A 288,358-nucleotide genomic window follows, 5' to 3' on the forward strand; every position below is an offset into this window, starting at 1 on the left:
TCTTTCCTCACAACGAAATCGTTGGCTGCTTTTCTAGTGGCAAATAATACCCCTATCCTGTTTTTACTTTTTCTATTGATTTTCGTGATGTCTTTAATTTTTAAAACGGAAATAGATTTAGCTATACTTAACACGTGGTACTCTCCAATATTTTTATCCTGACCCTGGACAAATACTTCATAAGGACCTATGTCGGTCTCCGAATATAGTATTTGTTTTTTTCCTTTAAGACTTTTCTGAATAATTGGAGGTTGAGATTGACATTCATGTTGGTTGATTTTATTAGGAGGGTCAGGTGGTGGAGGAGGATCGGGAGGAACTTCTTCCTCCATCTTATGCGGCAGATTGACGAATTTAAAATCTATGCCAGTCGATGCAAATTAGAAATTAACAGGAAAATATAGATAGTTTTGGCCCTTACCCTTTGGATGAGTTTCAAAAGTCGTCCGTTCACCTCGAACGATAATCACAGATTTGTCTATTTTAAGTTTTCTTCCAAAAAATCAAATGTCAAACACAACAAAATTCACAACAGATATTCACTGCGAAAAGAAGCCGAGGCTGTTTATCCCAGCGGACCTCGACTTCTTATCAACGATGAATAAAAAATTAACAAGAACTAACAACTGTTTTCAAATTAAATTAGGTTTGATGAGGTTTTTTTAGCAAAAATTAAAAACTGTCAACTCTGACGTTTTTTTCGATATAATCTCAAAATAAAACCGAAAAAATAGATTTTTTTGAAAAACGTTCCTCTTCTTCTTGTAGTTTCATGGCCTCGACCTCTTAGGTACTTGGCCAGTCCTCGTATTTAGACTAACTGGAAGGGAATCCTCTTTTCAAAGGGTCTGGATTTTTCTATATTCCCTTCTTTAAATTCATTGTGATATGATTTTCAAATAACTATTTTGATTTTAAATTTTAATTTAAAATATTGTTAAAAATTGATTAATCTTTCTTAAGGTTTGGTCATTAATATTATGTAGGAGATTTTGTATTGAAATGGGGGTTGAACTTCCTATGTTAACAAGTTCCTGATACAGGTCAAATTGATTTGTTTTGTTAATTGGGCATTCAAGTAACATATGAGTTATACTTCCTATTTGTCCACATTCACAAAAAGGAGTATCACTACAATTAATTTTAAACAAATGGTCTGGTGTGTGACAATGGCCCGTTCGCATTCTAATAATTGATGTCAAGTGCCTTCGATCCACAAATGTGAATTTGTGGAACCAAGGGTTTATAGAAAAGAAAAATCACTTTGGCATTGTTGATACCATTTCCCTTTAGTTTTAAACTGCTTTGTCCATTCAACTTTAAACTCATTTACAATTTTTTGTTTAATAAAAGGCAAAAAGTCAAATTTATCTATTTTAATGTCTGCAGGAACATTTTAAAGTCTTGCCTATATTTGCCAATTTATCAGCCTCTGTATTCCCCTTTACTCCAGTATGGTCTGGAATCCAAGCTAAGATTATATTACATCCTGCTTCCATTGACTCAATAATGAGTCTTTTAGTTAGGTTTACAATATGGTTGTTTGTCCTCCAGGTGGTGTTATGTAATTTTTGGATAGCACTTTTAGCATCTGAAAAAATTATTGCTTCTTTAATATTTTTTTCAATACAAACAGATACTGCCTTGTTAATTGCAATAATTTCTGCAGTGCATATTTGAGTGTGCTCATGTAATCTGGATGCATAGTTATAATTGATTGAAGGTATGTGTACCCCAAAACCTACTGTCCTCGACTCGGGATCTAAAGAACCATCTGTAAATACCCATGTATAATTTCCATATGAAGCTGAAAATTCATTAAGAAATACCTGATGAGTATAGGTTTCCATTTTTTTGTGGGTTGAGAAAATTGTCTGAAATGTTCCCGTAAGATAATTCAGTTCGATCTGAAAGCAGGATTTAATATTCTCCTTATATAGATTAATAAGGTATTTGTCAAAATTACTTTTAATTTCAATCAGATATGGTGGCTCTTGTGATTTCCAAAATCCTATTTTATAATTTACTTTGGTTCCCAACTCTGACAGGATGTCGTTCAGTGGATTTTTCAGATCAGCTAGGATTTTCAGATAGAACTTAGCGCAAAGTATTTTTCTTCTTGCATCTAATGAAATTTCTCCACTTTCTGCTAACAAAGCATTAGTGGGGGTAGATCTCATAGAGCCCGTGATGATTCGTAAAGCTTTAAACTGAATTTTATCTAATATTAAGAGTGGGGACTTAATACAGGGTTTTAATATTATACATGAATAATCCAAATGGTGTCTTACGACTCATTTATAAATTAATGAGAGTATATGGGGGTTTGCTCCCCACCAGGTTCCACATATTGCCCTCATTATATTCAAACCCTTTTGAGCTTGTGTTTCGATACGTTTAATATGTTCAGTCCAGTTAAGTCGATTATTGAATATTGTCCCTAAATATTTAATTGATTCTCTAATAGGAATTATCTCTCCTCCTATTTTTAACGGAATATTATTGGTGATGTTTTTCTTCTTGTTAAAGATTACTGCAGAGGATTTACCATAGGACAAGGGTAGTTTATTTTCTGTTAACCATTGAGTTATGTGAGTAAGGCATATATTAGTTAATCTTATAAGATTATTTATATCTTCACCAACTGTTATGAGGGCTAGATCATCTGCATATTGAATTAGCCTGAAATTAGATGGAATAATGTCATGTAGCGCTTTGGTATATATGTTGAATAGTAGTGGGCTCAGGGGCGATCCCTGAGCCAGCCCTTTATCAGTGATGTTGGGTCCAATTATTTGGTATTCCCTATCTCGGATATAAATATTTCTGTTATTTAAGAATTCAAAAATTAGGTTATTATATGTATATGGTATTTTTAAATCCACCATTTTTCTGTATAAAAGGTAAATATCTATATTATCATAAGCAGCTTTTAGATCAAGGAAGACCGTTAAAACCGCTTTCCTCTCAGTAAAAGCATTAAGTACTATGTGGGAAAGCGCTGCATGCGCATTACTACATCCACTTTCTTTGCGAAAGCCCAGCTGGTACCTAGGTAAAACACTATTATGCTCTACGAACCATTCTATTCTATTTTTAATTATGTTTTCTAGAATTTTACCTACACATGACGTTAAGGCGATTGGTCGGTAACTTTCTGGACTGTTTGGACATTTAGTAGGTTTTAGAAAAGGTAGAATTAGTGTTTGTTTCCACTGCCATGGTATCTTACTTGTTTTTAATATATTATTGAAAATTTTTATCAAATGGGATTCTGCTATTGTGGGTATGTTTTTTAACATCGAATAAGATACCTTATCCATACCAGTGGCCTTATATTTTTTTGAGTATATTATATTAGTGTACTCAGTGTAGGTTATTTGCTCAACAGTTTCATTGCTAGGGCTCAGAAGTTTAAACCAGGGATCTAGATTGCACGAAGTTAAATTATTTAGAATTTTTATTGAGTTTTCGTTATTGGGAAAAGTTACATGGCTATTAGAAAAATGAGTTTTAAATTTTTTAATTGTGTTCCAAATTTTTTTAACTGGAGTTTCCCTCGTAAGTGATCCACAAAATCGTCTAAAACTAGATTTTTTTTAAATTTGTAATTGTTTTTTAACGAAAGCTTTAATTCTATTACAATTTATGTAATTTTCCACGGTTTGGTCATCTACATATGTTTTGATTGCTTTTCGTCTATTTTTTATTAACTCATCGCATTCGTTGTCCCACCATGGTGCCCCTTAGTTTTATTTCTAACTGTTATGTAAGGGATATTATCTTCTGCACTAGAGTTGAAAATATTATGCCATTCATTATAATCCACGTCATGTCGATCAGACAGCTTAGTTTCTATAGTGCCCATGTATTTTGGCCAATTTGCTTTTCTGAAGTTTCTTCTGGTACCTAATGTACTGCCTCCATTTGAGGATTGTGTTTGGTTAATTTCACATATAGTTGGGAAATAGTCACTTTGTCCAGTATCTGGGTGTACCCACCAATGACACTTAGATGCTAAATCTTGAGTTACTATGGTAAGATCAACTGCTGATGGATTCTGCCCTGGTTGTACCATTCTGATGGAGGTACCATCATTCAATATAACTAATTGTTCTTTATCAACGAATTCCATTATTATTTTTATTGAAAAAGGTTATTCAAAAAGTTTATAAGGAAAAATTTACTATAGTTTTACATAATACTAATGCAAAAAAAGCTCTCTGGGATAAACAATTTGAATAAAATTTAAACAATTGAATGAATCGCTTTGAAATTTTTGTGACACATATTAAGCACCAAAGAACCCTCATTTGACAAAAATTTCAAAGCTGTACACTTATTTTTACAATAGTTATTGCGAAATTAATTTTTTTGAATTTTCGCCTTTTTTCGCAATTATATTAACAATAAATGTGTGATAGGCTATTTTAAAGCTTTTTCCATTCCCTCGAAGATGTTTGTAGTAAGAAAACCGTAAGTCTTACAGTTTTTCATTAATTAGAAAAAAAAAAAGGAAAAAAGGCTGTTTTTTGACACTAAATTGTTTATAAATAAAAATTGCCGCCAGATCCTACGCAAAAAAATAGTTATAATTTGTTCTTATAGATGTTACCTGTCGAAAAACGCTTCAGTGCTCTGGCTGTTGAAGTGTCACGAATAGGGTATATTTTTGTCTTATTACCCTGGCCTATCTAGTCTATATTGTCTGTAGGTATCGCCAGCTAATAATAACTCTTAACAGTAGTCGAGGATTTATTTAACTAAATAAAAATACAGCAATTTAATAAAACACAACCCAAATTCTTATTATTTATTATAATATCCATCAATATAACACTATACAATTTGCAAATTTAATTTGGTATAAGCTGATCTACTACAACCTCAATTATTTACTGTTACCTCCAATTTTCAGACTAAAAACAACACAATACAATGTAACAACGATCATAAAATTACTTTTTTTTAGCTTGATTTTGATATTTACAGCAACAAGGTGGTTTAGAGTACTTCTCATTTTAAAAAAGTTTAAAACTACTTATCTGTGTTAAACTTTACATTATGTTATTTATAAAAAGTTTTGTACTTAATTTATATTCAATTTTACTACCTAATAGCCAGATAAACTTATTAAAAACAAGAAATAGGTGCTCAGATAAGAAAAAAGAAATGTACGGATATAAAAAATATGTAGCTTGTTTTTTATTTTTACATAGTAATGAATTTTTAATAGCAGGTGCTGAAAAAACTGCATCAAATGGCGAAATTCTACGAAAATTATTCCATTTCATTCAATATTTTTGCCTTTTGGTAACTAAAAAGATTATTTGCATAGCTACACCCTTCTAATAAAGTTTTAAACGTCTACGCCAGATTAATTTTGTTCGGATTTTCATTGAAACTGTACGATATTTACATATACTTAGTGTACCTTAATATTTGTTTGTATTTCTGCTATGTTTGTATCTTCATTATATTCCTGCTATGTTTGTATCATAACATATCGGTTTACAAATTTTTTGTATCATCTTGTTATTTCCAAATTCTTCTTCGATCGATCATTCCATAAGTCCTCCTCCAGATGTCGTTATCCCATCTCTTTATCATTTTTTCCCTATATCATATGTTCGTCTTCCTATCTTTTTTTCTCGTGATTTCTATGCCAAAATATTTTGGTATTCCATTTCTGTCCAGCTTGACTGATGAGGTCGATAAACAACAAGCGTATCTCTTGGCTTCGTGTTCCTGTACTTCCTCTTCTTAGTATTCTTGTTTAATTCTGTTTTTTTTATAATTTTGCCATAGAATCTACCTTTGAGTTTCAAAGAATTGGTGCTTTATAGTAGGTACAGTGGAACCCCGATAAGTTGGCCCCCGATAACCCGGAATTCCGGCTAACCCGGACCGATTTTCATCAGATAAACATTTTGATTTTCAATATTTTATATTTTGACAACGACCTGATTTGGGCGTCGTGAAACGTTAATAAAATTATTTTTCAATTTAATTGTGGCTTATTTCCCATCAAAGTAGTTAATTATCAGACAAACCTTTCAACAATAAAAATGTATGTAATATAATATTTGAGAGATAATGTGTATGTGTGTAATTTGAACTATACGATATTAAAAATGACTCATAGCACACGCCGCAGAAAAAACAGGCACCTGTCTGTAGTACCTATTCCTTTTTATTTCAAACTGTCTTAGCATTGTTTAGGAAAGACTATTTAAAAAATTCTTTTATAAACAATGGTCTTTAGTTTTCACTGTTCTTAAATAACATTACATCGTTGTGACTGTATTGTGTGTCTTGTATTGTTCGCTTCCGTTTGCTTATGTTTGTGTTTGGTGTTTTTTTAGTAATTTTGATGAGTAGGTACTGTGCATATTTATAAATATATTTCATGTTATTTCAATTCTAACAGAGTTTATCTGTAAGTATACCATATTTTATTAATTTTTACCATATTCTCCGGCTATCTCGGATTTTCGATAACCCGGATCGGCCGCGGTCCCGATTAATCCGAGTTATCGAGGTTCCACTGTATTTTATTTATTACTGTGTTATAAATTGTTGTCGTGTATTTTATTATCAATTCTTGTGTTACGTTCTCTACATTTAAGATGCCCAAATCATATGAAGTTATTTGGCTGCTATCTGTCTTTAATACAACAATAACTTTTATTTTTTGTAACTGTTTCTGTATTATATTCATATTCCCCACTATTGCATTGATTTCTGTTCTATTTTTAAGTGAAAATTTTCAGAGTCAACTTTAGTCAAGCTTGAAAAAATAATCTAGTAAATGGAGAAACAAGTATAGTTTAGCGTGAGCTTGAAATTGTTATTAGGATTAGTTTTCAGTGGTGAATAGAATTAAAAGATAAAAAAAACAACAAAAAATTGACGAAATAAGAGAAGCTATTGGTCTCTTGCATGGAGCAAAAAGCAACAATAGACAACCTCCACAGCAAAATAAAAACAATAAAAAGTAATATAGCTGGAGATAATACAAAAGAGAAAGATACACGAACAAATACTCCAACGAACTCAAAATGTTCAGAAAAGCACCCGATATCCAAGATAAAGCAATATCAACAATCACAGATGGATGATTTAGAAGCGACATAAAACACTTTAAAAATATTGAGCCAATATTAGTGAGGAAAAATTGTGGACAACATCACAGAAAATGTCGAAGTCATAGACAAAATAATAAATTGAAAGAAAAGCATAGCTAAGATAAACGCAGCGAGGATACAGAGAAAATATCAAAAGCCCTCATAAACGAAAATAACTTTATTCCAATGGAAGTACCTACTGTCTACAGGAGAAGCTTATGATATAAAGTAGTACTAAAAGAATTAACAGGTAATAAGAAACCGAAATATATCACAGAGGAACGGGAGAATAAGGATTTTCCATATACAGATCATCAAAAACGACTTAATCAGCCAATGTGCAATGGTACAATTTCCAGGTCTACCATCAATGCCATCTATCGAATTCAATGTACACTTCTAAGAGACCATCTAACAGAGTATGCAAATAGCAATAAGCCCTATATAGTCAATTTTAAGTTTAGCACTAAAGTTCCATATGGGCTAAGACACGAAACACCAACGAATCAACCAGATGAATCAAATATACACACAACACAAATAACTCCTTTATGGTGATATCAATAAGTGGAATTTATGATTAGGAAAATTTTGGAGAATATAAACTAACAAAAGAGGAGCAACCAGAAGACGGATGTACCTCAACAGGGCACGCCAGTATACAGGGCGTCCAGAAACTCTACCGACAAACGAAGACAGGAGATTCCTCAGATAATTTTAAGACAATTTAACCCAATTCACCTAGTCCGAAAATGCTTCCTAAGGGAGCTAGAGCTCTTTGAATATGGCGTCATGTAATTAGTTTTTCTTAAATACCTCCAGAACGCTTCTATTTAGAAAAACGAAAATTGGTATACATATTTATTTTCCAGAAATGAATCGATTCCATCCATTGCTAATTTCTAGTACAGGTCATAGGCGTCCGTTTTGGGTAGGGCAACGGTTATTTTATCGCCTAACTTTTTTGTCTTTAATTTTTAAGCATTTTTGACTCTGAATTATTTAATTGTGAGTTATTCTAGTACTAAAAGATACTCTTAGTTTAAGTCGATAGGACACACCGTTTTCTAGAAAAATCGATTTGAAAATTTTTCGTTCCTTGAATTAAAAAAAAAAAGATTAAAAAAAAAACTATTTAGAAAGATGAAAACTGGTACATTTATTTATATTCCAGAGATTAATCGATTTCATTAATGGCGAATTTCTAGTGCCGGTCATAGGCGTCCGTTTTGGGTAGGTCAACAGTTATTTTATAGCATACCTTTATTGTCTTTAATTTTTAAGTATTTTTGACACGAGACTATTCAATTATGAGATATTCGAGTATTAAAGTTACTCTTGCTTTAAGTTGGTAAAATACATCGTTTTTTTTTTAATTTTAACTTTTTTTTTCAAATTCCCAAAACTAAAAATTTTCAAATAGATTTTTCTAGAAAACGGTGTATCCTATCGACTTAAAGTAAGAGTACCTTTTAGTACTAGAATACCTTACAATTTAATAATCCAGTATCAAAAATGCTTTAAAGTTGAAGACAAAAAAGTTATGCAATAAAGTAACCGTTGCCCTACCCAAAACGTACGCCTATGACCGGTACTAGAAATTCGCAATGGATGAAATCGATTCATTTCAGGAAAGTAAATAAACATACCAATTTTCGTTTTTCTAAATAGAAGCGTTCTGGAGGTATTAAAGAAAAACTAATTACATGGCGCCATCTTCAAAGAGCTCTAACTCCCTTAGGAAGCATTTTCGGACTAGGTGAATTGGGTTAAATTGTCATAAAATTATTTGAGGAATCTCCTGTCTTCGTTTGTCGGTAGAGTTTCTGGACACCCTGTATAAGGATAAGTAGAATTAATACCATCACTCTTACTTACAGAAAGAAGATTCAGTCAGAAGAGCTGACAAACAGAAGTGAAATGAATTTCGACTCGATTTAAGTTCTCTGTTTAACCCAGGTATGACAATACCAAAAGGCACCGTTAGGAAAATATTCCAATTTACAATTCAGAGAACATGTATGGAACGAGTCTGTGTACTCTAATACAGAGTATGGCATTAGTAAATTAAGAAAATCTACGGTTTCGTTTTGATTTAAATCTGTCTCCCTCCATCCACCGATAGTGCTGTTATTAGTTATTCCCCGTTAGAGGGCGTTCTGCCCATACTGCGATATAAATAGTTTTAATTTATATCGAGAAAGTACGGTCGTGTTGGTGTAAATTTATCTTCCTCAGAGCCTATTTGACAACACGTAGACCTAGAAATAGTACCATCGGAGGATGAAGGGAGACATATTTAAATCAAAACGAAACCGTAGATTTTCTTATTTTACTAATGCCATAATCTGTATTAGAGTACACAGACTCGTTTCATACAGGTTCTCTGAACTGTAAATTGGAATATTTTCCTAACGGTGCCTTTTGGTATTGTCATACCTGGGTAAACAGATAATTTGAATCGAGTCGAAATTCATTTCACTTATTCCCCATTAGAGGGCGTTTTAACCATACTGTGATATAAATAGTTAATTTATATCGAGAAACTACGGTCGTGTTGGTGTAAATTTGTCTTCCTCAGAGAATCCTTGACAACAGGTAGACCTAAAAAGAGTACTATCGGATGATGGAGGGAGATATGTAAATCAAAACGAAACCGTAGATTTTCTTATGTTTTATAAGTTAGGAGAATACAGAGAAACAGAAAAAAAGATGTGGTCATAGTAATAAGTGGTCCAAAGTTGCCTTATACACAGATTACAATAGAATAGCAGCAAATGAGCAAGAAATGGTTGATCTTCTGCGAAGAGTTGAGTATGAAAGCAATAAAGTTGGTCTGAAAATCAATAAAGCTAAGACAAAAATAATGGTGGTCGACAGATTCGACACTATTCAACTTACTAACATGTTACAGGAATACCGGATAGTAAACACCTTTGTCTATCTCGGGTTTAGTATAACTAACGATGGTAACTGTGAAGCAGAAGTTCGGAGACGTATTGTTATGGCAAAAAATGCGATGAGTCGCCTAATTAAAATTTGGAAAGACAGATCAATCTCTCAAAATATCAAGATGAGACTGGTGAATGCCCTTGTATTCTCAATATTTCTATACGGAGCAGAAACTTGGAATTTTCGCGCATGCGAGCGCCAAAAAATTGATGCATTTGAGATGTGGTGCTGGAGAAGAATGCTACGTATACCTTGGATAGCTCGTAGGACAAACGTTTCCATTCTAAACCAACTCAATATTAAAAAAAGGCTGTCCACAATATGTCTGCAACGAATTCTGCAATTCTTTGGTCACGTGGTTCGCAGATGTGACGACAGTTTGGAGAGATTAACTGTTTCTGGAAACGTTCCGGGGAGAAGATCAAGAGGACGATCACCAACTAGATGGTCTGACCAAATAAAGCATTCAGCTGGAAACTCATTCTGCGAAGCTCTTACAGCAGCTGAAGATAGAAACCAATGTAGAAACATTGTTGGGAATATTGGAAGAAATCACGGTCCTCAGTAATGGGGAAACGACAAGAGAGAGAGAGAGAGAGAGAGAGAGAGAGAGAGAGAGAGAGAGAGAGAGAGATAAAGTAGCCTCATATACAGCCTACCATAGAATAGCCCTTATGCGAAGCATAAGGCGGTCATAGATAACCTAAAAAGGTTGTAAATTAATGTAATTGTTGCATATATTTGAAGCAACACCAACAACCTAAATGTATTATGACATTCACTGAAATACAATTGTTTCCCAATATAACAAGATGTTTCCCATGTCTGTCTAAGTTTTTAATTTTGTCGATACTCCCTCGAATATAACATCACTATTAATTCTTCCACATGTTTCTTTTGGTTTACACGAAAATGTCTTAAAACTTTGAAATGAAAACGTATAATCTTATATTTACATATTTTTCCCTTTTAGATTTTAGTCACACCCTGATTACCAACTCACTAGATTCTTAACAAAATTTATAAACCTAGTACTGATTGCCTAAGCTTAGATATGCCAAACGTAGACTGTGGTCTAAGCAACTGATAAGTGATAATTTTGATGCAGAAGGGCTTCCCAATAAGGCTTAAAAACTAATATAAAAATTATTTGCAACTGATATGGCGAATCGTGATCACTTTAGGTACACCCTTCTTAATTAGTGCATTTATTTAACGATCGTTTGAATTTGTTTATGTTCTAGTGTCATTTATGAAAAAAACCTTAAGAAATTTAAATTTACATAACATACATACAGTTGAGTCCCTGAATCTTTACCCGTGCGTCATCATTTAAAGCATACGAAATAAGTCGATGATAAGTCGGAAATTGAAATTTACTAAACACAACAGCAAGTGACAGTAGTGACTTGCTGTTGCGTTTAGTAAATTTCAATTTCCGACTTATAATCGACTTATTTCGTATGCTTTAAATGATGACGCACGGGTAAAGATTCAGGGAATCTACTGTAATCGTTCCTCTTCTACCATTGGAGGAACTTCTAGCCTTTAATGAATTTTCTCCATTCTTTCCTGCTCTTCGCTATTTGTGTTGGCTCTTACTAAGATTTGCCCCTATTTTGTAATATATCGGCTATGTCGCTGCTCCACTCTTTTATTGGTCTGCCTCTTATGTTTTTCCCTATTGTTTTACCTTCCCAAATTCTTTTCACTTGCCAGTTACTGTCCTTTCGTGTTAAATGGCCAAACCATGCTAATTTTTTCTCCTTTTTCGTGTCAAGTAATGGAATCCTCTATTTAGAGCCTGGAATAATTTTCTTGTACTGTCTAGTCCTAGTCTGTTATTGAAATCGTCCTCGATGCTTCCTCTATTATTTATTACTGTTCCCAGGTTACTGTATGTTTGTTTGCTTTATTTTTTCTTGATCTATCTCCACTTCGGTTAGGTCATCCTTGTCTTTTTTCATTGTTATTTTCATTATCTGTGTCTTCCCTTTATTTACATTTAGGTTGTATTATTTTGCTTTTGAATTCCATTTTTCTAAAGTATGCTTCAGTTTTCCTGCTGTTTGTGACCTGCAAATACGCATATCTTTCAATTTATCATTTACATTATATTTCATCCTATACAGTATTTTTTAAAGATTTTCTTAGATTCTTTCACTATCTCATCTATTACATTAATTTATAAAAAGTATTGGGCTTAAACTACCTCCTTGTCTAACTCATTGTGTTGTTTCAAATATGGTTGCGATTGCATATTTTGTGTTCTTATTGTATTTATTGTTTTCATATGTACTTTTTGTTCAACCTACCAAGTCTTTGTTTACTCTTGTTTCTTTTGCAGGCTCTCCCATATAGTTTTCCTTTCGATATAATCAAATGCTTTTTCCATGCCTACAAAACTTGTGAATACTTATTTATTCTTTTTAAGGGTTTCTCTATTACTTGGTGCATGGTTAAGATATGGTCTTGTGGGTTATGTTCTTTTCTGAATCCGTTTTGTACGTCCTCCAGTTTATGTTCTATTTCTATCCTGATTTTTCTTTCTATTATTATTTTATATATTTTTGCTGCTAGGTACACATAATAGGGATATGTATCTATAGTTCTGACAGTCTCTTCTGTTTTCCTTCTTGTGTACTTGTACAATTTTATTCCATTTGACCATGCTCTAGGCAACATTTTTTTCTTCCATAATATTAAATTAAGGATGCATAATAATCGTTTCTTTGCCTTTTTTCCCATATTTTATATTTCAACATATCTGAACTAATTTCAATTTAAATGTCTAAATATTAAAAAAATTAAGATTTCAGTTGTCAACAGTAATGTTAAAAAAACAAAAAAATTCACAATTAGAATATAAAAAATGCTGATATTTTCAAAATGGCACTAGCTGTAAACAAATTATACTTTATAAAAATTTCCTAACCCTCATATTGCTAAACCAAAGTAAATGGAGGTAACCAATTACTTTTCTACTTATTTATTCACTACAGCTACGTATCATGTAAAATCTATATTATAATTTGTAATAATATCAATTAAGGCCTATTCGCATATTGACAGAGTTCAGTGTATTCACAACATGTATTTTTAACATCACTGTAACTACATCACTGAGAATAAAGCCCTCGCAGAGATCATTTTTGGTTAACACTGCTGGCTGCACGCCTAAACTAAATGATGGTTTCAGATATCGGCTGTCCACAAAAGAATCAATTTGACAAAAGTACTAATACACTATAATGTGCTAGGCTATTGGGTACGTATTTTTATAAAATATATTTTTTTAAACCCTCCACAAACTGAGGGTGTCCTTGGTTCTTATGATTTTTCTTTGTAATTGTATTGCTAATATTAGTATTAATAATAACAAAATTTAACTTTTTCCTTATATAATCCTCATGATATTTTTACAGTACAGTAAACACAGCATCATAATGTTAAGGCTGAACTTTTAAATATATAGAAGGAGAAGGTTTAAAATTACATACTAGGAAAAATCATAAGGATCTGTTGGCATACCGGATGCATAGGTACCTAGAGATTGGACTCTTGCAACATTATCCCATTATACAAAAAAGGTGACAAACTAAAGTGTTCAAATTACAGGGGAATATCATTGTTGGTAAATGCAAGTAAAATCTACAAAATGATACTAGAGAAAAAGCTGAGAGGAAATATCGAGGGCTTCCTGGATGACAGTCAATGTGGCTTTCGGGCTAGACGAGGTACAACCGACCTCATATTCACGGCGAGACAACTATCAGAAAAAACGCTAGAGCAGCGGTTCTCAATCTTTTTGTGTCATGTACCACCAAATACTTTTTATTATTTTTGGTACCACCTAACTGAAATACATATTTAACTAGGTGATCTAATTAACTATAATAGTTGTGCTGATTTTGGCTGTTTTTGCGTTTTGTGTACCACCTCAAAAAATGAAATGTACCACCAGTGGTACATGTACCACAGATTGAGAACCGCTGCGCTAGAGCATGACAGTAAGTTGTTTCTCTTTTTTGTGGACTTGAAAAAAGCCTTAGATCGACTAAGTATCAAGATCTGGGAAATATTAAACCGCAGAAATGTGAAACCGAAGCTAATTCAAGCAGAAAAGATTATATATAAATTATACATAATATAATAATGTAGGAACGAACAACCGCTCATCTCTAGAATTTTACATATAAGGCAAGTATAAGACAAGGTTATGTCCTAAGAGTTTTGTTATTCATCATTCTAATGTACAAACTTGCAAAAGAATGTAGGGATAGGGTAAACAGAACTAGGGTCGGGGTTTATAAACTCCTAGGTGTATACGGGTCAGAGTTGATATATGCCGATGATCAGGTAATTGAGGCAGCATCAGAAAAAGTCTCGCAAGTGAACGTGAATATTTGGAATGGAGTTTTTAAGAAATTCGAGTTGAAAATAAATAATGAAAAAAACAGAAGCTTTAGTAATATCGAAAATTCAATAAAATATACATGTAAAGCCAAATAATGAGACCATTCGACAAGTAGAGAATTTCAAGCTCTAGGATTAACAATGAATAGACAAGGTAATATAGAACCAGAAATAAATAGCAGGGTAATGAGTGCAACAAAATTATATTATGAATTAAATAAGAGTTTTACGAGTATTAGTAAATAGGACGTAAATCTTAAAACAAAAATGAAAATATTCAAAACTGTATACGAGTCGGTACTACTTTACGGTACTGAAACTTGGACAGTGAACCACAAAGTTAGAAGTAAAATTTAAGCATGCGATATGCGATATTTGCGAGCGGTAACCGGGGTGACCAAACGTAATCGTATAAGAAACGAAGAAATACGTGGATGGTGCTATATCGGAATGAGCTTAGAACTTGACTGACTTGAAACGAAACAGTTATCGTGATTCGCCCATATTGCGAGAATAAGTGAATGTAGAACTATAAATATGGTATGGAAAGTTGCATCAGATAAAAAAAACTACGAAGAAGCAGACCAGCAAAAACATAGAACGCAGATATTGGGAAGGATTTCGCAAAAAGAAATATTGGGTGGAGAAAGACAGAAGAACTAGCTACTGACCGAAAAGCATGGAGACATCTGATTACCCCACTTACCTCGACAACGTAATTAATAAAACGTCGACTTAAGTAAGTAAGTAAGCACATCACTCAACTGCCTGACCTGATATACTATAGAAGGTGTTATTATTAATTACGAACCATCGTATAATTTCAAAAGTACCGACAATACACAGTTGCCATTGAGAAAACTATTTGATATTATTCCATTTCTTTTGATAGAGCAAACCCCAGTTGTAAAACAAATAATTTATTTCACCTTTCATGTGTAGAGTGAAAATGAACTTCTATTAAACAACATAAAAATGGAGAATACATCAAATAAAAAGTTGTATTTTTCAACTGTGTTTTTCCTCAATAATATAATTGAAAAAAATTACAATATTAATATTTGGAATTAAGTAAGACAAGTGGGCAAAATTAAAATTTGGCGCCCAACGTGGGGCTACACAAATTGCCAGATTCTTTTGTGGACCGCAAAAAATCCAAATCAGAGTTCGTTGCCTTGTATCCATCGATGCACTTAACACACCTTAATAAACTTACCCAAAAACTTAATTATAGATTACAGATGACATTTAGAGGAGAGTGAAACTTTAGGACACAAGTAGTAATATTGTCATTTCATATTTAACCACTACCTAATGATAATAAATAGAACTGTTTGGAAAATTTCGTGAACTATTCATAATCGTTTATGTTTTTTTAAGGAAAGTAGTTTTGAAAACGAAATAAACAATGAAATAGTCATTTAAATGGTGGTATTGCTTCCTAATCGCCTTATTTATCTTACAACATTAACTATTCTTCACGGTCCCTCATGCTCGATTTTTATTATTTCCAGTTCCTTCTTCATTTACTATCCTTCCCATTTTACTCTATGTTAATATCGCCTTGTTATTTTCTGTCCAGTTTGTTGTTCAGATTTTTATTATTCATATCTGTTTTTAATATCATATTTATGTAATGTAGGTTGTGTATATTCTGGTTTTTATTTTCTATTCTAGATGCTTGTTATTCACTTGCTGTTTTCCTTTTTGAAGTGAGTGTTTCTTAATAGATGTCTTGTGACTTACAACACATTATAAATCTAGATCTAAATATATGAAAATACATTCATCATCATCATCATCATCATCCAGCTTTCTGCATCCAAAGTTGAACATAGGCCTCCCCTAATTTCTTCCAATTTTGTCGGTCTTGGGCTTTCTGCAACCAATTCCCAGCAATCCTTTTGACGTCGTCTGTCCATCTTGTAGGTGGTCTACCTCTACTTCTTCTGTCTTCTCTTGGTCTCCACACCGTAATTTTTTGGGTCCACCTCCCGTCCTTCATTCTGGCTACATGACCCGCCCAATTCCACTTCAGCCATGCTACTCGCTCTATGACATCTGTGACGCCTGTCCTTCTTCTGATTTCTTCGTTTCTGACCCTGTCTCTGAGAGTCAGTCCAAGTAGTGACCGTTCCATTCTTCTTTGGGCCACTCTAAAAGTTTCGTTGCTGTGGCCTGGGTTAACGATAATGTTTCAGCGCCGTAAGTCATGACTGGAAGCACACATTGGTTGAACGTCTTCCTTTTCAAATAATTTGGCAAGTTGCTCTTGAAGATGTCTGATAGAGCTCCATATGCGGCCCATGCTAAGGTAATCCTTCTCTGTAGTTCAGCAGTTTGATTTTCCCTGGCAATTTGGATTTCATGCCCTAAGTATTTATATTTATGGACCAATGCTATTTCGTTGACGTCGACTTTTGGATTTTCGCTTGGTACCAGGTTTGTCATGTAGTGTGTCTTTCCAAAATTTACGTTTAAACCAACTTTTTACAAGCGGCATCTAACTCAGTAAGCATAGTTCTAGTCTCTTTTAAGTTGTCTGTTATAAGAACTACGTCGTCTGCGAATCGTAGGTGGGAGAGCCTTTCACCGTCGACATTTATTCCTTTGGCGTCCCACTCCAATTGTTTGAAAGCATGTTCAAGGACTGCCGTAAAGAGTTTGGGAGATAACGTATCTCCCTGTCTAATTCCTCTTTTGATTTTTATAGATTTGGTATCTTTGTGTAGTCGGACGGCCATGGTTGCATTATTGTATATGTTCGCTATCAGTTTGGAGTACCGATAATCTATATGACTTTTCTCCGATGCTCTCATTATGCTGTTAATTTCAATCGTATCAAATGCTTTGCGAAAGTCTACGAAAGCCAGGACCAATGGTCGGTTGTATTCGATAGATTTTTCTATAATTCCTTTTATGCAGTGTAGGTGGTCGTTAGTGCCAAAGTTTTTCCTAAAACCCGCCTGTTCTCTAGGTTGGTAAAAATCCAATTTTGTTTCCAGTCTATTTGTTATTATTCTTGTGAATAACTTGTAGAGGTGGTCTAATAGGCTTATGGGCCGGTAATTTTCGAGTTCTGTTGGGAAAATACATTACCTCATTTATAATTTCCCCTTCAATTTCCAGATGACATTTGACTTATCTTGGATATACACTCGAGAGCAAAATAATCGACTCACTTGCCGAATTGTACACGTTAGAAATCTCGAATTTCCTAAACCTGTTTTCCGATTTGAGTGATTTTTTTGGATGTTATAGCCTTATTATTTAAGAAAATCGATGTAATATTATTGTCGCTAGACAGGTAAAGGTCATTTTATACCGGGGTGTAACAATCATACGGTGATTTTTTCTTAAAGTTTGGAACACCTTGTGTAATATTGTAGCATACATAAAAATTTTTAAATTAAAACTCAATTGTAGCCTTAGGCTTTCTTAACAACTTGTTTTTTGATTCATTCGCTTATGTTCGATAATAATAGAGATATGTACTTTTATATTACAAATGAGGTATGCTATTTGGTCTTGATCAATATCAATCCAAATCTCGAGAGCTACTGTTTGTAAGGTTCTAGGAGGTGGCAAACGCTGTCGTAGTCTTCTGCCAATTATGTCCCACAAAATTTCGATCAGGTTAAGATCTGGACTATGCGATGGCCAATACAAAGTCCGAAGATTTTCCTGTTGTAAATATTCGGTTACAGTTCGTGAACGTGGTCTTGCATTATCGTGCATTAGCAAAAAATTGTTACCAATATAAGGAGCCGATAGCATGGTAGCTAAGTCCTCCGCTATGTAAGATCACTACTTGAACACACTCATCGCGGGTCAAATTCCTTGTAGCGCGTTCCATTCCCATTAAATAACAAAAAAAACTACGGACTTAATTTAAACTTTAAATAATAAATCTACTAATTTTCACAACAAACCAAACACTTCTTGACTGTTAACCATTTGACATCCATTAAATTGTTAATTTCTCATAGCCTACTTTAGGCTTGCTTATTAAACTAAGCAAAGAATGAGGATTTATTGATGAAAAACATCGCTAGTTGTCAACGTACCTACCTAACTTTTTTATTATCCAACATAAGCAAATGAATCAAAAAAGAAAATGTTAATAAAGCCCAAGGCTACAATTTAATTTTAATTTAAATATTTTTTATGTGCGAGAATATTCCACAGAGTGTTCCGAACTTTAAGAAAAAAACACAGTATTACTTATTTTTACACCCAGTATAAAATGACCTTTACCCTTCATAGCAACAATAATATTACATCAATTTTCTTAAACAATAAGGATATAAGATACTAAAAAAAATAACTCAAATCGGAAAACAGGTTTAGGAAATTTGAGATTTCTAACGTGTACAATTCAGCAAGTGAGTCGATTATTTTGCTCTCAAGTGTAGTTAGGTATCCATTGTGAAGCGTGCATTTCTAAACTATAATCTCCATTTGTTTGCCGGAATTATTGAATTAGAGACCTTATGAAAATTAAGTTCTGAAAATAGATAATTTCCTATGTTTCTTCTGTAGTATTATGAGTGCCCAATTGATTTCTTTTTATACCCTTAGTTAGAAGAAGAAAAGTGGACCTTAGCTAAAAAGAAATCTTTATTAAGAGCAAATTGGACAGAATAGATCCCCAACAGGATACTACTTAGTTGCTGCTAGATTTTAGGATAATTTAAGCATAATACCGAAGACACAAATGGGTAGTCTTAAATTATTTCATAATATTGGTTGAAAGATATAGCTGAGAAAATCACGAAATACACATTCTCGCAAATAAATTCTTAATACAGCAGCAGGTCAATATAAAGAACATAAAATAAAAAGAAAAGGGAAAGTTAACAGAAAAAATAATTACAAAAATATGAAAACAAGTATTATATAAATATTACAAAAAACAATAACAAGTAGTTTATTTTTATGATACTACACTCTTATAATCTGGAAATGTCTTGCCTATAAGTAAATTTTGATATTTTTTAAAGTGCACCAAATTTTCCAAACTTCTGTAAATAACCTACGTTAGAAACTGTTATAATGTTGCGTATGTCTTCTTAAACTGATTTTAACATAAAACATCTGCTAATATCTTTAACGAACATCAAAATGACTTGATTCTGTTTTACATTCAGATCAACAACTACGCTAACTTAACAAGAGGTACCTGGAGGTACCTGGCCCAAGGCAGTGAGTAACATATCATTATCAACATATTGCTTAGCAAAATTCAAACCTCACGTAAAGAGCTTCAAAGTTTCCGTCCAAAATGTTGTGATGCCAGAAAGTATTTAATACTTTAGGTAGATAGTTGAAGATTTAAGCAAAGAGTTTTGAACAAAACAATATAAAAAATATTATAAATTAGTTGTTGTGTTCTTTACTTAAGCAACTACATAAAAGGAACTACTTGTCTGATAAAATTTTCAGTATTTGGTATATATTTTTGAAAAGTAATATGTAGAAGTATAGTTCCAGAAGCGCCATTTTTTATCGAGGCTGAGGACTTTTCCTTTAGTTATCAACGAGGCAATCGCACCTTTCAGAACACCTAAATTTTACTCCATCTTACTCCTCCATCTTTTAAGCATAAAACATTTTATAGAGATTCCTAATAACAAGTCAACCATGGACTTTAGCAATACACCTAGTGCCATTGCTGGTAAACCTCTACGTAGAAAACTCTGCAAAACTGAGGTCACATAGAGAACTATCGGAGACGTTCAGGATTGTAAAAACAAGGCAAAGCTGCGTGATAAGCCTTATTCTGTTTAACATATATGGAGAAGCCATTTTGCACGAACCATTCTCAGAATTAAATTTCTCAGAAACAATTTAATGTAGGCAGATGATACAACGGTTTTCGCCGAATCCTTAGAATAATTAATGGAGCTGTTAGAAGCAATAGAACGAGTATATTTGGAAGCAGGGTTATCCCTAAATAAATAGAAAACAAACAAAAATTATGATCATAGATAGAAGAAATAACAACCAGCCAGACATTATCAGAATCAATGATATGTTGTTGCAAAATAGGAACAGCCATGGTCAAGGGAGAAACAATAAAGCTCACCAAAGTATGGAAAAGCCACAATATCACCATGGATACAAAGATAAGGCTTGTAAAAAATGGTCTTCTCCATTTTTTATGTGGATTTGTTGGAAGAATGTTGTGAATATTCTAGACCGCAAGAGGAATCAATGAATCTCTTCTTAGAGAGCTGCACGTTACCAGTAGGCTTCGAAACATTGTGACCGAAAAAATCACCGCTTACTTTGGTCATGTGGTGTGTAGAGATGATCTGAGAAGCTGACATTACAGGGGATGGTGCAAGGGCGAGAGTCCGGGGAAGAACACCAACAAGGTATATGGACCACATTACAAAAGAGGTCACAGCTCCACTAAACCTTTGCTTCAGATTTGCAGAGGATAGAGAAATATGGAGACAGTTTAAGAGAAAACATAGAAAATTCAAGGTGGTACGATGTCCGAATCGGAGGACTGACTAGGAAGAATAGTCCTTAGCCTTCGCAGGTAAACAGCCTGGAATTTCATTTATTAACTATACAACCTAAGCATATTTTGTCAATCTTCGACTATCTACCTCTTCCAGACCTATTTCGTTACCTGAGAATCATTATTCTAACCATTTTGGGCAGATACTTGTGTTCAACGGTCCTAACAATGAAAACAAATACATTGGTATTATTTTGAAGTGGATTTTGGTTTGGTTGATCTTTACATGTCCCCAAAAATGCCGGCGAAGGTTTTTCTAAGGTTCTTCATGGTGTCTTCCGTATCTTCTACGAGAGACTGTGACTGACTGCCTTGGCGTTGGAAGCCGGGACGAGGTGGGGGATCTGGAAGACGTCCTGTACTGGGTGCGCTGCTAATTGTGCTTGACTGTGAGGCTAAAATCATAATAATAAACATAAATATTTATATGGAATATATGGAAACAGGTAGTAAATTAATATTTTAAGATGTAAAAGTGTTATATTACGTATTAAATAATTATTCTTATCTTATGAAATCTGATAGACAAGGCGAAAACGGCGGGTTCGTTGGAAAAAATATTCCCATGAGATTTTTTTGCATAATCACATTTGTAATACCCCAAGAATAAGGTTCAAGAAGTCGCCCATGCGAAAAGTGATCCAAATTTTTTTTAACAATTTTTTTTAATCAAATTGTAGAAATTATTATTTTTGCTACGAACAATTTTTTTCTCGATTTTTTAAACCATTCTGGACAAAAAAGGTCTCGTGTAATTTTTCTCTAAAGTTGATGGTTTTTGAGTTATAAGCAATTTAAAATTTGAAAAACGCAAAAATGGCCATTTTTAAGACTTACTAACTCGGTTAAAAATTATTACCCCCCCCCCTACATGACCCTGAAGAAATATGTGTTATTAATTTATTACTAAGCTGTTATTTTTAATTATTAACAATAAGCCGTAAGATCGTATTGACGCGGCTGTAAATGTGAGTGCGAGTAAGATGCCCCATTGGACTGCCGGAATGGCATCTCTCTCGCACTCACCTTAGACGGCCGTCTAATACGTGCAGGCGCTCTTTATTATTACTTAAAAATTACAGCTTAGTAATAAAATAATGACAAAAATTCCTTCAGGATCTTGTAGGGGGGGCTTTAAACTTTGATTTAGTCACTTTCTGACTTTAATAATAATAATTTTAACCAATTTATTAAGCCTTGAAAATCGCCATTTTTTGTTTTTTTTTTTAATTTTAAATTGTTCATAACTCGAAAACTATCAACTTTAGAGAAAAATTACAAGAGACCTATTTTGTTCAGAATAGTCCAAAAAACCTAACAAAAATTGTACGGGCCAAAAATATTGATTTTTGCAATTTGATTAAAGAAAAATTGTTAAAAAAAATGTGGACCACTTTTCACGTGGGCGACTTCATTAACCTTATTCTGGGATGTCTCACGAAAGTGATTATGCAAAAAATCTCATGGGAATATTTTTCTAACGAACACGCCGTTTTCGCCTTGTCTATGAGGAAACATTGGAAAATCTTGGAAGACTTGAAAAATTTGAGAAAATCATACAAAATTTTCGAAAATTTTAGAAAATGAAAATTGTAGAGAATCTCACCAGGTATTAGAAAATCTTCGATAATCTTAGAAAATTTTAGAATCTTAGAAAATCTTAAAAAATTTAGAAATTTTTAGAAAATCTTGAATATTTTAGAAATTTTTAGAAAATCTTCGAATATCGTAGAAAATCGTAGTAGATTAGAAATATTAGAAAATTTTAGAAAATTTCAGAATCTTAGATAAATCCCCAAAATATTGTACTGAAGCTATTTTCTTGTGGCATGTTAATGTAGTTGACTATTTTATTTTAGAATAAGCCACAATTTGAGTTTGAAATTAAGTTTATTTGAAGTTCGGCAAACTTCGGAAATAGTTATCAAAACAAAAACATTAATAATGAATATTAATGTTTGTATTTTGATAACGATTTCCGAAGTGGAAAGTGGACTTTAATATGGATGCCGGTCCATGAAGGGTTGCATGGGAATGAATGAGCAGATATGTTGGCAAAATAAGGCTCGAGATAAACTTTTGAAGATCCAGAACCTTTCTGTTGGATCACTAAAGATGATACGAAAAACAAGGTTCAGAGATGACTGATAAGGAATCATCAAAAGAAATGGATAGCCAGTCACACTAAAAAAATAATCAATAATACTGACAAGAACTCTCCAACAATTTTTGAACCTCAATGAACGGGATATCAAAACAGTCAATGAAGTGGTGACTGGACATTGCCGTTTAACAAATTACCCATACCTTCTTCTTCTTCTTCGTCTAGCCATTCACGTCCACATCTGAACATAAGCCTCTTCAAGTCTTCCTTTCCATTGCTTTTTGTTGTACGCTACTTGTAGCCAATTTTTCCGGCAGTTCGTTTCAGATCATCTGTCCACCTCAGATCCGCCTCTGGGTCTTTTGTGTTAGTATGGTCTCCAGGTTAGAATTGTTCTGTGCCATTTGTTTAGATCGCTCCTAGCTACATGTCCAGCGCATTCCCATTTAAATTTTAATGATTTTTGTACCACATCGGTGACTTTGGTTTTCTGTCTTATCCATGTGTTTGTTTTCCTGTCCTTAAATGATATGCCAAGCATTGCTGTCCATCGCGTGTTGAGTGACTCTGAGTATGTTCATATTCTTTTTTGTGATTGTCCATGTTTGTGCCCCATATGTTAATATCAGAATAATGCATGCATCAAAAACTTTAGATCTAAGATGTTGTTGAATTTGCTGATTTCTGAGTATATAGTTCAGTTTGCATAATGCTGCCCATGCCAACTTTCTTCTTCTTTTTATTTCTTCCGTTTGAATTTCCCTATTTAGTATTATTTTTTGTCCTAAGTATATATATTCTTCAACTTTTTCAATAACTTTTTCGTTTAATATTGTCACGGTTTCTTCGGAGTGTATGACTTTTGTTTTGTTTAAATTCATTTTCAGTCCTATTTTAGAAGATTCTGTGTGTAATTCTGAAAGCATGGTTTGCAGTTCTTGTAGGTCAGTAGCTATCAGGATTATGTCATCCGCAAATCGTAGATTACTGAGGTAGCGGCCATTGATGTTTATTACCTTATATTTCCAATTTAGATTTTTAAACACGTCCTCCAAAACTATGGTGAACAGTTTGGGTGATAGAGTGTCTCCCTGTTTGACTCCCCTGTTTAATGGTACAGGGTTCGTGTATTCATTTTCATTTAGGTAGTATGTAGCTGTAGCTTGGTTCATAGTTTCTTTTATTAAGTTAATATATCTGCTGTCTATTCTACAATTTTGCATTGCGCTTATTACAGCCGTGTGTTCTATAGTGTCGACAGCTTTTTCGTAGTCTACAAATGCTATAAAAACTGGAAACTAGTATTCGTTACATTTTTCTGTTACTATTTTTGTGGTTAATAGGTGATCGGAAGTTGAATAGCCTTTTCTAAAACCTGCCTGTTGCCCTGGTATATGGTTAGCTGCACTGTTCCTTCTTAGTCGTGTAATTATGACTTTGGTGACTATTTTAAACAGGTGTGACAGTAGACTGATGGGCTTGTAGTTTTCCAACTTTAGATTATCACCTTTATTGTGTAATAAGATTACTTTAGAGTTGTTCCAGCTCTTAGGGACTTTGCCCTGGTGTAATCAACTGTCTATAAGCTTAGTTACAATTGCAATGAGTTCCTTACCTCCTTCTAATATTATATCTGTGGTAATCCTATCTTCTCCTGCAGCTTTATTTCTCTTCATGTTTTCCAATGCTGCAGGTACCTCTGAAATTGATACTTTTGGCATTATTTCCGATCCAACATTTTTTATTAATTTCCGTGCTGGTCTCATTTCATCGTCTTGTTGATGTGTTCTGTAGAGTTCCGTGTAAGATTCTTCTATTCATTTCAGTATGTTTTCTCTAGTTGTAATTTCATTTTCGTCTTTTTCCATTAATGATATTATCTGACGTCGTCCTAGTATCGGTATGAGGCATTTCATACTCTTATTTTTTTCAATAATTGTTGTTATTAATTTTTCTTCTTCTTTTCTTTTTTGTTTAATCGGTAATCCCGCCATAAGGCCGGCATTAAAATAATCGAATTATTTTAAAATGTAAAATTTATTTGCTCTCACATCGACTACACCGCTTTTCGGCAAGAATAGTGTCGACCAGTGGTAACGGTTTAAAAGTTATAGGTTCAGTTACTTGAGAGATAATAAAATATGGTCAACGTGGAAACAAGCAAGTGAATCGTACGTAGAAATTATTGCTCTGGAACACGTGTAATTGAACCGTAAAATAAAATAGTTCTAGTTGTCCAATTGATTTCATATTTGTTTTAGTAAGTACTTATAATATTTGTTTGATAGTTTACTAGCGTATTTGGTGAAAAATGTAAAATTAGTGCTGTTTTTTGAGTGTTGAATGATACCCGCCTTTTGGCCGGCTTGTCGGAGTACGGTAAAATAAGTCATTCGCGTATTTGAATAAAAGTACATATTTGTACTTTTTTTACTTTTATTATTTATACATTTCTTTCTTTCTATTGTAGAACATGGAAAATAATAGATCTCAAAGACGACGAAAGTATGGTGCGAAAAGGTATAACGAGCTGCCAGACGCGGAAAAAAGGACAAAATACGATCTTTCCACAATAACCAATGAACAAATCGACAAGATCATGAACTCTAATCTTGATTCAGATGACGAGATAGTTTACGAAGATGATGATGAGCCGATCCGGATTATGAGATTAGGACTACAAGGCGGATGTCCTCACAGTCGAGAACGATGACATCTTTTTTTTGACTGTTTACGTGAAAATATTATTGATTTGGAGCTCTCCACGAACCTTCCGTTGCAGCTAAGTAATATCACTGATGTTAGTGAAGATTAAGTGGGTGTTTCAGAACCACATGCAAATATATCTACTTCTGAAATGGCAATAATAACTTTGCCGGAACTTATAATATCAGAAAATATATCACCAGAAGTTCCAACAGCTGATCCGGATACTCAAATGGACGTTTCAGTATCACCCGTACCGTTAGCATCAAAAGAACCATTTGCATCAACTTCCACACAACTAGCACCAACCACTAAATTCAAACCAAAAAAAGACCCAGATCCCCGTTACCAACTGTAGAAGCTACGGGACCACAAATAGTACCATCAGCGGGGGGCTTCACTGGCACAGGCATGCTAATCAAACACGAAAAGTCACAACGCAATACTAATTTTTTCTCTTTCTTTGAGTTGACCTCATTGAATCTCATATGGGGCGAAGTGAATTGCGCATTAAAACAATGGATGCAATGAAACGTATCTTTTACTATTTTCTGGATATGGCTGTCACAAATGCGTTCATTTTGTATTAGATCATATAATGAAGATGCTGCGAAAACAGATTTCAAAGAAGAAGGAGCTTCACAAGAAAAAAACATGAGACTATTCCAATTTCGTGTGAAAATTGCCCAAGCTCTGTGCTCTTCTGTTCAGAAAAGACCCATTGGTCGACATTCAGATTCACCGCTCACTACTAATAGTACTAAAAAGGCAGCGCATCCTATTGAAGACGTATGTTAAGATGGAGTAGATCATGTTCCTGAATGGATTCCAGGTAGTAAAAAGGCTTGCAAATACTGAAAGAAATCAGAAACACACACTTTCTGCCTGAAATGAAAATGTCAACTACATGTATTTCATTCCGGTGCCAAGAATTGTTGGAAAGACTACTACGTCCGTCGTTAATGTATTTCTTTCATTAGTATTTACCTGTTAATTTTTTTATCAAGTTCATATCAATAACAATTTAAATATTTTTATAAGCAATAAAAAAGCACTAGTTAATTTTTCCCTGTAGAACGATATACCGGCCGTACGGCCGGAATTCTTCTTTTTCACTTTGTGGCTGAGTCAATAACGATATCAAAAATTTAACTTTCCATTCATGTTTCACGTAGCAAAATTGCCCCAAAACCAAAATTTTCAGAAAGTTGGACCCCCTATTTCTATTTTGCCGATTAAAGGGTTTTAAGTGCTCTATATTCTTCGGTTCCCTTTTTGTTAGATTTATTTAAGATCTTCCTTTTTTATTTGTTGTAATATTTCTTTGTCTAATTCATTGTGTGTTGTTTTTAGTTTTTTCAGTTGCAGAATGCTTTTGTTCACTGTTTCAGTTATAAGATTATTCAAATCATCAACATCATTGGAGTTTACTGTATTGGAGTACTATACATACAAACTACGTAAGGTGAATGGACCATGGTGCAGAAAATGCGAAATGGAAGAAGAAACTGCCATACACATACTAAGCTATTGCAATGTACTAAATAATGTAAGGCGGGAACTTGTCAATTTAGGTTTGAACCAGAAGAGATCCTAAAACTATTAATAAGAAAATTGTTGGCCTTTGTTGAGGCAATAGAACTTATTAAAGTTTAAGGAAAAAACAAGTTGTGGAACGAAGGTCTTACGACCAAGTGCCAGAGACTAAAGAGTCTCGCCTAAGACTATTTAGGAATAAGACGAAGAGAGTTATATTTGTAGATAATAAAAAAGACCGAGAAACCAATAAAACCCAACTCACCTTGACTATCTCTTCTACCAACACTTGCCAAAGAGGGAGCCTCTGAAGTTGCACTCGGTGGTGGCGTCTCCGAGTGTGTAAGGCTACTGAGGCTTCCCAGAATACCACGTGGGCCAACAGGTGGCGGAGGAGGCTCTTCACTGGGAGGAGGAGTCCTTGGTCTACAAATGGCCTGCATTCTTGAAGATACTAGATCGGCTATGTGTCTTCTGTCTTCCTCTTGAGTATCGCCCAGCAGTGTTAGAGCACTGTCGTTGACCTAAAAATTCAAGAATAATATTGCTTACATAAGCTTAACTAATGTAAAGTATAAAAATATATTTAAATCATCATTCGAAAAATTTGTTTCGAAGAAAAATGTTTAACCAAATAAAAATAGACGGTTTGGTTTTGATTCAATTAGAGTCTCTTGCCATTCCCTGACACGTATTTCTAGGTTTACCTGTTATCAAACAGGCTTTGCAAGAAGACTGAATTGAACCAAAACGCACCGGCTTGGTGGTAAATATATTTAAATATTTTACCAACGTATGCCTTTAGCGACCTCTAACGAGGTAAGATGAAGTGAGTGTCGATAACTATTAAAGTAAACTGTGAACCTTAGACATATTCATGCCATCGGGCGATGCTGGGAATTTATTCCACTAAGGGCCAATTTCTCATATCGAGTTCAACTCCAGTTTAACCTGAACTTTTATGAACGTCAGTTAAAAGTCAAGATCGTCTTTCTCAATTCGCGTTCAACCGATGGCAGTTTAAACTTGAACGATGCTTGAACGCTGGAATTTGGCCGTTCAAAGATTTCAGAACCTAGTTCAGATGATTTCATGGATTACGCATGCGTTGTATTAACACGAAACGCTGTCATAATATAAATATATCTTATTTTATTATAACGATATTATAACGCCTAACGATAAACGATAACATTATTTTTGTTTTTATAACATTTATAATCAAGTATATTCAAATGGGAAATAAGCCACAATTTTACCTAAAAATGATTTTATTAACGTTTCGACGCCCAAGTCGCGTGTCGTTGTCAAAATACAAAATAATACTAAATAAATAAAAATGTTGTTGCTTAGTAAACAATTTTAGGAACGCAACTCATCAATATTGGCAATATCATTTTAAAGTCGTCTACTTTAAAATGTATAATACGTGTCTGAATTGCCGATATAAATGAGTCAGATTAAATAAATTATTAGAAGAATTGTTTACTAAGCAACAACATTTTTATTTATTTAGTATTATTTTGTATTTTGACAACGACACCCGACTTGGGCGTCGAAACGTTAATAAAATCATTTTTAGGTAAAATTGTAGCTTATTTCCCATTTGAATATACTTGATTATAAAAATGACACAAGAAAATAGCTTCAGAACAACATTTATAACATTTATTTATAATTATTAAAATGACTATTTGACTATAAATACTTAAATTTAACTTTATTCAAAAACAGCATAAAAATGGTCGTACAAAATGGAGATAGTTTTTCACCTTTTGCCATCTATTGATATTTCTCGAAAGCTGTAGAACGTGCACTGACATTAACGTGCAATGAGAAATGCATTCCAAACAAAATCAAAGTTCACTGGTGAACTGAGGTCAACTAAACCATAGATTAAAGCAGGTATGGGAAATCGACCCTAAAACATCAGTATTTTACCCGTCTCAATCGCCATAATTTTGTACTCTGCACCGAGTATAGCGTGAAACCAAAAATGTTTAATGCTATATCGATACATTTTTGGCAAAGTAACTTAAGTGACATTTTATGTTTTTCCATTAAACTAAAGCTATTATTGTTTAGAAGGTACTGCCAAAGTGTAGTAAGTCTAGAATTAATTCAAACATAATATATCTAGGCTTACAACACGTTGGCAGTACCTTCTAAACAATAATAGAGTGTGTTTAATGGAAAAGGATGATTCGTCAAAAATGTCACTTACATTACTTTGCCAAAAATGTATCGATATAGTGCAGTCACTGAAGGTTTTCACCTTCGATTTCGTTGAACCTCCATCGATTTTCATGAAAATTGGTGAGTGGTTAGAGGTTACCTGAAGGAACAAATGTGGCATGATGCCAACTTGCGCTTTTATCCTGAGGGTGGATGCCACCCCTTCTCGGGGGTGAAAATTATTTTAGTAAGAATAATATCACAAGTCGATAGAAGGAAAAATTCTAAGCAAAATTTGTTATATAAAGTTATTAATATAAATCAATACTTTTTGAGTTATTAAAGATCAAAGAATTTATTTTTTCATAAAAAAATGCATGTTTTAAAGCTGTTTTTCACGTACAACTCAAAAAATATAAGCTTTTTTAAAAGTTACTCTTATCAAAATTGAAGATAATGAAAAACTAAATACACTCCTCACTTAAAGAACTAAACTAATGTTAATTCAAATTGAGTCATGAGTAATTGAATGTATATTTTTTTCGAAGAGTACTCAAATCTAGGTATTCAAGCTTAAATAACGGGAAAACGATGCATTTTATAAAATATACCTTCTAAACACTTGTCAAAGTACTTTGGGATACCTATCAAATTAGCTGGAGAAGTTAATAGCATCAACATTAAGCAAGTTATGATGAAAATAAGAGAACCCTTTCGAATTTTTTAGGAAAAATTTAAAAACAAAACATAAGCCATGTACAATAAATATATTATACACGGCTCACTAAAATAATTAGTTACGCCCCTGTACTACTGATTACTTAAAATTCAAGTAGTATTTATGTAACCTTTCTGGAAACTCCAGGTTATTGTTGAGACTCGCATTTGAACCCCTCGCCGGGGCAGATCGTCAAAAGCTTCCTAACGAGAATCATCTCTAATCTATCGACGCTCCCGCTATTCGTAAAAAGGCCGCATTTTACCGGTTTTTTTTGCTATCGTTTTATACCGCTCAGATAATTCAATCTGCTCAGTATTATCGACGATGATTTATTTAGCGTATTAGTGAGTGCCTTACAAATGAACCAAATGGATTATGGAATTCAATCAGAGCTCTGATGTGACACGTCATCAAGGAATAAAACTGTAAGTACTCTACATGTATGTGAACATAACTTATTAGTCGTGATACTGTATGCATTTTGAACCATATACCTCTCGTAGCAAATATTCTTTGTGCCATTTATGCAGATAATACTTTAAATTACATATGAAAAATCGTTATCTACTCTTAACCAGCTTACCTATGGGAATATACTCTATAACCGTACAATAAGTATAGGTTACTATTGTTAAGGATACTTTACGTATTGCCTAAACATTTCTGTTCCATCGAGCCGTATCATATTAATTATTTATTAATTAAATCCTCAAGGTCCTTCGTATTTGCATATTTTGATAATCTCTATTCTGAGAATAACGGTTTTTCATTTATAGTGTCTTTCTGTTGCATTTGGAAATTTCCAAGCCACGCCGCCCCGGCACAAAAATAAAATATTCCTCTCTTTCTGCACTCAAATTCTCAGTATTTAACCCAGCACGTCTCTACAATAGCTGGTAGGTTGTTAAGCCCGGTCTACACGTGCAATTTCAGAAACTACTTGCTTTGTTCAAATAAAGGAGTCGTTTTGTTTGTATGAAAAAATATTTGCATATATTACATTATTTTATTTTCGTAAATATATTTTTCTGTTTATAGTATACAAAAAGTGTACTCATTTCTTGGCTGATAGTACGGGTGTTATAATTTTAACATTGTTTGTTCAACCTTTTGATTTAAATTAAATTTATAATTTTGAATCCGATTAAGCCTGGTTCACAGGTTACAAAAATTATTAAAAATAATTTTGTTTTCTTGCATAAATTGTAAGTTTTTGCTACATTTAGCTTCGCTTAAGCTCATTTTACACTTCTAGAAAACTATAGAAAATAAATAATTGTTTTTTCCTTCAATTTAATTAATTTAAATACTTGTTAAGGGTGTCTCACACTTGCTGAAAAATACCCATTTTGGAAAATTGCATATATTTTGAAATTTTATAGTTTTGCATTTCATATACTAATCTGCGCTCATACAGGGTGATACTATTAAGCCAATCTCACACTATTAAACGTGTAATATATAATATATTGTACATATTCTCTCATTTTCGCATCGATTTATAGGTTTAGACATTTGCAAATAATCTATCTAATCTCACATTCTCGCAACATGGCTGACCGATCAAAATATAACCGACAGAGGCTCACCGCAAAACTTGATATAACCAAGTTGGCTGATTCGGTTCCCACAACTCTTAATTCTCTAAACAAATATAAAATTCGTGAAATAATTTCACAACTCAAACATTCTTACGGACTTTTCCGCGATGCTCAAAATGTGCTGGAGACGATCTCCGAGGAACCTACCCCCTCTACTGATTCCTCTGTGGTTTTTGATAAATATTTGGATACAATTTCTCTATTGGAAGAAAGGTTAGAGGTCATTGAAAGTTCTAATGTGACTGCTACCCCCTCCCTCCAATTTGACCCTAATTCTTCTCTAACCTCACAGTCTATGGCTAGGCAACGAACAGTAAACCTCCCTCGTATTCAGTTAAAACCATTTAGTGGCTTAGTTACTGAATACAATTCATTCATTGAGACCTTTGATACAATAATAGGATCTGATACTACATTAAGTGATCTGGAAAAACTCATTTACCTCAAAAGTTTTCTAACTTCCGAGCCTTTGACGCTTCTCGAGCATATCCCACTCACAGGTGACAATTACAAAATAGCCCGGGATAACCTGACACAAAGGTACGCCAACTCTAAATCGCTTATCAAAACTCTCATCTCTCAAATTCTTGATGCGCCTCCTATTTCTGGAAACGCAAATCACTCACAATTAAGAAGTTTTCATACGGTCATGTCAAATAATTTTAAGGCCCTATTGAACTTGAATAGGCCCCCTTCAGATCTCTTGCATTTACTTCTCATACATATCGCTACTCAGAAGCTCGACGCACCTACCATTAGGGCTCTTGAGTTCCAATCCGGTGGTAGCCAAGCTACCCCTGATTTTGTCCATTTTCTAGGGGAAATCGAGACACGCGTTGTTCATCTTGAGAATATTCACTCTCAATCAAAACCAAAATCGACTACTACTTCCAGACACTCTTTACACCTAGCCTCAGACACTTCTACCAGTAACCTTTCGCCTCGCTTAGGTCCTAAGAAATGTTCCTATTGCCACGACTCTCACTCGATCTACTCTTGTCCTCAGTTCAAGCAGTTGAATTCTAAAGAACGTTTTAGTTTTGTCAAACAAAATAAATTTTGTATTAATTGTCTTGGGTCTCACATGCTCGATCAGTGTAAATCCAAATTCTCTTGCATAGTTTGTAAATCTCGTCATCACACGTTGCTCCATTTCGACAAAACGGGTCATAGTAACCCTTCCGCGGCTGTTGGCCAACACAACTCAAATAATCATAATAAAACCGCTATCTCAAATAACTCCCATATACAGGGTAATTCACAACAGGGGCCCTCACATGTTAGAGCTCCTGAAACGGAAGTTAATCTTCAAAATTCGACTCCACATTCAATGGCTCTATCTGCAGCCTCGCTTGATAATCATTTGGTGTTATTAAGCACACTCCAGGTCTATCTTGTCGCTCCTAGCGGCAAGAGGGTCTTCGCAAAGGCACTTTTAGACTCGGCCTCACAGGTTTCATTTATTAGTGCTGACCTCGTAAAGGAACTGTCACTCACCACTAGAGATGGAAAATTACGGATCAATGGAATTAACTCCACCTCATCCTCGTCTCAATCTATTGTAGATACAACAATTTTCGCTGTCGCTAACGACGTTCCTTTTGACATCTCGTGCTCTGTACTCCCAAAGATAACAAATCCGCTTCCTCAAATTTCTATTTCGGCGAGCAAACTAAACATACCCTCAGAGATACCATTAGGTGATCCGATGTTCCATGTAACATCCCCAATTGGTATCCTGCTCGGTGCAGACCTGTATAACGATATCATTCAACCTGAAATAATTCGTTTGGGAAAAGGTCTTCCCGTTCTTCAACGCACTCTACTCGGGTACACGATATCAGGGTCAGTTCCAGACTTTGCTCTTAAGTCGAAAAATACTAAAAAGGCTTTGGAATTTTATTCAAACTCTCTCGTTACTTGTTGTTCTCATAACACTCCTTCCGCCGTAAATGAGCCGGTAGTGTCCAACGAGGAACTATCCGATCATTTACAAAAATTCTGGGAGCTGGAAGAAGCCGCTCCTCAGAACACCGATCTCATTAATGATCACCCCGCTGAAATTAATTTTGTAAAACATGTTAATGTTCTCCCCAATGGACGATATGAGTCCACACTCAATCTCAAACTCCCTATCGAAGATATAGACATGGGAAATTCGTTTCTCTCGGCAAAAAGACGTTTTCTCAGTCTCGAGAAACGTTTTCAACTCAACCCTGATTTATTGGAAAAATATCAGGACATTATATCGGAATATCTCAATAACGGACAAATAATTCAAGTGCCGTTAAAAATGCTAAATGACTCAGGTAAACCTAATTACTTTCTCCCTCACTTTCCCGTTTTCAAATCCAACTCTACTACTTCCACTCGTATAGTTTTCGATCCAAACAATAAATCGTCTACGGGAATCTCCCTCAGTGACGTCATAGACAAAGGTTATGTCGTCCAACATGAACTTTTTGACATTCTCGCTAAGTTTCGTCAGTTTAAATTCGCACTAGTAGGCGACATCAAGGCTATGTTCCTACAAATCGCCATTTGTCCCACTGAAACATTTCTGTTAAATTTTCTCTTTAGGGACAATATTCAGCAGCCTTTACGGTGCTATCAATTTCAAAGATTACCCTTCGGGCTCCCAAGTAGCCCATTTATCGCTCAAAGAGTTATCAAGCACATCGCTGACAACAACAAACATACCCACGAACTTGCTACTAGTGTTCTGCAAGAATCTATCTATATGGATGACCTGATCAGCGGTGCTGACAGTCTTCATGAATTAAGTTGTCTTTTCGAACAATTAACTTCTTTGCTAGAAACCCATGGTTTCCTCCTCCACAAGTGGAACTGCAGTTCTTCAGAATTTCTGTCTCAACACAATTTAAATCCCGTCTCTGAAGTCAGTCTTAACTTCACGGGATCTGATAAAGTCTTAGGCATATTCTGGGATTCAGAACGCGACCACTTTTCGTTTAAAACTCCTATCTTCAAATTGGCTAATGTTGTTACTAAACGTACTATTCTCTCCTACATTGCTACTTTGTATGACCCGCTAGGATGGTTATCCCCTGTCCTTGTGAACGCTAAGCTCTTGATACAGGAAATATGGTCCCAGAAATTGGACTGGGATCAACCCATTGACTCACCCATCATTATGAAAAATTGGCAAAACCTCTTATCGACATTCAAAACTATAGAAGAGGTCAAGGTACCTCGATGCTTACTTTTACAAAAGAAAGTTGTTGATGTTCAATTAATTATTTTCACCGACGCATCGGAAAAAATATACAGCACTTGTGTGTATCTCAAAGCGACATACTCAGACTTTTCTGTATCGTCGCGGCTTATCGCTTCTAAAAACAAAATTTCTCCGCTAAAAAATAAACTCACCATCCCCAAATTGGAACTTTGTGGAATAGTGTTGGGAGTCACTCTGGCTCATAGACTTTTTCACATCTTCAAGAAAAATTTGAGTATATCTTCATCTCATCTCTTTGCTGACTCTACAATTGCCTTGTCTTGGATACTTTCTAAAAAACACATTTGGAACATTTTTGTACAAAACAGAATTCAAAAGGTCAATTCCTTGTTGGAAACTTTTCCTTGTGATTTCCATTTCGTCAGAAGTCACGAAAACATCGCTGACCCCGCTTCCAGAGGGATAAATGTCTTTGATAATCCCCAGACCACCGAAGACTGGTTATGCGGACCTAGCTTTATTAGAGACAATCCCATCGATTTTTCTCTTCATCAAATTCCTCATTTTCAGGATGATCTTCCTGAATTAAGGAAGTTAGTTGTCTCAAACATAGCAACAAATCACGAACTCAACGACACCTTTGAAAATCTATTCGCTAAATCTTCTTCTTTTCGTAAAATTCAAAGAATTGTCGCTTATCTTTTTAGATTCATCAGTAATATTAAAAAGAAAATAAATAACTCTCCACGAGATACGGATATATTGACGCCACCCGAAATGGAGATCGCTGATCACGCGATCATCAGGTATATCCAAAGTATCTACTTTAAAAAAGAGATTCTTGAATTGAAAAATGCTAAACTCGTGACCAATAAAGCCATTCGTAAACTCAACCCCTTCCTACAACATAATGATGGGCTGATTCGTGTGGGAGGACGTCTCCGACACGCCCCCATATCGTATAATCAAAAACACCCCATTCTACTTCCTTCTAAATGTCGAGTTGTAGAACTAATCTTGACTCAAGCTCATCATAAGTTATTACATTCAGGCGCGCAAACAGTACTTTCGTATGTCAAAATGAAGTACTGGCCAATTGACGGATTAAGACAGATTAAACGCTTAATTCGTAAGTGTGTAAACTGTTTCCGATTCATGACACCCAATTCTGTTCAACAGATGGCAGATATGCATCCCGATCGTGTACTCCCCACTAGACCCTTCCAAGTCGTCTCAGTGGACTATGGGGGGTTCTTCTTAATTAAGTCCTCACATTTGAGGAAGGCACCGCTTTACAAAGCATACGTAGCCTATTTCATTTGCATGAGCACTAAATGTGTTCATATCGAACTCGTCACAGGATTAAGCGCAGAAGCCTATATTCTTACTCTGAAAAGGTTTATTGCCAGAAGATCCACGCCCAGTATTATTTGGAGCGACAATGCCACAAATTTCCATGGGGCAAAAAATGAAATGCGCGAATTCTATGATTTTTTCTTAAATCAAAATAATTCGGAACAGATTAAGGAATTCTGTACTCAAAACTCCATAACTTTCAAGATGGGTGTTCCCCGCAACCCCCATCAATTCGGCCTCCATGAGGTAGGAATAAAGAGTGTGAAGTATCACCTCTATCGAATTATAGGAAATTCCCACTTCACCTTTGAAGTGTTTAACACAGTATTATGCCAAATCGAGGCTATTCTAAATTCGAGACCCATCACTAGGATGTCGTCTGACGCCAATGACTTCGCTTTCCTATCTCCAGCTCACTTCTTAGTTCAAAGAAGTTTAACCGCGCCCCCTGAACCAAGTGTTTCAGAGATACCTGAAAATAGGTTGAATCTTTTTCAGCGTATTAGTAAAATTCAACAGCAATTTTGGAAATTGTGGAAAAAAGACTATCTTTGCCTCCTGCAGCAAAGAAATAAATGGACCGACCCTACTGACCCTGTCAAGATCGGGGATTTGGTTCTGTTGAAGGAGGATGGTACTCCTCCACTCTTATGGCCAACTGCCAGGGTAATAGATGTATTGCCTGGTAAGGATGGTCTAGTTCGTACTGTCAAGATTCACACTACTCACGGTGATTTTCTTCGTGGTATTACGAAAATCGCTGTGATTCCCCTGGAAGATTAAAATCTATCCCTAGGGGGAAAACTTATCGTTTTCCTCCATTTTATCGTTGTTACCCCTTGTGTATATAAACTCTAATTTCTTCAAACATTTCTTATCGTTGTGCACATCTTTGCCAATCCCCTCTCTTCGAGGTGATATAGGCCATCTCTCTCGCCTGTCGCCCCCGGCAATATGTACAATAAATATATTATACACGGCTCACTAAAATAATTAGTTACGCCCCTGTACTACTGATTACTTAAAATTCAAGTAGTATTTATGTAACCTTTCTGGAAACTCCAGGTTATTGTTGAGACTCGCATTTGAACCCCTCGCCGGGGCAGATCGTCAAAAGCTTCCTAACGAGAATCATCTCTAATCTATCGACGCTCCCGCTATTCGTAAAAAGGCCGCATTTTACCGGTTTTTTTTGCTATCGTTTTATACCGCTCAGATAATTCAATCTGCTCAGTATTATCGACGATGATTTATTTAGCGTATTAGTGAGTGCCTTACAAATGAACCAAATGGATTATGGAATTCAATCAGAGCTCTGATGTGACACGTCATCAAGGAATAAAACTGTAAGTACTCTACATGTATGTGAACATAACTTATTAGTCGTGATACTGTATGCATTTTGAACCATATACCTCTCGTAGCAAATATTCTTTGTGCCATTTATGCAGATAATACTTTAAATTACATATGAAAAATCGTTATCTACTCTTAACCAGCTTACCTATGGGAATATACTCTATAACCGTACAATAAGTATAGGTTACTATTGTTAAGGATACTTTACGTATTGCCTAAACAAGCCATTTCCACAAAAATTAAAATTTATATCAATCCTTACAATGATTTTTTTTATTAGCATAAGTAATGATTTCAACAATTTTGACGGGTTAGAATGCATATTTTTGAAGAAAAAAAATAGAATTTAAAAAAATCAGAAGTTTTAAAATTATCGTAATTTTCATTTTCTTTTGATAATAACTCCAAAATACTCAATATACGTAAAAAATTATATATAACCAAATTTAGTTTTTTCTGTATAAAATATTTTACCTTTTTTACTATTTCTGTTTTTAGATGAATCTGATGTCGTAAAAATTAACGGAGTTATTTAAATAAAAACAATAACATTTTTTGGAAACATTTTTAAAAGATAAATTTTGAAAACATTTTAGAGAATAAATTTTAACGCTATCAACGGTGACACATTTGACAGATATTTGTATGTACTTTGATAAAAGTTTAATAAGTATATGTTATAAAATGCATCATTTTCCCAATATTTAAGCTTGAATACTTAGATTTGAGTACTCATCGAAAAAAATATACATTCAATTGCCTATAACTCACTGTTCGTTAACAACGTAAGGTTTTTCTAGTAAGAAATTTATTTGGTTTTTTATCAGCTTCAATTTTGGTAAGAATAACTTTTTTGTAAAAACTTTTAGTTTTTGAGTTATTTATGAAAAATCGGTTAAAAACATGCATTTTTTTCACGAAAAATTAAAATTTTTGATCTTTAATAACGCAAAAAGTTTTGATTTATGTTAATAACTTTATATATAGGACTGCACGCTGAGGTTTGTTTTGGTTGGATCAGGGAGAGCAGCATATGTGCCTCCTGATGAGAGACTAATAAGTTTCGAAACCGGTAGAGGTGCTTGCTGCACTCTCTGATTGGACTAGAATATGGTTCGGCTGTATTTTCGTTTTGCAACGAAATTGAAAATGGTTATTCATTTTTAACTTTATATAAGTTGTATATTTTACTTAGAATTTATCCCTCCATCGAATTATGGGGTTATTTTAATAAAATAATTTTCACCCCCGAGAAGGGGTGGCATCCACCCCCAGGGTAAAAGCGCACCATGTCACCTTTGTTTCTGGAGATATCCTCTAACCACTCACCAATTTTCATGCAAATTGATGGAGGTTCAACGAAATCGGAGGTAATAGCTCATATCCACCCTCAGTGACTTCACTAATAAATAGTACATGTACACTAATATTTTGCTAAATTAACATTCTTTGCACTTCTTGTTCTTCTTCTTAAAGGTGCCGTCTTCTTTCGAAGGTTGGCGAACACCATGACTATTTGTATTCCATTTACAGCTGCTCTAAAAAGCTGGCTAGACGAGTAATTAAACCTTTCCATGCATGATATTCTACACAAGCTGGTAGTTTGTTCCCCTTGTCACATAGTCAATATGTTGTAGCTTTCGTATCTATATTTCATTATTGAGTTCTTTTTTTTTTGTAGGTATTTAGAAGGAGGATATATTCCATTTACTCACGGTTTTTGTTCAGGATTTTAAAGAACCGCTTGGATAGATAGATATTTTAAACAAAAAATGTTATATAGACTTTTTCGGTAAGTTGATATTTACCGAGTTATTCACGATCGAAATTGATGATTTACTACATTAAAAATGCTTGTTTTTTAAGTATACTGAGATGAGAATCAAAAAAAAACTTTTGAGTGTTTTGAGTGTTGAGAGTTTTTTTTTTAAATTATTATCGCAATAACACATCTCAAGTTACAGTCTAATTAAGGTCAGAGTTATATTAGGAAAACATTTTGGGGCGATTCTTATCCTAAGCTTAGGAGTGAAAGTAAAATAACATAAAATACCGGAAATAGGTGTCTGCCTTTAATCAAAAATTGACTACGTCGCTGGATTTTTCAAAAACATTGAATTGAGTAAAAAACTTTTAAGTAAAATCCTTTATAAAATATGTATTTAATAAAAGTCCCTAAAAAAGGGAATCACAAATTCCCTAAAAAAAGGGCTACATCACAAAAGCAGAACTAGTTTTTGATCTGATAACAGATCATCATCAGTGCTGAAAAGATGCTGACATGCTAACCACCAAAATTGAAAATATATATCATGTGTTCTTTTATACATCCATGTTTATTACAGTCGGAAAAATGAAAGAATACCGATGAACGATCACATCAATCACTTATTTTGTATTTGCTTTCTTTTTCTATAAATAACAAACGTTTGTTATAGAAAAAGATAGCAAATACAAAATAAGTGATTGATGTGATCGCTCATGGGTATTCTTTCATTTTTCCGACGGTATAATATTTAAAGTCAATGTTTCCATGACTGTAAATTTAAAGGTTTTTTTTTACCCTAATATTTCAATTTTGGTGGCTTACCATGTCAGCATCTTGTCAGCACTGATAATGATCTGTTATCATCTAAAACTAATTCTGCTTTTGTGATGTAGCCCTTTTTAGGGAATTTTAATAAATATAGGATAAATATACCTTTTATAAAGGTATATTTATTTTTTTGTGATATATGGTATACAGCCAGCTATAGGAAAAGCCTTTTCCTTGTGGAATTGAATTGAGTAGTTCCTGATGATGATGATACATCTGCCTCGTTGTCGTCCGGCCACCCTGTATGTATTTTTTATTTTCCGAAAAGTCACCGTAATATAATAGTTATTTATGTACCAAGTCAGTAAAGTTACGCTTTATCGAACGAGTCTGATATTATGAGCAGAGCGAGGCGAATAACAGACGAGTTCGATAAAGAGTCTTTATTGACGTGGTGCATACACAATTCTATCGCCAACAATTTGATATTAGTTTTAACACTTACAATTTACAATTTAAGAACTTTCCAAATTTTAGACGTCATAATAATTTCATGACAGTGATGACAGATAACTTTTGCAAGATGGTCGCTTTCGATTTTTAATCGATAGTTATCAATGTTGAATAATTACTAAATCGGTAAAGTTTTAATTTATTTTATATGAATATAATTGCAAAATACTACAGAATTTCACTTTTTGACATAAATTTAATTGATAATATCGCAAATTCCGTACAATATTTTTAATAATTAAAGTAAATAAATTTTAAGTCCTCTCAAATACTCGCCATTCGATTACTGTCATCGACCACTTACATTTAATCTCGGTTAATTTGATTAATCGCGGCAGTTAAAGTAAAATTCTTCTTTCAGTACAATAAAGTGTTACTTTACTGCCGCAAATGAGTACAATAATGAATGACTTTAGTGACGGTTGGCGATAAAATTAATAAATGAGAATGATTTTAATTTCAAATGATTGAATCGTTCTCCATTTTAATCATTTAAACTCTCCAATATATAGAATTCAACCCCAAAACCTTCGAAACCCACGGACTTTCAAAACTTTCCCAGTATTGATTTGTGTAAGATATAATATTTATTAGGAGCTCGAGGGGTCGTCAAAATATAATAGTTACAATGTCAGAACGTAAAATAGAAATGTGATGAGGGAAAAGGAAACGTGGACCTTTCGATTTTACAAAAGGGTTGAGTGCTCTGTTATGGAAGGACATCTTTGTAGTTGTATTACGATGAAAGATGGAAAAGGAGAATTGTAACTTAATAATAATGATCGAAACGAATCTTTTTTATAGGCTATTATATGAATATATTATTTGACTTAGTCAAATCTGTTGATTTAGTGAAATAGAAGAATATTTAGAAGAGTTTTATCTGTCATCAGAAGGAGATTATACACAATAATGCCTGTGCTCCAGATAGAGTCAATGGTGCAAAGATCATGAATGTAGTATAGCAGGGCTTCCCAAACTTATACGTACTGTGACGCCCTTGGGACTTTGCTATTTTTTGCGACGCCCCTCAACCCAACCCCCAATAATACTTACAAATTTTAGTACTAGCCTAGTAACAGGTTATAGTTATAACAAAAACACTATTTGAACATTTATAAATTTTATTAGAAATTAAGAAATTAAGAAATTTTTAAAGAAATTAAGAATTAGAAATTTATTATATTATAGGCACAAAAATAAAAAGGGATATTTATTTATGTAATTGGCTGGTTAATGTGAGGTATGTGCTTGCTTTTTTGAGCACAGCTTATGAAACCGGAGCTTCAGCTTGGAAATTGCCACTCTCATTTCTTTTTCTACGTTTATGTTTGACCTGTACTTGTTTTTAATTACTACTGTTACTGCAGAAAGGCCCGTTTCACACAGGTACGAAGTCGGAAATGGTAATAAAACCTTTAATGCAGAAGTACTGATGGCATGATATTCATGAGAGACTGAGCTCCAAAAGCTTCAGGCTAGAATCACAGGACAATTTTGTCAGTTTTTCTTCTTCCTCTGTTGAAAGTGTCGATTGTGTGGATGACTGGAAAGGGTTTCTGACCCAGTCACATTGCTCCAGATCTTCGGGAAAATATTTCTCAAAGTGTTCGCTCAATGATGACATGTGTTGCGTAAACATATTTTTTAAAGAGGGATCGATGATTTCTATCGATTTTTCTTGTAGAATACCTTGTAAAGCAGGGAAACAGTCAATTTCTTGATATTCTAATTTTCTCTTCCATAAGAGCAACTTCTTCTGAAACCCAGTAATTTTATCTGCCAATTGCAGGATATTGTATTGTTTCCCTGCAAAGACTTATTAAGATCATTTAATGTTTTAAATATGTTCAGAGGTATGCTAATTTTATTATAAACTCTAAATTAATAAAGTTTTGCGCAATATTATGCGATTCTGTATGTAGATACGTGTAAAATTCATTTCTTAATTCGTGTAATTACATGTGCGAGTGCATTGCCTTTGGACAGCCAACGAGAGTTGTGTTAATAAATTAAAGGCATTTCTTCACAAAGTTCTTGAAAAGTCTTGATTTCACGGGTCGTGTGTAGTTCACCCTTGTTTAATAATGCTATCCATCATAACACTTAATTCAGGTGTAAATATATATGTTTACATTTTTTTTTTGTTTGTAATTTTTGTATCACTATTATTCGTCTCTTTGTAATGTAATTTTGTCATGTGTGTATTACTCATTTATTACCTATTTATTTTGTTATACTATCTCTGCATGTCACTATACGTATTTGTTCAAAAAATTTTATTATTGTATTGTCGAACAAACCTCTTGCTATGGACTTATTGTATTCCAAGAAGCAATAAATATTATTATTATTATTATTAATTCAGGTGTAATTTCTTTGCTGCTAAGGCCTCTCTATGTATGACAAATGTGTTCATCTTACACTTGGAGCCTTGGTTTTGATGAGAGCTTGTAGTTCTCCATACTGTCCAGGCATCGCTCGGGCACCATTCGTACGCACGCCTACACAGTTATCCCAGTTAATATTATTTTCAGTCATATATCAGTTTGAAATATCGAATAAAAGTCCGCGCTGACACGCGACGCCCCTGGAACAAAGCCGCGACGCCCCAGGGCGTCGCGACGCACAGTTTGGGAAGCCCTGTAGTATAGTATAAGTCTGTGCACCAACATCTCAAAGTAAAGACAAGGGCATTGAAGTATGTTACGGTCATATTGAACAAGTATTAAAATATGTTAAAAAAGGTTTTTTGTTATCTCCTAGAGAGATCTACAATCTAAGCAATAAGCGTTTTTTCTGTCAATGAATGTGATAATATGTAGAGTATCGTTCCAATGAATAATATCTTTTAAAGTTATCTTAACCAAAGTTAAAGTTTGTTTAAATCTAAACAATCAGTTGCCTTAAAATCTAAACTAAAGTTTGTGTGAGGTAGATAGGTCGGATGGCAGTAGACGTTTCAAGGTACGTATCCATACTTTGGTGCTCCGTGTTCCATGTAGCTGCTCAAATGGATACGGCATGCGCCCCCCTATACAGGGTAGCGAGAAAGTATAGAAACACGATAATTTCTCGGAAACCGCTCGGAAAACTCGGAAAACGATTTTTATAAATTTTGGTGGAGAAGGGTTATATGATGCGGCCGATGTTATAGTGGTAATAACATTGTTGTCAAATCTTCCGTTTTTCCGAAAATTTAATGAACTTTCTTATTTTAAATAAAACACCCTGTATATATTTTGCGTTTTGAAGTCCTTAAGAAATACTGATTATTTTTTATGTTATATTCCCTATACCTAAATGCCATAATTTCGGAGTTATTGCTACATTTATTAAAAAAAATTGTTTTAACAAATTATAAAAATCAATCTTTTCGGCACGGGTAGACATTATTTTAGATTCTTTGGATCACTGGAAACAAAAAAGTTCTTTGGTAATTTTCCTCAAAATTAATCGTTTCCGAGTTATAAACAATTTAAAACTGAAAAAAATCGAAAAATGACGATATTCAAGGTTCAAAAATACAATTAAAAAAATCATTTTTAAAATTAGAAAGTACCTGAATTCAAGCTCAAACCTTTTTCTATCAGATTCCTATAAAAAATGTTGGCAAGTTTTATTCTAAAACATTGTTTTTTTTTTAATTGTTAACGAAGCTCATATGAGAGGACGGGCGATCGGGCTGCATTAACAACTAAAAAATAATATTTTAGAATAAAATAAGACCAACTCACTTATCGGTATCTGATAAAATAAGGTTTGAGCTTGAATTTATGTGCTTCGTAGTTTCAAAAATAATATTTTTACTTGTGTTTTTGAACCTAGAAAATCGCCATTTTTCGATTTTTTTCTGTTTTAAATTGTTTATAACTCGGAAACGATTAACTTTTAAGGAAAATTACAAAAGACCTTTTTTGTTCCCAGTGATCCAAAGAACCTAAAATAATATCTACCCGGTCCGAAAAAATTGATTTTTATAATTTGTTAAAACAATTTTTTTTTAATAAATGTAGCAATAACTTCGAAATTATGGCATTTAGGTATAGGGAATATAACATGAAAAATAATCAGTATTTCTTAAGGACTTCAAAACACATAAAATATACAAGGTGTTCCATTTAAAATAATAAAGTTCATTAGATTTTCAGAAAAACGAAAGATTTGACAACAATGTAATTACCACTATAATATCGGGCGCATTAGAACACCATTACCCACCAAAATTTATAAAAATCGTCCAAGCGGTTTCCGAGAAATTACCGTGTTTCCGTTTCCATAGTTTCTCGCTAACCTGTATAATATAAACCGCAAACCGGTTGAATCGAAGAGGATGAGCGTCGAGGACCAACGTAGCGAGCACCAACGTAGCCACTATATGGAGCTGCTACACCGAGCACGGAACACCAACGTATGGATACGTTCATTGGACTTCATTGGCATAGCGCAACCTTTAGTTGAGCGGCTAACCGATTTGAGAGCCCTGACACTCTTTCACTATAGTTGACACAAAAACGATGCATGACTTCTTTGATGGATTCTAAAGCAAGAAACCCATTATGAACAGCCAGCACGGCACAGCCCGGCACAGCCCGGCACGGCACAGGACAGTCCAAATTCATTTGTATAGTTTTAAATGCAACGTAACCCATTATGAGCAGCCAGCCCGGCCCGGCACAGGCCAGCACGCAAACGGAACGGCCGAAATTCTCCGAGTAGAATAAAATCCGTTGGAGTCGAACGGCCTCAACGGCCAGTCGGCGCCGGTGTGTCATAATTGTTATAAAATATTATATTGTTGATTTTTTAATTGAAAGCGCGTTGTTTCTTTTGAAATAATATGGACGAACTTTTAATTGAGAGTGTCAGAGAATACCCATTTTTGTATGATGCATCGGACCCAGGTTATCACGATAGCAAGAAAAAGGACAATGCATAGGTACAAATATCCGAACATTTTGATCAATGGACAGGTACGTACATTATCTTTTAACCATGAATTCGTTTTTTTAACATGATGCATATTCATTAAAATTGTGTAGTTTGTCTTTTAAAAACTTTTATTATACGATAGTTTTTAAAATATATCATAGATGACATGATGCGTTTCTAAAATAAAATTAAAACAATACATAACATTTTTCTCCTATATAGAGATGGGCTAAATTATGGAATAAATTCATTTTCTTTAAAATGGACGGCTTTGGAGAAAAATCCCGAAACACGTCGATTTTTATTTTTAAATTACAATTTTTTGGCATATATTTCATACTAGTGACGTTATCCATCTGAGCGTGATGACGTAATCTATGATTATTTTAAATGGGAATATGGTTCGTGTGGCATCTCATTTGTGGCCAAAAAATACTTTTTTAATTAAATTAATTGACGAAAAAAGAAGAATGTATGAAATTTATTTAACTCAAAATACTTTCTAATGATGTCAGAAAATAGAAAAAATGTTTATTTGGCAAAAAAAACATTGCTTTTCGCTTAAATTAAATGTTCAAACTGTCAAGAGGTAGGTGGGAGGCTGTTTGTGATTTAATTTAAGTGAAACGAAATGTTTATTTGTGAAATAAACATTTTTTTCTATTTACTGACAGCAGTACAATGTATTTTGAGTTAAATAAATTACATACATTCTTCTTTTTGCGTCAGTTAATGTAATTTAAAAATTATTGTTTTGGCCACCCTGTATAAATAATGATATTATTGTTTATATTACTGAATAGAGGATTGAACACCCTTTCAAATGAGATGCCACACAACCCCTATTCCCATTTAAAAAAATCATCGATTACATCATTAGGCTCAGATGAATGACGTCTCTAGTATGAAATACAGTGGAACCTCGATTATCCGTCAGGGCACCGGACCAAGGGTATGACGTATAATCGAGAAGACGGTTAATAGAACATTAAAAAAATAAAAATCATACTGTTATGGTGACACACAGATATTAACTAATAATTTGTGTGATGTACATTTTTATTTTCGGCTTGCGATTCTAAAAATAGAGCTCTAAAAGTACAGTCAAACCTCGATATTACGGACTAATTGGGGGAACGGGATGTCCGTTAAAGCCGAAAGTCCGTTGTATAAAAATAGGTTTAAAATCAATCAAATTTTTTTTTAATTATGTGGGTACTGTATATACAAATCTGTAAGTTAAAAAAGGAATAAAGTTTTGTTCACTAGTTTTTTACTTTTCTACTTGATCTAAAAACTTTCTACGATATACTTCATTTGGTTGAAGAAATTATTCACTGATTCATGGGTTGAATAAGCGATGTATTTTTTGGCAAAACATACAATTTAAGTTGCGATCTTCGGAATTTAGAATACTTTCAGGGGGATTAGCAGGAGCATTGTCTAAAAGCAATAAACATTTCACCTCTTTAGGCAGTGTTACCAGTTTCTTCTCTTGAAATTTTCTCACTGCAAGTACAAATCCTTTAAAAAGAAATTTTTAAAAATATCTGGTGAACCATGCCCTATTAGAGCTATAATACGAAACGGGCAGATGATGCCTTTTGATGATTATATCTTTGACAACACTAGGTTTAAGAGATTTACCAACAATTATTATAGTAGTCAATCCATGCGATCCATTGGCATTAGCACAAAGCAGTGCCGAGTTCGTGTCCTTGTTGTCTTTCCTTCTAGAATTCGATTTTTTTTGCATTCAATTTTTTTTACATTTGATCTGATTTTTTGTCCGTTATATCCGAAGTCCGTTAAATAGAGGTCCGTTCTATCGAGGTTTTACTGTATGGTATCATTTATCATTACCTATTTAAATTGAAATTTAATCCAGAGCCCTGAATAAGAACAAAAATTATTTACATAAAAAATGCGGTGATGGCATAACTGCACGTGTACATTTCAATGAATTTCGTTTGGCTTATCGCAATGCTCAAACAAAATGAATTGATGACTCAATTTTTACTTGTGTATACAATATATAACTTAATGGACCCTGACGGTTAACAGAGGTGACGGATAATCGAGGTTCCACTGTATATGCCAAAAAATTGTAATTTAAAAGTAAAAATCGACCTGTTTTGGTATTTTCTTCCAAAGCCGTCCATTTTAGAGAAAATGAATTTATTCGATAATTTAGCCCCTCTCTGTATATATTTTATTAATAAAAATACATTATCATTTATGGCAAATGATCATTTTTCCGGTGCCGTGCCGCGCTGGCCGTTACAAATGGGTTTTTGGATGGGCCGGCCTGTGCTGTGCCGTGCCGGGCTGTGCCGGGCTGTGCCGTGCTGGCCGTTCATAATGGGTTTCTTGCTTAAAGAGATATCATGCTGAATGATTTCGTGACTGACGTATATAGTAGGGATCATCAACAATAGATCGCAGGACTTAATTTTGGAACCTCTGCAAGCTAGATATGTTGGAGTTGCTAGCAGTTCCTCACAGCTGGATGCCGAGGTACGGTATACAGTATACACATTTTTCAAGATTGTTTTGTATAATAATATTTTGTTGTTTAGTGAAGGTTTTGATCTGCCACCGATGAGCCAATACATGATTCTTAATTAGAGGCCAAGTTGCTTACGCTTAGTGAATATGTGTTTTCTCCAAGTCAGTTGTCGATACAGGTGCATGCCGATGTATTTGGCGCTATCGGATTGTGGAAAAGGGTCTCAATATTATACTGCGGAGTTAAATCCTGGGTACCCACTGAAGCGATGGGAACTTGAAGCCTTCGAGATATGGCTATGCGGGCGAATCTTAAGGATATCATGGACGGACAAGACAACCAACGAGACCGTACTACGTAGAACAAGGAAAAAAAGAGAAGTGACGTATACGATTAAAAGAAGAAAGTTAGATTATCTCGGACACATAATGAGAAACCGAACTAAATAGAGATTACTGAAAATAATCTTTCAAGGCAAAGTATTCTGAAAGTGAGCAATTAGTTAAAGAACCTGAGTAAATAGTTCTCCACAACAACAACTAATATATTTAAAGCATCAGTTAATACAATAATTATAACCAGAATGATCGCCAATTTTCGAAACGAATAGGCACCAAAAGAAGAAGTTTCTAACATACATACATACCTACAGTTTTGGCAGAAGATAACATACCATATAGCAGTTACCTTGGGCATCAGGTGGTCCAGGGAGCTGTTCTGATCGTATATTCATATTCAGCCACCCCAAAAACCGCCCAGTAATCTATTTGCATGCATTCAAGGCCAAAAGCCATCAAAACTCCTGAAGGTGACGTGCTTTAGCAGTGATCGTGTTCCGGGGGGTCAGTTCTGATGGCGTATTCGTGTTCAGTAACCCCTAAAATCCCCCGTGTAATCTTTTTACATCGATTTAATGCCGATCTAGCTCGAAACTCCAGAAGATGACTTAAACCTAGACACCAGGTGCTCCAGGTGTCGCTCAAATATCATATTCGTTTTTATCAGCTCCAAAAACTGCCCGAGTAATTTATTTACAATAATTTAATGCCGAAAACCCTCGAAACTGCAGACGATGACGTACGTTAGCAGTGACACTGGGCAACAGGTACTCCGGGGGCCGGTTCAGATCGCGTATTCGTGTTCAGCCACTCTTAAACCTTCAAGTAATCTGTTTGTATCAATTTAATGTCGATAACCCTCGAACCTCTAGATGACAAGCCTTAGCAGTAGCCCTGAATACCAGGTGCTCCGGAGGTCGGTTCTGATGGCGTAGTCGTATTTAGCGACCCCAAAAGCTGCCCAGTAATCTATTTGCATGCATTCAAGGCCCAAAACCTTCGAAACTCCTGAAGATGACATGCCTTAGCAATAACCGTGTTCCGGGGGGTCAGTTCTGATGGCGTATTCGAGTTCAGTAACCCCAAAAACCCGACCGAGTAACAAAATTTGGCCTCAATATGCTTATTTTGACATGTTTATGCACTTTTGAATGCAATTTATGTACTTTAAAATGCAGTTATGCATTTCCACCCATTTTTTATAGTAGACGTTTTTCCTGACTTCATCCCGAACACAATACAAAAAGTTGCAAGTCTCTATGTGCTGTATTTAAAAATGGATTTATTCCAAAGTTTTTAGTGCTAAATGCCCTGGTCTATATGCTTACCACAACCTTTGTTGGCGTTAAAACACATGTACTTTATTTACTTCTCAACTCCTAAACTCAAGAACACCATTAAAAGATGTCTGGCGAAAAGTTAATTGTTTTAAAAAACGCAAACAAGCCAACAGAGTACCTATTGATCCAGAAGATACATGGTTGCAAGATTTCCACAGAAAAATTGCTCCGGCATGGGTACCAAATGACGACACCGTACAAGAAAATATTCAAACAGTATCCAGACAAAACCACAATTTTTGACGAAAATTTTCATCTATGGGAATTGCATCGAGCCCTTGAACAAAGAAATAATACTTCTCCAGGTATAGACAATGTGTCATATTCGCTGTTGTACAACTTACCGATCGAACATAAAATTTCACTACTAAACATTTTCAACAATATTTGGACAAATAAGATACCAGTACCAAATAGTTGGAAAGAATACCTGATAATTCCTATTAAAAAGCCTAGCAAACCAGACCGTAATCCAAATTCTTACCGACCTATCTCCTTGTCTTCATGTCTTTTAAAAGCATTCGAAAGAATAATTCAAAATAAATTTAAACATTGGTTAGAACACGATGGTATACTTCCAAGATCCCAATATGGTTTTCGCAAGTCTAGGTCTACTCAAGATGCAACTGCAGCTCTAGTTACGTCAATTCAACTTAACTTTACAAGAAATAAGTCTACAGCAGCTGCGTTCCTTGACATTTCCGCTGCTTTTGATAATGTTAATTTATACATTCTTTACAAAAAAATGTTGTATATTGGAATCCCTAATTCATTTGCTCTCTTTTTAAAATCTTTATATTCCAACAGATTAAAACTTATTTAAAAATTAATAATGATGAATTTTCATATCCTCGACTAACTAATATTGGATTGCCACAGGGGAGTATTTTAAGCCCGATTTTATACATCCTGTACAACATAGATCTTGAAGTTAGTATACCCAACAATACAAAAATTCTTCAATATGCTGATGATGTTGTTTTATATATAGAAGGAAAATTGTTAAGTAGATGTGAGGATAATTTAAAAGTAGCATAAGAAATCGTAAATCAGTGCTATGAAGAAGTAGGATTATCAATTTCTGATACAAAAACTGAGGTGTGTTACTTTATAAAGAAGCGTAGAGTTTCACAAGGCAATCTTAACGTTGGAAAATTTAATTTTCCAATTAAAAGCTGTGTTAGGTATCTTGGAAAATTTAATTTTCCAATTAAAAGCTGTGTTAGGTATCTTGGTACCTATCTAGACAGGAAATTGTCATGGAAAGATCACATTCATCATATTGTTAAAAAATCAGAAAACTCAATAAATATTTTAAGAGCTTTCTGTAAAACAAATTGGGGAGCAGACCCAAATATTGCTTTGATGTTTTACCGTAACATGATCAGACCCATTCTCGACTATAGCTGTCATTTATTTGGATCAGCGGCCAATACACTTCTAAATAAACTTGAAATTCAAAAAAATAAATGCTTAAGATTATGCCTAGGTTATTTAAAATCCACTCCAGTCCAAATAATGGAAAATGAAGCAGTGGAACCTCCATTGCATTTACGCCGCCAATTTCTCAGTGATAAATTTACAACTCGAATTCTGTCCAAAAAATGTAAATACCTTCAAGATCTACATGAGCTATCAGTTTTAGACCTCACTCATAGGTACTGGAGAACTAAAAAGTCTATACCTTTGGTAGAAAGTTATCTAAGTACGGTAAAGTACAGTGAAGTTATCTATAAAAGCCAAATTCCGCCTTACTATAGTGCAATGACAAAAACATTATTTTCTAACAAGGTTAAAACATGTTATTTAAACTCACATTTACCGCCAAATATGTTTGATATACTTATTAGAGAAAAATGGTCAAATTTTCAGTACATATTTACCAATGGGTCAAAAGAAGCAAATGGAACGGGCTGTGCAGTATTCCACGAAAATAAAAATTACCATCATCAATATAGCCTACCTATTGAGTGCTCAATATACACAGCAGAAATGATAGCAGTAATGTTTGCTATTCAGTATGTACTACTGAATCCAACTAGCAATTTTGTTATATTTACTGACAGTAAAAGCGTGGTGGACAGATTAAGTAACATTCAAACAATCAAACACATAAACCACATTGAATTGAATATACTTAAAACTCTGTTTGAAATTACACAATTAGGAGTAAATGTAACAATTGCTTGGATTAAGGGTCATTCGGGAATAAAAGGCAATGAAATAGTTGACAATTTTGCTAAATCAGCTTATGTGATCGGAGAAAAAATAAACAAAAATTTAATTCCAGCTTCAGATATTGATACTTTTAACAGACAAAAACTTAAAAATAATTGGCAATTGCATTACAGAGAATGTAATACTGGCTCAAATTTTACTCATTGTAACCCTAGGATATTCTCAAAAAGATGGTTTTACACAGAATATAACAGACATACACAATCATGCTCTTACGCCATATTACATGCATAGAATCGGCTTGTCAGATACTCCCAATTGTACTTTTGGCAAAATCGGAGATCTAACACATGTCATATTAGAATGTCATTTAAACATAAATAACATAAACGACCTTTATAAGGAATTAAAAGATTTAAAATGTTTTTTCCCAATAAACCTTAATACTTTAATATTTACAAATGATATGGAAATTCTTCATCTCATTTATAAACATGTTAAATTATGTAAATACAAGTTGTAAACGTAATATAATAGGCATAATTTGTTAATGTGGTTTGAAAAAAATAATAATAAAAAAAAGAAAAAAAAAATAGAAACAAAAATAAAAAAAGAATAGAAAAAAAGAAGTAAAAACAAGTGTTTCGCAAAAACAGTAAAATAATTAAAAAAAAACAAAATAAAAAAAGCTACACAATGTATCAATGTATCTATAAAAATAATATTGCAGAATGTACTTATGTTTATAAGAAATTTATGACTATGAATCTGCAATCAATCACAAACAAGTCTGGCTAATTGGCTCTGCCAAAGCCATTTTTCAAAAAAAAAATTATTTACTTCTAAACTCACCTCAATTATGTATTCACGTCCATCCTTGCCGACTACAACTTCTAACGCGCAAATATCTAATCCACCGAACAAGTCTGAAACTTCGTCGACCCAGTTTTTATATCTTTCTGGCATGGATATTTGCTCTAACATTGCAGACCCAGTATTTGTTTTCCAACAACCTGAAACGATTCCAAATTTTGTATTCGGAAAATACCGAAGTAAAATGAAAATAGAATACCACTGGAAGTTTAGAGTTACAGGGATTATTTTGTCAAGGTATATTATAATGATATTGTATTGTTAAAATCATTGATTATGTTTGGAAGTAAATTAAAACAAAACAATAAACAAAATGTCGACACCCAAAAGACTCCATTTTCAAACAAATAAATGCTTAAAAATAATAAAATCTTTGGATTTCTTAGTTCGGAAACAGATTCTCTCTTATACCTATTCCCATCCTTCTAAAAATTGCAAGGAAAAGGGTGATGAATGTATAGACATGGGGAGTCTACATAGTTGCACTCCACAACATATCAATTCACCGAGGTAAAGATCAACAAATCTGCTTCCTAGTACTCGATACGTGAGTAAAAACGGTGGGTAAATAAAAGGCATTATATTTAATTTCGATTCAGAGATCATTACCATCTTTCATTACAGTTGCTTTCCTGATGAGAACAAAGAGTTCGAAATGGTCCATAGAAAGATGGTAATGATCTCTGAATCGAAAATAAATATAATGCCTTTTATCTATCAAAACAATAAACTTTACGAGGGAAAACGCAATATAAAACAGTTTAAATTAATAAAATAACTGAATCATAAAGAAACACACTGAATCATTGCGAGTGATGGTAAATAATAAAAGATAACGATTCTAAATATTTAAACAACTGTAATTTAGTTTTTCTGTTTAGAAAGGATCGAGAAAATGGTGAAAATATAAATAACATTCGTTATGCCGACGATACAGTTATTATCGCTGAAAATGAGAAAGACCTGCGAAGCTACTAAACACAATTTGTGAGACTGGGGAACAGTTTGGTTTAACAATGAACGTAAAGAAAACGAAAACCATGGTTATCAGCAACAGGGGCAAAGTCATAACATGGATCCAGATACAAAATGAAGATGCAACAAGTGGACAAAATGAAATATTTTATAGTCTGAATTATCGGAGATCTAACTCAGAAATCAGAAATTCGATCAAGAATAGAGCAATTAAGAACAATATTTTGAAGATGAGAAAATTTCTGAGTAACCAAAGGCTCAATAATTTTACATCGGATGATAAAGTGTTATATCCACTCTATTTTTTATGGTGGCGAAACTTGGACTGTTAATGCTGACTTAATGAGAAAGCTGGAAGCGTTATTAACAACCTTCATTAGTGGAGTCGGCACTAGAAAAAGAAGAAGAATTTGGTTTTCAATTAGATACGGTGCAAAAATGTGTTTAATACAGAAATGTGAGCGGAAATTAGAACCTCTAGAGAGAAATATTAGTAGATTTGTAATAGTGTTAATGAAAGGAATTTTATTCAAAAAAGAAAAGAAACGAAAAGACGTCATCCATAGCACAAGACTCAGTATACCCAGAACATGAAATAAACTTAAATGAAACAATGATTCTAGCTAACAACGAACATAGGAGCAAACGTGTAATCAGGAAAACAATAGAAATTGAAAAATATTACAAGTAAGAAAAATTTAAATACAAAACATCATCAACATAGGCCAGTGGTTCCCAACGGGGGCGTTACCGCCCACCGGTGGGCGTTGAAGAGAGATAAGGGGGCTTTTTGGGTCCAAGGAAAATTTGGGGGGCGTTGAGGAACAGCTGCCGCCCCCTTAAAGTAACTCATTGCTTCTTTGCTTCTAACAACTTTGCTTTTCGCTTCTCACACAGAAATAGAGAAGGTGAATCCGAAATTATAAACGAAATGCACAAAATGCATTTTGGTTATGCACCGTGCAATTTTTTATTTATCACTCAGTCCAACACTGCAACAATTTCGACGTTGCAGTCGAACGTTTCAGTTTGGTTAGTATAATTCCACTTCCAGTAGAACCTTTCTGCTTTAAGTGAATTTTGGCTCCTCCCTCGCGCAGCGGCATGGTCAGGCATAACTTAATCATTCGAGATTGTTTCGCTAAAGCAGGGTGGTGAATTTTCTGTGTGTTATTTGCAGAAAGTTGCAGTGCATTTATTAGAAATATATTTTATTGTAATACATATTTGTCACAATGGTAAGTATCTACGTGGCATTTATATCACTTACTATAACTCTTTATTATTTTTCCCTATCGTAATTTACGAGGTATTTGTAAAAATGTAATAAATCTAAATTTGTTTCCTTATATGTATAGTTATTGTTAAATATTCAAAAAGTACCAACTTGCACAAACTGGATCAAAGTAAAAAAATTAATTAGGACCTACCTACACTGAGAGAAGAATTGGGGAAAAAGTACAAAAAATCTTAATAAAATTTACTATACTGAATAGTAATCTGATCATAGACTGCCAAAAATAAACTATTTACGGAATATAAAGTTATTTTTATAACATGTGTACAGTATGGTAATTTTTAATAAGTTGTTTTGTAATTTTTCCTCAAATTCTTCTCTCAGTGTATAGTGTATATTTATTTACTTGTGACATGTTTTAAATTTCTCGACTACTTGCTTGGATATTCCGCCACTCTGAAATATTGATTTTGCTAACTAAAAAGTTATTTAAAAGTTTATTATTTAAAATTATCAAAGCTGTGGCTACAGCATATTTATTTTTACAGATATACCTACAGTATGTCCGATCCAAAGAAAAAGTGCAGACAATACAATGTCGAACATTTGAAGTATGGTTTTATTCAGTCGCCTTCTAATAAGGCATTACCAATGTGTTTAATTTGCCAGAGAGTTTTCTCAAATGAAGCCACAAAACCTTCACGATTACAAGAACATTTGACCAAAATACATCCCGACAGAAAAGACAGAAATTTATCATATTTTGAAATGCTCAAAAAACAACATTTCAAGCGTCCAACTTTAGCTAGTATCTTTTCAGCAGCATCAAAGCAAGACGATGATGGGCTACGTGCTTCTTATAACATTTCCTTACTTATAGCTAAATCAGGAAAACCCCATACTATTGGCGAAGAATTAATACTGCCAGCTGTTAGTGAAGTTTTGCGGACTGTACTGCACCAGCCGGCATCTGATATTATTAAAAAAATTCCATTAAGCAATAATACGGTACAGAGACGAAATGTCTGAGGATGTGGAGCGTTCTCTAACTGATTATTTAAAGACTACTGAGTTTTCTTTACAGCTTGATGAATCAACTCTGCCAAACAATGAGTCTTTACTTCTTGCTTACGTTCGCTTCATAAAAAGTGAAAAAATCTGTCAAGAACTGTTATTTGTAAGAACACTGGAAACAGATACTAAAGGCAAATCGATATTTGATGTTCTGGAACACTATTTTACAGATAAAAGTATACCTCTGGAAAATGTCATAACTGTTGCTACAGATGGTGCTCCGGCAATGGTTGGACGACACCGCGGACTGATAGCATATTTGAAAAAAGCGGTACCAAATATACTCGCCGTGCATTGTGTAATTCACAGACAGCATTTAGTTGCAAAAAATCTTAGTGATCGCCTTCATTGTTCACTACAATATGTAATTACTGCAGTTAACAAGATCAGAAGCAGTGCTCTCAATGATAGATTGTTTAGAAAACTGTGTGATGAAAACGACGAGAATTTTAATTGTTTATTGTTGCACACAGAAGTTCGATGGCTTTCGAAGGGTACCTGTCTAAAAAGATTTTATGATCTCTTTGACTCAGTTTTAGAGTTTTTTGAAAGCAAAGATGATTCTTTGAGAGACAATTTATTAAAATTTAAGAGCGATATTGCTTATTTAACTGATTTATACGATAAATTTAATGAAACAAACCTACAGCTACAAGGTGATAATTTGAATTTGATCAAAGCAAAAGGAACTATTTCCTCGTTCGTGTCAAAACTTAATTTGTATAGGCAAAATTTGGGTCGGAGACAATTTCATCAGTTTCAAAATCTTTCCTCGGTGGAGACAAATGATGAAGACATTCTGGTATATTGCCAGCACTTGGAAGCACTTCAAGAAGATTTTAGGAATAGATTTCAGCATATCCTTGGTCTGATTATTCCAGATTGGGTGCTAGAACCGTTCTCAAGTTTAGAAACAGCAGAATTATCACTACAGGAGGAATTAATAGAATTGTCAACAAATGAAGAGTTAAAAGTGAAATTTAAAAATGGATATCAAGAATTTTGGCTGCAATGTCAAATTTCAGTATTATATCCAGCTTTATGGGCTGCATCAAAGAAGTTCTTCATTGCCTTTCCTTCATCGTATTTAGCCGAAAGAGGATTTAGCATAGTCAGCAATTTATTAACAAAGAAGAGAAATAGACTGTCCATAGTGGAGCGCGGTGATTTAAGAGTGCTGATGACAAGTATGGAACCAAATATTGACAGATTACTATCATTACATCAAGCTCAGCCTTCTCATTAAAAATGTTATATTATTATTATATTGTTTTTTATGATATGTATTTAAGTTAAAGTTTGATCAATACATGAATACTGTATTTTTGAATAAAACGTTTTTTTTTAATTTGTTGTTGCTTGGATTATTAAGGGGCCGGCGAATCATATTTAAGGTAGCCTTTGACCCAAAAAAGGTAAAACAATTGTGAATGAAAGTGCGTTACTAATTTTAAGAATGGAAGAGTTTTTTAAGGGGGGCGTTAAGTAAGTATTTTGTTTTTGGAAAAATGGGCGGTAGGCCGAAAAAGGTTGGGAACCACTGACATAGGCGCTTAACGACATGGAAATCAATTCTATAAAAAGACGTAGACCCTGCTCACCCGCGTGCACACAGGACCAATCACAAGAAGAGCTGCAAATTATTTAAGCACAACATTCAGCAGCTTAGAAATAAGTTTTTCTCGAATATCAGGAACTAATCTGACTTGACAATTATTGTAGTCCATTCTTTCACGGTTTTTGTTGTAAATTTTAAAGAAGCGCTTGGATTGACATGAAATTTGGCACACGCATAGCTAATGTCATAGAAAAAAAGTGATATGGTGCCGATGTGTGCTTTTGCCCTGAGGGTGACTTTCACCCCATCTCGGGGGTGAAAAAATATATGTTCAAGATAGGTCCAGAAATGGATAAACTGACTAATTTTAAGCAACTTTTGTTCTATAGAGTTTTTTCACCAAATCAATACTTTTCGAGTTATTTGCAAGTGAATAATATGTTCATTTTTCAAGAAAAATAACCACGATTTTAGACGGTTTTTCGCAAATAACTCAATACGTAAGCACTTTGTCAAAAAAAATATTCCTAGCAAAATTATAGCCTATAAAAAATTGAAAAAAATGGTGTATATATTAGGTCCCTATACATAGCAAAAGCAGAGTTATAGCTAATGAAAAATAGGTACATATTCGAAAAATTCCAAATAGAATAATTCAATGTGAAATATCCAAATAATGAAGCATTCTTGGGGAAAACACATTACAACTTTTTAAAGTGTTTAAAAAAATCTTTATTTCTGTTTTTATAAAAAAAAATTTCTAGCATCAAATGTAAGCAAGTTACGCACAAAATAAAGTTGGTCCCTTTTGTTTTGGCAAAAAAGTCAGGAAGATCACCCCCCAATTAGCAACTTAAATGAAATTAGTCGTTACCGCTTCACAAGTTACTTTACTTGTGTTGTGTTTATATGATCTGTAAGTTTCATCGATTTAAAGTGATTATTTTTGAAAAAAATTTGGTTTTAAAGTAAAATTTTAAAAATTTTAATTTTGAAAAAAATGATTTTTTTCAAAATAACTTAAAAATTGTTAGAGATACCAAAAGTCTTAAACAATAAAAAAAGTCTGCTTTACTTTATTGAATATTTTGTATTTTTTTGGTTTTCTGTAAGACCAAAATTGGTAAAGATTCGGTGTTTCTAAATTTGCATACACTCGTGATAAGTGACTCGTTCAAGACCTTTTAACTACAGCTCTTTCACAAATAAGGACTTTGGACCGATGAAACTTACAGATCGTATGATCAATACATACGCGAGTAAAAAACTTGTGAAGTGATAACAATTAAGTTCTTTTGAAATGCTAATTAGGGGGTGATTTTCCCGATTTCCTACCAAAAAAAAAGGGAGCAACTTTATTTTGAGCGTAACTTGTTTACATTTGATGCTAAAATTTTTTTTAAAAAACAAAAATAAGCATTTTTTAAACACTTTAAAAAAGTTAAAATGAGTTTTCCCCAAAAAAGTGCTTCCTTTTTTTGCTATGGCACGTTAAAATATACGATTTGGAATTTGACGAATATGAACCTATTTTTCATTAGCTATAACTCTGCTTCTACTACATACAGTGACCTAATATAAATATACACCAAGTTTTTCACTTTTTTACTTGCTATATTTTTGATAAGAATTTTTTTTCCACCAAATACTTACTTTTTGAGTTATTTGCGAAAAACCGTTTGAAAACGTAGTTATTTTGTAGAAAAATTAACATATTCAATCGCAAATAACTCGAAAAGTATTAACTTGGTGAAAAAACTTGATAGAACAAAAGTTGTTTAAAATTAGGCATTTTATCCATTTCTGGACTTATTCCGAACATATATTTTTCACCCCCAAAAGGGGGTGAAACTCACCCCTAGGGCAAAAGCACACATCGGCACAATATCACTTTTTTTCTTTGACTTATTAGCTATGTGTATGCCAAACTTCATGTAAATCCAAGCAGTTCTTTAAAATTTAGAGGTTTTGCAATATTTTTCCTTCAAAGAACGTACTATTGCAAGTAAGGCCTATCAACCGGAGTAAGCGATATTTAGGTCCTCTCATTATATGACCGAAGTAATGAACCTTTCTCATTTTTATGATGTTGATCAATTCTCGCTCTTTGTACATTGTCTCCAGTACACGGTCGTTGGATATGTATGCTCTCCACGGGATTCTGAGCATGCGACGATACCACAACTCCAACACTTCTAATTTGTTGAGATTACAAGTACTCAAAGTCGAAAACAGCACAGTTAAGCATCAATTGGAAAAAAAATGCCTGATAACGCTCCAGTTCAAGAATCACCGTCGATAAACCTCACTTTATCACCTCCCGAATCATTTAATTTCCATCCAAGTGATTGGGTACAGTGGAAAAACCGCTTTCAACGATTTAGACAAGGGGGTGGCCTTGATAAAGCATCTGATGGAAAACAAATTGATGCGTTAATTTATAATATGGGGGTAAGAGCTGAAGAAATATTCTCATCATTTTCACCAGTTCCAACTACATATGATGAGACATTAAAACAATTTGAAGATTATTTTATACCCCGTAGAAACATTATCTATGAAAGGGCCAAATTCCTAAATCATAAGCAAGGGAGTGATACTGCAGAGAAATTTATTACTGACTTACATAGTCTATCAAAAACATGTGATTGGGGGACTTTAAACAATGATATGGTTTTATTAGTGTTGATTATCGGAATGAGAGATACAAGCATAAGTGACAAACTGCAACTTGATGCTGCACTTACTCTCGAAAAAGCTGTAACCTGTCTAAGACAACATGAAGAGCTGATCCGTCAAAAACAAAACCTAAATGAACCAAATGTTTCTGCTATAAGAAAACAATCAACTTACAAAAAATCAGAGAATAAAACAGTATGTGGTAGTCTAAATCAAAGGCTTTTTCGAAATCTATAAAGCATAATAATACGTAAATGCATGCAAAAACAGCTTCCTGCATACCTATCCATACTGAGTTCTTGGCCATTGTAATATACCGGAAACAACTAGATTTTTGAAGCGTATTTGTAGAGCAGAAACTAGAACTTCATTTAGAACTAGAAATTATCGCCAACTTTCAGTAATGAAGAATTATTGCACATTAATATACCGAGTCAAAATAATGGAAAAATTTGTATGCAGCGCCAAGACATTTAGCATACTACCATAACAAGGCAAAAAAAGAACGTGGATTGTTTCCTCTGCAAAATAAGTTTCTCCAGAAATTTTGATAAACACACCTCAAAAATATAAATAAGTCACGACGATGATAACTATTTTACCTGAAATTGATTTCCTCATGAAAGCCTTATAATTATTTCCGATTTTCTGGACGTGAATATCATATTTTGAATCTATGTACGGTTCTACGGTACAATACGTGTTAGCTACGGCAACTACGCTGGCCATATCCTGGAAGTCGTTTAGATTTTCCACTTTGACCTTTCCTAGTCCTCCGTGAGCGTGGCCAATCTTTATTACTACCGGAAATCGAGGAGCTGTGATCTGAAACAAATATTTAAAAATTAGATGAATTTTGAATTTAAGTGTATTATGATGCCTATGAGTATGCAACCAACAATACAACTTGACAATAATTATTATGTAATACAATTAGACCAGGGCGCATCTGTAAAAATATTAGTATATTTGGACGTTGAGAGGTGACTCATATTTTTTTGCAGAAATTGCTAGAAAATAACTCATATAATAATATTTGAGTTATCCTCCCACTCAAAAAGGTCCGGAACATTGTTTAAAATAATCAAAATATCAAAAAATGAAGGAAACATTCGATTTTTTTTTTAGTTTTTTGATTATAACTTTAAAAGTATTGATTTCCGAGAAAAGTTGTGCTGACATAAAAGTTGCGTAATTAAATTTCCTACAATATAGGATTCGTTAAAGATTTTAAAAAGTGTCACCCTTGTTGCGGAATAGCAATAATTGCGAAAAAACTATAAAAAAAACAAGTATTTGCATTATACGTTTTTCAACCATTTATACTACACTTAGAACCTTTATATTTTACCCAGAAAAACTTTATGATATAAGAAAATAATACTGTGAATTTCATTAAGATCGGTCTGATAGATTTTGCAAAATAAATTTTGCAATCCAGCTTTCGCAAAAAACAATCATATTTTTCAAAATGTTGCAGGACTGAAAATAAAGCAGACAGCAAGTTGAATGTTTTTACATATAGAAGAATACTGTATATTTCACTTGCAATTTGCAAAATAAAAATCGGGTAACCACTACGGCGGCATCAGGATTTTTTTTAAATAAACATTATTTTTATGGTGCTACGCGCAGAACAGCGGATATATTGCTACGACTGGGCATTCCAATAACCTTTGATAATGATCGATAAATTTTAATTTTTAGTACATTTCGATATAAATAAATAAATTTGTTTATGTTGTTCTGAAGCTATTTTCTTGTGGCATTTTTATAATCAAGTATATTCAAATGGGAAATAAGCCACAATTTTACCTAAAAATGATTTTATTAACGTTTCGACGCCCAAGTCGGGTGTCGTTGTCAAAATACAAAATAATACTGAACATAATAATAATACAAAAGTATTATTTTGTATTTTGACAACGACACCCGACTTGGGCGTCGAAACGTTAATAAAATCATTTTTAGGTAAAATTGTGGCTTATTTCCCATTTGAATATACTAAATTTGTTTATTGCAAAATAAAAACACATAATCTGTCCTTTGAAATAAATAACACTTTTTTGGCAAAAACTTTCTTTATTCATATATTTTAAGTTAGAGAATAAAAGTTTATTATTTTGAAACATATGCAATTGTTTAAACAATATTTCACAAACAATAATCAAATCAGTTTGATTTTTGTGGAATTAAAATACTAAAATACAACAAAATATAGAGTAAGAAAAGAATATACTAGATAAAGATTGGAAGAAATTTTGGTGGAAATCAATTTGTGTGAATCGAACACCGGTGTCCTGCGCATAGCACCAAAAATTAATGTTTATTTAAAAAAATTCCTGACGCCGTGATAGTTCATATATTTTAATTTTAAAAATTGCAAATTATAGGTACAATATTCTTCTATATGTAAAAAAGATTTCAACCTGCTATCTGCTTTATTTTCAGTCCAGCAACATTTTGAAAAAATGAATTTTTTTTGCGAAAGCTGGATTGCAAAATTTATTTTACAAAATTTGTTGAACCCATCTTAACGAAATTTAGAGTATTTTTTTATTATATCTTTAAATTTGTTCTGTGTAAAATATGAAGGTCCCACGTATAGCATAAATGGTTGAAAAACGTAAAATGCAAATACTTGTTTTTTTATGGTTTTTTTCGTAATTATTGCTATTTTGCAACAAGGGTGACAATTTTTAAAATTTTTAACCAATCCTATATTGTTGAAAATTTAATTACGCAACTTTTATATTAGTATAACTTCTCTCGGAAGTGAATACTTTGAAAGTTATAATCAAAAAACGAAGAAAATAATCGAATTTTTCCTTCATTTTTTGACATTTTGATTATTTAAACAATGTTCCGGACATTTTTGAGTGGGAGGATAACTCAATTATTATTATAGGAGTTAATTCCAAGAAATTTCTGTAAAAAAATATGAGTCACCTCTCAACGTCCATCTCAAAACAGATGCGTCCTGGACTAAATGTTAATTTTAGTTTTATAATATACAGGGTGTTTTTAAATAAATATGACAAACGTTAAGAGGTAATTCTGCATGAAAATAATGACATTTTGTTCTATAAACATATTTGCACAAATGCTTTGTTTCCGAGATACGGGGTGTTGAAATTGTTCTTACAAACTGACGATTTATTTATTGCTCTAAAACAGATTCTGATATGCAAATCAAATTTGCTGGGTTTACGAGGTATTTATTGCGCATCTTTTGACATACAATTAATAATTTAGTATTTATCATTGGCGCGAATATGGGTAATGGTCTGAATTTTTTAAAGAAAAAACACTATCCACCTACGCCACCGAGATATTTAAAAATTAAAAATAATTTTTGAATTCCTCGTCCAATTTGTGACAAAAACCTTCTTTTTTCATATGTGGCGTCATATTTATGGAAAAAATAAAACATCTTAACACTTACAAAATATCTTAAATAACTTTCCGTATAATATGGAAGCTTATACTTCGAATACTTTGTAAGCATTAAGATGTTTTATTTTTTGCATAAAAATGAAGCCCCATGCGAAAAAACGGGAAGATATATTTTTTGTCACAAATCAAACGAGGAATTCAAAAATGATTTTTAATTTAAAATATCTCAGTGTCGTACTATTCTTTTTATTGAAAATTCAGACCATTAATCGTATGCGCGCCAATTATAAATATGAAATTATTAATTGTATCGAAAAAAATGTGTTATAACCGCTACTTAAAACACTCAAAATTGAATTTGCTTATCTCAAACGGTTTTAGAGCAATAAATAAATTTTCGGTTTGTAAGAGAAATTTCAACACCGCGTATCTCGGAAACGAACCATTTGCGGATATACGTTTATGAAACAAAATGTCATTATTTTTCATGCAGAATTACTCCTTAAAGTTTGTCATACTTATTTAAAAACACCCTGTATAATATTCCAACGATAGCATAATGGAACATACCGCAATAATCATAAAATTTATAAATGTAGAGAAATTATCCAACATATTTTCATTAATTATTTACAATTTGGTTTTTAATACCCTATCTCCAATTTATTTGGCGAAAACTGGCCTCGCAATTTTGAGATTTCCATTTTTTGTGATATTGGCCAAACAATAAACAATACACATCCATACTGCGAGTGTGAACAAGAAAAGATTTAGATCACAATTTTCTTCATTGTCGAATTACCTACTACAAGCTACAGTAGTTGGCTGACACTTTTAGCATCAAAGTTCTATTACAAAATACTAACCAAAAACAAGTAGAAATTTTAAATAAATTTTTAAGCATGAACAAGATCAACATATAAATAAAATACATATATATTTATAAAGAAACTAACTCAAAGCTATAACTCTTCTGGGTTCTTATAAACCTAAGTAACTTTTTAGACGGCATAATGCTTAGCAGTTACCCTAGAGAAAGAAACGTTGATTCTTCATTATTGCGTATCTTTTTCTTACTGATCTGTTCACCAATACAATTATATCCAATTCATTACTGTTTTATAAACAGTATTGTATATTGCCATATTCTTCTTTAAGTCCCATCTCCGCAACGAATATTTGCAATAATCTTGGCTATATTCTGACCTTCGAGGCAGTTGCTCTGAACAGTTGCCTTCAGCTGCAACCAAATCATTCTCTCAGGTTCTTCAACCATGAAACACGTCTCCTTCCTACGCGTCTCCTACCCTTTATTTTTCCTTGAAATTATGAGTCTCAAGATGTATCTTTCCATGTCCACATTTTTGACTCTGTCTACACATGAAATCCTTAACACTCTTCTTAAATGTCCACAGTTCAAACGCGTTAAGTCGATTTATATTGCCATGAGCAAGACCAAACGCAATACTAGAAATTTGCTGGCAAATGCACTAATATGCATGCCAAAAGTGAAGAAAAAAGAAGAAAAAACAATAAACAATAGAAAAATGCGTTACTGTCAAAATCGTAAACAGTATTTTTTGCTCTTCTTTTCTTCCAATTATGGCCTTAAAAGTTTAAAAGTCGAAAAGCATATTATTCATTTTATTCAGAACACAATCATTCACAAGACATTTTCATTTCGAGTCATATAAACAATTGATTATTAATTACATCATTACTGACCAAGATTATAATTAAATGAAACTTCATTCAATTATGATTTAAAGTAATGTCATACTTTTTGTAGATCCGTCAGAATTGTTTTGAAATTTTTTCAGAATATTTTTCTTGCGCGATTATTTTATTTATTTTAAAGTAATTTTATTTAACACCATGACGACTTGGCTTAATCCTTTTGGCCCTCCTCCTGAAATATACGGCTACCAAACATTATGGCATAGCATAGGAAATTACATGGCCCGCATTGAACAATACGAAAGATCTTTACCATTCTTTGATGAAGCTGTTCTCAAATGCCCCAATGATAAAAAGACGCTCATCGATAGAGGTATACATTTAATTAACTTTTTACTAATGCTAGGAATTTAGATGCCCTCGTACTTTCTTAGGTATTCTAGTTAACTTTTCTTTAAATTAGCTTTATACGATGACTGTCTTCAAAATCTTAATTATACAGGGTGTCCAGAAACTCTCCAGACAAATGAAGACCGTAGATTCCTCAGAAAGCTTTAAGACAATTTACCCTATTCACTTAGTCCGAAAATGCTTGATGTGTGCTGATCACGAATCTGTGCTTAGTTTTTTCCAGCAAGTCAGGTTTTCAGGGAAAGTGTGTTTGAAGTTTTTCATAAAGACTGCCAAAACTACTGAGAAAATATTTTTATTGAACTTGTATTTAATAGAAAATTGCACTGCAAATTGGTTTGTTCATAAAAAAAAACAATGCAGTATAATATACATTAGATACGCTTGACCCCATGATTTTTTACCCGTGCGTCATCATTTAAAGCATGACCATAAGCATGATTTAAGGCATAAACAATTTTCGACCATTATGGCTACGATTTCTTTGCAGTTTGGAGACTTCTTGACTTCTTGTGTCCAAAGAAACCAGCTATGAGTTATACGGAAGAACTCCATGTTTCATATTCATCCTGGTTTATTTTATTCTGCAACAATCTGTCGCACAGGTGCGCAAAAGTTCAGGACCTCGATTTTTGACCCTTCGCTTCGTTATCGATAATTCGCTATCTGTACACTGAACAGATACGAAGCGAATACGTTCGATAACGAAGCGAAGAGTCAAAAATCGAGGTCCAGGAAAGTACCCCGCACAAACCATATTGAAATTAGGTCCCAGGGGATTTCGTTCATACTTTGGGAAAATACTCTTTGAAGCATCCTGATAAAAAGTTCTCGTGGGCACAACTCTATCGTATGAAGGATTTTCAAGATATAGAGGCACAAACTCTGAAAATTATAAGATTTACTGGATATTCCAATTCCCTGAGTTACTGGTTATCTGGCAACATGTAGAAGTTTGGATCAAGGAAAAGTACTTGTAGTCTAGGATCTTTTCCTGGCTATTCAATGGCGACCTTTACTTTGGCCTTGACCTTCAACGGACGTCATCTTCTAGAGTTTCGAGGGGTTTCGGCATTAAATTGATATAAACAGATTACTCATGAGTTTTGGGATCGCTAAAGACGAATATGCGATCAGAGTTGACCTCAGGAGGACGTTGTGGCCAGGGCCACTGCAAGGGACGTCATCTTCTAGAGTTTCGATGGTTTTCAGCATTTAATTGATGCAAATGAATTACTGGAGGGTTTTTTGAGGTCGCTAAACACGAATATGCCACCAGAACCGACTCCCGGAGCACCTGGTTTCCAAGGTCAATGAAAGGGGCTCCTGGAGTTTTGAGGATCTTTGGTACTACATTAATGCAAACGGATTAGTTATAGGTTTTTGGGGTTGCTGAACACGAAAACGTGATCAGCACAGACATATGAGAATCTGGTGCCTAAGACAAGTTATCTTCTGGAGTTTCCGAGAAATCAAATGGAGGAATCAAATGGATTACTCTTAGGTTTTTACCTTCAGAATATAATCTGTCTTAGGCACTAAGTGCTCCTGTGTCTGTGCTGATTACGCATTCGTGTTCAGTAACCCCAAAAACCTAAAACTAATCCGTTTGCATTAATGTAGTACCAAAGATCCTCGAAACTCCAGGAGCGCCTTTGATTGACTTTGGAAACCAGGTGCTCCAAGAGTCGATTCTGGTAGCATATTCGTATTTAGCGACCTCAAAAAACCCTCCAGTAAATCAATTGCATCAATTAAATGCCGAAAACCATCTAAACTCTAGAAGATGACGTCCCTTGCAGTAGCCCTGGCCACCACGTCCTCCAGAGGTCAATTCTGATGGCATTTTCGTGTTTAGCGATCCCAAAAACCCATGAGTAATCTGTTTATATTAATTCAATGCCGAAAACCTTGGCAACTCTAGATGACGTCCGTTGAAACTATCCTAGACTACTAGTACTTTTCCTTGATCCAAACTTCTACATTTTGCCAGATAACCAATCACTCAGGGAATTGGAATACCCAGTAAATCTTATAATTTTCCGAGTTTGTGCCTCTATAACTTGAAAATCCTTCATACGATTGAGTTGTGCCCATGAGAACTTTTTATCAGGATGCTTCAAAGTGTATTTTCCCAAAATATGAACGAAATTCACTGGGACCTAATTTCCATAAGGTTTGTGCGGGGTACTTTGTCGCACAGGTATTTAATGCAGTCACCTTGGTTATTTAAAGCTTTAAAAAACTTTATCACTCCTAACGTTGTGTGAAGGTGGGACAAAACAATTAATTTTGGGTTAACTAATGCATCATGATGACGTCAAGTTGACGGCAGCCTTTTTCTAAATTTTATTTCCATTTTAACCTAACTTATAACTTAACTTATTTTCTCTGTTAATCCACTACGGTGCGGCGGTACAGTCGCACAAGGAAGATATTAAGATATTACGTCATCATGGGAGGCGGGGCAGTCATATCCAGGTATTAGGGACAATCTGAGTTTATTAGGCGCAATTGTGTCCTCAGTTGAACTTACTTTCGGGAAAATTGGCGAAATCGTCCAAATCATTCTTTTATTAAGAGGAAACAGTAGCGATCAACAAGTAGCGAAAACGCGTTCCAAGATTGCGGCTGTAATTTTGAATATTTTTTGGAGATATTTGGCACACTTATTCGTAATATAATAAAGAATGGCGGTACAGAGCCCAATTTAAAAAATATATTAATATGTGGAAATTACTCTGTAATTAAATACAATATTAAAAAAACGAGCCTGTACCGCCATTACGAAGAACAAAAAAATACACTTTCTTCAAATAAATTTTTTATCCGATGCCTAGATTTTGTGTCATTTTGGAACTACCAAAATTTTTTATTTCATTAGTAGTTCCAAAATGACACAAAATATAGGCATCGGATAAAAAAGTTTATTTGAAGAAAGTGTATTTTTTTGTTCTTCGTAATGGCGGTACAGGCTCGTTTTTTCAATATTGTATTTAATTACAGAGTAATTTCCACATATTAATATATTTTTTAAATTGGGCTCTGTACCGCCATTCTTTATTATATTACGAATACGTGTGCCAAATATGTCCAAAAAATATTCAAAATTACAGCCGCAATCTTGGAACGCGTTTTGGCTACCTGTTGATCGCTACTGTATCAACATAAAGACTGATTAGAAATTTATTATATGTATTTTCTGTTGTAACACTTGTATAAACTAACAATTATTGTCGTAGGAAAAGTAAGAGCAAAAATATGCAACTTCAAAGGAGCCTTAGAAGATATTAACAAAGCAATTAATTTAGACCCAAGCGATCTGGTTTCTTTGGCCGAACGGTCTGACGCTGTGTATCTTAACTGTGAATTTGAGGACGCAATAGTACAGAACTATAGGCTTCTTCCTCTCCGAAAGAAACCTGATCACTTTTCTATGGGAATCAGAAAGTGTTCAACGGCTATTGAAAACTGTCTTGGTCCTGTTGCCGGATGCCCATTAAGAGATTATTTCTTGATTATAAGAAAATTAGCGTGGCTGGAAACGTTTCACGCTGAAAAGAGAGTGCCGTTTGTGGCGAAAAATAAGAAAATCAAAAAACCTAAGAGAAAAAAACGCGAGAAGAGGAAGGAGAGGAAGTCAGTTTGTGAAGAACCATGCGATTTAAATTTACAAATAAAAGATAGTCTTAACAGTCACCAATCAAATAATTTTAGAGTTCCCCCTCTTCAACAGTCTTTTGGGTTTTCCCCTTTACAAAATTATACAACCAATATAGACAATTACATCGCGGAAACTTATCTGGAGCGTATGTACCGCGAGAAGGTATTTGTCAAAGAGTTACCGAACAAACCTGGAATTAATTGTCCAAACGAAGAAGGTGAGTAGGGGAGAGTTGGACAAAACCGGGTACCACTCCAAAAACCGTCTGTATCTTTTGCTATGTGAGAGTAGCAAATGTTTGCTGCAGATTAAAATATTCTCAAATGACTTAAGTTTGATATGCCAATGCCAATTTTTAAGAATATTCTTAGATTTAAATTTTTTTTTTATTTTTATGAAAATATTGCAAAATACCCGGTTTTGTCCAACCGGTATGATAAAACCGGGTAGTAACTTAATTACCATGTAAAAATACTAATGGACAGAAAATAAAATATTTATTAAAAGTATGTGAACAAAAATCGAAAATATATGAACAGAAGTCACAAATAAAAACTTCATTTACATCATCATAGGCACTACAGGCGTCATAAGCCCATTTGGTGCAAGACACACATTTTATCCATCTTTCCTTCGCATTATAATTTGAAAATAGTTAATTATAACATAGACACGCATCGTCATTATTATCTTCTTCCTCCAAGCTCTCCAAAATTTTGTTTTTGGTGCAGCCCTTTTTACCACGTTTTTTTATTTTTTTTTGCCCAATTCTAATTAAGTTTTAATTTTTTACGACTGGAGATTTTTTTTAATTTTTTCTACTAGCTTTCTTACTAGCTTCTTCATCAGAAGAAGCCACACGTTATAGTTGACTAAAAGCAAAAAAACCACTGTCGAAACTGGAAGTAACAAGAGGTCTGATAAAATCGGGTATGATACCCGGTTTTGTCGATTTTCGGACTACCCGGTTTTGTCAAACTCGTAAACAAGACATTAAATGTTATTTAAATTTTTAAATTATGATATAATATTCAAAATTTTTGGCCAAATTAAAGGTAATATACTAGGTTACATGTATTAAATTTTGAAATGGCCATAAGTTATTCATTAGAGGAGAGAACAGCTATCAACTTACCTTAAAAATCGAGTTTCCTGCATCAAAAAACAGGTGAGGTCTTACTGCTCCGGCACAGATTACTCAAATGAGGTATAAATGAATACACACGACTGTTGGTGGTAAAGGGACACTAATTTTAAAATTGTCTAATAGATAGCAGCAGACAGTTAAAAGAATTAAGGGGTACCCGGTCTTATCAACCTACCCGGTTTTGTCCAACTCTCCCCTAAATATAATTTTATTAATAGTTTTCACTGTGAGAAAATTCATTTTAAGAATATATTATATAATGTTTATATTCTTCTATTAATCTAAACCAAATGAAACTAAATATATCCTATAACTACGATATGGCTTCATATCAAAGACGGACATATGCAAAAAAAAAAATAAAAAATTAGTTAGTAGTGGTTTCTTATAGAATTTTTCCTGTTCTTTTCAACGGTGATAATAGTTTCCTTCAAACAGGAACGCAAATACGTTATTTTCATCTTCACTGTTACATTAATGTTTGTTTCAAAAACAGACTCCTGCTATGAAGGTTTATTTCAAAATCATACATCTCCCCAATAGCCAATCAGAATGCTGTATTGTGATCACATGACTGTGAAATCAACAAATTAACTAAAATTACACGAGGTGAAATTTTCATCTTCTTCTTCCTTCTTGTATGTAGGCTTTTAAGCCTGTTTCTTCTTCAATATTAGTCTCCTAAATCGTTTTGCAGTATTTTCATTTCTGTTATTTCTAGTAGTCGTCTCGTTTTAGGTCTTGTAGGTCTTGTCTCCGCCGTCTATATCAATATAGGTATAATTGCTGCTGTATAGATTCTTGCTTTTGTGTCTTGTCCTAGGTATTTGTTTTTCCAGATTGTGTCCTTAAAAGATCCCGCCGATTTACTTTCTTTTAAGCTTTGTTGTCGTACTTCCTCTTCAACATCTCCGTAACTGGTTATATCTATTCCCAGATATCTAAACCTTGCTTTTTGCTTTATTATTTTCCCATCAATTTCGATTTTACATCGTAGTGGGTATTTAGATGTTGTCATACATTCGGTTTTTTCTGCTGATATTATGATATTGTATTTCTTGGCTGTTGTATTGCAGATGTGTGTTAATCTTTGGAGATCGTCTTCTGTCTCGGCGCTTAATGCGACGTCGTCTACATAACATAATATTTGGATTTCTTTGTTCCCCATTCTGTGACCATGACCTTTACGTACTGCTTCTATTATTTCGTCCATTATTATATTAAAGAGCAGAGGGCTTAACGAGTCACCTTGTCTGACTCCGCTTTGCACTGGTATAAACTGCGTTAGTTTTCAATTTATCTTTGCCTTATTATGAAAATAGATGCTTTCGATGGTTTGTATAATATTGATTGGTATGCTTCATCTATACAGTAAATGTAAGGCGTCTTTCGACTCGAAAGCGATCGAAAGCCTTTGTCAGGAGATTTTCCAAAACCAATTTGTCTCAATGTTTCTTGCATGATACATGTCCGTCTGTGATATACGGTGTGGTAAATCGCTAATTTTAGTCATACTTTATGTTTTTGATCGTACTGAAAACGAAGAATTATAAGTAGGGTAACATCGTCAAAAACGCAATTTTACCCTAAAAATAAAAAAAAAATAAGTCATTGTTCGGTTTTAATATTTTCTTCTAAAATTTTAATATTAGCATGTATTTCTCACCTTTATGAAGATCATGGGACCTGTTGTATGCTTTCAGTCTTACTCTTGTCAAAGGTATGAATTTTCTAAAATAAAAGGTGCAGATTCGTGAATTGCAAAGTCAGATCGAAAAAGTTTAGTGAAAAAATTTGAAGTTTAGCTCTTTAATCACGTTTATCTTAAAATATTAAGTACAAAGAAGTTTTCTGTGGAGTTTCAGATCAAAATGTTTTATAAAAAAAAATAGTGCTTTTTGAAAACTTTTAGAAAAAATAAAATCATTTTAAGAAAAACATGATTTCATTTGTTTTTATTTTTAGTGTAAAATTGCGGCTTTGACAATCTCCCACTTAAAATTCAAAATAAACTTAATTTTCAGCACCATCAAGAACATAAAGTAAGACCAAAATTAGCCATTCACCACCTGTAGTCAGTATCTCGAGAAATAAGCCTTATTTTGGGTGTTTATAACTTGAATAATAAAATTTGCATTTTTTTTATAAAATATTTCGATCTACAATTCACCAGTAAACTTCTTCTTTGTACCCTATATTTTAACATAAACGTGATTAAAAAACTAAATTTCAAATTTTGTCACTCAACTTTTGCTATCTAATCTTGCAAATCACGAATCTGCACCTTTTACTTTAAAAGAATCATAGCTTTTATTAGAATAAGGCTGAAGGCTTGCAACAGGTCACATAGTCATCAGAAAGGTAAAAAATATCTGCTGCAAAAATTCGAGAAAAAAATATTTAACCCTCCGTTAGTCGCTATCGGTGTCACACACCGACGACAGAATAATTCATTCGGGATTTACAATATAACTGTTTTTTTCTATCGTCACTTTCTGTACCTCTTCCTATCAACTAACCTCGGGTTAGTGTACATTCTTACCTACTTGGGTACAGTTGTGCGAGTTTTATAACTATTTTCGGTGCAAGACTCCGTAGCGACTAACGGTGTGGTTATTACTTTATTGGCATAACTTGCAGTTCAGGTAAATATTTAGCATCTTATTATTGCATTTTATCGGTAAGTTTTGGTCAAGTCTTATTTATAGATGTCCTTTGAAAACGTTGAACAAAAACGTTGGAATGGAATTATGGGAAATGGTTCCTAGCGACGATGAAAATTATTTTGACGATGAGGGAAGTGAAAATAAAAGCGGTTTTTCATTTCATATCTGTTGTTTTTCAATAAAACATTTTCAAAAATATTTTTCAGTCATTCCTATACACAATATAAAATATTTGTACGAATTTTATAGCAATAACTATATTTTTTTAAATTGTCGGTCTCTGACACCGTAGCGACTCTTGATGCTCCGTTTATCCTAGCGACTAACGGAGGGTTAAACCGAACAGAGGTGTAGCGAGTTAAACCCAAAAAAATTATTTCTTTTTTTTATTTTTATGGTAAAATTGCGTTTTTTACAATGTTCAAATACTTCAAATTTAAAATAAACCTCATCTATGTGATTTCAGCACCATCAAAAACATACAGTAAGACCAAAATTAGCTATGTTCTAAATCATCAAATGCAAGAAGTAATTTGATTCTTCCCGTTTTTTGGCTCCTTTATTTGGTGCAATAAACTCAACCTTTCTGTTGGTATTTTTCCAGAGTTGTATAGGTTGTTGAGTAAATTTTTGATTATTGCTATTAATTCGTGATCCATTAGTTTGATTAGTTCTGCTTGTATATTATCGAGTCCTGCTGCTTTGCCATCCTTTGTGATTGCAGAATAAACTTCCTGCTGTAATATTCTTGGTCCATCATTTACAACTTCTTCTAGCTCAAAGATGTTATCTCTTTAGTCGTCAATCAGTTTTTCGAAGTAATTTTTTCGCGTTCTTATTTTACTCTGTTTGTCCAAGACGATATTTCCATCAGAATAAGTTTATAAATAATAGGGAAATAAAAGATTTGTTTCAAAAACTATGTAGAGTCAGAGTGGGGGATAATAAAATTGAACGTATTAAATGGGCGCTGAAAGACGTATGTGGCGCCCTCTGGTTAATACATCATTTTTGGTGACGAATTTAGATTTCTCGTCGAAAAAAATCCCCCGCTTACCGTATTTCGTGTTGTTACCCCACGAAATGTTCAAGAGTAAATAAAATAAAACTTTAATTTTGACACCCTGTATTTTGGTTCTTGGACTTTCGTACTAAATAAATTTAGATTAAATAGATCTATTTTAAGGTCAGGAATCTAAGGTTAAGCTATGACCCATTCGTTACTAAACACCCTGTATATTTTACGAAAAATGTTTTTTAGGTGTAAAAAAGCTAAAAACAATTGCTAAGGATTGTTACAACACGGTCTATGATAAACAAGAAGTTTTAAGAACTAGAAAACCATTTTATCATATTAAATATCAACAGGCTTTTATATCCGGTGGACTAAAAGACAGACAAGAAGCTGAGCTACAGCTGCACCAAGAAAACACCAGGAAAGAAGCAGAGAAAATAACGGCACGACTAGTAAAAGCTTTACTATCCAATAATCTCACAACTGTTATAGACCTTGCAGAGAAATTGAAGAAATACTGTGATTCAAAATCGAAACGACTTTTACCAGACAAACAAATTTATCTAAGTAAAATCTATGACATTGTTCGGGATGCTTTTTATTTGGTAAATAGATTAAATCCAGAACAACCAAGTTGGGATCAAGATAAGAGGATACTGGTGTCTCTTGGACAGCCTGTTAGTAGACAACCGTCCAAAGATTCCGTTATTTCATCGTATAAAGTTCCACTTCTAGACTTTGGTCAGCAGATTCAAATGTTCGAAGATCGATTAGAAGTTGCTGAAGATGATAATGAGATGTTGTGGTACTACCACGAACTTGCGAGGTATAGCTTTCTATATTTTTTTATAATGCTACTGAGAAAAACATTTTATTAAAGCAAATTAGTTAAATTTCATAAAGGGAGAGGAAAGTAAAATATGATGAGGAAGGTAGCTCTGCTACTCTTCATTAATCTCTTATCTATACCTTTTTAGTCCAGGGCGCATCTGCTTTGAGATGGACGTTGAGAGGTGGCTCATATTTTTTGCAGAAATTGCTTGGAATTAACTCATATAATGATAATTGAATTATCCTCCCACTCAAAAATGTCCGGAACATTGTTTAAATAATTAAAATGTCAAAAAAAGCAGGAAAAATTCGATTTCTTTCTTCGTCTTTTGATTATAACTTTAAAAGTAATCACTTCAGAGAAAAGCTGCACTGATATAAAAGTTGCGTAATTAAATTTTCTACAATATAAGACTGGTTAAAAATTTTAAAAATTGTCACTTGTGTTGCGAAATAGCAATAAAATATAGAGAAACGCATTTCGCATTTTACATTTTTCATCCATTTATGCTACACTTAGGACCTTCATGTTTTACCCAGAAAAACTTTATCATATAATAAAACAACATTGTAAATTTCATTAAGATCGGTTCAACAGAATTTGCAAAATAAATTTTGCAATCCAGCTTTCGCAAAAAAATTCATTTCTTCAAAATGTTGCAGGACTGAAAATAAAACAGATAGCAAGTTCAATTTTTTTACGCATTGAAGAATACTGTACCTTTAATTTGCAATTTGCAATATTAAAATCAGTTAACTACCACAGCGTCAGGAATTTTTTTAAATAAACATTAATTTTTGGTGCTACGCGCAGGACAGCGGTGTTCGATTCACTCAAGTTGATTTCCACCAAAATTTCTTCCAATCTGTATCTAATATATTTTCTTAGTGTATATTTTGTTGTATTTTAATATTTTAATTACACAAAAATCAAACTAATTTGATTATTGTTTGTGAAATATTGTTTAAGCCATTGCATATGTTTAAAAATAATAAACTTTTATTCTGTAAGTTAAAGTATATGAACAAAGAAAGTTTTTGCTAAAAAAACTATTATTTCAAAGGACAGAGTATGTGTTTTTATTTTGCAAAAAACAAGTTTATTAATTTATATCGAAATGTACTAAAAATTAAATTAAAATTTATCAATCATTATCAAAGGCCATTCGAATGCCCAATCAGAGCAAACGTATCCGTTGTTCTGTGCGTAGCACCAAAAATTAATGTTTATTTAAAAAAATTCCTGACGCGGTGGTAGTTAACTGATTTTAATTTTGCAAATTGCAAATGAAAGGTATAGTATTCCTCTATACCTATGTAAAAAACATTCAACTTGCTGTCTGCTTTCAGTCCTGAAATATTTTGAAAAATATCTTAAACCGATCTTAATGAAATTGACAATATAGTTTTATTATATTATAAAGTCTTTCTGGGTGAAATATGAAAGTCCTAAGTGTAGCATAAATGGCTGGAAGATGTAAAATGACAATAGTTGTTTTTTTATGTTTTTTTTCGGAATTACTGCTATTTTGCAACAAGGGTGACAATTTTGACAATTTTTAACCAATCCTATATTGTAGGAAATTTAATTACGAATCTTTTATTTTCGTGCAACTTTTCTCGGAAATGAATAGTTTTAAAGTTATATTAAAAAACCAAGAAAAAAATCGAACTTTTCCTTTATCTTTTGATATTTTAATTATTTAAACAATGTCCCGGACCTTTTTGAGTGGGATGATAACTCAAATATTATTATATGAGTCTTTTTCAAGCAATTTCTGCAAAAAAATATGAGTCACCTCTCAACATCCAACTGTATCTACTAATAGTTTTGCAGATGCGCCCTGGTCTATTTTCTTCTTTTCTTTTGTTCATTGTGGCTGCTACTAAATAGGTATTAAAATTCGAGTCACTTTTTCAAAACTATAGACAGCCCTGTTGCTTGAATTTTGAAAAATTTGCTGTCATGTCTCCTCTCATTAAGATGTACCTACTTCGTTTTTGTTTGGTTTATTTTTAGGCCGTATATATTTACTTCTTCTTCAAAATAACACTTTTTAGATATATTTTTTGTTCTCGCTAGAATCACCACATCATCTGCGTACGTCATGGAATGTTTTTTGATATTTGAAGGTTTTAAATAAAATGTTTAAAATAGAATATTAGTATAGTTGTTTGATCAACTTTGCGTTCTTATTTTATTATTATCCTAATAATTTTTACCATACTCCAATTACTACTAAACAAAAAAACAGTTTCTGTGAAGAATATGGACTGAAAATGAACATAGAAATAACCAAATACATAATAATAACTAAGAAAACAAACATAAAAACAATCATACATTTGGGAAATGCACCGATAGAAAGGATTTTAGGATAAGGGATACCTAGGAATCTGTATTTCAGACAATAATGTCCAACAACAGAAACCAGGACCCGAATAGAAATAGCAAGAAATGAGTTTGTAAAAATGATAACAATTCTCTGCAACAAAGACCTTAGATTAGAACTGAGAGTAAGAGCTTTGAGATACTACGTGTTCTCGATACTGCAATAATATGTAGTTAAAAGCTGGACATTGAAGCAAGAACACATATAGACCAGGGCGCATCTGCAAAAATATTAGTACGTTTGGACGTTGAGAGGTGACTCACATTTTTTTGCCTAAATTGCTTGGAAATAACTTATATAATAATAACCGAGTTATCCTCCCAGTCAAAAACGTCCGGAACATTGTTTAAATAATCAAAATGTCAAAAAATGAAGGAGAAATTTGATTTTTATCTTCGTTATTTGATTATAACTTTAAAAGTATTCATTTTCGAGAAAAGTTGCTTTGACATAAAACTTGCGCAATTAAATTTTCTACAGTATGGGATTGGTTAAAAATTTAAAAAAATGTCACCCCTGTTGCAAAATAGCAATAATTGCGAAAAAAAAAACATAAAAAAAACAAGTATTCGCATTTTAGGTTTTTCAACCATTTTTGCTACTCTTAGGACCTTCATATTTCAACCAGAAAAACTCTATGATATGATAAAACAATACTGTAAATTTCGTTAAGATAGGTTCAATAAATTTTGCAAAATAAATTTTGCAATCCAGCTTTCGCAAAAAAATGCATTTTTTCAAAATGTTGCAGGACTGAAAATAAAGTACGTAGCAAGTTGAAGTTTACTTTACATATAGAAGAGTATCGTACCTTATATCTGCAATTTGCAAAATTAAAATCGGTTAACTACCACGGCGTCAAGAATTTTTTTAAATATACACTAATATTGGGTGCTACGCACAGGACAGCGGATACGTTTGCTCTGATTGCTCGATTTTTTTCTTCGTTTTTCGATTATAACTTTAAAGTATTCATTTCAGAGAAAAGTTGTACTGACATAAAAGTTGAGTAATTAAATTTCCTACAATATAGCATTAGTTAAAAATTTTTAAAATTGTCACCTTTGTTGCAAAATATCAATAATTGCGAAAAAAACACAAAAAGCAAGTATTCGCATTTTACGTTTTTCAACCATTTATGCTACAATTAGGACCTTCATATTTTACCCAGAAAAACTTTATGATATAATAAAACAATATTATTGTAAACTTTATTAAGATTGATTTAACATACTTTGCAAAATAAATTTTGCAGACCAGCTTTCGCAATAAATGCGTTTTTTAAAATGTTGCAGTTATTTTTTTTTGCATATAAAAGAATACTTTACCTTTCATTTACAATTTTCAAAATTAAAATCGGTTAACTACAACGGCGTGCACAGAGAATTAGATGGTATGGACACATAACGAGAAGAGAGAAGAACAATCCGTTAAGAGTTATAACCGAATGGATACCACCACGTACAAGAACCAGAGGCAGGCCTAAACTCAGATAGAGACAACAAGTGGAAGAAGACTTAAGAAGTATGGAAATTAGAAATATAGGAAGGAAAATCAGAGAGAGAGAAGAATGGAGAAAGGTGGTGGAAACAGCGAAGTCACACCAGCAACTGTAAAACCAAACTCAGAATGGGATGATCCCCCACAAAAAGGATCTTCAAGTGAAAACAGCTTCAGCTTCCTCGGGAGCGTATAGCTTGTATATATATAACTACCACGGCGTCAGGATTTTTTTTTAAATAAACATTAATTTTTGGTTCTAAGCACAGGTCAGCGGATACGTTTGCTCTGATTGGGCATTTCAATGGCCTTTGATAATGATTGATAAATTTTAATTTTTAGTAAATTTCGATATAAATAAATAAATTTGTTTATTGCAAAATAAAAACACATACTCTGTTCTTGGAAATAATACTTTTTTTAACAAAAACTTTCTTTGTTCATATATTTTAAATTAGAGAATAAAAATTTATTATTTTTAAACTTAATATGCAATTGTTTAAACAATATTTTACAAACAAAAATCAAATTAGTTTGATTTTTGTGGAATTAAAATATTAAAATACAACAAAATATAGAGTAGAAAAATAATATGCTAGATAGATAAACATTGGTAGCTGCAATATGCGATAATTTTTGACAGGTCATTGGAGCGCCCAATCAGAGAAAACGTATCCGCTGTCCTGTGCGTAGCACCCAATATTAGTGTTTAGTTAAAAAAAATTCCTGACCTCGTGGTAGTTAACCGATTTTAATTTTGCAAATTGTAAATGAAAGGTACGGTACTCTTCTATATGGAAAACAAACTTCAACTTGCTACATGCTTTATTTTCAGTCCTGCAATATTTTGAAAAAATGCATTTTTTGCGGAAGCTGGATTGCAAAATTTATTTTGCACAATCTATTGAACCTATCTTAACGAAACTTACAGTGTTACTTTAACATATCATAAAGTTTTTCTGGATGAAACATGAAGGTCCTAAGGGTAGCAGAAATGGTTGAAAAACGTAAAATGCGAATACTTGTTTTTTTATGGTTTTTTCGCAATTATTGCTATCTTGCAACAAGGGTGACAATTTTTAAAATTTTTAACCAATCCTATACTGTAGAAAATTTAATTGCGCAACTTTTATGTCAGTGCAACTTTTCTCGAAAATGAATACTTTTAAAGTTATAATCAAATAACGAAGAAAAAAATCGAATTTCTCCTTCATTTTTATTAATCTTCATTATTTAAACAACGTTCCGGACTTTTTTGAGCATTGTAGCATTTTGAGCATTGTAGCATTTTGAGCATTGTAGCATTTTGAGCATTTTGACCTTTGGGAGGATAACTCAATTATATTATTATTTTATGAGATAATTCCAAGCAATTTCTGCAAAAAAATATAAGTCACCTCTCAAAGTCCATCTCAAAACAGATGCGCCCTGGACTAATAAATAAGATACAGTTATTTGAAATGTGGTGTTACAGGAGGATGCTTAGAATAGCATGAACAGAGAAGAAAAACAGCGCGGAATTTGGTCGAGAAATGGGCAAAGAATACGAAATGATAAACACAATAAAAATAATAAAGTTACAATATCTGGAACACGTAATGAGGGAACAATGATGGGAAATGCTAAGACTGATAATACAGGGAAATATAAGAAGCGCAAGAAGTATAGGAAGGAGAGTGTCATGGTTGAAGAATTTAAGGGACTGGTTTAAATGCAGTTATATGAAACTCTTCAGAGCAGCGGTAGATCTTCACTTTCAAAGTTGATGATATCCGACCTTCCATTTGGGAGACCTGCCTAATTCTAGCTGCTATAACTCTATAGATTTCGCATTCCGTTTAGTCGCCTTTTTTTGAAGATCGGACAAATAAAAACCACTAGACCATTCCATTATTTTGGAGTTTTTTCCTTTTGCCAAACTTCTAATATCACTGCTAATATCAAGCGGAGTATCCTTTCTTTGAGTCTTTTATCGCCTTTCATAAAAATCTCAGCTCGTATACCACTTTCTCCTGCTCTTTTGTAATTTTTTGGGACCATTTGTTTAACTTCTGTTTAGTTTTTCTGTAGTTCCTCCTAGAAGTAAACCTTCTTCGTATCTGCAACAATTTTTTATTATTCTTTTAAGCTTTTCTGGAGTTCCTAACTTAACTTTTTACCTCTTCATGTAGGATTCTTCTGTGATTTTCAATTGGTTTTCTAGTTGTTTTCTTTTCTTCCTTCTGCAAAGTTTTTTAACTTGTCTTCTTCTAGCTATATTGTATTTGTATTATCAATTAATTAATTAATTAATCAATTATATCAATTAATTAATACACTAACTATTAATACAAAGCCACAGTTTTCTTTATTAACATTCACTATTACTCTGGGATAATTAGCAAAATACTTATGATTCTTATGATTGTGTATATTAATAATATAGGTATGCATTCTCCGTAGATAGTGTGCTACTTTTTTTATAAACAAAATGGCGCCTAAAAATCGTATTTTAAAGATTTTAACTTTACACCAAGAAGCCCAAATAAAAATTCACTGTAATTAAATTCTGCATAGAGACGTGTTTTCCCGATTTACTTCGACGAAAATTTTCCCCGGAAAATACGGGTTTTTCCAACAAAATCTTTAAAGTTCAACTAAAATTTTAGATAAGTAATTGTTTATCAATACTTAAATAACTTTGTAATATAAAGCTCTTTTCGTATAGATTATAATTCGAGAAGCCGATGGAAATTGAATGAGTTATAAACAATTTTTTGGCTTATAAACAGATACAGTATCTCGGGAAATATTAAATTAAATTAAATCATGAAAACGGTATTGGAAAAAAGCGGCAGGACGCTTCACCTTTTCATCTCGGCCATCTTTCTTCACTTGGAGAAAATGTAATCTCAAAGTTCAAAATCTGTATATGTACGTTAAAAAAATGCATTTTCTCGGCTTCCCATGGAGCAATTTTCTTCATTATTTTTTTATTCCCAAGTAACACGAGTAGAGCCATCTAACTAATGCATTATTAAATGTCAAACTTGCTTTTGTTTTGTTATAATAGATTTATTTATAAGAAAGAAAACTACATATTTTTTCCAGTTGTAGACTTTTTTAGATAAACTTCCTACAAGTGTACCTTTTAACGTTAAAAACACAAATATTCTCATATGAAAGCTGTATAATTATTTAAACAATCTTTATTCAAACAAGTTAAAAAATTTTGTTATAATAAATAAATTAATTTATTATAACAAAACAAAAGCAACTTTGACATTTAATAACGCATTAGTTAGATGGCTCTACTCGCGTTACTTGGGAGCAAAAAAAGAATGAAGAAAGTTGCTCCATGGAAAGCCGAGAAAATGCATTTTTTTTTAACGTATACCGATTTTGAACTTTGAGATTACATTTTCTCCAACCTAATTTTTGATTGGAATTTTGCTATTTTTGTCAATTTTCACTAGTAATATCCATAGTTTTTATTATAATAATATATGTTATGAGTATTTTATTGATATGAAAATTTGTGTGGAGAAAGAGGACAAAAATAAAAAGGTGATGGTTCGAAAATTATGATCCTATTGTTTATATCTTTGCCGTAAATGCCGGTCAACTTTGACAAGTTGTATCTCAGGAATCAGGAACCACGTTTTTCTTTTAAAAGAAGCGTTCTGCCGCTTTTTTCCAATACCGTTTTCATTATTTAATTTTATTTAAGAGGAAACAGTAGCGATCAACAGGTAGCGAAAACGCGTTCCAAGATTGCGGCTGTAATTTTGAATATTTTTCCGAGATATTTGGCACACGTATTCGTAATATAATAAAGAATGGCGGTACAGAGCCCAATTTGAAAAATATATTAATATGTGGAAATTACTCTGTAATTAAATACAATATTAAAAATACGAGCCTGTACCGCCATTAAAAAGAACAAAAAAATACACTTTCTTGAAATAAACTTTTTTATCTGATGCCTAGATTTTGTGTAATTTTGGAACTAATAATTTTTTTTATTTCATTAGTAGTTCCAAAATGACACAAAATCTAGGCATCGGATAAAAAAGTTTATTTGAAGAAAGTTTATTTTTTTGTTTTTCTTAATGGCGGTACAGGCTCGTTTTTTTAATATTGTATTTAATTACAGAGTAATTTCCACATATTAATATATTTTTCAAATTGGGCTCTGTACCGCCATTTTTTAATATATTACGAATACGTGTGTCAAATATCTCGAAAAAATATTCAAAATTACAGCCGCAATCTTGGAACAGGTTTTGGCTACCTGTTGGTCGCTACTGTATCACCTTAATACTTTTCCGAGATATTCTATTTGTTTATAAACCCAAAATTTTTAAAATATTCATGAGGCCGCTTAAATAGTCCAATTTCAATTCTGTAAAGTACGTTAGATAGGTACAGTGTCTTTTTATACAAAAATCATAGTTATTCTTATGTATCATAGTTATTGCGGTTATTATAGCGACCGTAAATTTTTAATTAACAATTAAATTGTTGCCAAAGTGTTCATTCAATTTCCATCGGCTTCTGGAATTATTATCTATACGAAAAGAGCTTTTACATTACCAAGTTATTTAATTATTGATAAACAATTACTTATCTAAAATTTTAGTTGAAAATTAAAGATTTTGTTGGAAAAACCCACATTTTTCGGGGAAAATTTTCGTCGAAGTAAATCGGGATAAACACGTCTCGATGCAGAATTTAATTACGTTGAATTTTTATTTGGGTATTTTTGGTGTAAAGTTAAAATCTTTGGCTATATAGAGCAAATATTGACAAAAATACGGTTTTCGGGTGACATTTTGTTTATAAAAAAAGTAGCACACTATCTGCGGACTTTGCATACCTATATTATTAATATATACAATCATAAGATTCGATTCCAGCAATGAAATTGCTGGTAAATAACTTTTCCCAAAAATGGCCTATTCTCCGATAACCTGCCCAGACTATATAGATCATTTATGTTTTTAGGTACAACTTATTGGCCAAAAAATATGATGTTGCCAAATCATTTTGCACAAGATGCGCACTGTTAGCAGAAAAAAATAACGAGTATCATTGGTACATAAACGCAACAGTTTTACAAATGAGAATATGTATCAAGCTACTGAATAAAGCCGATGCTATATTAGAGGCTAATAAAGGTATTACCATGGCCCAGCAGCTGCAGGATAAAAACTTAGAGAAGTATTTGGATAGGTAATTTTTAGTTACTCCTATATGGTTTTTGTGCCAGGAGAGTAGAGTCTGTACAATATAAATACCGTTGCACGTCATTATCTACATCAGAGATCTAGGTTGACATTGTTGCCCAATTACAAAAAATTCTTGAATTCATGTTAAATCAAATATATCACATAATTATTGCAGACGTGGATTATACAACAGAACAAATTAATATTCAATGTAAATAAATAAAAACATTATAAATAGAAAACAAGAATTAAGTTATAATCTTACGTTAAAGTAAATAATAAAAACAATAATGGCTAGTATTATAAACGACAAATAAATCATCAAATAAGTATCTGTGGGTTAAATTTACACCCGTGTTGAGCTGGCCCCCCCCACTTGCAAAAATTAAAAAACAAATAGCCCTGATTTATGAGCTATTTATGAGCTCTCATATTCCGCAAACTAAAAATTTTGAGCTCGTTCCACTGAGCAGGAATTTAATACCCTAGTGGGGGGGGCTGAGTCAGCCCCCCCACTACTTAAAAATAGGAATATTGAATCGGTTTTTGCGGCAGAATTACGAGCTATTTATGAGCTCTTGAAATTATATAGTTTCGATTTTTGAGCTCATCCCCTTCACCCCCAAACAACCCTTTAATTGATTTAACTTAAGAGAAAGATGCTGAGAAAACTTAAAATATATCGTATTGCGGATATAATTCCTATAGCTTATATACTCTAAGATTAAACTATTAAATCAAGGGCATTTCGATTATTGAGCTACAACCCCTTCGCAAGAAAACCACCCTATCTTCCCGGCTTAAGAGAAAGTTGTACTTAAAATGCGTTAAACTAATTATTTGGCGACTACATATCATTTAACAATTTATAAGCTTCCAAATTACGCGCATTTAGATCAGTAAATTGCAATTTATTTTGTATAGTGCAGTCACTGAAGGTAAAAATCAACGATTACCTTGTTCGGTGAACCTTCATCGATTTTCACGAAACTTGGTCAGTGGTTAGAGGATACGTCAAAAAACAAAGGTGACATGGTAACACCTTGCGCCTTTACCCTGAGGGTGGATACCGCCCCTTCTCGGGGGTGAAAATTATTTTATAAAAAATAACTGCACAAATCAATAAAAGAACAAATTAAAAGCAAAATTTATTATATAAAGTTAATAAAATAAGTCAATACCTTTTAAGTTATTAAAGATCAAAGATTTTAATTATTTGTGAAAAAAATGCATGTTTTGAAGAGGTTTTTTGTAAATCACTGAAAAACTGTGAGTTTTTACAAAAAAGTTAATAGTAGTTTAATTCGTAGAGCTTATATTCTAAGAATAAACTCTTAAATCACGCACCTTTCGATTATATAGCTACAACCCCTTCGCAAGAAAACGACCCCATTTTCCCGGCTTAAGAGAGAGTTGTTCTTAAAATAATTTAAATTGATTATTTGGCGACTACATATCGTTTAATAATTTATTAGCTTGTTCTTTTATTGATTTGTGCAGTTATTTTTTATAAAATAATTTTCACCCCCGAGAAGGGGCGGTATCCACCCTCAGGGTAAAGGCGCAAGGTGGTACCATGTCACCTTTGTTTCTTGACGTATCCTCTAACCACTGACCAATTTTCGTGAAAATCGATGAAGGTTCACCGAACTTGAAGGTAATCGTTGATTTTTACCTTCAGTGACTGCACTATACAAAATAAATTGCAATTTACTGATCTAAATGCGCGTAATTTGGAAGCTTATAAATTATTAAATGATATGTAGTCGCCAAATAATTAGTTTAACGCATTTTAAGTACAACTTTCTCTTAAGCCGGGAAGATAGGGTGGTTTTCTTGCGAAGGGGTTGTAGCTCAATAATCGAAATGCCCTTGATTTAATAGTTTATTCTTAGAGTATATAAGCTATAGGAATTATATCCGCAATACGATATATTTTAAGTTTTCTCAGCATCTTTCTCTTAAGTTAAATCAATTAAAGGGTTGTTTGGGGGTGAAGGGGATGAGCTCAAAAATCGAAACTATATAATTTCAAGAGCTCATAAATAGCTCGTAATTCTGCCGCAAAAACCGATTCAATATTTCTATTTTTAAGTAGTGGGGGGGGCTGACTCAGCCCCCCCCCCACTAGGGTATTAAATTCCTGCTCAGTGGAACGAGCTCAAAATTTTTAGTTTGCGGAATATGAGAGCTCATAAATAGCTCATAAATCAGGGCTATTTGTTTTTTAATTTTTGCAAGTGGGGGGGGCCAGCTCAACACGGGTTAAATTTACTCTGCTACTAAATCGACAAGTTAATTAAACTCCGTATTATAAAGTAAAACTCCCAAGTAAATAACTAACCAATAAATAAAATATTTATAGACAACTATTTGTAGTTGATTAGTATAATTACAGATGGCGCTGTACAAAATATGTATAAGAAACAAGAAAAGTATTAAATAAATTAGGTTAATTTTATTTCTGTCACTTCCTAAAGTGTCAACACGTGATTTTTAAATTAGAAATATATAAATTATTATCAAAAAATAAACAAGGCTGAAAAGAAAGGCCTCGCTAAAAGAGCGAGGAAAAAATTACACAGAGCAGGAGAAAGAAAACCTTTTAGAAAGTCTAAAACAATATTTTAATGTAATTGAAAATAAACTAACGTATGGCACAAGTGTAAAATTGAAAAACGAAGTATGGGAATTTATCACCGAAGAGTTTAATGCAACGGCACAAAGTAGAATAACGAATGACATCATTTCTTACAGCAAAATTATCTTGATTTCTAGGAACGTAGTTTAAATTTTGATCTTCTGCTTCTGCATTATTATTGTCATCTTCACTATCATTAACTACATTATTTCTTCTTCTACATATATTATGCCATACACAAATTGCCACTATAATTGGAATAGCACTATTTACATTGACTCTTAGTTGTGTAGACAAACAAGGAAACCTCCTCTTTAAGACACCAAACATCCTTTCAATTGTGTTCCGTGTACGAATATGTGCAGAATTATATTTTCTTTCAGCTGGTATCTGTGGATCATGTAAGGGTGTTAAAATATATTTTCGGCATGGATAGCCACTGTCACCCAGTAAATATTTGTCACCAAACTCATTGTTTTCAAACTGAGCTCTTATCAGAGAATTATCAAATACATGACTATCGTGGGAGGAACCAGGCTATCTAGCAACTACATCCATTACATTTAAATTTGCAGCACAAACCACTGTACATTTATTGAAAAATACCCCTTTCTGCTACGAAAAGTTTCAGCTGCGTTCCCACCAGGTGACTGTTTTCGAATGTGAGTGCCATCAATTGCGCCAATAACGTTTGGAAATCTGGCCATGTTGTAAAATTGTTCACAAATTTCACGTCTTTTGTGTAAAAGTCTAGGCGTCTCAATAAATCTGGGTCGCAATTTTGCAATGGTGTGGCTAACTTTATGTACAATTCTAGAAACTGTAGCCTTTGTAACATTGAAATGGTCACCAATACAGTCGAACCCGCTTATTGGAATAGCCTTTGTGCCAAGCAAAAGTATTCCTATAACCGGGATATTGTAATAACCGATTGGTTGCTACTATAAATGTTTCGGGACCTCAAATTTCCTCAAAGAACCGAAGTGTAATCATTTGATTTACAGCAGATATAGATTTATTTCTAGCAGTCAGAGGTTTGATGTCGTCTTCTATCAATGTTAGAAGGTAGCGAACGGAATTTTTCGTTAATCTAAATCTACTCTTAAACTCTTCTTCAGTGTACGTGTTGATCGGATGTTGTCTGATTTTAAAAACTCGAGCCCTCCGCCGTCTTATTATTTGCTCTGGTTCGGACCTGTCACTGTCAACACTAGAGACAGTTGGAGAATTAACATCTGACACTGAGGATACTGAGGATATTTCTAAATATTTAAGTATGTATTTACAAACAGAAAATGGTTATAATCCTTATAATCTACAACTTAACCTTACCTATATTATATTTTCACAGCAGCCGAAAACACATTGAAACTGTCATTACTGTCATATTTACTTGTTAAATAAAATCTACTTTTTAGAAAACTAAAAAATAGCTTATTTCGCAGATTTCCTACCTGAGTTAATTTACTTTGCGTTTATAATACGCAAATCTATAGAATAAGTTGTTTTACTTTTAAACTAAATTTTACTTGTTAAGTTAAATGTTTTGTAATACTGGACTTAAATATAATAAAACAAATACTTATAGTAAAGAACAAAAACAAATCTGAGGTGTCAATACCGCAAATGTCAAATAAATGTTACCAATTTATGCCAACATGTCACCTTTGTTCGATTGCAGTGTTAGAGTGTAATCCGAACAAGTGTGCTTTATAAAAACGCACTTATACAAATTAAATGAAACAAGATAGAGTGTAAAAAACTCATACAGAAGTAAGAACTTCAAATTGTATTCTGGTATAAAATCGTTTATTAAAAAACTATCTAAAAAGTCATCCAAATAAATTGCAAAACGTTTTCGTTCTAATTCAGAACATCTTCAGTGCCTAGAATGAAGTAGTTCCACGTTAGATTCAAGCAAAAAGGTTAAAATTGTGACTGTTAGAAAGAAAAAACCTGTGGGAATACTTACATTCTGCTGAGTAGTTTGAAACTAGCACACTATTTAAAGTGGTAACCCCATAATATATATGGTCTAGATATCATATTTTAATAGAATATGGTGACTACAAGTCGATGTTGTTAGATATAATAGAATACATGCTCAAAGGGCAACATGGTTCCCTGCTCGAAAATGCTAGGTACTTGCCAGTTCAATGGGCACAGACCAACTGAGAAAATAGGAAATGGACATTCAATATGACAAGAGTGACATGACATGACTGACATGACAAGATAAAGCCAATTTTTGGTTAAAGCTTAAAAAGTGTAGTTTGGTTTTGGATTTTTAGTAAAATGTAAAGGTTGTTAGTAAATATCTGAAAATGCAATTTAAATTATTTAAATATTATACTCTACTGTAAAAGTCTCAATTAGCAACTCTCTATTCCAGAAAAACTTATGGATTTTATAGATTTAATGTTGGTATTTATATTTCATGGTTCAAAATGTGACGTCATCGAATGTAAAATAACAAGATGCAAGTTAAATTTAGTTAAATAAAATGAAATATACTACAAACTAAACACTTAATGGACTGACGTGGAAGAATAGGAAGCTAAATAAACCAAAAATCAGAATTTTAATAGTTTTTTATTAAATGTACTGTTGGTTGCCTAACAAGATGGTAGGGGTTCGGGTATTGAGAGAAAGGCAGTATATGCATAAAGCGACTATCTTAGTGTGTTAAATTTATTAGCACACTAATGTACTGATTAATTATGTCTGTTAGAAGTGAGAGAGGAATTGTGGAAAATTAAAGTAACTAAGAATACAGATAGTGAAGTAAATGTTGGTGTCAAAGATATGATTTTAATAAAATGTAATGGAATTAATAAAAGTATGTAATACATTTCATAACGGAAAGGGGAAATAAACTATGTGACAGCAAAATCTAATTGATTTATGTTGTTTAGGATGGACTGAAGGAATTCGAGGAAATATACCTTGATAGGTTACCAGACGAAGTGATTAGTGAATTAAAAATAGAATGAGAGCTAATATACGTCAAATTGTGGGTTGATGTCAACATGTAAGGAAGAATCTAAATTGAATGAGTATCAGAAATAGAGAACTATGAGTTTGATTTCTATAGGTGGTAGTGGAGTGAATAGACTGAACCAAATGAAATATATATATATATATATATATATATATATATATATATATATATATATATATATATATATATATATATATATAAGTACAGAAGTTTGTGAAAGTATATGGTAGATATGACCAACTGAATTAATAAACAAGTGTAAAAAGCAAGATACTAATGTGAAATTTAAATTAGGATAACTGGATAATGGTGGTTGACTGATATGAATCGAAATGAAAAGAAAGATAGGAAAGAGATGAGAAGCATGGTATATATGCATTAAAAACTTAATTATTATAATCGGAAAGAACTTAGAATAAATGTGTGATAATGGATTTTGGTGTGCAGTACCCTATTGTTAAGTAAAGTCTAAAGAATCTAAAAAAAGGAGAAGGTGACAAGAATGTTAGTGAGAAAGGAGAGTGAGATATGTGGCACACCAGAGTAAATAGCTGTATGTTGTTTTTAGTTATGGACAAAATGATTAGTGTGTTAAGGTACATTCTAACAAAAGACAATAAACCAGATCAAGATTTAAGGGTTATTAATAATAAGAAAGAGACAATCTAAACAAATTATGAAAGAATTGGTGAGCTGAGATCTGTAGGACCTGAAACTACAGAGACATGAGGCTAGACAAAATGACTAGGAATAGAAACAAATATGCTCGAGTTCATCTCATTTTTTTTTGGCGTAACCACTAGCTATTTCAGGAGATTATGACAATTTCCCCAATTTTTTTCTTCATTTATCTTTGCAACCAATCCACTTTTGTAAAGTATGTCGTCACGTGTTATGACCATTGACATATTAAGCCTAGACTCGGCATAGTCACAAAAAAGCATAACGCGGAAACAGCATGGAAACAGTCGATCGGTGGTCTATCTATCTCTTTTAACCAAGCGAGCCCGCGCATGTGACTGACAAAGATGGCTAGACCACTCAATCCTATGTCGACGTTATACCCCGATGCATTGAGCGGCATATCCCTAGCAAAGTCTATCCTGTTTACATGTCTCTGGTTATGACGCGGATGACGTGCAACGGTATCTATATTGCACGGACTGTGACTGAATAACAATAAGGTTTAACAAGTTTAGTCTTAAAGTCATAGCTGACTATGTAAAATATTGTATGTTTTTATTAATATTTTACGCGCTGAAAATCTTAACTACCTACGTAGGTGTTTTCATATATCATCCAATATTATTAAATTAAGGATCACTTTAGATTAATATATAAATTTTTTAAATTAATTGAATCGTTTTTTTCAGAAAGGGGTCAAGTGACTAATTTTGACAAAATGAGTTTTTGGTGAAATTTTTTAATTTAAACGTAAATACAGCTTTTGTTGCAGAAAGGAATCAATTGCTGCCATAGTGTTGCTTTGGCAGCGCAGAGAAATTAGCGTTTAGTGCAGAAAGGGGCCATGCAACGCATGACTCCTTGCTTAAAAATTGTGTAACCACCAACTTTATTTCAGAAAGGGGCCAAGTGCAAAAAATTATTTATTTTTTTCTTAAACAAATTAACAAGACAAATTTTTGAAAAATACAATACTTTTTGACAAACACTACAGGTTATTAGTGAGAATTTTTATTTTATATAAATAAAATTTTTGTTGAATGTAAACACCAACTTTATTTCAGAAAGGGGCCAAGTGCAAAAAATTATTTATTTTTTTCTTAAATAAATTAACAAGATAAATTTTTGAAGAATACAATACTTTTTGACAAACACTACAGGTTATTAGTGAGAATTTTTATTTTATATAAATAAAATTTTAATAAGATTTAAATAAAAAAACATGTTTTTTTTGTTTTTCTCAAAAGCAGGTTTTTGTGACTGACCCCTTTCTGAAATAAACGATTCAATTTTGATTGACTATTTTCACGGCCAACCTAATAAAATGTCACGTAATTTTTGTTGCAATTAACGTTTGCTTGAATGAATCACGGAATAACTGACAAATTAAAGCAGTTAGGTATAGGGAATCCTTAAGAAAAAAAAGTACCATAAAGTATCATTTCATTACAATACTAAAATATAGGGTGTTCCATAACCCTGTATGCTAAAATTAAATATTTCGCTATATTGTATTAACCTTCCGATGACCAACCTTTTTTTGTTACACGGATGACCAACGGGGATTAAAAATGACCCCAAGCCAAAAATGACAATTGAGAAAAGAAATAAGTTGTTTTAAGAAAAATAAAATAATAATGTATTCGTAATTTTAATATTAGTATTGTATCAATAAATGATAAATAAACATTGGTAAAACTTATTTCAATCACAACTGAACCAAAACAGGAATCATCATTCTGAACATAGAACTAAAGAAATTTTGAAATATACACTAATTTACGTCGCCACAGGTTTAACAAACAACTATTTTTCAATATTGGAATGTTTCTTACAAACAATTCCACATAATAGACGGTATTTACTTAATATAAAATTGGAACATGGAAGGCCAAAAGAGTTCGTCTTTGACCCCAAATTCAGAAAAAAAAATTTTTTTTCGTAAAATATAAGGAATTGTCTTTTTTTACAAAATACATATGTGGGTATCTAGAATGATATTAAAGTTAAATAAAAAAATAAGTTTAAAATTGAAAATATTTCTGAATTTTTTAAATAAAAACATACATTGGGGTCCAAATTTACCCCTCTTGGTCATCCGAAGGTTAATAATTTTATCATTAATAGATTATCATAAAAATTTATTTTTTGATGTCAAATCACTACAGCTCTACAGGGTGTGAATGTTGATACGAAATTATTAAAAAAACGTGATTCTTTTAAACTATCTCGTATAACATTACAATTACTTATGTTGTTAGAAAGAAATCATGGAGGAGAATCGAAAAATTTTAAAATAGACCGGGTGTTCTATTAAAAAACATGTTTATGTTACTCTGTGAGTACGGGTAGCCAAGTACTAGTATATTAAAAAGTAAAGCTGTTTAAAGTAGTTAACGTAAGAATCTCAAAAGAAAATAGTTTCATAACCAAAATCATATGCCAAAATCATATTTTGAATTTTTTCTTTTGTTCATGCTTTCATATTTTTTAAGGTGCATTCACGTAATATCAGATTTGGAATTCGACGATCACACCGGTAAAAAGCAAATACAAAAACGGCAACAGAAGATTTTGGCAATGATGCAAAGCGAGAAAATCAAGTCAGAATTCTCAAACTTGTTCAGGATAATGTCTGCTCAACCAGATAGTAGAAGAATGAATATAATTCCTGGAATGCGAGTGAAGACGAAGGACACAGCTATGAGTAGGTTAAGGTCTAGCAAGTCTATAGCCCGTGACACTAGTGTATCAATTGCTGGTAGTTCTGTTACAGGAGCAAATTTTATTAGTTTAGTGCAATTTCAGATATAAATTAATAAAAGTCTATATAGATATAATCATTTTTTATTATAAAATATAAAATTCGTATATTCGTATGTTAGCTAAACCCCCATGGTACGTGTCAAACAAAAACCTTTATGCAGACCATCAATGATGTGATCGCTGACCTCTCCACAGGATACATAAATCGCATCACAAACCATCCAAACTATCTCATAGATGAATTATTCAACCCTCCATTGATTGACAGACAAGAGACTCTAAAAAGACTTTGGCCAGAGGACCTAGCTGCTAGGAGAATTCCAAAGAGTCGTCAATGGACGACACCTGCCACAAGCCTAGAACTTATATCATCTTATTACTTTATTGATCTAGACTGTAAATTAGAAATGAATAAATAAATAAAAAAGTTTGTATACCCGACAAAAATACAATAGAACCATATTACGCTAGTCAATGGGTGCAAAAATAGGATATTACCTCCGAATTCTATCCTACTGCATGGATTTTAATGACATTTTGGGCCTAGTTTCTACTTATCTCCTAATTCAAAGTCTACCCAATGCCGATGTGTGCTTTTATCTTGAGGTGGATCTTGGTTTTACTACCCCTTCTCAGGAGTGGAAAATTTTTGGTTAAAATTATCGCGGAATTTACTAGAGAATCTAATTCTAAGCAAAAAATGTTCTATAATTTTTTTTTGAAAACTCAATACTTTTTGAGTTATTCGTGTTTGAAAAAAGGCCATTTTCATTGAAAAATGACACCTTTTCGAACGGTTTTTTGAGAATACCTTAAAAACTATGCATCTAACGAAAAAAACTATATTCAAAATTTTTGTAAGTTATAAGAAATCAAAAAGACACTTTCCCCCATAACTCTTCTAGTTATAGTACAAAAAGATATATGCTAGGTGAAAATTGTTTGTTTTCTGGTACATTCTCAAATTGGTGTATTCAACTTCAAATAACAGAGAAACGGTCGATTGTAGGTGTATAATGCTAACAATACCTTTTGTAGTGCTTGAAAAGACCTTTAAAATGAGCTATATTAAAGGTCCCTTACATTAAAACTAAGCGAGATATGCTGGAGACAAATTGATAACTAATATGTTTTAAGAAAAAATGTGAAGTAATTTTAACCCTCATCCACCACAATGTAAATGCATTGTTTTCCTTCTACAATACCTTTTACTATAGTGCTATTTCTATGTTCAGAAAGTTGGACGGGTTTAAAATGAATGGTTTTTGAAAAAAAAAAGATCAAATTATAGAGCATTTTTAAATTTTCTTAAAAATCCTCTTTTTCTCCATGTAACTTGAAAATTTGTTTTTTGTAAGCATTTATTAACAATCAGAATTACATATTCTATGAGTTAATTTGATAACAAGTACAATAACTTATATCAATGTAGTATTGTACACTAAAATGGCGTTATGAGGTACATCCCCCAGCGGTTTCACCTCAGTTTTAGCGAAGATCTATGGGCCATAATCTTCGCAATCTTCTGTTGTTTCGTGGCTGCAGTAATGGTAATATTAATTGGTTGGGGTGGCCTTCTAATTTCTCGTGGTGTCTGTTGGCTCTTTCTTGAATTACTGTGCTGACTAACGGGATGTTTAGGTCTGTATGAAGGGTTTGATTGGAAATGTACCACGGGGCATTTGCGATGGTGCGTAGAATTTTTGATTGAGTTCTTTGGATAATTTTTGTGTTTGATTTGCTGGCACAACTCCATAGTTCTATACCATACCTACGTCCATATAGGTTTGATGACTGTTTTATAAATCAGCAGTTTGTTCTCAATTGAGAGTCGAGATTTTCTACCTATAAGCCAATTAATTTCTTTCACTCTCAACTCAATTTGTTTCTTCTTCTTTAAAATGTGTTGTTTCCAGTTTAATTTAGAATCAAGATGAAGCCCCAGGTATTTGACGATATTCTGTTGTGGTATGTTGACTTGATTAAGGCTAATATTTGGGCATTGGTCTTTCTTTAGTGTGAAAGTTATATGTGTTGACTTAGTTTCATTCGCTTTTATCTTCCATTTCTTTAACCACTGTCCAATTTGGTCTAGGTGTTCTTGAAGTTTTAATACTGCAGCTCTTGGATCCTCTTCAGTTGCAAATATTGCTGTGTCATCAGCGAAAGTTCCAATGATGGTTTGTGGAGAGGTTGGTAAATCGGATGTGTACAGTACATAAAGAAGTGGACCCAATATACTACTTTGTGGGACTTCTGATTGAATTTTGTTACGGTTTGATAGTTCATCCTCCACTTTAGTTTCAAATTCTCTGTGATTTAGATATGATTTTAGTAAGTCAAAATATTTGTTGGGTAGGGATTTTTTGATTTTATAAAGTAATCCTGGATGCCATACCTTATCAAATGCTTGGATGATGTCCAGAAAGGCTGCTGTGCAATACTGTTTATTGTCCAAAGCTTTATTAATTACATTTGAGATGCGATGGCATTGTTGCACTGTAGAATGACCTTGCCGGAACCAAATTGGTGTTCTGGGATCCAGTTTTGGAATTCTAGGTCGCTCATAATTCTTTTAATAACAGCTTTTCAAGAAGTTTTGACATTATTGGCAGTAGACTTATTGGGCGGTATGATGAAACATCCGTTAAAGCTTTACCAGGTTTCGGTATCATAATTACTTGGGAAATTTTTAGTGATATAGGCCAATAACTAAGTCTTAAGATCGCATTTAATATGTACAATAACTTCATTATACCTTTTTTAGGAAGTTGTTTTAACATTGTTGCTGGTATGAGATCAGTACCTGGTGCCTTCTTTTCATTCAAATGATTAATTTCATCTTTGATCTCCTTCGGTGTAATTAAAGTTAGTCGCTCTCGTTGATTAATTGGTAAGGCTAGTTCCTGCTCTACTTCTTGTACTTGGTCATTGTCGTGTGGCTTGAAGACTTCAGTTAGATGTTCAGCAAATAAATCAGCTTTTTCTTTGTTGCTTTTTGCCCATGGTCCTGGTGGTATTGAGTTTTTCCGAATTGGAGGTGAAGTATTTATTGGTTTATTTTTGTTTTTGATTGGTTTCCAGATAGAGTTATTTTGACGCGAAAGGTTTGATACATAGTTTTCAAATGAGTTGTTTCTCATCTGTTCTAGAGCTGTTTTTAAGTTTCTAGTTTTGTTATTATAAATTGTCCTGTCGTCTGGTCTGTGAGTTCTTTGTCAAATTGATCTGGCTTTTCGTTTTTCTGCTACTAGTCTTTTTATTTCAAGAGGAAAGTTGGTTGAAATTTTTTTTTGTCCAGGTTGAGGGGTAGAATGTTTGGCAGCATTTTGAAGTAAGTTGATTAGATTACTAGTTTCTGTTTCTATTTGTTTGGGAGTTTGCAATCTCACTTGTAGATTTACTTCCTGTTCTATGATTAGCCGGTATGTGTCCCAGTTTGTTTTGAAAATGATAAGTATATAAAATGATAAAATATAAGTATATAAAATGATAACTTGAAAATGATAAGAGATACAGTAAAGAAAAGGAAAAAAGAAATTTTTATCTAAAAAAACTCTACATTTTTGTGTGGTATCTTTTTTCGGATATCTTATCATTTTCGAGTTACATGGAGAAAAAGAAGATTCTTAAGAAAATTTAAAAATGCGCTCTATAATTTGATCTTATTTATTTCAAAAGCCATTCATTTTAAACCAGTTCAACTTTTTGAACATATAAATAACACTATAATAAAAAGTATTGAAGAAGGACAACGATATATTTAAATTCTGATGGATGAGGAGTTAAATATACTTCTCATTTCTTCTTAAAATACATTAGTCATCAACTTGTTTGCAGAATATCTGGCTTAGTTTGAATGTAATCGACATTTAGTATTGCTCATTTTAAAGGTCTTTTTAAGCACTATAATAGTTGTAAGTACCATTATACATCTAAAATCAACTGTTTCTTTGTTATTTCAAGTTGAATACACCGATTTGAGCATGCAGCAAAAAAACAAATTCTTCTTACCTACCATATACCTCTTTCTATTTTAGCTAGAAGATTTATGAAGGAACAAATCTCTTTGTTTTTTTTATAACCTACAGAAATATTTTATGTAGTTTTTTTGTTAGATGTATAGTTTTTAAGGTATTCACAAAAATCCGTCCGAAAAGGTGTCATTTTTCAATGAAAATGGCCAATTTTCAACCACGAATAACTCAAAAAATATTGAGTTTTCAAAAAATAATTATGGAACAGTATTTGCTTAAAATTGGGTTCTCTAGCCTCTTCCGTAGCTATTTTAACCAAAACATTTTTCACTTCCGAGAAGGGGTGGAAACCACCCCCAAGATAAAAACGCACATCGGCATAGGATAGTCTTTGTTTCTTGAGCTATTCCCTACTTACTGTGAAGATATCAAGTAAATCTATGTCGTAGGATGGAATTCGGAGCCAAATACCCTCATTGACTGCCCTATATAGAACGTAGCGTGAAAACCTGCCTTTATTAAATTTATAAACAGTTGAAAGCTGTTATTAATTCAATTATAATTTAATGTCATACTTTTTGTAAGTCCGTCAGAATTATTTTGAACTATTTTCAGAATATTTGTCCTACGTGATTATTTTATTTATTTTTAAATATTTTTATTAAACACAATGGCATTTAACCCTTTTGGTCCTACTGAAATATACGGCTACCAAACATTATGGCATACTATAGGAAATTATATGGCTCGCATTGAACAATATGAAAAGTCTCTGCCGTTCTTTGATGAAGCTGTCCTGAAATGCCCCAATGATAAGAAGACGCTCATCGATAGAGGTAAAAACTAAAATAAAAATTTCATTTTTAATTCAGTTGCAATGCGAAGGCAAAAAATCTTATTTTTCAATTAGAATACGGAGCGCAGCCCAGTCTTCTGAATCGCAATTTTCGACTCTAATTGGAGTCTCATCGGAGAGAACGTAGGCTTGTTCTCCATATTCTAACCCAGTGGTCGGCAAAGTGCGGCTCCGGAGCCGCATACGGCTCTTTGGCTCATTAGGTGTCACGGCTCATTAGGCATCACGAAAAGCGCAATATTTTCATTTAAAAAAAACTTGCTAAGAAAAATATTATATATAGACCGGTCACTAGTAGAGTATAGGTACGGTGTAGTACCATATGTACTTATTTAAGTAGGACAGTACTTATTTTTAAATATTATCCTAATGTACTTTAAAACCTTTCTAAGGACACGCGAATGTACTTATTTTTTCTAAAAAATGAATATTTTTATCTTTTACTACTTTTAAACAAATTTCTTTGTATATTTTTCTTTTTGTATACATATATGGTTTCCAATATTTCCATTCTTTTGTTGACTCTTCTCATGACTTCGTTGTTTGTTACAGGCTCGGTCCATGCTATCTTCAGGTACCTTCACCCACAGTTCAAATGCTTCCAACTTTTTAGTAGTCGACGCGTTAATTGACCATGCTTCTATCCCGTAAAGCAGAGTCGAGAAAATATAACACCTTGCCAGCCTAACTCTCAAGTCTTAATTATTTCAATTCTCTTGCACAAACTACCTTTCTTATTTTATTGAAGTTGGTTCTTGTCTTCTCTATTCGAACTTTGATTTCTTTGGAGTAAGTAATCGTTTGTGTGATTAATTATTGTGCCAAGATAGTTGTAGTCTTCAACTTGTTCTAAAGTTTTACCTTTAATTGTCAGGCTTTCATCATTATTTTGGGTTTTTGATATCCTCATAAATTTAGTTTTATTGATATTTACTGATAATCTATATTGTTCTCCACACTCAACTATCTTGTTCATTAGATTTTGGAGGTCTTGGAGGTTGTCCGCTATTATGATAGTGTCGTCCGCATATCTAATGTTGTTAATTGGCGTTCCATTTAGGTACCTTTATTCCTGCTGTTTCTCCCTCAAGAACTTTTTTCATAATTTCTTCAGAGTATGCATTTAATAGTAGTAGTGACAATACACACCCCTGTCGCACTCCTCTTTTAATTTCGAACGCTTCTGATGTGTGTTCGTTAATGCGTATGTGTGCCTGCTGTTTATAATATAGATTTGTTGTAATTCAAAGGTCATATTGTAATTGTTTTGCTTTGAGGATGTCCATTAGCCCTTTGTGGCACACTTTATCGAAAGGCTTGTTGTAATCTATGAAACAGACGTACATATTATCCTGGTTCACATCCAAGCATCTCTGGATTAGTAGTGTAAATCCAAAGTGGGTTTCTTCAATATCCATATCAAGTGTTTGGTAAATGCGTTTATGAATGATCTTTAAAAACATTTTAAGTGTGTGAGACATCAGGCGTATGGTGCGGTGGTCGTGCACAAAACTTCACTGCACAAGTGAAACATTTTTACACAAAATGTGTAACCTACTTAGAAAACTGTAGTACCAATTTTCATTTTCATACACATGTCTCATGTGGAGAACAACATGATACAAAATCTTGTAAAAAAACCTAGAAACACTCCGGCTAAGTGTGCACTATGCATATGCAAACAAGATCACCCTGCTAACTATAAGGGCTGTGTTGTCTACATGGAACTAGTAGAAACCAGAAATATGCCAAAAAGAGGAAACCAACAACCCCAAAGAAAAAACATTTAACAACCCTCATGTAAGTAATGAAACAAATCAGCTAAACACTACTCTACAAAATCATTACAGAACATATTCAAATGTGACAGCACATCAAATCAACCACGACCAAGAACCTAAAACTAACATAGAGCTACAACTAATAACATTCCTTAACGAGTTCAAAAACATGTTCTCACAGCTCATGAGTCAAAATAGTATGATATTAAACTTACTCACACAAGTCATTAACCGAAGGAATTGTTAATGTTAAACATACTTAGAATTGCCACATGAGCAAAGTTACTTCGCCAAAGTTGACCGAAGTCCGAAGTACCCTCTCTACACACTCGTTCTACTTCGCGAGGAAGTGCGATACCGACAAAGAGCGGTGCGATAGCGACAAAGATCCCTTTGACCAGACCGACAGCGACAGAGAATGGAAGTAGAACGAAGTGAGGCAAAGTTACACAAGGTGGCCGTCTACACTCTCGTACTTGTTGAACCTCGATCGACTTCGGCGAGAGTGTGGAGCTCCCATAAGAAGTGAAATAACATGGAACGATGTTTGTTATTCTCTCGAAGCTTTTAATAAATTGTAAATCAAGGCAACCATGTTAAACGAAGATCAACTCTTTGACGAACTGGGAATTTTGAAAGACATGGCTACAAGTTAAAAAATTGCTGAGTGGAACAGAGAAGAAAAAATAGTCAGGATCGATGGCTTAAAGTTTTTAAGTGTGTAGATCAATTCAAACTGAAAAACTTACAAATATTATGCGAATTTATTTTTTGTCTTCCGGGTACTAGTGCGGCTATCGAGCGTTTATTTTCTGTAATAAATAATTATTATTGGACGTCGGAAAAGTCACAAATGTCCATATCACTCTCAAGGCAGCGATGCTGGTGTACGCAAATTTTGATGAGACTTGTATGAAATGTTTCATTTACTTCAGTCGAAGCCGGACCTTCTTAAATTAATTTTAAGTTCAGAAAAATATGAATGATGCAGAAAACCGGAAGAAGATGAGGCTATTCCAGGTCTCTCATCTAAACACTCTTAATTATTACAGGCTTGTAACTTTTTCAAAGTTAATGTAATGTGTTATGTTTAGTTTAATTGATATAATTTTTTATGTTTAGCTACATAGTTTATTTATTTTTAATGCCAAAAAGTTATATTTGTCCAATAACAAGATACATTTTGCGTTTTTAATACATTTTTGTTTTTTGTACTTTTTTTTCTTTAAAAAGATATGGTCACCGTAAGTATAGGTCGCTCAGGTTCATAAGCTCTTTTAATCCATTTCATGCGGTGGATTGGTCCGCATAAGCCCTCTTCATTATCCTTTATAAATTTTCGTGTTTTTTTGCTTTCTCTGTGATCTGTTTCCATTCTTTCCTATGCTGTATTTTTTCTCTCCAGCCTGTAATTTCCATATTGGATATATCCTCTCGCAGTTGATCTTCCCATCTTATTTTCGGTCTTCCTCTAGGTCTGTTTATTACTGGCGTCCAATTTGTTATCTGCCTAATTAGTTCATCCAGTCCTCTTCTTTGGATGTGGCCAAACCATTTTAGTCTTTGTGCTTTAATGAATCTCACTATGTCTTCTCCTTCCCTTAGATTTCTTATTTCGTGATTCATCAGAATTCGTATTTTTCCTTGATCTGTTTTAATTGGACCATGTATTCTCCTCATAATTTTTCTTTCTATTATTCTCAGTTTTTCTTCATCTTTTTTTGTAAGGCACATTGCTTCTGCTCCATAGGTGATGACTGGTCTAATTGCCGCTCTATATATCTTTGAAAGAAAAATATTACTTATATTTTATTCTGATAAATTAGCTTTTATCAAACTTACAAACTTTAGCATTTGTCAAAAATCCTCTTAATGCTACGATAACAGAGTTGAAATTTTCTCCTTTTAAAATTGGCATTAATAGCTTTGAAATATAATTTCTGTATGTAAGAACAAGGAGGTATGGCGCTCTAAATTCGAACGTCTTTGTGTTGAATTGGAAATATTGGAGAAAAAAAAATGTTCACAACACAAGTGGTCTGCTTTGAATGACCTGGAGAAGGAAGACATGATCATTTTCAACACTTGGAATAGTATTCCTGATCCTTATGATGAGCTGAAAAAGCTCACGCTTGCTGTTCTTTCCCTTTTCGGTTCTACATAAGTCAACATTAAAAAAAATGGATGTTGCGCAAAATTTTTTGTAAAAAATACAATGTTGCAGAAAATTAAACATTACAAAACGAATAGTCCAGGGCGCATCTGTTTTGAGATGGACGTTGAGAGGTGACTCAAATTTTTTTGCAGAAATTGCTTGAAAATAACTCAAATAATAATATTTGAGTTATCCTCCCACTCAAAATGGTCCGGAACATTGTTTAAAAAATCAAAATGTCAAAATATGAATGAAAAATTCGATTTTTTTATTGGTTTTTTGACTATAACTTTAAAACTGTTAATTTCTGAGAAAAGTTGTACTGACATAAAAGTTGCATAATTAAATTTTCTATAACATACAATTGGATATAATTAAAAAAATAGTCAACCTTGTTGCAAAATAGCAATAAATGCGATAACAACCATACAATTACAAGTATTGGCATTTTACGTTTTTCTACCATTTGTGCTACACTTAGGACCTTCATATTTTACTCAGAAAAACTTTATGATATAGTAAAACAACACTGTAAATTTCATTAAGATCGGTTTAATAGATTTTGCAAAATAAATTTTGCAATCCGGCTTTCGCAAAAAAAATTCATTTTTTGTAAATGTTGCAGGACTGAAAATAAAGCAGATAGCAAGTTGAATTTTTTTTGCTTATAAAAGTGTACTGTAACTTTCATTTGCAATTTGCAAAATTAAAATCGATTAATTACCACGGCGTCAGGAAATTTTTAAAATAAACATTAATTTTTGGTGCTACGCGCAGGACAGCGATGTTCGATTCACACAAGTTGATTTCCACCAAAATTTCTTCCAATCTTTATCTAATATATTATTTTCTTACTCTATATTTTGTTGTATTTTAATATTTTAATTCCACAAAAATCAAACTAATTTTATTATTGTTTGTGAAATATTGTTTACACAATTGCATATGTTTAAAAATAATAAACTTTTATTCTCTATAAGTTAAAATATATGAACAAAAAAAATTTTTGCTAAAAAAAGTGTTATTTCAAAGGATAGAGTATGTGTTTTTATTTTGCAATAAACAAATTTATTTATTTATATCGAAATGTAATAAAAATTAAAATGTATCAATCATTATCAAAGGCCATTGGAATGCACAATCAGAGCAAACTATCCGCTGTCCTGCGCGTAGCACCAATAATTAATGTTTATTTAAAAAAATTCCTGACGCCGTGGTAGTTAATAAAATAATTTCAACTTGCTATCTGTTTTATTTTTAGTCCTGTAACATTTTGAAGAAATAAATTTTTTTGCGAAAACTGGATTGCAAAATTTATTTTGCAAAATCTATTGAACCGATCATAATAAAATTTACAGTGTTATTTTACTGTATCATAAAGTTTTTCTGAGTGAAATATGAAGGTCCTAAGTGTAGCATAAATGGTTGAAAAACGTAAAAGGCGAATACTTGTTTTTGTATGTTTTTTTCGCAATTATTGCTATTTTGCAAAAAGGGTGACTATTTTTTAAATTTATAACTAACTCTATATTGTAGGAAATGTAATTACGCAACTTTTATGTTAGTACAACTTTTCTCGGAAATGAATACTTTTAAAGTTATAATCAAAAAACCAAGAAAAAAATCAAATTTTTCCTTCATTTTTTGACATTTTGATTATTTAAACAATGTTCCGGACCTTTTTGAGAGGGAGGATAACTCAAATATTATTATTTAAGTTTTTTTCAAGCAATTTCTGCAAAAAAAATTTAAGTCACCTCTCAACGTCCAAATGTACTAATATTTTTACAGATGCGCCCTGGTCTAGAAAGAAAATAGAAATTTCTACGATGATTAGAATCGAAAATCGCCAAAAAACGAAAAACACGTTTTAATTGTTTGGGGTTATGGACGGGGTCATGGCCGCTAGGGGTTTAAAAAATTTTTTGGTCGAATACTTTTTGATGTAGAACATGTAATTTTTTTATTTTTGGAATATCGCTGGGAGTATTTTTTACTATCTTAACTGACTAGACCCTTTAGTTTTATTTAGTGTAATAAAAGTTTACTGAACAAGCAGATTTGGCTCCCAATTTTTTTTTAAATTGTTGTAATGTTCATATTTGGCTTTTTGGTTAAAAAGTTTGCCGACCACTGTTCTAACCGATCAGTACCGAGAGCTTTTCCCACCCATTGCAACTGAAGTGAAAATATTAGGTGACTAGCGTCATCTGGCAATTAAAAGATGAAGTTTTCAATCCTAATAGCATTATTAATAATATTTAAAAAATATTAAAAATATTACTAAAAGATTTTTAAATTGAAAACTTAAGGGTCCATTTCCTTGGTAACACCTACAAGGCTTCTAAAATTTGCAAGCCATATGGATGCTGAAGCGAAGAAGACATGAGGGAATTCAAAAACTTACAATTCACGACCCAGTATGTTCAGCTGGTAAATTCCAACAGAAAATGGACCTAGTTACTCAAATGAGTAAAGACCAATATAAAAATAAAATAAAAGTTTCATTTTTAATTCGGCTGCAATGCAAAGGCAAAACAATCTTATTTTTCAATTAGAATACGGAGCGCAGTCCAGTCCTCTGAATCGCGATTTTCGACTCTAATTGAAGTCTAATCGGAGAGAACGTAGGCTTGTTCTCCATATTCTAACCGATCAGTACCGAGAGCTTTTCCCACCCATTGCAACTGAAGTGAAAATATTAGGTGACTAGCGTCATCTGGCAATTAAAAGATGAAGTTTTCAATCCTAATAGCATTATTAATAATATTTAAAAAATATTAAAAATATTACTAAAACATTTTTAAATTGAAAACTTAATGGTCCATTTCCTTGGTAACACCTCCAAGGTGTGTGTGAGGTAAAAACTATTTAACTACCACTAAAACTATATGTTTATAAATGTTATCTCCTGTATTAGATTTTTACATTGAAACTTACATCTTTTAGCAAATTAGCTTTATTCATTCATTCATTCATTCATTCATTCATTAAACATTACAACCCCTAGGGATTATAGCTAACGCTATGACGTTCCGAATCCTATTCTTGGCCGAGTGAGGTGAATTGCTCCTCTGTCATTTATAGCTTGCTGTGTGTGTTTGGTGTTGTGACTCTTTTCCATTTCTTCCTGTTTCTGCACTGAACTTTCCTGTCTTTCACATTCATTGCTCTTATGTCTTCTTCTACATCATTCAGCCATGTTCTTCTGGGTCTTCCTCTGCACCTGGGCCATAGTGATGTACAGTTAGTTATCTTTGTTAACATATCCGATTGTGGGCGTCTCTGTATATGTCCTATCCATTGTAAGCGAAGAGATTTTATGTTTTTGAATTTATTTTCTCTCTTTATTTTTTCTTCAATTTCGGCATTTATGTTCATTCTTATTTCTCCATCTCTTGTTACATTGTGACCCAGTATTGTTCTCATTATTTCCCTTTCAAATTTCAGAAGGCTGTCTTCCTCTTTCTTGTTAATCGTCGTTGTTTCCATCCCATATATATAACAACAGGTATTATTAAGGTCTTATATAGATTCATCTTTGTTCCCTTTTCCTTAGAGTCTTGTTTCTCAGTAGATTTTTATTTATTCCTTATGTTTTTTGCCTTTCAGAATTCTTTCCTCTGTTCTCTCTTTTCCAGTTTTCCCTATTGTTACTCCCATGTAGCTAGAGTTGGATACCGTTTCAAATTTATGGTTCCGTGGTCTTACAGATTTCTGAGTTGTTTTGTCGTCCTTCCCTATCGTCACGTATTTTGTTTTGTGTACTAACCCTATTCCTTTCGCTTCCTTATCTATTTTTTCAACTCCTTTTATAAGTGTCATCATCTTCGCTATGATGACTAGTTCATTTGCATATGCTACTATTAGTTGAAGTTGATCACTAATAGCTAAAGCAACAGATAAATGGTAACCTAAGAATGTTGTCTACAAAGGAACCAAACACGCACGTGGAAAACAAGTGGCAAGACTTAAAAGAAGCCCTAATAAAACCCGCTCAGAATATCCTTAGCAGAGGAAATACGACAAAAAGACAAGAATGGATGACAGAGAAAATTTTAGGTCTCATGGAGGAACGAAGACAGTTTAAGGGAAAATGCAAACAAAAATACAACGAGATACACAAGCAAATTAGAGATGAAATAAGGTCAGCGAAAGAAAACTTTTACAAAAGAAAATGTGAAGAAATTGAAGAACTGCAATTAAAACATGATACGTTTAACCTACATAAAAAGGTAAAAGAATTGGCAGGTATACAAAAAAGGAAGCATCCCAATGTGCTATACAACGCAAATGGACAAATAATAACTGACCTACAAGAAAAGCTTACGACCTGGAAGAATTATATAGAAGAACTCTTTGCCGATGAAAGAGAGGATCATGATATTGGTAGCATACAAGGTGAGGAAGGACCAAAAATCTCTAAAGAAGAAATACTATATGCTATAAAAACAATGAAAAATGGCAAATCACCGGGTCCAGATGGACTTCCATCGGAACTTCTTAAGCTTGTGGAAGATGAAACAGTAAGTGTTTTGGTTGACCTCTTTAACTGTATTTATAAAACGGGAGAAATACCTAAGGAATGGCTTCTGTCAACTTTTGTGACTATTCCAAAGAAAACAAACGCAAAACTGTTCACCGACCATTGCACAATAAGCTTAATGGGACACACACTAAAAGTATTTCTTAAAGTGATACATACAAGAATTCACAAAAAACTAGACGCTGACATCAGTGATACTCAGTTCGGGTTTCGAAACGGGCTTGGAACAAGGGAAGCACTATTTGCACTTAATATCATGTGCCAAAGATGCCTGGATGTTAACCAGGATATATATATATATATATATATATATATATATATATATATAAACAGATGAAATAGAGAATGTGGAAAAATCCCCTTACGAACAATTCACACATCCACCATTTCTCATAAAAACATCTCATGTTTTTATATATATATATATATATATATGTGCTTTATTGACTACAACAAGGCGTTCGATAAAGTTCGCCACGAACACCTGATGAGACTGTTGGTAGAGAAAAACTTGGATAAAAGGGACCTCAGAATTATTTTCAATATTTACTATAACCAGAAGGCGAATATTAGAGTAGAACGGGAAACAACCGAGGAACTCGAGATCAAAAAAGGCGTAAGGCAGGGATGCATACTTTCACCAACCTTGTTTAACTTATATTCAGAAGATATTATAAACAGAACCCTTGCTGACCAAGATATAGGAGTTAAAATAAATGGCACTTTAATAAACAATTTGAGATACGCTGATGACACAGTATTAAGCAGAAACCCCGGAAGATCTCCAAACACTGATAAACAGAATAGTAGAGTGCAGCGAAAAGTTCGGTTTATCACTTAACATCAAAAAAACAAAAATAATGATGGTGTCGAAATCTCCACAAAATTTTTCTGACATAACCGTACATGATCAAAGAATTGAGCGTGTTAGAAAATATAATTACCTGGGAACTGTGATTAATGAAAACAACGACAACTCTGAAGAAATCAAGATCAAAATAGAAAAAGCTAGAGCTACTTTTACCAAAATGAAAACAGTTTTATGCGGAAGAGAGCTAAGTTTAAATCTTAAAATTCGCCTGATGAGATGTTACGTGATGTCAGTTCTTTTCTATGGAATGGAAGCTTGGACACTGAAAAAGATCGATACAAGGAAAATAGAAGCATTCGAGATGTGGATGTACCGCAGGATACTGAGAATATCGTGGACAGAGAGAGTGACAAACATGGAAGTGTTGCGAAGGATGCAGAAAGAAAAAGAACTTGCGCTTACTATTAAAAAGCGCAAACTGCAGTACTTGGGACATATAATGAGGGGACAAAAGTACCAGCTACTACAATTAATTATTCAGGGAAAAATAATAGGTAAAAGATCCATTGGCAGAAGAAAACATTCATGGTTGAAGAATTTAAGAGATTGGTACAAGTGCAGCAGCTGCCAATTATTTAGATCTACGGTATCAAAAATACGCATAGCCTTGATGATAGCCAAACTTCGGAACGAGGACGGCACTTGAAGAAGAAGAAGATCACTATTAATGTTTTTATTTGCACAATTTGTCCTCCTCATTATTATTTCCAATATCAGGTTAAACAGTGTCGGTGAGATAGACTCACCATGTTTCACGCATTTATTTACATTGATCTCCTTAGAAGTTGTTCCGTTAAACTAATATTTGCTGTGGTGTTCTTTATGGTCACTGTTAGCATGTCCTAATTTTTTTGTAATTCCAAGAAACTGTATTATTTGCTCCACTGTATCTATGGCATTAAGTATCAATCTGCAAGGTCTGAACCCGTTCTAGTATTCTCCTAATATTCGTTCAGCGCATAATTTAAGTCTCGTCTTTAGTATGTTTGCTAGAATTTTATATGCGGTGTTTAATTAAGTTATTGCTCTGTAATTCTCGCACTCCTCCCGAGCTCATTTTTTTATATATAGGTACTATACCTCTGTTCCAATCGTCTGGTAGTCTGTTTTGTGTCATATTTGTTGTATTAGCTAGTTAATTTTTTTATGTAATTCTCTTCCTCTCTATTTTATTCATTCCACTTTTATTTCACCTTCTCCTATTGATTTTTCGTTTCGGAGGTTTTTAATTTCTTTTCGTAGGTACTTCTTATTTTGTGGGAATTTCTACTTCGTCATTATCTTGTCCTATTGGTCTTACTTCTTCATAACAGTGTGTTTCCTCCGTAGTGAATAGCAATTTTTTATGATATTCTTTCCATATTCTTCTGATTTCTTTGTCTTCAAACACGGTTTCTCTTTTTTGGTTTTTAAGTGAAATTAGCTTTATACGATGTGAAATTTTCAATATCATCAATCATCATCATACAAACTGTATTTTGCGATAAAAGTTTGGAAATATTTTCTATAAGGATTACACGCCGAGTCTGACTTGTGATTTTTCCAAACCTGCAATATAGAATTTCCTCGCCAAAATACAATATACCTTTTATTTAGCCTTGCATATCCAGAGCTTTTGTGCCAGGTCTACTCAGGCTGCCTTATGTTTGTTGACAATTCGACTGAAGAACCATAATTATGCCATTAAGACCTATATGTTACAGAAACAGATTTCTGCTCTCTCACTGTTTCTCTTTATCTCTCTCAAATGGTGGCGGTACAGCCGAAATCGAGACTTGGCCTGTTTAAAACTGTGCCTCCAAATTTGCAGGTCCCGTGCCGATCTTTTCCAGGTTCTCATATCTAGTATTCGTTGCTACTTTATCTTCCCACCTTTTCTGTGACCTTCCAGGTCTTTCAGGACTTGCAGCGCCTGCATTTTAATATACAGAGAGAGTCTGTAATTTGGAATAAATTCAATATCTCAAATACTAATTGTTTTTTTGAAAAATGCTTATACCCGTCGATTAGTATTTCAAATTGTCCTTTTTGACATACAATAACAATATATACAGGGTGTCCCAATTGAGAAATATGACATCATCGTTGATTTTCTTAAATGGCAACACTGTCATCCTGATAGCTATTTTGATAGGGTGTGTAAAATTATACATAACTGCAAAATATCAAATTTTTATTCTCTGCCATTTACAAGATAATAGAAAATAACAAAGGTATGTCTGTAATTTGGAATAAACTCAATAATTAAAACACTAATGGTTTTTTTGAAAAATGCTCAGACCTGTCGATTAGTATTTCAAATTGTCATTTTTGACATACAATAATAGTGTATACAGGGTGTCCCAATTTAGAGATATAACGTCATCGTTGATTTTCTTAAATGGCAACACTGTCATTTTCATAGCTATTTTGATAGGGTGTGTAAAGTTATACACAACTGCAAAATTTCAAATTTTTATTTTCTACCATTTAAAAAATAAAAAGTTATGAAAAACAAGTAATCAAATAAAAATAATTGAATTTAATTATTTCAATTAAGCAAATACTCATAATGTTGCCCTCAATTATTGTCAATGGGCAACGTTATGAGCATTTGCTTAATTGAAATAATTAAATTCAATTATTATTTGATTACATACTTATCTTTCATAACTTTGTTATTTTTTTTATTATCTTGTAAATGGTAGGGAATAAAAATTTGAAATTTTGCAGTTGTGTATAACTTTACACACCCTATCAAAATAGCTATCAAAATGATAGTGTTGTCTTTTAAGAAAATCAACGATGACGTCATATCTCTAAATTAGGACACCTTGTATTATTATTGTATGTCAAAAATGACAATTTGAAATAATAATCGACGGGTCTGGGTTCTTTTCAAAAAAACAATTAGTATTTTAATTACTGAATTTATTTCAAATTACAGACATAACTTTGTTATTTTCTATTATCTTGCAAATGGTAGAGAATAAAAATTTGATATTTTGCAGTTGTGTATAACTTTACACACCCTATCAAAATAGCTATCAAAATGACAGTGTTGCCATTTAAGTAAATCAACGATAACGCCATTTCTCTCAATTGGGACACCCTCTATACATTATTATTGTATGTCAAAAATGACAATTTGAAATACTAATCGACAGGTCTGAGCATTTGTCAAAAAAACAATTGGTATTTGAGATATTGAATTTATTCCAAATTATAGACTCTCTCTGTATAAGGCTTATTATCGCAATATTTCGGTATCCATTCTCACTACATGACCTACCCATCGAAGTCTCTGAAGTTTAAAAGTCTTGTATTTACAATAGCTTTCAACTATCTACACTCAATTGGTACCGATAATGACTTGCAAAAGGTACTTATGTGAGTGCTGCTAATATACTTTGGTAAAGTTGAGACCTTACCAGTTTTTAAAAAATAATTATTATATGCAGCTTCTGTTGTGTAAAATTCTATTAATTGTTATAGGAAAAGTAAGAGGAAAACTATGCAACTTCCAAGGAGCTTTAGAAGATATCAACAGAGCAATAAAATTGGACCCAAAGGACCTGGTCTCTTTGGCCGAACGATCAGAAGCTGTTTACCTTAGTTGCGAATTTGAGGACGCAATAATACAGAACTACAGGCTTCTTCCTCTCCGACAGAAACCCGACCACTTTTCCATGGGGATTAGAAAATGTTCAACGGCTATAGAAAACTGTCTTGGTCCTGTTGCTGGATGTCCTTTAAGAGATTATTTCTTGATTATAAGAAAGTTAGCTTGGCTGGAAACATTTCTCGCTGAAAGAAGAGTGGCATTTGTGGCGAAAAATAAGAAAATCAAGAAACCTAAGAGAAAAAGACGCGAAAAGAAAAAGACCGATGGAGAAGAAACTTTCGATCCAACATTACAAATAAAAGATAGTATTTACAGTCACCAATCAAATAATTTTAGAGTTCCCCCTCTTAAACAGTCCTATCATTTCTCCCCTTTACAAAATTATACAACTAACATAGAAAATTACATGGCGGAAACTTATTTGGAGCGTATGTACCGTGAAAAGGTGTTTGTAAAAGATATATTAAAGAAACCAGGACTTAATTGTCCAAACCAAGAAGGTTAGTAAATATGGTTTAATCTTAGTTTTTTACCATTAACAATTTAGTTATTTTAAACATTTAATATTTTATTCTTCTTCTCCCTGCTTCCTTAATAGACTCGCGCCTGTTCCATCTTCGGATGCCTTCTCATCATATATCCAGGTTGCCACTTCCTATATAGCCAGGGAGGTAGTGTCAAATTTGACCGGAGCATTTTAGCATTGCTGCTTTCTTTTTATTTAGTTAGGTATTCCAAAGCTTATTAACAAATGATGTGTCAGCTGGCCCAAAACCGGGGATTTTAGACAAGAAAAGGTAAAATATGAAACTTGATGGGAAAACGCTACAACTTATGTCAAATATTTATCTACGTGACTTACAACTCTTAAAAGCCTTGCTGACTTCTCTCCTAGCTTTCACTCAGGGAATCCGGGTTCAAATCCTGGCGTTGATTTTTTTTTGTTTTTAAAATTGACATTTTATTTTGAAAAATAATTAGTTTTATAATCCCACGTTTGTATTATTTATACGAGACAATATGCAAAAATCTGTATGTTTTTTTTCTCTGATTCTGGCCTTGGTTTAGAACTAGAACCTTTAGCCACGTAATTGTATAACTTATCACTAACTCAGGTGTAATGTGTAGTGTGTGTGTTGAGTAAGTGTCTTGTTACTTTGCAAAGTCGACGTCATTGTCTTTGCAAAGAGACGCTAATTGTATCCGAACGTCTGCAATCCCTCCGGTGAGTACCGATCCCACAAGGACAGAAACTATTTTCATTTATTAATTTATAATAAATGAAAAAATTCCTGACCCTGGTAGGATTCGAACTCACTACCATTCGGAACTTTCGATCCAAAGGTTAGGCGCTCTTACTATCGATGTATGTCTTTTATAGAATTATGCATAGAACTTATGAAGTAGAACTATGCATTTGATCATAAATATTATGATTGACCTTAATAAGCAAAGTTGTTGTAAATGAAACCCTGAAGCTTCCTGAGTTAGTACGACCAATCTAAGTGAAAAAGGGGGTTGCCCTCCCCACCCCCTCCCGACATTTTTTTATTTTTTAGACAAACTATTTTTTCTTAATGTAATATGATGTAAAACCAAAAGATACATACAACCATAATTTTTCACTTTTCTATCACCAACCCCCATTTTTTAATAGCAATCTAAATATTTCCCTGCTCTCTATAATAGGTAAATGGATGTTTGTCTGTATGAGGAGCGAGTTAACTTAATACTAAATAGCTTTGTCATGAAATATATCCAGTGGTTACAGCCAATTCCTTCCAAACGGAATATATCCAATAGAAAATAAAAGTGTGCAAATCAATCAAAACACAATAAATCCAGTATTCCGTTGAATAGCGCCCTTATTATAAAATTTTTTTTTCAAAATAAAATGTCACTTTTAAAAACAAAAAAAAATTCAACGCCAGGATTTGAACCCGGATTGCCTGAGTGAAAGGTAGGAGAGAAGTCAGCAAGGCTATTAAGAATTGTAAATCACGTAGATAAATATTTGACATAAGTTGTAGCGTTTTTCCATCAAGTTTCATATTTTACCTTTTCTTGTCTAAAATCCCCGGTTTTGGGACAGCTGACACATCATTTGTTAATAAGCTTTGGAATACCTAACTAAATAAAAAGGAAGCAGCCATGCTAAAATGCTCCGGTCATATTTGACACTACCTCCCTGGCTAATACTCCTTCGGCCGTTTGGTTATTACATCTTTGCCTGAGGTCTGTGCTACGTTGTCTATCCCATGATGATTTTCCTGTGATATCTCGGACTATTTTCATTTCACACGTTTCCATCAGTATTTTTGTCCTTGTTGTGTCAGGTCTTGTTACCGCAGTGTAAGTCGTAATTGGCCTAACTACTGTCCTATAGATCTTGGCCTTTGTTTCTGTCCGTAGATGTGTGTTGCGCCAGATAGTGTGTTTAAGACATCCTGCTATTCTGTTGGCTTTGTTTACTTGTTGTGCAATTTCTGCTTCTGTGTCTCCATAACTGTGTCTCTATAGCTGATACTTCTTTCTTGCTAGATTATTTTGCTTTCTAATTCCAGCTTGCACCTTACTGAATCTTTAGAGATTACCATACTTTTTGTTTTATTTGGTGATATTATCATGTTGAACTTTCTTGCTGTTATATTAAATTTATATAAAAGTCTCTGAACGTCATCTTCGTTCTCTGCAATAAGTATAGCATCATCTGCATACCATACTATAGAGATAATTTCTTCAACCATTCTATATCCTATACCCAGGTTTTTGACTTTATAAATAATTTCATCCATGATGAGGTTAAACAGCAACTGGCTCAATGAGTCTCCTTGACGTATGCCTCTTTCCACTGGTATCGGCTGTGTTAGTTTGTTATGGGGGGGGGGCGTTGGGTGAATTGAATAGCTCAGCGTTCACGTTGCCGGTCCTAAGCTTGAATAAAGGAGGAAGGTTCTCGGTTGAGGCATTGATTAATAACTACACAATGGTGGATGGTTTATAATCAATGGTTGAGGCTAGTAACCTACCCGGGGTAAAAAGAAAGCATACTCACAGACCCGGAGAAATGCCTCAGAAGAGACTAAAGCATTAGTAAAGAAGACCAAAGACGAATACTGGCAGGTTTTCTCATCATGAATGGAAGCCGACTACTACGGACTGCAAAGGCAAATATGGAGATTTATTAGAGCGCAGAGAAAAGAAATAAGCGAATTAACAGAAACCAACAAAATAGATGTCGATACCTGGACCGCTTATCTCACTCACTAGAGAACTTGCATAAATTTTTAAATATTAAAATGATATTAAAAAACATAAGGTAACATGATCTTAAAACGCTTGTATGCGAAAAAAAAAACAAATATTTTTAACCCGTACGCTAATTACGACGCTTTGAAAATGCTATAAAATTCAAATATCTTAGGAGGCTCTTGAACGTCCTTCTATTGGTCCGACGTCACGGGCCACGGTCAACCGGGCTAGCAGTCGGAAACAACGCGATTAGGGTAGGCATCACGGGTATATTACATTTTAATCGTCTTTAATGGAAAATTCCTAGGTGTTATTTATGTTCATCTTATATATTGTAATAAGTAGTTCCCAATCAGCTTAGTTTTAAACTGAAATTGATAAAGTTGAGTGCTACTTTGTAAAGAGTTTAAAACGCATAATATGACGGACGAGGGTAGGTCTGACAACTTACCTACCGTTGATGTCTTCATGGGGCAACTTTTATAAAAGGTAGTGAAAGCTATTCTATTGGAGAAATGCGAGGTGTCAAGGCAAATAAGTAAGAGTTATTAATAAGCATGTTTAAACCGTTTATAACAATAGTTTAGTACCATTATATTATAGTATACGGTTTACCCCGTGGGTTTGATCTACCTACCTCTAATCGAAGGATTTCGTATATCCTGGAAAAGATTACGGTGTAATTTGCATTATAATAAAGATTATATTTTATTGTAATGTTTATTATTATTAACTGGAGCCTTTCATTATTGTGTTCAAAGCCTTCTGAGAAAAGATTATGGTGATTAGCAGACGTACCGATAGAACGTGTACATATCCAACAAAATCCTTTTTTACAAAGTTAATAATACGCATAAATAAGAAGAATCATTATTGTAATTTTACAAGTTAATATCTTTATCATCTCAGCTTATACTTATACCGCATCCCTCGGTAGACCGCAAGCTATAGTAGAAACCCGAATGTAGACCGCATACTATAGTAGCACCAATACTTTTTAGTTACTCTTACTTTTATTACTAAAAGTTTTGTTTATTTTTAAGTTACTTGTTTCTTCTTTATTCTTCAACACAAGAAACGACAAAAGTAATTTTATAAAAAAGAACTTCTTGATACATGTCAACAGAGATAAAATGTTAATATTTTGCCTGTCACAGAAATAGCTATTTGTATAACAAGGGAGGAAAGTGCTACTTTTCCTCCCGAGAATGAAGTTTACAGTAATCATTCAAGGGATGAAAAGGCACTTTACTCCCATGTTATACATATGGTTTTTCCACCTTCCTCAAATAACAAGTATTTTTTTTTCTTCCTTATTGGCTTTGGATTACTTGATCCATTCAGCCACGATAGATAATAAATTGCTGTTTGCTACAATATTCCAAATATAATACATTGCATTACATAATACATTAGGTACATGTGCGCACATATAATACTTATGCACGCACATACATACATACATATGTAGAAGTGGAAACATTTAATTGACCAGTAGGTATACTCCTCATTCATGGCCCTAACCAACTTAAATTAATTTACAAATAATTAAATCGACAAAAAAAACTACATGCTAATACTAAATACTAATACTAAATGCTAATAAATATATGTTTTTTTTTACACAGCGATAAGGCTTCAACCCGGATCAACCCCGCGGAGGTTTACACCCTCTTTGTGTTTTTAGTTTTTTTTTCTTTTTTATTTTTTTATAATTTATTATACTTTTTTTTATTTTTTATTTTTTTTTTTTTTATTTATTTATTTATTTTTTTTTTTTAATAAGATTTAATTTTTTTTATACATTTTTTTGTATACATATTTTTTTGTATAATTTTTTTTTTTTTTTAATTTTTTCAATATAAACTTTTATACAATTCTATTCTTATTACCTCCCTGCAAAATCTACTTAATGAACTTTCACAGGGAGACAATATTACATAATAAGGATAAACATAAAAAAACAATAATTATTGCTAAACACATTCAACCGGACTCATTCAGTGCAAGTTAAATTTTCCTCTTAGTCCTTTTTAAAAACTCCCAGATGATTTGTTTAATTTTAGAATTTCTACGAGACAAATATAAAAGAGAAGCATTATTTTGTGGGAAAGGAATTTCTTCTTGAACCAGATTGTTCATCAAAAACTTAATTGCAACATCATTATGTTTGCATCCAAACAACCAATGATTAATATCGTCAACATATCCATTGCAATCGCAAAGATCTGATTCGGATAGGTTAAATCTATAGAGGTATGACTTGACAGTGGCATGATTAAAGAGACATCTAATAAACATGACATATATATTTCTATTGGGATAACTTCTGATAGCAAAAGGCTCAGTAGGTAAACTAGGATGAATTTTGGTGTAGAGATTGTTGCTTCGATTGCAGAAAGCGTGCCACTCAATATCCCAATTTTGTTTCAAACTTTTCTTGCGAGTAGCTGTTAGATCGCTTCTATCTAGCCAAGTTATTTCCGATCCTTTTAAGATTGCCTCTTTAGCAAAAAAATCTGCTTTTATGTTACCGGAAATACCAATATGTCCTTTTACCCAGACGAAAGTTACAGAAGTCTGTTTTTCCAGTAGCTTTAGTTGGTTTTCTAAAATTTTGACGACAAGGCTATTTTTATATAAATGTTTACGTGTGTTTTCTAGAGCTAATAACGAAGATCTTGAATCTGACATAATTACAACTTGCTTGTTAGAAATTTTTTTGTTGACAGCCCATTCTAGAGCTTGATAAATCGCGAACATTTCTGCAGAGTATATGGAACATTGTTTATCTAACTTGAACATCAAGGATTCTTGGTGATCCGGAATATATACAGCACATCCAACTCCCAATCTTGATTTTGAACCATCCGTGAAAATCCTGCATGGATTATCAAGCTTGGCTATATGTTGCTGAAAGTCAACTGGATTCTCACTGTCAAAATTTGGGAACCAAACATTAACATTGGCATAAGATATATTAAAACTCGATTTAAAGAAAGTTAATTCACCTGGACTGTTTAGGTGCTGAGAAACGTTCGAGTATGCTACTGCTAAAATAGGAGAATTCCTGTTGTGCCACCATTTGTCGACAAGATTAGAAACAGAGATGTCACATATTTTTTGTAGTAGTTCAGTTTGGTTGTAAGATTGGCATTTAAGAATAAATTTTTCAGCCAAAAATAGTCGTCTTAAATGTAAAGGAGGCTCCATGGATTCAGCTAAAAGATTCTCTATAGGCGTAGACTTGAGCGCACCTAGAACTAACCGCAGAGCCTTATATTGAATGCGATCTAGTTTTTTAAGGCGACTGTTTGTGGCAGATCCATATAGAATGCTTCCATAGTCGAGAATGGATCTGGTATATGCACGATAAAACATTAAATTAATTTTAGGGTCAGCACCCCATCGATAGCGATTAACTACTTTAAGAATATTTAAACTTTTCTCACATTTTATTAAGCACTTATTAATGTGTTCATCCCATGTTAACTTGGTGTCCAATGTAATACCAAGATAAGTGTAGTGCTTATGAACGGGTATACTTAGGTTGTTAATCATGATGCTGGTCATAACTGGTAAGCGATGTCGCGTAAAAAACACCACCGCTGATTTATTTGCAGTAAGGTCAAATCCTTGTTTAAAAAAATACTCTCTTGCATCACCCAGTACCATCTTAGTTGAATTAATACTTTGTTGGTACAACTTATTCACATTGTAAAAGCAGAAATCATCTGCATATTGTAATATACTGCATCTAATTCCTATACTGTGGAGATCTAGAGTGTATAGATTAAACAACAAGGGACTGAGGACTGATCCTTGTGGTAAACCTTGATGCACTACTCTTGGGCCAATCAATCTATCATTACATCTAATAAATAACTGTCTATTAAGGAATAGGTTTACTAATACATAAGCACACAAAGGTGGAATACCTATGTGCTTCAGTTTTTCGAACAATAGATTTAAATTGACGTTGTCATAAGCCCCAGAAATATCAAGAAAAATGGCAGATAGATAATTATTATTTGAATATGATAATTGAATATCAGTTGTTAATTGAGAAACACAATCAATAGTTCCCTTGTTCCTACGAAAGCCATACTGAGACACTGGAAATATATTTTTGTTCTCACACCACCATTCTAATCTGCTTTTCATAACTCGTTCAAATGTTTTAAGCAAACAGGACATGAGAGAGATAGGCCTTAAGTCGGTACGCTGGTTTAGTTTGGGTATAGGAATAACCAGGCATTGTTTGAGGGCGTCACAATGATCTCCTTTAAGTAGAATATTGTTGTATATTTTGCACAAATAATATATAGCAATTGCAGGTAGGTTTAATAGCATACTATAGTTAATGCCGTCAATACCAGGGGCTGTATTTTTAGAACTCTTGATATTTGCTTTAAGTTCGTCAGCTGAAATGGGGGTTAGTAAAAAGTGGTCATTAGTAGAGATGCTCGGCATAAATAGTGGTAAATGGACATAACCCGGAGAGATTTTTGTAAAGAGCCTTTCTACCATACATTCATCATTAGCGGTGTACTTTTTGTTACCTTGAATTTTGTTTACCCTTTTCCAAAGCTCTGAAGGTGAAGTTTGCCTAGTAAGTGAGGAACAAAACCGAGCCCAACTAGATTTAGCTTTTGAGCGGAAAGTTCGTTTACATATAGCTTCATTCTTCTTATATTCCATAAAGTTTGAAAGGGTAAGATTAGATTTATAAATTTTAAAGGAATTTTTTCTAGCGTTAGAAGCAGTGAGGCATTCATCATCCCACCATGGTGGCGATTTGAAAGATTTGACTGACGGTTTGATAATTTTGAAAGATTTGTTGGCTGCATCAGTAATAGAATCTAATAAAAAGAAAATCATTTCGTTTGTTTGGTTTTTATTTGGTTCGTGTCTGAAGGCACTTTCTACGTTGTTTCTAAAATTATCCCAGTTTGCATTAGACATCGACCATTTAGCCGAAGATATAAAAGTTCTATTTTCAATTTTCATATTCTGCACAGAAAGTCTAATTGGAAAATGATCTGATCCATAGGTATCTGGAAGAACAGTCCAGTCAAAGGATGGACATAAACTAGAGGATATAATAGTAAGATCTACAACAGATTTCATATTCCCTGGAGGAGTAGCTCTAGTAGCCGACCCGTCATTAACAACAATTAAATTAGGAAAGAAATCTAATGTTTCTACTAGTATATTACCATCGACGCAATATGAATTTGATCCCCATAATCCATGATGTGCATTAAAATCTCCGGTAATAATACAATCATTGCTAATTTGAGAAAAAAGACTAACGTAATCTTGCACTGTTACTTTAACATTTGATGGACGGTACACACTCAGGATAGTATACATTTTTTGGTCAATTTTAATATCTACACCACAAACTTCTAAATTAGGATTGAAATTGTTAACAAATGAAATAGGATTATAAATAATGTTATTTGCTAAAATTATGGCAACTCCTCCATATCCTCTAATTCTACTTTTATTAACTACATTGAAATTATTGAAGCAAACAGTATCAGATGGTTTTGACCAAGTTTCTGATAAAAGACCTATGTCAAAACGTTCTTCAAACAGTAATTGCTGTAAAGAATATCGGTTCGCATTTAGCGAACGAATATTCCATTGAATAATTTTAATACTTTTGTCAGCCATTAAAATTATGTAAAAATATTACCTATAATATCTTTAATTTTATTTTCTAATTCAATTTCGTAATTTTTAAAATTAGTTTCTACATTTGATGAAGAATTACAATAGTCAAGGATACTCTGTTTGATTAAATTTTTGAGTGAAGCACTGAGCTGGCCTATAAATATATCAAATTCATTACGGGGCTCATGGTTTCCAAATTGAAATACAGATCCCGAACAGAAACTGGTCGGGTATTCCCTACGCACAGGAGGAAAATTAGGAGTTGTATCAGTAGTCTTCCTTTTTTTGGGGGGGTTATCGTTAGGGGGGGCTATATTCAGATGATTATTATTTTTATAAGTAGTGGTGGAATTCGAGGGTTTAGGGGAGGAGCTTTTTAATGGAGGAAAGTCTGTGTCACAGGTCATTAAAGGTGCAAATTTATTTTTTTGGACTAAACTGGAATAACATGGATTTTCAAGAGCTTTTTCGGCTTCTTTAAATGAAATATTTAAGTTAGCCATAGCTTCTTTAGTCTTTTTTTGTTTTAAATATTCGGGACATTCTTTAAAAACTGACTCGTGGCTACTATTTTTACAATAAACGCAAAATGTAGTACATTTATCGGGACAATCAGTGTTACCTTCATTACCGCACTTCTTACATCTTTTTTTTGACTTGCATTGAGTCGTTGAATGGCCATAACGAAGACAGTTGAAACATTGCATAACAGGACTAACATATATTTCAACTGGACACCTAACTTTGTTGATGTAAATATATTGGGGAATTAATTTACCTTCAAAGCTAATAATAACCATTTGTCTAGGAACTCTTTCTGATACACCGTCACTTTGAACTATTCTAGTCATTCTATGAACTTTTTTTATTGGAATATTAGATTTAATAGTATTAAGTAGTGCACTCTCAGTTAGAGTAGTGTCCACTCCGCGAACGAGACCCTTTTTTTCCGTTAAATAATTTGGAATATATGCAATTAGGTTATTTTTTCCGAAAAAATCTTCAACTACTAATTTATTCGCAACAGCACCTGAATTGACTTGAATTTTAATGCGATTTTTACCTACACTAACAATTTCAATAATATGTTTATCATAACTAGATAGCGAAAGTAGTTTTTCTCCAAGTTTCATTGGATGCAAACGACCGATAATCAAATTTATGTGTTGAACAAATATAAAAAACGGACCAGTATCATTTAAACTAAATCGATTAGATGAATTAAATTCCTGACTTTTTGAATAGTATTTGTTTTATTTGAAGTAGATGTCAAGTTTATGGTATCATTAGTACTTTTACTAGTATCATTTAAACATTCACTATGAGAATTATTCTGATTTAAATCATTTGTCTGCATAATTATATCGCTCTCATCTGTGAACCCAATATTTTCTACACTAGGATCTGGTGGATCCTTTCCATTTTTGCCCACGGACATCCCGGGGCACGAGCGACGTTCAAATATAAGTATATAAAAAAATTTCTACTTACAGTACAGTTGTCAAATAACAAAACTTAAAATATACGGAAAAACAAACAAAATCGGCTAAACACTCTGTAGAATCTCTTGAAACACACTTTAATACTTCACAATCGATTTGAGTTGAATGAAAAAAGACTTTAGAACTAACTAAATCTACAAATTTTCCGGAGGAACTCTTAAATTTGTCTAAACACTTTGACAGTTTTTTTGACGTTGTATTACAAACTATATGAATAATAAGTAATTTTTTAATTTTTACTTAATTTATTTTATGTAATTAACCAACAAAATTTATTAGAACTAAATCTAACAAGTAGGTACAATATAACTGTCAACTGTCAAATATAAGTCAAATTATTAATGTAAACATTGTTAAATCAAAATAACAATTTACTGTTTTTTACCATTCTGCAAAATACAGGGTGTTTTATAAATAAATATTAAAATGTATAGATACTTACGTAATAGAAAATAGATATTATACAGGGCGTCAATAAGTTATATTTCATGAATGAAATACCATGACGTCACTTTTACTTTTCCTCCCTAGGGAGGAAAAATATTTTCCTCCCTAGGGAGGAAAAGTACAACTTTGCTCCCTACAATCAGGTCCGGAAAAGTATACTTTCGGTAGAGGTAGGTAGAAAAAATCATTTTTGCCACAGAGTAAAACAAGATATTTCAACTATATTATTTATCTATGGGCAAACTACATTAAATGCAATAGCCCACCGAACGGGCAAACGATACGAGTGGCCTATGACGTCAAACCCCAACTCTCGCTTTTGAAGTTGTTTGAAACGGAAATTTTAGGCGCGGAACTTTGATCAGATGTTGTACGTACACTATTCATTGTTAAGACGTAATATTTTGAATATAACATTTTAAAACATAAATTAACAATTTTATGCAAAAAAATTTTTTAGTGAAAGTTTTCTATTGTACGAGTATAAGACAGGCGAAAACCAGACCTTACCAGAAACTTCAGAAATAACAACCGAAAATGTAATCGTCACAACGGAGGAAATTACTAATGCATTAGAAAAACTGAAAAACTATAAATCTCCAGGACCAGACAAGATTCCAAACGGAATGCTGAACTACGGTGGAAACACATTAACTGAACAACTAAGGATACTTGTACAAAAAATTCTTTCGAGACATACAATACCTAACAGCTGGCGTACTAGCACAACGATCTTAATGTTTAAAAAGGGTGATAAAACGGGAAAACTACAGAGGAATAAACCTGCTTAGTACCGCTCTGAAATTGACCACAAAAGTCATAACCACCAAAATCACCACTGAAATATATCTAGCAGATGGACAACAAGGCTTTAGATCCGGACGATCCTGTAACGATGAAGTTTTTGTCGTCAGGCAAGTCATGGAAAAATCGTTAGAATACAACGTCCCGGCTTACTGTTGCTTCACGGATCTGCAAAAGGCATTCGACCGTGTAGAGCTGAATGACGTAATTCACCTGTTATATAAACTAAACATACCGTCAGATATTATCAAGACTATCAAAAACACATACAGCCAGTGTGACCATATTTAGTAGAAAACTACTTTTTTAGTAGATTTTCGATGTAAATTAATAGTTTTTAGTAGGGAAAAACTCTTTAGTAGATTCTAGTAGTTTTTACAGACAGATACATCTATGAGTAAATTCCAGATTAGATTCCAAAGAAACTTGTGAAAATTCCTGGTTTCTTAGTACAAATAATATGAAAAAAACGGAAAATGAGTAATAAACATTCACGACATCTATGATCTGTAATACCAATTTAACATTTAAACCGCGCATTTATAACAGGGGTCGCTAATATGAGTTCTCACGTCAGATAGCATAAACCATTATACTAATTTGAGGCTTAGAATTCGAAAAAACGACCATGATAGGTGAATGGCAAATTTTGGTCATTCTTTATATTTTCGAGGTCGGTAAATCCGAATATGAAGTTTATTTTTATCTAGAATTGGTGGAACATGTTCAAAAATCAAATTTTATGCAAAAATCCGAAAAACCAGTTTTGATTATTTTTTATATTTACCTCGCTGTATCTTTGATCGCTGTAAATATTTCCTTTTGAAAATTCTACCGTATCATCTTTCGAGGATTTAGATGACAAAGAGATTTGTCCAAAATGTTTAAACAAATTAAAAGAGGGGTTGTTAATTCTTAGACATTGTGTCGTCAGCTTCTGTTAGTTTCATGTTTACTTAAAAAAGTTGAGTGACAAACTTTTTAGTTTATAACTTTAACCAACACACCAATAAAAAATAATTCATGAAGAAGTTTTCTGGAAAATTTAAAGTCAAAATATGCAATAAGAAAAAAGTTATGTGACTTTATAGACGAGTGGTACTCTTCCAAAAAAAAAAACGATTATTTCTCGAGATAATCACCAGGATGAGGTGAATGGCTAATTTTGGTCTTGCTTTATGTTTTTGATGGTGCTGAAAACGAAAATAAGGTTTATTTTGAATTTTAGATGGAGAAATATTGTCAAAATCGCAATCTTACCCTAAAAATAAAAAAAAAAATTAAATCTCCTTTTACTGAAAATTAAAAGTTGCAATATATTTTTTTTATAAAACGTTTTATTCTTTATTCTATATTCTAACATAAACTTGATTAAAAAGCTAAATTTTACATTTTCTCACTCAACTTTTGCGATTAAACTTTGACATTCAGGAATCTGCACCCTTCACTTTAAACTATTCATAACTTTTATCATAATGAGACAGAAAGATTGAAACAAGTACCATTGTCTTCAGAAAGGTAGGAAATATATACCATAAAAATTTCAGAAAAAAATATTAAAACGAAACAATTATTAAACGCAACATATGTGATTTCATTTTCTTTTATTTTTAGGGTAAAATTGCGATTTTGCCAATGTTCCCCTACGTAAAATTCAAAATAAACCTAATTTTCGTTTTCAGAACCATCAAAAATATAAAGTATGACCAAAATTAGCTATTCACCACACCGTAGTCCTCACACCACACAGTATCTCGAGAAATAAGCGTTTTTGTGGTGTGCCGCTCGTATATAGATTTACATAATTTTTTTCTGTTGCATATTTTGACTTAAAATTTTCCAGAAAACTTCTTTATGAATTATGTTTTATTGCTGTGTTGGTTAAAATTATAAGCTAAAAAGTTTCTCTTTTTTAAGTAAACATGAAACTGACGAAATCTGACGACAAAATGTTTAAAAATTTACAACTCTTCTTTTTATTCCTATAAACATTTTGTACAAAGATCGTTATTATCTAAATACTTCAAAGATGACTGTAAAATTTTCAAGAGGAAATATTTAAAGCAACCAAAGATACAGCGAGGTAAAGTTAGAAAATCATCAAAATTTAATTTTCGCATTTTTGCATAAAATTTGATGTTTGAACATGTTCCACCGATTCTAGAAAATAAGCTACATATTCTGATTCAGCGACCTCGAGAACACAAAGAACCACCGAAATTGGTAATTCACGTTAAAGTTGATTTTCGTGGTAGGTATCACGTAATTTTAGGGGTTGCTGCCGCTCGCCTACAGAAGTCACTATTCTAGTTGTAAAAAATGCAAAAAATTGCTTTAGTCCATAGTTATTAACGTTGGGAAATATACCGTACAGGCAAATTACAGCCAGATTCCACACTCCACAGGCAGATAGGAAACAACCATCAAAATTAAAAGTTAATAAAAAAATTAATAGACGAAATGAATTTCGACTCAATTCAAGCTTTCTGCTTAACCCAGGTATAACATACCAAAAGGCACCGCCAGGAAAATATTCCACTTTGCGGTTCAGAGAGCCCATATGAAACGAGTCTTTGTACTCTATGCAGAGTATGGCATTAACAAAATAAGAAAATCTACGGTTTCGTTAAATCTACGGTTTAAATTTCGTTAAATCTACGGTTTAATCAAAACGAATCCGTAGATTTTCTTATTTTAAAAAATTAATAGTTTAAACATTAGTTTCGATTATAATGGTCAATAAAATGGCTAATAAAAAAATGGTCACTGAAAAAAAAATATTTTCACATTTTATATTAGTTACTTGTAAATAAAGGGATGCCGTTTTAAAGTTAAAAATTAAAATTACTCCAAACAACAGATTTGTGACTTTTTGTGATTTGCTGTTTTTCCCCTGTACCCTTCGTATGTCATTATCTCATCTGAGTAATGTGTCCTTCCATTCATACCTTGTAACTGATATCTTGTAGTTTTGTTTATCTATCAAACAAATACTAGTCCCAATACCAGTAGCCCAACATTTTTACCAACAATAAACTACCTAAGATTGTGAGTTTAGATCTTTTTTCACAATCAATAGTATTATCGACTCACATTGGCAACATTTTCATCAGTTTTTAAGAGAGCACCTTCCTAAGTTATATTATATGGAAGTGGAACATATAGAATTGTTAAAAACTATATTTTACTATCAATTTTTTAGGTGTAAAGAAGCTAAGAACAATTGCTAAGGATTGTTACAAGACAGTCTACGATAAACAAGAAGTTTTAAGGACTAGGAAACCGTTTTATAACATTAAATACCAACAGGCATTCATATCTGGTAATCTGAAAGACAGACTGGAAGCTGAGCTACAACTTCACCAAGAAAATACCAGAAAGGAAGCCGAAAAAATAGTTACTAGATTAGAAAAGGCTCTTGCTGCCGACAACCTCACAGCTGTTGTAGACCTTACAGAAAAATTGAAGAAATACTGCGATTCAAAATCAAAGCGACTTTTACCAGACAAACAAATTTATCTTAGTAAAATCTACGACATCATTCGCGATGCTTTCTATCGAGTAAATAGATTAAATCCAGAACAGCCAAGATGGCACCAAGACAAGAGGATACTGGTGGCTCTTGGACAGCCTATTAGTAGAGAACCATCAAGAGATTCTGTTATCACGTCGTATCGCCCTCCACTTCTAGACTTTGCTCAGCAAATTAAAATGTTCGAAGATCGCTTAGAAGTTGCTGAAGATGATAGTGAAATGTTATGGTACTACCACGAACTTGCTAGGTACGGTTTTATAATATATTTTTTCTATTATTTTAGTTCTATGTTAAAGCTATATTATACAATGTGTTTCATTGGGAAACGGAAATACTTTAATGGTGAATAGAGGTCACCGAGGCTGTTCTAGGTATACTAAACTTTTTGCCCTACCGACTTTTATATCCGAGTTACAGGGTGATTTATCGATTTTGCTGATTTCTTTCCTAAGCCATAACTTTAGAACCACCCTGTATATTTTTTTAATATTAGGTACACATATTATTCTCATTCTCAACCCAAACGACCGAATATACTAATCACAAGAAAAATCCAGGTCCGGATTAACAAAAAATTATAAAGTAATTGTGACCTTAAAACAACACCCTGTATACTGAAATTTTGCAAATCTGTTTGCATATTTGAAAAGATCACAAAAAACTAAGTCTAATGGTTCGCTTCGATTTTTCGACCAGACAATTTTTTGACTTTAATTTTGAAATTATCTTGAATTTTTTAAGAACTCAACATTAAAAAGCAGGTATTATTAACTTTTAATTATAAATTATTAAAGTTATAGAATAAATACTCATTTTAAAATGACTCAATACTTATTTACCACATTGGAAAGACCCAATAATTAATCACAAGAAAAATCCAGGTCCGGATTAACAAAAAACATAAAGTAATTGTGACCTTGAAACAACACCCTGTATATTGACATTTTCAAAATTTGTTTGCAGATTTGAAAAGACCACAAAAATCCGAGTTTATCGGTCTACTTTAAGTTTTTGTGCAAAAATTGATTAACTTTAATTTAAAAAAAAAAAAAAAAAAAATGAATAACCATTTTCAATTTCGTTGCAAAACGAAAATACAGCTGAACCATATTCCAGCCCAATCAGAGAGTGCTGCAAGCACCTCTACGGGTTTCGAAACTTATTAGTCTCTCATCAGGAGGCACATATGCTGCTCTCCCTGATCCAACCAAAACAAACCCCAGCGTGCAGTCCCGAATTGCAACGAACGAAATGGCATAGATGCCCTAGCGGCAACTGCTAGCAAAAGACTAAGTTTTCACTCTAATGGCATATAGCATATCCCACCAGAATGAAAACAATGGGAACCTTCTCTGGTTACACCTCCGAGGCTTCTACAATTTGCAAGCCATACGGATGCTGAGACTAAGGAAGATGAGGGAATTCTACAATTTACAATTCACGTCCCATCTGCTCAGCGCGGTAAAGTTCCAACGAGACTGGCTCCCTTCATACTCCACACAGAGTAAATGTAAATAAAAAATGAATTCAAAAAATTCGGGACTGCACGCTGGGGTTTGTTTTGGTTGGATCAGGGAGAGCAGCATATGTGCCTCCTGATGAGAGACTAATAAGTTTCGAAACCGGTAGAGGTGCTTGCAGCACTCTCTGATTGGACTGGAATATGGTTCAGCTGTATTTTCGTTTTGCAACGAAATTGAAAATGGTTATTCATTTTTTATTTACATTTACTCTGTGTGGAGTATGAAGGGAGCCAGTCTCGTTGGAACTTTACCGCGCTGAGCAGATGGGACGTGAATTGTAAATTGTAGAATTCCCTCATCTTCCTTAGTCTCAGCATCCGTATGGCTTGCAAATTGTAGAAGCCTCGGAGGTGTAACCAGAGAAGGTTCCCATTGTTTTCATTCTGGTGGGATATGCTATATGCCATTAGAGTGAAAACTTAGTCTTTTAATTTTTAAATTAAATAAACACATTCAAATTTTTAAAAACCCTGAAATTAATAAGCACGTTTTTAACCCTGTATATTGAAATTTTTAAAATACGTTTGCACACCTGAAGATAGCACGAAAAACTAAGTTTAATGTCCCGCTTTAATTTTTTGTGCAGACAATTTAATGACATTACTTTTGAAATTATATCGAAATTTTTATTATGAGTTCCCAGAGTTCTTAAAATTTTCGACATAATTTCAAAATTAAATTCATTAAATTGTCTGACAAAAAAATTGAAGCGAACGATTGAACTTAGTTTTTTGTGCTCTTTTCATATCTATGTACAAACGGATTTTGAAAATTTCAATATACAGGGTGTTGTTTCAAGGTTACAATTACTTTATATTGTTTTGTTAATCCGGACCTGGATTTTTGTTGTGATTTGTAAGTGGGTCGTTCTAATGTCGTAAGTAAGTATTGATTATTTTTAAAATAATCAATAAAACTTTAATAATAGATAATAAACTTTAATAATTTATTGTTAAAAGTGCTTTAAAAATCTGCTTTTTAATTTCAGTCTTTTTAAAAGTATCAATATATTTAATTTCAAAATTAAAGTCATTAAATTTCCTTCACAAAAAATTAAAACAAACCGATAAACTCAAATTTTTGTGGTCCTTTCAAATGTGCAAACAAATTTTAAAAATTTCAATATACAGGGTGTTGTTTCAAGATCCCAATTACTTTATGTTTTTTTGTTAATCCAAACCTGGATTTTTCTTGTGATTAATAATTGGGTCGTTCCAATGTGGTAAATAAGTATTGATTAATCTTAAAATTAGTATTTATTGAATAGTTTTAATAATTTATAATTAAAAGTTTGCTTTTTAATGTCAATTAAAAGTTTGCTTTTTAATGTCAGAGTTCTTAAAAAATTCAAAATAATTTCAAAATTAGTCATAAAATTGTCTAGCTGAAAAATTGAAGCGAACGATTAGACTTAGTTTTTGAGCTCTTTTCAAATATGCAAACAGATTTTCAGAATTTCAATATACAGGGTGTTGTTTTAAGGTCACAATTACTTTATAATTTTTTGTTAATCCGGACCTGGATTTTTCTTGTGATTAGTATATCGGTTGTTTGGATTTTTGATGAGACACCTATGTACCAAGTATCAAAAAAATATACAGGATGGTTCTAAAGTTATGGCTTAGGAAAAAATTGGCCAAATCGATAAAATACCCTGTAACTCGGTTATAAAAGTCGGTAGGGCAAAAAATGTAATATAGCTAGAACCGCCTCGGTGACCTCTATGCACAAGTAAAGTATTTCCGTTTCCCAATGAAACACCCTGTATATAACATCAGTTTATAGCGTTCTGCGCCTTCCGGTTCCTATTTTCCAGCCGCGTCGATCTGTCCAATCTCCTGATCGTAGATCTCTCTCAGACATTCATTTATGGATTCCACTTATCCAGGTAGTTTTCGGTCTGCCCCTTTTCCTTTTTTCCGGGGGTTGCCTTTCCGTTATTAGCTTTGATAGTCGATGTTCTTCCATTCTGTGTAAAAGGTCATACCAACACAGTTGTTTTTGTTGGACTTCTTCTATTATGTTTGTTTTTCTATTCATAATATCTCGTACCCGTTCATTCGTTATATGTGAGACTCTGGAGATGCAAGCCGATCTTTGCCAGAAGTCCATTTCCAGTGCGAGCAACTTCTGTTCTGTTCGCTTATTCAGTTGCCATAGGTTTTACATACATTCAGTACCACGGTTTTAAAAATGCTATTATAAAGCTGTGTTTTCTTTTCTTTTGATAAGGTTTTTGACCAAAGTAGTGAGTTCAAAGCTTCTATTACCTTCTTTTCTTTCATAATTCTTTCCTCTATTTCGAATTCTGTCCTTCCACTTTGTTGGATTCTCGTTCCAAGGTATACATAATCAGAGCTTGGCTCGATAGCCATATCATCCTCTAGTTGTAACTCATTTTTCTGTCCTACACACATATATTTGGTTTTCTCTATATTAACGTATAGGCCCCATTTTTTGTATTTTCGAAACAGCCGGTTTGTCATACATATTAGATCATCTTTATCCTGGGCAATCACCACCTGAGAGTCGTCGTTTAGCCGTATTCCCATTCCAGAACATGATTTCAGCCACTTATTCAAGACCTCATTTATATGGATTTTAAACAGAGTTGGCGATAAGCTGCATCCCTGCCATAGTCCCTTATTCACCATGAAGCTATCGGATAATCTGTTGTTGATTCTTATGTTTGCTTGGATGTTGTTAAATACTTTTTGCACAGCTTTTATTAAAGTTATATTAATAGGGGATTTTCCCAGGACTTGCCATAATTTACAGTATCTTTGGTACATAAACGCAACAGCTTTACAAATGAGAAAATGAGAAAAGTGGTATGGTATCATATTATCTTAGTTAGATCGACGAATAGTAGATGTATTTGTCTGTCTCTGGCTAAAATTTTTTCATTAAGCTGGTTGAGCGCGAAGGAGTTTTTAAAGTTTTTCCGTATATAATCTGCTAAAGGTGCTGGTCACAGTAATACAGCGATAGTTATTGCATTCTTCCTTGTTACCCCTTTTGTGTATTGGGGTTACCCATCCTGTTTTCCAATTTTCTGGTATGTTTTCTCCATTTGTGTAGTTGTTGAAAATTGAGGTTTTTAGTTTGATCAATTTTGCAGTTCCATTTTTTATAAGTTCCGCTGGGATTCTTTCTATGTTAAAGCTATGTTCCTAAAATGTTATGTATATTCTGTATGGGGGTTAAAATGATGAACAAATTAGACACCTTCGAGATGTGGTCATATCGTAGAATGCTCAGAATATGGGCTCAACGCATTTTAAACAGAGAAGTCTTCAGATCAGGTTCAGATAAATTAGATTCAAGTCCTTCTTCTTCTTCTTCTTCTTCAGGTGCCGTGTCAGTATTCAGACGTTCGCCGTCATCATATTTACAAGTTCCTGAAACCACTCTCCATCGGCTGCTGCGCGAAATAATTCTTCTACCGTGGAATCACACCATTGTCTAATATTACAAAATCATGAAAGTTTCTTTCGACCAATCCATCTCTTTCTACAATTGCAAACTCTTGCCTGTCTTCGGGTGTCCTTATTAGCTGTTTAGCCCTGTCTATTGTCGGATATTTCTTAGCCACGATAGTCTTTTTCTTCCTAGTCCTCTGTTTCCCTCAATAGTTTCTTTCAATATTAGTTGAGCATATAGGTACTTATTATTTCTCAATATGTGGCCAAGGTATGATGTTTTTCTTTCACTGTGTTGAAAAGTTCTTGTTCCTTGTTTGAAAACGTAGTCAAATTTCGAGTTTTATTCAAGAATCACAAAGCAGTTTTTTTATTTTTTCGAAAGATTTTTTGGCCTGTTTCTTCTCGATCTTATTTCTAGATCAGGATTTAGGCTGCTATCGATCCAACATCCCAGTTATTTAAATGTATTGAAAGGTATGGCATGACAATATTTCAAGAGAATAAGAGGCAATGTTGGAGAACAACAGACAGTATTGCAAGTAGTGCTAACAGAGCCCAAAACTAATTTAGTGTACTTTTTTAAACTTATCTCCAATTTATTTCATTTCTACATAGGCTATTTATGGTTTTATCACGTGTAATTTTTCAGAAATTGAGTATAAATCACTGAATGACTCAGAACCTACTGATCATTGTTGTTTTTAGGTACAACTTGCTGGCGAAAAAATATGAAGTGGCAAAATCATTCTGCACAAGATGCATCCTATTAGCAGAGAAAAATAACGAGTACCAATGGTATATTAATGGGACAGTTTTACAAATGAGAATATGTATCAAGTTGATGAATAAAAACGATGCTATAATAGAAGCTAATAAGGGTATAGAGATGGCCAAGGAACTGCACGATAAAAACTTGGAGAAGTATTTACAAAGGTAAATTATTTAAAAAACTCTAACAAGAAGTAAAAGCACAATATTTATTAAAACTTAAAAATCCCAATGGATTGAATAAAATATGTCCAATTCAGAACGTTTTCAGACCTATCGGTCCATCATCAGTGAATGTGCATACTTGCTAAATAGCCCCAGAACCAAACAATGGTTGAATTTAAAATTCAATTTACATTATTTAAAAATAATATTCAACAGGCTAAACGCCGATGTTACAGGATATTGCCTATGGGAACATGGTGAAACCCTACCAAAACCTCAATCAACCATCTTAGGCCTAAGATGGTTGATTGAGGTTTTGGTAGGGTTTCACCATGTTCCCATAGGCAATATCCTGTAACATCGGCGTTTAGCCTGTTGAATATTATTTTTAAATAATGTAAATTGAATTTTAAATTCAACCATTGTTTGGTTCTGGGGCTATTTAGCAAGTATGCACATTCACTGATGATGGACCGATAGGTCTGAAAACGTTCTGAATTGGACATATTTTATTCAATCCATTGGGATTTTTAAGTTTTAATAAATATACCAATTTACATAGAAGTGGTTTTACTTCTTGTTAGAGTTTTTTAACTATATGGTATACAGCCAACCTAGGGAACTTCCCTTTTAGTAAATTATTTAGGCAAAAGTTATAGTCTTTTTAAACAAAGTTGTATATACTTCAGCAATTATAGTAACATATTAATTAATAATTACAGTAATAATTATTAATTAATTTTTATTTTTTGGTGGACTGCCTGTATTTTAGACAGGAATGAATAGTTTTATTAAAAAGAATTGGCAATGCGATATGACTGAGTTAACCCTCCTCGCCCCAATCAATTGTATCACTCAATTGTCATACTCAAGAGATGGGCAAGTCTCTTGGGCTGGTAGTCCAGAAAGCCACTGCGCATCCGCTAGGGAAAATATTCTAATTCGGATTTCTTGCACAATCTTACTTAACAAGGACTCCTATTAACAAATTTGCATGTTGCCAGGACCAAAAGGTGGTCAAAAATTTTTTAAACGTTTTTTTTTTTGTTTTTTCCTAAAATGATTTTTCTTTGCATGGAAAAAAGTTATTTTAGGTTTTTTGGATCATTCCAAACAGAAAAGGTCTTTAGTGACTTTTCTCTAAAATTGATAGTTTTTGACATATAAGCGATTAAAAATTGAAAAGTTGCGAAATCGGCCATTTTTAACCCTCAAAAACTATGTGAAAAACTGAAAATTTCAATGTTGCCAAGGTAGATAGATATTCTTTAAACATCGATCCATGAAATCCCGAAGAGTTTTTTGCAATACAGTATTCAAAACTCCTTTGTTTTTTAATTGCTAATCAAGCGTGCGCGACACTATTTTCCACCGACAGTATGGTGCAAATGAAAGGAATAAATTCGTTATTTCGTAAACCGGCGACTTTAAGGAAAAATCCCGAAACAGGTCGATTTTTATTTTTAAGTTATGATATTGTGGCATATATGGTATACTAGTGACGTCATCCATCTGGACGTGATGGCGTAATGGATGATTTTTTTAAATGAGAATAGGGGTCGTGTGCTAGCTCATTTGAAAGGTTCTTCAATTCTCTATTCAGTAATATAAACCTTTATATAATTATTTATAAGGGTATCCAAAAGATTTTTATTAAATTAAATTATTTGACAGAAAAAGAAGTAGAAGGACACCCTGTATAAATAATTATATAAATGTTTACATTACTGAATAGAGAATTGAAGATTCTTTCAAATGAGCTACCACACGACCCCTATTCTCATTTAAAAAAATCATCGATTACGTCATCACGCCCAGACGGATGACGTCACTAGTATACCATATATGCCACAATATCATAACTTAAAAATAAAAATCGACCTATTTCGCGATTTTTCCTTAAAGTCGCCGGTTTACGAAAGAACGAATTTATTCCTTTCATTTGCACCATACTGTCGGTGGAAAATAGTGTCGCGCATGCTTGATTACCAATCAAAAAACAAAGGAGTTTTGAATATTTTATTGCAAAAAACTCTTCAGCATTTCATCAATCGATGTATAAAGAATATCTGCCTACCTTGGCAACATTCAAATTTTTAGATTTTCACATAGTTTTTGAGGGTTAAAAATGGCCGATTTCGCAATTTTTCAATTTTTAATCGCTTATATGTCAAAAACTATAATTTTTAGAGAAAAGTCACTAAAGACCTTTTCTGTTTGGAATGATCCAAAAAACCTAAGAAAACTTTTTTCCATGCAAAAAATATAATTTTAGGAAAAAAACAAAAAAAAAAACGTTTAAAATTGTTGACCACCTTTTGGTCCTGGCAACATGCAAATTTGTTAAAAGGAGTCCTTTTTGAGTAAGATTGTGCAAAAAATCCGAATTAGAATATTTTTCCTAGCGGATGCGCAGTGGCTTTCTGGACTATGGGTTAATACTCTATTGCTTGCTTGCTTTCCCGAAGGAGAGTTTTCAGAGAAAGTTTTGTTAGTAGCTATTTGATTTTGGAGTTTGTAAATTAATTCAATAATATTATCTTTTTTAAGGTGTATACTCGTAATATCAGACTTAGAATTTGACGATCACACCGGCAGGAAGCAACTACAAAGACGACAAGAGAAGATTTTGGCGTTGATGCAAAGCGACAAAATCAAGTCGGAATTCTCACATTTGTTCAGGATCATGTCTGCTCAACCAGATAGTAGAAGAATGAATATAATTCCTGGAATGGGAATGAAGAAGAGCAGCAGTGGACCCATGAGTAAGTGAAAGTCTAGAAAGTCTATAGCCTTCGAGGGTGAGGTATCAATAATTGGTAGTTCTATTAAGGAAGCAAGTCTTCTTAGTTCCACGCAGTTTCATATAGAGAATAATAAGATGATATTTATAGTTAGTTTACAAGTGTAACTTGGGTAAGGGTAAGTATTTTCCAAAATTTTTCACTTGTTCTTCCTAAGCATTTCTCTTTTCAGCATCCCTGTTCCTTACTTCTTCTATTCGCTGTTCCTCACTTCTTCTATTCTCTTCGCCACTCATTTTTGTCCATTGTGTATCTTTCTCTCTCAGTCATCCATCTTCTCCTGGGTTTTCCTCTACCTCTCTTTCCATCAAACAGCTCTATCGGTCCTCACACATAGTTTTTATTTCTACGTCTGACGTAACCAACCCATTACAGTCTTTGTTCGTGAATCCTTTTTTAGACTGTAGTGACCCTGAGTCTTTTCCTATTTAAATCGTTCTTGACCCTGTCCCCTCTAGTATTACCCAACAGCCACCGTTACATTTTTATTTCAGCTAGTTCCGTCTTGTTTTTCTGAATCTTCTTTACAGGCCACACTTCACCGCCGTACACCAACGCGGGTCTCACCTCACTCTTATATATCTTTTCTTGTTGCAATTCTCCTATGTTTCGATCATAGGGTACTACGCTCATTCCCTTCCAGTTAAACCAACAAGCCTGTATCCTGTTGGCAGTTTCTTGATATAGTACCCCATTTTCCGTTCTAGAGGAGCCAAGATATTTAAATTCTCCTACGCGTCCTAGTTTTTCACCAAGCAATTCGATATCCCCAACCATTCCGGTTCCTTCCAAGCACATATACTTTGTTTTCGACCTGCTAACCTTAAGTATTTTCTCTTCAATAGCACTTCTCCAACCCTCCAACATTTTTTTTGCTTACCTCTATTAACATGATATCATCATCTTCTTCTTCTTCTACGGCACTACAGCCCAAATTGATCCTTGGACTCCTTTATTTTTTGCATCCACCCTTGCTTGTCTGTGGCTGCTCTTCTCCATACACGGACTCCTAAAAGGGCTTGTGCGTCGCTGTTTACTGTGTCTTCTCAGCGTTTTCTTGGCTTTCCAACCGGTCTCTTTCCCTGCATTCTAGCATTCAGTGCTCTTTTTGGTAGCCTATCCTCTCTCATTCTTATCATATGTCCGGCCCATTGCAATCTTTGTATTCTAATGAAGTCTGCCAGGGGTGCACAGGTCCTAGTATTCTCATCAGTACTTTCCTTTCGAATGTGTTGAGTTTGTTTTTGGATGTTTCTTTCAGGACCTAGGCTTCACTGCCATAGCATGTTATTGGTCGAATTAAAGTTTTATAGATTCTCATCTTTGTATTTCGGTGGACACTTTTAGACCGAAATATATGGGAGAGGGCAAAATAAGCTCTGATTGCCTGCGTTATTCTCTTCCGTATTTCTCCGTCTTCTGATCCGTCGACATATATTTCTACTCCCAGGTATGTAAACTTTCCAACCGTTTCAATGTCATCTTCATGTATAATATTTTATGGGACTATATTTCTTTTCTTCTGAGTCATCATTTTTATTTTTTCTGTGTTAATTTCCAGATCTAGCATTTTTGTTTGTGTTTTTAACTCTGCGTATGTTTTCTGTGTTCCTGTTGATGTTCTACTCTTAATATTAATATCGGTTGGTCAGTAGGTTTCCTCGTCCAGTTTGCATTTGCCTAACCGCATACTCCAGTGCCAGGTTAAACAATGTTGGGGCCAGCCCATCTCTCTGCTTTAGTCCCTGCGAAATTTTGAAAAAGTCTGTCCGGTGGTTTTGTATTCGTACACATGCCTGAGTTTCATCCATTGTGGCTTTAATGAGTCTTATTAGCTTGTGTAGTATTGCCAATTCAGCCAATATATAGTATATTTTGTTCCTTTTGACTGAGTCTTATGCCTGTTTGAAGTCTACAAACACGTTGTGAACATCAATATCGTGTTCCCATGATTTGCTTAAGATCTGTTTGACGGTAAATATTTGATCCAGTGTCGATCTTCCCCGTCGGAAGCCCGTCTGATACTCTCCAATAATATTTTCTTCTAGTGGTTGAAGCCGCTGGTTTATAATATACGTGAGGACTTTATATGCTGTACATAGTAGAGAGATTCCACGGTAGTTTTTGCACTAGAGTTTGTCTCCTTTTTTATAGATCGGGTATACTATACTTTTCTTCCAGTCATCGGGTATTTTCTCTTCTTGCCATATGTCTTTGATGAGCGCGTGGATGTGACTTGTTAGGTGGTCGCCATACCTACCTTATACAGTTCTGCTGGTATTTCGTCAACTCCTGGAGCTTTATTGTTTTTCTGGGCCTTAATAGCTTCGAGAAATTCCTCTATAGTTGGAGCTTCTTAAGCTAATGTATAAAGGTGGGAAATATCGTAATGTATGTAAATTTATTTATTATGTATAAGTTCCATCTCTTTTTATTTCATAACGGATTATGGTTTCCATATTTTGCGTTATTTTGCCGATTATTAGTGCGCTCGTCACTGTATAGGTATGACAGCAAACTGATAGGACCGTAGTTTTTTTAGATCTGTTATGTCTCCTTTCTTTTGTAATAAAACAATTAGCCAAGTCGGGATAGCATTTGACCTTGCATTAGGAGCTGCCCCAAATTTTATTTTTCTAATCTTTAGGGAGGGTCAATATTAGTATAAATTTAAAATCTCGACTGAATTCCTCCGTTGCGTTAGCCGCCATCTTGATTTTAAACGAGAACCGTTTTTGCTCAATATCTCCGCCATTTTCAATTTTGTGACAAAAAGTATACAAACTGATATTGTTGAAAATGCGATTTTCTATAGTTTCATTTATTATAATTTTTTTCGTGCGGTCGATATTTTCCGAGTTATGAGGGGAAAATAGTGACAGTTGTAGCATAATTATTGAATTATTGAATTACCTCATTTATTATTAGTTTTACAACAAATATATATCTATACAAAAATGAAGAGAATTAAATTTTGTATAATTTTGATGGCGTACATTTTTTGATAAAATCAATATTTAAGGTAGTACGTATGTGGTAAAGGTGCGAGCGTAAGACCTGATTGATTTTGTAGCAATTGTTTTTGTTCAATATCTCCGCCATTTTCAGCTTTTCGACAAAAAGTGTAAAAACTGAAATTGTTGCAATTACGATTTACTACAATTTTTCGATAGAACCAGTGGCGGGTCTACAAGGGGGGGGGGAATGAGAAAATTCCCTCCAACAGGGTCCAAAATTTAAAAAAAATTGTTGAAACATCACGATATATTAGCTGACATAAAACTTAAAATATCGACAGACAAATTCAACCAATCAAACCCGCTAGTTAATAAAATTAAGTGAACTTAATGCATTTAATGTCTTTTTATGTCTTTTATATACTTAGTCTGGTTGATGTTTTATTGGAAGTTTCAAAAATTGTATAAAATATAATTCTCTTTATTTTTGTTTATGTACAATTATGTCGTAAAGTTAATAATAAATGAGACAATTCAATAATTATGCTTCCCCTCCGCTTCCATTATTTTCCCCCTTAACTCGGAGAATATTGATCGTATAAAAAAATTGTGCCAAAGAAATTGTAGGAAATTGCATTTCCAACAATTTTCTTTCCCACCATTTAGGTTGAAAAGTTGAAAATGCCGGAGATATTAAGCAACAACAGTTCTCATTTAAAATCAATATGGCGGCTAATGCAACCGCGGAATTCAGTCGAGATTTTAAATTTACACTACTATTGATCTCTGCTAAAGGATAGAATTATAAAATTTGGGGCAGCTCGGAAACAAAATTCAATTCAATAATTATGCTTCACCCACCACTTTTTATTATTTTCCCATGTAACTGGGAAAATATTAACCGCATGAAAAAAATTGTTAAAAAGAAATTGTAGGAAATTTTACTTTGAACAATTTTAGTTGAAAATGGCGTAGATATTGAACAAAAACAATTGCTATAAAATCAATCCGGTCTTACGCTCGCGCCATTACCGCATACGTACTACCTTAAATATTAATTTTAGCAAAAAAATGGAACAAATCAAAATTATGTAGAATTTAATTCTCTTCATTTTTGTATAGGTACATATTTGTTGTAAAACTAATAATAAACGAGATAATTCAATAATTCAATAATTATGCTCCAACTCTCACTATTTTCTCCTCATAACTCGGAAAATATCGACCGCACAAAAAAATTATAATCAATAAAATTATAGGAAATCGCATTTTCAACAATTTCAGTTTCTACACTTTTTGTCAAAAAATTGAAAATGGCGGAGATATTGAGCAAAAACGGTTCTCGTTTAAAATCATGATGGCGGCTAACGCAACGGTGGCATTCAGTCGAGATTTTAAATTTATACTAATATTGATCCTCCCTAAAGATTAGAAAAATAAAATTTGGGGTAGCTCCTAATGCAAGGTTAGGCCTGTTATTCGTCTAACCCGACTGGACTAAATGACTGCGTTGTTCTGTTGAGGATTTTTTTTGTCACTGAAATTTTTTAAGCACAATTTTATATTATATACCAAAAGCATTTGATAACCTAACTCAGTATCAGCTCCTGGAAATATAGAGATTCTGCTTGCAGAAGTTCTAAAACGTCCCTTGCCTCTATAGTTATTGTCAATTTTTGCTTTTACAAAACTGTCATCTTTCATTGTAATTAAATGAGTTGGTTTTATTTTAAGTGTTCATAAAAATTCAACTAACAAAAATCTTTCCTTTCAGAGAAACAGTCACTTGCTTCACGTAACAGTAACCGACTGTCGGTTTTAGCCGGGTTCTAACGTATCCATGACAAGAAGGAGGAAAGATTTGACAAGCAACTCTTTCCAAAAGCCGGCCGATTGTTTACCTATTTATCGAATTATGTTGTATAGAGTTTAATGGTGTGATAGTGTTAAGTATTATCACTGAAAATATGAATCATGAAAGAGCCTAGAATCTTATGAATTACAAGAAATACCCATAGAAGACATTACACAACAAAATCAGAATTGTGCTAATTGCGGATGTCTTATGCAATAATATGCAGATACATGGACAGACAAAGATAAATGAATAAACCCTAATAATATTTACGACTAGAAGAAACTGCGTGTAGTATTTAGAGTAGTACTATAATTGTATGTATAATAATTATAATTGTATGTATTACCTGTATTGCATGTAAAGATAAATAAAAATAATAAAACATGTTTCACAAGTATTTCAGGTCCAACCATAGTACTCTGGGCTAATTAGCAAAATACAAGGAAAAGTTATTTACCAGCAATTTTATTGCTGGAATCGAATCTTATGATTGTATATATTAATAATATAGGTATGCAAAGTCCGCAGATAGTGTGCTACTTTTTTTTATAAACAAAATGGCGCCCGAAAATCGTATTTTTTTCAATTTTTGCTCTTTAACTTCAAAGATTGTAACTTTACACCAAAAACACTCAAATAAAAATTCACTGTAATTAAATTCTGCATAGAGAGGTGTATTTCTCAATTTACTTCGACGAAAATTTTCCCCGGAAAATGCGGGTTTTTCCAAGAAAATTTTTAATTTTCAACTAAAATTTTAGATAAGTAATTGTTTATCAATAATTAAATAACTTGATTATATAAAAGATTCTTTCGTATAGATTATAATTCCAGACGTCGATTGAAATTGAATTAACAGTTTAACAACAATTGAATTGTTAATTAAAAATTTACGGTCGCTATAATAACAACAATAATTATGACACATAAGAATAACTATAATTTTTGTATAAAAAGACACTGTACCTATCTAATGTACTTTACGGAATTGAAATTGGACTATTTAAGCGGCCTCAGTAATATTTTAAAATTATAAACATTTTTTTGGCTTACAAATAGAATATCTCGGCAAATATTAAATTAAATTAAATCATGAAAACGGTATAGGAAAAAAATCTGCAGGACCCTTCCTCTAAAAGAAAAAACGTTTAATTGGGATGAGTGGCTCCTGAGATACAACCGGTCAAAGTTGACCGGCATTTATGGCAAATAGATCGACAATAGGATCATAATTTTCCAACCATCACCTTTTTATTTTTGTCCTCTTTCTTCACACCAATTTTCATATCTTTAAAATACTCATAACATATATTATTATAATAAAAACTATCGATATTACGAGTGAAAATTGCCAAAAATAGCAAAATTCCAGTCAAAAATTAGGTTGGAGAAGATGTAATCTCAAATTTCAAAATCGGTATACGTTAAAAAAATGCATTTTTTTGGCTTCCCATGGAGCAATTTTCTTCACTCTTTTTCTGTTCCCAAGTAACTCGAGTAGGGCCATCTAACTAACGCATTATTAAATGTCAATTTTGCTTTTGTTTTATTATAACAGATTAATTTATTTATAAGAAAAGAAAACTACATATTTTTTCCAGTTGTAGACTTTTTTTTAGATAAACTTACTACAAGTGTACCTTTTAACGTTAAAAACACAAATATTCTCATTTGAAAGCTGTATAGTTACTTAAACAATCTTTATTTAAACAAATTTAAAAAATTTGTTGTAATAAAAAAATTAATTTATTATAACAAACAAAAGCAACTTTGACATTTTTAATAATGGGTTAGTTGGATGGCTCTACTCAAGTTACTTGATAACAAAAAAAGAATGAAGAAAATTGCTCCATGGGAAGCCGAGAAAATGTATTTTTTTAACGTATACCGATTTGAGCTTTGAGATTACATTTTCTCCAACCTAATTTATTATTGGAATTTTGCTATTTTTGGCAATTTTCACTCGTAATATCGATAGTTTTTATTATAATAATATATTTTATGAGTATTTTAAAGATATGAAAATTGGTGTGGAGAAAGAGAACAAAAATAAAAAGGTGATGATTGGAAAATTATGATCCTATTGTTTATATCTTTGCCATAAATGCCGGTCAACTTTGACCGGTTGTATCTCAGGAACCACTCATCCCAATTAAACGTTTTTTTTTAGAGGAAGCGTTCTGCAGATTTTCTTCCGTTTTCATGATTTAATTTAATTTACTATTTCCCGAGATATTCTATTTGTAAGCCAAAAAACTGTTTATCATTTTAAAATATTCATAAGGCCGCTTAAATAGTACAATTTCAATTCCGTAAAGTACATTAGATAGGTACAGTGTCTTTTTATACAAAAATCATAGTTAATCTTATATATCATAATTATTGTGGTTATTATAGCGACCGTAAATTTTTAATTAACAATTCAATTGTTGCTAAACTGTTCATTCAATTTCGATCGGCTTCTGGAATTATAATCTATACGAAAAGATCTTTTATATTCCCAAGTTATTTAATTATTGATGAACAATTACTTATCTAAAATTTTAGTTGAAAATTAAAAATTTTGTTGGAAAAACCCGCAATTTCCGGGAAAAATTTTTCGTCGAAGTAAATCGTGAAAAACAGGTCTCTATGCAGAATTTAATTACGGTGAATTTTTATTTGTGTGTTTTTGGTGTAAAGTTAAAATCTTTGGAGTTATAGAGCAAAAATTGAAAAAATCACGATTTTCGGGCGCCATTTTGTTTATAAAAAAAGTAGCACACTATCTGCGGACTTTTCATACCTATATTATTAATATAATATACAGTCCTAAGATTCGATTCCAGCAATAAAATTGCTAGTAAATAACTTTTTCCACAAACGGTCTATTCTCCGATAATCTGCCCAGACTATAGGTACTTGCGCTGTAAAATCATATCTTAACTTGTCTATCTACTAGGGCGGTCCGATAAGTACTTAGCCTTCAAACGAAAAACGAAAATTTTGGAAAGGTGATGATTTATTTCTGAACGTAGTCTCCTCTTAGCTCGATCTACTTGACCCAGCGGCGCTCCAACTTTTTTATCCCGTTTGAAAAATACGTTTTCGCGAGGTCTGCAAAGTAGGCTTCCATGGCGGTGATGAACTCTTTATTCGACTTAAATTTTTGCCCAGCGAATGACTTTTTCAAGTTTGGAAACAGAAAGAAGTCGTACAGGCCCAAATGTGAAGAATACTTTGGATAGAACAGCAGTTTGTATCCCAATTCGACCAATTTGGCCATGGCGATGGCGGTGGTGTGAGCCGGATCGTTGTCATTGTGAAAGGTTATTTTTTCTTCCCCAGTTGAGGCTGTTTTTCTGAAATTCGGCGTCAAATCGGGCTAATAATGCGTCATAGTAAAGCCCTCTGATCGTTTTACCCTTTTCCAGAAAGTGGATATAGATCACACCTTGTGAATCCCAGAAAATGGTGGTTATCGGCTTTTCAGTCGATTAGACAGTCTTCGCCCTCCTCGGAGCACCTTCACGGGGTGACGTCCACTGTATCGACTGTTCCTTGGACACTGGTGTATACCAGTGCAACTATGTTTTGTCGACGGTTATGAAATATCGTAGAAACTCATTTGCATTATGCTTCAACAACATCAGACACTGCTCTGAATTGGTCTCATGGTTGCGTTTATTGTTTGAAGTTAGAAAATGCTTTTTACGTCCAAAATTTCATCCAGGATATGACCAACGAGATCTTTTGAGATGCGTACTATATCACCTATCTCACGCACCTTCAGTTGGCTGTCTACCAATAAGAGATCGTGTATTTCTTTCACATTATCCTCAGTGGTAGCCGTTTTCGAGGCACCTGGGAGTGACTTATCAAAAACCGACGTGCCACCACGTTGAAATTCGTTAAACCATTTATTGATGGTTTCCATCGAAGGAGAAGAGTCATCGTTTACAGCATTCAAGAGATTTTTGATTTCACTGTGGGATTTCCCTTTTAAAAACAAGAGTCGAGTCACCGACTGATATTGCACTTTTTTCATTTTTCTAAAATGAAACAAGAGCAATATCGTAGTAGTTATCGGACCACCGTATTGTCCCCCATTTGTTCCTTTAGAAAACAATTCTAAATGTGATACTGACTACAAACCATACATACTCTAGACGTTCCACGACGATATCGTACGTTCGAATCGAATTAATGCCATCTCTTAATTGGAAAGGCAATTTTATTGACAAATTATAGTTACGCGGTAATTTCAAACTAAAAATTTTGCAGGGTTTTTTTTCAATCAAGACAAGTCAATTATTGTCATTGTACACTGGGTGTAGGTACCAATCAAACTGTGTTTTTTCGCAGAGCTCATCACTCTGTGGAATATTCCAGCATTTATAAAATACTGAAGTTAAAACGATATCCTCATATTTTCTTAACATTATATTTTTTTATTTATTCGCTTATATTGGATAATAAAATACATACGTTTCTAATAAACTTTAGTTAGTTAGAACATAGGCACGGATCACTTAGATCGTGGGTTCAAACCCCACCCGGTGTCAATTGTCGGAATGGAACGTTTCATCGCCGCCGGTTCATCGCCACCGTTTCGATGCCGCCGGTTCATCGCCAGTCCATTTCATCGCCGGCCGTTTCATCGCCAGTTAGTCAGTTGATCTTGTATTATGGGAGATGACACGACACGACGTTAAATTCAGTTCAAAACTTATGACAAATAAATAGATAAAAAATACTATTATATTATATTAACTTACTGTTCTATTTCTACTTCCCCTAAATTTGATACTAAACAGTATTAAATTTGTAGTGTTAAATTATATTTTATATTATAAAAGTTTAAAAGTCTATTAAAAGATTAAGTATGGCAACGGGAATGGTCATATCTCGCATTTCCTAGAATTCCTAATTAATACTAAAAATAAATAATAAATGTAACTGTCGAAAATTGGTCGAAAATTCGGAAATATATCAGTTAGCGATTAACTGACTGGCGATGAACCGGCGGCATCGAAACGGCCGGCGATGAATCGGCCGGCGATGAACTGGCGGCATCGAAACGGCGGCGATGAACTGGCGGCGATGAAACGTCCTAGACCCGTCAATTGTCTAGATCAGTAATTCTCAATCTTTTTGATTCATGTACCACAAAATACAATTTACTATTTTTGTTACCACCTAACTGAAATAGTTCTAGGTAATCTAATTAACTATAATAATTGTGGTGCTGATTTTGGCTGTTTTTGCGTTTTGTGTACCACCGCAAAGCATGATATGTACCACCAGTGGTACATGCACCACAGATTGAGAACCCCTGGTCTAGATATTTATTAATTTGGCTGGTCTTTACTATTGCTATGATATTCCATCATAAAATTTACCTCTGTTACGTTGTTCAAAGATATGAAATAGGCTAATAGGCAACTAACTGCGTTGACTTGCAAGACTCTTGCTGCAAGACCAAGACCAAGACCAAGACCGGGACCGCAATACCAAGACCAAGGCCAAGATTAGGTGTACTGGCGCAAGACCAAGACCAAGACTGTTTAAGTCTCGTCTTGGTCTTGCATTTGGGCAGCACTACAGTATACACATGTTAGGATACTTTTACTGCTGTTAAAATATAGTTTTACGCTGTTACCGGAGGCGTGCTGTAGGGATATATACATCCTTCCCCCTCCCTTTCCTCCGTACAATCTACACCACTGTCGTAATAATCATTTTCGCGTAAATATCTTCCTTCTGTCTCAATGCGCTAGAGTAAGTACTTTTTAAGATATTTGCATTTAAATAAATGGTTTAAATTAGAATAAAGATATTCTTATTGGATTCATTACCTTTAAACGCAAATAACTTGAAAACGAGTTACTCTATCGCATTGCGACAAAAAGATAACACTTACGTAAAAAGTACCGAAAAATCAAAAAACATGCTGAAATTATTATTACGGCGTAGATTGTGAGGGGGAAAAGGAGGGAAAAGAAGTATAGATCTCTACAGCACGCCCTTGGTACCAGCGAAAAACTACCTTTTAACACTAACACTAGTAAAAGTATTCTAACATGTGTAATCTGTTTGTCAAGTTAGAACAAAAAATTGGAAGGTTTTAAAATAATGGGCTAAAATGTTCCTCTGCAAGGAGGAATATTTTTTTACTTAAGTGTTAAATCTTCGTATTTTGTGGTAAGGTTTCTCAAGTTACTATAATACTATAATATAGTAATATAATATTATAATATGCCCATATTATGGACAATTCTTAATAAAACACCCTGTATATTTGGAAATTTTGGTAGTAAGTTGTGTTTTGTAATTGGGGCTGAAATAGAAATATAAACAAAATCATAGTTTTACTGAAAACTTCAAATATTCCAATTTGTTTTCAAAATGCCAAATAATAATAATTAAGCCATAAATTGTCAGGTAAAATACAAAAATAACCCATTAATTTAATTGTCAATTGTCAATAGTTAAATGTGACAAGAAAATTGACTCAAGGCAACATATATGTATTGGAAAGGCAAGTAATTTGCTGTCTTGACCTTGAATATTTACGTGAAAGGTCTAGAGTACGTAGGTATGGTTTGTGATACTGACAGTAGGCGACAGTAAAAATTTTGTCAATATAATATTATATAATTTACCTATACTAAAGATTGTTTTTAACCAAGAGGAGTGATTCAAATTTACCGCGCTCTATTGCAGTTTACTCCACTGTTATAACATTTTGACACTAATGACATTTATCAAGTTTTGACATTAGTGACATTTCATAGGTTAATTAAGTTATATCGGCGATTTTTGTGTTTCTGTGTTATTCCTTTAATGTTTAGATTGTTAGTCTAGACCAGGGCGCATCTGTAAAAATATTAGTGCATTTGAACGTTGAGAGGTGACTCAAATTTTTTTGCAGACATTGCTTGAAAATAACTCAAATAATAATATTTGAGTTATGCTCCCTCTCAAAAAGGTCCGGAACATTGTTTAAATAATCAAAATGTCAAAAAATGAAGGAAAAATTCGATTATTTTCTTCGTTTTTTGATTATAACTTTAAAAGTATTCATTTTCAAGAAAAGTTGTCATGACATAAAAGTTGAGTAATGAAATTTGCTACAATATAGAGTTGGTTAAAAATTAAAAAAATAGTCACCCTTGTTGCAAAGTAGCAAAAATTGCGAAAAAACCATACAAAAACAAGTATTCGCATTTTACGGTTTTTAACCATTTATGCTACACTTAGGACCTTCATATTTCACCCAGAAAAACTTTATGATACGATAAAACAATACTGTAAATTTTATTAGGATCGGTTCAATAGATTTTGCAAAATAAATTTTGAAATCCACCTTTCGCAAAAAAAATTCATTTTTTCAAAATGTTACAGGACTGAAAATAAAGCAGATAGCAAGTTGAAATTTGTTTTGATTATAGAAGTGTACTATACCTTTTATCTGAAATTTGCAAAATTAAAATCGATTAACTATCACGGCGTCAGAAATTTTTTTAAATAATCATTCATTATTGGTGTTACGCGCAGGACAGCGGATAGTTTGCTCTGATTGGGCATTCCAATGACCTTTGATAATGACTGATACATTTTAATTTTTATTACATTTCGATATAAATAAATAAATTTGTGTATTGCAAAATAAAAACACGTACTCTATCCTTTGAAATAACACTTTTTTTCGCAAAAACTTTCTTTGTTCATATATTTTAACTTAGAAAATAAAAGTTTATTATTTTTAAACATATGCAATTGTTTAAACAATATTTCACAAACAATAATAAAGTTAGTTTGATTTTTGTGGAATTAAAATATTAAAATACAACAAAATATAGAGTAAGAAAATAATATATTAGATAAAGATAGGAAGAAATTTTGGTGGAAATCAACTTGTGTGAATCGAACACCGCTGTCCTGCGCGTAGCACCAAAAATTAATGTTTATTTAAAAAATTTCCTGACGCCGTGGTAATTAATCGATTTTAATTTTGCGAATTGCAAATGAAAGGTACAGTACACTTCTATAAGTAAAATAAAATCAACTTGCTATCTGCTTTATTTTCAGTCCTGCAACATTAAAAAAAATGAATTTTTTTGCGAAAGCTAACTTTATTTTGCAAAATCTATTGAACCGATCTTAATGAAATGTACAGTGTTGTTTTACTATATCATAAAGATTTTTTGAGTAGAATATGAAGGTCCTAATTGTAGCATAAATGGTTGAAAAACGTAAAATGCGAATAATTGTTTTTGTATGGTTTTTTTCGTAATTATTGCTGTTTTGCAACAAGGGTGACTATTTTTTAAATGTTTAATCAATTCTATATTGTAGAAAATTTAATTACGCAACTTTTATGTCAGTACAACTTTTCTCAGAAAGGAACAGTTTTAAAGTTATAATCAAAAAACCAATAAAAAATCGAATCTTTCCTTCATATTTTGACATTTTGAATATTTAAACAATGTTCCGGACCATTTTGAGTGGGAGGATAACTTAAATATTATTATTTGAGCTATTTTCAAGCAATTTGTGCAAAAAAATTTAAGTCACCTCTCAACGTCCATCTCAAAACAGATGCGCCCTGGACTAGTCTGCTTTTATATAAAAAGCAGTTGTTTTTGGAACTTTTTAACGACGTAATAATTTAATATAATATTTATGGATTACCGTTGAGGGCCGACTAGATCAACCAAAAAAGAAGATGTATTTGGTTATTATTCTAGTGACTTTCTTGGGTGTGAATATGTCTTTTTAGTTTACTCCTCCTGGTTAAAAAATAAACTAGTCTGTTTTTAAACCAAGAGGAGTAATTCAAATTTCCCGCACCGTAAAGGTTGTTTGTAATTGGTCCAACGTCAGGCAAGTTTACTCCACTGTTTACACCAAATTTTGACACTAATGATATTTATGAAATTTTGACACTTCTGTCATTATATAGGTTAATTAAGTTATATCGGCGATTTTTTTGTGTTTTCTGCATTATTTCTTTAATTTCTAGATTTTAAGGCTACTTTTATATAAAAAACAGTTGTTTTTAGAACTCTTTAGCGACGTATTAGTATAATCCAATATTTATGGAGTACCATCAAAGCCCGATATGATCAACGAAAAAAGAAGATGCATTTGGTGATATTTCTAGTGACTTTCTTGGGTGTGAATCTGTCTTTTAGTTTACTCCTCTTGGTTTAAAAGCAAAGTGTAGCCAACTATTAAATTTAATAACGTTGGCATAACCACGTATCTGTCATGTGTCATGTATCATCTGTCATATGTTCCTGGCCTCCGCCCCAAAGATCTTATACACATAGATTTGGGCAACTCGGAAAAATAGCGTAACGCGGAACAGTTCGGGTCGGTGGTCTATCTATCTCTCTCTACCGGCGCTTAGCTTTCCCTCTCTAACATATGATGGCTGCCACCTCTGTGTAACTGTCGTTCCATTGCTCCCACCTCTTTGTAGATAGCTCACACTCGCACTACAGACAAAGATAGCTAGACCACCGTACTTGATATCGGCGTTACACCCCGATGCATTGAGTAGCATATCCCTAGCCAGATCTATTCTCTTTACATATCTCTGCTCCGCCCGCCTCCGCCAATTTTTTTTAAGAGTTACTTTCTTTTCTATTATGTATTATTATCTAACCTCTCTGTAAAGTCACTGACTTTATAATATTATATACCTATAGTCTGTTTTTAAACCAGGAGGAGTAATTCAAATTTCCCGTGCAGTAAAGCTTGTTTGTGATTGGTTCAACCTCAGGCAAGTTTACTCAACTGTTATAAAATTTTGACACTAATGACATTTATAAAATTTTGACACCATTGTCATTTCATAGGTTAATTAAGTTTTATCTGCGATTTTTTGTATTTTCTGCGTTATTCCTTGAATTCCTGCGTTTTTAAAACTCTTTTGGGACGTATTAGTATAATATTTATGGTTACCGTCAAAGGCCGATATGATTAACCAAAAAAGAAGATGTATTTGGTGATATTTCTAGTGACTTTCTTGGGTGTGAATATGTCTTTTTAGTTTACTCCTCTTGGTTTAAAAGCAAAGTGTAGCCAACTATTAAATTTAATGACGTTGGCATAATCACGTATCTGTCATGTGTCATGTATCACCTGTCATATGTTCCTGGTCTCCGCCAATTTTTTTTCAGAGTTACTTTTTTTATTCTATTATGTAACCTATCTGTAAAGTCACTGACTTTAAAATATTATATACCTATAGTCTGTTTTTAAACCAAGAGGAGTAATTCAAATTTCCCGTGCAGTAAAGATTGTTTGTGATTGGCCCAACCTCAGGCAAGTTTGCGCAAAACTCTTTTGCGACGTATTAGTATAATATTTATGGTTACCGTCAAAGGCCGATATGATTAACCAAAAACGAAGATGTATTTGGTGATATTTCTAGTGACTTTCTTGGGTGTGAATCTGTCTTTTTAGTTTACTCCTCTTGGTTTAAAGAAAAACGAAAGAGCTTAGAAACGTAAAATATTTTATACATATTTCCTACGTACAAGAGAATCAGTGGCGGCTGGTGAGGAGGGCTATAGGGCACCGCCTACCCATATAAATGGTTTCACAACACCCGATAAAGGCATGCGGTTACCATGGAAACGGCACGTGTAACTATAATATTTCTGCATATATTTATTGAATCTGCATACCTCAGACATGTAATGAAAAACAAAAGATGCGATTGTTTACAACTACTATGGTCTGTTTATAAACAGGAGGAGTAAACTAAAAAGACAGATTTACGCCCAAGAAAGTCACTAGCAAAATCACCAAATACATCTTCTTTTTTGGTTGATCCTGTCGGCCTTCGATGGTAACTTTGATGTACGTGAACACTGGAACAGGGTAAGTTTTGATTGTGGAACAGGTAAAAAATTTGGAACGTTAGACTATGAAAACGTCCATGTATTTTGTCGGACAAAACTTCCAATTGATTTGTTACCCTTCCACTAAATTCTCATGCAAAAATTAGACTGGTATTTATCGCCAACTGGGCATTTTAATAAGTCCGACGTAGACCATGTCAAATAACGGGAATTATGACAGGTGATAAATAGCAGTCTGATTTTTGCATGAGAGTTTAACGAAAGGGTAACAAATCAATTGGAATTTCTGTCCGAAAAAGTATGTTCCACAATTAAAACTTCCCCTGTTCCAGTGTTCCCGTACATTAAAGTTTGTCCGACTAGACACCGTTAAGCTATTAACAAATTTTCAGCTTGCTGTTAATCAACTTTTTTTTTGGTACGCGGGATCCAGGCCTAATAAAAACAGACTAAAGTCTGTTTTTAAACCAAGAGGAGTAATTCAAATTTCCTGCGCCGTAAAGCTTGTTTGTAAATAATTGGTCCAACCTCAGGCAAGTTTACTCCACTGTTTCCACGTATTTTCTTCATTATTCCTTTAATTTTTATGGATTACCGTTACCGATTACGTTAAGGCCGATATGATCAACCAAAAAAGAAGATGTATTTCGTGATATTTCTAATGACTTTCGTGGGTGTGAATCTGTCTTTTTAGTTTACTCCTCTTGGTTTAAAAATAAAGCTTAAAAATCTAAAAGTTAAAGGAGTAACGCAGAAAACACAAAAATTCGCCGATATAACTTAATTAACCTATGAAATACCAATAGTGTCAAAATGTCATAACAGTGGAGTAAACTTATCTGAGGTTGGACCAATTAGGTACAAACAAGCACTATGGTGCGGTAAATTTGAATTACTACTGGTTTAAAAATATCGCATAGTCGAGGATAAGATTGAGGGCAAACGTGGACTAGTAAAAAGACCAGTTAAAACAAATATGAGACTGGAAAGATTTTTGCTCGAACGATTTGCCGAAAAAGAACCAAAACAGAGAATAATTTGCCAAAATTATTGCCGATCTTCGATACTAGAAGACACTCGGACAAGAAAAATACTGTAGTCATTAAGTATTACAGCATTATTAAAGCGCAAACATATTTTTGGAATAAATTTGAGTTGACTTACCATTATCTTTGCATTATTTCGAAAAATATGTACTTACCTAAAAAAGAAAAACACAAATTAGTCAACATTTTATGTGTAATAGTTTCAAATAGAATTTTGTGTAAGTTTGTAGTAAGTTGCCACCAAGTACCAACGTAACCAATAAGTGGAGACATGATTTTCATTTTATGACGGGTAGTTATTTCAGGACAACAGACTAAGCAAAACACAGGTTCAAAATAAATAAATATATTAAGAATATTTATATACAATTTTAAATTAAAATAATAAAATTAAATATTATTCTGTCTTCGCTCTGTTCCGGAAAAAGTTCCTTGGAGGACGTCTGTAAAAAAAACTAAATTGTAATTATCAAGATTAAGAACGTAGGTAATAACAATATGTATTAATAAAATACAGAAAGTGATCACGTTATATGGCATCAATATAAACAACTACAGACAGACTCGTAGCCCCCTTACGTTTCAATTGAGTGTAATCATATATATTCTGACAATCAAAACATCGGCACAAAGCTACCCATCCAACAACTCCGGATCGGAGATGGCAGCTACCGCTCACGACGGTTACAGTTCCGGCAAAGCATCTCTTCAACCCAGCCAGAGTACCTTTGCCCCGGCAGAATTCCGACTCAATCCGTCGCATAACTTCCGCTGAGCTGAGTTCCTTTATAGTTCAGTAAACTAAGTAGAACTGCCTTTACTATCCTTCGACTCGATTTCTTCTTAAATAAAAAAAAAACAATAAATGCTGTATAAAAGGTATATTTAAAAAACCTTCAAAAGTGCCACATCAATTCACATAACTAGTTTTCGACTGGTTTACCAGTCATCATCAGTGCTTACCTAAAATGAATATAACCTGATAAAAAGGGCAAATATGTTGAAATTTTGACTAGGGTTAAAAAATTATTAGGTTATACTCACGTGCAATGTACATGTTAGCCACCAAAATGCTATTTTACAAAAATATGTGGGTCAAAGCCCATTTCAAGTAGTCCGTTAAGGAAACATAAGTATAAAAAGCTATCTTAAGCCTTGATGTTTAAAATATAATTTAATTTGCCCTAGGTAACATCTGAAATTTGGGTTTGACTTGTTCACATGTTGGAAGTTTGACGGCAAGTGAAATTGAAATGGTTAGGAACCTCGGAACGATGACAAGACAAACGACAGTTCCACAGGTAGTTTTTAACATAACCTGTCATATTTAAGAATAAGGTATAAATATTATTGAAATTAGAAATGATGTAACAACACACCCAATGTGGAAATTATCATGTAAAATTCATTAAACTAGTTGTTGTAGTAAAATGGATTCTCGTATACTGTAAGTGGAACTAGTTAGGCAAACCACATTACACAAAAGGTTAGTATTCGACAACTAATACCGTAATGAAATCTTATTGTCAAGAGATCGAAGATTTATAAAGGCAAATTTTGTGGTGATTTAGAGTTATCGAATTTATTTAACTTATTAGTAGCTGTTGGGATTTGTGTAAGTGTGTAAAAAATCACATTTGGGGTGTCTGAGGTGTAACATGTCTTAAATAGTCTAGGGTATGTGTCATTATGAAAGCACAAACTCAGACTGAGACGACTGTTTCTTAAAGGCAGTGCAGGCTACCCGGATCTCCAAGGGTCCAAAAACCAAAACCGTAATATGATGATGATAGTAAGGACTAGGTGGGGGGTGGGTATGAGATGTCTGTGAGGGAATTAGTGAAAGGAACATGAAAGAGACCCAGAAAGAAAATTAAACTGTTGATTTGGTTTTGCTAGAGATGAGTATTATATGCTGATGGTGACAAATGGAGTAGGTATGGTGATAATAGTCATATGTAGAAATATAGTGGTGGGTTGTATGTAGATGAAAATTTGTCCAAAAAGGATATTTGCAGATGATATCAGTAATTTCTATGTATGTTGTGAATAGATAAAATTGGTGAGATGGCTGAAAATGACAGAAGTATAATTATGACTAGTAACAGATGGAATATTAAAAGTGTGACTGAGAATGAAGTAGTTGAAGTGAGGTGAAAAGAAATATTGTAAATGTATTAAGAAAAAAGTTGTCGATGGAGTGGTTGGAAGTCCCGATTGAACGAAACATGACGGTTGACACAATTCGGACTTTTTTGTTTTTCTTTGACTATTTCTAGGTCTTCGTACAAGTCTAGTTTTAAGAAATCTTTCTGTGGGATGTTGTGAAGTAGAGCAACATCATCTGGGATATTCAACTTATGGTTCTTTTGTTTAAGATGTTGTGAAAAGGTAGATGTGTTCTCTCTTTTAGTGTGTTCAAGAGAGCGAGAAGCCAGTGATCTACAAGTTCTTCCTATGTAAGTAGCATCACAGTCAGAACATTGTAGTCTATAAACACCACTACGGTTCATGTAATTGATGCTATCTTTAGAATTAGATAGAGATTGTCCTAAGTTGTTGGAAACTTTAAAGGAAATTTGGATGTTGTCTACTGATCTTTTGATAATGTTCGAAATATCCCCAGATAGCCTATCTTGGTGAAATGGTATGGAAGCATAAGTAGGTTTGGTTGTCGGATCCCTAGGGAACGCAGCATGTCGTAAGACTTTAAGCTGTCTTTTATGAATGAGTTTGTCTATGATGTGTGGATCGTAACCGTTATTAAAAGCTATTTGACGAAGTATGTTTGATTCTTTATTGTAATTAGATTGTGACAGGAGAATGGTTTCAAGGCGGTGTATGTAACTGTGAAAGGCGGCAAGTTTGTGTGACATAGGGTGGTTGGAAGATAGAGGTATGACATGGTCAGTTTGTGTTGGCTTCCTAAAGATACTGAAATCGAAGTGGTCATTTAATCTGGTAATAGTGAGGTCAAGAAAGTTAATAGATTGGGATGACTCTAATTCTATGGTGAATTTAATATTGGGATGGATTTGATTAATTTTAGAAAGTAATAAATCAGCTGTATTTGAATTACCTGAGATGATCAATAAACAATCGTCGACATAACGATACCAATGTAGAATTTCAGGATTTTTCATTATATGTACGGATTCTAAATGATCCATAAAAATATCAGCTAAAAGAGGAGATAGGCAACTACCCATGGCTAAACCATCAGGTTGTCTGTAATATTTATTGTTGAATACAAAGAAGTCTTGAGCTAGACAAAATTGTAATAATTGAATAATTGAATCAGTAGTGGAAATGGTAATGGAATTTGCTCTTAGAAGAGAGTGCACCAGATTAATAGTTTCTTGTTTAGGGACTGAAGTAAAAAGATTGCTAACATCAAATGAAAGCATGGTAATGTTAGGGCGAAGTTGTATTTGTTGGAGATTGTTGACAAGATGACTTGTGTTTTTGACAGAGAAACGAGGGGTGAAGTTCGTCAAGTTGTTAATAAGATTGAGTATGAATTTTGAGAGAATGGAAACAGGAGTGTTCATGAAGCTAACAACTGGACGAATGGGGATTCCCTCTTTATGTATCTTAGGTAAGCCATAAAGTCTTGGTGTTAAAGGATTGCTAGGTAGTTTATAGTAAGGTGCAAATTGTTCAGAGAAAAATTCGGTAAATGGTTTGAGGTTATCTTTGAGTTTATTAATGAATTTTTTGGAGGGATCTTCTGGGAGTGACACGAAATTATTATCAGAGAGAAAAGTGGCGACTTTGTCAATGTAGAGATTTTGGTCTAGAATAACCAGACAATTGCCTTTTCTGGGTCTCTTTCATGTTCCTTTCACTAATTCCCTCACAGACATCTCATACCCACCCCCCACCTAGTCCTTACTATCATCATCATATTACGGTTTTGGTTTTTGGACCCTTGGAGATCCGGGTAGCCTGCACTGCCTTTAAGAAACAGTCGTCTCAGTCTGAGTTTGTGCTTTCATAATGACACATACCCTAGATTATTTAAGACATGTTACACCTCAGACACCCCAAATGTGATTTTTTACACACTTACACAAATCCCAACAGCTACTAATAAGTTAAATAAATTCGATAACTCTAAATCACCACAAAATTTGCCTTTATAAATCTTCGATCTCTTGACAATAAGATTTCATTACGGTATTAGTTGTCGAATACTAACCTTTTGTGTAATGTGGTTTGCCTAACTAGTTCCACTTACAGTATACGAGAATCCATTTTACTACAACAACTAGTTTAATGAATTTTACATGATAATTTCCACATTGGGTGTGTTGTTACATCATTTCTAATTTCAATAATATTTATACCTTATTCTTAAATATGACAGGTTATGTTAAAAACTACCTGTGGAACTGTCGTTTGTCTTGTCATCGTTCCGAGGTTCCTAACCATTTCAATTTCACTTGCCGTCAAACTTCCAACATGTGAACAAGTCACACCCAAATTTCAGATGTTACCTAGGGCAAATTAAATTATATTTTAAACATCAAGGCTTAAGATAGCTTTTTATACTTATGTTTCCTTAACGGACTACTTGAAATGGGCTTTGACCCACATATTTTTGTAAAATAGCATTTTGGTGGCTAACATGTACATTGCACGTGAGTATAACCTAATATTTTTTTAACCCTAGTCAAAATTTCAACATCTTTGCCCTTTTTATCAGGTTATATTCATTTTAGGTAAGCACTGATGATGACTGGTAAACCAGTCGAAAACTAGTTATGTGAATTGATGTGGCCCTTTTGAGGGTTTTTTAAATATACCTTTTATACAGCATTTTTTTTTTGTATCACATGGTATACAGCCAACTACAGGAAAACTTTTTTCCTTGTGGATTTTTACTTCTTAAATACTCTCTCGGCTGCCCTCCTTGGATGCCTCGGAGTTGAAGTAGAACTTAGTGGGGATGCGATGGTATCGAAGCACGTTCGGTCCTCTGCTGACAAGCTGTTAAACGCCGAGTGGAGGTATAGCGTTACAAACTCAACACTAAAAAAATAGAGCTAAAATTATCAGTGTAGGGTAAATCAGTTGATTTTTAACTGGCATAGGAAGATAAGAGAGTTTTAAACGTACTAAGAAGAAATATGATATTTTTTTATGTACCATAAAAAAATTATATAATTATGTCTGTTCCTGCAAATACTATTGTCAAAGGCGATGTTGAAACGATTTAAAATGTTATTACGGACTACTGATCCATTGCTATGAGTTTGTGTCATAAGTAATAACAGAAACGAACGAAGTCATACATCAATAACTGATTGAAAAATTGATCTTCGAGGTTATTGCTTCTACCAGAAAATATTTAATAGAAAAACTAGAGATTATTGTTCTGTTAATATTTTCATCGCAACCAAACGACCAACGGCCATGCATACGACTGATGCCATGCAACAGAGCTTTACATAAAGTATTTTTTGTTTCAGCTTCCCCGTATATCACATGAAAAGAAAAGCTATTTATAGCTAATATTTTATCGACTCCTTCTATTTTTCCCGTCCCTTCATACATGTTTCATTTCTTTTATCGATTTTTCTCTTTCATTTTCGATCTAGTCTATAGTTGTGCCCAAATTATTCTAGGTCTTACATTTCTTCCTGTTTTTATTCTTCTTCCCTCAAAAACTCTTTTGACCAATCTTCTTTCCTCTATTCTGCATGTTCTGTGTACATATTATGTAAGTTCTCTGATTATTTTCTTTCTTATTCTGTCGTGTCTTGTCTTTCCAATAATATTTCTCAATTACTTCATTTCCACTGCATTTATTTGACTGTTGTATTTTGTTTGCCTTTTCCAAGAATCTCCTGAAAGGAAGAGGATGTAGAAGAGGATATAACAGGAAGGAAGAGGATATAGAATGGGACACAAAGAAGTAAAAATACTCTGCTACGCAGACGACGCAATATTGATATCCCAAGATGAAGATAGTCTGCAAAGATTAGTCCACAGATTTAACATAAGAGCAAAAGAACTCAATATGACAATTTCATCTCAGAAAACTAAAACAATAGGTAGATAGTAATCAGTAAAGAACCAATCAGATGTAATATAGAAATTGATGGCATGAGTATTGAACGACTAATAGAAGTAAAATACCTTGGAATTACATTGTCAAGTTACGGAGACATGGACAAAGAAGTGAGAAATGAAGTACAAAAAGCAAATAGAGTGGCAAATAACACTATATGGCGAAACCGACATTTAACAGGGAGATGAAGTCAAGAATTTAAAAAGCCAGTGTAAGTCCAATAATGACATATGCATCAGAAACAAGACCCGATACAGCCACAACACAAAGAGTACTGGAAACGGCAGAGATGAGAGTACTGAGAAGAATTAAGGAAATACGCTGAGAGATCGAAAGAGGAGTGAAGACATTAGAAGACAATGTAACGTACAATGTATAAACGAATGGACACTAAATAGAAAAAACGAACGGAATAACCACATAACCAGAATAGGGGAGACACGTGTGGTCAAAATAGCAAGAGATAAATCACCAATCGGTAGAAGAAGTATCGGCCGACTGCCAAAAGATGGAGTGACAACCTTCCATAAACAGTGGCGACGCGTGACTTTTTCTGAAGTGTTACCAAAACCAGATGCAAAAAATCTTATTTAAAAAAATGAAGATAAGGCTAAATGTATATATACACTCACCGGCACAAAATTCCGCCACCCAAAATTTTTGATTAAGTTTGACAATATATAACTTTATTATTTGTACTTCGATTTTAAAGATTCTTGCACGAGTTTGTAGGTACATGTATTGATGTCAATTGCTATTATTCCGGTAATAAAAATTTTTTTGCTTACATGGCATTATACGGGGGTGAATATAAGCGTTGTTTTTTCTCCTAACTTTAAAAAATTCTGTGGAAAAATTGGAGGGCTGATTTTGTTTCATACTCCTTTTGTATTATCCTGGAGGTATCACTAAGGTCTTGTTTTTTGAATTATCTGAATATCTTTTCTTGTAAGAGCTATAATTAAAAACACTGCTTTGAAGGTTTATTTAATTAAAAATATCAAAGGCACTACAATTAACAAAATAAAACAAATTTAACAACAAAACAAAACAATTCAATAGCGGTTATGTCCGCCTCTTGCAGCAACGACTGCTCGCAATATGTTTAGCATCTAATAAAGATGTAGTTTCCTTGCCTGGAGAATAGCCCGATATTCCTCTACCAGGGCCATAACTGTACCAAATTTTCTGGAGGCCTAGGATGACGGCAAATAGCTTTTTTTATTCATTCCATAAATGCTCAATATGATTAAGATCTGGGTTGCATGCGGGCCATTCTAATCTTATCAATCCAACCTCAATCGTATGAGTCAATCGGTGTTTTTATTTACAAAAAATGGTACAGCTCTTACAAGAAAAAAGATATTCGGATAATTCAAAAAACAAAATGTTGTTGGTGCCACCGGGAAAATATGACAGGACTATGAAACAAAATCAGCTATTCCATTTTCCACAGAATTTTTTAAAATTAGGAGAAAATACAACGCTTCCTTTCACCCCTGTACAATGACATGCAAGCAAAATTTTTTGTTACCGGAATAATACCAAACAATATGAATACATGTACAGTTACGGTCACTGAATAGTTTACACTTTAATTTTTATATTGTAATACTGTAAAATTGCAGTGTCGTACGGATTTGATAAATGTCAAAGTCAAAAAATTTCAAAAAGGCAATGCTTGTCAAAAATTTCGTGAGTTTTGAAAAATAAAATAAGAAACTAAACCATATTAAGACCATAATCCATTTTATTCAAAAAAACTTCTTTCTATATTTTCCATTTTGATAAATTTTGTAAAATTTATTTTTATTATTTTGATTTTTTAAATTTAATCAACCTATTCTAGGTACACCACTGGCAACGTCACTTTGACGCAAGTGGTGCTTTTAAACGAGGTAAAAATTTAAAAAATCGGCTCCTAGATAAGCCAGCCTGTAAACTATTCACTGGCCGTAACTGTACCCTGTACCTACAAACTGGTGTAAGAATCTTGAAAATCGGAGTACAAATAATAAAGTTATAAATTTATAAATAATGGGTGGCGGAATTTTGTGCCGGTGAGTGTAGCTTCAATAATATCATTTTGTATATCACTTGAAACTCGAAAAAATGGATGTTTCTAGATGTTGACAAAATTTTTGATCTTTTTTGGCAATTAATGTTAACAATTCCCTGTAATTGCCTGGATTGTCAGAGTCGTCGCACTCAAAATGACCACGAAACGCTAGTTCTTGTTTGGCCCAAAAACATACAGTATCTATTATAAGTGTGCTAAGGATATATCTATCTATTTTTTTAACAAACTCATTATGTTTAGCAATATTTGCTTTAAAAGCTTGGTTAAGAGAACTTTTGATTTTTGTTTTGCCAAACTGAATCAAATTGGGTATACATCTTACATGTAGGTAACGGAGAAATTTCATGTCTCCTTTTTAAAAATCTAACACTATTTAAATCGTGAACCTGGTCCACCCATTTTTCTGTAGAAACCAGAAGACAAGGCCAACAATACAGTGTATTTTTCTTGCAACCATAATATAACCAAGGATTTTCACTGTACCAGCTAAATTTAAAATATCGAACTACTTTTGTTGATTCCTTTTTTAAATTGTTTAAAATAGGTCTTTTATTTTTAATCTCATTTTTTTCTTCAAATTATACAAGGAGAAATACTTTTCAACTAGTTGATCGATTAAGAAGCGACACGTATCCATGGTTAACTGTACGCACACTTTTTATAGGTACTGTCACCAATTTTAAATCTGGTAACAGCGCTACTGATACACAGGGCGCTTATGCCGTCGCTTCTTTAAAATTTTCAGTCACTAGCCGGTCTCGAGCGCCAGCGTGGGTATATAACCATTGTAACCAGAAATGAGTCTGGTAACAGAGTATAATAAAGTGCAACTGAGTCACATAAACTCGCCAATATTTTCTTGTCTACGAGTAGTTGGCTATTTACTGAGTTAGGTACTATTACCACATAATATAATAATATATTTCTATTGGTAAAAATATTGGTAAATAGAATTATTCATCGTCATAAAATATTTATTTTCAAGATTTTTAACTGTTACCAATGGTAACAGTGGTTACATGGACGCTTCGCCAGTGCCATAAAGGTATCAATTCGCCAATGAACAAGCAGAATTGCTTATAAAGCGGAAGACGAAGAAGAAGAAGAAGAAAAGCAAGTTATAAATATATAAACAAAGTATCGCCTAAAATCAAGTATCCCAAATACAATATAAATTAAAGGGAAAACAAACTTCGGTCCATTACAGAAGCCAGTACAGGAACTAAAATTATCTAATGCGTAATAAACTTTAAGTTAAGCCGTTCTTCATTTTGTTTATCGAATTAATCAGATTATCAACTCAAGAAATCACCATCTAAGTATATACAGATGCACACATATACTCCAACACATGTTTAAGGTAGGTTATGTTGATGCATCTTAATTTGGTTGACTCATTCGTATAGTGATACCTGAAGATACCTCCAAGAAGAAAATTATTAAAAATATATACCAGAAAACTGTCTATGTTCCTTCTAGATTTTAGATATAATACAATCATTGACAAACAATAAAAATACCTTTTCTAGAGAACTCAAAACATTTCCTGGAAAAACTAGCAGAAATAGATTACAACCTCAACAACATACTATGTAGTCAGTTTTGACATCACCTGTTTAATAATGTGAATCTTGAAAAAAATTAAAAAATAATAAGAAACAAACTAGAGAAGGACGATACATTGAAAACCAATACAAGACTGAGTGTATCACTTATAATAGCCACTTTACACGATGCAAGTAATTGCGAAACTTGTGCAATAAGTGGCAACTAACTTTTTGTAATAAAGTGATTACACGTGCAAACAATTGCATAAACTGACATGAAATAGACAGAAATTTCTTTGATAGTTAACAGAGAGAAGAAACTCTTAAAATGCTTGTTTGATTTAACCTGCTTTTATTTACAGTTGTTCCATTTCCTTCTCAGCCTCCTTTTTCAATAATTACCATAATACTGTAAAATTGTTACTTAAATAAAAGTTCAGAATGTATTCACTTTATATTGATTATTTAAAATTTTATTGTACTTTCATCGTTATCTATCTTCAATGTCATCAGAAGTTGACATAAAAGTAATAAACACAAACAGTGTAGCCTCAAAACAAAAGATACCATAAATATAACCAAATTGCACAAAAAATTGCATAAAAAATAGCGCAGGTTCTATTTAGCTGCAACTTCTTGATGCAATAAGTTGTAGCAACTTTTCTGTGTAATTTTCGTATGACACGATGCAATTTCTATTGCTGCAAGAACTTGTGCAATGAATTTCGCAATTACTTGCATCGTGTAAAGTGGCTATGATGGAGTTATTAACATCATACACTGGTACTTTCAATAGGGCTTTTCATCGATTGTCATTTGCTTTGAGCTTCTGTCATATGTTGTATAATCTGTGTATAATATTAATATACACGGATTATACGACATATGACAGAAGCTCGAAACAAATGACTGTGAATGAAAAGCCCTATTAGATAACGATTTTTATAAACAAGATTTTGGATTACCTACGGACTATATCTTGATTTTAATACTCAAATAATATTCTGCATAAGCATGACCAAAAACCCACAGTGTGGTAGAGATATGTAGATGATGTGTTCTCCATTTGGCCTCGTTAACCAGAAGCACTGAGCAAATGCTTGATAAACCTTAACTGTAAAGAAAAATCAATCAAAGAGTCAAAAAGAGAATCATCAAATCAGTATACGGTAGAGCTCAAAACACATGTTTCAACGAAAATGCATTTCAGAAAGAAAACAACCTTCTGACAAAGAATTTAACAAAAAAGTTATCTATTGTCATTTATATATCGGACCTCCGCTCAAAGAGTGTCATAACTCAAAAAATTTTAAAATCAGTGTTATTGTGCGCACCAACAGTTTAATAAAACTATAAACTCCTAGCTCACAAAGTGTCACGTCTATGGGTCAAGAACTTATTGTTAAATGACACTAGTGTCATTATACGATTATCCAAAATCAACGACGCACCGAACACAAACAGTGTCACATATCAACTTGTGCAAAGCATTTGTCCATCTAAGATGTGTATAAAGCGTCGTTTGTCGAGTTAAGACAGTATATGTGATTACTTTATTCAAAACAATCTGCGTATGTGCTCAAGAAAAGTGACACATTTATCACTTATTTATCTTTCTTTTTGCAGTATTTTATGTTTAATATTGTTACTTTTACTTGTATTTAAAGTTACATCATAGTATAGTATAAGTCTGTTAACCAGGTAATAATAATGATATATTCTATACTGCAAGTGTCACTTTTGATAAATAATATTTCGTAAATTTTTCATCATTTTATCTGTATAGTGTCACAACTCAAAATTTTTTCTTTTTTTTAAATATTTTTAATAAATTTAATACGCTATTTTATAGAGCTTTAAAAACCATTGTAACTGACTAAAATAGTTATTATTCTAATTTTAATAGTTTTTGAATTAAATTCGAAAATGTTGTAGGACAAACTTTAAACGTCGTTTTCTCGAAACTTTGCTGTTTTTGACTTATGACTATGACACTCTTTGAGCGGAGATGCGATATGTATAAGGAATGGCACATTATTGAAGAAAGGAAACAATAAAACAGCAAAAACGATCCAGAAATAGTCACAAGAGAGGGTTTGAATACAAAAACAATAGTAAAGTTGTAAAAAGCTTATTAGAAGAATTAAAAAGAATAGAGAATACATACGTCATAACAATATTCAAAACAACCAACACACTGAGACCTATTATTTCCAGATGCAAATCCCACAACACACAGAAGAGATCAAAGAACTGCATCTTTAAACTACCTTGTGAATCAATCCAGCAATTTTTATCTGGCAGAAACTTCAAGACTATTAATTGTTAGGGTAAATGAGCATGAATCATTATATTGAAAACAGAAATTTAACAGATCCTAGATATACAAGCATGTTTGGGATATTGAGCAGAAAGTGCAATGGAAAGATATGAAATAAATAAATGCATCCATAGATATGAAAGAAGCGGATAACAAAAATAGATAATCAAAGAAGCAGCTCTCATCTTACTGAAGCTCTGGATACCAAGACTGAAAGAACAAGTCAGCAATAAGAATATACCAACATTAACCAGTTAATGGAGGTAAGAGGCTCTTACCGGCATTACCTAAGCCCGGCCGCACATCAAAGAAACATGAAACGTAAATTACGTTTCATGGAAATAAACCACTGCTAAACAAATATATATCCGGCCATTTATGAGACTCTCCGAAAATAAAAATGTGTCATGAGCATGAATCACACTCGTTTCATTAGTAGGCGGACTTTGAGATTTTTTTAGCAGTGTTTTCTTTTCACGAAACATGTTTTAACTGTAAACATGTAAATATGTCATAACATACTGCAGTGAGACATGGACAATGACAAAAAATGAACAAAATTTACTGGAGATCTGGGAAAGGAAAATACTAAGGAAGATATATGGAGGAAAAATAAGGGACGGTTTATGGATAAGAAGATCAAATGATGAGTTAAAGCAATTATACAACCAACCTAATATAATAGGAGTGATAAAGGCTCAGAGACTTAGATGGCGAGGTCACATTGAAAGGATGCCAAACACGAGGACTCCAAAAAAGGTACTAAACTACACTATAACTTCAAGAAAGAGAAGAGGAAGGCCGAAAAATAGATGGAAGCAAGACGTCGAAAAAGATTTGGAAAGAATGGGGCTAGAGGGCCAAAAAAGAAAAATGAGTGACAGGAAGGAATGGAGGAAAATCACATATCAAGCCAGAGAAGAGCTCAGCACATAAAGAAACGTGAAAATGAAGAAAGAAAAAAAACAAACTTTTCAAGCCATGGGCCTCTAAGGCCTTTAGTGCTATTGTATATATATATATATATATATATATATATATATATATATATATATATATATATATATATATATATATATATATATATATATGTTTTTCGTTTCATGTTTCATGTTTTTCGTTTCATGTTTCTTTGGTGTGCGGCTTGGCTAAGAGGTAAATGATCTACAATTGACTTCAGATCAGAATTTGATCAATTTGAGGGTACAACATTTTCCAAAACTTCACTAAAAATATAGCTAATGTCTACAATATGGACCACAAGTAGGTAAACTGTCACATTGGTGTTACATCCCAGTGCAATTTGTAAAGATTTACAAGTTTCGTAATTGATTATTTGTATTTTAAAAGTTTTTTATATGTAATATAATATTGAATTTATATTTGTAATAAAGAGAAAAAGTAGCGGACAACAAAAAATCCGATAAAAATCTTAACGTTCTTTGAAACAGATTGTAAACAAAATGTAAACATACTGAGTATTTTTGAGGTGAACTATACTCTTCCAAGTAATAGTCTTATGTTTGGTGTGTTTACAATTTCGTTTTTTGGATTCTTCCCATCCCACGACAAACAGTCTAATATCAGAATGAATGAATCACATCTGTATCACCAAGTCTGCATACTAAATTAAGTTTTTTTGTGACATGATAGTAATTGCGATTTTTAGTCGAAAGCTTAAAATACGAAATGATGTAACCTTGTGTAGGTTTTATATTAAGTTCTCCATTGAATTATAAACGGATGGACGGTGTATTTTCTTTAGGGATAAATGCAAATTTCTGGAAAGACTGTTAAAACAATTCAAGCAGTCATTGGTGATGCGTGGTCGATGATAATTAAGTATGTACACAATTTTCAAATTCTCACAATTGTGAAATATGTAGTCAGATCCTATTTTGGTCGGTTTGCCAAAACCACAGGCAAATTTACAAATTTGTAGATATCCTGGTGGCTAATAATTTGTTTGTTCTAATATTTATTTCGAAATGTATGTAAATTTTTGTGGAAATCTAGATAAAAATATATTACCATAACCAACAATTATCTGTTATCATATACGTATACGTAGGTATGTTGTTATAGATGATACAGAACACGTGAATAGATTCACGTAGGTACTTAAGAATAGACCTGGTCGCAAATAATGAAGAAGAACCGGAAATAAATAGAAGGCTTATGCTGACAAATATAGCCTATTTCGCGATGGACCACATACTCAAATCGAGAAACGTACACCGGGAAAAAAAATTCCGCGTCGATAAAGCAATAATCAGGCCCATAGTAAGTTATGGGTGTGAAACATGGGTTATTATAACACAGAAATATCGCAATGGTAGGGAATGATAGTATGCTAAATTTGCAGTTTCTCGAGCGTTATGGAAACCTATTGCGTTGTGAAGAGTAGGTCCAAAAACCAAAAAAAGTTAAGTTAAGTTTTCCATAAAGTGGGGACTTTCCATTTTTGAATTTAATTTTCCATTTCCAACAATCGGTTTTTCCGATGATAGCGCCATCTGTCCATAATTCGAAAAAATGTCTCGAATAAAAGTTAAATATCCACGAGGAAAAAGTTTTCCTGTAGTTGGCTGTATACCATATCTTACAAAAACGATAAAATCCTTTATAAAAGGTATATTTGGTAAAATCCCTAAAAATGGCTACATCGCAGATAGTTAACAAGTTCTGTGATGTAGCCCTTTTTAGAAATTTTAACAAATATACCTTTTACAAAGGATTTTATCGTTTTTTTAAGTTAATTACTTATTTTTACGTAAGGTATCCAAATCTGCAAGAAAAAATGGGGGCTCTCATTTAAGATTTTAAAGTTACATTCCACCCCACCTCCGTAGGGGTCGTGTTTAGTGTCATTCGATAGGTTTTTCAAAAATATTGAATACTTGTATTTTTTAGTTTTTCGATCTGATGTTCATTTTGCAAAATATCGCGGGATTCGTATTTAAAATTTTAAATTTACCCCCACCCAGCTCAGTGGGGGGTCGTGTTTGGTATTATTCGATAGATTTTTAAAAAATATTGAACACGTATTTTTTAGTTTTTCGATCTGACCTTCATTTCGCGAAATATTCGCTTTTTTGTGAAACTTTGTGACTCACCCATTTTCCTCCACATGAAAATAATGACAGTTTGCTTAATAATCATATGTCCGCAAACGCTTCGTTTCCGAGATACGGGATGTTCAATATTTTTTTACAAACTGACAATTTATTTATTGCTTTAAAAAGAGTTGAGATATGCCAATCAAATTTGGTGGGATTTAAGACGTAGTTATTGCACATTTTTTGACATACAATTAAGAATTTTATATTCACCATTGCCTTGCGTACGGGTAATATTATGGGTCATAATATCCGTTTGTGCGCCAATGGTGAATATAAAATTCTTAATTGTATGTCAAAAAATGTGCAATAACTACGTCTTAAAACCCACAAAATTTGATTTGCATATCTCAACTGGTTTTAAAGCAATAAATAAATCGTCAGTTTTTAAAAAAATATTGAACATTCCGTATCTCGGAATCGAAGCGTTTGCGGACATTATGATTATAAAGCAAATTGTGATTATTTTATCATGTAAAATTACCCCCTAAAGTTTGTCACACTTATTTAGAAATACCCTGTACTGATGACGAACATGTCCAGTTGTTAAAGTACCTAACTTTTTCATTATCCAATATAAGCCAATGAATCGAAAGACAAAATGTTAAGAAAACCAGGGTCTATAGTTAGGTTTTAATTTCAGTATTTTATAAATGCTAGAATAGTCCACAGGGTGATGCGAACTTTGAGAAAAAAGAACACTTTGATTCGTACACCCAGTGGCGGCTCGTACCACTTTAAGAAGGTAGTGCCACAACTCGGGCAGCCGCCAAAATTTTTAGTGACGGATTCACGATATTGTCAAAAAAAGGTATACTGACAACAAAAACTAAAAAAAATATGCGCGGATACTTTTATCTTATGTACATATCTTAAGTTTATTGATCTGAGGTGCCAAGCAATTGTCCAACATTGATCAAAACAGTTCCGTAAATTAATTAATAATAAAAACCTCTTAACCTACCACCAGCATTTACTGCTGATAGTGCTTGAAAATTGTTATTACGATTTAGTCTCTATTTACCAATTTATAAAAATAATACTATTTCATTATTCACACACATGCACAAATTTTTGTAATGTCACTTTTAAAGTTTACGATATATGTTCATTCTTCTATTTTTTGGTTGCAAAGTTTTCAATGACTTTATAATTAAAATTATCAATACAATTTACAAAATGCTTTTCTGCAGATAGCATACCTAAAGCACTAGGTTTCGATGTAAACATCGAAAAACACCGTTCTGCTTCAGATGTTGATATAGGAATGGTAACTAAAATACTTAAAAGTTTAATAGTTTCTTCAAATGTGCTTTTTGAACCTTCCCTCTACAATAAAACCGATAGCGAAACAGCCCCAGAGGTAGTACTTAATTCGTCTCGCCAATACAGTACCTACTTCTAATTCAGTTTTAAACCGAGTTTTGCTTAAAAATTAAAATTGTCTCCAGTCTCCATGGTTCATTAAGAAATGATTCGGAGAACTGATGCTTATAAGCAGAAAACTTCTCCGACATAAATAAATTAGAAGCAACTAAATGTCCGGAGAAGGTAGACCTTTGAAAGATCTGGTACTTTGAATAATATGAACCTTTAAGTCGTTGTCTAATTCGGCGCTAAAATTGACCAGCTCCTTAAATATGCCTCTATTTTCTGAATTTTCTTTTTCGTCGTGACCTCTTAAAGCTAACTCGAAAGCTCCACAACACCTTATAACATTTGTAGTTTTTTTTCTAGCGAAAAACCACCAAAAAAAATTTAAAATACTAATCTTTATTGTCAATTAATAAATTAAACTTAAGAAATAATCAAAATATTATCAAAATACCCACGATCATGATGCACCAAAAGTTTAATTATAAATACAAAAACTTTTTAACAGAAAATATACATAATAAAAGCGACAAACCAGCACGTAAAGAAACTCAAAATAAATAGACCTGGCTTCATACCCTCGTGCCTGGCACAGAGATTCTAATGTTAAGGTATACTAATAGTCCAATATAGCTCTTTCTCTGTCACTTACATATAATGCTCGTAAAATCTTTCTCTCTTTACTCGTGCCAGTACTGACTTCGGCGCGAAGGAGATTCTCCTGTCGAATACTCTCCGCTGTCGGCAGGGATTGTATTGCGCCCATAGTTGCCATATTTTATATAATTTATGAAGATCAAAAGAAATACACACAAAAAAATTAATAGGAATTAAAAAGTTTTGAAGATAAAAAATATGTTTATGGATAGTTAGCAAGGTAGTGCCATGGCTCTATGGCACTACCTCACGGGCCGCCACTGCGTACACCCGGTATACAATGACAGTTTCACTGTCTAGCAACAATATTATTACAGCGATATTGTCAATGAATAAGGCTATAACATATTGAAAAATCACTTAAATCCAACAACAGGTTTAGGAAATTCGAAACTTCAAAAATAACCAAATTTTTAGTGGATCGAGTTTTTTGCACCGCAGTGTATTTCTGTAGAAGATTTATGAAGAAACGAATGTCTTTCATTTTTCATAAGCTACAAAAATTTTTCATATAGTTTTTTTCGTTAGATTTAAAATTTTGAAGTTATTCACAAAAAACCGTCCGAAATGGTGACTTTTTCCATCAAAATGGAAAATTTTCAAACACGGAAAACCAAAAAAGTTTTGGGTTTACAAAAAAAAATTATAGAACAGTTTTTACTTAGAATTAGGTTCTCTAGCCACTTCCGTGGTTATTTTGACCAAAAAACTTTCCACCTCCCAGAAGGCGTGGGAACCACCCCAAGATAAAAGCGCACATTGGTATGGGGTAGACTTTGAATTAGGAGATAAGTAGAGTCTATTCCCAAAATTTCATTAAAATCCATGCAGTAGGATAGAATTCGGAGGTAATATCCTGTTTTTGATCTCATTGACTGGCGTATACAGGAATAGTTCAAATATCTACTTGTCACGTTGGGTGAAATCCTAGGACTTACGAACTCCAATTATTGCTTGTTGATTATAAGAATCTCACAATAAAACACTGAAAACTTTTGTTTTCTATACTTCCACAAAATTTATTATTTACAACTATTCGACTACAGCTGTTTCGGCAAAGTGCCTTTCTCAAGTGATATAATTTACAATGTGTTTGCCTTTTTAAGTCTCTAACTGAAGAGGTTGAGGAGTGGGGAGCTGTTTGTCTCGAGTTGGTCATTCAGAATTATATCTGTATTTTTCAGTTTATTAATTTCCATAGATTCTAAAAAAGATAGCTTAAGGCCTTTATTTTGGATATGCAGAATTTGAAACTCTTCATTGAAAGAATGATTATGATCTAGAAGGTAAAGTGAGTATGTAGAAGTGTCTGTTTTTCTATTGTTGAAAGCCCTTTTGTGTTCTGCTATCCGTTTGTCAAAAGTTCTGCCAGTTTGACCAATGTACGTTTTCGGACAGTCAGCACAAGTTAGTTTGTACACACCACTCTGTAGTTGCTTTCTCGTTCGGCTTTTATTGTTCTTAATATATTTGCTTAAGTTGTTGTTAGTTCTGAAAGCTGGTATTATTCCTTTCTTTTTTATGTATCTGGCTATTTTTGTTATCTTGCCAGTATATGTAAGAGAGTAGAAGGTACTGGGTTCTTTCTGTGGTGGTGGATACACTAATTTCGGGGCTTTCTTATGGAGTTTTTGATTTAAAATTTTGTTAACTGTTTGTTTGTTATAGCCGTTGTTTACTGCTATTTGTTTAATGATGTTTAGTTCTATCTCGAAGTTATTTTTTGTCATGGGAATGGGAATTTCTGTCAGTCTATGTATCATGCTATGGTAGCCTGCTAATTTGTGTTGTGTAGGATGGGATGATGAATTGTGTATAATTGTGTCAGTATGGGTAGGTTTATGATATACGGAGAACTCATGTTTGTTGTGTAGTCTGGTAATCGTTACATCTAGAAAGGTTATGGAATTATTCTGGTTTCTATTGTAAACTCAATATTACTATGAAGTGAATTAATGTATGATATAATTTGGTCAAGTTGTCTGTTAGTTCCTGTAAAGCATACTAGTATATCATCCACGTATCTCCACCAATATAAGAACTCTTTAAATACGGGTGGATGATATACGTATGTGGATTAAAATCCACATACGTGGATGATATACTAGTATGCTTTACAGGAACTAACAGACAACTTGACCAATTTCTATCATACATTAATTCACTTCATAGTAATATTGAGTTTACAATAGAAACAGAACAGAATAATTCCATAAACTTTCTAGATGTAACGATTACCAGACTACACAACAAACATGAATTCTCCGTATATCATAAACCTACCCATACTGACACAACTATACACAATTCATCATCCCATCCTACACAACACAAATTAGCAGCCTACCATAGCATGATACATAGACTGACAGAAATTCCCATGACAAAAAATAACTTCGAGATAGAACTAAACATCATTAAACAAATAGCAGTAAACAACGGCTATAACGAACAAACAGTTAACAAAATTTTAAATCAAAAACTCCATAAGAAAGCCCTGAAATTAGTGTATCCACCACCACAGAAAGAACCCAGTACCTTCTACTCTCTCACATATACTGGCAAGATAACAACAAAAATAGCCAGATACATAAAAAAGAAAGGAATAATACCAGCTTTAAGAACTAACAACAACCAGCAAATATATTAAGAACAATAAAAGCCGAAAGAGAAAGCAACTACAGAGTGGTGTGTACAAACTAACTTGTGGTGACTGTCTGAAAACGTACATCGGTCAAACTGGCAGAACTTTTGACAAACAGATAGCAGAACACAAAAGGGCTTTCAACAATAGAAAAACAGACACTTCTACATACGCACTTCACCTTTTAGATCATAATCATTCTTTCAATGAAAAGTTTCAAATTCTGCATATCCAAAATAAAGGCCTTAAGCTATCTTTTTTAGAATTTATGGAAATTAATAAACTGAAAAATACAGATATAATTCTGAATGACCAACTCGAGACAAACAGCTCCCCACTCCTCAACCTCTTCAGTTAGAGACTTAAAAAGCAAACAAATTGTAAATTATATCACTTGAAAAAGGCACTCTGCCGAAACAGCTGTAGTCACATAGTTGTAAATAATAAATTTTGTGGAAGTATAGAAAACAAAAGTTTTCAGTGTTTTATTGTGAGATAAAATGAACTTCCATCAAGTAACGGTCGAATCCATCGATTATAAGAATGTTGTTTGAAAAAAGAAGAATAAGTTTTGTAATATTGTTATAGTTATGTGAATTTAATAATATGAGTCTAAATCAATCTAAATCATATATTTTAATAAACCTTAGTCATCATACTTCTAAAACACAATTTTCTTCAATTGTTTAACACAAAGGGATACGAGAAGAAGAAGAAGACTTTTTATTACTTCTAAAATAAGTTTATTATTACAAAGTTTCTTATTTCAAAAATTAATCTTGTTTTTTATTTATCTTCAAAGTTTTATACAAAATAAAACTATTCTCTATCAATGACAATTTAAAAACCGTAATATTTTGAAACGGTACCTAAATATCTTTATAGGAGATTCTTATACTCTCCTAACATTTTGGTGTGATATAACTGACATTATTATTACCTCTTTTATCGAAGTTAAAAGAATTTTAACATGTTTTCACATAAAAAGCAAGCAATAACACTAATCACCTAAGATTTTTGTGACTATATCTCGAAACTATGACCATTAAACGGCTACAATCATAAATTTTATTGTCACGCACGTAATTTGGTGCAGTCCAGACAGGTATTTTTACAGGGTGCTCAATTTTTAAGCGGAAAATAAGAAATAAAACGGAAAATTTTGTTTCTTTTTTTAGACTGTGAGTGGTTTTTAAAATGCTTTTTAGCAGCTAAAAAATGCAGCTATTTTATTCAAAAATAGCTGCATTTTTTTATGGCAGGGGAGCCCAAAACGGGGATTTTTGCAGTTACTCGAGCGCGTCGAGAGGGGTTCAAATCTATCGAATGACATCAAATACGACCACCGAAGGAGGTGGGGTTGGAGGTTACTTTAAAATCTTAAATAGAAGCCCCGTTTTGTATTGAAGATTTGGATTCGTTACGTAAAAATAAGTAACTTTTATTCGAAACATCTTTTCTAATTATGGACAGATGGCGCCATAATCGGAAAAAACGATTGTTGCAAATGGAAAATTAAATTAAAAAATGGAAAGTCCCCACTAAAATGAAAAACTTAACTTTCTTTGGTTTTAGGACCTCATCTTCACAACCCAATAGGTCCCCATAACGCTCGAGTAATTGCAAATTTAGCATACTTGCATCCCCTACTATTATTGCTTCATCAACTTTTCATATCAACTTTTTAACGTGGTATATGATAAATTCTTTTGTCCTCTACTAAATACATCAACTCTGCCTGGGGTAGGGTGAGGAACGGGTGGACTGAGTAGCTCGGAAATCACCTTCCTGCAGCCGGTCCCAAGCCCGGATAAAAGAGGAGGGTTGAGCGGAGGGTTAACTACCCACCCTCGGAAAAAAGCTAGTTATGAAAACTGCAACTTTGCCTCGGAACCTGACAGATAAACACAAAAAACGACCAATGCAATGTAAAAGGAATATGAATATCGGAACTTGGAACGTCCAGAGTTGGTACAGACCTGGAGCTGCCACAAATGCTGTGGAAGAACTGGAGAACATAGGAATGGATATAACAACAGTCCAAGAAATAAGATGGCCAGACGATGGAAATATAAAAATAAGTAAATCCACCATCTTCTTCAGCGGTAACAAAAACGGAAGACATGAATTTGGAACGGGCTTTGTGATTAGAGATGGTCTAGTACAGAATATACTAAATTTCAAACTTATAAACGAAAGGATATGCTACATCAGAATGAAGGGAGAACGATACAACATTTCTATCATTTCAGCTCATGCACCAACGGAAGAGAAGGATGAAGATATCAAGAATGACTTCTACGACGCCCTAGAAAGAGTGATAGATACGATGCCCAAACAAGATATGCTCATACTCTGCGGAGATTTTAATGCTAAAATAGGCAAAAAGCCTAGCCTACACCCCACAAACGGTAAACATAGCCTCCACAATATATCCAACGATAATGGCTTAAGACTCACAGAAACTGCAGCAGCTAATAATATGTTAATAAAGTTAACTATGTTTCCGCATAAAGACATTCATAAGCAAACCTGGATCTCAAACGACCATATTACGCGAAACCAAATTGACCACATCATGGTAGATGCCCGACATGGGAACAATATCATAGATGTAGAAAGCCTCAGAGGAATAGACGGAGACACAGATCATTACTTAGTCAGAGCAAAAGTCAAATCCAGAATATCTAGCCACAAATACAACAAAACAACAATGAACCCACAATGGAACATGGACGAAATGCAGAATACAGAGAAACATCAATGAAACTCTGAAATAGTTTACAATGATATATAAGAGCTGTGGGAAACGACTGCCGAAATAATAACCAAAACTGCCGACAAGATCTTTGGAAGGAGTAGGCAGAATAGGGCAAAAACATGGTATGACGAGGAATGTCGGAAACAGCTGGAAAAAAGACAAATCGTAAGGAAGACATGGATACAACTACAAACAGACAGAAGTAAGAAGGAATACGACGACTGCCGAAAAGAAACAAGAAAAATGATACGCACAAAGAAAAGAAACTATGAACAACAAAAATATGAAGCTATGGAGAGAGATCGACCCAAACCAGGCTCCAGAGAATTCTATAAAGCAATTTCCACTGAGAAAAGAGGACATAGAACCAATTCTATTTATACAATGAGAGACAATCAAGGTCATATGATAATCGACAATAAAGAACTAACAGAAGAATGGAAAGGGTATTTCAGGGACCTTCTAAACATCATATAGGAAGAACAGCACAAAAAAGAGATCTATATCACAGCGGACATGCCCGTCGAAAATCCCTCTTTTGAAGAAAGGAATTAGTCTTTGCAGACTATCTTCATCTTGCGCTATCAATATTGCGTCTATCAATATATGTCTATGCCTAATAGCTTCTATAAGTTGTCAATCAAAGTACCCCAATTTTGTTGTTTTGGTAGTCGTTTTAAATAGTTTCTATAATATTTAGGAGAATTATGCAGAAAATGGATTACATCTTTTAGTCTTGCCCTGTCAAATGCTTTCTTCAAGTCAATCAGACACAGAAAGGCTGCTCTATAAATACCTCTGTAGTTTATTCCTTTCCTAGTTAACGTTAACTTTAGTTTAAGGGGTTACATATGTCTTGCGGGTAAAAAAAAGTGACTTTTTAAAAAAATTATATCTCGAAAACTAAAAATTATTTTTTCACCTACTTCTACCGAAAATATACTTTTCTGGACCTGATTGTAGGGAGCAAAGTTGTACTTTTCCTCCCTAGGGAGGAAAAGTAAAAGTGACGTCATGGTATTTCATTCATGAAATATAACTTATTGACGCCCTGTACAATATCTATTTTCTATTAGGTAAATATCTATACATTTTAACGTTTATTTATAAAACACCCTGTATTTTGCAGAATGGTAAAAAACAGTAAATTGTTATTTCGATTTAACAATGTTTACATTAATAACTTGACTTATATTTGACAGTTGACAATTATATTGTACCTACTTGTTAGTTTTAGTTTTAATAAATTTTGTTGGTTAGTTACATAAATACATTAGTAAAAATGAAAAAATGACTTGTTATTTGAGGAAGATGGAAAAACCATATCTATAACATGGGAGTAAGGTGCATTTTCCTCCCTTGAATGATAAGTAAACTTATCATTCTCAGGAGGAAAAGTAACACTTTCCTCCCTTGTTATACAAATAGCTATTTATTTATAATTGGAACATGTAAAATTATAGCACTTAAAGTACTCTCAAAAAAATTTCAGCCAAAAATATTTATTTTTGTAGAGTTGACTCCAATTTTTCGACAACAGCCCTTTTTTTGCGGTGGGCAGCATAACTAAGTCCAGTCTAATCTGAAATCAAAAAATCAAAAACTTTCTTATAGTTTATACATCTGGCTAGTGTATAAACGAAGGAAGTTTTATTAGGTGAAGTCGTTTTTGTTTTATAAAAAAAACTACTTTAAAAATGGTCATTTTTGAAAAAAATGAGAAAAGTTGGGGTCGAAAACGTGTTTAAACTTATGTAAAATCTTCAAATTTCATTTTTTTTTTAATTTCTTCGTTCACTAACTAGCCAGAGGTATAAACTACAAAAAACTTTTTGATTTTTTTATTTCAGATGAGACTGGACTTATTTATGGAGCCCACCGCAAAAAAGGGCTGTTGTCGAAAAATTGCAGTCAACTTACAAAAATGAATATTTTTGGCTGAATATTTTTTTTGAGAGTACCTTAAGCACTATACTTATACATGTTCCAATTATAAATAATAGTACATTATATACCGCGGGACTGAAGTAGTACATTTAATCCTGAAGGTAAAGTTTATGGCCCGACCGCAGGGAGGGCCATAATTTACCTGAAGGATTAAATGTACTTCAGTCGCAAGGTATATACGATACTTTTCGTACTTCCGGTATGATTTTATTAATTATTTCAATAATTTCAATCAGTTTTTTCTCTCTTCAACTCATTTAATAAACTGTCTTTAAAATAAGTTACCATAGTAACATTGCGTTGTGACAGTTATAATTTAGAAACATTGTCATTACTAGTGTCATTGTAAAGAAACATTGTTATTGATAATTATTGGTATCATGAGTGAAGAAGGTGTATCTGATATTGATAAAAGAGCAGCCGAAGTAGGTGAAGAATTGTTACCACCGAAATCTAGAAAACTATACGAGCAGCAGTACGATGCTTTTAAAAAGTGGTGCCGCTTAAAAAATGTGAGACAACCTACTGAAAATGCGCTGTTAGTCTACTTCGATGATAAATCAAAAGCGGTTTGTGCCTCAACTCTCTGGGCACATTACTCAATGCTGAAATCGGTTATTAACATTAGAGAAGATATTGATATAAGTAAATTTCCAAAATTATTAGCTTTTTTGAAGAGAAGAAATGAGGGATTTAAGCCAAAGAAGTCAAGAATTCTCACGTCTGAGCAGGTAGATCAGTTCTTACGGGAGGCTCCGGATGATAAATATTTAATGCTTAAGGTAAATTTGGAAATTTGTTTATATTCAGAAATTTTAAGAAATCAATTTTTTTGTAGGTTGCACTTATTTTGGGCGTTGCGGGAGCTTGTCGTGGAAAAGAGTTGGTTGATTTAGAAATCGACGATGTGAGAGATTTGGGCGATTCCTTCCTAATTGCGATTAGAAACACCAAAAATAAAATTGACCGAAATTTTGTGATCAAAAATTCAGAAAACAGTGCCATCAGTTTTGTGGCGATATTTCGGAAATATGTGGCATTGCGAAAGACAGGGACAACTCATTCAAAATTTTTTGTTCAATACATCAACAAAGAATGTACTACGCGAGTAGTAGGAAAAAACATGTTTGGTACAATTCCACGGCAAATAGCAGCTTTCTTGAAATTAGAAAATGCGACGTCTTATACGGGACATTGTTTTAGACGCACATCTGCGTCTTTGTTAGCTGATTCGGGAGCAACAATAGACGTGCTGAAGAGACATGGAGGATGGAAATCCTCCAACGTGGCCGAGGGATATATTGAATCGTCTATTAAAAATAAACAAAAAATTTCAGATAAAATATTTGGTCAAGTCGCCGATTCGTCCACTATAGTTATGCCACAGTCCTCATTCTCGCTTCCTGTTTCCGCAGGATCTTCGAAACAAACACCAGTTCAATATGAAAAGGACCTATCTGTTACTCGTCAGTTACCTGCTGCATTAACCCAGGAAAGACTGGTCAATATGACGAACTGTCACAATATTAATTTGAATATTAACGTTAATTACCATTCTAATTAATTATATTTTTCAATAAATATCCCTTAAATTCGTTTGTTTGTGATTTAATCGTTCCGGGAGTTTCGTCAATATTTAATCCCGGAGGGATTAAATGTGACACTTTAGTACCTGTCACAAGGGAGTGAAGTTGTCACTTTAGGCCCGGAAGTACGAAAAAATAATTTTTAGTTTTCGAGATATAATTTTTTTAAAAAGTCACTTTTTTGCCCGCAAGACCTATGTAACCCCTTAAAGTCTGAAGATTGCAAATATTACACGTCCATCAAGTTAGCATAACAAAGTCAGCAGAACACAGTTATTATTATACCATAATTAAGCGTATATAAAATGCAAATTTAATGTTCCAAGAAAAAATTTATTGCTCTTTTATTTTAAATTATCGCATGTTCTGCCAACTTGATTTGAAGCTAAACAGTAGTTAAAAATTGACAAATCATTAAAAAATTTAATACCAGATTATTGTCTGAATTAAATGCAAATTTAATGTTCCAATAAAATATTTATTGCTCAGATATTTCATATTCCCACACACCTAGCTCCAACCTTAGCACCTCACGTCACGACCTTTATAGGTTTTCTTCACGACAAATTTTCTCACACAAAATAATTTTCATTGAAATTGTTACATGTCTTGCTGCTTCATTTTTAAGACTGGAAGAATCTAAATCACTGCAATTCACAAATCTTCGGTAGGTACTCGTACATGTGTATTTTTGTAAATATGTTCGTATGTCTTTGTGCGTTTTTCTCTATCATTCAGAAAATCTCACACGAAATCTGTGTTGTTGCACACGTATGATTTTGGCATTTTTTCCTTTCAAGCTCTTGTGATATCATGTGTATGAGTTACAACTTTATCACCCGGTAACAATATTTCACTTTTGTATTTTAATAATACCTCAATTACTTTGTCTGTTAAGATTAATTTCGTCCTTCCCGGACCTTTCATTTTAAACAACAACTTCAAAATAATGCCTGTAGCTAGCTTGAAATCAAGTTGGCAGAACATGGGATAACTTTAAAAAAAAAGGGCTAAATTTACATTTAATTCAGTGAATACTCTGGCATTCAATTATAAATGGTTTATCAATTTTTTAACTACTGTTCTGTTAGCTTTAAATCAAGTTGGCAGAACATGCGATAACTTAAAAAAGAGCAATACATTTTTTCTTGGAACATTAAATTTGCATTTTATTTACATTTAATTATGGTATTATAACTGTGTTCTGCTGACTTTGTTCTGCTAACTTGGGGGATGTAAATATTACTTCATTTGCGGAAAGTATGCTTTGGACTGTCAGATAATAATTATTGTTTTTCGTAAATGTCCGCCCTTTACTGGTAAGAGACTTACTTTTGCTATGACAGACTAGTGTCTTGTTTATTTTTCCCAGCTAATATTTTATTTTTCGATTGAAATACCACGGCACAGTAATGTTACAAATGAAAAAAGCGGGTATGATTTTTTATAAAGGCCTCCTAGCTAGACCAGACCATAATACCAACTAATGGGTAAGACATTTGTTTAAATACATCGTTTTCGCTGCCTTGTAATTTTTATGTAACATAAAGTACACAAAGAATAACAAACTGCTTCCTACGACTCTTTCAATTCGGGAGTCACCAAGCAGAAACGGAAAAATAAATCTTGTTCAAATGTAACAGCCGTAACAGTACCTTTATGTGTGCCTAATTTTTCATGCCCAATTGGGCATACATGAGTCGTCGATGCAAAGGTGAGGTGGGAATATTTATAACCGTGTGAAGATAGCGCGAAACTGTTCAGATCAGAGGTTCAGTTTTAGTTTGAATTTCGTGGAGTAGCGTACCGCGATTGGATTGGACTCGTTTTTTGTTGCATTTCATCGGTAGCTATACACGTGCTGCACGCACTTTTGGAGGTGGCGGTTCGCGTTTGGTTGTGACACTTTGTGATTTTGATTTTTGCTGTTGTTTGGTTTTGTGCGTTGTGGATTTTTGGACATAGATAAGTAAGTAATAATTATTATGCTCTATTTGTTGATAAAAATTGTCCGGACGTTTTATGAATAAAATGAATATTAATTCACGAAAACTCTTTCAGTAGCACTGATTACTTTTACCTAATTATATGGTGTGCATAGAAAATATGTTTAATCTCAGTTTGATTATTCAGAATTATTTTCAGTGTTAAAAAATTTTAAAATTTTCTTTAGAAATGTTTCCGTTTTAGATTTTTTTCAAAAATAAAAAACTGCGTTGAGGTTTTTTTGAACACACATTTTGAACACATTATTTATTTTATACCATACAAGTTCATTACTTTGTGTTTATTGCTTTGCTTAGTTACCAACTGTATAATAGTATTATTTATGAACGGGAGGAATAAAAAACTTTTTTTTGATAACTTGTTATATATTTTTTCAAAAACCCTGTTACCGTATAGTGGTGTAGGGCGACAATAAATTATAATACAATATAAAAACAACTCAATATTAATATCTAACTTAATCTACTTAATTAATATCCTGCTATATATTTAAATTATGTTCAAATTTAACCCATTCCGTTTTCCAACCAGCGTCCTTGCTTCTATTCATGTTGTACCCATTTTTCCAATATTTTTCCTAGGGTTCTATCCCATGTCTGTCGTGGTCTACCTTTCTTCTTTATTATTTGCGTTCTGCGTTTTGCCTGCCAATTTTTTTTTTCACCGTTTTTGTATAATCCCTTCCCTGAAGATGAGCCCGCCATCTGAGTTGCCTTCTTTCTATATATTCTAATCAGTGGCGGTTTCTCCATAAGTGCACATGTGCACGTGAACCCCCAAAATTATTTTCACACAAACGTTCATATGTAAAACTCCTCATTCTATAAATAACATTTTAATCTAACTATACAGTAATTGAAATTCGAAATCACAGATCCAAGGAGTGGTGTAGGGCGACAATAAATTATAATACAATATAAAAACAACTCAATATTAATATCTAACTTAATCTACTTAATTAATATCCTGCTATATATTTAAATTATGTTTAAATTTAACCCATTCCGTTTTCCAACCAGCGTCCTTGCTTCTATTCATGTTGTACCCATTTTTCCAATATTTTTCCTAGGGTTCTATCCCATGTCTGTCGTGGTCTACCTTTCTTCTTTATTATTTGCGTTCTGCGTTTTGCCTGCCAATTTTTTTTTTCACCGTTTTTGTATAATCCCTTCCCTGAAGATGAGCCCACCATCTGAGTTGCCTTCTTTCTATATATTCTAATCAGTGGCGGTTTCTCCATAAGTGCACATGTGCACGTGAACCCCCAAAATTATTTTCACACAAATGTTCATATGTAAAACTCCTCATTCTATAAATAACATTTTAATCTAACTATACAGTAATTGAAATTCGAAATCACAGATCCAAGGAGTACCTATTGAAGTATCTAATAGGTAATATTTAATTATGTATTTTTATTCTATTTCAAAGGACAAACTTCACGGATGCGAGGCCTTAGACAGAACATCTCGTTCACCGCTTTTACGGTGGTTCCTATCCTTTTCATAGGGCAAAATACAACTCACCACCCTCCCCCTTCCCGCTATAGCCAACAAGTTTAGATGGTCACAAGTGCACAAGTTGGATGTGATCTTATGGTGTTTTTAAAGTGCACGGCACACCTAGATACATTTAAGTTTTGCTTTCGTGAAGTTCGAATTTCGGAACAGTATTAAGAATGGAGGGATTTGTGGATGTGAATGTTAGCATGGAATATTTAAAATCAATTAAATTTTCTTTATTAAAGAATGTACCAAAGTGTAAAGGTCGGGATTATAAATGATTATTTAAAATGGAAATTTGTGAAAAAACTTACAAATTGTGTAGGTATGCTACTATTCTACTATAAATACTTTTTACCGCTTTCCGTGTTTCCTACATATTTGAAGAGGAGGAAGTATAATGAATAAAATAGACGATACGATTTTAACCATCCGGGGCAGTCCACTTAAATAAATTTTTGATCAGAAATAATTTACAAGATGATTTTTCTGAAATAATTTGAATTCTTCAATTACTTGTTACGATGCCAGTGACAACTGCAGAAACAGAACGATGCCTCTCTGCATTGAAACGTGTCAAAACATTTCCTTAGATTGGCTATGGGCCAGAATCGACTAACTGCACTTGCAATGTTTTCAATTAAAAAAAAAATGATTCAAGAAATTCCAAATTTTACTGAATTGGATTGTGAATAATTTATCTAAAAAAAACAGGCGACTGACTTTCGTTCCAAAACTTGCTTGTAACATTTAAACATTAAATTATAATTTTAAGTCAATAAAATACATTATTTATTGTAATTTTTAATAAGGTCCTTTCATTTTTACAATTTGACGACAATCAAAATATTTTACCTACGGAAATAGGGCCTCAAGGTCGTCTTTTTATATCTTAATATTGCACCCCCAATATTTTACACCAGGCGCCGCTACTGATTCTAATATAAGCTTGGCTCTATTACTCTATTTCCAAATCTTCTCTTATTTTAATAATTTGAATGTTCCGTAGTCCATCTTTTTTGGTCACTCCTTGAACTCATCTAAGGTATTTCATTTCTACTACCTGTACTTTATTCTTTGTCGTGCTGTTAGAAACCGCGACTTACAACCATTAATACAGGTCTATTTATTGACTTTTTTTTGGCTTGGACTATAGTCATTCAGCCAGTCTCAATCAAAAGTAAATGTATTAAAGATATTGCCAATTAGTATTTGTAAAATATGTTTAAAAAGAATTAAAAAAAAATTGAAAAGAAAATAAAAAACAAATGAAACAAAAAAAAAGTAAAAAAAATGATTAAATTAAAAAAATCTACTATCTTAAATAATCTAGTAACTAAAAAAAATACAAAAAAATATAAAAAAAAAATTTAAAAAAAATCACTAAGAGGATTTAAACCTCCGAGGGAGTGAACCGGGTTGACATCTTATCGTAGTGACAAAAAAAAATATTTATTGATTTGAACACACTAATTTTTGTTTTTCGTGTTATTTTTTTATTTATAAATTTATTGCTCAATGCCTAGTATAGGTTCATCATTTTTTGAATTCTATTATTAATTTCTGTTTTCGTGTCTTCTGTTGTACTCTAATAATTCTACTCCTAAGTATCTTCGTGCTTGTTCTATATTTACTTCTTCTATTTTTGTGTTACCTTTTCTTCTTCTTCATTTTCTCCCATGATCATCCTAGTTGTTTCTCCTTTTCGGCCAATATGACAACGTCGTCAGCGAATGTTCCTTCTGAAATGTGTATTCTTCTTAAATTTCTATAACTCAGATGCATTTTTTCACTTTTCCGTTACATTTTTTAATTATCTTATCCATGTAAATTATAAATAGTGGTAGCTTAATCCTCCTCCTAATCTCAGACCCGCGTTTGAAGTAATTGGTTTTGATGTTGTTTTTTGACTGATGACATAATTCATATTGTTGTTGTAAATGTTCTTAATTGCCCTTATAATTTTATTACTAATACCTCTCTTCTCTAATATTTCTCATAATTTTTGCCTTGGTACAGTGTCAAAAGCCTTTTCAAGGTCTATGGACGCCATATACATTATTCCTGTTGTTGATATTTTTCTATTATTTCTTTGACGGTAAATATATAATCGTGGATGCTTCTGTCTTTTCGGAATCGGCTTTGTGATTCCTCGAGTGTGCTGTTAATTTTTATGGTTATTTTTTTGTTCAGTATTTCTTGGTATATTTTCATGGCAGTGCTTAAGAGTGTTATTCCTCTCTAGTTGTTGCAATCCGTTCCATCGCCCTTTTTATAAATCGGTACTATTTGAGCCTTCTGTCAGACTGCCAGTACATATTGGTATCTGTTATTCCCTCCAAATGTCATAGAATATCTTTGTTAACAACTCTATTGCATTTTCCCCATTTTTTTCATCATTTCACTGGTTATTCTATACCCTGGTGCTTTTCCGTTTTTAATTTTTGCAGTAGTTTCCCGCAGTTCATTTATGGTTATAGGGTCTACATTATCACCTTCTATTCTTTGGTTTAAAACGTTGTTTTCTTTGTGGTAGCAGTGAGTTTGTAGCAATCTACTCAATCTTGAAAATATTCTCTTCATCTGTTCATTAGGTGAGGTGAGAATATTTATAACCGTGTGAAGATAGCGCGAAACTTTTCATATTATTTCATATTATCAGATCAGAGGTTCAGTTTTAGTTTGAATTTCGTGGAGTAGCGTACCGCGATTGGATTGGACTCGTTTTTTGTTGCATTGCATCGGTAGCTATACACGTGCTGCACGCACTTTTGGAAGCGGCGGTTAATTGTGACACTTTGCGGGTGATTAAACGTTGTGATTTTGATTTTTGCTGTTGTTTTGTTTTGTGCGTGTATTTTTGGACAGCTGACATAGATAAGTAAGTACATAGTTGTTATTATGCTCTATAAATTTGTAAAAATTATTCGGCTGTTTTATGAATAAAATTATTATTAATTCACGGAAACTCTTTCAGAAATACCGATTATTTTGAAATGTACCTAATACTTAATTATGTAGTAGCTTGATAGTTCAGAATGATGTCTCTGTTTTATTTATTTTCAATCAGCTAGTGTTTTGGACACGTAACATTTGAAAAATTTTAAAACTTTAAACATGTTTCCGATTTAAATTTTTTTAAAAAAATTTAATTTTTACGCTCAAAATAAAGATGGTTCGTTTTCTTGGTAAATTGTGAAAATAACCCCCTAATTAGCTTGCCAAATGAAATTAATCGTTACCGCTTCACAAGTTATTTATTTATTGTTTATGATGTGTAAGTTTCACCGGATCAAAGCACTTATTGTTGAAAAAACGCCTTATTTTTTAAATTAACTTAAAAAAGTATTAGTGATACGAGAAATCTCGAAGAGTAAAAAATTTAGGTTTTGCTTTTCTGAAGATTTTCGATTTTTTGTTTTTCTGTAAGACAAAAATTGGCTATTGCTGTTTAAAATTTGCATAGACTCGTGACTCGTGATTAGTGACTCGTTAAAGCCCTTTCAACTACAACCCTTTCAGAAATAAGGACCGGTGAAACTTATAGATCATAATATAGACAATATATACCTAAGAAATGTAAATTGTAAAGCGGTAACGATTAATTTGATTTGGGATGCTAATTAGGGAGCGATTTTCACGATCTTTTTACCAAAAAAAGAGACTAACTTTTGAGCGTAAATTGTTGCTTTTGATGCTAGAAACTTTTATATAAACAGAAATAACGTTTTTTTTTTAATATTTTAAAAAAAAGTTTCAACAAATTTATTTAAGTCACCCAAGAAGTGTATCATTTTTTGGTTATTTCACGTTGTAATTTGAAGAATAAGAACCTACATTTCATGAGCTACAACTCTGCTTATGCTGTGTCTACTGACTTCATGTATACATACACCATTTTTTTTCGTTTTTTTTTATAAGCTATATTTTTGCTAAGAATATTTTTTTCGATAGATTACTTTCTGGGTTATTTATGAAAACCGTCTAACAATGTGTGTTTCTTTTGAAAAATGAATATTTTCACTCGCACGCCCTTTTGGAAGTGGCTATTGCCTTTGCGGCTGATTAAACGTTGTGATTTTTATTTTTGCTATTGTTTTGTTTTGTGTGCCGTGTATTTTTGGACACCTGACATAGATAAGTAAGTGGTTATTGTCAGTAGTTATTATGCACTATTTTTTTATTTAATTTATAAAAATTTTCCCGATCCGGATGTATTATGAATAAAGTTATTATTAATTCACGAACTTTTTAGCTGATTATTTAAAGTGTAGGTAATTATAGTGTTTACCGGGAATATTTTTTTATTTCAGTTTGATGACTCTTTGGAATGTGTCTTGCCCAAAATGGCTTTAAAATTTAATTTTTCGAAAATATTAAAAACTTTTCAAAAAATTCGCAAAAAACTGTAATCTCACGTGAAAATGGGGATACCATCACACATAATTAGCTATAAAAATTTCAAGAAATTTCACTTGGAGTAACTGCAAAATTGAAATTGGTTATCCCCGAAAACCAGAAAGCTTTTATCTACAACGATGTTATGCGTAAAACTATTGGGTCTAAATGAATCCTCAAACTACCATCTTCAAGAGAAGGGCTCATATTTATTATAAAATAAATAATTTAAAAATTTAAAGGTTTATGTTATATAGCCTAGGTTTGTAAAATTACTGCGATTTTAAGGAAATTATTGCAAATTAAATATTTTATCAAATTAAATTATTGAACGATTAAAAAATTTATGGTTAATATTACAAAATAGGTTTACAAAAGTACTGTGATTTTAAGCTTATAAACATTTAAAATAACTCAGATGCATCGACTTCCATATTATTATGAAGTTCATTTTTTTATTCGAAATTTTTACACGAATTAAAAAAACACAATATCCTATGACCCTTAAAATCAAAAATTGCCTTTTTTCAAATATTTACCGAGGCTTTGTTTATGAACAGTTCAAGTTTCATAACAATAATACATAATAAGAAAAAAATAAAATTTTGCAAAATAAATATTTGATATTTGCTGTTGTTTTGTTTTGTGCAAAGTGTATTTTTGGACAGCTGACATAGGTAGGTGTAAGTAAGTGGTTATTACGCTCCATTATTTTATATAATTTATAAAAATTGTCCTGATGTTTTCTGAATAAAATTATTAATTCCCAAAAACTCTTTCGGCAAGACTATTTATTTTAAAGTGTAATTATATAGTGTTTATGTGTGACAATGTTTTTTGGTCTTCTTGATTGTTCAGAATCTTGTTTTAATCCATTTTCACGGTTTTTGCTCAGGATTATAAAGAGCCGTTTCGATAGACACGAAATTTAAAATACCCATGGAAAACATGTCAAAGAAAAAAGTTTTATAGTGCCGATGTGTGCTTTTACTCCTAAGGTGAGTGCTATCCTTTCCCGGCGGTGAAAATATTTATTCTTTCAGTAACTCCCGAAATCGATAGAGAATTTCATTTTAACATTTTCCAAGTTATTCACACTTGAAATTGTTGATTTCTTACCTAAAATATGCATGTTTTTGGGTGGTTCCCCAAAAATAACTCAAAAAAGTACAATTTAATCAAAAAGTCATAAGAATAAAAAGAAATTTTTCAAAATAAAAAATCAAATGGTTTTTTAAATTATTGTTATTGTGGCTATACAACTGGATATACAACCTGATGAAAGTGAGAGTTTATTTGAATTATCCTGCAATCCAAAACTTTCATCATCAAATAACAAATACGAAATTAAATTAATGGGTTTTTCAGAAAAACGAAGAATGTCATAAAAAATATATTTAATTTCAAAATTAAAGTCATTAAATTTTCAGGGCAAAAAATTAAAGCGAACGTATAAACACAGTTTTTGTGATCTTTTTAAATGTGCAAACGGATTTTGAAAACTTCAATATACGTGTTGTTTCAAGATCACAACTAATTTATGTTTTTTGAAGTTATACTTCTTTAGGGGCGATTGGGAGTGCATTTTTATTATCCTGGGCGCATGCGCACATAGACAGTATGGAGTTCGTTGCTAAATCTTTCAAGTTATGTATGTATCAGTGCAAAAAAGGTGTGGAAAGAATATATTAGTCATTGGTAGAGCATTCGACTACAGATCGAGAGGTCCCGGGTTCAAAAGCAGACAACTACTATTCTTTTTTTTTTTTTTTTTTTTTTTTTTTTTTTAATTTTTGGTATTGTTTTATTAAAAATTTTTGGAAAGTGGTAAGGATTCAAATTAGTTTAATATTTGAATAAAATAAAACTAAATCTTTAAAATATATTTATTTCGTTAAAATCATATATAGAAGTATAAACTTCTTACGTGCGTACAAAGTACACACACGTTCTTTTTTTTTTTTTTTTGTTAATCCGGACCTGGATTTTTGTTGTGATTTCTAAATGGGTCGTTCAATGCTAGTAAATAAGTATTGATTATTTTTAAAATGAGTATTTGTTCATTAACTTTAATAATTTATTATTAAAAATTAATAATACCTGCCTTTTAATCTCAGTGTTCTTAGAAATTTCAATATAATTTGAAAATGAAAGTCACCAAATTGTCTGGCCAAAAAATTGAAATAAACCATTAAACTTAGTTTTTTGTGCTCTTTTTAAATATACAAAGGGATTTTAAAAAATTCAATATACAGGGTGTTGTTTCAAGGTCCCAATTAATTTACAACTTTTTTTAGTCCGGACCTGGATATCCCTTGATATTAGTAGTATACTATATACTAGTTGAGTCGTCTGGGTTCTAAATGAGACATATGTGTACCAAATATCAAAACAATCTGCAAGGTGGTTCTAAATCTATGGGTCCAGAAAAAAATGGGCAAAATCGATAAAACACCCTGTAACTCGGTTATAAAAATCGGTGAGGCAATAAATGTAGTATATTTAGAACCACTTACGGGACCTCTATGCACCATTCAAGTATTTCCGCTTCCCAATGAAACACCCTGTATAAAATATTATATTAAACATTTATTCATCAAAATACATAAAATGATGTAGTTACATACACGGTTTTAATATGACAACATACTGGATTTTTGACACGTTACAACCGGAGTAGATCAAAACTAACGAGCTTTAGGCCAGGGTAATAAGACAAAAATATACCCTGTTCGTGACACTTCAGCAGCCAGGGTACTGAAGGTACAGGGTACATAGGAACATATTGTAACTATTTCCTGCGTAGAATCTGGCGGCCATTTTTATTTATAAACAATTAACTGTCAAAAAATGGCATTTCCCCACTTTTTTTTCAAATCAACGGAAAACAGTGAAACATGATTTTTTAGTACACTTCGAGATTATGGAAAAAGCTTTAAAATGGCGTATTACAAAGTTTGATATACTCATTTATTGTTAATATAATTGCGAAAAAAGGTCGGAATTGCAAAAAAAAATTCTCAATAACTGTTGTAAAAATTAGTGTACAGCTTTGAAATTTTTGTCAAGTGGTTTTTTTTTTATTTTTGGTGCTTAATATGTGATAAAAAGTTCAAAGCGATTCATTCAATTGTTTAAATTTTATTAAAATTGTGTATCCCAGAGAGCATTTTTTTGCAATAACATAAGTCAAAAAAAATGACCTTAGAACCATTCCACAGGTGTCAAATGAAACAGCATGAGCTACATTTTCAACATGGTTTAAAAAAGTGAATAAAAAATTTATTTATTAGTAATAAACAATTATGCAAAAGTATCGTCAATTTTTCCTTATAAACTTTTTGAATCACTTTTTCCAAAGAAATTAACTTTTTTACCCTGTTTTAAGTGCGCAACTACCAAGTAATATTAAATATATCATAATTGATAAAAAATTGTAATAAATATGTATAATTTCTTATATAACAAAATAAAAAGTTTATAAGGAAAGATTTACGATACTTTTTTATAATTATTTATTACTAATAAATGCATTTTTTATTCACTTTTTTTCAACCAAGTTGAAAATATAGCTCATGCTCTTTCATTTGACACCTGTGGAATTTGAATAAAATTTAAACAATTGAATGAATCGCTTTTAAATTTTTATCACATATTAAGCACCAAAGAACCCTTATTTGACAAAACTTTCAAAGCTGTATACTAATTCTTACAACAGTTATTGCAAAAATATTTTTTTGCAATTCCGACCTTTTTTCGCAATTATATTAACAATAAATGAGTATATCAAACTTTGTAATACGTCATTTTAAAGCTTTTTCCATAATCTCGAAGATATTTGTACTAAAAAAACCATAAGTTTTCCTGTTTTCCATTGATTTGAAAAAAAAGTGAAAAATGCCATTTTTTGACACAATTGTTTATAAATAAAAATGGCTGCCAGATCCTACGCAGGAAATAGTTACAATTTGCTCTTATAGGTATTACCTGTCGAAAAAACGCTTCAGTACCCTGGCTGTTCAAGTGTCATGGAAAAAACCTTATTACCCTGGAATACTTGTTGCTGTATACTGTATAGTTATATTATTGGGCAAGAAGTGGAACTCAGAACAGAAAGCTTATATATACCTACGTACATATACATGAACATGAACAATGAAGAATAAAATTTGTTGGAAGTGGTTTAACAATAATTATTGGTGTTTAATGCTGAACAGGAAGTTACAAATCACTTCAAAAATGCTTAAGCGCTGGTTTCCTCGAAAGCGGCACCGAAAAACTGCGACCCTAGCACTGCGATGAATTAGGTCAGATTACGGTGAAAAATTCAAGGTTCATCACTGCGGCAATGGAATGTGCAAACTCAGCAAGCGGTGGCTTCCAACGCATCCTTGGAAACCACTGCTATTATTTTGCGTGGTACAGTTTTTTATGACGTCATTCATCGCAGTGTTATGGTCGCAGTTTGCCGGCACCGCTTTCGAGGAAACCAGCGCTCTAGTAAATCCAAGGAAAAAATCACTCACCATGTGATTGCACCATGTAATTTAAACATAGATATTTTAGTTTCTTTATTGAAGAAGAATATTTTTAAAACAGATCGTGGGCATTATTAAAAATACGCATTTATTTATTTTTGGCCAGGAACTTCCACATAAAAAAATATTTTTCCATTAAAATTTTCAGCATTCCAGACATTGGTCTGAGTTTTATAAAATTAACTTTTTAATAACAGGTGTTTTTCAGGCTGGATGATTTATTGGTTTGTGATGTCATAGTGCATTAGTGAAAAAATGCAGAGGTTGTGCTATGGCGAGAGTATAATAATTTATGTGTTCCTAGGGAGCATTTGACAAACAGACATTTAATACTATCATAATTAATTTGTGAATTAATTATTTTTAGTTACGTTCGTTTGCATAATATCGGATGTATAGGCTGGTGAATCGTCAAATGCGCGTAGATTAAGTAAATTATAAACAAATTTCTCAACGGGAAATTATAAACAGTCCAATTCTTGCTTCTCTAATTATTCTACATACAACTCATTGAAAACTATTTTTGTCTTCTTCTTCTACTCCTAAATTATTTAAGTTATCGCACCATCTTTTTCTTGGTCTGCCAATACTTCTTCGTCCATTTGGTGACTTATCTCGTGCTATTCGTACTATCCTATCCCCTGCCATTCTACTAATGTGTTCGTTCCACTCCTGTTTCCGTTTTATGACCCATCCAAAAAAATGAATCTTCAGAAAACAAAAATAATGAGTAATGTACAAACTAATCTTGTTATTGACAACGTCAGTCTTGAAAATGTAGACCACTATATATATCTTGGACATACCATCAAAATCGGCAAAGAAAACCAAATAGCCGAAATAAAAAGACGCATACAATTGTCTTGGGTAGCTTTCGGCAAGTTAAGCTTTATCTTGAAGAATAGAGATATACCAATGTGTCTAAAACGTAGAGTTTATGACAAATGTATCTTGCCTGTAACTACATATGGACTGGAGACCATGGCATTTACAAAGAAAACCTTAGAGCAGCTCAGTACAACTCAAAGAGCGATGGAGAGGGCCATGCTAGGGATTAGTTTGAGAGACAAAATTCGAAATATCGACATTCGTGAAATAACAAAGATTACTGATGTCGCAGAACGTATAGCAAGGCTCAAGTGGCAATGAGTCGGACATGTTGCCCGAGATAATCCCGAAAAATGGACACAGAGACTAACAAACTGGAGACCAAGAGAAAACAGGCGAGGAGTAGGCAGACCGCAGAAGAGGTGGTCAGATGATATCAAACAAGTCGCGGGCAAACAGTGGATGAGAATTGCCAAGAGTAGAAATCGATGGAAGCAAATGGAAGAGGCCTATGTCCAGCAGTGGACGAACACAGGCTGAAGAAGAAGACCCCTCCATTTATGTCTTCTTCATTGAATGATCTTCTTATGTTTTTGCTTCTCTCCCTATCCAACAGACTTTTCCCTGATATTCGTCGGAGTATTTTCATCTCTGTTGTTTCTAGTAGTCGTCTCGTTTTAGATGTGTCAGGTCTTGTCTCCCCCGGTCAATATAGGTCTAACTGCTGCTTATAGATTCTTGCTTTTGTGTCTTGTCTTAGGTGTTTGTTCTTCCAGATTGTGTCCTTAAAAGATCCCGCCACTTTACTTGCTTTTAAGCTTTGTTGTCGTACTTCCTCTTCAACATATCCGTAACTGGTTATATCTATTCCCAGAGATATCTAAACCTTGCTTCCTGCTTTATTATTTTCCCATCAATTTGGATTTTACATCGTAGTGGGTATTTAGATGTTGTCATACATTTGGTTTATTCTGCTGATATTATCATATTGTATTTCTTGGCTGTTGTATTTAAGATGTGTGTTAATCTTTGGAGATCGTCTTCTGTATTTTGACTTTGCTGGAAGTGGCTGGAAGTTAGTATACAATCAAGCACACATGCTCATAGCCAATATTAATTTTAACTTAAGTATAAAAAATTATTACTTAGCAGTTTATTAAAAAAATAAAGCTTCATAAAGTAAAATAATTAAACAAAGATTTAAATGATTATTTTTATATTTTTAACTTTTACACATATTTTTCCGAATAAATGTTTTACATAGGTACGTTTTTTTACCAACGTTTTTCCAAAAATTTTACCAACGTTTCCAACGTTACCAACAGATTTTCCAGAGATTTTTCATTGTTGTTGGTTCTTTGGTCTTTCAATGATAGGGCTATTTTCAATTTCATCATCATCATCATGATGCTACAGCTCTTAAAGGATCTCGACGTTTTCAACCCATTCTGATGTCTCCCTTGTATGGATTTTTTAGTTCGCAACACCGATCTTGTCAGCATTCTGTATTACCCCATATATTCACCTCAGCTTTGGTCTACCCGGTCTTGTCATTCCCACCGGTTCTCCTGAATAGATTTTTTTTTCTATGGATGCTATACAATGTGCAACTTCTGTCACTACTTAAATACATTCAAAACGAACAATTTCTTATGCAAGGAGAAAAGTCGACCATTGCAGGGAGAAATATTTTTCTCACGGGTTCTCGTACGGCTTTCCATATATAATCGCCGTTTCCATGGTAACATGCACAATACAAACACAATTAAGGTTATCAAATAAAATATGTTGGAGCAAAACTTACCGGGCCCAGAGCACGCCAAATAGAATTCTATTTTGCTGACGTCACAAAATAGAATTTTATAATGGGAGAATCGACGGTTGCTAGGCAACGTGACGTCACTAAAATAGAATTCTATTTGGCGTGCTCCCGCACCTGGAATTATCTTTCAAAACTGTTCCAAAATAACTTTTAATTAGAATTTTAAATAAATAACGTAAGTATATAAATTTTAAGAGTATTAAATACCTATATGTGTGTGTATGTATTTTATTTCAATTTATGTATCACCTAAATTATTTAATTTTGAAGTTTGAACTCTTGACAAAACCGCATCCATAGAAAAGGTACAGTGTACAACACATGAGAAAATGACATATTTCTCCTCGCTTGATTTGCGGCCCTCGCATCGTGCCTCGGCTCGTGCCAACAAACTTCTGCGCTCGTGAGAAATATGTCCTTTTTCTCACTTGTTGTACAATATACTATTATCATGTTCTATTCCGGAGCCCGAGCTCCAATATCTTGCGTAGACCTTTCTTTCAAGAATAGATAGAGATGGGGACTATCACGAGTTTTTTGAGACAGACATTTGTTAGTTAAGTGCTTTGATAGACCATGATAACATCTGCTTGCAATTATGATTCGCATTTTCATTTCCCCTGTGTAATTATTGGGGTTAACCGATGTTCCTAGATGAACTTTTTGACCGCTTCGAAGTTTTTTTTTGGTCATTGACAATTAAATCTGCATCAACATTTCCAGCATTTGTGTTTGTGTTAGTCCACATGAATTTTAGCCCAGTCGGGATACCATTTGACCTTGCATTAGGAGCTGCCCCAAATTTTATTTATCTAATCTTTAGGGGGGGGTCAATAGTAGTATAAATTTAAAATCTCGACTGAATTTGACCGTTGCGTTAGCCGCCATCTTGATTTTAAACGAGAACCGTTTTTGTTTAATATCTCCGCCATTTTCAACTTTTCGACAAAAAATATATGAACTGAAATTGTTGAAAATGCGATTTTCTATAATTTCATTTACTATAATTGTTTTCTTGCGGTCCATATTTTCCGAGTTATGGGGAAAAACAGTGACAGTTAAAGCATAATTATGGATTTATTGAATTATCTCGTTTATTACTACTTTTACAACAAATTTTAACCTATACAAAAATAAAGAGAATTAAATTTTGTACAATTTTGATTTCTCTAATTTTTTTGATAAAATCAATATTTAAGGTAGTACGTATGCGGTAAAAGCGCGAGCGTAAGACCCGATTGATTTTAAAGCAATTGTTTTTGTTCAATATCTTCCCCATTTTCAACTTTTCGACAAAAAGTGTAAGGACTGAAATTGTTGCAATTACGATTTACTATAGTTTTTCGAGAGAACCAGTGGCGGGTCTAAGAGGGGGGGATGGGAAAATTCCCCCAACCGGGTCCAATATTAAAAAAAAATTGTTGAAATATTAAAATATGTTAGGTGACATGAAACTTAATTATCGACAGACAAATTCAACCAATAAAACCCGCTAGTTAATAAAATTAAGTGAACTTAATGCATATAAGTTATTATTTATGTCTTTTATGTACTTAGTTTGGTTGGTGTTTCATTGGAAGTTTCAAAAATTGTATAAAATATAATTCTCTTAATTTTTGGTCATGTACAATTATGTCGTAAATTTAATAATAAATGAGACAATTCAATAATTATGCTTCTCCTTCGCTTCCACTATTTTCCTCCTTAACTCGGAGAATATTGATCGCACAAAACAAATGTGAAAAGGAAATTGTAGAAAATTACGTTTTCAACAATTTTAGTTCCTACCGTTTTTGTCGAAAAGTTGAAAATGGCGAAGATATTAAGCAACAACGGTTCTCCTTTAAAACTAATATGGCGGCTAATGCAACCGCGGAATTCAGTCGAGATTTTAAATTTACACTACTATTGATCTCCCCTAAAGGATAGAATTATAAAATTTGGGACAGCTCGGAAAAAAGATTCAATTCAGTAATTATGCTCCCCCCACCACTTTTTACTATTTTCCCACTTAACTCGGAAAATATCAACCGCATGAAAAAAATTGTTAAAAGGAAATTGTAGGAAATCATATTTGGAACAATTTAGGTTGAAAATGGCGTAGATATTGAACAAAAACAATTGCTACAAAATCAATCAGGTCTTACGCTCGCGCCATTATCGCATACATACTACCTTAAATATTAACTTTAGCAAAAAAATGAAAGAAACTAAAATTGTGTAGAATTCAATTCTCTCTATTTTTGTATAGGAGCATTTTTGTCGTAAAACTAACAATAAACGAGATAATTCAATAATTATGATCTATTTATATAAAACTGTCACTATTTTCTGCTATAACTCGGAAAATATCAATGGCACGAAAAAATTGTAAAAATAGAAATGATAGAAAATTACATTTTCAACAATTTTGGTTGTTATACTTTTTGTCTAAAAGTTGAAAATGGCGGAGATATTGAGCAAAAACGGTTCTCGTTTAAAATCAAGATGGCGGCTAACGCAATGGCGGAATTCAGTCGAGATTTTAGATTTACACTACTATTGACGTCCCTAAACATAAAAAAGTAAAATTTAGGGCAGCTTCTAATGCAAGGTTAGGCCTGTTATTCGTCTAACCCGACTGGACTATTTGGTGTTATTTTGATTTGTATATAATCCCAGCTGCCTCAGCTGCAAGCTTGGTTGGGATTTCCGTGGTTTTCGCTCTGGTTCTTGTTATAATGTCCAAGAGTCCAAGTGATCAGCATATGCTATTTGAGCTGATCTATTAAATATAGTTTATTAGCATCTACTAAGACTTTCTATGGCTATGTTAAAGAGCTGACACGCCAGTGCTTCTGACTTCTTCTTCTTCAGGTGCCGTGTCCGTATTCAGACGTTGGCTGTCATCATGTTTACAAGTTACTGAAATCTCTCTCTATCGGCTGCTGCGCGAAATAAGTCATCTATCATGGCTTCTGACTGCAATAATAGTGGAATGTTCAGCCCTGAAACCTGCTTAATATTCTACTAGGAACGCTTTGGTATAAAGATTCAAACTCTCAAGTAAGCTAAGCTCCATTACTTATACATTTGCTCCTCACACCAAATTCTACAAACTATTTTTTGCCTTTATGATCACCTTAGTGATCTTTTTTCCACAAGAGTTGGAAGAATATGGGTAGTGGAAATATAAGACCCTTCTAGAAGAGAAAAAGAACAGTAAATAAACATTTTCAACCGAAAACCGCAATAGTTCAGATGCGAAGATAATGATTTTGACACTATGTGATAACTTGATAGTATTAATCGAATTTCAAAATACAAAGGTGTTTAACCTTCCTCGGATACCGAAGTGATAAAATTTAGCTATTAGTCAACAATCTAAAGGTTTGGAGAAGTCTAAGTCGTTGACATAAGCAGTAAGTTTGTGATAGGTGAACGACTTAATACAACCGTCCTGTTGGTGCTTTTGAGCAGAAACGTTTACCTTCAATAGTTCCGTGGCTCTCGGGTAAAAGGGCATATCTCGAATTTTTCCCGAAATGAGGAAAAAATATGAAAATAAAGTAAATTTTGTGCTCTTCATTTGGGTAAAAGGATATATTCTACAATCTAAATAATTCCATTAGATTTTGACATGTGAAAAGGGAGTTATTGAACAAAATTAACGTTTACAATGGAGTAAAGAGGAATAATTCCAGATATGCTTTAGTTTCCAAATGTATTTACAAAATAAATTCGGGTAAAATGTTTTATTAGTAGATAATTCTCTTTACCTGAATCATATATGAACCAAGAATGCAAGAATTACGTTTGGGTAAAAAGGGATATTTAGAGATATTTTCGTATACTGGAATCAGATGCACAAAATTTACTAATTATGATTAGAGTAAAAGGAGATATTTGGACATAATTTCATTTACCCAAATTTAATCAGTATAAAAAGTATTTAAATATATGTGAAAAAACGAAGATATCAGGACTTACGTTCATTTACTCAAATGTAATAACGGTAATTTCAATAATTTTTTGTTTTACTTAATTTTATTAATCTCTCAAACACGTTGTATTTTATCGTTTGTTGAGTATTTAAGTATTTAAGAACGGTCAGCTAATATGCAACCAGCAGCTCCATCTAAGGAAGTAATGGAGGAAAATCGAGTTGCGGACATTGCACCTATTACGTCAACAGATCTTGCGAACAATAAAACCCAGAATATTCCGACACCACAGTATTTTTAGATTTCCTCGATGCATTGGAGTCTGATGATGATCCTGTCTATCAACCACCTGTGGACGTTGAATCATCTGATTCCTGCTCTTCGAGTGAAAATCTGCTACCCCTTTCAGAAATGAATCGCAAAAGAAAAAAAATAATTAGCTTGAAAGGTAGAGCTAGGAAAATCCGCAGTGAAAGGAAAAGGAAACGGAATGCTGGACTCCAATATCAAACAGAGAAAGGAAAGACAGTGTTAGCAAGAGAGTGCAAGCCACTAGACTCCTGTAAGCTTAAATATGCTGAAAAAATTACAGATGAAAACTGCTTGCAAATTTTTACAGACTACTGGAATATGTGTGATTACTCGAAACGTGTAAGTTATATTGCAAATTTAATAACTACCTAGCCAAAGAAGACACAAACATTAAGAAAAACAACAGGAACACAAAAAAATCGCAATTTAACTCATAAGTACAGCTTACGCATTAATGGAAATCTTCAGCCTGTTTGTAAGAAATGCTTTCTATATACCTTTGGTGAAACGGCGAAGTTTTTAACAAGCGCTATAAAAAAAGTAGCCGAAAGTACAAGGAATACCCAAGGATGACCAGCGTGGTAAACATGCACCTCCAAACAAAATATGTGATGACGAAATTGAAAGGGTAAAAAGTCACCTACTCTCGATACCATCGTATCGCAGTCACTATTCCCGAAGGGACACAGAAAAAAGTATTTGCCATCGCATTACACTATAATAAAATGTTATGCCGAATATAGGGCAAAGATAGATGCACCGTTCAAACACATGCAACACCTGTGACAAACTAAAAATGAAGATATCTTTAACACTGGATAAAGAAAAATATGCTCTTGAAATCCAGCTACAGCAGCACCACGACATAGCAGATCAAGCATATGAGGCAAAACGGAATGATAAAAGTTTGGTTGATGAGTGTATTAAAACACTTGTATTTGATTTGCAGCAATGCTTGCCGACTCACCAACTAGAAACTTCAGTCGTTTTCTACAAAAGGCAACTGTGGGTATTTAATTTAACTGCACGATTGCACGAATAATCAAGCGCACTGCTACATGTGGAATGAAGTAATAGCTGCAAGAGGAGGCAACCAAATTGCTTCATGTTTACAGAAGCATCTCTTGAATCCTCCACCACATGTGAAGAGAGTAATCTTGTGGTCAGACACATGTGGAGGACAGAATAAGAACTCGCATGTAGCTGCCATGTTTATGTCTGTCATAAACGACCATCCAACTCTAGAGGTGATTGACCACAAATTTCTAGTTCCTGGTCACACTCACATGGAGTGTGACTCTGATCATGCTCTGATAGAAAAAATGAAAAAAAATATCCCAATCTATCACCCGCACGACTGGATGCAGTTGGTTCGTCAGACGGGGAAGAAAAACCCATTTGTTGTGACAGAAATGAAGCAGTCAGACTTTTTCCAATTCTCTGATTTGTACAAGTCGACACTTCAAAATAAAAAAGTAAACGAAGACGGGGAAAAAGTTACATGGAGGAACATAAAGTAGCTCCGTTACATAAAAGAGACAGAAAAAGTCCTTTACAAGGAGACACTGGATCCGGATTCGTCGTTCAAGACAATAAACTATCGCCGTAGAGGCCGTTTCCACAGCCATCTGAACCCTGAACTGTCCTACGGTGGTCCTCTCGCAATCTCAGCGAATAAGAAGAAGGACCTCATTGACATGCTGCCGCTAATACCCGTTGTCTTCCACGACTACTATAGGTCTATTCCATCGGATGAAAACGTTGAAGACGTCTTACTGGATGGAGAAGAGATTGATGAATGACCCCTTTCTGCAGCGCACAATAATTTAATTTCAATATTCACCTTCTTTTCCATTCTTTATTACAATAGAAACCATTAATAGTAAATAAACCGTTTTATTAATATCAGCCTTTCACTATTAAGGTAGCACAAACTATTGTATATGTCATATATAATAACATTTACATTTGAGTAAAAGGATATATCTGAGTACACTGATGAAGAAAACTACTAATAACTTCAAATTAGAGTAAGGTATGAATTGTTTATATGCAGCAAAAGTTAGTTTATTAGATTCTCTTTCATTATAACATGCCAAACAATGGCTAAAGTAACACATTTGATTTTAGAAAAATGTTGAACTTTCAATTTCGTCTCCTGAACATTTTCATTTTGCATAGATATGCCCTTTTACCCGAGAGCCACGGAGTTCTGCTTGGAAGACTGTAAGAGTGTTCTCGATAGTTATTGACAGTCTGGTGTTAAAACCAACAACTTCTATCCCTCTTGTGTTTTTTCCCATTAGTATAAAACGTGAGATCATCTCTTATGATTCGGCGCTGAAGTATACATTTGGTCGGTTGGATCCAAGGTAGGTAGATTCATTGCTATCAGTAATTTTTTTGGACCATCTAGAAACAACCATTTGAAAACATCCCTTATTCAAACAGTTATTATATTGGTTGAGATACGTGGCTGATATACGCCTTACAGGAACTAACAGGCAACTTGACCAATTTTTATCATAATTTAATTAAATTCATAGTAATATTGGGCTTACAACAGAAACATAACAGAACCAGTCCATAAACTTCCTAGATGTAACAATTACTAGACTGCAAAACAAACATGAGTTCTCCTTATTTCATAAACCTACCCATACTCACACAACTATACACAATTCATCATCCCATCCTACACAACATAAAATAGCAGCCTACCATAGCATGATACAGAGATTGACAGAAATTCCCATTAGGCCAGGATAATAAGACAAAATTATACCCTGTTCGTGACACTTCAGAAGCCAGGGTACTGAACCTTTTTTTGACAGGTAATACCTATAGAAACAAATTATAACTATTTCCTGCGTAGGATCTAAACAGATACGAAACGAATACGTTCGATAACGAAGCGAAGGGTAAAAAATCGAGGCCCTTGCGGCCATTTTTATTTGTAAACAATTAACTGTCAAAAAATGGCATTTTCCCCTTTTTTTTTCAAATGAACGGAAAACAGTAAAACATATGATTTTTTTAGTACAAATATCTACGAGATTATGGAAAAAACTTTAAAATCACGTACCTATTACAAAGTTTGATATACTCATTTATTCTTAATATAATTGCGAAAAAAGGTCGGAATTGCAAAAAAAATATTTTCTCAATAACTATTGTAAAAATTAGTGTACAGATTTGAAATTTTTGTCAAATGAGAGTTCTTTGGTGCTTAATATGTGATCAAAATTTCAAAGCGATTCATTCAATTGTTTAAATTTTATTTAAATTGTTTATTTCAGAGAGCATTTTTTTGCAATAACATAAGTCAGAAAAAAATGACCTTAGAACCATTCCACAGGTGTCAAATGAAAGAGAATGAGCTACATTTCCAAAATGGTTTAAAAAAGTGAATAAAAAATGCATTTATTAGTAATAAATAATTATGCAAAAGTATCATCAATTTTTCTTTCTAAACTTTTTGAATGACTTTTTCCAAAAAAATTTACTTTTTTGCCCTGTTTTAAGTGCACAACTACCACGTAATGTTATCTATATCATAATTGATAAAAAATTGTATAATTTCTTATTTAACGGAATAATAAGTTAATAAGAAAGATTTGCGATACTTTTTCATAATAATTTATTACTAATAAATGCATTTTTTATTCACTTTTTTTAAACCAAGTTGAAAATAGAGCTCAGGCTCTTTCATTTGACACCTGTGGAATGGTTCTAACGTCATTTTCTTCTGACTTATGTTATTGCAAAAAAAATGCTATCTGGGATGAACAATTTGAACAAAATTTAAACAATTAAATGAATCACTTTGAAATTTTTATCACATATTAAGCATCAAAAAACCCTTATTTGACCAAAAATTTCAAAGCTGTATACTAATTTTTACAATAGTTATTGCGATAATAATTTTTTTTGCAATTTCGACCGTTTTTCGCAATTATAGTAACAATAAATGAGTATATCAAACTTTGTGATACATCATTTTAAAGCTTTTCTACGAGCGTGCAAAAATGTCTACTTTCGCGCACGCATTTTAGTTTAGAAAGTTTCACTTTTCCGCACGCGTGTTACTTTTCCGCACGCGATTTTTACTTTTCTGTACGCGTGTTAATCTAGATATGTTAATATGGCCTTAAAGTAATTATATTACATGCAATAAACTAATATTTAGATATTATTTACTAATTTATTTCAAATATATCTTATTGTGTTCCTGTTTTAATGAAATTAACGCGACAATTAGATGAAATAAAATTATTTTGACATAATATTCGAAAGTCAAATCGGTAGACAATAACAGTCGTTTTGCATCATCGTCATGGAAACCAAGATCGTCGTCATGCTAACTAATTATATTGAAAGTTTAGTTTTGACAACCTTGTCAAAGAATTAATTTGTGTATGTATTTTCATATTAAATAAATTAATTGATTAAGATTTGGTAATTTTTTAAAGCCTCTTAGAAAAAATATTGTTCCTAACTCTTGCATTTCCGCACTCGACTGCTTGCCGAACTCCCGCTTCGCGTCGTTCGGCAAATTGCAGTCGCGTGCGGAAAAGAATGACTTTCTGCACTTGTTAGGAAAATAACTATTTCCATAATCTCGAAAATATTTGTACTAAAAAAACCATAAGTTTCCCTGTTTTCCATTGATTTGAAAAAAGTGAAAAATGCCATTTTTTGACACTAAATTGTTTATAAATAAAAATGGCCGCCAGATCCTAAGCAGGAGCCAACCTGTCGAAAAAACGCTTCAGTACCCTGGGTGTTCAAGTGTCATGGAAAAAACCTTATTACCCTGGACTACATGTCAAAAAATAACTTCGAACTAAAACTGAACATCATTAAACAAATATCAGTCAACAATGGCTATATACACGAACAAACAACACAATTTTAAACCAAAAACTCCATAAGAAAGCCCTGAAATTAGTTTATCGACCACCACAGAAAAAACAAGTACCTTTAGTAGCTGTAGTAACATTAATTTGTAATAAATTTTGTGAAAGTGTTAAAAATAAAAATTTTCAGTGTTTTATTGTTAGACAAACGATTTTTTATTGTCAACTCAATATGTCTGCAACCAAGAAAGTGAAATGTAATACTACTCACTAAGTTTACCTGTATACTATGAAACTATAATTTCAATCTACCCTACAAAGATATTACAGGTTGTTTATTCATAAATTAAATCCTTAAACGATACCTCCACAAACGTGCGCGTTTCAATACCGTTTGATGATTAATAGATTAAATCCTTAAACGATGTCTTTACAAACCTCATGCTTTAGTCTCGATATTGATTTATAGTAATAATTTAAGCTACTAGTGTGTAAATTATCTCACCTTTATTAAATCGTGTCAAGTTCAGCAGAGTAAGAAGACAGGACAATGAATCAAACCGCAATTTATCTAACCATTAGGTGATTAATAGTTCTCAGAATATGACTTATATTCAACAGATTAGGAGAAAAATTCGTATTTTATTATAAATTTTGCAAATAAAACTTAATTAGATATATAAGAAACATTTGGGAAATTATACTAGAAACGTGGCATGAAGAACAGATGAAACAAACAGAAAACAAGACGACTCAAATTGGTAGAGCAAATGTACAGTTTATATTATTTAAATTAATGCAGGAAAAACCGTGATCTGGAAATTTCGATCAGAATAGAATTTACACGAAAAATCTTTATAAAAATAAAAAATAAATAAAAATAAAAAATCTTAACAAATTAGAAGGGTTCTAGTTGCAGTGTTACCGTCGCATGCTCAGAATCCCGTGGACAGCAAGAATATCAGCTAACCAATGTGTGCTAGAGACAATGCACAAAGAGCGAAAATTGATCAACATAATAAAAATGAGAAAGGTTCAATATACAATATACATACTTTGGTCATATAATGAGAGGACCTAAATATCGCTTACTCCGTTTGATCATTCAGGGCAAAATCGAAGGAAAACGCTAGGTTGGAAGAACATTGGCTGCGTAACATTAGACAATGGACAGGTCGAATATTCGAGGAATTGTTTCATATAGCTGCCGACCGAGAAACATTTCATCAGCTTGTTAATACGACGATAGTCAACGCTTGAAACTAAGCACGGCACACAAAGAACAAGAGGCAAAACCAATTATTACATGTCTATACAGGGTGAGGCAAATAAAGGACCTATTAGAAATATCTCGAGAACTAAAGGCAACAGAATCATGAAAATTGGAATAAAGGGGTTTTGAAGGATGATCTATTAAATGAAAATATTTTCATCTCTTTGGAACTTCCAATTATACCGAAAGTTGCTTATAACTTCGTTTTTTTAAATGGGACACCCTGTATATTTTTACATTTTTGGATTCTCTTCGATGTCTTCTTTCTTAAAATATGAGGTTTTGTAAAATTATACAGGGTATTTTAAAAGATAATTACGTTTTTTTATTAATTTCGTAGCAAAATGAACACCCTGTAGAATTGTAGTAGTTTGACATCTAAAACTCTACTTACGTTCAAATGATTTTTAAGATACTCTACTATTGTTAAGAATCATTAGCATAGCTAAATTTTTAATTTTAGTATACAGGGTTGGTCGAAACTCGGAATAAGTATTTTCTGAGTTTTCTTAAATGGAACACCCTGTATTTTAGTATTGTAATGAAATTATATTTTATGGTACTTTTTTATTTCTTAAGCATTCCCTATACCTAACTGCTTTAATTTGTGCTTAATTGTTAATCGCACCAACAATCTTAACTAAGTAGGTATTTCGATAGCTAAACCATTATTGGTAATTTTAAGGACCAGTCTGGATTAATATGTATTTATTTCTGAAAAATTATTTGGGATTGAGTATTTTCACGGGCAACCTAATAAAATTTTACGTATTTTGTGTTGCAATTAATGTTTAGCTTGAATCACTAATAACTCACAAATTAAACCAGTTAGGTATAGGGAATGCTTAAGAAATAAAAAAGTACTATAAAATATCATTTCACTACAATACAAAAATACAGTGTGTTCCATTTAAGAAAACTCAGAAAATACTCATTCCGAGTTTCGACCAACCCTGTATACTAAAATTAAAATTTAGCTATACTAATGATTGTTAACAATAGTAGAGTATATTAAAAATCATTTGAACGTAAGTAGAGTTTTAGACGTCAAACTACTACAATTCTACAGACTGTGAATGTTGCTACGAAATTAATAAAAAAACGTAATTATCTTTTAAAATACCCTGTATAATATTACAAAACCTTATATTTTAAGAAAGAAGACATCGAAGAGAATCCAAAAATGTAAAAATATACAGGGTGTCCGATTAAAAAAAAACGAAGTTATAAGCAACTTCCGATATAATTGGAAGTTCCAAAGAGATGAAAATATTTTCATTTAATAGATCATCCTTCAAAACCCCTTTATTCCAATTTTCATGATTCTGTTGCCTTTAGTTCTCGAGATATTTCTAATGGGCCAGTTATCTGCCTCACCCTATATAATATATATCTAAATAAACTGAGAACACAATATATTTTAACTTCTAATACCAAATTATTTTTGCAGATACATGTGAATGTGATGACATTTTTGCCGACCTTAACCAGCATACATCTTTTGCTTGAAGGCATCTCCAAACAAAAAATTACGCTGCCTCAGTTATTTCTTTGCTCCATTTAGGCAAACGCATTATCAGACCCATTTTATTGTAATTATTCAAAAGTACTTAATATACAATTCAAGTTATTTTTTCGAATACATAGATTTCGTGAATGTGATATGGTAAGACGTTATTTCCTATTGTCTTTCCTTTTCTTTTATTATTCCTTAACTGTTGCCTATTTCTTTATAAAAAAAAGTCGCTATGACCTTATGACGAGCATGTTTAATGCTTTTTGTATCACCATCCCATCAATTCAAAATCAAGATCAACACAAACAAGCATCCCTTATCAACTTTAAACAGATCATCAGTAAATTTGCAGTTAAAGGGGCTGGAAGAATTCAATTTTGAGGTACAATTCATAACACATTTTTGCGGAATTGCAATTGTGTTACAACAGAAATAAACTATTTCTATTACTTATTTATAGCTTACTTTATATATCTATATCTATTACTTTATTTATAACTGTACATAAAGTGTGTGATTTTATCTACTGCATCTAAAAATCGCTTACGAAGGTATACCCCATTCCACGAATATACGACCCTCTTGGATTATCGCGACAACGAATATTTTACTGTGCAAAATATGAAGAACGAAAGTAAATTGCAAAATATATTGTTTATTGAAGTAATTATTATAGCAAAATACTTTCGTACTTCTTATAGGTCTGGATCCCACGTACCAAAAAAAGTTAATTAATAGCAAGATGAAAATTTGTTAATAGCTTAAGGGTATCTCGTCGGACAAGCTTTGATATATTGGAACACTGGAACAGAGGAAGTTTTAATTGTGGAACAGGTTAAAAATTTGGAACGTCAGACTACGAAAATGTCAGATGTATTTGGTCCGACAGAACTTCCAATTGATTTGTTACACTTTCATTAAACTCTCATACAAAAATCAGACTGCTATTACTAACCAACATGATTTCTGTCATTTAACATGTTCTTCGTGTTCCACTCATTAAAATACCCAGTTGGTGATGGACACCAGTCTGATTTTTGCATGAGAGTTTAATGAAAGGGCAACAAATTAATTGGATGTTCTGTCCCACAAAATACATCTGACGTTTTCGTAGTCTGACGTTCCAAATTTATTTCTGTTCCACTATTAAAATTTCCCTGTTCCAGTGTTCCCATATATCAAAGTTTGTCCGACTAGACACCGTTAAGCTATTAACAAATTTTCAGCTTGCTATTAATGAACTTTTTTTTCTTATGTGGGATCCAGACCTATTATGTTGCACACTAAAATATCCGTGGTCGCGATAATCCATAACAGACGTATATTCGTGGAATACACCATATTATATCTTATTAGAAGTTAGAAGTTGAGGCACTTTGGTTATGGCAAGCTCTGCTGCAACTCCAACTACTATTAAACAAGACAAGAAGTTTCTGTAAAAAATATGGACTAAAAATGAGAATAAAAAAGAATTAGTATATGATAATAAAGAAAACAACTACAAACAAACATACATTTGGGAGATGTACCGATAGAATGGGTTGAAAAATACAAATACCTGGGAAAGGGACTTCAGAAAATAATAACCAAGCAAAAGAACTAAGGGCCAGATAGAAATAGCAAAAAATGCGTTGGTAAAAATGAAAACAATTCTCTGCAATAAAGATTAGAAATGAGATTAGGAGCTCTGCTTAGAAAAACATGGTCACAGACGAAAACGCGGTGTTGCGAGAAGTAGGCAAAGAATACGAAATAATAAACACAATAAAAATAAGAAATTTACATCTGGACACGCAATGAGGGAATATCGATATAAAATGAAAAGGTTGATAATACAGGGACTGATAAAATAAGAAAGGAGCGTGGGAAGAAGGAGTGAGTCCTGGTTGAAAAATTGAAGGGACTGGTTTAAATGCAATTCAATAGAATTTACTACTTTATTGAAAAATACGCCAAAATTTAATTTAAAAATTTCGATTTCCACTTCAGAAGTCGTTATCGAAATACAAAATATTAATAAGTTAAACAAATGTTGTTGCTTAGTAAAAAAATACTTCTAATAATTAAATTTAATCCTCGTTCATATCGGCATATATTACCTATACATTTTAAAGTAGAAAACTTTAAAATTATATTGCCAATATTTTTATGAGTTGCGTTCCTGGGACGACTTTATTGAAAGATAGTTCAGTCGATTACATGAAATCAACTTTAACTTATTAGAATTAACCATTAAGAAACAACTTCAGAACAGTTCAATGGAACTCTTCGGAGCAGCAGTCGATGCAGTAAATATAGTGATGCATAACTGTGTCAACGCCAACTGCCAATTGGGTGATGGCACTTAAAGAAGATATAAAATTGAGGGGGTCGGAAAATGCGCCGGCAAACTAATCTTTGTCGTCCCCCCATGAAACATATCCTAGTTCTAGCCCTGCTTGTTTATCCTCCAATTTTTTTGTCATTGGAGAGTAAACATTTCCTGCTTTTGTCCAGATACCTTTTTGGAACCAAATTCTTATGAAATTTGTTGGCGTATTCATATTAGTCGTAACGCTATAAAATAATATCAAAAATTACGTATTATTTTATGGGAAATAAGCCACAATTTTACTAAAAAATGAATTTATTAACGTTTCGAAGCCCAAATCGGGTTTCGTTGTCAAAATACAAAATACTATTAAAATAAAACAAACATGTTGCTAAGTAAAAAAATTCTTCTAATAATTTATTTAATCTGACTCATTTATATTGGCAATTCAGACGTATATTATACATTTTAAAGTAGAAGACTTTAAAATGATATCGCCAATATTTATGAGTTGCGTTCCTGGGACGACTTTACTAAAAGATAGTTCATTCGATTACATGAAATCAATCCCAACTCAAGAATATCCGTCCCAAAAAAATCATAGCATGTGATCTGCCTTTAAAAAGACAACCAAATGCAACGATGACAGTAAAATTCTCGCGTTAGAGATTCCATAGTAAATCACGAGGATGAATATGGAATCTCTAACGCGAGAATTTTACTGTCATCGTTGCATTTCGTTGTCTTTTTAAAGACAGATCACATGCTATGATTTTTTTGCGACGGATATTCTTGAGTTGGGATTGATTTCATGTAATCGAATGAACTATCTTTTAGTAAAGTCGTCCCAGGAACGCAACTCATAAATATTGGCGATATCATTTTAAAGTCTTCTACTTTAAAATGTATAATATACGTCTGAATTGCCAATATAAATGAGTCAGATTAAATAAATTATTAGAAGAATTTTTTTACTTAGCAACATGTTTGTTTTATTTTAATAGTATTTTGTATTTTGACAACGAAACCCGATTTGGGCTTCGAAACGTTAATAAATTCATTTTTTAGTAAAATTGTGGCTTATTTCCCATAAAATAATACGTAATTATAAAAATGCCACAAGGAAATAGCTTCAGAACAACATTAATATCAAAAATATATCAATACCTATAAAGTTGAACCGTTGATTGAGGTATTGGAACCCATATCAATATTTCAATCAACGGTTGAACAGTATATTTCTACAACGATTTTAAACCGCAAAACATATATTTTTTATAGGTTACAGTATCGAATAGCCATTAGGTAATAACATAAATATTATGTTAAATCGATGTTTATGAATCATTTGATAACATTTTATATGTATACCGCCCACTACATCAATCTGTAATTACATCACCAATGCATCAGGCATCAGGCGAAGCATGTCAAGTTCAACACATGAGATTAAATAATCCAACGAAAATAGAAAAAAAAATTTAACTGTGCCGAACTCTTTTAGAAATTAAACGAAAGGATAAAAAATAATGGTATCGGTTAAAATATGATTATACCTATTAAAGTCTGTGCAGTATCTATAAGTACCCTTTCACACTAAGACACTGGTATCGGGGTGGGGGTTACTTTAAAATCTTAAAGAGGAGCCCCACATTTTTATTCCAGATTTGGATTCATTGCGTAAAAATAAGCAAATTTTATTGGAAACATTTTTTCAAATTATGGATAGATTGCGCTATAATCTGAAAAAACCATTGTTGGAAATGAAAAATTAAATTAAAAATGGAAAGTCCCCACTAAAATGGAAAACTTTACTTAACTTTTTTTGGTTTTAGGACCTACTCTTCACAACCCAATAGGTCCCCAAGGCGTTCAAGTGACTGCACATTTAGCATATTTCGCTCCCCTACTATAGCGCAGTACAAAATATTTAAGCTTAAAAAAATACTTATAAACTTTTGATATGAACATTGTACCTTTTAGACTGTCGGTAAGAAATAATGAAAAGCATTGATTCCACACTAAATAAAAATAAAATGATTGGGTAATGAGTCTACTTAATATTTAACTATTTTTAGTCTAGCGGTCACTATTCCATCACAAAACTAGTTTCATCTCGACAACAAATAATAATTATTATGATCGGTATGCGGTAGAAATACCTTATGATCATTTTTCAGGTCATTTAACTTACTCAAACCGCATCTGCCGACGTTTTTGAGACGCATCAAACCGAATATCGAAGATTTATCATTCCGCAATCAAAATTATTCTCTGATGTCATTGAATTATTTACGTACTGGAAGTGTTGTACCTACTTATTTACTCTCTCTTCGTTAAAAGATATAGTCCAGTAAAATAGGGTTTTTGTCGTGACACTTATCCAACCAGGTTGCAAATAGGTCTTTTAATACAGTGTTAGTTGACATATTCCTCCAAGACGGCTTGACGGATTTTATTTTTCATGCCCCTGAGTGCTAAAGGGTGTTCCCCCTAACATTTTGTAATGTTAAGGGGGACATATAATATATATGTATATAATCCGGTTCTCTTTTACCGTGAGGTGTCGAGAATACTTGTCGAGAAATCTTGAACTTTAAAATGACGCAAGATAGGTTGCTTAGTTCTTATAAACAAAGCAGCTGCGAATTAAATAAAAAAATTGGCTAACTTTGACCCTAATAATTGATCTAGGCAATTCTTTTTGAAAATTCTTGTAAAAAAGCAGCTTTTTAAATATCAAAGTGAATGCAGTCTGCAGTCAATATTACAAAGTTATTCAAATTATTTATAAGCCAAAAATCACTATACTTTAGTAAAATGTTTTTGCAATGGTCAAGATGATTTTTGTTAAATACACCAATCACGAAAAGTCTCGCATAATTTTCGAAACAGAAAAAAGGTTTAAACATAATTTTTAATTTTTAGCAGAATGCTATAACACTCAGAAACAGAACGCTGCTAACAGAAAAATGATAACGGAAACAGAATCATAGACCTTTTTTTTTCTCTGATTCTGGCCTTGGTTTATTAGAACCTTTAGCCAGGTAATTGTATAACTTATCACTAACTCAGGTGTAATGTGTAGTGTGTGTGTTGAGTAAGTGTCTTGTTACTTTGCAAAGTCGACGTCATTGTCTTTGCAAAGAGACGCTAATTGTATCCGAACGTCTGCGGTCCCTCCGAATCATAGACCTATGTATAGCAAATGATATGGTTATAATGAATTCAAAATTTATACACAAAGACATACAAAAATATACTAGAGAAATCCCATCGAGGAAAGAAAAATCCATAATAGACTATTTCCTAGTAAAAAGAAAAGACTTAAAGATGATTAAAGACGTAAAGGTAAAAAGAGAGGCTGAAATAAGCAGTTACCATTACTTGCTTATAATGGAGTTAAGGGTGCACACACATAACACAACAGAAAAAAGAAAGAAGATAACTAAAGAAAAAATAAAAAGCTACAAACTAAGAGAAATAGATAGTAAAAAGGAATACCAGAAGGAGTTAACCAAACAGTTCGAGTCTATAAAGGCAATTAACACAGGAATAGAAAATAAATGGAAGCAATTTAAGGAAATCATATTGAAAACAGCAAAAGAAGTGTGCGGAACAACTAAAATCACAAACATATATTCGAAGAAAAGTAAATGGTGGACAGCAGAAATACAACGTAAAGTGATGGAAAAGAAAAAAGTTTGGAAAAAGTATCTAAAAACCAAATCGGAGGACGATTACGAAAAATACAAAATGGCCAGAAACGACATTAAACAAGAAATTATAACGGCAAAAAAGAAGTCTTGGGAAGATTTTGGACACAAAATGAATGAAAACTATTTTAATAACCAGAAATTGTTCTATGCTACATTGAAACAGCTAAGACAAAAGAAAACACATAGATTAAGAAATATAAGAGATAAAGAAGGAAATATATTAACTACAGAAAGAGAAATAATGCAAAGATGGAAGCAGCACTTTGAAGAAATAACAGAATGGAAACAATATCAACAAGAAAGAGAGGAAGACATGATCGAAAATACAGAGGAAATGAAACAAATAACAAAAGAGGAAATTGCGGAAGCCATTGACAAATTAAAATTGGGAAAATCTCCAGGCCAAAAAAGGAAAAAGGGAAAAAGTACATGAGTGAAAATTCAAAAGAAAAATTCCGAGAACTACTAAATGAAATAATCATAGCCAAGGAAATACCATCTGATTGGAAAACAGATATAATAGTACCACTGTTTAAGAAAGGAGGCGCAAGAAATTGCCAAAATTATAGGGGTATTACATTGACAAGCGTTCCTGCCAAAATATTCAATAGTATAATTGAAAAAAGGCTAAGGGAAAAACTAGAAATAAAATTAGAAGAATCTCAGCATGGCTTCAGAAAAGATCTGATTTTCATATTGAGACAAATAGGAGAAAAACTATTGATGAAAGGCAAAGAGATACATAATATGCTTTATTGATTTGAAAAAAGCTTTTGATATAATAAGAAGGGAAGATATATGGAAATGTTTAAAGAAAAATGGAATAGAAAAGGATATGATAGAAATAATTAAAGCCTTATGTAAAAATAATAAAATAAAAATAAGGACTCACAATCAAGAATCTGATGAATTCCAGGCAAAGATAGGACTAAAACAAGGCTGCGTACTAAGTCCATTACTTTTCTCAATGGTACTAGATGACGCAATAAAGCAATGCAAGGAGAAAACTAAAGACATGATATTGGGAAAATGGAAAATGAACAATGTACAAATACAAGAATTACTATTTGCAGATGATATGGTATTGTTAGCTGACACGGAAGAGAAAATGCAACAAATAATAAACACTTATATAAAAAACTAAGAAAAATGAACATGGAAATAAACACCGATAAAAGTAAAACAATGGTTATGGCAACTACAAAAAAAGTGATAAAAATTAAGGTAGAAGGACAAGTAGTGTTGGAACAAGTAAACAGCTACAACTACTTAGGTACAATTATTGAGGAAGATGGTAAAATAGATAAAGAAGAAACAATAAAATAGGAAAAGCAGGGACCTCAAGCTCTAAAGATAAAACCCATAGAGACAAATTAAATTAACTTTGATTAAATTTGACAAATAGAAGAAAAAATTTTTTTGTACACCCCGTATAAATAATTATATTAATGTTTATATTACTGAATAGAGAATTAAATAACCTTTCAAATGAGCTATCACACAACCCCTACTCTTATTTAAAAAAATCATCGATTACGTCATCACGCCCAGATGGATGACGTCACTAGTATTATATATATATATGCCAAAAAGTCCTAATTCAAAAATAAAAATCGACCTGTCTGAGGATTTCTCTTGAAATTTGCCCATTCTCGAGATAATGAATTTATGCAAACTCAAACGTCCTCACTTATACTATAGTGTCGCACACGCTTGACTAGCAATTAAAAAAACAAAGGGGTTTTCGATATTTTATTGCAAAAAACTCTTCGGGATTTCATCAATCAATGTTTAAAGAATATCTACATACCTTGGCAACATTGAAATTTTTAGATAAATGTCCGATTTAGGGTTAAAAATGGACGATTTCTCAATTTTCAAAATTTTCAATTGCTCATATAACAAAAACTATTAACTTAAGAGAAAAATCACTAAAGACGTTTTCTGTTTGAAATGATTCAAAAATCCTAAAAAAAATTTTTTCGATGCAAAAAGAATAATTTTAGGAAAAACCCCTAATCTTTCCCCTCGCCTGGCAAGATCTTATGCTCTTCAGAATCGCCTGTCATTGTACACATTTCTTCTAAATGACTTACTCAAACACATACTTAAATTTAAACCTTACAGGGGAAAGTTTATTTTACCCCCTAAATTTTCACTTTTCGATTCACCTGGTAGATACACGTGCACCGCTGAGGCCTGCCAGGTCATGGTTTTTAGCCTTGGTGTGCTATGAATTATCACTAGTAAAATTTTTAGCCTTACAGGACGACCGTTAGTCGGAGGGTTCACTAGCTCTTAGACTATGAGTCAGTGTCCCGAACACGGTATTATTTTGCCTTATTTCCCTGGAGTATTATTTACTCTCTCTCTCATTGAAAGATACCGATTCATTGTCTGTCAGTTGCGTTAAATATCTTGGTAATTATAAATCTGGAATTAGGTCAATATTTTCATCTTAATTGCCAACAATTTTCATACAGACTTGCTGGATGACGTTATTAATTTTATGTGTATGGAATCTGCTGTGTTATGTAATTTATTGGCTCTTTAACTACGAGATTACTGTGATTGACTTTTGTATACAGTGTATTTGAACTAAAATGAACCTCCAATTGATGAAACAGTAAAAAAACATTATAGGTCAAATTGGGTTTTGTATTTCTATATAAAAATCAACCCGTTGTTAGCAGCGAATATTACACCGTCATTTCCACAGATATCCTATAGACCTAGAGGATATCTGTGGAAATGACGGTGTAATATTCTGAAGGTGCTTATCTTGAGAGTAACAGAAGAAAGTAGTCGACTAAGTCATACAGATAACAAAATACATGGTTATAAGCAAAAAATAAGAACATTTCATTAAAATAAAGATAAACAATCAGCCAGCGTGTGTAACCTGTTTATCTTGCCAAATTTTTCTTATTTACTTTCCTTCATTAAACCCCGTTTCTTCCAGATGAAAAAGTACCTATTTTTCAGCTTTGAATTTCTCTTAAATATCGCCTTATCCAACAAACAATTTTTCTTTATTTGTATAGTGCTTCTCCCAAACAATCTCTAATTTGTGCAAAATTTTCCACAAATTGTCTCATCCCAACTTTACATCTGCATACGGATGGATAGAGCTAGACCTAGAAGTGCAGATATATGACGGATAAGCAAGGTGGACAACATTAATAACTGGGTAAAAAACAGAAGAGTAGAATATAATGACCACAGAAACCGAATGACAACAAACAGAGTAGTAAGGACGGCGAGAGACAGTTAACCAATAGGAAGACGCTCAGTGGGAAGACCAAGAAAACAATGGAATTAGCTGGAAGACCATAGTTAGCTTCCAGATCTTCCAGCAAATTTTGAAATAAACAGTATGTGACCCCATGTTTTCTCATAAAATTGACAGTAAATATGTCACACAGCGACTCCTAATAAACAATACAATCAAGGGCGTAGCTGGTACTGAGTCTTTCTGTTTGGTAATAATTTTTCGTAAAACACCTTTGCTTTGGTCGCTCATGGTCATACCTTCGTCAATATATAGTAACAATTATCTACATTCCCCAGCTTATTTGTAATAGCACCAAGGCTTGTTCCAAATAACGGATCCCTGTAGTAGTATCTATTAACCTAATTTTTATAACCTCTTCATAAACATTACAGTTTTCGTCAATACTGCGTACAAATAAGTGAACTGTGCTATATCTGACACGTTTGTACTTTTGACCATTGCTGGATAGAAACCATCAAAAAACTGTTTTTATCTTTGAGTTGAGCAGAGTATCCGACACTGAGACTTTTATTTTTTTTGCCGATTGCTAAAACGCAATATACAAGTTCACTGTCGATGAATAGACGACCACGTTTTGGTAGTATTTCTGATACCGTGAATCTAATACAAACACTTGAGTCATTATTGTCTACCAAAATTTTGAATACGTTTTGTTGATTTTTTTAGTGAGGATTTCAAATTCGAATGTTTTCTAACTATTTCGTAACTATCTTTCAATACTTTAGCTTTCTTTTTTTTAGCAAATATCGCATCGCAGTGTAACAGTTCTGAACTCTCCGGCTCCATGAACGCCATTGTCACAACACAATGAAATAAAAACTTATTTCTAGTGATTTTGATATAGACTTCGGTGCTGCGGAGTGTGGAACCGCTCTTACTTGCATGTGTCACAATGTAGTGGTTTATGGGCCGTATGTGGCCCGTGTGCCGTTGGTTTCCAACCCCTTCTTCTTCAGGTGCCATCTCCGCTACGGAGGTTGGCAATCATCATAGCTATTTTAATTTTTGAGGCAGTAGCTCTAAATAGTTGTTTTGAGCTGCATCCAAACCATTCTCTCAGGTTCTTCAAGCATGAAATTCGTCTTCTTCCGATGCTTCTTCTGCCATCTATCTTTCCCTGCATTATGAGTCGTAGGATGCCATACTTCTCGCCCCAAATCACATGTCTGAGATATTGTAGCTTCTTTTCTTTAATTGTAAGTTCAACTTCTTTCTCTTTACCTATTCTTCTCAGTACTTCATTGTTTATAACTCTATCTACCCAGAAAACCCTCATAATTCTTCTATAGGTCCACATTTCAAAGGCGTTAAGTCGTCTCATTGTCTCTACATTTAACGTCCATGATTCCACTCCATAGTATAGAACACTGTAGACGTAACATTTTGTTAGACGTACTTTAAGAGCTAATGTTAAATCTTTGCTACATAGAACCTTTTTCATTTGTATAAAATTAGAACGTGCTTTTTCGATTCTGACTTTTATTTCTGCAGTGTAGTCATTATTTTCTGTTATAAGTGTTCCTAGGTAAGTGTACTTTTTTACTCTTTCGATCTGCTGGCCCTCTACTATCAAGATTTCGTTAGTATTATGGTTGTTTTTACTAATTTTCATAAATTTCGTCTTTTTGATATTGAGAGAGAGTCCGTACTCCCTAGTACACCTTACTATTTTACTCATGAGTCTTTGCAGGTCTTGTAAACTATCGGCTATTATTACTGTATCATCTGCATATCTGATGTTGTTAACTAAGACTCCATTTACTCTTATGCCGACTGTTTCATCTTCCAGATTTTCTCGTATTACCTCTTCAGAATAAGCGTTAAATAATAGAGGTGATAGTAAGCAGCCTTCCCTGACTCCTCTCTTTATTTCCATTTCTTCAGATGTTTCTTTTTCAATTCTTACTATTGCTCGGTGGTTGTAATAGAGGTGTGTTATTATTCTTAAATCTCTTTCATCTAGGTTTTCATTTTTTAGGATTTCCATGAGTCGATCATGTTTTACTTTATCAAACGCTTTATTGTAGTATATAAAACAGACGTAAAGAGGATGGTTAACATCCAAACATCTCTGTGTCAGCACGTTGAAGGATAATAATGCCTCTCTGGTACCCATACCATTGCGGAACCCATATTGAGTGTCACTAATATCCAGCTCCAGTTTAGAGTGTATTCCAACCCCTGATGGACAAAAACGTCATGATATGTAATACACATGACACATTAAACGACACACAACACGACATGGTCCCGACAATAGCGAAAAAGATTTGTGAATTCCTGAATTTATCCTACCTACTGTAATCTTCCCAAAAATAATTCTCAAATCAATATGTAGCTAGTAGCAGGGCCGCTTTATCCATTAGGCAATATAGGCAGTTGCCTAGGGAAGAAAATTATGAAGGAGCGGCAAAATTACTGTAGAAAAAAATATTTTTCGCAAGAATGGTAGGTACCTATATGTTTGAAGGGCGGCTACTAGAGAATTGCCTAAGACGTCAATTGATCTAAAGGCGGTCCTTTCTAGTAGGAAATATTCAATGGCCAATATCTTTAAAAAGAGGAGAGATAAGCCAGAAGAACAGCTAACAGTGCAAAACAGACCCATCGTATGGCAAAACGAAGCTAAATACCTAGGAGTCACAATGGACCAAGGTCTAACATTTAGACGATATGTTAAACTCAGCAACTGTACAACTCAGCTTTTACACGCAACAGCCCAGGCAACAGCAACAGTCAGAGCCATAAGAGGATTTGCAGGAAGAAGAAAGAAGCAGAATAGCTATTAAAACAAAATTAAGACTGATATACAGTATCATAATACCAATTATTATATATGCATCTTTTGCATGGGGACACACAAGTCTTAGCACAAAAAAAAGATTCAAGCAGCACACAAAAACTGCCTTAGAGAAGGTGCAAACGTACCCAGATACGGCGTTAAACGGTTCCTATTCAGATACCTAAAACAAAAAGGGTACTAGCTATGATGGAGGAACAAGCCAGAACAAAATTCGCTGAGCTAGAAAATCACCTAAACCGGATCCTGCGAGGGACATTAAGGTATGATAATGTGTACCATAGATAGAAGCGCAGAAAACGAGAACAGCAAATTTTAGCAAACATATAATAAACTTTAGATAATCGTATGTACAGACGTAACGATAAACGACGTAGAGACGTAAATTGCGATATTTATGCATGCTTCATTGATTACCATAAAGCGTTCGATACAGTAAAGCACGACAAGCTGATGGAGATACTAACCAATATTGGAATAAACACCTGTGATTTAAGAATTATCAGCAATCTGTACTGGAATCAAACATCAACTATCCGGACAGAGGCAGGAGAATCAGATGATATCAAAATCAAACGTGGGGTCCGTCAGGGATGTATATTATCACCACTGCTGTTTAACATCTACTCTGAGCAAATCTTTCAAGAAGCAGTGGATGATGTTGAAGCCGGAATTAGAATTAACGGAGAATGTATCAATAACATAAGATACGCAGACGACACATTGCTATTCGCTTCGATTCCGGAGAGCTTCAGAATCACAGAAGTCAGCCAGAGATACGGACATTCACTAAACATTAAAAAAACAAAATGTATGAGGATCTCCAAGAAGAAACAGCAATTTGGGCGAATCAGTTTGAACGGTCAACAAATAGAAAGAGTAAAAACATACACCTACCTTGGTACGAACGTCAATGAAAACTGGGACCATTCCATAGAAATTAAATGTAGGATAGAGAAAGCAATATCTGCATTTCAAAAAATGGCTAAGTTATTCAAATGTTATGATTTACCATTGCCCATAAAAGTCAGGTTACTGCGATGTTATATCTTTCCTATACTGCTGTACGGAGTTGAGTCGTGGACTCTCACAGACGCCACCTACAAGAAAATTGAGGCTTTTGAGATGTGGCTTTATCGTCGTATCCTGAAGGTATCTTATACCGACCACGTTACTAATGAGGGTGTTTTGCTGAGAATGCAAAAAGAAAAAGAGCTGTTAACCACAATAAAGGCAGCCAAAATCGAATACCTCGGTCACATCATCATGAGAAACAGCGAAAGATATGGACTACTGCAACTATTCTTGCAAGGAAAAGTGGAGGGAAAACGAGGACCAGGAAGGCGAAGGATTTCCTGGTTGAAGAATCTACGCACATGGTTCAACACAACAACCACAAGTCTTTTTAGAGCAGCAGTGTGCAAAGTACAGATTGCCATGATGGTCGCCAACATCCGAAACGGATAGGCACTACAAGAAGAAGGAGATAATCGTAGCTTTATTAAAAGAAGACAACGTTTTCTCGCTCATGCTAAGATTTGGCATCGCAGTGTATTTACTAATGTTTTTTTTATATTACAGACAGCCCGCAAAAAAAATCACAAAAAAAACAAACAAAACAAGGAAGGCGCAAGCCACAAAAAATACTAACAAAACCCAAAAAACGGGCAACAGGGGCCCACATCCTCGAGCACCGAGCTACCGAACTGGACGTAACTCAGAGCGGGCACTTGGGTCCCGAGCAAGCAATACACATCGAAAATAAGTCACTAGAGATAGCGGGAATAGAGCGCCTCAAGCAGAAATCTCGAGGTTGAAGCGCGTGTTGATGCGAGCTTCAAGTGTTTAAAAATTTAGACGTCGGCAAAGAGAGATATAATAATAAATAATAGTAAAAAAGAAAGAGAACGCATTTACCACCCTACTAGACGGTAAAATTAGTAATATTTACTTTATGATAAAACGGGTCAAAGCATATGTCCCGAAGAAAAAAGACAACCAAAAAAGTTACACCCCAGTGGTGGCGGTAAAAATATTAGTAGGTTGGTTAATTCTCACAAGGATAAAAATTAAAACAAAACGTAGTTCGATCATAAAATTACTACGACACCGATCGTACCCTTGGTTGGCCAGTTGACAGATCTTGAAGCGTGTCTCTTTTCACAGGACAATAAATTTTAGCATTTGATGTTATCTTAAGGGTCATAAATACCAAATTTTGACAGAAATTTCTCTATTTCACGTTGCGTTTAACTCTTTCACGTTGGGTTGAATCCCGTCTTCAGTTCTTATCTTTTTCTGTTACATTTTTCTATTTTACTCAGAATGTAGCGCCACGTTCCGTCAGTTTTCTGCTTAATGTTTACTTTGTGATAAAATGGGTCAAAGCATATGTCCCGAAGAATAAAGACAACCAAAAAAGTTACACCACCAGTGGTGGCGGTAAAAATATTAGTAGGTTGGTTAATTCTCACAAGGATAAAAATTAAAACAAAACGTAGTTCGATCATAAAATTACTACGACACCGATCGTACCCTTGGTTGGCCAGTTGACAGATCTTGAAGCGTGTCTCTTTTCAGAGGACAATAAATTTTAGCATTTGATGTTATCTTAAGGGTCATAAATACCAAATTTTGACAGAAATTTCTCTATTTCACGTTGCGTTTAATTTTTTTCACGTTGGGTTGAATCCTGTCTTCAGTTTTTATCTTTTTGTTACATTTTTCTATTTCATTCAGAATGTAGCGCCACGTTCCGTCAGTTTTCTGCTTCACGCTGGCCTGCATTTATCGGGATAAGATTTCGTGTGGAAGTGCATGTATCCAGAACTCCCACGCGATAAGCACTTTGCTGATAGAGAGCCCCTATGGCGCATCAGTGTGCTATCGGGGGGAGTGGATATTCTGGAGCATTGGGCGGGGTGTAGTGAAACCCTCTTACGGGAGTTGATCGTAATCGTATCATCCAAATTGTTTCACTCGAATGCCATTCTTAAGAGGTGTGCAAATCTCTCAGGCTGGGTTAAACATCATCATTATCATCATGCAACCTCTTCTGTCCACTGCTGGACATAGGTCTCTTCCATTTTTCGCCTCTCTCCACGGTCCTGTGCGTCTTGTTGCCATTTCTTGGATATCCGTTTAATGTCGTCCATCCAGCGTGTTGGTGGTCGTCCTCTGCTGCGTTTGCCCTCTCTTGGGCGCCAGTCAATTAGTTTTCTGGTCCATCTTGAGTCTTTCAGTCTCGCTATGTGACCTGCCCAATTACATTTCAGCCTGGCTATACGTTCGACGACATAAGTGACACCTGTTCTTTTCCTCAGGTCTTGGTTCCTTATTTTGTCTTTTTTTCTGGGTTAAACACTATGGCTTAATTGCTTTTAGCTGACTTAAAAAATGGGCTAATTCTAACAAAGTTGACTATTAAAGTAGGCATATTACGGCCTACCGGACAAAGTAACAGAAGTCATCATTATTGAACTATTTTTATTCTAATTTATTATTGTTATTTATTTATTATTATCTAAAATTATTCATTTTGTGTACCAGAATTAGTTATGTATAATTACAAATTATAATACTACACTGAATAACAAGTTCACCACACTAATTACTAGCTAATTAATAGTAGAATAATAAATCAAGCCATACGAGATTCAATTACCGATTTAAATGGACGAATTTAACAATATTGTATAATGAATATTAAATGGCGGTTGAATATATTAACTAGGTCAGGAATTAGACTATACAACCACACTCAATTGTTTCGTGTTGCCCATTGTTTAATGCGATTAAAAGTCGGAGTCCAAAAGGCGTAAACACTTCGTGGGTGTAATGTGGTCCTGTACAAGTGAACCATTTACATTGAAAGATTGCTCTGGAATTCGCGAGTTCACGTACAGACGGAAAGGTAGCTGTGAGTCCCATTAAATAATAATATATACCTTACCGTATACAGTATGAGCGCACTAATAACCGGAAAAATAACGCAGAAGATGAACAACATAATGCGTGATGAAATTAAACGAGATGTAGGTACTAAATTCTGTATTACATGCAGAAAAATATGTAGTAAACCCATAAGCATAATGCAGCCGGCTTTAGTGGCAATACTTAACCCGCGAGTATAGTCGCGCCGTTAGATAGAATCTCACATTTTATCCTTTTTCGCGATAACTTGATGAAAAATTTTGCAATTTTGAAAAAATTTCGTAAGTGCCTCGAGGAAGGGTGTAGTTATGCGTAGGATTTTTTCTTCTTCTTATTTTTGTGGAATTTATGGCTAAAGAAAAATTTGTTGTAAATTAGTATTAAATTCGTATTTTGAGATAGAATCTAACACGCGACTATTCACGTTACAGAAGTGAGCGCGACTACTCCCGGGTTAAGGACAGATGAGAACAGATGAGAAAATGTGTAGCGCGTGTCTTAATCGTGCACAAACCATATGCAACACATAATAAACAATAACATGCTGTTGTGCATTGGTTGTAAGTGCATAAAGCACATGCAAATATGGCATAAAACATCCTCTCTCAGATGTTTCAGCCAAAGCATGGCTATTGACCGGGGCCCGGACAAATAATCCCCGGACAAATAATCCCCGACAAAAAATCCCCACAAATTATCTCTGGACATAATATCCCGGACAAAAAATCCCGGACAAATAATCCCCACAATTTTTTTTGGACAAAATATCTACACAAAAAATCCTGGACAAAAAATCCCCAAGAAATATTTGCTGCCGAATAGTTTTCTAAAAGTTTTAGAGAACTATTTATTCGGCAGCAAATATTTCTTGGGGATTTTTTGTCCGGGATTTTTTACGAGGATATTTTGTCCAAAAAAATTTGTGGGGATTATTTGTCCGGGATTTTTTGTGGGGATCTTTTGTCCGGGGATTATTTGTCCGGGTATAATTTGTGGGGATCTTTTGTCCGGGATTACTTGCCCGGGGATTATTTGTCCTAGCTTGAATACACGCTTATACAACTTTTTTATATTATCTTTGTGAAAACTATTTCCGGAGTGGAAATCGAAACGTAAAATATATTTTTAGGTATAAAAATGTAATTGCTATAAAGTACAATCCGACAAGCCAGAGCTGACAGGTGACCTTCTTGTATTGTGTATTTCTCGTTGTGTATCTTCGCTCAAGGTCACCCGCCTGCAGTCGCTTGTCGGATTGTACACACAACTGTGATCAATCCCATATAAGTACAATATTTAAGGTTTTAAATTGGCAAGCAACTTTATTTTCAACAAAGTACAATATTTAAGGTTTTAAATTGGCAAGCAACTCTATTTTCATTTTACACCGACTTCTTCATAGACCTCTGTTCAGTTTATATGGTATAGACCGGGGCATTTAGCTAATTTAGCACTAAAAGCACCGGAATAAAGCGATTTTTAAATACAGTACATACAGACTTGAAATTTTTTGTATTGTGTTCAGTGTTCAGAATGATATGAGGAAATAAGTCTACCAGAGGCGTGCGGTCCATGGAAGCGGGGGAAGCGGCGCTTCCCTATTTATTCGTCGATATAAGAAAATATATTATTAATTAATATTTAATAATAAAATTTTTTCCCTAATCCAAATAATCTACATATTACCTAGCCAATAGGCATTGAAAAATATTAAAAATTAATCGCGTACGAACGAACTCAATATGCACACAATTCAACTATTTGGTCCACTCCTGGCAGAAGCGCATCTCAAAATCGCCGCTTGTCATGCAGTTGTCCCTTTTAAAATTGGTCAGGGTTCAATGACCGCAGGCCACTAGTCGCGCGAATTTTGGTATGCCATGGAAGTGCTCGTCGTATCGCCTTCCCGAAAGTGAGATGCTCCGACTGTTACTGCTGCTAAGGGGTGCTTAGGTATTACATACATTCGCTTAAAGAATATTTCGATTTAAATTTTTTGCAGAGATATTTCCTTTTACTGATCTTTTATTTGACATTTTACAGAAATCAAACGGTATTGCATTTTGTATAAGACAAATTGATGACTTTATTAATACGATAATTAAAAAAACGAGAGCAGTTTAAAAATATTTGGGATAAAACTGAACATATGGGGTTTGAACATGAAAGAAAAATAATGAAGATTGATAATTTCGGAGACAGAGAGACAGAGAAAACAGAGGAAACAAAGAGACCTTTTGATAATATTCTACAACAAATGAATTCTACCCAAGTAGCAATTTTTCGACGCATTGGTTGTCAGTACAAACAAATGCACTGTATATAACGTTGCCCGAGAGCATTTTCAGTTGTTTCGGCCAACGTCCCCTATCCCGACTGACATTACGATGTTACAACGTTAAAGTAATATCTTTAGTTACACGGGCAACTAATTTATTAGCATTGTGACAACTACATATCACAGTTCAGTTTTTTCAACCATCGCAACGACTTAAAAACGTTATAATGCTAAACTAATTTACGCCCTGGCCGATTTGGGTTTTCTGGCCGACTCTGAAGTTGTCTGTCACGACCCTAGGTGTTGTTCTAGGTGTGTAACACCTTTGCGGCAACTTCAGAAGGAGAAAAAGAATTTACTTTATAACCTTATTTTTTCTTATTATTATATGTTTTATTTTGCTGGACATTTTCGATTTATTTAACAACCTGTTTGTTTGTTTTTTTAATAGCTGGTTTCCATTCCATTGTCCACTGTTTTATCAGTAGATTTGATAACCTTAATCTTTTACTCTTTGTATCAGCTTTGCTAGACGGGGTTGCCAGGTCAGTTTTTACTCTTTCAGTAGTTTTGCTTTCACAAAATCAGTAGATTCTTTTTAGGCCATGTAAATACAGTATACTTATACAGTAATCTGCATATCCGTCTTAACTGTCCCAAGAGGTATTCCAAAAAATTGGAAACCTAATTATTCCAAAACAACAACTGGTAATTACCATTTTTTAGCTAAAATCTACTAAATCAAAAACTAAAATATACTTAAGGATTACGTATTTTTTTATGGGAAATAAGCCACAATTTTACTAAAAAATGAATTTATTAACGTTTCGAAGCCCAAATCGGGTTTCGTTGTCAAAATACAAAATACTATTTTGTATTTTGTATTTTGACAACGAAACCCGATTTGGGCTTCGAAACGTTAATAAATTCAATTTTTAGTAAAATTGTGGCTTATTTCCCATAAAAAAATACGTAATTATAAAAATGCCACAAGGAAATAGCTTCAGAACAACATACTTAAGGATTTTTGGGATATATTTGGGATTTTTGATAATAAAAACAACAGCTAACTTAAGGGGATAGGCGCAAAATGTCGCCCGTTAAAATGTTCAATGTATTTTAAATGTTTTCATTTTTTGCGAATCCTGAGAAAACTAATAAGTATTTTGAAAAATTTAAACGCAGAAAGAAAGATTACGTTATTAGTATTACCAAGGACCGAAAGTCCCTGAAAACTTCTATAACGTTTATTTTAATAAGTTACATTGGTGAAAAAAAGACAAAATGTAGTGTCATTTTAATTCCAAATATCTGATTCAAAAGAGACGTTTTGGTTTTTCTAAATAATGCAGTGTTTCATTCTGCGTTTAAATTTTTCAAAAATACTTATTATAGTTTCCTCATGATTCGAAAAAATGAATAGGTACATTTAACAACTAGAATATTTTGTCATCCACTAATTTTAACAGCTGCATGTCTGGATCAAATTCTTCAAACAATTGTTTCGCATTTAACATTAGAAACACGTGAACACAACATTTTGTGTTTTGCAAAGTTACATATGTTTAGATATTTTAATTTTCCATCGTTAGCTTCTAATAGGCTCACAGAATGCCAGAACTCTTCAATAACACCTGAAATACTGCTTGCACTGTTACTTGAAATCTGCAAGTTTGTTACACAAGAATCCAGTTTCATTTCTCTGTAATATTCATCATCTACGTCCTGAATCTTATTTTCGGTAATGATCTATTTATTCTGAATCTTATTTTCGGTCTTATTTTCGGATTGGGAAATTGTAACCAAATGTGTGAAAATTAATTTAGAAATGGGGTAAATACTATTAAAAAGCAAATTTTATTTTAGTCATAACAAAATGTTGAAATATACCAAAAATCTACTAAAAAATATTACCTACTAGAATATTTTAAAAAATATCAAAAATCTACCAAAAAAGTAGAAATCTCCTAAATGTGGCAACGCTGTTAAGGAGAATGCTACACTTTTGACACTGGTCACATGACCTCTCTGTCACCCAATAAGAGGGTGCGTTCTAAAATGGTTGGGATAGTCAGCGCGGCCGGGTTTGGTTGGCGATTGGACTTCTAAGTTGTCTTATCGGTCTAGGGTTGGTAATAAGGTATTTTTTTAGTAATATTGGTAATATTGTTTAATGCACCATTTTGGTTTTACTTGAGATTTTTGGGATGTAAAGAAAATGAAAACACAGAATATAAAAAATGCAGGCATTTTCTGGTACCTTTAAAAGCACCATCAATACATTAAATTTATTGCTACCGTCAAATTGCTAGGTCCTCTTTTTACCTTAGGAAACTACCTAGGCAAAATGAGTAGCAAGAAGGATGCAAAAATATTCAAAATAAAAATTGATTGATGTTAAAAGTTTTACGCTACCGGCTAGACAGACTATTTGAATTGATTATTGAACTCGCGGAGAGTGGGTGGGTAAAAGACTGTATGACTGTATGTTATTCGATCTATATTATTTATAATTTACATAGGTAGGTTACAAAAATAACAAGAATAAGTGGGTACCTGAACCTGATAGTGTTGTTTACATATAATACAGAAAAGAGGTTAGGCGACTATATATGGGATGTTCCTCAAAAGTACTTTTGGGATTACACTGGTTTATTAAAAATTATTCGAAATTATACCTAAATGAATCAATGTACAAATATATAAATACGATGTTAATAAATAATTAAATAATATGCCAGGTAAGCCAAATGTCCCTCACTGATTTTCACTGCAAGTGAACAACACACTTTATATTATCTTGTAATATTGATACCAAGAAAACAGGAAAGATCTTACTTGAGTTTTTGTTGGTGTTATATTGGTCTCCTTTCTCTCTTACTTAGTCTCCTGTTTGAACGGCAGTCATCCACTGTGTCCAGATACGGTATTGAACAGGATTGTATTTTATTGTACTAGGGTAGATGGTGACGAAAACAATCGTATAGGCTGTTAGACCATGTGTCACATAAGGTTCTTGTAGCAACGTATGTAATTGGTATCCGATCAAAATAAATAAATATAGAAGGACAAAAAAAGGTCTAAAAAGAAACAATATTTTTATATAATCTGTCGTTACAACCGGCTTTACAGTTTTAGGGGTAGATAAATCTGAAGGACTTACCGTAGATGGTGGGTGACCTTATGTGGGGTTTTTTAAGTCAAATCAGGAACGTATATCCATAAATCTCATGAGTTCCTTAATTTCCAGGAAATCCCTGATTAGTTTCTATACTTAAGGTTCGCAAATCCACAAAATATGAAGGTAATAACTAAATTTTACCAGCGTCCTTAAGTTTTAAAAACGTGACCAAAACAAGATGGATTCACCTCCCGGAAGTCACCTCTGCTGTAACGGCCTTGAAAGGTCAAGTAACGAATTTTGACATTCGATCTTTGGGTCATGGTCAGAGAACTTGACTGAACGTTCAAACAGATAAGACCATTTTGCAGTGAGCAAAAGATTGAGCGTTCTAAATTAAATGAAATGAAATTGAAATGAAATTATGATAAGGTTTATTTATTATTTCAAATTATTATTATTATTTTCTGTTGGTTATTTGATTTATTTATTTAATATTTGAAAAATAAAATGTGAACCGTAACATTATACAGAACATCTTTAACATAAATTTTGACTTGTATATTAAAATTTGATTTTTTTAAATTTGCATATTTTTTGTCAAAAATGTCGTAAAAAACTAGCGCGTGTGTTTTTTAAAGGTGAAATATCCATATTTGACGGTAATCTGAGATGCGTTTATAAATTTCAGATCAGGTAATTTTGTTTAAGTCTTTTATGTATTTATATACATTTAAATACCTAATACGATGTCAAAATAGTTACCTTTTTGGTTTTCGCATTCACCATACAGGTGTTAAAAATATAGGTAAAAAAACTTAACTAGTCTGACTCCTTGAGCAACCATTGCACGCGCAGGTTCTTTTTATAGTCGCTTCAGTTGTCTTATGCAACGCTTACGAAACGATGTTGCTTCATAGGAGGTTGCCTAGGCAACGTCAAGACAACTCAAAAATCGTCCACCAAATTAGTGCAGAATAGGGTCGTCTTCTAGGCAATAACAACGTTGTAACAAAACGTTGCCACGCGGTAGACAACGTTGTCGCGTCGACAAATTGCTACTTGGGTAGCTTTCAAAATTTTAACGATTTAAAATTTGTAGAATTATATATATGTAATCTTAATATTTCTAATTATAATTCATCAAAATTTCCCACAGAGGAATTTATGTCATTACGATTAAATAATGAAAATTTTTTGATATCCCAGCTTTGAATTCTCAGTTATGTATCATTTATGAAACAACTGACATTAATGATAAAGAAATACCCAGAAATCTGGGATTTCTTTATAACTACTGGTTTAAACAAGTCGCTGTGTGAAGTGGTCAAGTTGTGTGAATTAGTACTACTAACTATCCCAGCCACAAGTGCATCAGTTGAACGAAGTTTTGCAGTATTAAGATGCATTAAAAGTTTCAAATGAAGAGTTTAAAAGAAATTCAACAAGCGAAGACAGACTTTGAAAGTTAGCCCTATTATCCATTAAAAAAGACTGCATTCAATAATTATCAGAAGTTGATAGGAGAATAGACCTCGAGTATAAATAAGTGTCATTTTAGTGAAAGTTGTGTGTTGTGTAAAATGCCTCGGAGTATATTTTTTTTAAATATGATTATTCTTTAGAAAACCAAGCCCGGCGCGAGGACTCAAGGCCCGAGCTAGCAATACAGATCAATGATAGGTCACTAGTCACTAGAAATAGCGGGAATAGAGTGCCTCACGCATTCACGCGTCACGGATTTAGGGTGTGAGTCCTTGTACGCAGGACGTCTCACATAATTAAGTACTTTGCTGATAGAGAGCCCCTGCGCATCAGAGTGTTATCAGGTGGAAAGTTGCTCGACCCTCGACCCTTAAGAAAATATTTTTATATCCTTATTGAATCGCTTCCCCTTTCAAAAAAGTCACCGCACGCCAATGAAGTCTACTATATAAAAATAAGTGTAAATGCATACTTGCATTTTAAAGTGCATAAAATGCATCCAAAAGTGCATAAACATGTCAAAATAAGCATATTAAGGGCCATATTTTGTTGCTCGGGGGTTCTTGGAGTCGCTGAATATGACTATGCCATCAGATCTGACCCCCGGAGCATTGGAGCTTTTTGGAGTCGCTGAACACGAATACGCCATCCGAACCTACCCCCGGAGCACCTGCTGCCCAGTGTCACTGTTGAAGTATGTCATCTTCTAGAGTTTCGAGGGTTTTCGGCATTAAATTGTTGCAAACAGATTTCTTGTGGAGTTTTTGGGGTTGATGAAAACAAATATGCCATCACGACGACACCCAGAGCACCTGGTGTCTAGCGTCACGTCATCTCCTGGAGTTTTGAGTGATTTCAGCCCTAACTTGATGCAAACTAATTACATGGAAGGTTTTGGGGTTGATGAACACGAATACGCCATTAGAATCAACTCCCGGAGCACCTGGTGCCCACGATCACTGTCAAGGGTGTCATATTTTGACGCTTTGAAGGTTTTTGGTACTGCATGCATGCAAATAGATCACTAGGCGGTTTTTGGGGTCGTTGAATACGAATACACCATCAGAACTTACCCCCGGTCACCTGGTGCCCAAAGTCACTACTATGGTATGTTATCTTCTGAAGTTTGTAGTGTTCTTGGGCACCAGGGGTCCATTATGATGGCGTATTCTTGTTCAGCAAACCGAAAACCCACGAATATTATCAATTTAGTGCCAAATAAACTCGAAACACCAGATGACGCGCTTAATCAATGAAACTGGGCACCATGTGCTCCGGTAGTAGGTTTTATGATGGCGTATTCTGTTCAGCGACCCCAAAAACCCTCCAGTAACAAAATCTTGCCCTTAATACAATTATTTTGACATGTTTATGCACTTTTGGATGCATTTTATGCACTTTAAAATGCAACTACGGCATTTTCGCCCATTTTTCTAAAGTAGACTTTTTCTTGACATCATCCTGAACATAAATGCAAAATGTTGCAAGTTTCTAGGTGCTGTATTTAAAAATCGATTTGTGTAGTGCTAAATTCAATGGTCTAGTAATGACACACTCACCATTTCTTCCTTCTCCTTAATAATATTAAGTATATACTATATACTTCGATTTATTACTCTCTGTTGCCTTCATTAATTTGTTAATAAAAATGGTTGCCAATTCACCTAAAAGATCCCTTTGTTAGGTGATTCTATCATGAAATTATTGAATCTAGTACAGGAAAGGCCATATTACGATACTTGTTAATTTAATTAATCGCATTCAAAAATTATTCGAAACCATTGAACATGCCACAAAACCAAAGGCAGTTTTACGTTACACTGCTAGTTTGAATGTTAGAATAGTTTGAATAGTTTGAACAGATCCAATAACGAATTTCTGAATGCCCTCTTCGTTTTGACCAACTAATCAACTACATACACTGGTTGTACACAAAATTGCCACACAACAAAAACACATTTTTCAATATTTCTTTTCGGTTGAGCCCATCGTATGTCGTACCGAAATGTTTTGAACACATAAAATTTTTATGTTCTGCTTCTTAAAAAAATAATGGAAGCTTCAGAGACTTCGCTTAACAAAGTAAACCCATCAAAAGTGATTTACGATAAGACCATAAATCACAAAAGATCAATACTCGCCGGTAGGTCTTATTGTCAATGTCACGAAACTGCTCTGAATATTTCATTGCAGTGTTTTTTGTTGGGCTGTCACTCTCGCTTTCGTTAACAAGGGCCAAATCTACCTGTTTCGATCGGCTGTCACGTATCTAACCACAAAAATACTGATGCTCGCTGATGGAAAACCAAAAGTTATGAAAAGCTATATATGAAACAGATTTTGTAGGATTTCAAATGGTTTGTATTCAGGAAAGAGTACGAGTACACATACTCTACACACATAATACATATGTTATATTACATTTTGCTTTGGTATAATGTACATTTAAACATTATATGTAATATGGTTTGTTTATATTTAAAATTTAATAAAGAAAGCATTCGAATAATATCCAGTTTAGACGTATATCGGGATTTAAAAATATTAAGGTTTTACGCAATACATAAAAAAAGGAATAAAACCATGTGCGATGTATAGAGGGGGACAAAATTATGAAATACTCATTTTTTCGAGAATTAGCAAATCCCGAGGAAAAAACCAAGGATATGTTAGTTACTAAAAACCCCTAAAATGTCCAACAGAGCATCCAAATTATCTACTATACCTTTTGAGCAAGTTAAAGAATCGATATAATATCTTGGACCACTATAGTCTAAGAGCTGGGAGCGGATTTTGTGCGTGATAAGTAATATGGAAAAACTATACGGGGATATGTTGAATTAGTTGTGTACATGACTTTCACCAACGGCCGGAAACCAGAGTTGGGGCCGAGGGTATTTATAAGGGGTCAAAGTCGCGGATTTTATTATTTTTTTATGACGCTCATGATCGAGATAGTGCACCAAAATTTGGGACTAAGTAGATCATGACGTACCTAAGTAAAATCTATAGGGGCTCAACGCTGCGTGGCCGGCAAAGGGATGGGGGTAGGGGTGAATATAAAAAATATAACGGGTTTTTTGCGACGTTCGTGATTGAGATAGTGCACCAAAATTTGGGTATAAGTAGACCATGACATAAATAATTAAAATCCCCAGAGCCGGAAACCAGAGTGGGGAAGAAAGGTAGTTATAAGGGGTCAAAGTTCCGTTTTTTATTATTTTTTTTGTGACGCTCATGATCGAGATAGCGCGCCAAAATTTGGGAATAAGTAGGTCATGACGTAACTAAGTAAAATCTCCAGAAGTGGAACGCTGCGTGGTCGACAAAGGGGTGGTGCAGGGGTGAATATAAAAAAATGTAAGGGGTTTTTTGCGACGTTCGTGATTGAGATAGTACACCAAAATTTGGAAATAAGTAGACCATGACATAACTAAGTAATATCCCCAGAGGCGGAAACCAGAGTGGCGGACGAGGGTAGTTATAAGGGGTAAAAGTCGCGGTTTTTATTATTTTTTTTTGTGGCGCTCATGATGGAGATAGTGCACCAAAATTTGGGAGTGAGTAGGTTATGACGTAACTAAGTAAAATCTCCAGAAGTGGAACGCTGCGCGGTCGACAAAGGGGTGGTGCAGGGGTGAATATAAAAAAATGTAAGGGGTTTTTTGCGACGTTCGTGATTGAGATAGTACACCAAAATTTGGAAATAAGTAGACCATGACATAACTAAGTAATATCCCCAGAGGCGGAAACCAGAGTGGCGGACGAGGGTAGTTATAAGGGGTAAAAGTCGCGGTTTTTATTATTTTTTTTTGTGGCGCTCATGATGGAGATAGTGCACCAAAATTTGGGAGTAAGTAGGTTATGACGTAACTAAGTAAAATCTTCAGGGGCGGAACGCTGCGTGGGGGACAAATGTTGCGCCGGGTAACAAAAAAAATAATACACACTGCGAATTTGACCCTTTAAAACTACCCTCATCCCCAACTCTGGTTTCCGGTTCTGGGGATTTTACTTAGCTAAGTCATGGTCTACTTATTCCCAAATTTTGGTGCACTATCTCAATCTAGCACGTCGCAAAAAACCCTTTATATTTTTTATATTCAAACCTACCCCCACCTCTTTATCGGCCACGCAGCGTTCCACCCCTGGAGATTGTACTTAGTTACCTCACGACCTACTTATTCCCAAATTTTGGTGCACTATCTCGATCATAAGCGTCACAAAAAAAATAATAAAAACGGAGATTTTGACCCCTTATAACTACCCTCATGCCCAACTCTGGTTTCCGGCTCTGAGAATTTTACTTAGTTATATCATGGTCTACTTATTCCCAAATTTTGGTGCACTCTGTCGATCACGAACGTCGCAAAAAACCCCTTATATTTTTTGTATTCACCCCTGCCCCACCCCTTTGTCGGCCACGCAGAGTGCCACCCCTAGAGATTTTACTTAGTTACGTCATGACATACTTATTCCCAAATTTTGGCGCGCTATCTCGATCATGAGCGTCACAAAAAAAAATAATAAAAACGGAACTTTGACCCCTTATAACTACCTTCCTTCCCCACTCTGGTTTCCGGCTCTGGGGATTTTAATTATTTATGTCATGGTCTACTTATACCCAAATTTTGGTGCACTATCTCAATCACGAACGTCGCAAAAAACCCTTTATATTTTTTATATTCACCCCTACCCCCACCCCTTTGTCGGCCACCCAGCGTTCCGCCCGTAGAGATTTTACTTAGTTACGTCATGACCTACTTATTCCCAAATTTTGGTGCACTATCTCGATCATAAGCGTCATAAAAAAAATAATAAAATCCGCGACTTTGACCCCTTATAACTACCCTTGGCCCCAACTCTGGTTTCCGGCCGTTGGTGAAAGTCCTGTACACAACTAATTCAACATATCCCCGTATAGTTTTTCCATATTACTTATCACGCACAAAATCCGCTTCTATCTCTCCGACTACTAGTCAAATACAAGCGAAGAAGTAAAAAGACACACACATAACAATAGCAAACAGAACTCTTGATGGTCTTCAAAACATTTGAGTAATAAAGACTTAAAACGTACAGTAAAGCTTAATATTTATAATTATACAAGACCTTAATAAAACTGGTATAGTAAGACCTTAATAATACAAGATCTTATACAAGACCTTAATAAGACTGGTTTTAATGTATGCCTGACCTGAAACATAGACTTTATCCCAAAATGACAAGAGACTACTTTATATCTTCATAAGGAAAAAAGTTATTTTTTGAAACTTTGAAAGGAAAAAAGGAAAAATTTTAAAGTCATAAATGAAAATGATCTATGATGTCAAAGACAAAACTTTGATTTGAAGCTTTTAGGGCATGAAGGTGTCAAGTAATTTTTTAACAATTTTGAGATATCAAGGGTTACAACCTTCTTGCTCGGCCTACTTTAGACAAAACTTGACTTGACGTGTTTTTCACATTGGATTTTAGGGTCTCTAGCGACATCTATGCACCAAAGTCGTTACTAACGCAAGAAAATGAATTAAGCCTTTCATGCATACCATTATTGGCATTTTTGAAAAAATGAGTTAAAACCTCCATGCACTAATAGCTTCAATTATACCAGCTGTACACTGTACACAGACGAAATTAGCATAAAGACGCAAAGAGGCGAGACAGATGAATTCATTATAAATAAAGGAGTGAAACAAGGAGATGCCTTATCCACAACACTGTTTAGTCTAGCTTTAGAATATGTACAGTAGACTCGCGATTATCCGAGACTTGGTCATCCGAGCCCCTCGGTTAACCGAGGCAAAAGTCATAACTGGTGAGTTACAATTTTCAACCTTGGCGCAACATCGCCGCCTCAATTTTTGTACGCTTGTCGAAAAAGTATATTTTTTACTTGTGTTTTTGAACCTTAATAGTTATTTATGATATAAGTGTTAAAAGTACACGTTTAAGGCACGCATGTGAAAGTTTGCAGAATGAGCGAAGCGAGTTCTGCAATTCACATGAGTGCCTTAAAAATGTACTTTTTAACACGCATATCATACAATATTTTTTCTACAAACGTAATTACAGAACAATATCTACACAAACTTTTACTTGAACTTGACTGACATTCCATTTTTATATTTTTACTTTATCGTACTATATACGTAGTATAGTATAATAGATAAAGTTATAGGATCGTGCAAAAAAAATTTTTTCAGATTTCACTTTTTTTCGACGTTTTGAGTCCCCCTGAGTCTAAAAAGCAAATAAAAAAAACATGTCGGAAGTATGTACGTACGTATGTACGTACGTATGTCGCCACCGCCCAGCAAAAACTACTGGACCGATTTTGATGAAATTCGGTATGAGTAAGTTTAAGAGAATTTTGTCGAGAAACTAAGCTTTTAAAAAAAATCTCTCAAAGGGGGGCCGAAATAGGGGGGTTATTTAGGGCCCATTTTTGCAAATTTTGACAGAAATAAATGAAATTCAACTCAAAGTAAGCTCATCGATAGGTAAATAAAAGTACGGAATTTGACATTTCCAAATTCAAAATGGCGGCCAACATGGCCGACCGCCCCCCCGACACATTTCCCTATCTATCTAAAAAGTTTTTGAAGATAAGTTTAATTTGAAAAAGTCGTTATATAGCCTAAAGATGGGGCTATAAGAAAGATGTTATCGTTTTTCAGAAAAAGTTACGGGTTGCCTATATTTAAGGGGTCAAATTTTGACATAAATTTGAACTAGATTTTCTCAAAAATGGCTCCAAGGAATTTTTTTATTTTTTGATATATTTTTGATATCCTATCAGTAAATTGAATGACATTAGTCATATATCTTAACTCCCCATAGGAGGGGAGTTATGAATTTTTTATAAAAAAATATTCGAGTGCCCGTAACTTCCTTCTTAATAGAAACTAAAATTTGAAATTTTGCAGACATATATGGTATTTTATTATCTATTATCACAATAAATTTTACCAAAAACATGGCTTCCGGTTGAACCGGAAATGAATAAAAAATCTTAATTTTTTTGATACGCCCTGTATATTTTAACACATTTTGAAAGAATGCAAAATTACATTTCCAATGACATCAAATTTATTGCTATAGCTCAAAAACTCGAAAAGTTACGGTAAATAGAAATTTTGCTATAGGCTAAGGCTCCACGGGCGAGAAATTGACGCTAGCAGTAGCCGTAAAACGAACTTAAGGTTCCGCGGAACGGAATAGGAATAGCCGAACTGAACCGACTACGCACAAGTCCTGTAGTCGGTACAGTTCGGCTATTCCTATTCCGTTCCGCGGAACCTTAAGTTCCTTTTACGGCTACTGCTAGCGTCAATTTCCAGCCCGTGGAGCCGTAGCCATAATCTTATGTGTGTCCTCTCTCACGCGTTCATAGCAGAGCATTATTGTAGAGCAGTCAATGAGGGTATTTGGCTCCGAATTCCATCCTACTACATTGATGTACTTGATATTTTCACAGTAAGTAGGGAATAGCTCAAGAAACAAAATCTACCCTATATACTATGGCGCTTTTATCTTGGGGCGGTTCCCACTTCTTCAATGGGGTGGAAAATTTGTTGGTCAAAATAAGCACGGAAGTGGCTGAAGAACCTATTTCTAAGCAAAAACTGGTCTATACTTTTTTTTGAGAACTCAATACTTTTTGAGTTATGCGTAGTTGAAAATTGGCCATTTTCATTGAAAAATGACACCTTTTCGGACGGATTTTTTGTGAATACCTTAAAAACTATGCATCGAACTAAAAACTCTATATAAAACATTTTTTAGATTATAAATAATAAAGAGATTCGTTCCTTCGTAAATGTTCTATTTATAATACAAAAAGAGATATGGTAGGTGAAAATAGTTTGTTTTTTGGTGCATGCTCAAATTGGTGTATTCAACTTGAAATAACAGAGGAACGGTAGGTTTTAGGTGTATAATGCTACCAACACCTTTTGTAGTGTTTGAAAAGGCCTTTAAAACGAGCACCGTTAAATGTCGGTTACTTACAAACTAAGCGAGATATGGTGCAAAAAATATAATGACTAATGTACTTTAAGGAAAAATGAAAAGTATATACATTTAACTTCCCATCCACCATAATTTAAATGCATTGTTTTTCTTCTCAATACCTTTTAATATAGTGTTATTTCTACTTTCAAAAAGTTAAACGGGTTTAAAATGAATGGTTTTTTTTAAAAAATGTGATCAAATTATAGAATGAATTTTCAAATTTTCTTAAAAATTTTCCTTTTTCTCCATGTAATTCGAAAATAAAAATATTTCACCCCTGAGAAGTGGTGGGAACTTCCCCCATGATAAAAGCGCCATAGTATATAGGATAGACTTTGAATTAGGAGATTGGGCTACTCCCAAAATTTCATTAAAATCCATGCAGTAGGATAGAATTTGGAGAAAATATCTTGTTCTTAATCTCGCGCATTGACTGGCCTAATCGAAATAGAATGAATGCAAATATTGTAAACTATTAATTTCTCAGAAAAATGAACTAATTTGAAATGAAAGTATGACTATAATATTCTATTGATTTATGCAATAATCTACACATCTATAGTGTGTCCCCGAAATATGGCATAGAACATTTTCTCAAATGCAGGAATTAATGATGCGTAGAACCATAAAATACTTTTAAGTACAGTAGGTGTTTCTAAAATATCAAAATAACGAGTAACTTTGTTATTTTTATAGAATGCCAATATCTAGTACCATAACGATAATAGATCGGCACGATAAAGTTCTCGGGCGGCCCTTCCGTCCAGCGTTTTTTGACATTACATCAAAATGCTTATACGATCAATACGAACTGCAGAGCCATAAAATTTTTAAAGCACTAGTGCCTAAAGTAGCATTTTTAACGCTCGTATTGAGTGCTAAAAATTGCATTTGTAACACGATTGTAGAAAAAAGCGTTTAATAATATAAACGTTTAAAAATTAAGAAAAAAATGTCACTGTAGACTTAAATGAAAAATGCCATGTGTAAAACAAAAACATTCTGACGAATTGAAAAAATTGAATAGATTAAATTTGTTGCATTTCGTTTGCGTAGATTTATTAATTTGCTGTTGCATCTGTTGTTTATTTTTTGTAATAATATAACACTGTGAATTGCTACAAATAAATTGATCTCGTTTATTTTAAATGAACGTTATATTAAATGCGTCGCTAATAAACTACAAAACTAGCGCATCTATTGAGGACCGCGTTCAGAAAAAGTTTTCACGTGATTGCATTGGCGCCTTCGTTTATCTGCGTTTTCCAAAAATATATTCCAAACGCTAAAATTAACTAATATAAATTACCCAATTAACTTTTTACCATTATAACTAGTTTTCCGGTTGCCATGTTTACGTATTTTAAAATAGATATTTTAAACCAGACTCAATTTATTATGAATGGAAGAACGTTTGATAAGTCAAGTTTTAGGTATTACTTTTAAAAGTGACTTAATAAATATTTTGGAGTGTTTATTTAATAGTCCAGGGCGCATCTGTTTTGAGATGGACGTTGAGAGGTGACTCAAATTTTTTTGCAGAAATTGCTTGAAAATAACTCAAATAATAATATTTGAGTTATCCTCCTACTCAAAATGGTCCGGAACATTGTTTAAATAATCAAAATGTCAAAATATGAAGGAAAAATTCGATTTTTTTATTGGTTTTTTGATTATAACTTTAAAACTATTCATTTCTGAGAAAAGTTGTACTGACATAAAAGTTGCCTAATTAAATTTCCTACAATATAAAATTGGTTAAAAATTTAAAAAATAGTCACCCTTGTTGCAAAATAGCAATAATTGCGAAAAAACCCATACAAAAACAAGTATTTGCATCTTAAGTTTTTCAATCATTTATGCTACACTTAGGACCTTCATATTTTACCCAAAATAACTTTGTGATATAGTAAAACAACACTATAAATTTCATTAATATCGGTTTAATAGATTTTGCAAAATAAATTTTGAAATCCAGCTTTCGCAAAAAAAAATTCATTTTTTTTTAATATTGCAGGACTGAAAATAAAGCAGATAGCAAGTTGAATTTGTTTTTGCTTATAGAAGTGTACTGTAACTTTCATTTGCAATTTGCAAAATTAAAATCGATTGATTACCACGGCGACAGAAAATGTTTTAAATAAACATTAATTTTTGGTGCTACGCGCAGGACAGCGGTGTTCGATTAACACAAGTTGATTTCCACCAAAATTTCTTTCAATCTTTATCTAATATATTATTTTCTTACTCTATATTTTGTTGTATTTTAATATTTTAATTCCACAAAAATCAAACTAATTTTATTATTGTTTGTGAAATATTGTTTAAACAATTGCATATATTTAAAACTAATAAACTTTTAATCTCTAAGTTAAAATATATGAACAAAGAAAGTTTTTGCTAAAAATGTGTTATTTCAAAGGATAGAGTATGTGTTTTTATTTTGCAATAAACAAATTTATTTATTTATATCAAAATGTAATAAAAATTAAAATGTATCAATCATTATCAAAGGTCATTGGAATGCCCAATCAGAGCAAACTATGCGCTGTCCTGCGCGTAGCACCAATAATTAATGTTTATTTAAAAAATTCCTGACGCCGTGGTAATTAATCGATTTTAATTTTGAAAATTGCAAATGAAGGGTACAGTACACTTCCATAGGCAAAAGAAATTTCAACTTGCTATCTGCTTTACTTTCAGTCCTGTAACATTTTGAAAAAATGAATTTTTTTTGCGAAAGCTGGATTGCAAAATTTATTTTGCAAAATCTATTGAACCGATCTTAATAAAATTTACAGTGATGCTTTAATGTATCATAAAGTTTTTTTGGGTGAAATATGAAGGTCCTAAGTGTAGCATAAATGGTTGAAAAACGTAAAATGCGAATACTTGTTTTTGTATGTTTTTTTCGCAATTATTGCTATTTTGCATCAACAGTGACTGTTTTTTAAATTTTTAACCAATTCTGTATTATAGGAAATTTAATAACGGAACTTTTATGTCAGTATAACTTTTTTCGGAAATAATTACTTTTAAAGTTAAAATCAAAAAACGAAGAAAAAATCGAATTTTTCCTTCATTTTTTTACATTTTGATTATTTAAGCAATCTTTCGGACCTTTTTGAGAGAGAGGATAACTCAAATATTATTATTTGAATTATTTTCAAGCAATTTCTGCAAAAAAATTTGAGTCACCTCTCAAAGTCCAAATGTACCAATATTTTTACAGATGCGCCCTGGTCTATAAGTATGTCCGTAAAACATCCACAGTCACTGAAGGTTTTCGCCTCCGATTTCGTTGAACGTCCATCGATTTTGACGAAAATTGGTGAGTATGTAGTTAAAGAATACCCCAAGAAACTAATGTGACATGGTGTCAACTTGCTCATTTACCCTCAGCGCCTATTTTACCACTAGGCACGTGAGGCACCTGCCTCGGGACCGTATTTAAATGGAGCCCGGAAAGATCACCAAACAAAACATGTTTATTACAATACCAAAACAAATTTTGGAAATTATTTAATTTTACGAACAGGCAATGATAAATGATAACCATAAGAGTTATAATTAGGATAGGCGCAAGCTTTCGGCTTAATGCTAATAAATAATGCTCTTTAAATGCATTCATTTTTTCGAATCCTCAAAAAATTATTAAATATTTTAAAAAAATTTAGACGCAGAATGAAAGATTACATTATTACCGAGGGCCGAATGTCCCTTAGAATTAAGAAAAAGATTCTTTTGATTAAGATAATATGTACCTATTTAAAATTAAAAATAACACTCAATTTTCTCTTTTTTTTTCACCCCTGTAACTTATTAAAATAAACATTATCGAAGATTTCAGGGACTTTCGGCTCCCGGTGGTAACGTAATCTTTCATTCTGCGTTTAAATTTTTCAAAAATCCTTTTTCTCAGGCTTCGAAAAAAACGAATGCATTTAAAGAGCATCGTATAGCATTGAAGCCGAAAGTTTGCGCCTATTCCCTTAAACAATGTTTAATTGTTTAAATATAAATTTTATTTATTGTTAATAAAAATTTTATTTTCTGGTGCAACTATATTTCTATTACTTAAATATAATTAATACATTTAAAAAAGTTATTATTATTATTAAATTATATTTAGGGGCCCGAAAATTGTGTAGTGCCTCGGGCCTGATTTGAAGTAAAATAGGCTCTGTTTATCCTGGGGTGGATCCCGCCCCTTCTCGGGGATGAAAATTATTCTATTAGAAGTAACTCCATAAATCGATATAGGGACAATTTCTAAGTAAAATTTGTTATATAAAGTTTTTAAAATAAATCAATAATACTTTTTGAATTATGAAAGATTTAATTTTTTTCGAAAAAAATGCATGTTTCGGGCTAGTGCTTTTTAAATGCATTCATTTTTTTCGAATCCTGAGAAGACTAATAAATATTTTTGAAAAATTTAAATGCAAAATGAAAGATTACCTTATTACCGAGAGCCGAAAGTCCCTGAAAACTTTTATAATGTTTATTTTAATAAGTTACAGGGGCGAGAAAGAAGAGAAAAGTGAGTGTAATTTTTAATTTCCAATATCTCATTAAAAAATAAACTTTTTGTTGATTCTAACGGACTTTCAGCCCTCGGTAATAATTTAGTCTTTCATTCTACATTTAAATTTTTCAAAAATACATATTTGTTTTCTCAGGGTTCGCAAAAAATTAATGCATTTAAAAAGCATTACGGCTCACAGCGGTTTTTCATAAATAATTTAAAATTTATAGGTTTTTATATAAAGTTTTTATAAAAAAAGTTATCGTTACCCAAATTGAAACTAATAAAACATCAAATAAATTCCTTACTTGAAAAACCTTTGAATATTAATTCAAAGTGAGCTAAGTATAGATAATTGAATGTATATTCTTTTTCGACGAGTACTAAAATCTAGTATTCAAACTTAAATTACCGGAAAACTATGCAACTTATATACTTACTATGCAAAATATACTTACTAATTACTTATTAAAGTACTCAGAAATACATTTGAAACAGTGCCGGTTTATCCACTGGGCGCTTGAGGCGGGCGCCCATGGGCCCGGGGCCCGGAGGGGCCCGTTCCTTTTAATTATAAAAAAATAAAGTCGCTAAATAATTTACATATTCTCCGAAAAAATACACTGCAAACGCCTTTGTTCTATTGTTACATCTCTTCACGCCTATACACAGTACCGTAGCCTAGCCCCACAGGGGCCTTGTGTCAGTGTTTGTGGCGGGGCCCTTTTCTAAAAACTACAGAAAGTTGTCAAATTTCGCCATGTCATTGATTAAAAACTACCCAGGTAGTGGCTAAAAACTGTGTAGGTTATTAATCAATGGCCATGTCTCGAATTGTATCCAAAATAATCGCACAAACGGAGTTTTTTTAGTTTCTAATAATTTCATTTTGAATTGTGGGGCTTAAATAATAATTTATCTCACTTTTCGGCTTTAAATTAAGTTCTTTTAAAATAGGAACAAAATAGGCCCTTTTAAAATAGTTAAACGAAAGACAAAAATAGATATACATACATAAATCTAATTTATAGATAAAGAATAGATTATTCTCGAAAATGCCAATACCCAAACAATAGGTACACACTCCACTCTTTTAAACACTCAAAGGTAATAAAGTGATTACAAAAGTTGCAATTTGGCATTATACAGTGGCCTCTAAGGCGAGCACTCCACTTGCGATTTGTAGTCGCAGCGACAAAAAAATCGCTGTCGCAGAAAATCTAGAGTCTAGAAAATTAGTCCCTGTTTTCAGAATCGCGAATTGAATGCTACCAGGATGTAACATCAGCTTTTAGAAGTTTTTTTAATCTACAGATAAAGAAGAAGTCAAGACGTCAATTAATACTTTACGCGAGAAACATAAAAACGATGTTGTTGAAACCAAAGAGAACTTGCATAATGAAATTACCCATTTTGTAACATTATGCCAAAATTTGAATAAACATCATACGATTTATGAAAAATTTGATTCTTTCAGGATGTAAAAGCCACTTTTTTTCACTATTTTTGTAACTTTACTGCAAATTTATTTGACGATACCAATTTCTAATGCGTCAGGCGAGCGGTCTTTTTCGGCCTTAAAAATAATAAAAACATATTTAAGGTCAAATTTGGGTCAAGAAAACCTAGACGCATTACCACTATTTTATATAGAGAATGAAGAACTGGAAAAACTGAATTGTGATAATATATGGCAGTTTGCGAATGCCAAGTCAAGAAAAAATGGTCTAATTTTTGTCTTTATGTTTTTTTTAGAATATGTTTTTTTGCTTGTCATGTGTTGTTTTGTGGAACTTTCTGTTTTTTATTTATGTTTTTAAATGTATTTTTTGGATTATTTTTTACGTTTGCTATTCTTCTTGCTCGTTTAAAAAAATATTTTATGGATTTTACAATAAACCTTTATGGTTAATGCATGTGTTTTCTTGTTAAAAAACTGACAACGAATAGCAATGGGGGCCCCCTAAACCTCCAGCGCCCAGGGCCCGAAGTTAGGTTAAACCGGCACTGATTTGAAATGAGCTCCAGAAGAAGTTGTTATCATCAAAATTAAGCAAGTTATGATGAAAATAAGAGAACCCTCTGTATTTTTTTAGAAAAAAGTGTTCAAGTTTTCATTAGTTTCATTTTTCTTCACGAAACATTACAATATTTGATGTTTAATACCTCAAAAAGTATTAATTTATTTTAATATGCTTTATAACCAATTTTTGCTTAGACTTTGTCCCTCTATCGATTTTTGGGATTATTTTAAACAACATAATTTTCACTCTCAAAAAGAGATTGCATCCACCCCCAGGATTAAAGCGCAAGTCGGCACCATGTCATTTTTGTTTCTTGAGGTATCCTCTAGCCCCCCACCAATTTTTATGAAAGTCGATGGAGGTTCACCGAAATTGCAAATAATAGTTGATTTTTAAGTTCATTCACTGTAGTAGGCAATTACAAAATCCTTATAGGATGTTCTAAGTCAATTTCTACGCTTGTTTGGGGAATTTCATTAAGTCTATCGTGTAACCCATACATTAAATATTGGGTATTTACGTGTATATTTAATACCTCAGTTTCATAGGGAAACAACTCCAACATTTCGTGTATGGAGTTAATTATAAGGAAGTGTTCATTAAGTATTGTTTTATCGATACCATTTAGAAACCATCTAACCAGTCAGATATATTTTATTTTCCTTTAAAATATCTAGTTAGATATTTCCTTACCATAAAATTTATATTTCTATATGTTATTTTATTACTAGATATCTAAGCAATACCTCTATACTTATGTAAAGAATTTTATGGTAAAAAAGAAAATGTTCAGCATTTAAATCTGATTTTAAAACACTTTCCCAATCTTTCCCTGCGATTTTGTGAAATGAAAACTGAGGTATCTATATTACATTATATATATATATATATATATATATATATATATATATATATATATCCTTTAAAGTTTAGAGATCAAGGATTCATCATTATTCTCTTTGCCTTATCCCTATGCGGGGTCGGCTTCCCTAATTGCATTTCTCCACACAATTCTATCTTGGGCCATATCAATGTTAATCCCCTTTACCAACATGTCCTGCCTTATCGTCTCCCCCCAGGTCTTCTTTGGTCTTCCTCTCCTACTCCTTCCAGGAATCTGCACTTGAGCTATTCTTCGTATTGGGTGGTTAACGTCTCGACGTTGAACATGACCAAACCATCTTAACCTATGCTCTCTCATTTTGGCATCAATTGGTGCCACACCTAGACTTCCCCTAATATACTCATTTCTAATTTTATCCTTCTTTGTCACTCCACTCATCCATCTAAGCATTCTCATTTCCGCCACATGCATTCGCTGTTCCTCTTTCTTTTTCACTGCCCAACATTCAGTTCCGTACATCATAGCTGGTCTTATGGCTGTTTTATAGAATTTTCCCTTCAGCTTCATTGGAATTTTTCTGTCACACAACACACCACTCGCTTCTTTCCACTTCATCCATCCAGCCCTAATTCTACTGCATGCATCTCCATCTATTTCTCCATTACTCTGTAATACCGATCCTAGGTACTTAAAACTATTGCTTTTTACAATCATTTCACCATCCAAAGATACCATTTTATTTGTAGTAGCTCCATCTTTAAATGAACATTCCAAATACTCTGTTTTTGTCCTACTAAGTTTTAAACCTTTTTCCTCCAGAGCTTGTCTCCACTGTTCCAGTTTTTTTTCTAAGTCTCTTTCACTATTTCCTACTAACACGACATCATCAGCATACATTAAGCACCATGGAATGTTACCCTGTATTTTCGCTGTTATCTGGTCCAAAACTAATGAGAATAAATCCGGACTAAGCACAGAACCTTGATGCAATCCTACTTTCACATGAAATTTATCAGTCTCTCCCACACCTGTCCTAACACTAGTCGTTACTCCCTCATACATATCCCTCACAATCTTTACATATTCACCAGGGACTCCTTTCTTATTGAGTGCCCACCACAGAATCTCTCGAGGAACTCTATCATATGCTTTCTCAAGATCAATGAATACCATATGAGCGTTTGTTTCTTTACTCCTGTATTTTTCCATCAACTGCCTTATAATCAAGGATTATTAGTCATAAAAGCTGACGATTTTTTCACGACTGTCCTTGGCCTTAGCCATACGTCTTAATTAATTCGTCCGGTCTAAAACGTTTAAAATCATCAAAACCCAAACATTACTACATCAGAGACGTAATCTACTTCGAACTACTCATTAAAAATTTAGTCTCATTTAGAACCATTACATCAGCACGATACGACTGAATGAAAATCCAAATTCGTTTTGTATTCGTGGAAGAGGATTTAGTATGCAAATTTTACGCACGATACTCTCGTATGGGACTATGGAAGGTCGTCAGCGTTTTGTGAAAAATAAATTAGAGATGTAACTAACTAGTTAAAACATACAACAGTTCTAACATTTTCTGCTCCGTACTAAAACTTATAACCCGTTAAAATGACCCACCATCAGTTCGCCGTGAGATATACTTACAAAAATTATTACTTTATCAATTTAAAATATTATACGACAAGATTTTGATAGAACAGTTTGTTGTTAACTATGGACGTGCTTACAGAGAACTGATGTTTGCTGATTACTGATACAAAATATCTAAATTACTAAAATGATTAACTAGTATAGGGGCGAAAACACACAAACCCGGACGAAAAAAATCATTAGATGATTTTCTCCCAAAGCAGGAAAACTTAGCAATGTAAATAAACAAACAATAAAGAGCTTATTTCGCCCATACGGGTAAAATGTATAATCATTTCTAAGCATATGATTGAGATGGTCAAATTTCACCAGAAATGTTTAAAACTTATAAGTAGCTGTTTATTTGAGATTTTCTGCAGACTAAAATGTATCCAATGACTTAAAAATTACAAATATAAAACCTAAATAAGCAAATTAATATTAAAAACAAAAAAAAAACAAAAAACAACAAAATATATTAAAAAGCAAAAAAAAGAAAACAAAACAAAAAAGTAAAAATCAAATCAAATTAAAAAAAAATTAAAGACAAAAAGAAGGTCTAAACCTCCGAGCGCTGTGTAAAAAAAACTTATATATTTATTAGTATTTAGTATTAGTATTTAGTATTAGCATTTAGTATTTCTACCACCATGGCTAATTCACTATTTATAAATTAATTTAAGCTAGTTAGGGCCATGAATGAAGAGTATACCTGCTGATCAATTTAATGTTTCCACTTATTTTTTTTTATTTTTTTGCGTTTTATTTATTTAAGTATCTTCCCATGTATGTTTGTGCGTGAATAAGTATTATAATATGCGCGCACATGTACGTAATGTTATTATATTTGGAATATTGCAGCTAAGTTATTATCTACCGTGGCTGCATGGATCAAGCAATCCAAAGCCAATAAGAAAAGAAAAAAATATCTATTAAAATTAAATAATAAACGTTATTCAATTATAACGAAACGAAACCCCCGTTATTTTCATTTAAGATGAACAAATTATGTCACATACTGTTTTTAGCTCCCGGCCTAACAGACCCGAGTTGTTTACCAAGTAACCTTTTTTTATGATTTATGATGTTCTATTCCTTCTCGACTTTTGGAGTAAATTCTTTCTTGTTTCTTGTAAATACTATTCGAGATATTATTTATTTCGAGAACATTGAATGTTGTATAAATAGTAGGTTTTTGTAATTAGCAAGGCAGTTGTAAATTTGAAAACGTCGGTGTACTTTAATATGTAACGGGCGCGGTATATTTTTGAATTTCTAATTAGATAAATTATTAGATTTAGTGTAATAAATAAATTAGATATCGTAGTTTGTAAAATAAAGGATATAAATTCAGTGTTTTTCATTTGTTTAGTTGTGAGTTATTAAAAATAAATAAAGTCGACTAAAATTAAACATTAGTGCCTAAAAGATCATAGAAAATTCAATTTTGTAACACTAGATATGAGTATTTTTCCGCTGCTCACAGCCTGTATGTGTATTGTATTGTGTATTAATAATAATTACACTTTTATAAAAAAGAACTTTTTTATAATACTTAAAACCTTTTTTCTACAACCGTGTTAAAAATGCAATTTTTAGCACTCCATACGTGCGTTAAAAATGCTACTTTAAAATATTTTTATGGCACTGCAGTTCGTATTGACCGTATAGACAATTTTGATGTAATGTCAAAAGAATATAAAAATGGAATGTCAGTCACGTTCAAGTAAAAGTTTTTGTAGATATTGTCCTGTAATTACGTTTGTAGAAAAACTATTGTATGATATGCGTGTTAAAAAGTACATTTTTAAGGCACTCATGTGAATTGCAGAACTCGATATCGCTCATTCTGCAAACTTTCACATGCGTGCCTTAAACGTGTACTTTTAACACTTATATCATAAACAACTATTTATTATTTATAGGCAAGAATATAAAATAATTTAACGATACACGATTTAGCGATAACATGCTTAAAATTCCAAAAATTACACTCTAATAAAAAAGTACTTTTTATAATATCACGGTTTTGTTATTGTACATATAGGACACAACATGTTTGGAAAGAATAATTAACTTATAAAATATGATTTTTTAGTAGGTGTATTAATTGTTATTTATAATTATGATTCCAAAAATTACACTAGTATAAAATAGTATTTTTTATAATACCACGGTTGTTTAAAATGGTATATATAATTTTAAGTATATGTATAAACTTTTAATTATTTATTAAAAAAAGATACGCAACAGCCGGGTTCCAACTGGGGACCTCTCGATCTGCAGTCTAATGCCACTGAGGCAACATCAATTTGTAGATATCGATTTATTAACGTACTTTAAAATATCATTGCATTAGTCACATTTTTAAAATAGTCTGAAATAAAAAAAATCGATTTATCCATACAGTGTGATTGGTCAGTGGGGTAAAGCTTTGTAAATCCGTTATAAGTAATAGATAGTAATACAAGTTAATAACAAAAATTGTAGCCAACTTTGATTACAGATTGATAATCAGCAATCGTAAATTGTAAGTTTTAGGGCCGGTTGTTCGAACGCTAATCAACAATGATCATTATCAAATACTTAATTACTGTCAATGTCAATTGTTAAAACATAATTAATTACAATTCTGAGACTATAATCAATTAATATAACAATAATTATTAACATAATTAATAATAAATCTCATAATTGTAATTAATTATGTTTTCAGCAACCTAAACAAAGTTGACATTGACAGTTTTGGTGACAGTAATTAAATATTTAATAATGATCATTGTTGATTAGCGTTCGAACAACCGGCCCCTAGACAATTATTCAGTCATGGCTTACTTAAAATTTGGAAAGATTTAGACCCCTAATTATTAATAATTTTGCTCTGAAAAATGCTATTATCTCGAAAACTAATAAATTTACACATAGGGAATGTTATACAAAAATTATAGTGTGGTAATGGTACTTTTCGATAATGATATAAAATACAGGGTGTTCTATTTAAAATTACTGAGAAAATAATGTACTTGCGTTTTGACTCACCCTGTATTCAATATAAAGAAAATTAGCAAAACAACCATTTTCGAAAATTTTGACAATAAATAAAAAATATGACGTCAATAAACCATTGACCTTGTGCTTGCTTTTATTTATACATAGGTAGAAACTTGTTACGATTTTCATATAAAATTGGTTATAACTTTGTAAATACCCGGTATAACATACCAAACCTTTATATTTTTGTAATCGAAAAGTTACGAAGATTCCGAATATAAAATAAAATACAGGGTGTTCTATTTAAAAAAACATAAGTTTGGTCTGCCACTATGTTATCGAACACCCTGTAACATTCTAACTAATTTTGTAATGTGAAGCTCAAAGTTAGCTACAATTTTTGTTATTAAGTTTTATCGCTATACATTACTATAACGGATCTACGGAGCTTCACCCCACTAATTATTAATCACCCTGTATAATAGCAGTAAACTATTGCATTGTTAGCTAGTTCTAAGCTATCCTGAAAATTTCAGGTGTCTAGGTATCCTAGAACTATTTTTAAAATGGATTATAAAATTTGCGGAGTCCGGACACCAACCAAGCCAAGTATATAAAAAGGTTTTAATATAATAACCGTTTCCTCACCAAATAATTTTTTCCTTCTTCACCATAATTCTCTATTTTATATTTTCCAGATCATTTCTTGGAGTGTCTCTATATTCATCAATTTCATCATGATCATAAAGGCCTTTCATGTTTGCAGCTCTTACTTAGAGCTCTCTGATTCGCTTATTGTGGTGAATCACTCCGCATTATTCTTGTTTATTGTCAAAAATTTGTTGTGTGACTTGGCTGTCGTTAGAATTTTCTTTCGTTCATTTCGACCTGTGCAGAGTTGCCTCAGGTTTCTCAAGCTCAGGATTTTGATATATTTCATGACTTACTCCTTCCATCTCTCTCTAGGTCTATCCTTTGGTATTTTAGTTTCTTTCCATCTGGTTATCTTAATCAGTAGGTCATTTTTCCTCCTCTATGTAAATCAGCCGGTCTCTCAGCGGGAGGCTGGTACACATAGGCTAAAAACGGAGCGGAAAAGTTATTACTAAGCATCTATAACCTAATAGTTAGAATATGTGAAGCAGAAGAAATGCCCGAGGATTGGAAAGAAGGCAGAATTATACCAATATTTAAGAAAGGAGAAGTAACAAACTGTAACAACTATAGAGGAATATCTCTACTGAGTACAACATATAAATTTCTAACAGCCCTCATCAAACAAAAACTCAATTTACAGAGAAAAAAAATTGGGGACTACCAGCAAGGATTCAGAGAAGGCAGATCCGCTACAGATGCGATCCACATAGTTACACAAACAATCGAAAAATGCCACGAACACAACATAGAACTCCACATCCTCTTCGTAGACTTCAGACAAGCCTTTGACTGTATTGGAAGAAATAAATTATTTATTGAAATGAAAAATCAAGATATACCAGCAAAATTAATCAGATTAACAAAAATGACCATGAATGGATCTCGAGCTAAAGTAACAACAGAAGAAGGTAGCACAAAACCAATTGTAATAGAAACAGGAGTGCGACAAGGCGATTCCCTGTCAACCAAATTATTCAACATAGCAGTAGAAGGAACAGTCAAGGCCAGCAAAATTAAAGGAACTATAGCCCACTCCTCAACACAAATAGTTGCATATGCAGATGATTTAGTTCTTATGGGAAGAGACAAGGAAATATTAAAAGAAGCAGTAACAATCCTGGCAAAAGAAGTACGGAAAAGAGGTCTAGAAATTAACGAAGAAAAAACAAAATATCTACTCTTCTCTAGAAGAGAAGATAACAGGACGAGAGAAATCAAAATAGAAAACTACACTTTTGAAAGAGTCCAACAATTTAAATATTTAGGAGTAATAGTGAATGACCAAAACAAGAGAAGTGAAGAAGTAACGGAACGAATACTAGCAGGAAACAAAACATTCTGGAGATATCATAGGCTTCTGAAGGACAAGAACTTATCCAGAAATACAAAATTGAAAATATACAGAGTTGCAATCAGACCAGTAGTTACGTACGCAGCTGAGACAATGTGCCTCATGGAAAAAAGATGAAAAAAAATTGAGAATATTCGAAAGGAAAATCCTCAGACGGATTATGGGCCCGATAAGAATGGACAACGGAGAATTGAGAAGAAGAATGAACCATGAACTAAGAGACCTAATAAAGGGAGAAGCTTTAGTTAGATTTATTAAAGCACAAAGATGGCTGGGACCCATAGAGAGAAGGAAAAACGACCTACTGATTAAGAAGATCACCAGATGGAAACCAGAAACTGAAAGACCAAGGTTAAGACCCAGAGAGAGATGGGAGAACCAGGTCATGAGAGATATCAAAATTCTGGAAGTGAGAAACTGGAGGGAACTATGCACATATCGAAATGAGTGGAAGAAAATTGTAACGAAAGCCAAGTCATACAACAAACTTTGACAACATACAAATGGAATGCGGCATGATTCACCGCAATAAGTGAATCCGAGAGCTCTAAGTAAGAGCGGCAAACATTCCACCCGGAATGAAAAGCCCAGATGATGATAATGTGTACCAGCCATCTCAGTATCTGTGATTTAATAAATCTAACTATATCTTGTTCCTTCATTATGTCTCTTATTTCATGGTTCATTTTTCTTCTTATTTCTCCGTTTTCCATTCTTATCAGACCCGTAATGGCCGTAATTTTTCTGAGGATTTTCTTTTCCAATATTCTTAATCTTTCTTCTTCTTTATCTGTTAGGCACGTTGTCACACTTCAAATGTCAAACTTCTTAATTTTCGTAGTTCTTAGGTTAGGATAAAAACGGCTATTCTCCAACTTAAGTGACATTCCATCCCAGTGACATTAGTTAAAAGAATATTTTCATGAAACTGTTATTAGAAACCTATCCGAACGAATTGTACTATTGTTCTTGCATCAACTCTAAAAACAATAAATTCTTAACATTAGTGAGTCCTTGGGAAAACGCTCACTTAAATTAGTTTTAATGGATTCTTATTCAATTTGTACTGCACGAGAAATCATTCCCAGATGAATTCATTAATTTATGCATATTTTTGTTGATGAAATGGCGTGGAAAATTAACTGACCCAAATTAAAGTATTTACATACGTCAACAGGCACAAGAAATTTGAACATAATTGGAACAGGAACAGATGTTAAATAGCACCTATCGTAAAACTGATTTTGTGAAAAATATTAAAATATAAGATCTAAGGGGACAAACATAGTGGAAGCGCTGAAAACGTTTGTTTTCTATACTTCCCCAAACTTTGTCCGATTTAAATAGGTAATTTTTAATATATAGCCTTATTCTTTAGCAATATCGCTCTAATAATATTGTTGCTGGACAGGTAAATATTCATTATATGTATGCCGGGTGTACCAATCAAACTTGTTTTTTTTTGTCAATTTTTACAACACCCTGGGAATATTCTAGCCTTTATAAAATATTGAAATTAAAACCCAACTATAGTCCCAGGTTTTCTTAACATTCTGTTTTTTATTCATTCGCTTATGTTGGATAATAACAAAGTTAGGGACTTTAACTAGCCATGTTCTTTATCAAGACAGGGTGTTTCTAAATAAGTGCGACAAACTTTAAGGGGTACTTCTGCGTGAAAAAATGATGACCCTTTGCTCTATAAACCTATGTCTGCAAATGCTTCGTTTCCGAGATACGGGATGTTGAATTTTTTCCTACAAACTGACGATTTATTTATTGCTCTAAAATCGGTTGAGATATGCAAATGAAATTTGGTAGGTTTTAAGTGGTAGATATTGCGCATTTTCTCACATACAATTAAGAATTTTATATTCACCATTGGCATGCATACGGGTCGTATTACCCTATCATATTACCCGCATGCACGTCAATGGTGAATATAAAATTTTTAATTGTATGTAAAAAAACGCGCAGTAACTACCTCTTAAAACCTACCAAAGTTAATTTGCATATCTCAACCGGTTTTAGAGCAATAAATAAATCGTCAATTTGTAAGAAAAATTCAATATCCCGTATCTTGGAAACGAGGCATTTGCGGACATAGGTTTATCAAGCAAACGGTCATTATTTTTTCCTGCAGAATTGTCCTTTAAAGTTTGTCGCACTTATTTAGAAACACCCTGTATTGATAAAGAACATGGTTAAGTCCCTAACTTTTTTATTATCCAACATAAGCGAATGAATAAAAAAACAGAATGTTAAGAAAACCTGGGGCTATAGTTGTATTTTAATTTCAATATTTTTTAAAGGTCAGAATATTCCACAGGGTGTTGTGAAAATTGAGAAAAAAACCCAATTTGATTGGTACACCCGGTATACAATGAAAATTTACCTGTCTAGCAACAATATTATTACAGCGATATTGCTAAAGAATAAGGCTATAACATATTAAAACAATTATTTAAATCGTACAACAGGTTTAGGAGATACGAGACATCAAAATGACCCATTTTTTGGAGTGCCCGTTTTTCGTTCCGGTGAGTGTATATTTGGATGTCATATGCAGCAACTGAAACGTATTTGCTATTTATTTAAATTTTGCAATATATTGTTTTTATTTTATTTCATTATCTTTCATTTTCTAATATTTACGATTTATGTAATTTCAGTAAATTGTATTTGTTATTGTTTTTTTTCTGACTCTTCTATGTAAGCTTTATCCACAAAGTTGTAAAATTTTCAGTCGCAATAAAGTAGATTTGTATTCTAATCTATTCTACGTTTATGTGAGATGCAATATTTAATTTTTTCGAAATATTAAATGAACCCCCTTAGGAAGTTTGACAAATTCGTTCGTTCACAGTCACCGTGAATAGGTACATTTAGATTGTATTCTGTATTCAATAGAAACCGTAGAGCAGTATTCAATGTTTAATAGATACCGTAGAGTGTAGAGCATCGAGTTTTCCCTCTACACAAATAGGTTTCATTAGGAGTAAACTCATTTTCAGGAAACATGAACAGAGCAATGAAGGTATTCAAACACATAATTTAGTTTCTGTTTCAACCTGATAGCATGTAAATTTTTTTTAAATGTTATTATTGATTGTGAATTTATTGTCGCAGTTTTTCTGAAAAAATGCGGAATTTACCAGGTGATATAGATCGGCTCATTTCAGTAGTGCAATGTATACAGCTCTCTTGAACAAAACTTGTGAAATGTACAGTTTGTCCCATATACATATAATGACAGCAAAACTTAAAACACGTAACAATATTCTACAAAAGTTATGCGGTATAGTCCGTTGTTTAATGGTAAAATATTGCAAAATCTCTAAATTTTAAAGAACCGCTTGGATTGACATGAAATTTGACATACACATAGCTAACAAGTCAAAGAAAAAAAGTGATATTGTGCCGATATATGCTTTTGCCCTGGGGGTGGATTTCACCCCCTCTTGGGGGTGAAAAAATATTCGTCCAAAGAAAGTCAGGAAATGGATAAACTGGCTAATTTTAAGTAACTTTTGTTCTATAGAGTTTTTTCACTAAGTCAATTCTTTTCGAGTTATTTGGCAGTGAATATGTTCATTTTTTCAACAAAATAACCACGCTTTTAGACGGTTTTCCGCAAATAACTCAAATAGTAAGTATTTTGTCGAAAAAACATTCTTAGCAAAAATATAGCCTGTAAAAAATTTAAAAAAATGGTGTATATATCACGTCTCTACACCTAGTAGAAGCAGAGTTATAGCTAATGAAAAATAGGTTCATATTCGTCAAATTCCAAATGGAATATTTCAACATGAAATAACCAAAAATGAAGCACATTTCGGGGAAAACTCATTACAACTTATTTAAAGTGTTTAAAAAAAGCTTCATTTTTGTTTTATAAAAAAATTTCTAGCATCAAAATTAAACAAGTTACGCTCAAAATAAAGTTAGTCCCTTTTGGTTTTGGTAAAAAAATCGAGTAAATCACCCCCTAATTAGTATCTTAAATGAACTTAACCGTTACGACTTCACAAGTTTCTTGACTCGTGTATATATTGTTTATATGATCTGTAAGTTTCATCGGTTCAAAGTCCTTATTATTGAAAAGGCTGTAGTTAAAAGGGGTTGAACGAGTCACTGATCACGAATGTATGCAAATTTAGAAACACCAAATCTTAATCAATTTTTGTCTAACAGAAAAACAAAAAAATACATGATATTTAGAAAAGAAAATCTGAGTTTTTTTGTTTTTCGAGATTTTTGGTATCTCTAACAATTTTTAAGTTATTTTGAAAAAAAGCATGTTCTTCAAAATTTAAATTTTTGAAAATTTTACTTTAAAACCAAATTTTTTCAAAAATAAGCACTTTGAATCGATGAAACTTACAGATCATATAACAATTTGTGGAACGGTAACGATTAATTTCATTTAAGTTGCTAATTAGGGGGTGGTTCTCCCGATTTTTTTTTGCAAAAACAAAAGGGACCAACTTTATTTTGAGCTTAACTTGCTTAACTTTAATGCTAGAAACTTTTTGTAAAAACAGAAATAAAGCTTTTTTAAACACTTTAAAAAAGTTATAATGGGTTTTCCCCAAAAAGTGCTTAATTTTTTGGATATTTCACGTCGAAATATTCTATTTGAAATTTGATGAATATGAATATATGTTTCATTGGCTATAACTCTGGTTCTACGAGATCCAGAGACCTAACGCATACACCATTTTTTTTACTTTCTTATAAGCTATATTTTTGCTGAGAACTTTTTTTCGACAAAATACTTACTTTTTGAGTTATTTGCGAAAAACCATCTAAAAATGTGGTTATTTTGTTGAAAAATGAACATATTCACCCGCAAATAACTCGAAAAGTGTTGACTTGGCGAAAAAGCTTTATAGAACCAAAGTTACTTAAAATTAGTCAGTTTACCCATTTCCGGACTTATTTTGGACATATATTTTTTCACCCCCAAGAGGGGGTGAAAGTCACCCCCAGGGCAAAAGCACACATCGGCACAATATCACTTTTTTCTTTGACATGTAAGCTATACGTATGCCAAATTTCATGTCAATCCAAGCGGTTCTTTAAAATTTAGAGCAAAAACCGTGAAAGAATGGACTAGTACCACATGGGGTTCCTCAGCGACTACACTTGGTCAACAGCGCTTGGACTCGTGTATCCCGTTGCAGAGTACTGTGCACCGGTATTGCTCAACAGCTCACTCACCAAACCGTCGCGTCGGTCGCCTCAAAGCAAGAGTAGGATATGTAAAATAATGTACTTTCGCGAAAAACGCATTTGAAAATTTTACGAAACTTCAGTAATTATTAACTTTTTTATTGTATATGAATGGATTTACATGGAATTTTGTTTGAGTACCTAACTTTACATGCGTCACATAACAATTTATATTAATTCATAAAAAAGTGAAAAATAATTGGAAAAAAAGTTAGTTGTCCTACTGTTGCCCTCAAAGATAATCTGTTTTTTAACGATATCCGCAAATTTCTGTTATAAAACTTATATTGCATTAAAGTTTTGTTTAAAATTTTACACATTTCAATACAAAAAACAAAAGAAATTTTGTTGTTCAAACATGTTATTACATAAATTATAACATGAACATACTTGTTTTCCAAACATCTAAAAATTTGACAAGATAATAAACAAAATAAAATGAAAATATCATCAGAATCAGTTTTGGTAATAGCGGATACTGAAAGTTGTGAGTAAAAACTTTTTGCATTTTCTTAAATCAGCCCGAAAATTCTAAAGGGGAATTTATCATGAATTTAACTTACCTTTTTCCTGTGCTTGATAAATTCCAGATAACAACTCAGAATCAGTATTATTTTTGTTCGCTAAATACACTAAATACTGACTTCTTCTAGATACCCATAATTTTTTCAAGTTAAATTGGCTGAATTATTCATTTTTACTCTTAACATACACCTTTTAACATCAATGTAATAGAACTAGTGTTTAAGATTACTTAAGATAAAATTGTGACCGCAAGCTGGAGCTGGATGATATAAATACAGACATAATCTCAACTCAGCAATAACTACATGGAACAGTAGGATATAGGCGTAAGATAACTTAGTGTTGCATTAATATTGATGACCAAAATGGGTAAACGACAAAATATAATGGTATGATATAATATGTATGTTCTCTTAGGGCCGGTACTTTATGTCTCCGTTAACAGCCGGTTAGTTAACCGGGGTTTAATCGGGACAGAAATATATGCATAAAATAGACATACACGCAATTATACTTATTATTATGTTCATAAATAATTATAATAATAATTACAATTGCTTTTATTACAACGCAAGAGGCCCTATGAGGTACTTTTCTGTCCCGATTAAACCCCGGTTAGCTAACCGAGGTTTAACCGGGACATAAAGTACCGGCCCTTAGTGTTGCACTATAGAATTTGAGCTAAAAGGAATTAAGCTACACAAGGATATGTAATATTATGAAAAAAGTATTTCACGTTTTATTTATCTTAGTGTTACACTCAACAGAAGGGTTTATTTCGAATGATTTGACATGGATATCACAAAAGTAATTTTTTTACATATCCTACTGTTGCTTTGAGGCGACGAAACATGTTGATGCCCAACCAAACCAGGCTTTGCGTATTATATCAGGTACAACCAAGGCCACGCGAACGTATTGGCTATCAGCACTAAGCCACATAGCCCCCTAATAAATCCGTCGAGAACATGCCCTTGTCAGGGAGTATAGAAAAATTAACGCCGATCCTGTGATCCGCACTCACGTTGGTATTAACGACAGATACATAAGTTCGAGAAGCTTCGTTCAAGAAAAAACCCTCTGGATTCTGCAAGGATACTAATAATTGAAAGGAATTTCGAAAACCGACCGTTGGCAAGAAGATTGGGAGAAGCATGCTCCACCTGACATCCGGAATATGCCATGTATTACAAGCAAGCCAGAGGGTTTCAATCAACCAAGACGGATCTGGGCAACACTAAACAGAATTAGAACCAACTCTGGTAGGTGCTCCGACTCACTTTTTAGATGGGGAAAAATACCTTCAAGACAAAGACAAACGATTAAGCATTTGGTGGAGGAATGCCCCATCAGATCGTACAGTGGCAATCGGTCCAATTTTTTAGTGGCGACCAATAAGTCGATTGAATATATTTACCTACTAAATTTTCGTTTATAAAAATTAATTATTATTTATAATGTATTGTTATCTTTATTTATATACAAAAAATTTGATATAGCCATACGCTACGCTAAATACATAATATTAAATAAATAAATAAATAAATAAATTGTTCTGATAGAGCGTGAAAAACTACTATACATATCGATTTTTATTTTCCAATTGTAAGTTTTTGTTGTATTTTTAATTTATTATTTTCTATTTGTCGAAGCTACGACGTCATAAATCTTTCAAATAGGTGACCATATATTTAATTCAAGAAATGCATTGTTCTTTCAGAGAAAAATTTAACAGTATAAGCTTTAGCTATTTTCTAATTACTTTAGGAAATACTCGAGGAAATCTTTCATTATATGTACATTACCAATAACTTCATTAACTATCAGACAGTCGCCAATTCGATGTTAGAATCTAACAGTGACATTCTGAATGATATGAGTGCTGTTTAATATTTCTTCTTTGATCCGTTGTTTTAGCTTTTCAATGTTGTCTAGACTATTTACATAGACCTTGTTTATTCAATAACCCCACTTCTAAAAGTCTTAGGGGGTTAAACAGAGAGAACCAGCTGGCTATTCAATAAACACTCTTTTATTCCATTGACATATTTTTCGAAGATAATTCCGCACGTCATTCCTAAAATGTGGCGGGGCACCGTCTTATCGAAACCAGAGGTTACTAGACGGTATATCCGGACCGTCTTCATTTGGAAACAGGACTGCTAGGATAAGATCAAAATGTACAAAAGGTAACTAAAAATTTGAATTCAAATTGCTATCGAAAAAATCGAAAATCGAAAAAATAAGTGAGATATTTGCAATACTTGAGTTTCCAAGTCGTGCCTAAATAATTTGGTCCCCAATTGGGAGTTTTTATGGCACTTGTATATGAACAAAGTGGATTTCCAGTACCCTACCAACGTGGATTTTGTTTATTAACAGTTTCGTTTAAACAAAATGTGGCTTCTTCAGGAAACAGGATACGGTTTTTCACGTTGGGATATCTTCCGAGTAAATTTGCAATATCACATCACACATCTGCCTTCAGGATCCATTCCAATTCACTGTGTTTTGACCTACGAAGCATGTCCGCTTACCCAGTCCCTCACCTAGCTATCCTATTAGCATAATCTGGACGTTTAAACATGTTATCGATGAACTTACAAAGCATCCCTTGTAACGGCATGTAAGTGGAATAAAATTATATAGTTTTTTAGTTTTTTTTTTAGAAATTTTTAATAATTTTAAAATTTAGCTTAATTTAACAAATAGTCATAAACCGCATGCATCTATGTGCGTATGCGTGCTTATGAGTACCTGTTTCTCATATATGTGCATGTGCATACGTATGTACCAGTTTGTTGTTCTGAAATGTCAACAGTTACATATCTTCAAAATTCTTGGGCTTTCTATTTGCATTTTGACACAACCAGACAATGTTCTAACTCTGGCTTTCTTTAATTGTAGCATTTAACTATTTGTAACGCCGACCTGAAGATGATCTGAATATTGTAGAGATCGAAACGGGTCGTCGAAGTATTATTAAATGATTGTGAGTAAGTCTGTGTTTCATTATTTCATTTAAAATGAACTGACATATGCAACCCATTCAACATTTAAATTTGCAATAGTTTGGACCCCACAAGCGTGAACTTCCTTTATTAAGTTTCGTTTACGCAAAATGTTGCTTATTCAGAAAACAGGATATGGTGTTTTACGTTGTGATCTCTTCCTAGCAAATTTGCAATAGTTTCAGAAAAGTCCAGTCTTCCATTCAGGGTAAAGTATATGGCAAAAGGGGATCAGGACACCATCGTATCTCGTGGTTAAAAACCACCGACAACTGTTTCAAATGTCCTTGAATTAACTTTTTAACCCGAAGAGAGGTTACCAAAACCATGATAACCTTGATGATTGCCGTCAGCCGAACTGGATAAGACACTCAAGAAGAAGAAAAAGAAGTGTGAGAACCGTCTATAGTAAGAGAGCGAACTAGTTGTCGGTGATTTATTTCGAAGTTCGTGGATTATTAGGGAATTTTTGGAGAAAGAGGAGTAATTTCAGTGGCGTGTAAAATTATACTATAATTTTACGTGTATATTCTATAATTTTATAATTATACTGTTATTTTAGTAAGTAATAAGTTAATTTTATGCAACAATTCACTGCGAACTATTTCGTTCTTTGAGTATATGGATGAGATGGTTTCATTGGTTTTCGGATGCAATAGAAGCCTAACCAAACAAAACCGTATCCCCAGTTTCAGACACTAAGAATGTAAACATGCGGTCGCCAGAACGCTCTCCATGACTCCAATGGATGACATTCCAATGATGGCTAGAGCATTCCAACGGTAACTTTCACATTACAGTCGCCGTGTAAATGTGAAAGTTACCATGGGATTGCTTGAGCCACCATTGGACTGTCATCGTGCGTTCTAGCGATTGCACGTTCAAATTCTGGACAGCTTGGTTATTAGTGCACCCTATGTAACCTACATCTGAATCTTATTCTTGTGCGTCACAGTGTTGCCATACCTTTTTGTTTATTTTTTTCACAATTTCAATCAATGTTAAATGTACCTACAAGAATAATAGAATAATTTCATAAGAACGTTTAAATTGAATCCAATTTTGAAAAAATGTGAAAACTTTGAATTATCAACTTCTATCTGTCCGTCTGTCCGTCCGTCAGTATGTCTGTCTGTCTGTCTGTAAACATAACTCTTTCGTCATTATACCAGGTAGAATGACAAATGAGATGTCGAATGAAAGCTTATAATCCAAGGATGGTACTAAAGGTAAGAAATTTGACCTAGGCGGTCTGTCCGTCTGTCCGTCCATTAATCTGTCAATATTAATAATGGAGAAGTTGTATTTGCGGATGGACGGACAGACAGTTATGAAACCGGAAGTATATATTTGTTCTCGTCTTGACGCGTTGAATAATAAAATGAAATAAAATCAACATATAATAAAGTCGAATAATATAATAAAACCGGAAGTCCTAGGTCAGACGGACAGACAGCGTAGGTCAAATTTCTCACCTTTGTACCATCCTTGGATTATAAGTTTTCATTTGACACCTCATTTGTCATTCTACCTGGTATAAAGATGGAGGAGTTGAGTTTACAGACAGACAGACAGACGGACGGACAGACAGACGTGGATAATTCAACGTTTTTACGTTTTTCCAAAATTGTTGAAAACAACAACATAAAAAACTTAACTAAATTGGTGTTTCAAAACTGCATATCTTTTAAATGCAACTTTATGTAATGTGATAGTATGAAAAAATAGAGGATATGGCAGCGGTGTTACATGTCAAGCTCGGATCCAATGCAAAATACGCACATAGATATTAGGGTGCACTATACAAGCTATCCCAAATGGACAGCTTAGTGTATGAAACCGGAGTATGTGTATATGTGAAACTTGTCGTATATGGGAGAATCATAATATACTACTTAAAGAAATCTCACTTTTTCAGATGCTCAACTAGAACGTGCTTGACTTTAATACCAATTTGAATTCCTCCCGTGTTGGATCTCATTCTATATAAAATAGTCATCATCATCATCATCTTGGTGCTACAGCCGCTAGCTAGAGGGTCTCGACTTGTTCAAGCTTTCTACGCCATTCTGCTCTGTCCCTTGCTTACATTTTCCAGTTGCCCACTCCAATCTTCTTGGCATTATGTGTTACCCCCTCCATCCACCTCAACTTTGGTCTACGCCGCCTTCTCATTCCCACGGGTTGCGCTGTTAATATAAAACAGTACAGAAATAAAATTGTAAATTTCCCAGATTGAATTGTTTTTGAAAACTCCTCCATTCGTTTTTACTCTGTTTTGAATAACAATGGCTAATAAATATAAAATATAGCCATTATTTTCGTCGAAAATCGATAAAGAAATTAACTTGATTGCTTTTTAATGAATAATTACATGATTAAGTATTAAACGTATCACAATACTTGGAAAATCGAGCTTATCGAGCACAAAATCGAGAAATAAATACAATTAGCTGGAATAGAATGAATAGATCGATCGATCTCTTCCTACCAGTGGCTCACTAGTCCAGGGCGCATCTGTTTTGAGATGGACGTTGAGAGGTGACTCAAATTTTTTTGCCGAAATTGCTTCAAAATAACTCAAATAATAATATCTGAGTTATCCTCCCTCTCAAAAAGGTCCGGAACATTGTTTAAATAATCAAAATGTTAAAAATTGAAGAAAAATTCGATTTTTTTCTTGGTTTTTTGATTGTAACTTTAAAAGTATTCATTTATGAAAAAAGTTGTACTGACATAAAAGTTGCGTTATTAAGTTTCCTACAATATAGAATTGGTTAAAAATTTAAAAAATAGTCACCCTAGTTGCAAAATAGCAATAATTGCTAAAAAAACATACAAAAACAAGTATTCGCGTTTTACGTTTTTTAAACATTTATGCTACACTTAGAACCTTCATATTTCACCCAAAAAAACTTTATGATACAGTAAAACAATACTGTAAATTTCATTAAGATCGGTTTAATAGATTTTGCAAAATAAATTTTGCAATCCAGCTTTCGCAAAAATAATTCATTTTTTCAAAATGTTACAGGACTGAAAATAAAGCAGATAGCAAGTTGAAATTTTCTTTGCTTATAGAAGTGTACTGTACCTTTCATTTGCAATTTTCAAAATTAAAATCGATTAATTACCACGGCCTCAGAAAATTTTTGAAATAAACAATAATTTTTGGGTGCTACGCGCAGGACAGCGGTGTTCGATTCACACAAGTTGATTTCCACCAAAATTTCTTTCAATCTTTATCTAATATATTATTTTCTTACTCTATATTTTGTTGTATTTTAATATTTTAATTCCACAAAAATCAAACTAATTTTATTATTGTTTGTGAAATATTGTTTAAACAACTGCATATGTTTAAAAATAATAAACTTTTATTATTTAAGTTAAAATATATGAACAAAGAAAGTTTTTGCTAATAAAAGTGTTATTTCAAAGGATAGAGTATGTGTTGTTATTTTGCAGTAAAGAAATTTATTTATTTATATCGAAACGTAATAAAAATTAAAATGTATCAATCATTATCAAAGGTCATTGGAATGCCCAATCAGAGCAAACTATCCGCTGTCCTGCGCGTAGCACCGATAATTAATGTTTATTTAAAAAAATTCCTGACGCCGTGGTATTAATCGATTTTAATTTTGAAAAATTGCAAATGAAAAGTACAGTACACTTTTATACGCAAAAAAATGTTCAACTTTCTATCTGCTTTATTTTCAGTCGTGTAACATTTTGAAAAAATAATTTTTCTTTTACGAAAGCTGGATTGCAAAATTTATTTTGCAAAATCTATTGAACCGATCTTAATGAAATTTACAGTTTTGTTTTACTGTATCATAAAGTTTTTCAGGTGAAATATGAAGGTCCTGAGTGTAGCATAAATGGTTGAAAAACGTAAAATGCGTATACTTATTTTTGTATGTTTTTTTCACAATTATTGCTATTTTGCAACAAGGGTGACTATTTTTTAAATTTTTAACCAATTTTATATTGTAGGAAATTTAATTACGCAACTTTCACGTTAATACAACTTTTCTCGGAAATGAACATTTTTAAAGTTATAATCAAAAAACTAAGAAAAAAACCGAATTTTTCCTTCAATTTTTGACATTTTGATTATTTAAACAATGTTCCGGACCTTTTTGAGAGGGAGGATAACTCAAATATTATTATTGATTTATTTTCAAGCAATTTCTGCAAAAAAATTTGAGTCACCTCTCAACGTCCAAATGTACTAATATTTTTACAGGTGCGCCCTGGTCTACACAATGAATCCCATTAAGTACAATTATTTGGATGTGAGAGGCGGCATTCTGATTCTTGAAGAAAACTTGTGTGGTAACTTCGACAATAATTATTGAACAAAGTAAGTTATCAATCGAAGTAGCACAGAAAACGACAATAAATATCGTTCCCATACCACCAGATTGACAACAGGTGGAATACTTTCTTTGGTTACACCTCCTGAGATGTTCAAAATTTATAAATCAAACAGGATGCCGAGGAAATTAAGATGAGAAAATTTTAAATAATTCACAACTCATCTGCTCAGCGTGGTAAAGGTTCCAACAAAAAAGATTCCTTAATACTCCTACAAAAGAGTAAATGAATTAAAAATGTATAAACATTTTCAATTTCTTTGCAACACGAAAATGCAGGAGCTGCATAATACTCTGGTTAAATCGGAGAGTGCAGGAAGAGTTTATACCGGTTTCGGAGGTCTTTTCCCCCTCATCAGTAGTCCCATATCCTCTTCTCTCCGATTTCTCCAGGTATCACACTTTGGGCCTTTCCGAATTGCAAAGAAAGAAATTTCACGGATGAACTAAAGCCATCTACCGAAAAACAAAGTAAGTAATCGTCGAAGTAGCACAGAAAACGACAGTAAACATCGTTCCCATACCACCAGATTGACAACAGTTGGATTATTTGGTTACACCTCTTGAGATTTTCAAAATTTATAAATCAAACATGATGCCGAGGAAATTAAGATGAGAGAATTTTAAATAATTCACAACTCATCTGCTCAGCGTGGTAAAGGTTCCAACAAAAAAGATTCCTTAATACTCCTACAAAAGAGTAAATGAATTAAAAATGTATAAACATTTTCAATTTCTTTGCAACACGAAAATGCAGGAGCTGCATAATACTCTGGTTAAATCGGAGAGTGCAGGAAGAGTCTATACCGGTTTCGGAGGTCTTTTCCCCCTCATCAGTAGTCCCATATCCTCTTCTCTCCGATTTCTCCAGGTATCACACTTTGGGCCTTTCCGAATTGCAAAGAAAGAAATTTCACGGATGAACTAAAGCCATCTACCGAAAAACAAAGTAAGTAATCAGTCGAAGTAGCACAGAAAACGACAGTAAACATCGTTGCCATACCACCAGATTGACAACAGTTGGATTATTTGGTTACACCTCTTGAGATTTTCAAAATTTATAAATCAAACAGGATGCCGAGGAAATTAAGATGAGAGAATTTTAAATAATTCACAACTCATCTGCTCAGCGTGGTAAAAGTTCCAACAAGAAAGATTGCTTAATACTCCTACAAAAGAGTAAATCAATTAAAAATGTATAAACATTTTCAATTTCTTTGCAACACGAAAATGCAGCAGTTGCATAATACTCTGGTTAAATCGGAGAGTGCAGGAAGAGTCTATACCTGTTTCGGAGGTCTTTTCCACGTCATCAGTAGTCCCAAATCCCGAGAGAAGAGGATATGGGACTACTGATGAGGGGGAAAAGACCTCCGAAATGAGTATAGACTCTTCCTGCACTCTCCGATTTAACCAGAGTATTATGCAGCTGCTGCATTTTCGTGTTGCAAAGAAATTGAAAATGTTTATACATTTTTAGTTCGTTTACTCTTTTGTAGGAGTATTAAGGAATCTTTCTTGTTGGAACTTTTACCACGCTGAGCAGATGAGTTGTGAATTATTTAAAATTCTCTCATCTTAATTTCCTCGGCATCCTGTTTGATTTATAAATTTTGAAAATCTCAGGAGGTGTAACCAAAGAAAGTATTCCACCTGTTGTCAATCTGGTGGTATGGGAACGATATTTATTGTCGTTTTCTGTGCTACTTCGATTAATAACTTACTTTGTTTTAATAATTATTGACTTTCTCTCCTCAAATAAGTCGGGAATATTAATCTTCTTCTTGTGGTGCTGTCTCCTTTATTTGAGGTTAGCGGGTACACTGGCAAATCTGTCTCTGTCCAATGCGGCTCTAAAGAAAGATGTTGAATCAAGGCCGGTCCAGTATCTGATATATCTAAGCCATGAAATCTGGCGCCTACCGGGAAGCATATACGTAAACTGCAGACGCACAAGGCATGGGCGAACGATTCGGCTTTTTCCGATTAGCGGGTAGTAGAGTGCGCTACACTCTAATACCCGCAAGTTAAGTTAGGACCGAAGGGTTGGGTCTTCCTCCTTTCCGAATTCGTAAAATTCGATATTTGTACATAAAGATAATTAAAAACGTTGATAATACGAATATATACTGTGTTTTATTTACATTTTTTAAACAGGCTTAAATAATTGTAGACGTATATTGGCATCACAATAAATCGTAGTAAACAGCAGACGTATAAAGGCTAAGTACGTCTGCACTCCACTACCCGCTAATCGGAAAAAGCCGAATCGTTCGCCCATGCCTTGTGCGTTTGCAGTTTACGTATATGCTACCGGGAACCCGTTTTCCTTCAATCTCACCCTGGATGATCAGTTGCGCGAGGCGGTACTTTTGTTTCTTCGCTTCCGTTAGCGACATTATTCCGATTCAATTTTTTGCACAAACTTACTCAAAACGAGGTCCTTATAATAAATCCACAGGGTGCCAGGCGGTGCCGTGGTCGAAAATTTTTTAAACCGTTTTTTTTTAACAAATACACAAAAATTATTTTTTATTTCCAACAATTTTTTTTAGATAATTTGGATCATTGTGAACAAAAAAGGTATCTTGTGATTTTTCTCTAAAATTGATTGTTGTCGAGTTATACGCGACTTAAAATTGGAAAAATGCGAAAATGGCCACTTTCAAGCTTCATAATCCGATTAAAAATTATTATTATGAAAGTCAAAAAGTTACCAAATCAAAGTTTAAAACCCCTCCTTCAAGATCCTGAAGAAATTTTTGTCATTATTTTATTACAAAGCTGATATTTAATTATTAACAATTAGCGCTATAGTCCAGTCTATATCGTCGTCCCCGTTAGCGAAATTATTTCAATTAGATTTTTTTGCACAAAGTTACTCAAAAATAGGTCCTTATAATAAATTCACAGGGTGCCAGGCGGTACCTTGGTCGAAAAATTGTTTAAACAATTTTTTTAAACAAAATCACAAAAATAATTTTTCCAAATAATTTTTTTTTTAGATAACTTGGGTTATTCTGAGCAAAAAACTTGTGATTTTTCTCTAAAATTGATTGTTGTCGAGTTTACGCGATTAATAATTTGAAAAACAGCCATTTTCAGGGCTTAATAACTAAGCGTATCGTGTATAACTCGACAACAATCAATTTTAGAGAAAAATCATAAGAGACCTTTTTTGATCATAATGACCCAAATTATCTAAAAAACATTGTTCAAAAAATTATTTTTTGAATTTTTCGACCACAGCACCTCCTGGCACTCTGTGGATTTGTTATACAGACCTCTTTTTGAGTAACATTGTGCAAAAAATCTAATCGAAATGATTTCTTTAACGGGGGCGACGATACAGCCTGGACTATAGCTCTAATTATTAATAATTAAAAATAACAGATTTGTAATAAAATAATGACAAAATTTCTTCAGGATCTTGAAGGAGGGGTTTTAAACTCGATTAAAAATATAATTTTTAATCGAGTCTTAAAAATGGCCATTTTTGCATTTTAAATCGCGTATAACTCGACAACAATCAATTTTAGAGAAAAATCACAAGATACCTTTTTTGCTCGTAAAATAACCCAGATTATCTAAAAAAAGAATACCTTTTTTCTATTAGATAGAAAGAATATCCCTATCTATTTGATAGAAATGAAAAAATTATTTGTGTGAACTTGTTTAAAAAAATTGTTTAAACAATTTTTTGACCACGGCACCGCCTGGCTATATAATTTGTTATAAGGACCACTTTTTGAGTCAGTTTGTGCAAAAAAATCGCAAATAAAAACTACCCCTTACTGCCAAAATTGAATAAAACTAGTTGTAACGTAAATCAAAGTACTTTTTAGACTTTAATAGCGTTTGATGAAGTTAAAAAATAAAGGTATTTTTATATTTTAAGGGATTATTGTTGGTTGGATAAATAATTTATTCCTTATGAACCAACCTACCTCCACCAAAATTGATAATAAAATGTGTAAAAATAGTGAGTTTTTAATATTTTTAATTAATTTAATATATAATTTAAAACAATTTTATATCGGTATTTTGGGTCAACATTATTTTTTTGCTTCATTTTTCAACCGCTATCTTTATAAGTAAAAAAAAAATAAAAGTCACAGCAGTGCCTTTCAGCAGCACTGCTGTGAAAAGTGAGTAGTCGGTAGACCGAGATCGAATTCTCATCTATTCCAAAATTCGTAAATGCTTCAAAATTCTGACAGTCAACGTCAAAAATACGACTTGTTTAACATATACCTACACGGACACACTTCATATGTAGTATGCAGAATGAAGTGACTTCATATGCAGTCGTGTCCGTGAATGTGTTAAGAAGAAGAACCAATACATTTTTAAACATTCTCTGACCCATTATATTCAATGTTCAACCTCTTATCTTCATTAGAACCATTCAAGAAATTGATTAATTTCAAGCTAATTAAAAGATATAAAGTATCTACTATACGTTACTAACAACTAGAGAATTCAGCGAATACGTGTCAATAACGTGTGATTTCTCGCGCGCCTATGGCAAAACTAAAATGTATATAATGTATTCATAATCATATCGGGTCTGTTTTGGCGACGATAAACATTAATTGTAATCAAGGTAAATAATATGTCTGGCGCAATAATCGAATACCTAATTGTAAATCAAATTATGTCACGAAGAAAAAATGCGCTGATGGAAGCCAATTATGACAAGATTAATAGTGGTTGATAAAGTCGCAGATTATACCCGTACAACTTTACAAATAGGGTAAAATGTTTATCATTTATATATTTATATTATAAGCCATGTGTTCGAAAATATAATTAAGTTTAAAGTTGTTTATCAATAAACTTTTTACATGTAGACTCAATAATAACTTTCTCCGCGACTTTGTGTCGAATACCTACATATTTTAATACGGGGTTCTTACGCTGAAGAAGTTTCAGAATACAGGAAATCTTGGCGAAGGTATAGTCCGAGTAACTTATAATATTGTGGAACGCCTTTAAGCCGATGCCGCACTGCAGGATGTAGATGGTCGCTTGGAGGGTGGATTTTAAAGATGGATGGTGGAGGGGCACTGCATCCTGGACGCAGTGAAAGAGTGAAATGAAGCAGAAGTCAGTATCCAACTGACTGCTGAGGAATCGTTTGTTTCATTTGATCTGTATTTTAGCATATCATCCTATTAGAGGTAAAACTCACTAACTACACTTTTCAGAAAGTAGAGAAAAATCGACTGAAGGTATTTAAAATTGTTTTTTAGATTCACCTGACTTGAATATTGGATTTTTTTAATGCAACTGCAATGAATAAATAAAACAGATATTTTAAGTCATGTTTCGTCACATAGTGGATCTGCTTAGTCCCAAATTGCCCTTTTTTTATACACAGAACTTATTACGCTTTCCTCCATAGCCAGGCTACCCGGATGGAATATCAAACACGACTGGACTGATTTGGGTGGATAGACGCCTGGCGAACCACCGGATGGTTAGATGGTAATGGGAGGCCACTGCGGCTGCCGTCGTTTTATTATTCGTGGTATAAGTAGCTGGATAGTCGCCAGGCAGGTATCTACCATCTACCATCCTACCAAACTTCCTGCAGTGCGGCATCGGCCTTAAAGGAGGCGAAATTTGATACCTTCTGGTTTACAATTGACCCATATCGTTTTATTAAAACAATTTTTACAAGATGGCAGGGCCGCCGAGAGGGATGAGCGGGCCCCGGTAAGAAGTGAAAAGCGGGCCCCCAGCAAAAAGTAAAGAGCGAAAAAAGTTGTTTAATTTTTATGAAAATAAAATTATCAATAATAAATAATAAGAAACATGTCAAATATAACTTTTATTAAATTTTGATTATATTTTTATTTATAGTGAAAATATTTACAATACCGGTGATTTTCGAGTTTTTAGATTGGCAAAGATGTCTATAATTTTCGAAAAACCGCACGATTTTATCAAATCATTCTCAATACACAAACTTGTTAGGCCAGTTAACTGATCCTGTTTCATTTTGGATCTCATAGAATTTTTTACGATAGAAAGAAAACTAAAGGATCTTTTCCCCTTTTGCGACTTCCACCGGTAATGTGCAAAATATTCTTGACGCTATAACGACGTTAGGAAATAATGATTCCAATTTGGGATGTTTAATTTTATTAAGTAAATCTATTGGGGAAAGTTGAGATTCACTAATATTCTCCTTGTATATCGCTCTATCGTCTTCTTTATAAACTCGCACAATGTATCAATTTTTTTTCTTTTTATTGTCAGTATCTTCATCTCAGAATGTCCATAAAATATTAAATAGCGAATGAATTTCAATTGCTGCATTAAATCTTCTGGTTAAGTTGCTTATTATACAATCTAGGACAATATTAAATATTTCACCGCGAAATATTGCGTCGGGCTCAAAATATTTATCAGTCTCCTCAATACTAGGCCCTATATTTCAAAATAGAGGTAAAGGTCATATTAAATATAGCCTACTATTAATTAAACGCATTATGCACGTAAAGTGAAGAGAAAAAAAAACGGGAAAAATTACGTCTTTGGTCTGGTCGACGCCGGGCCCCTTACATCGCCGGGCCCCGGTACAATGTACCGACTGTACCCTCCTCTCGGCGTGCCTGCAAGACGGTGACTCATTGTCACTCGTTATTGGATATTGGTCCAAAAAGTGTACCAGATGCAGTTTATATATTACATATATATAAAAATTGACATACAGCGCTTGAAAACATTCTGATGGCTCCTCTTATTAACCGCGACCATTTAGTACTATCATAACGCGTGTTACTTTTAAGTAATTAATTTGTTGGATATCAGATAACAGAAATAAAATGTATAGCGTCACGGTCTTTAATTACCATAAAAACTCATAGCCGCCGCAGTATAGCTTAAAGCCGAGCTACCAAAACCTACAAATCTGACGATTTCACTACAGGTTTGTTCCAACTCGATACAAAACCGTTCTTGAACGGTTACGAGTATGCGCAGTAACGAAAAATGTGTTACTGCGCATAACTATTCGTTATTGCGCATGCGCGTAACGATTCAAGAACGGTTTTGTATCGAGTTGGAACAAACCTAAATATTTCTTATTCGACAATAGATAGTAGCTAAAACAACTTGTTGAATTAATACTTCTTAAACAAAAGAATTTCTTCTTCTTTTTTAAATCAGAATGCAGAATTTTTGGTAACAGTATATTATCTGAGCTTTTTTCAATTTATAAAGTAAACAAACCGATAAATAGCGGACATGGGGAATCTACAATTTGCATTCATCACCTCTTCGCTTATCTAGATAAAATTCCAACAGAATTCTGCATCCTTAGTACTCAAGTCTAAGTAAAAAGAAATAAGGTAAAACAGCTTTAGATTTCATTTCCATTCAGGGGCCTCCACCATTAATCCTTTAGCTTCTTGTAAGTGAATAGACAGTTTGAAATTTGTATTTTTAGTGTAATCAACTAGTTTCAAAAACACACCCTTATTAATCAACTATTCAGACTCATTATGACCACGTAGTACAAGAACGAAATATCAATATTTTTTTTACAGGATGTATCAGATTTTTGATACCATTTCATTATGCATACAATTGTATGTATGGACTACTGGACTACTGGACTACTTTACGTTTTTTATTACACTCAACGAAAAAAGTACGTAATATCAATAAAAATGTTAATTCAGACAACAAACGCAATTCTTAAAATTTGTCCAATTCTTGGTTTTATTGAAACAACAAAGCGATATTCATCAATTCATTATTTTCGTTAGTTGAGCCAATGTATTACGTTTATTGAATGGACGAACATTCATTATGTATACCATAATATCACTTTATTGATATTACGAACTCAGTTCATTGAGTCAACGAACACTATTTATTGAAACAATGAACTTTCATTATGTATACCATAATCTCACTTTATTGATATTACGAACTCTGTTCATTGAGTCAACGAACACTATTTATTGAAACAACAACGTCGTTAATTGACCGACGAAGACCATTCGTTGTGCCAATAACAGTGTTGTCTCCTAACGTATTTCGTTTATTTCTACAATTATTTCCGTTTATTGTTACAATTAATTCCGTTCATTGGCACAATAAATACGGTTATTCTTACAAGCAATTCTATTCATTCTTATAATCAGTTTCGTTCATTCCTACTATGAACGTATTTTATATTAATAATTACTGAATGCATTAGCCCAATGTATCATATTAATTGATTAATAATAATTTTTTAAATCCCCTTTTTTGTCCTTAACCTTTAGGACTTTACACTGTGTGATTTCTCATAATTATTATATCGCTTATACAGTGCACTGGAATAAGTGTTACACTCCTCCCCCCCCCTTATTAACTTATTTATTTTTAGCACATAAGCAAAACGCTCAGACAGGTCGATTTTTAAAATTATCAAAGTATATTATAACATCAATGTTTCGAACTTTACACGATCCCTCTTCAGGTGACAGGCGTAAATTTGATTTTTTTTTAATGGGAAAGTACATCACGTGACAGCTCATTTAAAAGTGTTTGAAATGGTGATTTCAAAAATGTATAACACTTTAATCATTTTTGAGAGCTCAGGGGCAAAATTTCGATCGAATTATTTTTAAACGCATTAATTTTTTTGGAATCCTGAGAAAACTAATAAGTATTTTTGAAAAATTTAACGGCAGAATAAAAGACTACATTACTACTGAGGGCTGAAAGTCCCTTAAAATAAACAAAAAGTTTCTTTTGAATAGTATATTTGAAATAAAAAAATCATACTAAATTTTCTCTTTTTCGCCCCTGAGACTTATTAAAATAATCATTATAGAAGTTCTCAGGGACGTCAGACCCTCGATAATACTGTAATATTTTATTCTGCGTTTAAATTTTCAAAAATACTAATTTTTTTTTCATTTAGGATTCGAAAATTCATTTTCAGTTCATCTGATAAATAACATCACAAGACAATATTTAAAGTAAACACTTACAAACATATGACACTGACAAGTTTATTTTTAATTAGAATGTTCTCCCGTATTTACCTTATCAGAAAAAACTTACTTTTATTCAAATATAAAAAATAAGTAATATCTTATCCTTATCTTCCTTCTACTACGGACTACACTTGGAAACAAAATGCAATTATTATTCGGCACTTTCAAGGAAAAGCCGTTACCTTTCAAATGGTCAAGCAAAACATTTATTGTCTCAACAACCACGATTATTGTCACAATTAACGCATTGCTTGTGGGAATTAAAGGCAGTAGTAGATTAATTAATGCATTCGTTGGCACAACAATCAGTGTACATCTATTCAATAATCATATATTACTCTATATTAACAACATTTGTACATTGTTTTAATGAAATCTGTACGTTGTCAAGATAAACCAAGGTAATTGCTTGTCATCTACGAAATCAAGAACGTGAGTTGCTGCCACAATTAACAGTATTTATTAAATATACGAAACTAAGTTATTGGCTGAATAAATTGAGTGTTATTGATTAATGTACTCTAGTTATTCTCACAATTATTATTCAATCATTGTGACAATAACCAAGTACATTCGTCAATGTCTAAAAGTTCGTTGAAACAACAAATTAAATTGTTGTGAGAACGAAATACTATTCAATAATCACTGTTAATCAATATTACGAACTAAATTTTTTTGAGTGTACCTTTTCTCCCATATATTATTTCAAATCACGTATACATTTTTTATCCACCTTTTTTGACGTCTCCACCAAATCAAACAAAATAATGTATTGTATTCTTTCTTCACATCCTTACAACCATAATGTCCTATCATAGACACTTAGTCAAACTTCCGCATAAACTCTGCTTGATATTTATAACCAGACTGCACAAAATTGTATTGAACTGCACCCGTACCACTCCCTTAAATTTCGCAACCAGGAAATCCTTCTACGTCCCTCATTCCTGTTTCCCGATATTTTTCCTTGGATTATGAGCCTTAGCAGGGAGTGTAAATCTGCAATAAAAATTGTTAGCTCCTATTTAAGATTTTAAAATAACCCCCCACCCCACCTCCGTGGGGGGTCGTGTTTGGTGCCATTCGATATATTTTTTAAAAATATTGAATACATGTATTTTGCAGTTTTTCGATGTGATGTTCATTTCGCGAAATATCGCGGGGTTCGTATTTAAAATTTTAAATTTACCCCACACTCCTCTCGGTAGGGGGTCGTGTTTGATATCGTTCGATAGATTTTTGAAAAATATTGAACACGTATTTTTTAGTTTTTCGATCTGACGTTCATTTCTCGAGATATTCGCTTTTTTTTGTTAAGCTTTGTGACACCCATTTCCTTAAGCCCATTTTTTGCATGTACTTAATTATTTACCTTAGGGGCCGTCCATTAATCACGTGATGTTTTTTTTGGCATTTTTTAACCCCCCCTCCCCATTGGTGATACATGGTGAGGTTTAAGACCTACCCCCCCCCCTTCCCCTATATCACGTGTATTTTTTAGGATCTACAAAAAATCTATTTTTTTAATATCTATAAAATACACGTATAGTAGGTAGATAAGTATCATCAATTTTTTTTTATAAAAAATTAAAGACTACAATAATAACGTTTAGAGGTAGACAGGACTTTCTTCAACACCAATAACTGGATAAGCATCTAGCAAGTCAGTTGTTGGCACAGTGCTTTGTTGAAGATCAACATCAGTTTCATCAAGCCATTCGGCGTCATTATTTTCGCGCACTACGCAGATAATCTCTCTCGATCTACTGTTCGATCGTCGCGTGAGGATTCAGGAAGGACGAACATTGTGCATCTCTAGAGTGTTATTGCTAAGATTCAGTAGTTGCTTGTGACAAGTATTCACATGCGCTTTAGCTTTTTTCTTTGTACAGAAGTCCAGTGCACACCGCTGACATGTCCTTTCAAAAGTATCTGATGATCCTTCTGCAGGCTAGGGCAATACAGGTCATAAATCAATTTGCTGAAGCCTTCATACGTTGGAGTAATTTCGAGAGAACGTTGCAGAAGAAATGAAGCATGATGGATCTTGTCATCATGCTCTTGAGGCTCTGGAATATATAGGCAACCGAACGAGTGCAAAATCGGGTAAGGAGGTATAACGAATCGTTCCGAAAGAATGAATCGTATAGAACTCCGCATATTATATACCTAAAGCAAATATTGACTTTCTCACACATGCTCGCTATACCACTGCTGGGAAGACAGATCTGGAATAAAACTTTCGACAATGTTATCTGGCTTGACATACTCTGCTACGACACCATGGCCGTCAATAACCGTATTACTCCATACTTCTGAGAGAACTTCCCCAGCCTTCTGAAAGTTCTTTTTTCAAGGTCATGATCTTTTCTTCTCCCTTGTTGAACCAAATGGGTTCCATAATAATCATGTGGAAGTGTAAGTCCAGATAATTCCGGGCTGAAAGGCGCCATTCTTCTCTCAACGCGATTGAACGCTCTTATACCAAGTACATTTGTAAAGATAAATATTGCTCTAGCTAGATCATGCTTGACAAAGTTGTGTAGGGCATGGGCAATACTTTTGAAGTATTGATACATGAGCTAAAATATTGAGTTTGTCAATAGAATAGTATAATATTTTGATCACACTGTACAAAATTGTGTAACAATAAACATATTATGTTTGAATATGTCAAATACTCTATTGTTAAGATCCAAGAAGAAATGTGTATAAGTAGGTAGGTCATAGTAAGTATAAGGCACTTAAAATAACTACCATGTAAAGTATACCGTGTCGCTACAGAAATTTGGGTGGAACCAAAGTAAGTTAATGTGTTGTTGGTTTATATAATAATAGAATGAGAAATGATGTTTTTTATCAGTCACACCACTGCCACTTTCGATTTTTGTGTGCATTTGACGAAAAAAAAAATACATGTAACGCCACTTTTCAGTTGAGTTTCGGGCATTTTCCTTAAAAAATAAATACACGTGATATTATTACTAGACCCCCTCCCCCCTTGTGATGTTTCGTGATTTTTTATGGAACCCTCCCCGCCTTTCGGGCCTCACGTGATTAATGGACATCCCCTTATCTTATGGGCCAGCTACACACAACGTCTTGCCTGTGCAGTCCAAAACTGTGCAGGTGTGCAGGCATGACGTAAGAAAATGACGGTACACCGTACGTTGTCCACACGTGCAGACTACGTAAAAACTGGACTGCGCAAACTTCAGTCTTTCGAGAACTCAATACGATGAGCAGCACGGAAGAGGTTTTTTTAATGGAAGCGTTATTGTATTGTTTATTAATAAAAAGCAACAAAAAAACAAGCAACGACGCTGTAGAAGTAAGTGGAGTAAAAAGTGGCTCCTGCGGAGAATTTCTTAATTAACTACTGTTTGACGTGTCGATTTGCACTCGTCCGCATCGGAAATCGTCTGCAGAAAAAATTAAAAGAAAAATAGGTTTGAAAATTATAGGAACATTTCTCATATTTAATTTTCTTTTAATTTTTTCTGAGGACGGTTTCCAGAGTGGAAATCGAAACGTCAAACAGTAGTTAATTAAGAAATTTAATTTTCATTACACCTACAAATATTATGGCTCAATCCCATACAAACATAATACCATTGTATAATTAGACAGTTAAACAATGATAATACTAAATTAAACATGCCACAATAAAACAGTTTCAGTATATTATATAGGTATATAAACTTTTTTCAATGGTAGTATACCAATAGTGGCAAAAATAATAGTCAATTTTTAAAAAACGGTAAAAAAATTATATGATTTTAAAGAATTCCCTATTTTAGAATCAATTAAAAAGAAAAAAAAAGAAAATATTACGTATTAAATAAAAGCGTTTGCTTCATTTTTCTTATTCCTGTCGGAATATTCTCTACTCTTCACCTTCCATAATGCCGGCAAAGATTTGTATAAGTCTATAAATTCAGTTAAGAATTGTTTTGAAACATTTCTTATGCCGCTCATTTCGTTTGGTCTTGGTCTATCCACCTCGAAAACTTTTGCGGAACTGAAGAATGGACTGAACTGCTGTAAGAACTGTAGAACTGCAGAAACTGTAGAACCTAAAACTGCAGAAACTGTAGTACCTAAAACTGCAGAGGTAAAATCTTCAGCATGTCGACAAGAGCACAATCCGCGCAGTGGCGTAGCTAAAGATTGAGGGGCCCCCCGCGACAATTTTTGTGGGCCCTTCCGCGACAATTTTTGTGGGCCCTTCCGCGACAATTTTTGTGGGCCCCCGTATTATAAACATAACGACAACTAATAACAGTATAATTACTAAAATATATGTAAATGACAATATTTGGCATTTCTTTAAAGTCTTCATCAGTTAGTGTTTGTAGATTCATCGGTAGATTTTTTGGGAATAAACAAGACATGAAAACCCATTATACCTACATGTATCTTAATCCGACAGACCTCTTAGTAAGTTGTTTGAAAACATTAACTTCAAAACTTTTTTTGCTACAAGTTATTTTTTCGTCGCAGCTGAGCTTATCGTAAATTTTTTTTATATGTTGTATCCATTTATTTTTAAATTCCGGTATAATACCCTACTATTCTGCTATTCCTGCTGCTTTTTCTAAAGTTTCGGAAAACAAATTTCTCATTTAATTAGACAGACTCATTTAATAAAACAGATTAATAAATTTAAGTACATATTTTAGATTGAATAGTAATATTAACGACAAATTCAAAATTCTTCATATGCTCTAATAATGTATTAGCTTCTGATTTTTCATAGTTTTTTAGATAGCAATGAAATTTTCGTTAAAGATTTCACTACTTATCGGAATAAGTCATAATAGTACATAGTACATCCCATATTTTAATACTCACACTAAAAAAAAACATAATCTTTTAAATATATCCTACAAAAACAAACCAACTCCTGTACACCAGCAACGGCATCATTCAACACTAGGTTCAGATTATGGGATGAATAATGAATATAGGAAGATGTTTTTTCAACGTCAGTTTTGAGCCTTTGTATGCCTAAATTTGTACCACTCATAACGCTTCCCATCATACCCCTTTCCTCTGCAGTTGTGTGCGGAAAGGTGCTTTGATTGTATAAATTTTAAACATTCATTTACAAGACCTTCTACACTTTGGTCTATAATACGAATAAATCCCAAAAAACTTTCAACAACTTCTTCTTTGGAAGGTAAATTATTATTTTCATCGCAAGTTATTTTTACAACATACCGGAAAATAAAACTAAACTGATCGTGCTTTGAAATATTTTGAGTGCTGAGTGGTATCACGAAATATTGAATAAAAATAACTTTTTTAATTAAATTAATCAAATTGTTTTCAGTTTCTTGAGTCAGTAAATTTATAACTTCATTTTGTATTTGGGGGCTCAAGTAATTTGTTTTTAAGTTATTGTTTTTATCGATTAATTTAGCTAAAACAGGATCATATTCAGCTAGTAAAAGAACCACCGACAAAAAATTACATTTTTTTCATTCACTTTCATCTAAACTACCAACATGTGTACGAAACGCTAAATTGCACCCAGAAAGAGTAAGAGTTTCGTCAATTACCCGCTTCATTACTTCTTTCCAAATTCCCTATTTTGATGCTTATTAGGAAAATATGTTTTGGTCCCCAATTTAAAGAAATTAGAAGTATTAAGATTGAAGGCTTTAAGGGGCCCCTCCTAACGTCGGGGCCCCCCGCCTTGCGGGCCCTGCGGACCTGTCACCTACGCCACTGAATCCGCGCTTGGAGGCCTGCGCGCGATACAGTCTTGCCGTCCATACAGACGCTCTTACCTGCACAAACGAGTCTCTGCAGGCATGCTCTCAGGCAAGACGTTGTGTGTAGCCGGCCCATTAATCTGACGATTTCGATTTTTTTTAAGAAAAGACAACTTCCTTCTTGGTATCAAAATTATATAGTTGTTCCGGATTGGGTCAAAAATTTTATGCGTAGAAATCTACATTTATATTTAAGAACACCGGACGCCACGTTATTAAGTCGAGCAACATCTCTCAACAGGACCAACGTTAGTATTTTCTTCGAAATATTCCAAAAAATTCGAATTTTCGTAATGTTACAACCTGCCCCAATAGATGTTACAACTAGCCCCAAGCGCGGGGTAAGTTGTAACAATGCACTTTTTTTGTAAAATGCTAATTGATTAAAAAATACCAGTCTTTTTAACTGTTCTCCAGTTCAATGTTATTCAGAAAGAGTTAAACTAACGTTTAGTGTTTAATTAGTGATAATTGGGAAAATAGCTGTCAAGATATATTTGATTTTATGAAAATTGTTACAACTAGCCCCCTGCTTCCTTACATACTATAGTGTTGGGGAAAGGTATCCCCATTTTTAAAACAAATGTAATTATTCTAAAATTTAGTTTGGTTTGGTAAATATATTTAATTGAATAAATGTAATTGTTTATAGGACGGCCCCCGTAGCCGTTCCTCACCAACCAACAAACATTGTTTAAATCGCCCGTAAATAATAAATAAAATACACGTGAAACAAACACATATCTTGAGGCTTACTTACTTATATCCCAGCTATGAATTTCGTATAATTTTCGTATGCAGTGAAAATTCTGGCTTTAGTTGTTTATCTCCCTTATGTATATTTACATAAAGCTTTACTAGTATGAGCGTAAGTAAAGTATCACTATTCTCATTTAATATAAATTAAAATCTAAATATTTTAGTAGTCGCAACGGCAAAACCCGACCATATTTGAATGTGTTTGAGGCGGCTTTAAAAAGATGTTATAGTAGAGAAAGAAAATGTGGGACACATTATGCGATGCAAAAATTATTAATTACGGTATAGGATACCTTCGTAGTTCGTCTAGAAAATCTTGAAAAACATAGTTTTAAAGGTTATGTGTCACCTTAAATTATGCTCATTTTCATAGTATACAGTTGGTTTTTTCGTGAACATATTAACGGATTCCGCTAATTTTTTTATTGTTATAGATTTTTTTTAGGGCAGTTAATGAGGGTATGTGGCTCCGAATTCCATCCTACTACATCGAGTTACTCGATATTTTCATAGTAAGTAGGGAATACCTCAAGAAACAAAGTCTACTATGGCGCTTCAATTTTGGAAGGGGGTGGAAAATTTTTTGATCAAACTAACCACGGAGGTGGCTAGAAAACCTAATTCTAAACAGGAACTGTTCTATAATTTTTTTTTGAAAACTCAATACTTTTTGAGTTATTCGTGGTTGAAAATTGGTCATTTTCATTGAAAAATGACCCTTTTCGGACGGATTTTTGCGAATACCTTAAAAACTATGCATCTAACTAAAAAAATTATATAAAACATTTTTGTAGCTTATAAAAGAACCTTTATAAATTTATTCCTTTATAAATCTTCTAGCTATAATACAAAAATAGATATGGTAGGTAAAAAAGTTTGCTTTTTTGGTACATGCTCAAATCGGTGTATTCAACTTGAAATAACAGAGCAACGGTCGATTTTAGGTGTATAATGCTACCAATACCTTTTGTATTGCTTGAAATGACCTTTAAAATGAGTAATATTAATTGTTGATTACATTCAAACTAAGCGAGATATGCTGCAAAAAAAAGATGACTAATGTATTTTAAGAAAAAATGAGAAGTGTATTTAACCCCTCATCCACCAGAATTCAAATACATCGTTTTCCTTTTACAATACCTTTTATTATAGTGTTATTTCTATATGAATGAAGTAAAGAAACACAGACGTACTCACAATCTTTTAATTACTTCGACGACCGGTTTCGATGTCTACAATATACAGATCATCTTCAGGTCGGCGTTACAAGTGATTAAATGCTACAATTAAAGAAAGCCAGAGTTAGAACAATGTCTGGTTGTACGAAAACTGATAGAAAGCCCAAAACTTTGAAAAGTATGTAAATGTTCATATTTCACAACAGCAAACAAATACATACGTATGCATGGACATGAGCAAACAGATACTCATAAGCACGCACACGCACACAGTTGCTTGTGGTTTATGACTATTTGTTGAATTACATTAAACTTTAAAAAAATTTTAAATTTTTTGAATTTTTGATCTACTAACATGCCGTTACAAGGGATGAGTTGTAAGTTCATCAATAACATATTTAAACGTCGAGATTATGCGTGTATCATTACGCGTGTTAAACAGTGAGTGTGTATCTGCCTTCAGGATCCATTCCAATTCACTGTGTTTTGACCTACAAAGCATGCCCGCCTACCCAGTCCTTCAGCTAGCTAACCTACTAGCATAATCTGGACGTTTAAATATGTTATTGATGAACTTACAACTCATCCCTTGTAACGGCATGTAAGTAGATCAAAAATTTAAAAAATTTAATTTTTTTTAAAGTTTAATGTAATTCAACAAATAGTCATAAACCACAAGCAACTGTGTGCGTGTGCGTGCTTATGAATATCTGTTTGCTCATGTGCATGCATACGTATGTATATGTTTGCTGTTCTGAAATATGAACATTACATACTTTTCAAAGTTTTGGGCTTTCTATCAGTTTTCGTACAACCAGCCATTGTTCTAACTCTGGCTTTCTTTAATTGTAGCATTTAATCACTTGTAACGCCGACCTGAAGATGATCTGTATATTGTAGAGATCGAAACCGGTCGTCGAAGTAATTAAAAGATTGTGAGTACGTCTGTGTCTCTTTACTTCATTCATTTAAAATGAACTCACATATGCAACCCATTCAACATTTGTTATTTCTATGTTCAAAAAGTTGGACGGGTGTAGAATGAAGGGTTTTTGAAAAAAAAATAAGATCAAATTATAGAGCTCATTTTTAAATTTTCTTAAAAACCTTCCTTTTTCTCCATGTAACTCGAAAATGATAAGAGATACGAAAAAAGATAACACACAAAAATGTAGGGTTTTAATAGGTAAAAAATTTGTTTGCGTCTTTCATTATTGTATCTTTTATCATTTTCAAGTTACAAGTAGAAAAAGGAAAATGTTTAAGAAAATTTAAAAATGAGCTCTATAGATTGATCTTATTTTTTTCAAAGACCATTAATTTTAAACCCGTCCAACTTTTTAAACATACAAATAACACTATAATAAAAGGTATTTTAGAAGTAAAGTGATGCATTAAAATACATCTTAAACACACTAGATACATTATAAATTAGAATCTTCTTAGATAGTTTTATTTTGTTTATAATAGTTTCAAATTCAGTAAATTAAATACATTTATTATACATATTTTATACCTACCGCTGCGTATTTGTGTTAGAATAAAAGTTATGACTTTTGCTCTTGAGCAACCATCAAAGAAATTTAAGTCTTTGAAATCTTTTCAGAGATATTTGAGGCTACTTCTAGAACAAAAATGTTTGTGTACCAGTGGCTGTGTATATAAAAACGTAAATATATGCGCAATCAAAAAAATAAACTTTGAGTGCTAAATTTAGTTTTGAATGTAGAAATATGTAACACAAAAATATGTTTCGCAAAAATGAAACTATTAAATAAAAACAGTTGGCGTTTCAATTTTATTGCAATCCCTCGATGGTTGCACTTGTGTTTACCAATCAAGATAAAAGCGGGATCAAACTATTAGTCAATGTTGTGTGGTCGCTCCGTCTGAAAAAATTTCTGATCCGGTGTTTTTGCGGAGTCCTATTAAAAAATGCTCCCTTTAAAAAAATGAGAAGCGAGCGAAATATTTGGGCAAAAATTGTTTAAAAATTTATTTATATTAATATCAATTCAAGATCATCGTTTTTGCTCCGAAAGATATTTTTAGATTTTTAGGGTGGTTTTAAACAAAAAAGGTCTCTTTTAATTTCTCTCAAAAGTTGACAGTTTTTGAGTTATAAGCGATTTAAAATCTGAAAAATGCCAAAATATGCATTTTCGGGGCTGGAAAACTCATATGTAAATTATTATTTTTGAGGTTGCCAGGAGGGTAAACTAAAGTGTAAACATTCAATAGGAAACATGCATAAAATTTTGAATTCGAAAAAATGATATAAATCACAACAGAACATAATTTAGAACCTGTATCAAAAATAAAAAAGTTTTGTTTGTTTTTGGTTTGGCCCCTAAAGACGACTAAAAATTTATACCAGCCACCCCAAAACGCGTCGTGACGTCACGGGGTTGTATGTTTACATTCTACACCAATTGTATATATAATTTTAAATTAGACATTATAAACGTCAGTAAAAAATACAGTTATGTGACGTTAAAACTGTTTTTGATCTTTTGAACTATTCATAGAAAATTTGTACTTTTACAAAATGGTTTTACTTTCAATAAAACTTCACTAAACCTTCTTTCCTTTCCTTCAAAAACTGTATCAAACTCTAATCTTAACAAACTGGTATATATTATTACAACGACATACGATAAATGTCATTAGAATATAAATATTTTTCCTTTATTCGCCGACGACGAGCTGGCCAAATACCCAAGTAGGTGGGGGCCAATAAACTAAAGAAGAAGAAGAATAATAATATACATAAATATAACAATAAACGGAACCACATAGTTAAACTCTGTGACGCCACGGGTCGTTTGAACTATTTTAAGATAAAGAAGACTTTAAATTTGTACTTCTAAGTTATTATGAGTTTTTGAAGCGTGAAATTTTGGAAATCTCATTTTTATACAAAACTGAACATTATTATGTAATAAAAAAATGTGCAAGTTCCCTATTTCAAGATTCTGAAAAGCAATCGGGGTTTATTTTAAGTTAGACCGTTGTTATTTAATTGTTAATTATGCGCGTTCACTTGACTTTTAAGCGGCCTTTTAATTTATTATTAATATATTTATATTAATTTATTTATATTAATGTTTTCTGATTAATTAAATTCAAGCATGCGAAATGTCATATTTACGTGCGGTATCCGGGGTGACCAGACGTGATCGTATAAGAAATGAAGACATACGTGAAAGGTGCGGTGTTGGAAGGACCTTAGACAGACTTGAAACGAAACAGATATCGTGGTTCGGACATATGGCGAGAATGAGTGAAGGTAGAACTGTAAAGAGGGTATGGAAAGCGGCATGTGACAACAAACGACGAAGAGGCAGGCCAGCAAGAACGTGGAACGCAAATATTGGAAAGGCTTACGTAAAAAGAAATATTGGGTGGAGAGAAGCAGAAAGACTAGCTACTGACCGAAAGTCATGGAGACACCGTAAGGTACAAGAGGACGGCTTAAGTAAGTAAGTAAATATATTTATATTAATTTATTTATATTAATGTTTTCTTATTAATTTATTTATTTATTCAACTAATCATTGCCAATGTGCTAATTAAAAATACGCCGATCATATAGTGCCACAGAGATGCATCATATAGTGCGACGGACGGCTGCGAGGCGGCTTAAAAGTCGAGTGGACGCGCATAATTACAATTAATAAACAACGGTCTAAATTGAAATAGTCCCCGATTACTTGTCAGATTCTTGAAACTGTATGTTTAATCATGAATTTTCGCATTTTTCAGATTTTAAATCGCTTATATCTCGGAAATTATTAAGTTTGAGAACAACGACAAGAAACCTTTTTCGTTTAAAATGACCTCAAAAAGTAAAATAATATTTAAAATATTAAAAATTTTTTTAAACAATTTCTGCCCAAAACATTCTTCCTGAATCTTTTGATTTGTTTAACCTTCCGATGACCAACCTTTTTTTGTTACATGGATGACCAACGGGGATAAAAAATGACCCCAGTCAAAAATGACAATTGACAAAAAAATTAAGTTGGTTTAAGAAATAAAATAATGTATTCGTAATTTTAATGTTAGTATTGTATCAATAAATGATAAATAAACATTAGTAAAACATATTTTAAGTACAACTGCACAAAAATAGGAATCATCATTCTGAACATAGCACTAAAAAAAATTTTAAAAATAATAATAATAGTCTCCCGTTTTATACCGCACGCGGCTTTGGGAGTATAGCAGGGTAGTCTGCTATATCTAGGGCCTACGGTATACAAGGAAGGTAACAGGGCCAGTGCTACGCTTCAACCGCCTAGTATTACCCCTGGTTTTACCCAAGGTACTCATTTTTATTCAGGCTGAGTCGACCTGGGGCCTATAGACATTTAAAAATGTCTAGTTGTTCTTAAAAAATTTTTAAATTTACACTAATTTACGTCACCACAGGCTTAACAAACAATTTTTTTCAATATTGGAATGTTTCTTACAAACAATTCCACGTAATAGACTGTATTTACTTAATATAAAATTGGAACATGGAAGGCCAAGGGAGTTCGTCTTTGACCCCAAATTCAGAAAATATATTTTTTTTTTCGTAAAATATAGGGAATTTTTTTATTACAAAATATGAGGGTATCTAGAATGATATTAAAGTCAAATAAAAAAATAGTGAGTTTAAAATTGAAAATATTTAAAAAAATTGGAAAAAATCCTTTGTAAAAGATATAAATATTTTATTAAAATCCCTTTAAAGGGCTATATTACAACAAAACGTTTTCGAATTTTATAAAAAATCATCATCAGTGTTAGATCTAAAAAATAAGTATAACCGATTTAATGAATGTAAAGTTGTTATTTAAATTTTGACTAAGGTTAGAGCAAATTGGTTATATTTACAAACTGGATGCTAGCTGAGCCACAAAAGAAAAATATTCGGGTAAAAACCCTTTAAATATAACATAGATGCGTTAAAATTTCATACTTTAATAAAATGCTTTATTATGGTCACATGGCAACTAGGATAATGCCCTAAGGTATAGTCTGTTCGCTAAACTCAGAAGCAACTTTCTAGATATTTTAGTCGGTAATTTTGCCAATTTTAGCAAAATTGTCAAAAAATAATTTTTAACTAGTTAATAATCACTAAATATTTAGTAATTTTGCCAATTTTTGCAAAATTGTCAAAAAACAAAAAAAATATCGACTAAAATATCTAGCCAGTTGCGTCTGAGTTTAGCGAACCGACTATAATGTAATGAATTTCCCAACACGTAGGATCCAAATTGAGTTGTTTACGATAATAGTTGTTGGGAAATTCATTACATTACCTTAGGGCATTATCCTAGTTGCCTTGTGATCATCATAAGGCATTTTATTAAATTATGCACTTTTAACGCATCTATGTTATATTTAAAGGGTTTTTACCCGAATATTTTTCTTTTGTGGCTCAGCTAGCATCCAGTTTGTAAGTATAACCAACTTGTTCTAACCTTAGTCAAAATTTAAATAACAACTTTACATTCATTAAATCGGTTATACTTATTTTTTAGATCTAACACTGATGATGATTTTTTATAAAAATCGAAAACGCTTTGTTGTGATGTAGCCCTTTAAAGGGATTTTAATAAAAATTTTATACCTTTTACAAAGGATTTTTCCAATTTTGTGATTGATGGTATACAGCCAACTACAGGAAAAACTTTTTCTTTTCCTTGTGGAATTTGAAAATTATTCTGAATTTATTGAATAAAAACATACATTGGGGTCAAAATTTACCTCCCTTGGTCATCCGAAGGTTAAAGGGGACGGACGTCTTTGAACATTATTCTGCAAAGAAACCGAATCAGAAAATTTTTCATACGGGGAACGCCTTACAACATGGACTAAATAAAGGTAAAAGCGGGATAAAGCGATCGAAAACAAGTATGTAGCGCAATTGGTGTGCTGTAACATATTATATGAGTTAATAATTCGGTTAGTGTTGGTGGATGTCTGAATTACGAAAATTGGTTGATGTTTACTGCACCACAAGTTGTTTACTGCAGACTCTAATACTGATTTATGCAATAGTAGCTTAATTGACTAATATTCGTTTTGGATTTAATTACCACCCCGCCATTGAAATTTATTTAATAGTTATTTATGATATAAGTGTTAAAAATACAATTTTAAGGCACGCATGTGAAGGTTTGCAAAATGAGCGAAGCGAATTCTGCAATTCACATGAGTGCCTTGAAAAAGTAATTTTAACACGTATATCATACAATATTCTTTCTACAAACGTCTTATATATCAACAATTATAATTTATTCATTCTCAATTACAGGACAATACCTACAAAAACTTTTACTTGAACTTGACTGACATTCCATTTTTATATTTTTCTTGACATTACATCAAAACTGCCTATACTGTCAATACGTAAATCATAACAACTATAGAATAACATGTACTTTTATTGTTGTATATTCTAACAAATTTTAATAGTTTTTTCTACAAACGTGTTAAAAATGCAATAATACAGTTTAAATTAAATTTTAAAAAACCTTCTAAAAACCCTATTCAAATTGCGCAAGTTGTACTGTTAATATTAATGTTTTTTTTTTTTTTTTTTTTTGTAAGCATTTATTAACAATCAGAATTACATATTCTATAAGCTAATTTGATAACAAGTACAATAACATATATCAATGTATTATTGTACAGTAAAATGGCGTTATGAGGTACATCACCCAGCGGTTTCACCTCAGTTTCAGCGAAGATCTATGGGCCATAATCTTCGCAATCTTCTGTTGTTTAGTAGCTGCAGTAATGGTAATATTAATTGGTTGGGGTGGTCTTCCAATTTCTCGTGATGTCTGTTGGCTCTTTCTTGAATTACTGTGCTGACTAACGGGATGTTTAGGTCTGTATGAAGGGTTTGGTTGGAAATGTACCACGGGGCATTTGCGATGGTGCGTAGAATTTTTGATTGAGTTCTTTGGATAATTTTTGTGTTTGATTTGCTGGCACAACTCCATAGTTCTATACCGTACGTCCATATAGGTTTGATGACTGTTTTATAAATCAGCAGTTTGTTCGTAATTGAGAGTCGAGATTTTCTACCTATAAGCCAATTAATTTCTTTCACTCTCAACTCAATTTGTTTCTTCTTCTTTAAAATGTGTTGTTTCCAGTTTAATTTAGAATCAAGATGAAGACCCAGGTATTTGACGATGTTCTGTTGTGGTATGTTGACTTGATTAAGGCTAATATTTGGGCATTGCTCTTTTCTTAGTGTGAAAGTTATATGTGTTGACTTAGTTTCGTTAGCTTTTATCTTCCATTTCTTTAACCACTGTCCAATTTGGTCTAGGTGTTCTTGAAGTTTTAATACTGCAGCTCTTGGATCCTCTTCAGTTGCAAATATTGCTGTGTCATCAGCGAAAGTCCCAATGGTGGTTTTTGGAGAGGTTGGTAAATCGGATGTGTACAGTACATAAAGAAGTGGACCCAATATACTACCTTGTGGGACTCCTGATTGAATTCTGTTACGGTTTGATAGTTCATCCTCCACTTTAGTTTCAAATTCTCTGTGATTTAGATATGATTTTAATAAGTCAAAGTATTTGTTGGGTAGGGATTTTTTGATTTTATAAAGTAATCCTGGGTGCCATACCTTATCAAATGCTTGGCTGATGTCCAGAAAGGCTACTGTGCAATACTGTTTATTGTCCAAAGCTTTATTAATTACATTTGATATGCGATGGCATTGTTGCACTGTAGAATGACCTTGCCCAAATTGGTGTTCTGGGATCCAGTTTTGGAATTCTAGGTCGCTCATAATTCTTTTAAATAACAGCTTTTCAAGAAGTTTTGACATTATTGGCAGTAGACTTATTGGGCGGTATGATGAAACATCCGTTAAAGCTTTACCAGGTTTCGGTATCATAATTACTTGGGCAATTTTTAGTGATATAGGCCAATAATTAAGTCTTAAGATTGCATTTAATATGTACAATAACTTCATTATACCTTTTTTAGGAAGTTGTTTTAGCATTGTTGGTGTTATGAGATCAGTGCCTGGTGCCTTCTTTTCATTCAAATGATTAATTTCATCTTTGATCTCCTTCGGTGTAATTAAAGTTAGTCGCTCTCGTTGATTAATTGGTAAGGCTAGTTCCTGCTCTACATCTTGTACTTGGTCATTGTCGTGGGGCTTGAAGACTTCAGTCAGATGTTCAGCAAATAAATCAGCTTTTTCTTTGTTGCTTTTTGCCCATGGTCCTGGTGGTAATGAGTTTTTCCGAATTGGAGGTGAAGTATTTATTGGTTTATTTTTGTTTTTGATTGGTTTCCAGATAGAGTTATCTTGACGGGAAAGGTTTGATACATAGTTTTCAAATGAGTTGTTTCTCATCTGTTCTAGAGCTGTTTTTAAGTTTCTAGTTTTGTTATTATAAATTGTCCTGTCGTCTGATCTGTGAGT

At 33.1% G+C, this 288,358-nt stretch overlaps 3 protein-coding genes across 4 annotated transcripts; 2 read left to right on the top strand and 1 right to left on the bottom strand.

The window, feature by feature from the left end:
* Nucleotides 1-4,799: 4,799 nt before the first annotated feature.
* On the bottom strand, nucleotides 4,800-65,640 carry LOC114329918 (synapsin-like). Its single transcript, XM_028279197.2, has 5 exons — nucleotides 65,636-65,640; nucleotides 61,129-61,406; nucleotides 52,983-53,143; nucleotides 27,639-27,897; nucleotides 4,800-21,422 (listed from the first exon to the last, which is right to left on the bottom strand). The coding sequence occupies exons 1-5, from the start codon at nucleotides 65,638-65,640 to the stop codon at nucleotides 21,250-21,252; spliced, it is 876 nt and encodes a 291-aa protein (XP_028134998.1). The 3' UTR covers nucleotides 4,800-21,249.
* Nucleotides 39,325-93,602, top strand: LOC114329924 (outer dynein arm-docking complex subunit 4-like). Of its 2 annotated transcripts, none has more exons than XM_050643703.1 (5): nucleotides 39,325-39,576; nucleotides 69,253-69,891; nucleotides 74,749-75,328; nucleotides 84,213-84,440; nucleotides 93,258-93,602. In XM_050643703.1, exons 2-5 carry the CDS (start codon nucleotides 69,447-69,449, stop codon nucleotides 93,574-93,576), a joined length of 1,572 nt encoding a protein of 523 aa, XP_050499660.1. In that variant the 5' UTR covers nucleotides 39,325-39,576; nucleotides 69,253-69,446; the 3' UTR covers nucleotides 93,577-93,602. The 2 variants fall into 2 exon arrangements, with proteins under 2 accessions (XP_050499660.1, XP_028135004.1); XM_028279203.2 differs by lacking the exon at nucleotides 39,325-39,576 and adding an exon at nucleotides 65,680-65,972.
* Nucleotides 93,603-98,043: 4,441 nt separating this feature from the next.
* On the top strand, nucleotides 98,044-140,426 carry LOC114329919 (outer dynein arm-docking complex subunit 4-like). Its single transcript, XM_050643704.1, has 6 exons — nucleotides 98,044-98,341; nucleotides 111,189-111,818; nucleotides 126,208-126,787; nucleotides 132,194-132,421; nucleotides 134,972-135,186; nucleotides 139,957-140,426. Exons 1-6 carry the CDS (start codon nucleotides 98,176-98,178, stop codon nucleotides 140,013-140,015), a joined length of 1,878 nt encoding a protein of 625 aa, XP_050499661.1. The 5' UTR covers nucleotides 98,044-98,175; the 3' UTR covers nucleotides 140,016-140,426.
* The last annotated feature ends 147,932 nt before the right edge of the window (nucleotides 140,427-288,358 follow it).

The sequence above is a fragment of the Diabrotica virgifera genome, chromosome 2 (genome assembly GCF_917563875.1).
Source record: "Diabrotica virgifera virgifera chromosome 2, PGI_DIABVI_V3a".
NCBI classification, from domain to species: Eukaryota; Metazoa; Arthropoda; class Insecta; order Coleoptera; family Chrysomelidae; genus Diabrotica; species Diabrotica virgifera.

Bases quoted from the DNA above. Each gene is read 5' to 3' on its own strand.
- LOC114329918 (XM_028279197.2), bottom strand. The intron at 27,898-52,982 runs GTGAGTTTAGAA...TTGAATTTTTAG, and splicing joins GACGTGAATACATAATTGAG to GTCAACGACAGTGCTCTAAC. The intron at 21,423-27,638 runs GTGAGTTGGGTT...TTATGATTTTAG, and splicing joins TGGTAGAAGAGATAGTCAAG to CCTCACAGTCAAGCACAATT.
- LOC114329924 (XM_028279203.2), top strand. From the start codon at position 65,798: ATGACGACTTGGCTTAATCCTTTTGGCCCTCCTCCTGAAATATACGGC. The intron at 69,892-74,748 runs GTGAGTAGGGGA...AATGTTTTTTAG, and splicing joins TAATTGTCCAAACGAAGAAG to GTGTAAAAAAGCTAAAAACA. The intron at 75,329-84,212 runs GTATAGCTTTCT...TTATGTTTTTAG, and splicing joins TACTACCACGAACTTGCGAG to GTACAACTTATTGGCCAAAA.
- LOC114329919 (XM_050643704.1), top strand. From the start codon at position 98,176: ATGGCATTTAACCCTTTTGGTCCTACTGAAATATACGGCTACCAAACA. The intron at 132,422-134,971 runs GTAAATTATTTA...ATCTTTTTTAAG, and splicing joins TTGGAGAAGTATTTACAAAG to GTGTATACTCGTAATATCAG. The intron at 135,187-139,956 runs GTAAGTGAAAGT...CTTTCCTTTCAG, and splicing joins GAGCAGCAGTGGACCCATGA to AGAAACAGTCACTTGCTTCA.